This window comes from Myotis myotis, unplaced genomic scaffold (genome assembly GCF_014108235.1).
Source record: "Myotis myotis isolate mMyoMyo1 unplaced genomic scaffold, mMyoMyo1.p scaffold_m19_p_18, whole genome shotgun sequence".
Classification (NCBI taxonomy): domain Eukaryota; kingdom Metazoa; phylum Chordata; class Mammalia; order Chiroptera; family Vespertilionidae; genus Myotis; species Myotis myotis.
The window spans coordinates 14,089,295-14,377,652 of NW_023416322.1; the positions used below are offsets into that span (position 1 = coordinate 14,089,295).

The window sequence follows — 288,358 nt, forward strand, 5'->3', positions numbered from 1 at the left end:
TTATGTTCACACTGAAACCTGTACACAGATGTTTATAGAAGCTTTATTCACTTCGGCCAAAAAAACTGGAAGCAGCCCCAGATGTCTTTCAAACTGGTACATTCATACTCCGTAGTAAAAAGTATGAGCTATTGATGAACACAACTTGGATGAATCTTCAGGGAATTTATACTGAATTTAATAAACCAATTCCAAAGATTACATACTATATGATTCTGTTTCTAAAACATCTTTGAAATGAAAAATATTTAGAATGGAAAACAGATTAATGGTTGTCATGGGTTAAGAATGGGAGAAGGGAGAGGCAAGTGTGGTTATAAAAGGCCAACACAGGAATTCTTGTGGGGATGGAACTATTCTGTATCTTGACTGTGGTGGTAGATACCTACACAATAAAAATTGTATAGAACTAAGCACATGTGCACACACACACACACACAAATGAGTACATTGTATTCATGTTCATATCCTGGTTGTGACACTACTATAGTTTTGCTGATGTACCATTGAGAGAAACTGGGTAAAAGAGTACATGGGATTTTTGTTTTAATTTTTACAACTGCATGCGCATTCACAATTACCAAATAAAGATTTAATAAAAACAACATATGCCTGGTTAATATTCCAGATTTGGATTTGCCTTTCCAACTTGCAGAGCCTTGGTCAACACCACAATCCAGAGGCTTACTGAGCATTAGATCCGCTGACATGGGGCCAAGCATAACCTTGCTTTGGACCATGTGCCTCACTTTTGAGCAAAGAAGGTGTGGAGTGATCACATGACCATGGTATCCCCTAATCCTACCTCATGCCCAGAAGTTGCTGGCGTGATAGAGTGGTGAAGTGGCTGCTTACAGATGCAGTTGAGGCACCAACATGGAGTTGATATCCTGCAAAGTTGAGGTCTTGTTCTCTAGGATGTGGTCTCACCCTAACCAGCAACCATTATGTGGTACTGTGTCTCCAATAAGCAGAATACATAGGTCCAGGAACCAGGAAGTGGGCCTGCTCACCATCATTCCAATGACTTCCTGGTTGCCAAAGAAAGACTGCTTCTACCATGATGAGGTATAATAGGATTTCCAGTAAGCTAGAAGCCATTGGCTGCTGCCTGGTCACTTCAGAATCCTAATGCCAAGAGACGGACAGAAAAGGAAAGGCTTACCGCAAGGCCGAGGTCATTGACCTGTTCATCAGGATGTGATAGCCTGTGTTACCCTGTGGGGACAAGGAAGAATATTGGCACTCATGTGATCCACTGGGATATCTCCTAACACTCCCCTTCCTGATTAAAAAGGTAAATGGAAATGTGCAGCAGCTTTGATCTGAGAAGGAAAGGCATGGTGACCCACTGCTCAGATCCTTAGGGATGAGAATCTGAATCACACCAGCAGGTAAGCCACTTGGAACAGTGGAGGTGCCCACCAAAGGATGAGGGGACTCTGGAATGGGTAGTATAGGAGGGAGGTTATCAGTATTGGTTGGGGCCTCAAGACTAGCTGCAGTAGTGGGGATAGAAGTAGGGATGACTAGTTCATGCCACTAACCTTTCATAAGTTTCCCAAGCAAACAGACCAACCAGAATCCTGGAGAATCTGTTCCCAGGTGGAATGGATTTGAATGGCACGAGAGGTGGTTGGTAGTGGATATTATGGTGTGTCATCCAGGTCCCCCCTCCCCCCCCCTTCAGGACTAAGACACACTTCCCCACAACTTCGAGTAGAGTTGCCAATTGATGGCTCACAGCTGTATCCCTCTCTGGGCAATGCTGTCAACTGAGGGAGCTTCCTTGACTCACTTCTACACCCCCCCACTGGGGGCAGCCCACATCCAAAAACGAGTCATTGTGGGGCTAGTGCTTCCATTTGGGACATATCTATGAAGCATCTCAGAATTAACTTGTTCAAAACCAAACTCGTGGAGTCCTCACTAAACCTGTCTCCTTTCTCCATTTCCATAAGTGCCAATTCCATGCTTCAGTAATTCAGTCCAAAATCTGGGGTCTTCTCTGACTCCTCTCTTTATCTGGTTACCTGGACATCTAATATGCCAGTGATCTTGTTGGCTCTACCTCCATATCCACAATTTGACCACTTCTCAGCACCACAACTGCTAACCCTCTGGTACAAATCCCTAAAGGCTCTCACCTGGAACATACTGTAGCCTCCTAACTGGCCTCCCTGCTTTTGCGCTTGCCTCCTGTCTATTCCATGCAAGTTGCCAAGTGATCTAAGAGCTGAGTCAGATCATCACTCTAACAAATTCTTCTAGTGGCTTCTCATCACACTTGGACTACAAGCTAAAACCTTTACAACAAAGCCCTACATGATCTGGCCCTGTGCCACCTGTCTGACCTCATCTCCTGCCCCTCTGCCACTCCCGGTCCCTGCCCAGCTTCTGGTCTGCGGTTCTTCAAGCACCCCAAGGATGCTGCTGCCTCGTGGTCTCTGTACTAGCCTCACCTCCTGCCTGGAATGCTGTTCCCTGAGATGACCACATGGCTCCATCCCTCATTTCCTTTGGGGCTCTGCTCCAATATCATCTCAAAGACATGTTTCCTGACCATGTTATAAGTAATGGCAAACTCCATTCCCACCTTATCACCACCTGCTCTCCCTACCCACTTACCAACTGACATAATTTTTTGGTTTCTTGTCTATTTCCCTCCACTAGAACATAAGCTACAATTTTTTGCTCATTGCACTATGTCTCCAGTTCCTGTTAGAGGGCTTGGCATGTAGTAAATACTATATATATATATATATATACTAGAGGCCCGGTGCACAAAAATTTGTGCACTCGGGGGAGGGGGGGGTCCCTCAGCCCGGCCTGTGCCCTCTCGCAGTCTGGGACCCCTCAGGAGATAACGACCTGCTGGCTTAGGCCTGCTCCCGGGTGGCAGAGGGCAGGCCCAATCCCTAGGTGCAGCCCCTGGTCGGGCTCAGAGCAGGGCCGATTGGGGAGTTGGGGCACCGCCCCATCATGCACAGAGCAGGGAAGATTGGGAGGTTGTGATGCCACCCTCAGTCACGCTCAGGGTAGGGCCAATTGGGGGGTTGGGGCACCGTCCCCTGTCACACTCAAGGCAGGGTCGATGGGGAGGTTGCAGCACCACCCCCTGTCATGCACAGAGCAGGGCCAATCGGGGTTGGGGCGCTGCCCCCATCACACACAGAGCAGGGCCCATCAGGGGGTTGGGGCACCACCCTCTATCACCCACAGAGCAGGGCCAATCAGGGGGTTGGGGCGCCGCCACTCTCACACTCAGGGCAGGGCCGATGGGGAGGTTATGGCTCTACCCCTGTGTGTGTGGGGAGGGGGGTAGGGGGGTTGGGGAGCTCCCCCCTATCAGGCACAGAGCAGGGCTGCTCAGGGGGTTGGGGCCCCGCCCCCTGTCACACACACAGCCGCAGGGCGATCAGGGGGTTTGGGCGCTGCCCCCTGTCACGCTGATCCCGGTGCTGGGAGGCATATTACCCTTTTACTATATAGGGTAGAGGCCTGGTGCATGGGTGGGGCCGGCTGGTTTGCCCTGAAGGGTGTCCTGGATCAGGTGGGGGTCCCCACTGGGGTGCCTGCCAGTCTGGGTGAGGGGCTGAGGGCTGTTTTCAGGCTGGGAGTGACTGAAGTTCCCAACCGCTCCTTTTTTTCTTTTTTTTTTTTATTCTGGGCCAGCTTTACCTTGAGGCTTGGCTCCAGCTCTTAGGCCTGCTTCCACGGCTGAAAGTAGGTTTCTGGCCTTTGCTTACAAGTCGGCAAGACTGTGGTCAGATTTGCGAATCTGCTGGCTGAAGTCAGGCGGTATTTGTTACAATGTTTCTTAAACTGCCCGCTCAGAGGCCTGCAGCCACAGGCAGGGAACTTTGGTTTCCTCTAACGATCCTCCGTCACTGAGGCAAGCAAGCCTCATGTCAGTTTCAAGCTGCCTGGCTGCCAGCCAACATCTTGGCTGACAGTTAATTTGCATACCTCGCTGATTAGCCAATGAAAAGGGTAGCGGTCATACGCCAATTACCATGTTTCTCTTTTATTAGTGTGTATATATATATATATATATATATATATATATATATATATTTTTTTTTTTCTCATTGGATGAACCAATAAAATTTGTAATTTCAGCTTTCATATTATGTCCTCTATTCAAAACAGCTACATCCTGAAATGCACTGGGACCTCCACATGAATACCAGTAGTCATATGCAGCGCACACCCTTACTGACCCAGTAAACATGTTAGGGGTAAAATGCTGCTTCAGTTTTGAATACTCTCCTGAACCATCTGGGACTCAAAGATTCAGGAAGAAGAAAGGGACCCAAACCCGTGGGAATGGCTCACAGTCTGACACCAGAGCCGAGCTCTCTGTTAGGCATGCCAGGACCCATGATTTTAGGGGCCCACAAAAAAAATTCTTAATTTTAATTTGTTTAAATCCCAAGAAAAATGAGTATGATAATAAATACATGTTAATAAATCTAGATTGAAAGTCAATGGGCCCCTGCCTGACACAGCTCACCTAAAAGGCTCTGGCTAATACCAAGTGCCAGCCGGACAGGGAGATACAGAAGAACTGATGTTCAGCATGCTTTCTCACTTGCCGCCCGGCCTAGCTTTTTAGTCCCATGCTATAAAAGGGAAACTGAAGCCCCGAAAGGTAAATGATTTTGCCAGGGCCATCAAGATAGTAAATGGCCATGCTAAGATTTGAGCCTGGGATACCAAGCCACAGGTTACCTTGCCACACTGCAGCTGCCAAATGGAGCCTGCAAAGCCTCAGAGAGGGTGTTAGACACTTCTCTCCGATCTGCCTCTGCCTGCCAAAGGCTGCCCACACTGGGTCCTGCCCCCCTGACTCACCCTTGCTCCACCCTGCAATCCAGATTCCCCTCGTGTACTTCAGCCCCAATGCCAAGCCCGTGCCCCACCCCTAGCTCTTCGTCTTAATCATGAAACTTCGGAGCAATAAGGTCAGATGGTAATACCCCACCCTATGACGGGGCAGGTCTGGCTCCCTCTCCTGCCTGTCAGTCCTTCCAGAGAACAGTAACTTGGCCCGCAGAAGAAAAGAGCAGCCAGGGAGGGACTCATCCTTATTATTCCCACCACAGGCTGGGTGCCAGGTTCTCCCCGCTTATGCCCATAAAAAGGTCTGCAAAGACTGAGGGCCTCTTCTAGACACCTAGTCCTTCCCAAGCAAGCTCAGGGGAAGTTCTTTCCTGAGGTCCAAGCAGAGGCTCTCTAAGAGAGGCCCCCTATCGGTCTCTCCTCAGTCTCTGCTTTTATTTGGTAAATCCTCAAATAGGAGCAGTCAGGTAGTGTTCAGTATCCAGGAGAGCTAGAAAGGACATGCACTTGGGAACAGAAGAACTGAGTTGAATTCCAGCTTTGCAGATAAATAACTTTTTTTTTTTAAATAACTTTTCCAAATGTAAATAAAACGTGCTAAAACACAGAAAGAACAAAAAGTCCATGAAGTGGTTAGCACAGAACCTGGAATAGAGTTGTGCCAATAAATGTTAGTGATGTTTTATGCCTAGTATGCCTTCCACTCTAATTTGCCTGGTTTTGTGGTGGTCATGTTTCTGGATTTCTCATTAATTCGTTACACATTCATTAAACACTTACGGTATTCGGCCACTATGTGAGCATTGGAGACATGATGTAGAAAAGAAGAAATCTTTGCCTTTTGAGGATCGTGTGCTCTAATGGGAATTGTAGAGAGGTGAACAGTCATCTCCAGTATAGTGTGGTAATTGTCCAGCTTTGGATCTCAATTGATGCTGTTGCCATCAGGGAACCAAAAAGTCAGATGGTAGGAAAGCAATTAGCCTTCAAAAGTCAGGTAGTGCATAGATAAACAACAGGAAACCAATCCTGTTAGTAAACAAGATGGACCAGAATCCTATATAATAAAAGGGTAATATGCAAATTGACCCTAACAACAGAATGACTGGGAATGACTGGTCACTATGACACACACTGACCACCAGGGGGCAGACGCTCAATGCAGGAGCTGCTCCCTGCTGGTCAGAGCGCTCCCACAGGGGGAGCTCTGCTCAGCCACAAGCCAGGCTGACGGCTGCCAGTACAGCAGTGGTGGTGGGAGCCTCTCCCGCCTCCTTAGCAGCACTAAGGATGTCCGACTGCAGCTTAGGCCTGCTCCCCGCTGACAAATGGACATCCCCCGAGGGCTCCCGGGCTGCCAGTGGGATGTCTGACTGCCAGGTTAAGCCCAATTCCCCGGGGAGCTGGCCTAAGCCAACAGGTGGTCATCCCCCAAGGGGTCCCAGACTGCGAGAGGGCACAGGCCGGGCTGAGAGACCCCCCCCCCCCCCGAGTGCACAAATTTTTGTGCACTGGGTCTCTAGTAGATAATAATAATTTATCCATTTTATATAAAGTAGAATGTATAGTCCTAGCTGTTTCTGGTTATTCCATTTAAGAGTGAATCCCCTAGAAGGGTCCCAGGGATTTAGCCTTAGGAATTTTCTTTTTTAAAAAATATCCTTTTTATTTTATTTTATTTTTTTATTGATTTCAGAGAGGAAAGGGGAGAGAGAGAAAGAGAGAGAGAGAGAGAGAGAGAGAGAGAGAGAGAGAGAGAGAGAGAGAGAGAAACACCAGTGATGAGAAAGAATCATTGATTGGCTGCCTCCAGGATGCCTCCTACTTGGATCAAGCCCGCAACCCAGGCATGTGCCCCAACCGGAAATCGAACTGTGACTTCCTGGTTCATAGGTCAATGCTCAAACACTGAGCCGCACCAGCCAGGCTAGCCTTAGGAGTTTTCTAAAATGGTACTTATTTTTATCAGGGCTGGCTCTATAGTAAGGGGAATAGGTTGCCAACCACATGTGTGTTCTGGGAGAAATGAGAGGGTGCCTCAGCCAAATTCCAAAATGTTTCCTTGCGTCACTTTCCTGGAAGTCCATCATTAGAGTCAGTCCTTAGGGACAGTTTAGCCCTCAGAATCCTCTTAAAGGCATATAGTCCAGAGAGAGATGAGCCTTTGCTCTGGCTGTTTCTCTAGGTTGCTCTTTTCCACATATTCAAATCTTATCTGTCATTCAGGCCCAGAACACTTCCTCAGTGGTTTTGTCCCCTGGCCTGCTCCTATCTTTAGGCTTGGTGTTGCTGGTATAAGTCTTGCATGGCTTCTGGGTTGGGTTGTGTATGTGTATGTGCACTCAAGCACTCTTCCTAATTAGTATGTCTATCAATTAACTATTGTTACATGACAAACCACTTCAAAACGTGAGTGACTAAAAATGACTATTTACTCATAACTCTATAATGTGGGCTGGGATCAGTTGGATGGGTATTCAACTGGTTGGCTTAAGGTCGCTCCTGCAGTTGTGGTTATCTGTAGGCCCAACTGTGATGGGAGGATCCAAGAGGGCTTCATGTGTCTGATACCTCAGCTGAGGAGATGAGAACAGCTGGCACACCTCTCCGTGTGGTGTCTCATTCATCAGGGCCTGCACAGGACCTCCTCTCCAGGGGCTTCCTTACAGCTAAGTTTTAAAAGGGAGCATTTCAAGAAATAGAGCCCCAGTGTACAAGCACTTATCTACTTGCTTCATGTTTGTTGATTTTTTTTTTTTTTTAACGGGAAAATATTCTGACTTTTATTTTTGCACATTATTCTCAAGTACACAATTACAATAATGTCACACATCCCTATATGATTTTCTTTTTATGTATTTTACTTTTTTTACAAAGTGTACAGAGGGAGGGACTGTTAATGTCTTATTGGCTAAAGAAGTCCATAACCAACCGCAAAGTCAGTATGAGAAAGGACTTCAAAAGGTTTTGAGAAGCTCGGCCTGTGTAGCTCAGTGGTTAAGTGGTTCTATTTGTGGTCAGGGCACATGCCCAGTAGGGGACCTGCAGGAGGCAGCCAATCAATGATTCTCTCATCACTGATGTTTCTATCTCTCCCTCTCCCTTCTCTGAAATCAATAAAAATATATTTTTAAAAAGGGGAGGAGGTTTGAGTAGTGGGAGGTATGGATATTGGGAATTTGGGTGGGGAGGCGGGGGACACAATGTCTACCACAGTTCATAAACACTTAGATTAGAGATTGCATAGTTATGTTTTGAAATGTTTATATTTACCAGCATAGTCTAGAGCAGTGGTTTTCAACCTTCCTAATGCCGCAACCCTTTAATACAGTTCCTCATGTTGTGGTGACCCCCAACCATAAAATTATTTTCGTTGCTACTTCATAACTGTAATTTTGCTACTGTTATGAATTGTAATGTAAATAATCTGATATGCAGGATGTATTTTCATTGTTACAAATTGAACAGAATTAAAGCATAGTGATTAATCACAAAAACAATATGTAATTATATATGTGTTTTCCGATGGTCTTAGGCAACCCCTGTGAAAGGGTCGTTCGACCCCCAAAGGGGTCGCGACCCACAGGTTGAGAACCGCTGGTCTAGAGTATCTTGGCAGGTGCTCAGTAAATATTTGTTGACTGATGAGTGGTGACTGTAGTTAACAGCCAGCAAAGCTTTGTGGAATGGGCCTTGCAGGCAAGACATGAAGGTTGCTCCATGAGGAAAGCCAGAGGCCTGGAAGGAAAGGTGGTTGAACACCAAATACAAATGGGTAGATTTTAGTGAATTTAACTAGAGCCCTCCTCCTATTGATTTTAAGGCCCCAAAAATGCAAGTTTAGGTAAATATCATAAGTATGCCTAGCTTAGCACTCATAGAGGATACAGAAGAAAACAGGGCCTTTGAGGTCATGGAAGGAACAAGAGATAAAAACTGGAACAGTTAAATATCACAAGGTCTAATAATGTCCTTAACACTGTGCATATCACATAAGAAGAAACAGGATATGGTCAGCAAATGAAAGATGGGTTAGTCTGGGGTTCAGCAAACTACAACCCACAGACCAAATCCGGCCCTCCATTTTTGTGAATAAAGTTTTATATAACAGCCATACCCATTTGTTTACATATTATCCATGGCTGCTTTTGTACTATAACAGCAGAATTAAATAGTTGCAACAAAGACCTGCAAGTCTAAAATATGTACTACCTGGCTCTTTGCAGAAAGTTTGCCAATTCCCAGGTGAGTCTACTGACTCAATAATGCTTCCCTAGACTCAGTAAAATTGGTACAACTTTTCTGGATGGAGGAGGAGGTAGGTGAGTGCTAGGTTCAATGAAATATTTTATGCTCAAAACCGTAAATAGTTCTGGTCCCAGAGAAAAATGTGTTCTTTTGGGATCCTTAGCAAAACGGGTTTTGTTGATAAGCTATAATGTCAAGCCTTAGGCCGCTGTTTGGATAAAAGTGGTCCAGGTAATTCCTCCAGGCCTCCACTTCTCATTACCCTGTTTGTGCATGCTCCTCCACATTTTTGTCCTGGGGTGGAGCAAGCTGTCCAGATATTGAACTGGACATCAGGGAGCCATTGACAAGGTGAATGTACTTTCCATTATGAATATATACTCATATATCCATAGGAGGAAAGGGAGCATCTATACTAATAAAAGGGTAACATGCTAATTAGACCAGATCATTCAGACATGTTCCGGATGTCTGACTTCCTTCCGGACAAAGCCGCGGTGGCAGGGGCCGAGGCAGAGGCAGTTAGGGGCGATCAGGCTAGCAGGGGAACAAGCCGTTAGGGGCACGATCAGGCCGGCGTGGGGAGGGCAGTTGGGGGCAATCATGATGTCAGGGGAGGGCAGTTGGGGGCGATCAGGTCGTCAGGGGAGTGGTTAGGGGACGATCAGGCTGCCAGGCAGAGGGGATTAGGGGCGATCAGGCAGGCAGGCAGAGGAGCTTAGGAGCCAGCAATCCTGGATCGCAAGAGGGGTGTCTGACTGCCAGTTTAGGCCCACAAGGATTGGGCCTAAACTGGCAGTCAGACATCCCCCTAGGGGTCCCGGATTGGAGAGGGTGCAGGCCAGGTTGAGGGACCCCCGCCCCTGCACGAATTTTGTGCACCAGGCCTCTAGTCTAACTATAAAGAAAAAAGGCTTAATACCTTAAACCTTATTTCTTCAGCTTATGTGGATCTCCAAAGGTCATCTTGGTCATTCCCCAGTGTCCAGGCTGGATTAATTTTACATCATCTCCTAGATCTAATACACTCACACCTCACTGTACCCCACACCCACATGCCTAAATATAACATACCGACTTATCCACAGGCACAATGCTGAGGGTCCATATTTTACAGTCCATCAAAAACATTTTAATTATAAAATTTTTTAAACCAGAAAAAAATACTTTAATAATAATCTATGCTATATATATCCCTAATATGCAAATAGACCAAATGGTGGAACAACCCAACAACTGGTCGCTATGATGTGTGCTGACCACCAAGGGGCGCACACGGAACATGGAAGGCACTGTGGGATGGTGGAGCAGGTGAGCAGGAGTGCCAGACCAAGGCAGGGTGCCGGTCACTGTCATCGGAGCGACCCTCTGGTGGTTACTGAAAATTCTCTGCTCCAGCACACTGTAGTCCTGCCGGGTGCTGCCAGCACCTGCACCTGCTACCGGCGCCAGCCCCACTCACACTTGCTGCTGGCGCCAGAGCTGCTGCTCACACCCACTGTTGGCACCCAGTGCTGGCCCTGATCGCTCGGTGCTGTCAGCAGGTGCGAGTGGTGGCTGCTGGCCCAAATAGCCCCTCAGGGCTTCTCCACCTCCCCCTGCTCCTGAGGGGCTATCAGAGCTGGCACCTGCCTCTTGCACCCACTGCCAGCGCCGGAGCCGCCGCTCGCACCCACTGCTGGCTCCTGGCACCAGTCCCGATTGCTCGTCACTGTCAGCGGGTGTGAGTGGCGGCTGCCAGACCTGATTGCCCCTGAGGGCTTCTCCACCTGCCCCTGCTCCTGAGGGGCAATCAGGGCAGCAGCTGCTGCTCGCACCCACTGACAGCGCTGGCCCTGCTTGTACCCGCTGATGGCACCAACCCCAATCACTCCACGCTGTCAGCAGGTGCAAGCGGGGCTGGCGCCATCAGCGCATGGCAGCGGCAGTGGTGGGGGCTGCCAGCAGACAGGGGATTGGGGTCTGCAGCAGGAGGGACCAGGTGGGGGTGCTGAATATGGGCCGAGACCTGCCCCTGTGCCCACTGCAGCCTCACAGCCCACCATTCCTTTCAAGGTGCACGAATTCATGCACTGGGCCCCTAGTGGATATATAATAACAAATCCAGCCTAGATTACACTCACCTTTATACCAATTACAGTGGGGCCTTGACTTACGAGTTTAATTCGTTCCGAGACCAAGCTCGTTAAGGGGCTCGTTAACTCAAATTACTCTGTCAACTCAATGCAAAAAATCGGCCGAGAGACAGCTGGTATCTCAAAAAACTCGTTAGTTGGGACACTCATAAGTCAAGGCCCCACTGTATATAATACTAGAGGCCCAGTGCATGAAATTCATGCATGGGTAGGGTCCCTAGGCCTGGCCAGTGATCAGGGCTGATCAGGTTCCCACCTCCCTGCTTCCTCCTTCCCTCACTCCCTCAGCACCCCACCGCCACTGCTGCTTGCCCACCATGTTCCACACCGCCGCCTGGTGGTCAGTGCACATCATAGCGAGTGATCAAACTCCCGGTCTCCTGGTCGAGGGGACAATTTGCATATTAGCCTTTTATTATATAGGATACTAGAGGCTCAGTGCAAAAAATTCGTGCACTTGGGAAGTTCCCTCAGCCCGACCTGCGCCTTCTCGCAGTCCCGGAGCCCTCAGGGGATGTCCAACTGATGGCTTAGACCAGGGGTGGGCAAACTTTTTGACTCGAGGACCACAATGGGTTCTTAAACTGGACCGGAGGGCCAGGACAAAAGCATGGATGGAGTGTTTGTGTGAACTAATATAAATTCAAAGTAAACATCATTACATAAAAGGGTACGGTCTCTTTTTTTTTAGTTTTATTCATTTCAAACGGGCCGGATCCAGCCCGTGGGCCGTAGTTTGCCCACGGCTGACTTAGACCCACTCCCCTGAGCCGTCAGTCGGACATCCTTAGCACTGGGAGAGGCTCCTGCCACTGCGGCTGCTGGCTGAATGGCGCTCCCCCTGTGGGAGTGCACTGACCACCAGGGGACAGCAGCTGCATTGAGCATCTGTCCCCTGGTGGTCAGTGCGCATCATAGCAAGCGGTTGAGCGGCCTTAGCATATCATTATGCTTTGATTGGTTGAATGGACGACTGGACAACCAGACACTTAGCATATTAGGCTTTTATTATATAAGATAATTTTAATATATTTTATGGAAAAAGGGGCCCACAAAGGCAAAAGTGCAAAGGGCTAGGGAAAGCCATAATGCAGCCCTGTCTTTTTTTTTTTTAGAGAGAGAGTGGAAGAGAGGCCGGGAGAGAGAGAAACATTGATGTGAGAAAGACACATCAATTTGTTGCCTGCTGTACACACCCAACCAGAGCAGGGATCAAACCTACAACCCAGATACGAGCCCTTGACTGGGAATTGAACCTATGCCTCTTTGGTACACGGGCCAATGCTTTAAACACTGAGCCATACTAGCCAGGCCCAGCCCTGTCTTTTTTTTTTCAATATTTTCCTTGACTTCAGAGAGAGGAAGGGAGAGGGAGAGAGAGAGAGGAACATCAATGATAAGAGAGAATCATTGATCAGCTGCTTCCTGCATGCCACCTACTAGGGATTAAGCCCACAACCCAGGCATGTACCCTGACCGGGAATTGAAGCATGACCTGGTTCATGGGTCAGGGCTCAACCACTGAGCCACACCAGCCGGGCCAGCCCTGTCTTTCTTAAGTAACGTATTTCAGGGTCTGAAAACTTCATGGAGAATGGAATCGTCCCAAGATCTGAGCAGAATTCCTGCTGTGACCCTGTCCTTCTTTGGCCCAGTTCTTGAGAGACCTGAACACAGCTGCCTTTGACCTTGATTCAGAATAAAAGACAGAAAAGCTCTAGGGAGGCAGTAGAGACCTGCAGCTAGGAAGGCGGAGTTGTGGTGTTGATTCATCTGGCCTCAGGGCTGGAAAGGCCAGACTGCATAGCAATGCTCCTGCCATGATGTGTCCATGCTTTGGGCAGAGCAGAGCTGCTCAGACCCTCCATGAATAAATATTACTCAGGCCCAAGTGTGTTGACTGAGGAAGCTGTGGTTCCTTCACCTTTTCCTGGCCGTGTGGACTGCTTGGGGGAGCCACACTCCAGCTAAGAGCTAGCTCTCCAAGGAGTGAGCTGCAGCCTGGAATTTGCTTTCAAGCTTTGGTCACTGACTCTCTAGGTGCTCCTCCTCTCGGGAGCCAAGATTCCATTTTTTATTAACCAGCTGCTTTGATTTTCCTCCAGAACATCTCTCTACTTCCCTTTGTTTCTCCCTTCACAGGGTTTCTTCTTGGAAGAGTAGGAAGAGTGATGTTTGCTTTCCATAAAGTCAGGGCAGCTAGTGCTACTTAAAATGCAACTTAAAATTTACCTAGATGGTCTTTGTTATGGCTTGAATTGTGCTCCCCAAACAAGATACATTGAAGTCCTAATCCTCAGTACTTCAGAGCGTGACTATTTGGAAATAGGGTCTTTGGAGGTGATACCATGTTAAGATGGTGTAACACTGGAGCAGGGTGGGCCCCTAATCCAATATGACTTGGTTTTCTTCTGAAAAGAAAGTTGAGTGAAGTGACAGAGACACACAGAGTGAAGACAGCCATGGGAAAACAAGAAGCAGAGAAAGAAGTTATGCTGCTGGAGCCAAGGAAGACTGGTTCCAACTGGAAGTTGGAAGAGGCAAGGACAGATCATCTCCTAGACTCTAGGACAGGGGTGGGCAAACTTTTTGACTCAAGGGCCACAATGGGTTCTTAAACTGGACCGGAGGGCCGGAACAAAAGCATGGATGGAGTGTTTGTGTGAACTAATATAAATTCAAAGTAAACATCATTACATAAAAGGGTACGGTCTTTTTTTTTCAATAGTTTTATTCATTTCAAACGGGCCAGATCCGGCTTGCGGGCCGTAGTTTGCCCACGGCTGCTCTAGGACCTAGAGGCTTGGGGGGGGGTGGGGGGAGCATGGCCATGCCAACACCTTGATTTCAGACGTCTAGCCTCCAGAAATGTGAAAGAATGAATTTATGTTGTTCTAAGCCACTGGTTTGTGGTACTTTGTTCCTGCAGCCCTAGGAAACAGGCTGACCCGGCTGGTGTTGAACCAGAAGGTCACAGTTTGATTCTGTGTCAGGGCACATACTTGAATTGTGGGCTCAACCCCCATTAGGGTGCATGCAGGAGGCAACCGATCAATGATTCTCTCTTATCATTGATGTTTCTCTCTCTCTCTCCATCTCTCTTCCTCTCTCTGAAGTCAGTAAAAACATTTAAAAACATATAGTCTTCAAAACAAATAATCCACACAGCTGGAATCTCAAGACCAAAAATTTTATTTCTCAGAGTTATTTATTATCTCATTTTAGCCTCATGATTTCTTTGTGACACAAGGCAGATTTTATTAGCCTTCATTTTACACATGCAAAATCTGAAGCTCAGGATGCAAAGTCATTTTCCCCAAGTCATAAAGAAATGTCTTTGTGATTTAGAAGAATAATGACTCATAGAAATTCAAATTCAGCTCCTCCCTTTACTAGATGTATAGGGCCATTGGTGAGTAACCTAACCCTGGGGTATCTAAACATTGGAATTTCAACTACTTTCTTTTCCAGAGCATTAAAAATCACCTGCCATCTACTATCAACATCATTTCATAAAAGAAAAGGCATTTTAACATTAAAAATAAGGAAAGACCATAATGTCAGAATAAAGGGCATGTCTAAACTTCTTTTTTAAAAATATATTTTATTGATTTTTTACAGAGAGGAGGGAAGAGGGATAGAGAGCTAGAAATATCGATGAGAGAGGAACATCAATCAGCTGCCTCCTGCACAGTCCCCACTGGGGATGTGCCCGCAACCAAGGTACATTCCCTTGACCGGAATCGAACCTGGGACCCTTCAGTCTGCAGACCGACGTTCTATTCACTGAGCCAAACCAGTTAGGGCTCTTTTTTTTTTTTTCTTTTTTTTAACTCACTGCTTTGCCCTCATTTTTTCTGAAGACTGACATATCAGGATTGGCATTTGGGAACCACTTCTGAAATCTCTCTGGCCTCATTTACCTTATCACAGGGTGTTGGATTTCCCCTTGATTCCTTCTACCTCTTAACATTTTATGATTTCCTGACTCAAACCCAGATTCCCTTTCTACTAACACAGCTGTAGTTGGGAACCCCTGTGTCTGGCGCAGTGATGGCCAGAATGCCCTGGTCAGAGGAGCTGGTTGAAAGAATGTCCAGGTCCTGTCCCAAGACCTTGCCTTACTCTGAGAGAGAGTGACTAAGAGTTGTTTTGGTGGTATCAAGTAAGCAGCAGGAAGAAATGATTTCCTCTTAGAATTCTTTATATTTGAGGCAAAACAGCTTGCTATTTGATATGCAAACTGCAGCCTGCCATCAGGCTGGTTCTGGTTGGCTTAGCTTTTGCCCTGAGCTGGAGAGCTCCTTGCCTCCCAGAACATCAGTACTCCCCTACTGAACTTGGTCACAGTTTGGAAAAGCAGCCTGGAGAATACAGTGGGTCTACCACAGGTTGCCATTGGGCTAAGCCTGAAGCTTTAATGTGCCTATAGCTAAAGTCGATGATTTTATTATCAACTAGAGGCCCAGTGCACAAAATTCGTGCATGGGATGGGGTCCCTCACCTGGCCTGCACCCTTTCCAATCTGGGACCCCTCGGGGGATGCCTGACTGCCTCTCGCAATCTGGGCTGGCTCCTAACCACTCTCCTGCCTGCCTACCTGTTCGCCCCTAAGCCCCCTGCCTGCCTGTCTGATCGCCCCTAACTACCTCTGCCTACCTGATCACCCCTAACCACCTCTGCCTGCCTGCCTGATTGCCCCTAACTGCTCCCCTACCAGCCTAATCACCCCTCACTGTCTCTGCCTCGCCCCATACCCAGGACCCAGGATTCTCTCCTCCAGCTGGTTGCAGGCACCTGGGACTTGAGCTTCCCTCCCTCTGGCTGGCCACAGGCACCCAGGACCCGGGCTGGCTTCGCCTGGGCCAGCCGCAGCCGCAGGGAACCATGGGTGGGCAGCTTCACCTGTGCCGCAGCCACAGGCACCTGGGACCGCAGGGCGTGTGTCTTGTCCCTCTCCTGGGCCACAGGCACAGGCGCAGCTGCTGGCACCTGGGACTGCGGGGCAGGTGGCTTGTCCCTCTCCCGGGCTAGGCTGCAGGCTCAGGCACAGCCGCTGGCACCCGGGACCATGGGGTGTGCGGCTTGTCCCTTTCCTGGACCGCAGCCTGGCTGGTCCCCATTCCTCTCTTGCAAGCTCATTTGTGCCTGGCTGGTCCCCATTCCCCTCTCCCCAGTGTTGAATGTCTGAGCTGTTATGGCATGAGGGTGTGAAGGCATGATGGCCATTTGCATATTAGCTCTTTATTATATAGGATGATAGTAATAGTCCTTTGCACATTGTTTTTAAATTTTTTTAATCTAGAATATTTTTTGCATATTATCAGTGCTTAGGAAAATCTTTGTGAAAGAGATAGGACTAGAAGAGTACCTCTCTGTAGGGTTTTAGAATGAGTCACCCCAAGATGTGCCTCTGTGGAATTCAGATTATTTTAAGCTAAGGCAACTTGAGACTCTGGGCTCAAGAGAAACTTTTGCACCCTCTTTCTCTCCTTTAACTACCTAAAAGGATTTAAATTAGGGGCCTTGCTCATTACCAGAGGTTATCAGAGATAACCTTTTTGACCTATCTATACGTAGGACAAACTTATAATTACTGAACATTTGCTCTTCTTATCTAAGTACAATGACTTTCCTCCTCTCTGAAACCCCAAGGCACCATACGTCATCTTCTGCTCAACATGCCATACATACCTCATTTTAACTCTCTGTCCTGAACCTCTCATATATGTGGAGTCTCTGACTCTTATGTACGTGGAAGTTCCCATATGTACATAACATATGTAATTAAATTTGATTATTTTCTCTTGTTAATCTGTCTCATGTCAATTTAAAAAAATATTTTTATTGATTTTAGAGAGAGGAAGGGAGAGGGAGAGAGAGATAGAAACATCAATGATGAGAGAGAATCATTGATCAGCTGCCTCCTGCATGCCCCCTATTGGGGATCAAGCCCACAACCCAGGCATGTGGCCTTCACCAGAATTGAGCCCAGGACCCTTCAGTCTCCAGGCCGGCACTCTATCTTCTGAGCCAAACCGGATAGGGCTGACAGGGATTCTTTTTACTAAAAAGTCGTTCAGGAAAACAAATTACCTACATCCTCCCAATCTTTTGAACTAGTTGTTTTGGTCCCTCCTTTTCCCGGAAAGAGAATTTCCAGGGTGACAAAAATTCATGGAAATCGATAGTTCTTCAGACAAACTTGACCCCTCTAGGGCCATTTGACCAAACCACCAAGCCAAAGAACAATCCTTGCTTCCAGGCGGGGTCCACAATAAGGACTGAGGAAGTGACCTTTTCTCAGGAAGTGGGTGGACGACTGACCTAAATTCAACCCTTCCCTTCTTGGAAGGCACTTATCATCTAGAGGAGGAAAGCTTTAAAATGTGCACCTTTCCCAGTGCAGAAGGAAAAAAGGAGTGGGAGGAATGATTTACTGTCCTGAAGTAGGTTTTGGAATATAGAGGAAAACTATTTTCTACCAGTGGGCACCTGTTCCCTCCTATCTACTCTGAGTAGAGCGTTTGCAGCTTTAAAGAGACCCTTCTCTGGAAAAGTGAGCCTCTACTTTTATAATTGTTCCCATTGGAAACCTGGAGGGACTTTTATCCTATGTAATATTGATGTGTTTATTTATTTACTATATTTTGTTTTCCCATCACCTCCTGTTGCAACTGTTGAGTATGTGAGGACATGAGGCCGGGGCTGAGAGGGAAGAGACTGGTGAGGGAGCTGACCTAAGAACCAGAGGAAGACTGAGAGCAAACTCCTAAGTAAAATGTGTTTGGCTTTCCATGACTTTATTTGAATTTGCACTTGTATTATGAAAGTAATATATGTAATTGGTCAACTCTGGGTTTTTACTGTAAAAGTAATTGAAGTATGTAGTATAGAATATAAAATTAATATAAGTACCTAGCGTGAAGTTGTTCTCTTTCCTAGCATGACCAATCAGCTCCTTATATAGTTTTATATTTTAAAAAAGCATTTATACCTACATAATTATGAGAATGTATTTAAACACACACACACACACACACACACACACACACACAATTGGAATCATGCTAGACATATTGTTATACATCATGCTCTTTTCAACTAAAAATCTTCCTTTATCAATTTAATCCAGTGATTTCGTAACCTTTTTCATCTGATGGTACACATAAGATAATTATTAAAATTCTGTGGCACACCAAAAATATATATAGATTGCCGATCTGACAAAAAATTAGGTATAATTTTGATTCATTCACACCGGACAGCTATTATTGTATTAGCTGTTGTCATTTTTTAAAAATTTAACAATCTAAAGGAAAAGAGGTCAGTGCCCTGACTAAATAGTCAGACTTTGCATGTTTTAAAATTTCTTCCGGCACACCGGTTGAAAATCACTGGTATAGTCATGTCCCCATTTGCCTAAGTTCTGGCTTATACCTTCTATCTTGTATAATTATCAATAGAATCCCTTTCCACTCTCAAAAGTATCCTGATTTGGATAAATCTCCTGGTCATTCTACTTATCTGGCCAAATGGATCTACCTTTTTTGCTTTAAATAAGTATCATGGAAGGACACAGCACAGATACCTCAAATGTAACTCATCACCCACTTGGCAGTGTTGTAATCAAAGGACTGGGAAGGGACAAAGAGGATTTAGGCTCAAATGGTAGGACCTTCTTTTTCTTCCCAGTGTTAGTATAGTGTTGAGCACATTAAAAGTGCTCATAAGCTGGTTTTGCTCAGTGGATAGAGCATCAGCCTGCGGACTGAAGAGTCCCAGGTTCGATTCTGGTCAAGGGCACATGCCTGGGTTGCAGGCTTGATCCCCAGTAGGGGGCGTGCAGGAGGCAGCCAATCAATGATTCTCTCTCAGCATTGATGTTTCTATCTATCTCTTCCTCTCCCTTCCTCTCTGAAAACAATAAAGATATTTTTTTTTAAGTGCTCATAAACATTAACTCAATAAATGAATGAAGTAGTGAATCCTGCATTTACCCTAGTTCTAGTTATAACAGAGGGTCCTATCCACTCTGGATAGTTCTAGACCCAGTAGAGCATATTGTATTACATTCTGGGGACCCTCCAAGAAATTTCACACTGTGTCTACAGAGTACCATAGTCTCCAAAGAAACTACATCTCAGTTCCAAGTAGCTGTACCACAATCATAAACACAACCACAAAGGAATGGAAACAAACCACCAAAACACTAAGTAGGAGGCCCAACTCCTCTCAACTGGTTAAGAGCATTTCTAAACAAACAAAGGGGATTACACCTGCTCCGGATCTTGCCAAAAGCATAGAAAGAAAACCCAGGAAAGTAAGACTGGCACCAAGTGACAACCCAATGGGGCCAAACAGGAAGTTGCCTGGAGGAGGAGAGAGACCAGGGATTAGTGGTGGTAGGAGGTTGAACTAATTCCACTGTCTTCAAGGATTATAATTGCATGGTCCAGTGAGTCATACAACTCAGGCACATCATATGATTTTAACCAGAGATAATAAGAACAATTGACTTTTATTGAGTGATCACTGACTACCAGGTGCTATGTTAAGCACTCTTTAACATAAGCTCAGTTACTCCCCACAGCAGCCCTGACCGCTTCTAAGACTGGGCAGGGAGGTAATCAAGTCCAGAGTCATCTGGGAAGTTTGCAAAAGACAGCTTCTGGGTCCCCCTCAGACTGACTGAATCAGAATTTCTAAGAGCAAGGCCCAGAAATCTGTATTTTAACCTATATTTTAAAATCTCTGTAAATAGTTATCCTGAAATCGCACTCATTCATGTATTGAATACAGATGGGCCCTTAAAGAAAGTGCAAATTTGGCTTATTCTCGAACTGCTTTCATTTAACCCCAGCTCAATCTGGTCCTAAATTCGTGACTGAGATCCCAAGGCGTTGGGGCCTGTGGAATTTGGTCCTTCTCCACACTACATTCAGTCTTTGAATCTGAGCCAGTCCCCATATCCTTGGATGAACTTGATTTCTTTGATGTTTTGTGCTACCTCAGATGGTTATGTCCTCCAACCCCAGCCTTTTTTGCATCCAGCTAAAGCAGTGAGGGTGGGGGAAGGGACACTTCAGACTCAGGGTACCAACAATCAGAGCATTATACCGTAAGACAAGGCTATTACTAGACATGGCCCAACCAAGGGCTTGCTAACTACTTCCTGTTAGGAGAGGAATGAATCCCTTCTCCATCCTGAGCCCACAGATCTGAGAATGCATGTGAGAAGGAGAATGAGAGGTCTGAGCTTGAAGGTAGAGCTAGGATCATTTCAATAAGACTCCCAGGTTCTAAATCCCGTTCACAAACCTTCCATCTCCTGCATCAATAACCACCTCCACCAACCCCTGTCGCTGGTCTTTACCACAGACAAACACCTCTGCTCATTCTTGGCAGCCACCCATGACCCACAGACAAAAATAGACCAGCTGGCCTCTGCAAGCGCTTTGCTTTCACTGATGGGAAACAAACGCCCCTTTGGTTTACTTTCCCTTCAAAAGTTCAGGAAGCCTCTTGACAGAAGATATTGAGAAGGTTTAGTGAAGGCCAAGGGTTTAAGTTGTGAAACCTAAACGATTTGACAAGTCTATGAAGGTGGTGAAAGCTAAGAAACTTATGGTCAAGTTGAAACTCTTGCACTCTGTGTCTCATCCATTGGTTGTAGTAAGACATCAGGGTTGCTTAGATGCCGAAAAAACTCAACTACAGTGAGGTAGGTTTGTTCCCCCACAGAAGAAAAATCTTTCTAATAGATCTAGCCTCCCATCAGTTGAAAAGTTGGCCCTAGGAGGTGTGAAATCCTTTCCATTGGATGTAACTTCAACTCATCTGTCATCCTTGCCATGGGTATGAGGTTGGAGCAGGATGACCTTTAAAATACCTTCCAATCCCTAATTCTATAAACTTTGAAGGCTAGACTGGGCAGTTTCTCCAAATGGGACTTGTTGTATAATATAGTGAACAAATATGCTCAGAAAAGGCATAGTTGAAAATCTGCACTAATCATATTCTTGGAAATTTCAGTCATTGAGAATCCAAGCAGCCTCATCTCTGAGCAGTGTCTGCTAATTCATTCTCTTTTCTAAAATGGTCAGGTTCGGTCTTGCATATGCTCGTGCCTCTCTCTAGATCACTCTGACCCTAATTATCTGCATGTCTTTCTCCCTCCTTTCTTTCAAATATTTGCTCAATTGTTACCATCATAGTGAGACCTTCCTAAATCATCCTATTTATCTAGCCTCCCTTTTAATTGTAGTGTTTAAACCATTTATATTTAGTATAATTATTGATACAGCTGGATTTAAATCTCACTGTTTATTTTCAATTTAGCCCTTCTATTCTCTGTTCCTTTTTATCTCCTTTCTTGCTTTCTTTTGCATTAAGAAAAAAAAATTTTTTTAGTGTTTCATTTTATTTTCTCTATTGGTATTTCAGCTATTCATTTTTGTTTGATAATTTTATGCTTGCTCTGGAAATTATATGCATTCATAACTTATCACAGGTTTATCTTGAAATAAGATTATAATATTATATAATTTTAGGTATAGGTTAAGAAATATACAATAATATATTTATCCCTTTTCTGGCTTTTGTGTTATTGTTGTAATACATTTAATTATTTCTACATATGTTATAAGTTCCACAAATTGTTAAATTTTAAAGTCAGTTGTATGGACTCATGGATTTTAATTTTGTTCAGTGACTTTTAATCTATTACTATCTTTTTTTTTTTATCTTTAAATTGTCCCACATTTGGCCAGTAGGAATCCCTTCAAGTTATCTCCTGTGTACTTTTTGGTATGTCTCCATCATTCTTTGAGTACTTTGTTACTTTTGGTAACCGGCTCTAGGCTCATCTTATACTTCCCTACTCTTGCTCTGAAATAATTTCTCTAAAGAGCCTTGATTCATGTTAGTAGAAGGTGATATTCATAAACCAGGATTTGAATAATCAGAGTGCTCATTGCTACTGGGGTGTCATTCACTGCTTCTAGATCCTTGTGCTTCAGTGGACAGAGCTAGGATAAATAAATAAATAACATATACATACATACATATGGGTTGGCAAAAGTAGGTTTACAGTTGTGAGTACGAAAAAGTTAATTATTGTATTGCTTTCCATATGAACAACTGTACACCTACTTTTGTTCACCTCTGTATACATATATACCCACATGCACATCTGTATCTAGTTCCATATCTACCTATTGAAAACCATGAGTTTTCACCAATATCTCCATTTGCAATCTAACATCACAGGGTTTATTTTAGCTCTCTCTTTTCTATATTTGTAACTTCCTTCACTAATAGTGAGAAAAATGGCTTTCATTATCTTCATTATATTATATAGTTGCTTAACTACATATTTGCTCCCCCTGTATATTACCAGTGTTCTGGCTACACTGGGACCAGTCCTTGGTCCTGCAGTCCCACTGATTACCACCAGTGACATCAGGGCTAAATCCTTCTTTTTCAGCCCCTCTAATCTCTTCTGGTCAAGACTTAGACCCTGATGAAAGGGGCTCAGTAGCCCTGACATAGAAGCAGACATGATGGCTGTATTGATCCAAGGTTAGTGATCTCTAAGAAAATATGACGGGAAAATCAGGGATCTTGGATGCTAAGAATGCCAGAGGATATGCCATGTGTTTCAGGAAGGATATAGAAGGAAAATATGCCAAGAGGTGTGCTGAATTAGTTTTTTAAAAAATGGAGGAGTGGAAGCACTGGCGATCTTGATAAAGTCAGAGAATGGGCATGGTGGGAGCTAAGCTCTCTGGAGAACCCAGACATTTCCAACTAGCCAGCCAAACGTCTGATTATATCTACACATGAACTGGTCTGTAGTGAGACCTGGTTCCATTGGAACTTTTACTGTCGAGTGGGTCACATCCGGGAGAATTGTCATTAAATGGACATTTTTCCAAACAGGGATTACAGGTGCTTCCCCTCCAGTAAATTAAACCCCTAATAACAGAAGTAAAGGAAGCACATGTACACTCATACACAGACTGAATATAATACTGGCCCCCAATCAAAAATCATCAGGAAGTCAGCCTTCAAGGCAAGCCCCTGTCCTGAAATGACTCGTGATCAAACACCACAGGTATCAAAGAGAAACAGCATAGATGGAACTTTTGCAAGTTCAGACTTTTGTCTGAACCCAGAAGCCATGGGGTTCTGAGAGACCAACTGGAGACTGATGAGTTATTACCTAAATAAGTGAATAAGCAAACCTGAGCTGGGCCTTGCCAATTGAGTAGGATTTCTGTAAATAAGAGGGAGAAGGAGTGGAATTCATGTGGAAAGCCATGCAGTCAAGATTCCAGAATAAATCACAAGGGCACCAGACTGTGTGGCAGAACAGTGAATACATCTGCTACACTGGAGGTGACATAGGTCAGGGCCACAGTAGAGTTCCATCCAAAGCCAGGTGCTCATTGCTACTGGCAATGTCTCTGTGTGTCAGTTTCCTCTTCCATTCCCTATGGTGACTATTCAAAATCTCCCTGCTCAGAAGACAGCCTTGCTGGCTTCAGTAATAGATGTCAAGACTTTCAGCCATGAACTTCCTCTACTAGTACCTGTCTCCAAACCTACAAATTATTGCATTTACACCTACTCACCACCTTTCCTCCCCATCACAGGAAGACATGTATTGGTATAGTGCAATTAGTATACTAATATACTTCATAAAAACTTTATTGGACCCTCTTTGCCTACAGAATAAAGCCCAAGTACTTCAACAAAGCCAGGTGTGCTGTCTGAGCAGGAGATGGTGCTCAGATGCCTTTGATAAGAACAGTTAGGCAAGTCCCTTCTCTCCATGTGTCCATTTACATCCACTGATTTACACACAGATTGAACAGTGTAGCCTATGAGAAACAGTCTGAACCTTGTTCCAGGTTAGATTTCAGTCGTTTGATGGTCGGGGGTGGCTCTGGGGGAGGCATGATACTAAGCAGTGGGGCCTGAGGACTAAGTCATCATAGATAAGGCCATTGACTCAAATCCCACATTTGGGCCAAAGTGCTCAAGGGGAATGGTGTTCTGGGCTCACTGTGGAAGCAGATCCTGGAATGACAGGATGGGATAGCAACATAAAAATAAAGTAAATCCATTTTTCACTTGTTAAAATAGCAAAGATTAAAATAGAGATGATATGCGGACCTTGTGAGGGTGTGGTGGAGTACTATTCTACACTATTAGTGGAAAGTAAAGTGATACACATTTTCTTAAAGGCAATTTAGCACCATATATCAAGAATTTCAAAAATGTTCCTACTCTTCTGACCCAGTAGTTCTATTTCTAGTAACTTATATTAAGGAAATAATCAGAGACCTGGACACTTATTTATGAGGATATTAATAGCATTGTTATTTTTAATGGAAAAAAATAAAGACAGCCTAAATGTTGAACAATAGGGAATCAGCGAAATAGCTTATGATTCATCTGTATAATAGACATTATGCAGCTGTGAAAATCCATGTTTTTCTGAGGATTTTATCTTTATGGGAACTTTTCATGTCCTAACAGTAAGTGAAAACGAAACTATTTACACATCATCTACATTTTGTGGCCAGGAAAACACTGAAAGGCAATATATCCAAGATGTTTGCAGCAGTGAAATTATGGATAATTCTTTTTTTTCTTCTTTATCATTTCCTTTATTTTCCAAATATTCTACAGTTAGAAAATGGTTTTAGTTTTTTTAATAAAACAAAATTGATAGGACAAGAGAGTTTATGCCCAAGACAGGATGAGCACCTAATAGCAAACTTACATTCAGACAGATGGCTGGGTTGTGTCTCCAACTGGCTTTCATAGCTGGTCCTTGACAATTTATGGAAGTTTTGTGGGTGGGACAATTTGCAGGCTATGCATCATCTTATTCCATGAATCTTTTCTCATCTTCCTTTGTTATACTTGTTGAGGGAAAGGTGGAAGCGACACAAGCCTTGAGAGGGTTTGCAAAGCAAGCAGAGAAAGGCTCCTCACACTTACACCCGCAAAAAATAATAATCACTTCTGTCCCTAAAAGCCCTTAATGACCATTCAGGAACAGCTGGCCTGCACCAGGCACAATGGAGTGAAGACTAGTGTCTCAATTCTTTTGACCTCACGGAGGGGTGGGACTGAGGTAGGGATTGAATGAGCAGAGAAGAAGAGGCAGGCGCAGATGTCAAGATATCATTGGAGAGCCTAGGAAGTCAACCCAGTAATTATAGATGCTTCAAGCATATGATCAATGAACACTTGCCATGTTCGTTGTATCACATTTGCCTCCAGTCACTAAGGGCTTTTACATTTATTACTTTATTTGATCCTAACCACAACCCTTTGAGACAGGCATTGGTCTCCCATTTTATAGATGATATCATTGAGGCTCAACAAGATTAAAGGATTTGCCCAAGGTTTCTCTCGGGTAATAAGAACTGGAGCTGGGATCCATGACTTTTGATTCTTCTTTATTGTTTGACACGTTTATGCCCTGACATACACGGACACACAAATAATACTGAAAAGTGAGAAGAAATCTCTGCTGGAAGTTTGTTCACATTATCTTAAGTAATATTTCCCCTTTGGAAATTATTTTTCATTTCTCAATGCCAAGGAGACACACCACAGGGCCAAGACACCACCCCTCAGCCTTCATGCTGTGTTAATTTTGTTCTTTAGCTTCCACATATAAGTGAAATCATATGGTACTTGTCCTTTTCTGACTGACTGAGCATAATACCCTCGAGGCCAGCCGTGGGCAAACTACGGCCCGTGGGCCAGATCCGGCCCGTTTGAAATGAATAAAACTAAAAAAAAAAAGACCGTACCCTTTTATGTAATGATATTTACTTTGAATTTATATTAGTTCACACAAACACTCCATCCATGCTTTTGTTCCGGCCCTCCGGTCCAGTTTAAGAACCCATTGTGTCCCTCGAGTCAAAAAGTTTGCCCACCCCTGCTAGGCCCATCCAAGCTTCAGCAAATGGTAAGATTTCATTCAAAAAGGGGGTTCTTTTTATAGAGTTTTTTTTACTTCCAATCTGTTCTGTGAACACCTTTCTGACATTTTGGTGAGAATCATCTGTCTTCTCACACCCACACCCTATGTAGGATGTGTCCAGTCTTGGGCCCTGCTGTCAGTGACCTGGGGCCTAACTGTGGACCACAACCTATAAATATCATGCTCAAGGCAGAAAGTCGAGGTTTGACTCCATCACTGTAGGTCCTGTTGCTTAGCATTTGCATCTTCTCTATGTGTTTATCCAGTCCCCTCTTATATACTGGACCACAGAGTGTTAGGAATGGGAGGAACTTACGGGCCCTCTAGTTCACAGAGCACCTCCATGGCCTGCTTCTAAATGCTTACCTCCTGGGTCTTTGACCCAGAACTCTCGCGTTACCGCAGCAGCTCCTAGGGGAACTGCCTCCTCTTTTCCTTGCATCTCTGCCTCGTTGCTTCCAAAATAGAGGCAAGGCTCTTCACAGTCAGTGCTCAATGTTGCTGACCAGAGAAGCAGAATCTTCTAGCTCTAATCACCCTCAGGGGACCTCTTAGATTAGCCAACAGACCGCAGGCACAGGCATGGCTGTTTAGCCCACTTCTGTGGTGCCAAGGAATGGTAGGCATGACTTCTCTGGGGGGCTGGGGTCAAGCCATCCGTCCTCCTCTGGTCTTGCCCCTGTGCCCCATCATAGCCCGAGCCCTCTCCTCTCTGGACTAAGCTGCCTCCATTCCTGTGAGCAGGGGAAGGGGGCCTTCAGTCTAGAGGCTGTTCCATAACCTCTTGTGGACAGTCTTGTCCCCACACGTCCTAGCCTGGGAATCTCAGCAGGGCATTTGTGCTCAGTGAGGGCTTTGGTTGGCAACAGTAATCACACCCTGATGAGGATTAACGAGCTCCCCGGGCCTGTTCAGCGACTCTGCCTTGGGAAACCATCCAATCCGCAGCTGGGTCTATCCCCACAATGCAGCATGCTCTGCTATGAGTCACAGCTCACAAATGCTGAAATGACTACCACCATGAGCCTCTGTGCCTGGGGATGACACACTCTCCCAGATGCTCTCACTGTAGCCTCCCTCCCACAGCAGGCTTTACACCTGGTCTGTGAGTTGGCTTTGGGCTTCAGTTGAGTTTCTTTTTGTGTCAGTTCTTAGTTATTTCTGCAACACTTACTTGGATGATCCAAAGGCACAGATTATGTTAAAATAATTTAAATTTGTCTCTGGTATGTGTTAGGGGATTTGTTTGTTTTAACAGAGCATTTACCTTCCTAATGATGTTTTAATTTAGGGTAATGAGAGAAAGAAATGGCATTCCATCATCCCAGGTTAGTTAGATAGCTCTGGAGGTGGAGTATAGGGGGTGGGTGGGAGGAGGGGAGACAGTGGGGCATTTTATAAAATAATGTGCTCACCTGGTCAGTGTGGCTCAGTGGTTGAGTGTTGGCCTATGAACCAGGAGGTCACGGTTCGATTCTTGGTCAGGGTACATGCCCGGGTTTCAGGCTTGATCCCCATTAGCGGGTGTGCAGGAGACAGCCGATGGATGATTCTCTCTCATCATTGATGTTTCTGTCTCTCTCTCGCTCCCTTCCCCTTCCTCTCTGAAATCAATAAAAACATATCTAAAAAAATAAACCCCACCAAAAAACAATGTGCTCTACATTGACATTGGCCAAAGATGTCCCACTCACTTTCCACATGCCCTGGGGGTTTCAAGGGCTCAGTGCTTTTGCTCCCTGATGAAGGCACACATCTGACCATATTTTCATTGGTATGGAGAGGCCTGCCATGTTGGGAGCAACAGAGGAGCCTATCAGGCAGAGAAAAAAATGCTGCTTATGTCCAGGAAGTTGGGAACTGTACCCTAAAATAAAGAATGGTGGTATATAAGTGTAGTAAGGTCCCCTTAAGAGAGAGAGAGTGTGTGCTTTCAGGAGCCTACAGATGACCCACTCCCTATAGCCCTTTCCAGGAATTTAGAACTCAGCCCTGAACGTCAGGACACAAAAATACTCCAATGAGTAGAGAAGGGGACAAGGCAGGCTGGTAGAGGGCGAACCGTACAGGATCTGGACTCAGAGGAAAAGGATTGCCTCTTGTTGGCTATGGGATCTTGGGCAAGTTATTTAATTGCTCTGACCCTCAATATACTCATGTGAAAAAGTTAAAGCAACAATAAGGTTAGTGGCCTTCTAGATGAGTGGCAGGTAAATACTAATATTTATTAAAGTATTTTGGAAGCTGTAAAGTTCTGTGCAAATCTCAGTCATTAACAATGACTGGCTCAGTGAGACTCATCCACAGTCCTGAAAATGCAACTCAAGGGCCATGCCTCCTTTGCGATTGAAGGACTGTGTGTTCAGCATGTAAGAGGTATATTCAGGAATGTACTTGATTGCTGTTCTCATTCTGACGTAGGTAGTGATAGCACAAGAATCCATAGTGAGACTGCCTTTCTGCACGTAGTCTTCTCTCATTTTCCTGACAGTTGATTAAATTTGTTAATGATTATAGATCTCAGCCTCTTCAGAAATGCTTGACAGTAATATTACCATCTACTTTGGAAGCCAGGTTGGAATCTGTCCAGACTCTGAATAAGAGGGTGCTTCCAAACACTGCCCAGGCTCCCTTATCTAAGATCCTTTCTTCAAAGGTTGTGGGAAGATAGGAGAGCAGGGAAGAGTAGGGTGTGTGTGTGTGTGTGTGTGTGTGTGTGTGTGTGTGTGTGTGTGATAGTCACTGCTGATCTTTAGCTTTCTCATTTGACTATCTTCTTCTTGTGCAGAGGAGGAGAAAGAAAGAACCATGATAGAAGTGTCAGGGTGCCCTAAGTTTTCCTCCCCTGATCTGAGGCCACGTTCTCATCTCTCAATTTGTCCCCTTCTTTCTTTTAACTGTGGCTCTCACCCCTTGCTCTGGTGTCTCTGTTCTCTGGTCTTTTTATCTTAAAGCCACAGGGCCTCTGGGATCAAATGGCAGACTTCTTTAGAGGAAAATGAGATATGCACTCTGGGACCAACGAGGTAACCTGCAGGCTCCCATGGTTGCTGAGAACATGAGCAACAGGTTCACCTGGATTTTCTCAGATGGCCCACTCTCATTTGAGCTTAAGTCTGGCTCTAAGTCTTCACAAATTTGTGTTCTTAACCAGTCCAAACCCAGTGGATTGTTAATCCTCATTCTACCTGTAGCCATCAGCTACATTCAGGCCTTCACTTCAGGACCTTTAGTTAATCTTGTCACCTCCAACTGCTCCCTACACTTTATGGTAACTGGGCAAAATTCAGGTTGTCTCCAGTGGACATGGTGTTTCTAAAAATAGAATTCTCAATAAGGATTTAGCAAATCAGGGATCTTCAAACAGTTTATATCCTGCCATAGGTGGGCAACCTAGAGGAAGAGTCAGATGTGAGGGTTCTTGTGCAGGTGACTTTTGGGGGCACGGTTCTAGAAGAATTCTGAAAGGGAGGGAGAGGAGCAGCAGGTAAAGAAGGTAAGCAGGAATGTGGCGTCAGGAGAAATGTGGCCTCCACCTGGTCCTGGGAGCTCTGGAATATAAATGGCACCACAGAGTTTATCCTGCATTGAGGCAAGGAGATTCAGTCACTGGCTGTAGGCAGTGTAGGGGTGTCCTTCCCAGGTGTGTGGGAGGTGGCTCCAGTGGCCCAAGGTGTGAGTCGTCAGCAGCACCTGCAGCCACTAGAGGACGGACACTCCTGACTGTAAATGAATCCCAGGTGCACCAACAGCCTCTGCTATATACCCGCTCGCTGACTCTTTTAAGTCCAACCCTGGAATTCTGCCATATTGAAATAAGTCTAAGTATAGAACACACACACACACACACACACACATGCCATTTTTTATAAATTTTGTGTCATTTACTATAAAACATTTAAAATACAAAAATGTAAAGTCTTAACAGGATAGGAGTAAGTCAATGATGTAATAGTGCAATTAAGTAAATAAATTTCGTACTTGTATGGCATTCTTTGCCCCAAAGTCTTGGCCCTTGTCTACCTCTCTGATTTTATCTGGTAACACTCTGCCCCCTTGCTCATTCTACTCTAATCAAACTGGTCTCCTCTCTGTTCCTCCAACATGCCAAGCTTGCTACTGTCCTAGGGCTCTTACACTTATGTTCTCTCTGCCTAGAACACTCTGCACTAGGCTGCACTAAATCACTCAGGACTTAGACCTCATAGTATCCCTTCAGAGAGGACTTCCCTAAACCCCCATCTTCAATAGCTGCCCTTGTCACTCTCCAACACATCACCCTGTTTTATGGCTCTTGTTGCTCTATGATTTGCTCATTTGTTTCTTATCTTTTACCGGTCTTCTGTCCACCCGAGTAAAAACTCCCGAGGGTGACGATCTTACCTGTTCTGTTCACTGCTTTATCCAGAGCCTGGAGCATAGAAATTAATCAACCAATTACTATTTGATAATGAATGAAAGTAAACACAGTTTAAAATTATGTTTACCAAAATTATGCAATAAGATGGAAAAATCACAAAAGTCTACTGTTAAGTGAAAACATCATGATGTAATATAGTTAAATCTGCATTGAGATAACTTCTGCTTCTGGCCATGATGAAGTAACAGGGGCTCCAGGAATTAATTCTCTTACCTTAAAGAACTAAAAATACAGACAAAGTATGACCTGGAACAATAGTCAGCACAGGACTGTGGTCCCTGAGAGAAGGAGAAAAAAGAAGTCAGTCCTATGACTGCTTCAGCTTACTAGCTGCAGGCAGGGTCCAGGCTGCACTGTGGGGAGGGGGAACCCAAACAGAACCTGGCGCTCTTATTGAATTGATAGACTGGAGTTTGGAAGCCAAAATGGCTAGAGTTACAGAGGCAGCATATCAGCGAGGAGGGTTCTTCCCAGAGAAAAAGCTCCAACGATCTCCAGATTGCTTCTTTGGTTGAATACTGATCTGTGTATGTGTGAGAAAAAGCCACATGAATCTGTGGAGGGGGGGAGTAGACAATAATATAAAGCAAGAGTTCCCCAAATTCCTGGAGCTCATGGAATTCTGCTCCCGTTAGCAAGAGTGAAAAGATCTAATACACAGAGCATCAGGTAGAATCCTCAGAAGGGCATTGTCATAGGAGTGGGGCTAAATTAGCCCTAGAATTACTGCTGCTTAGGACCCATCCTAACAAAACTTGAAGCAAGCTTTGCGGGAATCAAACTGACTCCAAGTGACTTAATTGTATGCCAGAACAACCAGAGCACCACTTAAAGGCTTACAACAAAATGTAGCACCCAACAACTACTTTCAGAGAGGACTGTTCACAATAGCCTGCAACCAAGCAAAACTTGCTGAGCATGCCTCAAAATAGGAAAATACTACCCATAACTAGGAGGAAAATCAATCAGTAGAAACAGACCCATAAATGACAGATGATGTCAGCCGTGGGCAAACTACGGCCCGCGGGCCGGATCCGGCCCGTTTGAAATGAATAAAACTATTGAAAAAAAAGACCGTACCCTTTTATGTAATGATGTTTACTTTGAATTTATATTAGTTCACACAAACACTCCATCCATACTTTTGTTCCGGCCCTCCAGTCCAGTTTAAGAACCCATTGTGGCCCTCGAGTCAAAAAGTTTGCCCACCCCTGGATTAGGTAGACAAGAACATTAAAAAAGCTATTATATGCATGTTCCACAGGCTGAGGAAGATAGAGACATAAAACAATGAAGAGAGAAATAGAAGATACAAAAAAAGATCCAATGGAACTCTTAAAGGTGAAAAATACAATATTTGAGATTGTATTTTTCACCTTTAGGAGTTCCTGCATGTGGTTAAGAGCAAATCAGATAACACAGAAGAAAAGATTGGTGAATTGAAGACATAGCAATAGAAACTGTCCAAAGAAAAAAGACTAAGAAAGAGTCTCAGTTACTTGTACTTCTTTCTTTTTTTTTTTCCAATTTTATTTATTTTTTTAATTAAATCTTTATTGTTCAGATTATTACATTTGTTCCTCTTTTTTCCCCCCCATAACTCCCCTCCTCCCAGTTCCCGCCCCACCCTCCGCCCTCACTCCCCACCCACTGTCCTCATCCATAGGTGCACGATTTTTGTCCAGTCTCTTCCCGAATCTCCCACACCCCTTTCCCCCCCAAGAATAGTCAGTCCATTCCCTTTCTATGTCCCTGATTCTATTATAATCACCAGTTCATTCTGTTCATCGGATTATTTATTCACTTGATTCTTAGATTCACTTGTTGATAGATGCATATTTGTTGTTCATAATTTGTATCTTTACCTTTTTCTTCCTCTTCCTCTTCTTAAAGGATACCTTTCAGCATTTCATATAATCCTGGTTTGGTGGTGATGAACTCCTTTAGCTTTTACTTATCTGTGAAGCTCTTTATCTGACCTTCAATTCTGAATGATAGCTTTGCTGGATAAAGTAATCTTGGTTGTAGGTTCTTGGTATTCATCACTTTGAATATTTCTTGCCACTCCCTTCTGGCCTGCAAAGTTTCTGTTGAGAAATCAGCTGACAGTCGTATGGGTATTCCCTTGTAGGTAACTGAGTTTCTTTCTCTTGCTGTTTTTAAGATTCTCTCTTTATCTTTTGCTCTTGGCATTTTAATTATGATGTGTCTTGGTGTGGTCCTCTTTGGATTCTTTTTGTTTGGGGTTCTCCGCGCTTCTTGGACCTGTAAGTCCATTTCTTTCACCAGGTGGGGGAAGTTTTCTGTCATTATTTCTTCAAATAGGTTTTCAATATCTTGCTCTCTCTCATCTTCTGGCACCCCTATAATTCTGATGTTGGTACGCTTGAAGCTGTCCCAGAGGCTCCTTACACTATCCTCGCATTTTTGGATTCTTTTTTCATTTTGCTTTTCCGGTTGGGTGTTTTTTGCTTCCTCGCATTTCAAATCATTGACTTGATTCTTGCGCTCCTCTGGTCTGCTGTCGGGAGTCTGTATAATATTCGTTATTTCAGTCCGTGTATGTTTAATTTCTAGTTGGTTCCCCAATATAACATCAAGGGTCTCATTAGTTTTCTTATAGATCTCATTAAGTTTATCGGCGGCTTCTAAACAGTTCTTGAGAGACCTTAAAAGTGTGGTTCTGAACTCTATATCTTCCATTGACAATTTTGTCCTGTTTCTTTGTCTCCGCATTTTGTTATGCTTCCTTGGTGCACCCCCTAGTGGTCTTTGTTCGCAGTCTTATAGTTAAACCTTGATTGTTGTAGCTAATACCAGGGAGGCTTTGACCTCCAGGCCAAGTGGCTATGAGAATCAGCTGTGTCAGCAGTGAGAGAACTTCTGTCCTCTAGGGAGGTGCTAATCTAGCCTTTGCCTGAGGCTATCCGGCAAATGCCTCTGTGCAGGGCTTGGGCAGGGCAGGTCGCACAGGATCAACAGGGTGGGCCGGAGAGAGCAGTTATGGCAGCTCTCAGTCCTGTCCCCAGGGGCTCTGCCTCTCTGAGTCCCAGCACCCGCTGCAAAGCTCGGAGAGAAAGCTGCACTCGCTCTGACCGAAGCCAGACAGTCCCGCTTCTCCCGTTTGAGTCTGGGTCCCTAAAGACTCACCTGTATCTGGAGCTCAGAGTCTGCAACTCCCTCCCGATTGAAAACGCCAACCGCGCCCTCCGCCACCAGCCTGCTCCGTGCACTCCGCACCTCAGAATTTGACTTCAGCACTGCGCCTCCTCTGAGTGTTCGTATGTGTTTCTCTTTCCTCCTAGTTGTAGGACTTCCACTCAGCCAGCGTTCCTGTGGTTCTGGGTGATGTCCGTTCCGTCTTTTAGTTTCACTTTTGAAGTAGTTGTTCAAAGCAGCAAACTCCGGCGTTAACCTATGCCGCCATCTTCGTTCCTCTGCCAGAAAGGAACGAAAATGAGATTTTTAAGAATGCTACTTGTACTTCTTAATCCCTTCACCTTTTCACCCAGTTCCCATCTCCCCCACCTCACAACCATCAGTTTGTTCTCTGTATTTATGATTATGTTTTGTTTGTTTATTTTTTCTTTAGATTCAGGCTATGCTTTCATGGTGTCTCAGCAGAGCCCACCTTTCTAGTGCTTATGAGGGTAGACGACTGACACATGAAGATGTGGTGGGGTGGGGTATTTCTCACTCCATGTTACCCCATTCCTCTTTCTAAAAGAAAGTTTGCATACTTCTCTATACCCTGTGGCATGATTTGCTAGACTCAACATTCTGACATATGCCGAAACCTCGGTTGTAGCAAAAAATTAACTTTATGCATTAATCAACATTTGGCAATGCGTGTGAAAGCATCAGCTAGAGCAGAAAGTAAATAGGAAACGGTTCCAGCCCCAGGAAGTTCAACTCGATTTGACCAAGGCTAACTAAACACCTGCCACATCCAAGGCCTGGAGCCTGATCAGGTCACACGGGGTGGACTCCTGTCACCAGCAGATGCTGTTCAGCCTTGAGCTGTATCAGGAGCCTGGAGCAGGGCCAATTAAAAGTGAGGAAACCACTTATGTACGTCAGAGATATGGTTTCTCTTTTTTTTCCCTTTGGAAAGATGTTCTTGGGAGTTCTTTGCCAGGAAGTTGGTCACTTCCTGCCCCAATGATGAGGTTTCCGAAAGGCATAAATAGCTTCTTTTACCGCTTGGAGATGCCTCCACACACCAGAAGGCAGGTCTCAGGGAGGGTGCTTTCCAGCATCAGGAAAGGTGAGCATGTCAGGAGCTTGGGGACAGGAGGAAAGAGGCACAGGGCAACTGGTCTGGGCTCCGCAGAGTGGGCTGGAGGGCTGATGGCAGAGGGCAAAGAGACCTGGAGAAACTGCTATGAGAAATGCGCTGAGAGTGTGGGGAAGCACATGAGAGAAAAGAGTGGAGTAAGGTGTGAGGAAGAGTAAGGAAATGTGTTGTAAGGGTCTGCAGAAGGAACAGCAAAGCCCTAACAGAAATGTCGGTAGCTGGATGAGCCACATCCAGGAAGGGGTCACAGGTTATAAGAAGGGGGAAGAAATGACAACTGGTAGAGCTGAAAGCTATGAAACTTACCGGGTCACGCCAGACTAAAGAATCCCCAAGCGTGGGTGTTGATGCTATGTTCAAATTTGTATCGTGCATGTATTATTTTTGAATGATTTAAATGTATACTAAGTTCTATTGGTAATTTATCCATGGGAGTGATTAAGTCATTATCAAATACATCCTTTCTTGCTAAAGGTAGTGGTGTACACAGGCAAGAGGGACCCCTGCCTCAGGCCCATGCTTTAGAGCTATTCAAAGTCTGGGCCTTGCACCAGAAGTATTGGCATCATCTGGGAGCTTGTTAGAAATGCAGACTCTCAGGCCCCACCCCAGACCCACTGAAGCAGATCTCAGGTGATTCTCATGCACAGTAAAGTCCGAGAACCATGCTTCTTCCAGTTGCATCTCACCTCACTGGATGAGGAGTCCGCTGGGCCAGGGACATGTGGCCACCCACATCTAGACCACAACCACCTCCCCTCTAGATCCTGCCCCAGGTGGTTTGGACTACAGAAACCTCTGCCCAAATGGCTCTCCCTGATCCTGCCTGTAGGGCCTGTGTGACCTGCCCCCAGGCCCATCCTCCCGGGGGCAACCTCTCTGCCAGTGTGAGGTCTCTGGGACATAAAGGTGGCCTCATGCAGCTGTCTGCAGGGCATGTGGACAGAGGTTGGCCTGCATGCTGGCATACCCACGAGCTTGCATGTGAGTCCAGAGCAGGAGAGGAAGGGAAGCAAGACAGAAGAGGGGGAACGGGAATCCTTGTTCCTATGCCACCCCATTCCAACACAGAACTCCAAGCAGTTCAAGAATTCTGCATCTGAAATCATCCTTTCCAGATCAATATGAAGGTGTATTTGTCCAGGCAGGAGAATAAAACATATTTTATTTAAAAGTTTATTCCCTAAATTCACAACTTTAAAATGTATATATCTATACACACACACACACACACACACACACACACACACACACACACACACACATACATAAGAGTCCACATGTGCTTTTGCCCATGAACCACAATTGTTTTTGTTTTACCCCAAATACACAAATCTGGAGAGAGCCAAATGACCATCCTCACACTCATTGGTTCCCAGGCAGGGCAGGACTCTACCTGAATGGCTTGATGGGAGAAAATATGCTTTATAACTTGAAGAGGGGTGTTACAGCCCTAACTGGTTTGGCTCAGTGGATAGAGCGTCGGCCTGTGGACTGAAGGGTCCCAGGTTCGATTCCAGTCAAGGGCATGTACCTTGGTTGCGGGCACATCCCCAGTTGGGGGTGTGCAGGAGGCGGCTGATCGATGTTTCTCTCTCATCGATGTTTCTAACTCTCTATCCCTCTCTCTTCCTCTCTGTGAAAATTCAATAAAATATTAAAAAAAAAAAAGAGGGGTGTTACAAAGGAAAGTACAGATTCTAGAAAGTAGGGTAAAAACTGATCAAGAACCAACCATTACACAATTTGAAGAGTGATATAACAGAGGTATAAGTAGAGTATTGTGTTAGTATCTATTAGTATCTGTTAGAAACTTCAGCCAGGGAAGTTTCCAGTGGGAAAGCTGGAACTTCCAGGAGGAAGGGTTTTAAAAGTAGCCATTTTGGTGAAAACAGGGTGGAAAAGGGCAGCCTGTAGCTCAGTCTGGTGGGAGGACTGAATATGTGGAGAAAGTCTGCAGAGGTGGGCAGGTCTTTATTTAGAAGACCAACATCTCCCAAAATGCTCTGTAGCCATCTCTGTGCCATGAGAGGTTCCTAGGATGGTACCAATATTTTTCCTCTAAAATGTATGTACAGTATGTGAATGATATTGTGTGGAACAACTGTGAATCCACATGTGAGAACAAATGAGTTTAGAAACAGACCTATACCCATCACAAAGATATCATAAAGCTAAAAGTGAAACAAAACTAGTGAAGTCCTAAAAGCTAACATAGGAGAGAACCTAGATGGCCTTTGGGACGGCACTGGCTTTTTATATACAACACCAAAGGCACAGTTTGTGAAAGAAAGAACTGGTGAGCTGGACTTCATCAAAATTAAAAACTTCTGAGAAGACAGTGTCAAGAGAATAAGACAAGACACAGACTGGAGAAAATATTTGCAAAAGACACATTTGATAAAGGACTGTTATCCAAAATATACAAAGAACTCTTAAAACTCAACAGTAAGAAAACAAGCAACCTAATTAAAAATGGGCCCCACTAGTGTGGCTCAGTGGTTGATCATCGACCTATGAACCAGGAGGTCATGGTTCATTTCCCAGTCAGGGCACATACCTGGGTTGTGGGCTCAATTCCCAGTAGAGACATGGAGAAGGCAGCCAATTGATGTTTCTATCTCTCTATCCCTCTCCCTCTCTCTCTAAAATCAATAAAAAATATCTTACCTAATAATAGACAAACATGTAAGTTAGCCATCCCTCCACTACGCTCACCAGCCAATCAGGAGAGTATGCAAATTAACCCAACAAAGATGGCGGTTAATTTGCATACGTAGGGGGGAAGCTGCAGAGCGAAGACTGAAGGCTCTGTCCGGAGCCACGAAGGCTGAAGGCTCCGGCCGGAGTGAAGGCCTGGGTCCTGGGTGCCAGAGGAAAACCGGTGCCAGCAGCCAGGGGAAGGGAAGGCCTATTGCACGAATCTCTTCGTGCAACAGGCCTCTAGTTTTAAAAATAAAAGGAAATGAGTTATCAAGCCATGAAAAGACATGGAGGAATCTTAAATGTATTTTGCTAAGTGAAAGAAGCCAATCTGCAAAGGCTAAATACTGTATGATTCCAACAAGATGACATTCTGGAAAAGGCAAAACTATGGAGACAATAAAAAGATCAGTGATTCTCAGGGGTGCGGTGGGGGAAGAAATGAATAGGCAGTGAATCTATTCTATATGATACTACAATGGTGGATACATGTCATTATACATTTGCCAAAACCTATGGAATGTGCAACACCAAAAGTGAAGAACCCTGATGTAAACAATGGACTTTGGATGATAAAGATGTGTTAATGTAGGTCCATTAATTATAACAAATATACTGTTCTGGTGGGGTATATTAATAGTGGGGGATGCTATTGGGGGTAAAAGGATCTATGGGAAATCTCTGTACTTTCTGCTCAATTTTTTTGTGAACCTAAGACTGTCTGAAAAATAAAGTTTAAAGGAGGAGGAGGACATGGAGATGAAAATGACACTTTACCTCCGTGGTCTTCCTCCAAAAAACCCATAATCCCAGTCAAATCATGGGAAAAAAACATCAGAAAAATCCCAATTGAGAAACAGTTTACAAAATACCTGACTAGTTTCCTATATAATAAAGAGCTAATATGCTAATTAAACCGAACAGCAGAACGACCATCAGGAAAAACTTCCGGATGAAGGCAGGGCTGCGAAGGCCAAGGCAGCAGCCAGGGCAGCTGTGAGGGCCAAGGTAACTGAGGCTGCGAGGGTCTACCCTTGCACGAATCTCGTGCTTCGGGCCTCTAGTGTCTCAGAACCTGTCACAGCCAAGAGGAGCCTAAGGAGACATGACAACTAAATGTAATGTGCATTGTGGATGGGGTCCTGGAACAGGGGGGGAAAAAGGATATTAGGTAAAAAAAAATTTAAGGAAATCTGAATCAAGTTAATAATTTAGTTAATAATAATGTTCAATATTGGTTCAATAGTTGTAACAAATGTACGTTACTTTCTTTGCAATCTTTCTGTAAATCTAAAAGTATTCTAAAAATAAATTTAATTTTTAAAAGATAATGAACACACTTATGTGGTTTTTACCCTATAGTGTGTGTCTACTTGCCTTTAGAAATGATGTGTCCATGCAAGCACAATGGGCAAAGCATGGCACACCTGTGTCCAGTGGGAGCTTGAGGGAGGCAGCAACTCTTACTGATCAACAATCACCTCTCCTTATTAGGCATCCTGTGATTTCAACATCCATTGTTATGCTATTCCGTGTTTATTGTGGCCTAAACATTTACACGCTATTCCTTAAAATTCTGTGCTGGGCAGAAGGAGGATGTGGTATATAGTCTTAGTCTGCTCTGGCTGCCATAACAAAATACCACAGACTGAGTGGCTTAAACAGCAGACATGTCTTTCTCACAGTTGTGAAGGCTGGCACCCCAAGATCAAGGTGCAAGCAGGTAGGTTTTATTCTGAGACCTCTTTTCTTGTGGTAGGCAGCCTCCAGCTTGTTGCACGCTCACATGACCTCTTCTGCGTGCACATGCTGAATATAGTTGAATATGTAACTTCATCCTTTTTTTCTAAGTTAAAAGTCAGAATGTGCCAAGAACATAAAATTCCAGCCTGACAAATGAGGCGAGGAACAAAGGGAGGAAATGACAACCCTAGGGGCTGGGTGTTTTTGAGAGAGAGGGAGAAAGAGAGAGAGAAAGAGAGAGGTGTCTTGTGTCTCTTCTTCTAATCTCATAAGGGGGCCACCCTCATCACCTCATCTAAATCTAGTTACCTTCCAAAGGCCCCATCTCCACATACCATCACATTGGGGCTAGAATTTCAACATTGGTGTTTGGGGGGAACACTGTGACTCAGTCCACAACAGTGGTTCAGGCCTTCAGGCTCTGGAGCCCAACTGCTTTGAACTATGAACTCTGTGGCTGTCTGTGCCTCCATTTCCTCATCTGCAAAATGGGAAGTAACAATACCTATCTTGCAAGTTGCTCTGAGGATTAAATGAGTCAATGTGTATAAAGCGCTTGGAACAGTGTAGGCATGTAAGTATCAGCAAACACTAGCTATTGTCATCATTATTATGATGCAGTCAATGAGCTCTTACTGGGGTTTTTCCTCAATATATTCTATATAAAAAGTGTTCTGAAGTCAGAGATTTGAGAAATGCTGCAGCAAACAATGGGGAAACTTTTCTCTGCAGATGTGCCCATCCAAGACACCCAGCCAAAGTTACTGCTTCCTCCCTTTGTTCCTCACCTCATTTGTCAGGCTGGGATTTTATGTTCTTGGCACGGTCTGACTTTTAACTTGAGGAGAAATGTATGAAGTCACATATTCAATGGTATATTATTATGATAGTTCTTGGCTCCATCTCACATTCATTCTTTTGGCAATTATATAAATAAAAACAGACATCTAATGAATATATAGCACCTAGTTATGCATGCAATTGATTTTAATTCCAAGTATGATTTTGATTTCCTAACAAATACTTTTATTCCTTGGTGAACTTTAATGGTAATTTTCTTCCTTACCTAACTCGTGGTATAGCATAGTTATTGACTGCTCTTGCCCTTCAATTAGACTAACATGGCTTAGTCCGTTTTCCCCCATAAGTTTGTGATCTCTCACAGCTTCCATTTTGAACTCGCTACACTTATTTGAATGGTTGATATCATACACTGACTGCACTTTTTTACATTTTCAATTATGGTGACATACACATAACATAAAATTTATCATCTTAACCATTTTAAGTGTACAATTCAGTTTGGACTATATTTTTATTGTTAATGCTTTTTTTATTGAACCTACCTGCATTCAACTTGTGACTTGTGTAAACACAATGTATACAAATCTTAAAAAAAAAAAAGTCCTCAGATGCCTGGTAACCACATCCCGAAGGAGGCTGTAGAAGGTATTTCTTTGCTTCCTTTTGTTTGTTTGTTTTTCTAAAATCATCCAGCTCTATTCAACGGGAAAGGGTTTGGTTTTCTAAGAAAATCTTAATAATCTGGATAATGGCGACAATTACTGTCATAAACTTCCCTGGACAGCTCATAATGCTTTCTGTTCCCCTGATATCTTATCTTTTGAATAAGAAAATAAACATTGCTTTGGTTCTCAGTGAGGAAAGAAACGGGCCAGAGGAATATGGTTCCTGTTTGGCCAGGAAGGGAAGCAAGCATGGAGTCAGGGAAATGCAGTGCCCAGGGAGGCCCTAGGCCATGGCTGATAGAGCTGCTCCCCTGGCTCCTCTCGAAAGCTGTGTTCAGCTAGACACTGTCACTCACAGAGCTCTGCCTGTGAAGGGTTTACAGCCTCCAGCCTCGTCAGGAAAGTGAGCTGCACATCTATATATATAAAACCCTAATATGCAAATAGACCGGATGGCAGAACAACCAAACAACTGGTCACTATGATGTGCGCTGACCACCAGGGGGCATGCACAGAACATGGCGGGCACCAGGAGCAGGCAGCAGAGTGCGGAACATGGCAGGCATTGGCTGTGTGGGATGGTGGAGCAGGTGAGCACCAGACCAACATGGGTTGCCGGTCAGTTGCTGTCATCAGGACAAGCCTCTGGTGATTACTGAAAATTCTTTGCTCCCATGCGCCACGGTCCCACTGCAGGTGCCCAGTGCTGGCCCCAATCGCTCAACGCCATCAGCGAGTGCAAGCAGCTGCTGCCAGCCCTGATCACCCCTGAGGGCTTCTCCACCTCCCCCTGCTCCTGAGGGGTGCTCACACCCGCTGCTGGTGCCAGCCCCAATTGCTCCACACCATCAGCAGGTGCGAGCAGGGCCAGTGCCATCAGTGCATGGGAGCTGCAGTGGCGAGAGCAGGGCTGCTGGAAGACAGGACCAGGGGCCGTGGTGGGAGGGGCCGGGCAGGGCACAGAGGATGGGCCGAGACCCGCCCCTGTGCCCACTGCAGCCTTGCAGCCCACAGTTCCTTTCAAGGTGTATGAATTTGTGCACTGGGTTCCTAGTATTTAAATATCTTAAAAAGCAGCTCAAAGCCCTATATAAGTGGTAAATGAAGGATACAGATAGTAAAGGCAGGATTAGAGGGTTAGAAAAATCTTCATGGGAGAAGTGGGATTCCTGATGTACCTTGAATCAAAATGGGTAGATTGTTGGATAAACAAAGGGAGAATGAATGGCCTGCTGCTAGAGAAAGTATATATGCAGAGAAGAAAATGAACATGCATGTTGAGAAAACCTGTGTCTCCCTACCTTTCTTCTGCCAAGGGCCATTTGGATATTTATAATATTACCGAGCTATACAAAATTATCAACTTAAAAATTAGCCTGCTATGTTTGGTCAAACGTTTAATTAACTCATCCCTAACGCCTTGGCAGGGCCAGACCAAATGACTTTGCGGGCCTTATACTGCCCCTGGGCCGGACATTCCCCACCCCTGCAGCCGTTTTACTATTAATTTTCATTTCCTGAACTTCATTTGGTTGAATTGGTTTTCATCATTTGCAAAGGCTATTTTTTGCTTCCACCTCTCGAATCTCTCAGGCAGCTTCCAGCATTTACCTTTTTATATTTCTGTGGAGGAGAAACAGCTCAGTCTTTTCCCCTTTTTGGACATTGGCTTCATGTGCAACGTGTCTGGGAAAAATACAAGGAGATGTCCTTGCCTGAATCAGGCCATGTATCCAGTGTTAGACTTTTCTCCCAGAAATGCCTGGGAAGAGCTGGGGGGGTGATTATATCTTCAGACAATTCTATGAATAGCTAACTTTGGGAGGTTCTATGCCATAGCTGATCTTGAATTTCTCCAGACAGAGATCACATGTGGTTTCCATGACTGCATTTATTCAATAGCAACACTGACCAGTCTGGCCTCAGGGCCAGGTCTGGCTTAAGTCTGGACCGTGAAGGCACTGATCAATTTTGTGGTCTTTCCAGACCCTCTGGGGTCTCAGTCTGGTTACTCAACTTATCCTGATCACATGGTTTAGCCAAGAAAAAAGGGCTTCTGGGCAGAATGCCATTAGGGAGAATGTCCCTCAGGAAACAACACACCCTTTTATTTATGGTCTTTCCTCCTCCCTTATACCCCCCTTCCCCCATCAAATCAGATTTTGCTTTCTCACACTACTGAGGTGAAAGAGACAAAGACTTGTATTTAATATGCAAAAGCAGTAGCTCACATCCAAATTGCTATTATCCCTGCAAAAAAGACTGCTTTCACTGCTTTAAAACCCTTTAGCTATTTACTTTCATTGTGTGGGTTACATTTACCTATTTTTTGTTCAGGTTTTATATAGCATAATCACAAGGAAAGGGAAGCAGTTCTATACTATTTTTCTAGCCATTCATCACACTGAATTTTAGTTAAAAAGAAAAAAAAAGAAGAAGAAAAATTTACCTGGGTTTTATGTAAAAGAATTACAAATAAGTAGTATAAGATTAGAATCTTTTAAAATTATTTTTTATCTTATATCTTAAAATCACTGACATATGCAAGTATAAAAGCACTGTATGCCCTGGTTTCTTTTGATTTTCTTGTCTGTAAAATGAAAGGTTGGCCCTGAGTAGATTATTTTTATTTTCTTTTAGTTTAATATTTATGATTCTTCAGGAGGATAGGGTGCTGTTTTTGTTGAAAGTTTAATATGGTAACATCAGTTTTTTTTTTTTAAAAAAAGAGGGAGGGCTAGAAGGCAAGACAAAAATTAGGCTACCACTTAAGACCCCCTGGTTCTAAGAAGGGCCAGCATTCCTCCCACTGAGTCATTCTACCTGGAGTTTAATATTTGCAGCCAAGGGTTTTGAGGCAGGTAAAGAATGTGTGAAGTGGTCGAATGAAAGTCCAAGGGTAGTGATAGGAGCTCAGTCAATACCTAACCCTTACCTGAAAGTATGTAAATAAACTAAACTATAAAACACTGTGTTGGCCAAAACTCACAAACAAATCTCTGATTATATTCAACCCACAGGTTATTAGCTTCCCATGCTTAAATTCTAATCCAGCCAATCTCTTTATTTTTTAAGTAAACATCTGAGATCCAGAGAGGGACAGTAATTTGCTGAAGAGATGCCAGGTTTCTTTTTTTTGTTGTTGCTATTAATTCTCACCTGAGGACACTTTTTCCATTGATATTTAGAGAGAGTGGGCAGGAGGGGGAGAGAAACATCTATGTGAGAGAGGCACATCGATTGGTTGCTTCACACATGTGCCCCACCAGGGCCAGGGATCAAGCCTGCAACCGGGGTATGTGCCTTTGACCGGAATGGAGCCCACAACCGTTCAGTCCCAGGGCTGACGTTCCAACCACTAAGCCAAACTGGCCAGGGTGAGAAGCTAGGTTTCTTGATTCCCAAGTCAGTGTTCTTCCATCTGATTATTCCCCAGCTTGCATCTGCTCCAGTCAAGAAAGTCTACTGATTGTTTAAACACAGAATGTGCCATGGTCTCATCTGAAATACAATTTTAGCAATACCACTTCATAAAAGTAAAAGGAGATCTATTTAAAATCACTTTTTAAAACTCTTGGCACATTAAGTCATTATTAAATCGTGAAGATTAGAACAGCATCATGCAACAGCCACATAGGTAATTTGAAATTGTCTAGGTAATTTGAAATTGTCATATTAACAAAAGTAAAACCAATAGATAAATATATTTTTTCAACTTGTAATAAATATAATAAGACATTTACATTCTAAATTCTAGAAATCTTCAAAATCTGGTGTGTATTTTATACTTTTGGCATATCTTAGTTTGGACAGTCAAATTTCACTTGCTCAATAGCCACTGTGGCTACTATATTGGACAGTGCAAGTTCTGGAAGCTTCCTTATTGTTCCATTCTCACCCTGCTCACAGCCAACCAAGAGCGAGAGAAAGTCCCCAGAGGCTTATCTCTCGCAAGCCTCCTATTGCTGGTTAATTAAATCTCTAAGCAACAACTGAGTCACTTGCAACTGAGGAAGACAATTTAAGAAATCTGTCTCAAAGCCAAGAACATAGCTCCCATACAAGGAGGGAAGGCGCGTCCTTAGAGCTTAGATGCCTTGAAGGAGGAAGAGTCAGCTTTGAATCAGGTGCTGCTGTGTGGGAGGGGACAGGATAAGTCATTGACAAGGAGAGAAAAAAGCAGAGAAGAGGAATGGATCTCATTAGAGTCACTGTTTCCTTCTAAGCCACCATGAAGTAGAATATACAGTGCTTTACTCAGTCCTCACAACTTGTCCATGAGGTGGATACTAAAATTTCCATTTTATGGAGGAGGAAACTGAGACACAGAGAGGTCACATAGCTTGCCTAAGGTCATGTAGCTAGTAATCAGAAGAGCTAGTGCTCTAGGTCCGATGGACTTCAACACCTAGTTCTTAACAATTGGGCTATACTTAGGATGTTCTCACACCATCTCCAAATACCTGGGAGGAGGGCCACATGGAAATTTGCATAAAATGCATGTGTGTTGGTATTTACATATAATTTATTATTGCTCACATGACTGAGGGGGTCTATTTGCAGGCAAATTTTCACCTAAAACAGTATCACTGCTTCCCAGCAAAGTGCTAATTTTTTTCGTCTTTCCCTTTGCTATTCCTTTTCACCCACCCACTGTTTATGGGGGACTCCTGGGAACAAAACTGTGTGAGGGGGCGATAGAGAGCAAAGTAGGAGGTGAACGTCAGAAATCAGTAGGGCTGGCTACCAGCAGAGGAGTTGGCATATCTACAATATCTGATTTGAGGTGGGAGAGGAGACAAATAGCAAAACTTGGGTGTAATTTTCCCTCCTACTATATCTACTCTTAGACTGGACATGATACTTGGATTCACAGTGTCCATGATCTGTATGCGGTTTCAGCCAACATTGTATTTGGTTATTTCTCAGTATTCCCAGAGATGGTGGCCAGCAGCCTGCAAATGGGGGCAGCCCAAAGAAGGGGGCCATTCACAGACTCAGCCTGGGGGTGTCCTGAAACCAAATGAGAATGTCTTGGGTGTTATTTACAGCCTCAGACTCCACAGGATGAAAGGACTACAGGCTTGAGCAACAGAAACACCCAAGACACCCCCAGGCTTAGTGCGGTCTATGAATGGCTCCCTTCTTTGGGCTGCCTTCAGTTATGTACTTACTGAAACCCCTAGCACATAGTAGGCACCCAGTACATTTGAACCCATTGGACAAACCACTTTACAAAAAATCATAGCTGTCATTCATATACTTCTTTATAGAACATTTTCATAAATGTTATTTCTTTAATTGTCACAACTTCTTTGATTGTGAGGTAGGAAAGAAAAATCTTATTATATTTTCCAGGAAACAAATAAACACACTGAGGTTCAGAGGACTTAAGTAAATAGCCCAAGGTTCATGCAGTTAGCAAGTGAAAGGTCTTGTCTCTTGAATTCAGGTTTCGGGTTCCAAATCCCAAGTGTTTCCCATTGCCTGGGGAGGAGCTGGAAAGCTGTTGCTTTCTCTCCTCCTTCTACCCTTCCTTTGCCCTCTGCCCAGGAAAGCCTGAGATTGTTAGAGCCAGCTTTCAGAGGAGCCATAACAGAACTACCCTTCTCTAAGCTGAGTCTCACTTCCCATGCAATAGGAGCCACTGGTTCAGCAGAGGGCCACCTTGGAGCCAGGTACTGTGCTAAGTGCTGAGATGTTACGAGGAATAAGACAGGTGAGAAACTCACCAGCAGAGGTTCCTGGATGTTTCTGCTGCACACCCGAGAGAGCAATTGGGAGCATGTGCTCTCGGAAAAAGGGCAAAAAGCAGCAACGATCAGAATAAAGTCAAAATACCAATAACAGCCCCAAAGCAATTAAGAGTCATAAAGTGAACAACAAAGAGACAACTGCAAAGAAAGTGGGAACTGACCTTTGAACTCCTCTTTTCCCCCTCTCCCATTATTCCCAATAACCCCTGCTAGAATGTCTTATGGCTAGAAAAGACATTGTAAAACTGATGCAGGTGTTCCAGACAGGTCCACGACCCCCTGTGGGTTCTTGGCTTTGAGCAGGAAAGAATTCCATTTGGGGCCAGCCTAGGCTTTAAAGGTAAAGTGAATTTCTTAGTGAAGCAATGGGACAGAGAGTGGCTCCTCCACAGACAGAGCAGCCCCCACCTTAGCAGAATGTGCTTCCTTTATTGAGGTTCACTTAATCAAGGGGTAGGGTATTCAATAAGGGAGAGGAATAGTCAGGATTTTCCTGGGAAAAGAGAGAGGATTTCTCAAAGGAGCTCCATTGACCATTTTGAATCCTTATATGGGCTTTCTGTTTCTGATCATGGTGGCTTAGGGTGTGTAGTTTAGCATGCTAATGTATTACAATGAGTGTGTAATGAGGCTAGGGGTTTGAAATGAGTTGCCATGTTGGGTGGTGCTGGTCTCTGCTGGTTTTAACCCATAAATCCAGTGTGGGGTAGTCTTACTTCCTTGTTCCTGTAGCTTTTATCAATTGCAGCTGTTTCACTACATACCCTAATCTCAAAACTGGCCATATCTTGAGCTAGCTGACCCTAAGAACATCTGGGGAAATTTCCCCTTTGATGGCTTCCTTCTCACTTGGATGGATGGGGAACTATTGCTTGGGGATCTGGGTGGGATATGGGAAGCAGGAAGGGAAAAATTACTGTGTCTGTCATCTCTGTTGACTAGGCCTCAGAACCTCTTCTGGTTTTGCTGTGTGCCATGATGTGCATGGATCAGTATGTGCATTTAATGTTGAGAATTAGGTCATTCTGTTCCAACACTAACTCAAGAAGTGAATGCAGGGAGGTGTCAAAGGGACTCTTGTCCTGGATGGAAGGGAACACCACCAACAACAACCATAACCACACAGTTCACCTCCCTCTTCAATAGGCCTCAGCCCAGTTGGGGTGTTTTTGTTCAACTGACAGGGAGACAATATCCCTAAGGCTAATTTTAAAAAATGGGCAGTTTATTTTTTTAATAAGGAAAAGGCTAAAGGAGCTCTCTCCACTGCCCAGCTTCCCTGCTACTGTCACCTCTGAGCTGGCACAATCCTCAGTGACCTGTCACCAGTGACATAGCAGCTGTTCCTTCTGAAGGAAATTCAGTTCCATTCAATGCCTAAAGGCCAACTGCATGGCTGGACAGCTCAGTTGTCACCAGGGAAGCTCCCAGCAGCTATATTTCCCAACCTCCCAGAATGAAGTGAAGGCTCTATTCTGAAAAGACAAGTGATGCTAACATTGGCTGACCATCAGGTGCGGCCTTGCTCAAATTAATATCACTATAAGCTTGAAGAGAACTATAATGATCTCTACTACACAGATGCAGAAACTGAGGCTCAGAGAGATGAAATGCCTTTCCTAAAGTCATGTAGCTGGCAATTGACTGGGCCCGAGTTTCATCACAGACCTGTATGAATGACTTCAAAGCCAGTGCCTTTCTCACTACATCGCTTTGCCTCTTGGTATTTTTGGCACCACATGGATAACAACTTAGTATTCTGGTACACAGTACCCTCCAAGGCAGGGGACAATTGTGGCTTGTTTGTAACCCCTCCCCCTCTTGGGAAAACAACTCTGCTCAGCCCCCAGGGTTCCCCATTCAGTGCCTGGGACCTTGTATTATTTTTTTAAAATATATTTTTATTGATTTCAGAGAGGAAGGGAGAGGGAGAGAGAGATAGAAACATCAATGATGAGAGAGAAGCATTGACTGGCTGCCTCCTGCATGCCCCAACTGCAATGGAGCCCGCAACCCGGGCATGTGCCCTGACCGGGAATCAAACTGTGACCTCTTAGTTCATAGGTCAACGCTCAACCACTGAACCACGCTGGCCAGGAGGGCCCTTATATTTTAATAAACTCTCCCGGTGATCACAATGTGAAACCCTCGTCAAGGACCACCGAACTAGGCATGCTCAAAGCCCATACTTTGTGCACTATTGGATTATTGAGTGCTAATTATCTCACTTAACCCTCTTGAAAACCGGGCCTAGCAGGTAAAGAAATCTCAGTAAACTGTGTAAGTGCCACAGCTGGAAAAAATGGCAGACCAGGATGTCCAACACCAGCAATGGCACCAGAGGCTGCAGGCTTAGGGTCTTCTAGAGAAAATATTTTCCCTCCAGTTAGATGAATTGACTAAGGAGAATAACTCACTTAACCACATGCTGAGGTTGATAGGATATTTTGAGAGAAATAAAATTTTCAGCATTTCCCTCCTCTCCCACCTCAGACCAGATGCTATAGATATGCCAACCCCGCTGGTTCCTGGCATTCACCTCCTATTTTTTCTCTGTGCTTCCCCCGCATACAGTTTTGCTCCCAGGAGTCCACCAGAAACAGTGGGTGGGTGAAAAGGAATAGCAAAGAGAAAGATGAAGGAAGTAGCACTTTTTGCAGAGCAGTGATACTGTTTTAGATTGAAATTTGCCTGAAAATAGACCATTCAGTCATGCAGCCAGTAATAAACATCGTTAGCTAAGACTTGCTTTCATCCATGGTTGAGGCACTATTCCTAGTGATTTACAAATATAACTCATTTAATCTTTACAAGAACCCCACCAGGTGGCTTCTATTGCTATCCTCATTTTCATATGAGGACACTGAGGCACTGAGGTTTAAGAAACTTGTCCCAAATCTCAAATCTCTCAGATTTGAACGGTGGGGCCATGATTGATTTGAACTCAGGTAGTCTTGCACCAAAGGAAACTGGGCCAGCTTTTGACCTTGGGAGCAGCCTCTGGGACAGCCTCTGGACTCTGCCCAGAAGTGGGGCAGCGCACTCTGACCCACCGCTCAATGATCACAACCTCTCTCCAATGCTCTCCAGGATTACCACCAGATCATAAGTGTTTTTCAAGGGTGGAGGAAGAGGAGACTCCACTTTTTATTCTATTTTGTTATACTTCTTATTATAAAGATAACTTAAAAGAAAAGGTAGCCGTAACCGGTTTGGCTCAGTGGATAGAGTGTCGGCCTTCGGACTGAAAGGTCCCAGGTTCGATTCCGGTCAAGGGCATGTACGTTGGTTGCGGGCACATCCCCCCGTGGGAGGTGTGCAGGAGGTGGCTGATCGATGTTTGTCTCTCATCAATGTTTCTGGCTCTCTATCTCCCTCCCTTCCTCTCTGTAAAAAATCAATAAAATATATATTTAAAAAAAAAAAAAGAAAAGGTAAAAATCATGACTCTCCTATAGATGTAGACTGAACACATGTTAAAGATTGTTTAAACTCATTCTTTTTTTTTTAAATATATTTTATTGATTTTTTACAGAGAGGAAGGGAGAGGGATAGAAAGTTAGAAATATCGATGAGAAACATTGATCAGCTGCTTCCTGCACACCCCCTACTGGGGATGTGCCTGCAGCCAAGGTACATGCCCTTAACCGGAATCGAACCTGGGACCTTTCAGTCCGCAGGCCGACGATCTATCCACTGAGCCAAACCGGTTAGGGCTAAAATTTCTTTTTTAATATATTTTATTGATTTTTTACAGAGAGGAAGGGAGAGGGATAGAAAGTTAGAAACATCGATCAGCTGCCTCCTGCACACCCCCTCCTGGGGATGTACCCACAACCAAGGTACATGCCCTTGACCAGAATCGAACCTGGGACCCTTGAGTCTTCAGGCTGATGCTCTATCCACTGAGCCAAACTGGTTAGGGCTAAACTCATTCTTAATGAGAGAACTAGGCAGATGCTGCAACTGGTTCCAAGGAATCCCAACAATAACACATTTATAGACCAGAAATTTGCAAATGGATGCAAAACTGCTTTATCTAGGGTGGAGAGAGACATTGTCCCTCTACTGGACAGAACTCCTTTGCATGTTTATAGGTGAGAATTATTTTGCGTTGCCATCACTGTTTACAGAGTTGTAAGATAGCTCCAAGGCAATGAAAGGCTGGAATGAAATGATCCTAAAGAGGGTGCTCTGGGTAATGCACAGTTTTCTACTGGAAACATCTAGTAATTTTTTTTTCTTATTTCATATTTCCTTACAGTCTTCATTGCTAGAATCTTTACGACATGCATTTATCATTGTATTATTTGAGTAATTATATATGTTAACTGTATTTTTTTTTAAAAACCCACAAATTCAACACTATTTTTTAATTTAATTTGCTATTGCTCTTCATTCTCTCACCTTTTTCTGCCCCCCCCCCCCCCCCCCCGCCAAGACTTCTTTCCTTTTCTCATTCCACTGAGTTGGAATGTTTATTATTTATAAACTAATTTATATTCTGGTTTGATATTTATATCCAAGTAGAGGCCTGATGCACAAAATTCGTGTAAGAGTAGGCCTTCCTTCCCCTGGCTGCTGACACCGGCTTCCTTCTGGCACCGGGGACCCGGGCTTCCCTCCAGCAGCCCACAGGCACCCAGGCCCCGGGCTTCCCTCGAAGCCCCAGCTTCATCAGGAAGGTTGTCCGGAAGGATGTCTGATCTAATTAGCATATTACCCTTTTATTATTATAGATAGATATCTGAAGTCTGCTTCTTCTGTTTGTTGTTTCTGTTGACTCTCACTTATGGCATTTGTTTCATTTTGAGTTTATATTTATTGGCTCTTTATCTGCTGGAATTTTTTGAGGCCCGGCTGAGGGTGGTGTGTTCCTCTGAGAGAATTTACATTTGCTTCTTCTAGGCACTCAGAATCATATTTACCCAGGATCAATTTAAATGAAATTATCAATTTGAAGTTTATCCAGAATATGCAGATAGAGTGAATTTGGACCCAAAACCTGAGTTGAGTGCTGGCTTATGGTGACACATATCTCAAGGCAACTTTTTTCCAAGACAAGTAATTCCTTATTAGTCCTTTTGTAGGATACCCCACTGCCACTGTAATTCAGGTCTTCAGAAGTCCAGCTTCATGCTGGGATCTTGGATCTGATCCTTTAGCTGGTGTGGACCCTGTGGTCTCTAGAAGTTGACAGATTTTCCCTCAGAGTGCCTCTGCCGTTAACACTCACTCAACTTTCTAGATTTGCTATTGCTTAATTTTTTTTTTCCTGTGTGTGTGTGTGTGTGGGTGGGTGGGTGTGCATGCCAGCTCAGAAATACATTTTTAAAGTTATTTAATGGTTTTGATTATTTTTAGATATTTTAGGTATTTGGCAGTGGCAGGATTTTTAAGAATACCTAGTGTACCGTGGTGTGGGAAATAGAAGTTATCTGTTATTTCCAAAGTAGTAGCATAGGTTAATAAAATAAACCTCAGGCTTGAGCTAATTTTCATTCAAAATGGCCACTACCTGTCAAGCACCGTAATAGATATCGATGAATGAGATCCTGCCCTCGCTTTCAGGGCAATGCCAGTCCCATCTCCATGAAGTCAGAACTGCATTGGATTTGGACTAAGCTGCTTCCTAGCTGTATTAACTTAAATGCACTCCTTAATCTGTAAAAAGGAAATAGGTACTATGAGAACAGTGGTGAAGACTAAGTAAACTAACCTATGGATCTCAGGATGATTTTTGATGCAAGTAACAGGACCCCCAATTTAATATGGGTTAAGCAATAAGAAAATGATCATATCATATACTAGGAAGTCACATCACATGCTAAGTCCAGAGTTATCCCAGGCTCCAAGGAGGAATATCAGGATTCTTGGCTTTGCCCTCCTCTATGTGCTAACATTCATCCTTAGGCTGATAACAAGTTGAGTACAGCAATTTCAGGAATCCCATCTGGACACAATACCCAGAGAGAAAAGCCCCCTCTCTCTGTCTCTCCCACAGAACCTTCAGCCTCCCCCTAAAATGATTTCCTTTTATGCTTTATCAGCCAGAATTGTATCATATGACCTTTCCCAATCCAGTCATTGTTAAGGGAAATGGAAATATCACAATTGTGTAGACTAATACTCATCTTTGGAATGGAATAGGGTCACCTCTCTTTGAGCCTCAAAAGGAAAGAATAGATGAACAAAATTGGGATTCTGACAGCAAGGAAGACAGGAAGAAATGGATGTTGACTAGGCCACCAGCAGGTTCCACTACAGCCTACAATTGCCCAGGACAGTGATGACTATCTAGCAGATATGTGTCCAAGAAATGTTAGTCATCAGTTCTCTCAGCTACACCCAAACCTAATCTATACAAACTGGTTTGAAGGCAACATGCTAATGCAACTCTTCACTTAGAAATCAAGTCATTTGGACGATATCTATGAAAATTTTTTCAAAAGCTAAGATTGACAGTGTGCAGAAGTGGATGCTAGTTCTTTACAGCGTGCTCCATGCTGCACAGCACACATGTTGCCAAGCGGGTGTTCTTGGGTTGACTGGTTCCTCTTTCTGCCCTTGTCTGTGTTGGGGATCTTCTGAACCTCTATACAGCTTTCATTCCACAACTGGCAAAGAAAATGTCCTCTGAGATACAGCCTCTGCCATACACACACCCCATGCCTGGAAGGGAGGACTCCCAGCCCTGTCCTTTCACTTCAAATAAAATATAACAAATATGAAAGTCAAACAAAAGACAGACAAAAAGCAGACTTAGGAAGGCAGAATAAGGAAAACACATACTTTCACAAAGGCGAGAGAAAATAAAAGGAGGCAACAGGGAACACATCTCTGTGCGCACTGGAGCTCTGGGGAATCCAGATTTTTAAAAACTACTTTTCATATTTAAAGATTTATTACTTATTCTCCCCTTCTTAATAACCTTCTTTATAGCAGTTTCTTTATTCATCTGGAGGTAGGAGGATGAACAAGAAACACCTCCTCCTTCCTTGTCTCCACACCCCTGTCCTCGGAATCCATGACTCCAGGAAGTGTTTCTGATAAAACAATTCCAGTTACTGGAAAATCTCGAGGCTTTCCTCTGTGGGTTTGCAACAAGCTGGGCTCTGACTCACAAATAAAAGAGATTTATTAAGAGATAGTAACACCTTTTATGGATCTTAAGTCACTTGTCTTTCCCGGATTCAGACTTCTCAATCACACAATGATGAAGCTTGGAATGGATTAGTGGTTTTCAAACTGTCCATGTGTGTGATTGTGTGTGCATACATGTGTCTATGTATTTACTTAAACGACAGAATATCTTTTTGAGTGATGACATCTTAAGTGGAACCACAACATAACATACAGACAGAGGCAGTGCGCTTTGGTGGAAAGGAAGGTGGGAGTGGTAAGGGTAGATAAGAGAAGGCCGAGGGTCTTTAAAGGGCCCACTCTTGGCCCCAGCAGCACTGCCCCAAGCTGGGTCTTCCCAGGGCCAACTGACAACCACTGGCCTAACTATAGTCTGTTTCCTATAGTCCCTTCTGGACTAAAATGCTAATTTTTCTTTCTCAAAAGGAAAGTCCAATTCTTCCATTCTAGATTCTGACAGTAGCACAACATATCTTCCATAAATTTAAAGTAGGAGAAAATACATTTCCTTCCTAACCTCATTTCTCTGTTTGTAATTTTTGGGAAAAAGTGGATAAAGGAAATAATATATATGAAGTAATATGACTAATACCTACCACTTATAATCATAAAACTACAATATGACGTATTTGTTTCAGATAACTTTTTTAAAGCAAAGAAATAAAACCTCAGAGATAAAGCTGAAGCTCTCTTATCTCATCTCCCCAATCCCATTTTCCTCCTTCTCTCCTCACATAAACACTATCATGACTGAGTAATGGCTCCCCCAAAGATGTCCAAATCCTAATCCCCAGAATCTGTGGATATGTTACCTTACATTTGCAACCATGACTAAGGGTTTTGAAATGGAAAGGTAATTCTGGATTATCCAGCTGAGTCCAATCTAATTACAAGTGTCTTTGTTAGAGGGAGGGTCAGAGTCAGAGAAGATGTGATGATGGGAACAGATGTTGGTGTGATGCAGCCAAGAGCCAAGGAATGTGGGCAGCCTCTAGAACAGTGATGGCGAACCTATGACACGCGAACTCACTTTTTTGGTTGATTTTTCTTTGTTAAATGGCATTTAAATATATAAAATAAATATCAAAAATATAAGTCTTTGTTTTACTATGGTTGCAAATATCAAAAAATTTCTATATGTGACATGGCACCAGAGTTAAGTTAGGGTTTTTCAAAATGCTGACACGCCGAGCTCAAAAGGTTCGCCATCACTGAAGATGGAAAAGGCAAAGATTCTCTCCTAGAATCTCCAGAAGAAACATAGCCCAGCTGATCCCAAGAACAGTTGTTTTCTTTCAAGTTACTAAGTTTGTGCTAATAGGAAACTAATACAATGAGTTAGGTGAATGTTCATCTGGTCCTTGTTTTTATACTTGACTAGATAGATAGATAGATTTAGAGAAATACTTTTATGTATTTTCTACACTCACCTGATGTTTTTGAGAATCTATCCATTTGATACATAAATATCTAATTTAACTGCTATGTAGTATTTCGTTACATGAATATACCACAGTTTATTTATGTAGTTCTCTAAATTGGGGATTAAGATATTTTTAATTTTTCACAGCAATAAACATCATTGTATATATATTGCCTTATACACATATATCCTTGTACTTACATGCAAAAGGTCTACTATAATCTATACCTAGAATTTGCAGATTCTGGCTTTACTCAAGTCAGATTTCAAAATAAAGTTCAAAATCCTTAGCACACATGCTCAGATTATTGACGGCACCTCTCTGTGGAGGGGAATAGGATGCGGAGGAAGAATGGGGAGGAAAACTTTTATGTTCACCTTAATTTTTTGATGTTTGAATTATTTACAAGCATACATTACTGCAATTAAAAAAAAAAAACTTATCCAGGAATTTAGGACTTAAAATGGAAGTTGAAAACCAGAGGTTCTCAAGGCTGGATATAGCTGGAAGACATGCTTTGTTTGTCCCACATGGGTTTTTTAAGTATTGAAATATTCATTTATATGAAACAATTAGGAGATTTCACATAAAAATCAAGAATTCTAACTTATCTTGGAAAAAAAGAACAACAGAAGAATTAGAAACATTAGACCTGCATTGTCATGTGGCAGCAATTGGTGGGAGCAAAGTTGAATTGCTCCCCCAAGTGGAACAAGCATTCTCTTATTTTGCCATGCTCCCCATCTTGCTCTATTGTCTCACTTCCTGCCCATATTACTCAGCTACTTTATCTCGTAGCCTTTTATAGGCATTTGAGTTTGCTGCCTCAGCTACAGTTGCCAGATTAAACAAAACAACTTCCAGTTAAATTTGAACTTCAGATAAACAACAAATAATTTTTTAGTATAAGCATGTCCCAAATATTGCTGAGTATGCTGTATTTCTATTTGCTAAATTTATCAACTCTGACCCCAGGTCTCCAACTCTCAACAGCCTGGCCTCCCCCACCCCCACTTCTACCTTATCACTCACTGATCCCCTTTATAGGCTCTATGCTCTGGCCAAACCAGACTACTCACCAGTTTGCTGAAGGTGTGTGTTGTTTGCATTTTTCTGCTGTTGTAGAGATCCTACCCCTGTTCCTCTCCAGTCGCCTAAGACTAAATCGGTGCCTTTCAAGACCAAGTTGAAGTTCCAGCTCCTACGGAAATTTCCTCTGCCATGGGGATCACTTCTTCCTCCTGATTCCTATAGAACTATTGGTAGAACTCACCAAGCATTAGCATTTTGAACTTTAGGGTTGCTTATTTTTATACAGGTAAAACATCTCCATAACTAGATTATAACCTCTGAGTTCTTACTTATTATAGTAACCCTAGTGCCTAACAAATGCTGTAAACACAGGAGAAAGTTGATAAGAGTGTGTAAGACACAAGGATGATGTGTCAGTTAGCTTTTATAACAAACTACCTCAAAACCTGGTGACTTAACATAACAAACTTTGATTATAGTTCATGATTTTGTAGGTTGTTTGAGTGGTTTTTCTGGTTTGGTTGGGGCTAGATGGTCTGGGGTGGCCTCACTCGTATATCTGAGGCCTCAAGTAGAATGCTAGAGCAATGGGTATGGCCAGAGCCTCTTCCCAGGTAGTTCTTCTCATCCTCAAGGAGGCAGGACCAGCAGTTGTTCACATGGTGGCAAAGGGTTCTCACCAGCGAAAGCCTCTGCTTGTGTCACATTTGCTACTGTCCATTCACTAAAGAAAGTCATACAGCCAAGTCCAAATGCAACAGACAGAGAAACAGATTCTGCTGCTTGTTGGGAAGAGGGACAAAATCATATTGCAAAGCGGTTTGTATATAGGGAGACAGGGAGAAATTGGAGGCTATACTGCAACAATCTATTTCTGATAATGAGGAGAACTCAGCTTAAAATGTGCTTAGTTGAAGTATGCTTCTTTTCAATCTCGCAGGTCAATAGAACTGGGTTTTTTTGGATGCCAAGCTCCTTCCCCCAGGGGCCTTTCCCTTGCTGTTTGCTCTGCCTGGAATGCTCCTCCCACCTCCTTGCCAGGCTAATTATTACATTTCCTTCAAGTCTCTTCCTAAAGTCACTTCCTTAGGGGCGTCTTTCCTAACTCTTTAGACCTCAGAGCACCATGCATGGGGCTTTTACAGCACTCACACCATTGTTATGAACTGCTTTGTTATGAAGTTATTTGTTTAATGTCATCTCTCCAGCTCAATAAAGAGAGAGCTCCAGGGCTGAGACTGGCTCTATCTCATTCAACTGCCGAATCCCCAGCATCTAGCTCTATGCCTAGTGTAGAGTAAGTGCTCAGTATTGGAGGAATAAATGAATGAACATATGAATGAATGGCCTACAATGTGCTCAGCATGAAATAGGCCTGTTCAGCGTACACTGAACTCTGTCAGAGTAGAACACACAGGAAACTGCAATCTGATGGGAAGATAAGAATGGGTTGCACAAAATCCTTCAAGAACAACTCACGTCCAAATAGTTACATATCAGGAAGAAGAGATCAGGATAGACCAGGCGGTTACAGAAGGCTTCACATAGGAGGTAACACTTGAATTAGTTTCAGAGAAGGAACAGGATTTGGAAATGATAAAATTAGGGAAGGAGGTTAATAAGTCAAGGTCATGAGTTTGATTCTCTGCAGCTCCCATTACACTGGTATCTTCATAAACTATTAAGCACAGAGGGAACAGGCAGGAGAGTAAGTTGAGTGGAGCCATTCCCACTATCACTGAAACAGCTCAAGAAGACTATGATTCAAAAGAAATTACAAAGTTGAGTGCTGTCCACACACACACACAAAAACAGTTCTGTCAGGGACCAGAATCCTCTAAGCCATTGAAAAAGAACAGCAGTAAACATCTGCTCTATTCTTCTGGAAACATGTGGTCTGGATGCTCTCTCCCTCTCAGTCTCTCTCTCTCTCTCTCTCTCTCTCACTTTTCCTCTTTCTTACTTTAACTATTTATTATAAAAACTTCCAAACATACACAAAGAAAGGAGTACAAGAAATGCCATCACCAACTTCAACAAGCATCAGTACTTTGCCATGTATATTTCATCTCTCACCCTCTGCAACCCTATCTTTTTTTCCCCAAAGCATTTTAAAGCAAATCCCAGATATCATGTCATAAAACTTCTAAATACTTTAGTGTGCATCTCTAAAAGAAAGAAGGCCATTTTCTTACATAATCACTGTATTTTTTTCACACTCAACAAAATGAAGCCTAATTCCTCAATATCATTTAACACCTAGTTCATATTCAATATTTCCTGATGATCTAAAACATGCCTTTTTAAAAAAATATTTTTTATATGATTTCAGAGAGGAAGGGAGAGGGAGAGAGAAATAGAAACATCAATGATGAGAGAGATCATTGATCGGCTGCCTCCTGCACACCCCCCACTGGGGAAGGAGCCTGCAACCTAGGCATGTGCCCTGACCGGGAATTGAACCATGACCTCCTCCTGGTTCATAGGTCAGCGCTCAACCATTGAGCCACACCGGTGGGGCTAAAACATATCTTTTTACAATTGATTTGTTTGGATCAGGATCTAAACAAGATCCGCACATTAATTTAGTTGACATGTCTCTTAAATCTCTGTTAACCTATACTACTGTTAATTAATTAAACAAGGAGGCCCTTAGACTGAGCTGACCTAACATCTGTGATGGCCAATGAAAGTAAACCAAAATCTAAGCCTGTAAATGCCTCAAGGTTATGAAATCAAAACACTAAGGACAACCAGTCACGAAGAGCCAACTAGGCTTTAAGCTATAGCAATCAAATGATTTCCTTTCTTTGCTTCTGTACTTTCTCTGTGTGTCTTTCCCTGGCTCCTGTCAAAGGAGCGCTTCTACTCAACTTTTGCTCACATAAACTCTTAAAATTGTTAATATTGCTCATTGAATCTTTTAATACCATGATACCGTCTTTTCATTGAGGCTTCTTTTTGCTGACAACCCACCTTTATCTCAGGCCTGGATCAGCAAGTAGAGAGAGGGTGGGAGGGATGGAGTGAGTATCAGAGTCGTCAGATCTCACGAAAAAGAAACCCCTAATTGGCTTCAGAAGAAACACTAAAATACTGTAAGAGATTCGTAAGAACTAGAGTTGATCTGCACATTCTCCTAATACCTAAGAATGACAAAAATGTACTGAGATTGCAAGAGTGGTTTTTGTGGGCAAGAGAGGGAGGGTGAGAGGAAGGTAATCGGGATGAGTCTGATGGACATCATACAAACACAGGTAGGACCAGCTACATAATTTTCAAGCTCAGTGCAAAATAGAAATCCCACAGCCCTTGTTAAAAAATAATTAGGAATTTCAAGATGGCAGCAGAAGAACATTAAAACCAAATGTAAGGTCCTTCTGAGCACAGGTACCAGTGTGACTGCACAGTCACATGTCCCCCCACCCCCCATGAGGCTGGCCCTAGCATAGTTGGCAGAGTCCGAAAGGCCCCAGGGAGTTTCTACAAGGCGATGCTTTACCAGCCTGTGTCTCACTTGCATTTGAGAGATATTCACAGGCAGTGGGAATTGTTACATATCTTGTAGCTACTACCAACAACTTGGACTTCAGGTATCTCTGTGACCTTCTGGAGGGTCACAGAAATCAGCACTGCATAGTTTACAGAGAGCAATGGTCTGGATCCTTTAGGTCAACATGGGCTCTAGAGCCAGGATGCCTGGCTTCACATCCGGACTCTACTTCTTACTTGTTACCATGTAACCTTGGTCAAGTTACTTGACCTGTCTATGCTTCAGTTTCCTCATCTATAAAATAGGCTAATTAAAAGTATCTACCTCAGTCCTGGCCGGGGTGGCTCCGTTGGTTAGAGTGTCATCCCAAACACCAAAAAGATTGCTGGTTCAATTTCCAGTCAGGGCACATACATAGGTTGCAGGTTCAATTCCCGGTTTGGGGAGCTTATAGGAGGCAATTGATTGATGTTGCTTACATCGATGTTTCTCCCTCCCCCCACCTACCCCTTCCTCTATCTCTAAAATCAATAAACATATTCTCTGGTGAGGATTTTTTTTTTAAGTATCTACCTCATAGAGTTGTTTGAGGATTAAATCAGTTGATATTTGCTGGCACATGGCAAACACTATAGGTATCTGTTAAAACAAACCCAGCGGTTGGAGCATGAAGGGCCCAGACAGATCTCTGATAGTGGTGGTACCTGCAGGTTGAAGACTGATTCTGCTCTTCTAGTGAAAGGAGGCTGTGCCTAGCGTCCTCATCCTGTTCCCCAACAACGTACACAGTGGTCATTTACTCAATGAGTGTTTATTGAACACCTATTATATGCCAGGCACTTACTGAGTAAAGAGTTAGCCGGATATGGTCCTTGTCCTTAAGATGTTGATTGCCAATTGTCTGGCATGAAGAGGGCTCCACCTGCAGTCAGTCCTGCCCAGGTCTGGGGCCTGCCAGGCCTAGCTCCAGGTCGGAGGAAGAAGAGAGGCCCTCAGCCTGTTGCCCACCAAGGCAATGCTGCAGCTAGTAAGCATGGTTTGACAGCAGTATCCTGATTCCCTGTTATCAATCTGCTTTGTAATGTTCTCTTTTGACCATCCCCTGCCTGAGGATTCATCATACCCCTCTAAATTCCAGCATATTATTTCCTGCACTGGAACCTAGACACCATAGCTTGAGTTTCAATACCTGCTGTGGAAACCCCAAGATGGTCTCAGCTGCCTGGCTCACCACCTTGGAGAAGCTCCCAGGATCTTGGACTAGGTTAAGCCCACCCTTGGTTAACCATAATTATGTCACATTAACCTTCCCAGGCTGATCTAGGCCTATGTATGCCTACCTCTCCAGTAATTAGCTCCCAACCTTGCCCTCCTATCCTTAACTCCTGGCCATCCCTTGACTGTGAGCAGGTGTATGGATTTGGATTCCCATCCCACCAACATTCAAGCCCAGGATCTGAAGGTTCTGGGCAGGGGAGGCTGTGGGAGTCTTCACCAATGTCAGTCTGACATTGAAACCAGACTCCTTCAACTAATAAATTAGTGTCCCTCTGCCAAGGTCTTTGAAGGGCAGTTTGTGGCACGACGGCCATGGGAAGAAGAGGCGGAGTCATAGAGGTGGAGGGAGAGTGATGGATAGAGACACCAGCTGCTTTCCCAATGGCATATTCCAACCCCAACGCCATTTTGCTGCTGTTCTAGCCAGCAGCCTAGGGACACTGTCCACTACACTACCATCCTGGGCAAAGACCTCCAGACACTGGACTCTTCAGGAAGCTAGTGATAAAAAGAAGTGACAGGTGGAAATCAAGGGACAGCTTTTCTATATAATATAACCTTCTCCTTTTCCAGATCTGCATTTTAGAATTTCTGGAATGGTAACCCTGAAAAAAAGTTTCTCCCAGGTCACTCTGAAAGAAGCAATGTACTCTATATGAATTCCACGCCCCCCTCCCCCCGGCACCCCCCGCATCCCCGCCGCCTTGCACAGTAAGTCAGAGCTGCAGGTCCTGGTGATGAAGAATGATTGGGACAGCAGAGAACCAGACCCCACAAGGGTTACCCTCAGAAAATCAGGGAGGACTTTTGTATAAATGTGGGATTACCTCTGAATCCTGTGGCCCTCGGCAGGGAAATGGAGCCCAGGCCGGGGAGGGACCAAGCAGGAGGACAGACAGTGGGGAAGGTGGCCAGGGCACAGGGCCAGGACCTTAGCCCGTTGCTTCCCCACAAAGTCCAAATACACAGCGTTCATCTTACAGAAACTCTGGGCTCCTGAGTGGGGGACAAATGGAGTCAGTCTTTAGGCTAAATTTTCTCAATAAACTAAGAGATTTTAAAACAATTGATGTTGCTGTCTTAAAGGACCAATAGATAAATTAGTTGCTCATCAATATCCAAAACCAAAGTCTGGTGAGGGAAGAAAGAGGGTAAACGGTGTGGCTTCTCTAAAGCATATTGTAGTTTAGTAGAATATTGTTAAAATTCTAGAAAATACAAAAAAAAAATGCAGGAAGAGAGAAGTAACAGTTTACAGACAATACAGGATACAGAATTTGGGGATTGGGTGGCAAAAATCTTTCCTCTCAGGTGAGCTTGGTATTGATGACTAGGGAGGGTCTAGGGTCCTTCCACATTGTGAACTGCCCACTAGGTGCCAGGTACTGTGCTACAAACTAGGAGTGCCAACCTGAGCACTGCACAGGCTCTGTCCTCGCAGTCTGTGTGGGAGGCAGATGTGTGAACAGAGGATGAAGCAGAGCCTTGGAAAAAGGTGTGATGGTTGTGTGGCTGGGGAGCCATGGAGCACGCACGCGTACACACGCATGTGTGTGTGTGTGTGTGTGTGTGTGTGTGTGTGTAGTGTCTGGTGATGGGGTGGTGGGGAGAGAGGAAGGAAGAGTATTTCTGGGAGGATGAGTCTTGAAGCCTCAGTTTACCCTGTGGACTCAGAGGAACAGCATTCTAGATGGGGAACAGCGAATGAAAAGGCATAGTCAGATGCCACATATTACAGAGGAGTGTGTGACTGGAACCAAGGATGCACGTGAGGTGTGCTAGCAGATGAGTCTGGGAAAAGGTGGCAGGAGAAAGATCATGAAGGCCTTGTGCACCAAATAAATAGTGTACATATTTATCCTGCAGGGGATCGGGAGCCAGACACAACTTCCAAGCAGGAGAGGGGTGGCTTCATGCTTCCCATTAGAAGATCACTGGGAGAAGGGAGTCTCAGAGCTCAGAGAAGCCAGAGGAAGGGGAGCAGTGCTGGGGCCTCAGGTCGGGGCACTGAGGCTTTTAAGCAGGGAAATCAGAGCAGCTCATCCGATGCTCACAGCTGTGTGGTGTGCAAGATGGGTTCGAGGCAGGGAGTACTGTTTAGGTCTAGGGGAGACCTTTAAGGGAAAATGCCCTGTGAAAGCTGTTTATTTTAACAAATAAACGTTTGCGTTGCACTATTTCTTTCCCCAGGAGCACCTTCCATTTTGAGATTGTTAATTCTTCTTCACAGGAATCATCAGAGTTGACTTCAACTTTGTGTCTTCTGAGGGCTGCTTCAGACCTCATGGCCTCTGGCCTGTGGCTAAGGGAAGGGCTGATGTAGTCATGATGGTGCGAATTTTCTAGAAATACTATTGAGATCAGTTGGCACACTTGTGTTTGCTTTAAAAAAAATTTTCCCGCCCTAGTTGGTTTGGCTCAGCGGGTAGGGCATCAGCCTGTGGACTGAAGGGTCCTGGGTTCTATTCTGGTCAAGGGCACATGCCCAGGTTGTGGGCTCAATCCCCAGAAGGGGGCGTGCAGGAAGCAGCTGTTCAATGATTCTCTTTCATCATTGATGTTTCTATCTCTCTCCTTCTCCCTTCCTCTCTCTGAAATCAATAAAAATATATTTTAAAAAAATAAAATTAAAAAAAAATTTCCCAGGGGCAGTTCCCAAATTCTGCACAAAGGGACCCTTAGCCCCACTGCCTAATGGTTAGTCCTGAGTTACTCAGAAATTGGAGGTTTTACGAGGTAGCTCTTTTCTCAGGAAAAGCTGGATTGTAAGAAAAGGGCACGGCAGAAAATGACTTTTGTTCTAATGCCCCATCCCTGGGAGACTGGTACTTGGAATGTTTACATCCTCCTGACTTTTTACATGATTTCTCCAACTCTTACATATTTCATTCACCAAGAGCAAACTAGAACTTGACCCTGGTTATTGCAAGGTGGGCCTGCCAGGCTGGCCGTGGAACTGTGGCTTTGCCATGTGCACTGGCCAGTTAGTCAGGAGATTGGAGCAGAGGGCAAGTCAGGTCGAAGTCATGGTTAAAATTCCTATAGAGGCCAATTGGCTGGGCACACCCTGCCCTCTGCTCTCGCTGGCCCAGATCATATAGGGGTAGGAGGGTAGGGATGGCTCAACAGAGCCCAACCCCATTCTCTTCAATCACATTGCTGTCCTGAATGGGAGTAAGTGATTGGAACTTCAGACATGATGAGACCTTGATTAAGAAACCCTCTGGGAAGCAAACACCATTATATGTTGTAGCTGTGTGTTTTCCAGCCTTCATTAGTGGTGTGGAGCAGTGTTGATTGCAGTGATTTTTCTCCTAAACAGAAAACGTTTTGTCTGCCGCTTCAGGCAAAACTACCTGCTTTGCAGCTTCAATTTGCCCCCAAACAGTTTTCCTTCCCCACTTCCTCTTTCTTGTCACCTGTGGCCTCTTCTCCCCTGGCAGCCCCTGGAGAACTTTCTTCTCCCTATCAAAGCAGGAAAGGCTCTTATAAAGGTTGTTTGTACTCACAGGTTGACAGGTCAATGATTTCTGTCCCTGTTACTTCAACGGGGCATTGCATTTCAAGGTGTTTCCTGGGAGACTGGAGGTGGAGGATCACAGTTAGGAGTAGGTAGTCCAGAACCGGATCACAGCCAGTTTGGTATTAGGCCCTGACAGCTGTATGATGTGGGATAGGTACTTCACTTGCCAGGCCTCAGTTTCCCCTTTCTGTAAAGGAAAGCCCATAATGCAGTGTTGCTGTTAGGACTAAAGAAGAAAACGCATGTTAGTGCTCAGAATTTCCTGTTATATGATAAATGTTAGTTATGATTACTTATTGGCTAACTGACACACAAATGGTTTTATTCTACTACAGTCCTTAGTATAACAGCTCACAAGTAGAGGGAATTTTAAAATTTATTTAATTATGAAAATTTTCAAATGTGTAGGAAAGTTGAAAGAATAGTACAATGGACTCAAATCCCTCTTCCAGGTTCTACAATTGTTTACACTTTGCTGTATATATTTTTTTCAGAACATTTCAAAGTAAGATATAGACATGACCCCTGAATACTTTAACATACATCTCTTGAAAAATAAGGACAATTTCCTACATATCCACAATAATCTTTATTATGCTTAAGAAAATTAATAATTCTCTAAATCACCTAATTCCTAATCAATATAAAAATTTCCCTCATTTGTCTTCTAAGATATTTTTTCAAAGAAGATCCAATCAAAATTCTTACATTGGCCCTGGCCGGGATTGCTTGCTCAGTGGTTAGAGCATCAACCCTAAAACGGAAGGGTCACAGGTTCAATTCCTAGCCAGGGACACATACCTGAGTTGCAGGTTCATTCCCCAGTCCCAGTTTCATTGCGTGTGAGAGGCAACTAACTGATATGTCTCTCTCACATCAATGTTTCTCTCTCTCCTCCCTCCCTTCCTCCCTCCCTCTGTCCCACTCTATCTAAAAAATCAATGGGAAAATATCCTCGGGTGACGAGTAAAATTAAAATTCTTACATGGAATGTAGTTGTTATATCTCTTTATTCTCTTTTAGTCTAGAGCAGTAGGTGTTTTGAGAACTACATTGTTACTGAAATCAGCTGCATGAACTGTTAGCTTCCACCGAGGCCCGCTGGGTCTGACACATTTACTAAGACAGTCTCTATGATATGTTTGCATTGTTTGGTTTGTCGAACATGTTGGTTACCAGTTTCACTACTTCATAACTTGAGGTTAGGGACTCTTATTATCTTCATGTCCCCACCACCTACACAGTACCTGACACACAGGTGGTCAATAAAAGTGGATGGAAGGAAAGGAGTCAGGGAGGGAAGGAGAAAAAGAGAGCAGTGGGAAGGAAGCAGGCCTGGCAGGCACCTACTTCCACATCTGCTCTGTGCCTTCAGGAGACATTCTGCTTTCCTGGGAAACACCCATCCCCCTTGGCTTTGGGGAAGACCATTTTCTTCTGTGACCTTCTTCCTTCTCATGCTCCTTTTCCCCATTTCCTGTCTTCTTTGTCTGAGCACTAGTTGGCTCCCCTTAGAGCCTCTGCTAACTTGAATCTCTCCTTTCCTCCCTGCTCCCAGAGACCAGATTAATATTTGACAGTAAAAAAAGTAGTCTAGAGCAGATTATCTTTTCCTACAGCCACACTCATTTTTCCAGTACCCTGGAAGGTAACTACCATAGGATTTCCACCTTCAATAATGAAGATCCCAACCACACAGTAAGTCATGGGGAATGTACCCTCTTTGTTAGGAGAGATGCCATGGTGTCTATAAGGGATATGCTCTGCTGGAGGGAGAACACACATATAGATTAGCTCCCATAGCCAGGAGGAGCTGTCCTCCAAACACAAGCAACAAAGTTTGGCTCAGGCTTTAGGGTCAAACTATTGCTTCTATTGGGTGTAGAGAGAGCAATGACTGAATTGGCTGGAGGAGACCAAAGTTTGTACAGTAAACTTTCTTCATACCTTATATTTAATCCATATCTAAAATTTTGAGTTAAAACAAAGGCAGAAAACATTTGTGACAACAGGGATGGATCTTGAGAGTATTACACCAAGTGAAATAAGTCAGACAGAAATGGACAGAAACTGTATGATTTCACTTATATGTGAAATAAAAAACAAAAAAGTAGCAAATGAACTAACAACACAAAACAAAGACAAGCTCATTGATCCAGGCAACAGAACGGTGGTTAGCAGAGGGGGCAAGGGGCAGTAGAGAGCAAAATGGGTAAAGGGTGTCAATTATATGGAAACTAGACTTTTTATGGTGAGCATGCAATAGATTATACAGATCTCAAATTATAATGTTCTACACCTAAAATGTATATGTTATTAACCATTGTTATCTCAATAAAATAAATTATTTTTAATTTTTATTTATTTATTTATTTGTAAATATATTTTTATTGATTTTAGAGAGGAAGGGAGAGGGAGAGAGAGCGAGAGATATATACTTCAATGATGAGAGAGAATCATTGATTAACTGCCTCCTGCACACCCCACCCTGGGGATCCAGCCTGCAACCTGGGCATGTGCCCAGGACCATGACCTCCTGGTTCATAGGTAGATGCTCACCCACTGAGCCACGCTGGCTGGGACAATAAATTATTTTTTTAAAAGGCAAAGAAGATATAGGGAATGAATGTAAGAATCTAGATTATCTGCATGGTGGACTGGATAATTTTCATTCCAGGCTGACCTCATTGATATGCTTCTCTGTTGTCTCTCCTTGCTGAGCATTTGGCTTCTATTCAAAGTACACAGGGCCATTTAATTATTAATCTGAGCAAAACATTATTAGGAAAGTTCAGCTGTTGAGTGTATGTGTATACGCACACACGTGGTTACTTTTCTTGATTATCTGGCTGTTTTGTTTTTGCTGTTTAGCTTTCTGGGACCCTGTGTCTCTCTACTTGTGGAGATACCTATAAGGTGACTGTGACCAACAGTGAATCCCTAAGAGCTTTTGGTCCTGCTCCCCCTTTCTTGGATGTGTGTGGAAATGTTTGCCAGCTTTGGAAGGCACACATACACAAGAAGAGTGACTGACCTTGACCTTTAAATGGACTGCGTATCTGTGACCAGGAAAAAGTTCAGTGTTTATATTTGATGATGGTTTTATGTCCCACTGTCACTAGAGAGTACTTTATAGGGCTTGCTGATGGCCTGGGGCTCCAGAAACCATCATGATTATTTAACCAACAGTTTTAATAAGTCTATAAACTCATCTTATTTTTATGTTAATAACATGGAGAGAAAATTTGGAAGATTAAATATAGAGAAAGATGTATTTTAGCTTCACTGCTCAGAACCATTGGGAATTTTTCTGCAGAATTAGAGCCTGTCTTTTCTCATTATTTCCTTTTTCCTACATCTGTCATTTCTTTCTTTCTTTCTTTCTTTCTTTCTTTCTTTCTTTCTTTCTTTCTTTCTTTCTTTCTTCCTTTCTTATTTTCTTCCTTTCTTATTTTCTTTCTTTGTTTTCCACATTTATTGCATGCTTAGCACTTATTAGACTGTGTTAAATGCTGGGAATTCAGAGATGAATAACATGACCCCAGCCCTCCTTGAAGTTGGTTTTGTGGGAGAGGCAGACAATGGGTAATTATAGAAGTAAACTCAGTGGAGGGGTCCTAAGCCAGCTTGGCTTGTGAGAGAAGGCAGGAAACTTCCTGGAAGAGGTAACTGATTGGGGAGTGGGATTGAGAGAGGAGCAGGGCCCAAGGCCTTTACACAGCAGGTCAAAACCATTTATGTAGTTTAAGAGCACTGGACAAAGGAATCAGGATGAAGGACTTTGATGATATGGGTTTTCCTTGGATGGATGACAACAGATTTTGATGTAACTGAGTCCAGTTGGGACCACATGGGCAGGGTAGAAATGATGCCTGCTTCTACTCTGGGAAAGCACACGTGACCCATCAATGAAGTACTGGGTATGTTCCAAGGTGCCTTCTCAGATGGCTGACCCTAGGAAGTGAAAGTTAAAATGAAGGAAAGATCACCCTTTAAGGCCAATGTATGATATGTGCTCAGGGGTGAAGAGTTGTATAAGGGGTAAAGAGGTATGGATGAAGATCAGTGCTCACCAGGGTGGGGTAATGAGGATTGGAGAGGTGGAAGAGGATTCCTGGCCTCCTAACAAACAAGGCCTAACTTGTGTTGCCAGTCTTAATGGGAGCTCAGGAATTGGGAGGAGTTCTTCCAGCCAGTAGTGAAGCAAGTGGCTACAATACTAGTTCTGATGTTCAACAAGGGCAGGGCCCTACATGGGCTGCTCCATGAGATACAGAAAGTAGACCTTTCACAATCTCAGGGAAGGTGAAATTGGGTCTACTGAGGGAAACTTAAGTCCTGATTCTTGGAAGTCTCAGCCTAAGAGTAGAAAGAGCACACATGATCCAGAAAGACCTAAGTATCATGACCAATCATATCAACCACAGCAATAGTAATAGCCATTGTATATTCAGTGTCTGTGGCAGAATGTTTCATGTCTATTTAATTTACCCTTCACATGACTTTATAATCCTATATAATAAAAGTGTAGTATGCAAATTGTCCCCTTGACTGGGAGTTGTCTGGGAGTTTGAAGCAGGGCGGGCCGGGGAAAGGGAGGGAGGCCCCAGCCAGCAGCCAGCAGCTGCTAGGGACCCTACCAGTACACAAATTTCATGCACTGGGCCTTTAGTGGTATATAATGATAGAAGGTACAATCCCCTCCATTTTATAGATGGGGTAATCAAAGTTTGGGAAGGTCATAAGTAGAAAGCCACAGAATCACATTAGAGGCCAGATCATAACTCTAGAGCCCCTGATCTCAACTGTTCTTCTTACTTTGAATACATATTCAGTGCAGCTCATCTTTGACTTGACCATTGGACCACAGCCCATCAGGAATAGTGAAGTGGAGAGACTAGAGACCAATGAACTGCATTTCTTCAGCACTACTAGTTTTATGAAGATGCATAATTTTAAAATTTCCATTTTTCTATTAGTGTAGTCTTAGTGTACTTAAAAATATTAGTATTAGTCAAGAACATATGAATTAAGGAAGAAAATATGGATTAGAAATTGGGCTTTCTGAAGTCTCTTATTTGGTGGTTCTTATGAATTGAATGTCTGTATCCCTTCAAAATTCATTTGTTGAAGTCCTAATCCCCAACATGATGGTATTTGGAGGTGGGACCTTGGGAGGTAATTAGGTTTAAATGAAATAAGAACGATGGAGCTCCATTACGGGATTAATGCCCTGGAAAGACACACCGGAATTTCCCTCTCTCCTTCCCTCTCCCCTCCCCTCCCCTTTCTCTCTTTTTCTTTCTTTTGCCTTCTCCCTCTCAATGTACACACCCTGAGGAAATACCATGTAAAGACACAGTGAGAAAGCAGCTACCTATTAGCTTGGAAAAGAGATCTTGCCAAGAACTTAATATGCTGGCACCTTGATCTTGGACTTCCCAGCCTCCAGAACTACAAGAAAATAAATATTTGTTGTTTAAGTCACCCAGTCTACAGTATTTTTATAGCAGCCCAAACAGACCAAATCAGTAGTTGATATCAGCATCTGGATGGACATGCTCCCTGTTTGTGTGTCCATGAACTAGATCCTCCTAGACAGAGGTTGTTGGCCATATCTTGAGACCCTCTCACTCTCCATATGAGATTTTTGTGTGTGTGTGTGTGTTTCTCATTGGTTTTTATGAATAATTTATGCAATGACTTTTACAAGATCTTCTTGGGAAAATTTATGAGTTGCCTTATGATTCTTCACCAGATGAGATGTTGGGTGCTGCCTGCCATCTGTAGCCCCAGATGAATGAACAGGGAAGTATGCAGGTGGTTCCCGCATCTGAGAGAAGAGCCAGGATCTGCACAAACCACTGGATCACCGCCTTGCTCCTTGCTCTGGGAGTCCTTGATAGGCCTGAGAGAGACACACCTCAAGGGGTACCTATAGTCCCTCTGAACACACAGCAGACTCCCAAGTTGTGTGGTCTTCCAGGAATTTGCCACAGGGAGCCTGGTGTGTTCAGAGAGACTATAGCTGCAGCCCCTTGAGGTTGTGGAGAAACATGTTCTATAAACACAGATGAGTAGAAAGCTGTGGCAACCAGGTCCTCCCTCTGCAGATGGCCACACTGCTTCTCATCTGGGGGTGATCCATCAAATCCTCAAGTAGGAAGAATCTGAAAAGGTCATTTAGTCCAGCATTTCTTGGTCTGTTAGGTACATGTATTTCACCTGAGAGTTTTGTTATAGGGGAGATTCTTATTCAGTAGGTCGAGGGTGGGGGTCTCAGAGTCTGCAGCTTTAACAATCTCCCAGGTGAGGTTACTGCTGTTATCCAGGAACCACACTTTGAATAGCAAGGACTTACTCTATCTCTCCATGTCAAGGTGGGCTGAGTTTCAGTGACCATCTCAGCCAAGTGAGAATCCATTCAGCTGCGGAAAAGGAAATTCTCTTGTTTAGCAGCTTTCTTACCTTTTAGAAGTTCTTACTTAGCAAAGCCAAATTCCTTTAGTCAAGTCCATTAAGGCTATTTTGTCCAGCTGGAGATCCAAAGAAGCCCTCTCTCATATCATAATCCTCAGCTATTTAAAGACTACTAAGTCAGATCTATTTTTAAAAGCACTGCTTCTCTCTCTGTGTTCTTATTCCTGCATTATCCAGCCTGGTCGGGAGGAACGAAACAATGAGGCACTTTGCTGGAGGAATTGGCATTTGGAACATTCATGTGGCTGCTCATCCAATCGGAAAATCCTCACACACCCAGATACCCTCCACTCTCAGTTCTATATAATAAAGGGGATGGCGGAAGTTATGGAAGTCACACTCTGAAGAGAGAATGACAATCTCAATTTAACCTTTAACGTCATCACTACTCTTATCAGAACTTGATCATGGTGTTGTTCACAGGTAACACGTGACCTAGTTTGGGTTTTCTCCTTTCTCCCAGCTCGGAGCCTCGGAGCCATCTACTGCAGACAAGCAAAGGAGCCTGAATAACTGACAACATGAATGAGAGTCGGTAGGTTGTACTTTAAGTACCCAATAATCTGTGATAGGTGCCAAGTCAATTCCGCCTCTGGTTTTTAAATTTATTTTTAAGTTACAGTTGACATACAATATTATATTAGTTTCAGATGTACAGCATAGTGATTAGATATTTATATAACATAAACTTCCACCTCTGTTTTAATCCCCCTGAACTCTGCCTTCTTTCTGCCCCAGAAAGGTCTGCCATCAGCTTTTTTGCCCTTTTCTGGGACTTTAGATCAATGTATTTCCTCTTTCGGGGGTGCTTTCTCCCTGTCCTTTGTTAAAGAGGCTAATGGTCTCCTGGTGACAGGTTATGTTACTTACCTGCCTGGAAGGTTGCTGCAGTCATTGCCCACAGTAAAGAAGCTATGGCCACGTACAGGTTCACACTGACATCCTCAGGGGAGGGATGGACTCTTCCAGTGGAGAGTGAGGTTTCCAGGAGAATCTGTGCATTTTGCAAAAGTACAAGAGTATCTAGAAGTTTGCTGTTACTCTGACTCCACCCTCTGCAGAGCATCCCTTGTCATTTCAAGAAGGTAAAATGAGACAATGAGAGCAGAGGGAGAGATGGTGACTCCTCCTGATTTATTCTGACAGCCAGTGTGTAGGGTGCTTGGAATGGGGAATATGACTCACCAACCAGCCTTTTCATGAGCCTGGGCCCAGGATTCACAAGTGTTCCAAAATTAGCAACCAGCCTTGTACACCCACAGAGTAGTAAGACACTTCCCTGTGGAAACACTCAATCAATGGGTAAATATATGAAGAAAGGAAAGGTTAAAAAAGTTATAGATTATTACAGCTCTTTTAGTTAGCCAGGAAAATCTTTCTGGAGAACATAGTTCTCTTTGCTTCACCATTTATTACCTATCATTCACCTATTCATAATTTTTTAAAAAATATATTTTTATTGATTTCAGAGAGAAAGGGAGAGGGAGAGAGATAGAAACATCAACGATGAGAGAGAATCATTGATTGGCTGCCTCCTGCAAGACCCCTACTGGGGATCGAGCCTGCAATCCAGGCTTATGCCCTTGACTGGAATCAAACCCGAAACCCTTCAGTCTGCAGGCTGACGCTCTATCCACTGAACAAACCCTGCTAGGGCTATTCATAATTTTTTATTGAGCATCGTCCCTGTGTCTAGTACTACTTTAGGTCTGAAGAAGTCAGTCCTTCTTCTCATGGAGTTCATAATTCAGTGGGCAAGTGACTTAATCTCTTACAGTTTCCTCATCTGTAAATGGGGACATAATGTACCTGATTCATTGGATAATGTGTGTGTGTGTGTGTGTGTGTGTGTGTGTGTGTGTGTGTGTGTGTGTATCATTGGAGTGCCTGACACTTAGCAGCCATTAACTGTTAGTTGCTGGCTTCCATTGAGTAACAACTTGTGTGGGACTATTGGTGTCCTGATGCGCCTGTTGGTGCCATTGTTAAATCTCCCTCCTGGAAGTTTAGGGCCTAAGCAATGCCATAGCTGGAAACTTAACTCCAATCGCGATGGGACCAGAGATGCTAAATTCAGCATAAGCCTCCTCTCCCTTGGACAAATCCCATCCTCACTCCACTTGATTTAAAAGGAACTGGATAATCAATTAGTGCTTGATGATGATGGTGAAGAAGAATCTGTGTAAAGTATAACTCAATTTTATAGTCATTTATTTTACAAACTCAACTTTATAGTCATCATTCATTTCCTCTTCAGTGTGGGGAACCACCTAATCCACCGCACAATGAAAATGAAGTCTGGGAATGCCAAGATGTGTCACTGGTTGTACTCCCACAGCCAGAAAGGGGAAAGTCAGATTGCAAAACCAAAGTCGCCTGCCTCAGCTGTTAAACCCTGCTGCCTCCCGGGCCTGCAGACTCTGTGGGTCTCAGTCCCTTCCCTGGTCACCTCCTTGATGTGGTTTCTGGACACCTGCAGGCATTGACAGTTTCTGGTTTGAGTGCTCACATAAAGCCCCTTACAGGTATCTGCAAACACAGTCTCATGGTATTATCATTATGTGTCTGTGAGTTTAATAATCCTATCTGTTTCTATATTACCGGAGACCCTTCCAAGACCCTTTCAGGTTTGGGAAAGATGGGGCAGATCCTCTGACTTATCCCAGTGAGGACCCTGCTGGTGGTGATAGTGGGGGGGTCAGCGGGCAAAACCATCTTTTCGTTAAGTGCCTGAAATAGCTCTGCCACCAGCCAGTCACTCAGTCCCATTAACAAGGGACAAGTCTTCTTTATCAGTCAGGGAGAAAAGCTTTAAATATACAATAAGACATAACTGTTGCTTTAAGTAGCTTTGATTCTAGAATCTTAACTGTCTTGAGCTGAAGATAGTTTGGTGCTGAGCAGGGGGGAAAAAAACTCAGCAGAGAGAGAAGAGGAAAAAAACTAGATGGCTTGGAAAGTAAGCAGGGAGGGTGAGAAAAGCTTTGATATTTTTCCATTTGGAGGTTTGGCTGCATTTAGAGCCATTTTTTCAGCTCTGCTGGGTTCACCTTTTTAAAAGGCATGCTGCTCTGAGATTAAAATGGGTTCACCAGTCCTGCTAATTGGTGCGGCTTGAAAGTGACAAAGGAGCAGGGAATCAGAGGCCTGGCTCGTTGGCTATGCCTGGCGCTCCCTCCAGCAGACCCGACCTGCACATCCCCAAGCCCACTCAGCCTTCTCCTGTCCCTTTTCACAGTCAGCGTATCATGGAGCCAGTCAGGCCTGGCCGGAAATTCACCACTTCTTAATTATGTGACTTGAACATATTTTAACCTCTCTGAGCTTCAGTCTTCTTATCCATAAAATGGGTCCACATGAACCGCTCAGCTATTAGAGTAACTGTGAGAATTAAACGTGCACATGCACACGTGATCATCCTGAAATGTTCGTTGAAAAGCCTGGGAGTAGGGAGCAGGTGCCTGTCCAGGTGTGCCACTTAGTAGCTGTGGGACCTTCGCAAGTTACTTAACTTCTGTGCCTCCGTTTCCTCATCTGTAAAATGGAGATAATATTACCTATTCCACTGATGTGGGGTAATGACTAAATGAGTTAATATGTATAAAACACTTGGAATAGTAATTGGCATGCGGTATGTGCTATGTGTTAGCTGTTAATGTTATTATTGTGATGAAACGTACCCAGCATATGCTTGGCACAGAGAAATGCTAACATCTTTAGTATGATACCTTTAGTACGAAACTTGCTGCTAGACCTCTGTAACTCCTTCCTCTCTAGTTGTCCTGTGTAGCTGAGTTTCCCTGCAGCTAATACGATGCTGGGGCTACATGAGCTGCTCAGCTATCAAACATTTAAGGTCCAGGTTTGGTGGCCCAGGTAGGTCAACAGGTAGGGCCACAGGAGACTGAAGGAGTGAGAAGGACCAACAACTTTCACTTCCTTCCTTTCATTATTTGTCCAGGGCTCTAGCCTCAGGGACACTCCAGAAAGGGGAACCAGTGTGCTGCCTTCCTAGAGGGAGGATTCCCCAAAGCAAATTGTCATCTCCGCCCCCCCCCCCCCCCCCCCCCCCCGCACACACACTACATTTGGTCAACTCAGGCACATGCCAGAGGAGGCCGTGGGTTAGCTGTGGTGGGGATGTTTTTCAAAGCCTCCGAACTGAAGTAGAATATAATCACTTCCAGTCCCAGGAATTTGCTCTGCACACAGCGCTAAGCTCCCCCTTGCCTGGGAGAGCTGCTGGTGTGCTGCCATCCAGGGAGAGCCGCTTCGGGAAGGCTGCGGAGGGGGCGGGGGAGCTGGGCTGCTGGCCCAGCTGACCACTCTACTGGTCCAAACTGGCTCTGCAGGACCGCATGGAAAATACTCTCTCTCCAATCCACAGAATCAATCGCGTATTAGGCACTGAGCCTGCATAAGGCACAGTGGAGGTCAGCAGGTAGGGCCACAGGAGACTGAAGGGGTGAGAAGGACCAACAACTTTTCACTTGGAAGGCACAATGGAACCTGAGGTAGCCCTGACCCTCAAGGAGGTCAGGAATCTGGTGGAAGAAACAGAAGTCCTTAAAGAGTAAACTAATAATAGCAGGATATCTGAAGTCATCAGCTTGTCCTTGCAGATATCAGTGACCTGTAGGACTCTTTAAATTCCTGAGATACTAAGTAGAGCAAACCCTACCAGCAGAGGCATAATAACCACACCCACTGTATACGTGGCACGCTTCTAAAGGCCTTTCTAGCTATAATTTCAGTTAGTTTTCTCAGTAGCCTTTTGTAGCAGGCCTTGTCCTTATTTTCACATGGGGAAACTCAGGAACAGAGAGGCTAAGGGACTAGCTTTAGATCACACGGTTGGAAGCTACAGAGCCAGGATCCAAACCCAGCCACCCCGGCTCCAGAGACCACAGCTCTGCCCTCCTGATGAAACTGCCATGATCCAGGGAAGATGAGCCCCGGGAATCACAGAGGAAGGGGTTCCTTCTTCTCTCAGGTTGTGGAGAACCCACCGGTTCCTTTGGTTCATGGGGATTATCTTGCCTGCCTTTCTATGGAGGCTGCTCATATGCATTCAACACCCTCAGGGAAAATCTGCTGAGCTCCTTAGTCCACCACCTAGGAAAGGAATCCCTCTCAGGGCAGAGGTCTCCTGCCAGGCCCCTCATAGGCTTTGACCAGCCTCCAGATGGCTGCCTTTGGGGAGGAGACGATGCCAATCCAGTTGTGACCAGGGTGGTGATCTGTCATGTGGTGCAGAGGCATCGAATAGCTCCCTGCACCTGAAAGAATCTGACTAACACATGAACATACCAGGAAGGGGTGTGACTGCTCTGCATCCTTAATCATACTAATGCTCCTGGCTGCTCACTCAGAAGTCTTAGAAAAAATACACACACACACACACACACACACAAATATATATATATATATATATATATATATATATATGTATATGTATATGTATATATATATGTGTGCACATATGTTTGTACAAAGTATATTTCTAAGTTGTTTATAATAATTAAATATAAAACTATACAGCCATAGGGATTGGTTAAATAAGTTAAGGTGCACCCAAACATCAGATTACTACATACTATTAAAATGAATGCTATATATTTATTAACATAGAAAGATGTTTTCAGTATGTTGTTAAGTGTCATGATCAAGTTAAAAACAAAATGGATATTCTGATCCTATTTTCATAAGAAAAATAAATATGCATGTATAGAAAAAATTTTATTTATACACAGAAAATATTGATAGAGGCTACCTTTGATAGGGAGGATTAGAGATTCAGTTCTTTCCTTTACGCTTATATTTTCTATAATAAACATCTGTTTCTTATATAATAAACTTGTTATCTATTTTAAAAAGCTAATGGTAGCCCTAGCTGGTTTAGCTCAGTGGGTAGAACATCAGGCGTGGGTTTGATTCTGGTCAAGGGCATGTACCTTAGTTGCAAGCTGGATCCCGGGGACACGTGTGGGAGGCAGCCAAATCATTGTGTCTCTCTCACATCGATGCTTCTCTCTGTGTCTCTCCCCTCCCTTCCACTCCCTCTAAACATTAATGGAAAAATATCCTCAGGTGAGGATTAACAAAAATACAAAAACGACATATACAAAAAGTTAATGGTATGCTAGAAATAAGCTTAATTTTGTAAGAATAATAATTTTACCTTAAATATGAGGGGGAAATATCTGAATTTCTTGTTCTCTTTCCTCCTCCTCCCTCCTGCAAATAGTTTTCATTGTGGAGAATGATTCCAGGCCAGTAATTTGGCATATGAGAGCTAGGAGGGATTTTAGAGACCAGCTACCCTAACTCCTTATTTAACAAGTGGGGAACTGGACCCAGAGGCTTAGCTAGTCTTCTAAGGACTTGGTAGAAAAACATTAGCTGGAATCCAGGTCCTTGGACTCCCAGTCCAAGCATTTTCTACACCATCACGCCAGGCCATTGCATTTGCCCCATTGACATACGTGCGGATTGGAATCATTTAGTGTGGAGGTAACAACTCTAAGCATAGGAAAGGCTGTTAGGCTGACAATGGTCCGTCACTGTTCTTCAGCTCTACTGAGAGGCAAACATGGAAGTTGGGTTTAACTTACTGGAGCTCTATAGTGCAAGTTAAGACCTGTGGTGGGTGGTGGGAAGATAACTCTTCACTCTCTTCTGGAAATCTCCTATCTGGAAAATTCATATGTGATTCCACATGAAGGCAGAGGCCAGTCCATGGGTCTGTTCCCCAGGTCCCTTTCTCGTCTTCAGTAGTTGAGTCATAAATGCAGCTTGGGATATTTTCACTCTTCTTCCCAACACTTATCTTTTAGGTGAGCAGAGTAGTGACAGTAATTCAAAGTCAGCGTGCCATAAACATTGTCCTAACCCTTTGTGAAACCAAGTTTGAGAAGCTGCACCGATAATATTGCTTCTTCAACCTCCCTAGAGAATTCTTGGCATTGGCGCTACTGTATTAATGAAGACGTTTGGTTGCACGCATCAGAAACCCCACTTGAACTAGTTTAGGCAAAAGAGGAATTGTAACAGCTAATAGAATCCAAGGAAAGGTTGAGTATCCAAACACAGCAAAGGTCAGGGATAGGAGCCAGGCCTTGGGAACCACAAGGAACAAGGACCTCAGTGCCAGGCCGTTGTCTCTGCCTCTCGTTCGTGTTTCTCACTAATGGTTGCCTCGTTCTCTTTCACTGCAATAGCTGACTCCACTTTCCATGCCCATATTTTTTATCTGACTGTCTCCATCACCAGAGATGAAGTTTCTGGATGATCCCTCACTTGTCCTAAGTTAAGAAATCCCATGGGAGGGCCAGTATGCTGGGCCATCTAAGATCATGACAATTCCAACAGGAACACATTGTTTGGCTAAGAAGAAAAGCATGTCCCTGAGGACTGGGAGGTATTTGCTGAGACAAGGATATCCCCTACCCTCTCCTTAGAGGTAATGAGTTTGAAGAGAAGAGACTGAACAATTAAATGATGACTGAAATCCTTAGGGAGTCAAAATAAAAATCTTGAGCACGGGATGTGCCTGACTAGGGACATCCTTTTTTACAGTGATTGACATCCCGAGGGGGAAAAAAAAACACACTAGTAAATCTCTCCTTCACTGGGCCCCCAAAGAGGCACACCTGGATATTTTAGGATCTGAGTCAAGTTTCCAAAACTATGCTCCCCTTTCTCAGCCCACTCTTCAGAGAACTAAACCATGGGGGTAACAATCCTGTAATTTTAACTGTATTTATAAATCCTTGATCCTTTATGCAGTGCTTTTTTCTGCTCCGTGCTTAGTTTGAATGTTGCTATTTTCACAGAGGAAGTCAGAGGAAAGAGGCTATAATTATAGGTCAAACACCAGCTCCGGAAGCAGGGAAGGCAGCAGAGCGCCTATGGCTCCCTGCCCTCTTCCGGGTTGCACCCTGGACATTTCCCCCTTTCCTTGGGCCTAGGTCAGGTCTTTGTGTCTTTATCCTCATATCTTTTCTCCCTTTTGTTTGCCAGTCCAGCATATCACGAGACAAAAAGGGAAAGTTTGAGCTAAAAGCCAACAAATTAAAACCGCACGTTGCTTGGGCAGGCCTGCCTCTTGGAGATAATTCAAGTGGAAAAGAAAAGGGAAAAAAAAAACACCACATTTCGGGTCATTGGCCTTTTTAAACAGACCGCCGGCAATATTTACTCCTCCTGAAATAGCACAGTCACATGAAATAAAACCGTGTTCGGTAAAGCCTGCAAAACAAAAGGACAATTTACAGGCTGGCACGCTCACTGAGGGCCCTCTGTGTGCAGCCGGCGCAGGGCCTCTGCTTCCTGGCTCTCCTGCCACCTTCTGCCCAAGGCCTCTAGGAGATCCATCAGGGTCAAGGTCAGATTGCCTTGGAGACCCTCCCAGACTTTTTTGCCCTCAAATAATTTGGAAAGATAGCCACAGAATTGAGAGCAGGGTTGCAACAAGGTTGTGGCAAATGTGACCTCTATCATAGAACCCGTGCCTGGGAAGCACAGGGTGTGGATGTCGCAGGAGCAGCTACCAGTGGTGCCCATCACCCTCCAGCATAGTCAACTCTATTTCCTGTCTCTACTTTACCTCTTGCTTGCTTCTTTTTTTTTTTTTTTAATATATTTTTATTGATTTCAGAGAGGAAGGGAAAGAGAGAAATAGAAACATCAATGATGAGAAAGAATCATTGATTGGCTGTCTCCTTCACGCCCCACACTAGGGATCAAGCCCACAACTCAGGGAATTGAACTGTGACCTTCTGGTTTGTAGGTACCTTCTGGTTCGTAGGTTGACACTCAACCACTGAGCTACACTGGCCAGGCTACCCCTTACTTCTTTACCTGTTACCCACCCACCCACTCAGGTCTAATTCCTTCATTTTACCACTCACCCTTTCTTCTATTCACCTCTCCTTACCTCTTAATTCTGCTCGGGCCCCTCATGAACCTTTATTGCTACGTCGGGCTGTACGCCCTGAACAGGCATCTGGTGGCAGGTTAATGAGTGTGCTGGTCTGCGGTCCAGGTAACTCCCAACGAGACCCAGACTCCCTGAAGACTCAAGGGAACTTTCTCAGCCTCGCTCTTTGAAACTTGTCAGTTGCCCAGGATCCCGAAAGGCAGGCAGGAAGGAAGGAAGGAAGGAAGGAAGGAAGGAAGGAAGGAAGGAAGGAAGTAAGTAAGGAAGAAAGGAAAGGAAAGGAAGAAGCTATTTAAAAAAATTATTTGCTGTTTGTGAGCACATTATGTTTCTCAAAGCCCTTCCACATCCATTGATTTAATCTTTACATCAACCTTGGGATGTGGGCAAAGGAAATGGAAAAATAAAGATGTTCAGACATATGCCCAACACAATCGGAGAACTGTTCTCTGTTCCCTCAGCTTCTATGCTCATAGAAAAAGAAGAAAGTGACGCGCATTCCGGATGTCAGAGAGGGACTCTTCTAGCATCCATGGTGAGAAGTTAGCCTGAGTTCCTGACTTATCAAATGTTGATCACTGACTTTGTCACCTGGAACCTGAGAAAGTCAATGTCCATGAGTGTCTAAGTTTCCTTCCTTTACAGCCACAATCTAGCACGTACTGCCTTCATTTCCCTTTGCACTTGCCAAGGTACATAGAGTAAGTGTGGTAGAGTAAGACAGATGTGTACAATGCCCTCCATCTTTTCAAGCATTTAATGGTTGTAATGAAAATTACCTTTAGGGCTTCAATGAAGTTTGTCCACTGATCTGTTGATTGATCAATCAATCTATCTAGTATATCCTATCAGTAAACATTGAGTCGCAGTACCGAGTTATGTGCTAGTTTCTGATGTTTGTGGGGAAAGGAGACCTGGAGAAAGAGAGTGTAGCAGAGCCTATGTGTGTCCATTTCTAATAGCCAGCACCTTTGTCTCCTTGTCAAAGGGCTGTTCTCTGGCTGCAAGGATGTCCTTCACCTGGGGTCCTTGAGAGCTGCAGGGCCTGGACTACACACACCTGGGGAGCAGCCCTCAACTGATGACTGTCAGGTGCAGGTTCAAACACCCCCCTCGGAGGCCTGACGTGCACTGTTGCTCCTCCGTGGGCTGAGCTGCAGTTACCCCACCCCTGTGGGACTTCACTTGCGATCACTCCCTTTTTTAGCGTCCATGCTACTTTCCCACACCCCTACTGGTTTTTCCTGGGAACACATCCTCAGAACCAACTGTCGCTCCAATTCTTGTGGTAGGATGTGCTTGTTTTGTCTTGGGCTCCTTCCCACCCTGGTCTCTAGGGTCAGAGTGAATGAGACAGATGGGGAAGCTGACAACCAGGCCCTCCTCGAGGTGCCAGAGAGGGATGTAGCTACAATCTGAGGGCCAGGGGACAGGGCAGCACTCAGGCAGGGAGGAAGACCATGTCCCCAAGTCTGTACAGGGTATAGTTCAAGTGTGAGGAGGGAAGGACAGATGGGAACTGTGTGTCTTGACACCTTAGGGCAGGGTGGGAAACATCCAGCCTGGGAAATGATTTGGTCTGGTCCTGCCAAGACATTAGGAGTGAGTTAATTAAATATTTGACCAAATATAGCAGGTTAATTTTTTTTCCTTTTTTCAAAATTAAATTTATTGGGGTGACATTGCTTAATAAAATTATGTAAGTTTCAAGTATACAATTCTATATTACATCATCTGCATGTTGCAATCTGTGTTTACCACCCAAAGTCAAAACTCTTTCTGTCACCATATTTTGATTCCCACACCTTTACTACCTCCCTCCTCTCTCCCTTTCCCCTCTGGTGAGCACCATACTTTTGTCTAGCTATGAGTTTTTGTTTGTTTGTTTGTTTGTTTGTTTGTTTGTTTTTAAAAGAAGTATTGTCTATCATATATATATATAGATAGATTTCAGAGAGGAAGGAAGAGGGAGAGATTGAAACATCAATGATGAGAGAGAATCATTGATCGGCTGCCTTCCTCACATCCCCTACTAGGGATCGAGCCCGAAACCTGCAACCCAGGCATGTGCCCTTGGTCAGAATCGAACCCAGGACCCTTCAATCCACAGGCTGATGCTCTATCCACAGAGCCAAACCAGCTAGGGCTATCTATGAGTTTTTAGCAGGCTAATTTTTAAGTTGATGATTTTGTGTGGACCTCGAATGATGTTATAAATATCCAAATGGCCCTTGGCAGAACAAAGGTTCACCACCCCTGCCTTAGGGGCTGGAGGCAGGAAAGGTAGCAGCTGTGGGACTCTTCTCCCAAGTGGCTTCTAGGGAGATGTTCATGAACAGACTTGTACCTGAGCACAGGGAACCACCATCTGGGATGCCCAGAAAGAACCGAGGAAAGGAATGGAGTATTGATATATGCTACATAGATGCTAAGTAAATGATGCCAGACACAGAAGGCCATGTAGTGCATGACTCCACTTACATGAACTGTTCAGAACAGGCAAATCCATAGGGACCGAAAGAATAGTGGTTGACAGGGGCTTGGGGGAGAGGGGTCTGGAGAGTGATTGCTTAATGGCACAGGGCAGTTTTTTTCGGTGATGACAATGCTCTGGAATTAGATAGTGATGATGGTTGCAAAAACTTGTGAATATACTTAAAACCACTAAATTGTATACTTTAAAATAGTAAATTGTGTGGCACATCTAAATAAAGGAAAGAAAGAACAAACTGGGAAACTCTGGGGTAGTGGAAGGAGGGGCTGAGGTCCTGAGTCACCAGGGCTGCAAGTTAGTGACATTTTGGTTATTAATGTTGTGCCCCTTCCTCATTTGGCTGGTGGTGGTGGTTGGGAAGTTTTGTGTTATCCAAGTGTTGGAGGAGGTCTGGCTGTATAGACTGTGTATGGTACAACCTTTATGGTGACCCTGCTCAGTTACACATTTCTGTAAATTTCTTCAACACTTGGGATCTCCACTGTCCAAGACAGGAAGTTGCAGACCTTTTTCAATGGTTTCATGAGTGCCCTTCTTATTTCCCTAACTGCAATGTAAACTTCCTTTTTAGGGAATTAGAGATTCCCTCTTCTTGTCCTGCTTTAGGCTGAGCACCCATAGGTGCCCCTTGGGGTCACCTTGACCCTGTGACCTCTCCATGCTGACTCAAAAGTGAATATAGATCCGGGCCTGGCACCAGGGCCCACCCTGTGTGAGTCTGCAGCCCTGGACAGGCCTCTATTCTCTTTGCTGCTAATCCTTCCAGATTCTTCTCTGAGGGTCAGGTTGGTTCACCAGTCCAGAGCTTTCCTCATTTCTGTCCTGATACTTGGCACCATTTTCTCCCTTCACTGGGAAAGCAGGCTTGATCTAGGGAGGACATGGGCCTCCTGCTTTTTCTGGGTGACAATACACTTCAACACGGAGCAGGGTGTCTCCGTGTCTTTGATATTAAATTCCAGCAAAATTGAGGTCTCAGCACCAAAGCCAGTTCAAGCCACCACAAGTTTTATTTTTCAGTGGGAAAAAAGGAACTTCCAATTAAAGTGTATAATTTAGCTCCCTCCATACAGTTCCTCCTGCATTTCCCAAACGTACGGGAATAAAAAGAAACCATTTTGACAGCGATTACTTAGGTCCCTTCTGCTCTGAAAACCGAGGTCAGGAAGGCAGTTACTTCCCAATAGTTCTTTTTGTGTGAGAAAGACTCGGGCCGCCAGGTCTGCACTTCATAAAGGGTCTGTCTCCAGACACCCATGTTGGGTGTTTACGTGAGAGCTTGGATGAACAGGAATGTCACTTCCCTGTTCCAGAGCTGGCAGAGTGCCCGTCCCTCTCTGTTGGCTGAGAGCCAGAGATGGCCTGAGGTCTACACGTGCTCTCTGCAGGCACGTCCTCAGCGCCCCCGAGGCTGGGGCACATCTGGACTCAGAGTTCCTTAGGGAGTATGCACGTTTGTGTGCTTTATGTGTATGTCTGTGGGGTTTGCATATGAATACTATGGGTTGGAGTGTTTGTGTGTATGTGCGGGTGTGTGTATTTTGGGAGTTGAAATAACTAAGTGTATATAAAAATCAATATGTATTGTAAAACAGTCTAACAATAAAGAATATATAGGTAAAAAAAATCCCACTCAGTATCACACACACACACACACACACACACACACACGCATTAATTTTCCATAAGTGGTATCAAACAAGATACTGGAAAACTGTTTTAAAAATTAATAATAATAATAATAATAATAATAATAGACAGTTACTGAGTCCTGGCTATGTGTCAGGCAGGCACCATGCTGGTCCCTTGACATGGCCTAGTCTCTTTTAATGTTCATGGCCATTCTATGAGGTAGGTACTATCAATAGCCCCATTTTACAGATGAGGAGACTAAGCCATTGGGAGGGTAAGTAAGGTTAGCCTCCAGTGAGTGGCCACAAACCTAGTAAAGGTGCAGAACCTGGATTTGAACTCATCTGACTCAGGGACTCTGCTCTTGAACACAGAGCCCAAGAACAGTAGACAGAACAACCTGACAAGAGTCTTAGAATTCATTCATTTTTCTGTTCAACATTAACTGAGTGCCTAACACGGGCTAGGTCATAGGGGTAGAAACATGAATAAGACACGGATCTTCTTCAGACTCAAAGTCTTTTGAGAGAGACAGATGTGTAAATAAATCCTGGCAACTAAGAGTAATGAGGCCAATTACAAAGAGAACAAAGGGGAAGCCATCATGCCACCTGGGAAGTTGTGGAGGTGACAGTCTCACTGAGTCTCAAAAAAAGGAAAAAGAGAAGTTATTTGCTGGAGATTGAAGGTGGGGAAGAGAAAAGAGGGGAAAGCCACTTCAGACTAAGCAGACAGCATGTGCAAAGGTACTGGAAATCTCAAGTGTGTGGTGTGGATGCAGGTGGAGAGAAGGAAAGGGACGCTTGCAGATGAGAATGCAAATTACAGCGTCTGGAAATGCCACTGAGGAGTTTAGTCTGTGATCAGACACCAAAGGCACAGGGGAGCTCCCGGGGTGTCTGATCACAGTGGTGTTTTACAGAGACAGCCAGACAGCATTCTGGCGGAAGGTTAGGAGTGGAGGGATCTGGGAGCAGGGAAAGCCATTGTGTTTAGAGACAGGAAAGCATCACCTGAGGAAGGAGCCTGGAGCTCGAGAGAGGTCTGAGCTCTCTCTCCCTGGTACACAATTCTGCAGACAGTAGAGCTTAATAAATTCTCTTCAGCAAGTATTTATTGAGGAGCTGGTATGTGAAAAATTCTTAATAACACTGAAGCCAAAGACACACACACACACACACACACACACACACACACAGATTTTCTCTTTGGAAGTTTGTATGTACATATTCAAAAGTTAGGTCAAAGGCAGGAAAGGGCAAGGTATAAGGGTTGGAATGAGTGGTCTATAAATAATAGCACAAAGGTGTAATCAGTCAAATCCAGAATGTGGTACTTTCTACAGGGCAGTTAACTTGGTTTTGTTTGTTTATTTCATCAATGACATGGGGGGCGGGGAATGGAGGAAGAACTATTCTAGTTTAAAAGAAGTTAAAAGAAACTTCACAGGTATAACCAAATATGATGACTAAGGGGAACTTGTTTGGATCCTGAGTTCAACACACCCAATTTTAAAAATGATTTTTTAGACAGTTTGGGAAACTTGAATATAGACTAAGAAATAGGTGATAGGAAGAATTTATTATTAATTTTGTTAGGTATGATAATGGCTATGAAAGAAAATGTCCTTTTTAAGATGCATGCTAAGGTATTTGGGAATAAATTGACATAAGGGAAATGTTTGCTTTGAAATGGTCCACTCACCCACCTCCCTCCAAAAAGGTGGAGGGAAGACGGATGAAATAAAATGTGACAAACTTGATGGCTATCAAAACTGGCAAATGGGTTCATGAGGGTTTTTTATATACGTTTGGAAATCTTCACAGTAAAAGTTTTTGGTTCTGCTGTTCGTTTTTTAATGAGTCATGTAGACACGGACGGTGGAGCAGTTCAGAGCAGGGTGCAAGTGGAAAGAACTAGAATGATTTGTGGAGATGGAGCTGGGCACTCCCTTCCTTCCTCCTTCCCTCCCCCTCTCCCTTCCTATGAGTGAGCATCTCCCTTCCACCAAGCAGAAGGCAGTATTAAAAACAGCCTGGCAGGAGGGAGCAGTTGGTGTCTTTTGGGGAGTGGGGAGAGTGCCTAGGGAAGGGGGCAGGAAAATGAGGGAAATGCCAGCTGGGTGTCTGGCTGGACTTTGCACTGCAGGCAGTGATGAGGCTGCTGTGCAGAAAAGGGAGTGATGAAATCTGGGCTCTGGGTGGGTGAATTTCAACATGCTGGGCAGCATGGAGTGAGTGGGGAAGGCCTGGGGGGAGGGCCATGTTACCTAGGTCCAGGCATGAGGAAGTGATAAAGACTTGAACTGTAGAGGAGTGACAGTGATGAGGGGCCAGTGGAGTGATATTTCAGATGAATCAGGAATCGGTCAAATCTGTTGGTGACTGTTTATGAAGCTAGCAGGTGTGAGTGAGTCAAAGATTAACTTGAACTGGATAAATGGTGGTACTGTTTAATAGAAATGAGGAAACGGAGCTGATTTTGGAGATAAGGATGAAGGGTTGATTTCAAATGTGCAAAATCTGAGGTGAGGACAGACAACCGAGCCATGATATTTCAGACTGTTTCAAACCATAGGCCATTTCATGGGGAGGTGAGGAGACACAAAATCAGATAAATTGTTTAAATCTTTCACTTCTGCCTCCCATCCCCCAAATAAAGCCAGATTAAAGTTTGGAGACTAAAGTCTGAAAAAGAATGTGGGCCCTGGACAGTGTTTCTAAGTGGTTAGAGCGTTCGCCCACACATCTAATGGTCTCGGGTTCGATTCCTGGTCAAGGGCATGTACCTGGGTTGCAGGTTCCATCCCTGGCCCCAGGGGTGCATTCAGGAGGCAACCGCAATCAATTGATGTATCTCTCAATCAATGTTTCTATCTATCCATCTGTCTAACTCCCGCTCCGTGTATCCCTTCCACTCTCTAAAAATCAATGGAAGAAAATATCCTTGGATGAGGATTAATAACAAAAAAAGAATTTGGGAAAGTGAGCATTTGAGCAGAGATAAGAGGTGAAACCATGGGGGAAGGGGAGAGGCAAGTGGGTGTTTCCAAGGTGCTGAAGAAACCTTGCTTTTGAAATCTTGCTCTGCTATGAGTTTTGCTTCCTGTTTGTGATAACAGAACCTTCCCAGGGTTCCGTGGTGCATGGCTCTGGTGGGTGATTCAATGTGCATTGAGCTACATCTCAGTTGGGTAGCTGATGGCTGCAGGACACTAGGCGCTCCCTGAGGGCTCCAGCCCCAGGATACAGCGTGTTCTCACTGGAGATGCCTTGGTAGCTGGGGATGACCTCCCAGGTCCATGCCCCACAGAACTGAGGGACTGTTCTGTCATGACTATTTAATTACTGGGCAAACAAACAAGAAGAAAAAAAAGTCACACAGGGCAGGGTTTCAAGAGCAGAATTACTTCAGCTGCCTGTGGAAATAACACCAGGTTGTGCAACAGACTTTTCGGGTGAAAAAGGCACATTAGGTCTTGATCTGACATTCTGACCGTTTGTAAAACACAGCCCATTTTTCCTTTTTGGAGCTGCAGATAGCACCCCCCCCCAAAAAAAAAAAAGAAATCAAAAGAGGTCTGATATTTTGTGAGACCCTAGAAGCCTTGTGTTGGTTTCTCTTTCTGATTCCTCAGTTCCAGAAAATGACACTAAGAAGCCAATCAGACACAAAGTGGATTATTTTTTTCTCAACTGCCTTCCTTCCTGCTAAAACTCTCTCAAACTTTGCCCATCCCCTCTTCTTTACCTCACCCTCTCCTCACCACAAACCTACTTCCTCCCCAGAGTCCTAGGCCGCCCACTGACACCCCATTTTTCCCTGCCCCTCATCTCATGCTCCTCCTCCCACAGCTGCCGGCTCAGGGGTCATGCCCAGGCAGCCTGATCCTGGCCGAGATTCTTACCTCACTCAGCAACCCTGGACAGAGCTGGCACTGCCACGCTGGGTCACCTTGGGAGAAGGCAGGCAGAAGTGCCTGGGAATATGGCCTGAGAGCACAGCCGACCTGGGTAATCATTTTAAATGTGACTTCCTGTTATTACTATTCTTAATAATATTACTTTATAAAGAAGAGTTACCACCGAGTGAGCACCTAACTACAGGCCAAGGACAGTGCTAAACGCCTTATGTGCCTTTTCTCATTTAAACCCCCTGCAAACACATGAAGTAGGTGCTGTCGCCATCCCCTTTTTAAACATAAGGAAATAAAGTTTAGAGAAGTTAAGCAACTTGCCCAAGACCAGATAGCAAACAAGTGGCAGTGATGGGATACAGATTCAGATGTGCCTGCTTCTCAATGCCCTGCTCTTAACAATCATGATACACTACTTGAAAGGCATTTAGCTTGACTTATTTCCACCTGCTGAAGTGGGGTAGACCCTCTCAAACAGGAAGCTGTTTTGGGCAGGAGGCCGGTCACCAGAAATCTGGGGTCAGACTGCCCCAAAAGCCACAGGGACCTGAACTGGTCATCTGTAGGATAGCTTGCTCTTTCTCAAGTTTGCAGTCACCAAGCTCCAGCTTGGCCAGCCCTCTGGGCCCACATCCTACTTGGGTGAGTGGTAATAGGGCCAAGGTCACAAATCTGAGTTCTTTGTGGACCAATTCATTTCCATCCATCCTGTGGTCACAGATAGTACTTCTAACTTTGGTCAGCACTTCTAAAGGTGGACCACTGGATGAGAACGAAAGTGGTTTAACACAACCTTTAATTTTAATTAATAAATAAATCATAAACATATACCTGATTGATAGATGGCCAAGAGTTACAACGTTATGGAAAGATAGCTTTCTATTTGCATCAGAGACCTAGAATTTTAGTGAATCCCAATCCCTGAAAGGCCTAGCTCCCCCAAAAGATATAGTGGGAAATTGTAGCAGTGTTCCTACCAATTGTCATATCACCTTTTGTTTCATTGTTTTGAACTTGTTGAGGTCAGGATACACTACCTCCAGATCAGGTATCCCTGAGACACATGTGAAATCTCTTAGTAACAGCACAGATCCAGTACAGGGCTCTACATAAAGTGAAAATGAATAACTACATGAAAAGTTATACAAATTGGCCTCTTGCAGTGATGGCTGCAGACTGTAAGATTCTGAATTGTCCCAAACAGGTTTTGGGCCAGTGAAGGAGGCATACAGCATGCGGTAGGCCTAGTGGAGAGCCATGGTTTTCTGCAAAACTTTGACTTGAGTGTAGGAGACAAGGCAACACACCCGTGTTTGCAAAAATAGACACAGAAACATCCACCCAAAAATATAGCCCTCTTGATGAGGGGGGCAGAGACATGAACAGAAAAGAACCAAGTGGGTTTAAACGGGGAACAGATTTCCAAAAGAGGGAGAACATGGAGCTTGGAGTTGAAGAGTCCAAGTCTAGACAGAGAGAATAATGTGAGTGTGTGTGGATGAAGGGATCTAGTCAGAGAGTAACAGAGGAGCTTAAGGCGTGTGCCCAGGAGAGAACTGGAGACAAAGCCAGCTGTATTCTATCACAGCATGCCACTGACAGATGGTTGGATAGTTCTACCCCAATCCATACCTAACTAATCAGCTCATCAACATTTATTGAGCTTCCATAAATGATTGGCTTGTGCAAGACACCAGAAATACAGCCTTACCTCTAAAGAGCTTATGGTTTAATCTAGTCAGAGAGACAGTAAAGCAAAGAAGCAATTACAATATCCTGTAATAAAGACTAAGGTAGGGCCCTGGTTGGGTAGCTCAGTTGGTTGGAGCACTGTCCCATTGCACCAAGGTTGCGAGTTCGATCCCTAGTTGGGGTGCACACAGGAGGCAACTAATGAGTGCATGAATGTGTGGAGCAGTGGATTGATCTCTCTCTCTCACACACACTTTCTCCTCCCTCCTTCCCTAAAAATAAATAAATAAATAAAATTAAAAAAGAAAAGACAAAGGTAGGAATCTGCCTGTGTGCCCAGAGATAACAAAAGAGGGAGACCAAGCTCAAGTGGGTAACAAGAATGGGGCACCTGATTTGTCTTAGGGAACAAATAGAAATGGAAGGTGAATAAGGTAGGAAATGGTATCCTGATAGAATTCAGCATAGACAAAGACATTGAAAGGAGAGTGCACATGGGGAATTACAAGTATTGAGGTGTTACAGGGAGTGTTGAGAAATGAATTTGAAGATACTGAGCAGGACCAAATTTGAATGTCAAACCAACGGTTCAATGGCAAGCATTCTTGGGATGAAAGATTTTAGGTAAGGAAATAATAGCGTGGTTAGTAGTCATGGGTCTAGGTGAGAAGATAGGATAGTTTTATGGAAAATAACTGCAACACCTCACCTGAATGCCCACCATTCCTCCCAACACCCTGACCTCCACAACATTTCTTTTTCCCTTTTCTACTTGTATGATTCAGTGCACACAACAGAATATTGGGAAGAGCAGCCTGATTCTTCTTTCACTAAGGGACACGAGCAGGCCTAGTTCAGAGCCTAAAGGCCTCCACATAAATTTCTAGAACTCATTCCAAGGTGGCCTCCAAAAGTTTCCAGGAGACTGAGAAGTGATTTGCTAGGAAGATGCCTTCCAAAGTATTATAGATATCTCTTACCTGCCATCTCAGGAACAAAAGAGTCAGCATATTTGTGACCTTTTTGATATTTGACCTCTTTGATAGGTAGATAGATAGCTAGATAGGTAAGTACTAGTTTTGGTATTGCAGTCATATCCTACTACCAATGTTGCTCTTTGCAACAGCTACCCTCTCCATTGTGAAAACTTTAAGCTATTTACATCTGATTATTTTTCCTCTAAAATAATTAAAATGCCCATTTTATTTCTAAGATGCAGTGGGTATTGGGAACACAGACTAGCCTTTTAAATGGGGTTGTCTCTTTCAAAACAGGAAGCAGCATTGGCCAACTTCATTAAAAATCAGGATCAGAGAACACTTACTAACTTACTGAGTGCTTAATTATGTAATCAGATTTGGGGTTGGGGGCTGGGATTAAAGTTGGAAAGAAAGAGAAAGAGACTGGTTGTACCTGGATGAATTAAAAGAGAGCATGAACAAGGAACCAAAATTGCTCTGTCCCTTTCCATGTATGCTGGCCTCTGTTAGTCTTATGTCCTTGAGTCTGGTGGCAAGGTAACCAGATTGAGATGTCTTACTTCCCCAAGTCCAGTGATTAGTGACCCTATTCCCTGGGGAGGTAGGGTCAGTCCCCTTCCAGTCATGATTATCATTGGCGCATCATGCCTAATGACAACAGTTTAACTTTAGAATAAAAATTTGAGGCAGGAAGGCATCCTGTATTTTGCAAATCCAAATGGGTTAGTACCCAAACTCACACTGATGTTAGTTCTAAGGCCTGAATCATGCCTCTTCTGATTCCCACCATGCTGGCTCCCCTTCTCCTTGCCAATTCACCATCACTTTGGAGGCACAAAAATGCAAAACAAACTTGAACCTTGTGTTGAAAGTTAAGCTCATGAGTCATGGTTGAACAACAGCTTCTTTCTCTCCACGTTAGCTGTGTTTTCCCTCCACTGTGGCTCAAACAAAAATCAACCAAGTGACATTAAACCATTCAGTAGTTACAGAGTGCCTGTGATGGAGCAAGCACTGTGTTTAGACTCTATAATGGCCCAGGCAGTAAGGTGTCTTCTCCTGACAGGGAGATTTCTAAGTGCAGAAGGCAGGAGAGGAGGGCGCCTGTCCTCATTCACTTTCAGGTGGTCAGCCAAGACTAATGCAGAAGGAAGGATTTCCAAACACCTTAAATACCTGGGTGTGGGGAAGGCTCTGAGGGCAAGAGGAAGGAAGCTCTGGGAATAAGCCGTCTGAGATTGGCAAGAGAACTGCTTGGGAAAAAACCTTGGGTGGCTTTCTAAAATTGGATAAGGCTAGAACTAGCTCTTAAAAGGACTATGGGAGAAGAAGCTTTGCCTTGAGTTCTCGGACTGCACTGCAGGAGGGGTATCCACTTTGCTTTCTCCCTGACCTTTGCCCTTCTTACTTCCCACATTAACTGTTGGACCCTTGCATACTTATCTCAAACTTTTGCTTAATGCTTTATCTTTTCAGTGACACTCTTCATTCTTTGTAGAGGATACTTGGATATTTCAAATTAAAATTCTTTTCCCCCCTAATTTTTCCAAATGTTCCCACTTTTTGACCAAACATTTTTTTGAGTAATTATGTGCTATGGGGAATTCACAAATTATGAAACATTCATCCTAACCTGACCAGGGATTCATACAATAAGCAATACAAGGTAGTATAGAATTAAATGCCAAATACACAAAAGATGCTCAGGAATTTACAGGAGAGAGAGAGAGACCATACTGGGGCTGGCGTCTACATTGAGGGCCTCATGGGAAAGTGGGCCTTCAGTCTAGAAGCCAAGTAGAACTAGGGAGACTCTAAGTAAGGTGGGTTTAGGGAACAAATACTCGCAGAGGAGTTTCTCAAAGGAGAAGAAGAAAAATTACTTTTAACAACTAAAGAGCCCCTTGTGGCCCAGCCAGCATGGCTCAATAGTTGAACACCAACCTATGAACCAGGAAGTCAGAGTATGATTACCAGTCAGGGCACATGCCTGGGTTGTGGAGTCAATCCCCAGTGTGGGGCCTGCAGGAGGCAGCCGATCAATTATTCTCTCTTATCATTGATGTTTCTATCTCTCTCCCTCTCCTTTCCTTTCTGAAAGAAAAATATTAAAATAAATAAATAGCCCCCTTTTTATTAAAATATAATTTTATTGATTTTAGAGAGGGAAGAGAGAGATAGAAACATCAATGATATGAGAGAATCATTGATAGCCCCTTATGGTTTGCAAATGCTTTCGCATACACTATTGAGTTTAAGAATGGTGAGCTGAGCCAGATAACAGAGACTTCTGAATACCAGCTAAGATCTAGGAAATACATCAAGCATGTGATGGGCAATTTTTTATATCCTATCTCATTTAATTAAAGAAGAAACCTTGTAAGGTGGATGCTGTTATCACAATTTTACAAATGAGTAAATAATGGTTAAGGAATTTCTCAAGGTTATTAATAATAATACCACCAATAGCTAGCTATGCTATTACACATGGTGATTATATATGTGCTAGGCACTATATAGGTATTCTCATCACAACCCTATAAAGTAAGACTATTGTTATCCCCACTTTTAGATGGGAAAAACTGAAGCATGGAGATGGTAAACAACTTGGCCAATATACACAACAAGGAAGTGTCAGAGACTAGATCTGAATTCAGCCTATCTGGTTTCAGAGGTGGAGCTCTGAAGCCTCTACCCTAGAGCAGAGCTGCTTATTAAAACATAATGGCACAGTGTTGTTTATCAATTATAGCTCAATAAAACTGAAAGAGATACAGTGCACACCACAAATGTGAGCCACATAAGTACGTTTAAATGTTTAATAGCCACATTAAAAAGAAAAAAGAAACAGGTAAAATTAATTTTAATAGGTTTATTTAACCAAATATCTCCCAAATATTATCAATTCAACATGTAATCAATATAAAAATTATGTATTTCACATGCATATGTGAAATCTTCTAAATCTATGTGTATTTTCAAACTTAGAGTACTTTTTGATTCAAATGCTAAATTTGCACCAGAAATATTCAGTCTGTATTTATATATTCTACAATTGGTAGTTGAAAGTATAGATTCACATGCCCAAGTTATTCCAAACATACTTAAAAGTTTTTCAGCCCTAACTGGTTTGGCTCAGTGGATAGAGCGTCGGCCTGCGAACTGAAAGGTCCCAGGTTCGATTCCGGTCAAGGGCATGTACCTTGGTTGCGGGCACATCCCCAGTAGGAGGTGTGCAGGAGGCAGCTGATCAATGTTTCTCTCTCATTGATGTTTCTAACTCTCTATCCCTCTCCCTTCCTCTCTGTAAAAAATCAATAAAATATATTTTAAAAAAAAGTTTTTCAATAACTGAGTCAAGTTTCAAACACCATTTTTTAAATATTTGCATCCATATTGTCAAACATGTTTCCTTAATTTTAGGAGAAATGATCTGACTTTGAAGCAAAGTCTACCAGTTTCAAAACTGTCTAAGTAATTCATTAACTCTTGTGTTAATCTCAGTATTATTGAATTCAAAGGAGTGTTACATAAATTTAAAAGCAATTATAAATTCATCAATATTAATAGTTATTCATATATTTCCTTAAGTTTTTGCAACTAATTTACATAATGCTCTTGCTTACAATGAAAGTCATTGGCATATTAACTCATGTTAAAAATGTGTTAAATTGTCATTGCTGGTTATTATGAAGATTTCCAATTTTGACAGAAATTCTTAGACTTCCTAGCTAGATCACAAATATATTTTCTCTTTCTTGGAACTTCAGATTTAACTCATTACTATGCAGTATGATATCAGTGAGAAAACATAAATCACACTACTGTCTTTTTGTCTTTGATTGTTGAATATTTGGCAGGTATTCCCTTCATTTCAAAAAATCTTGAATTAGAGTTAACAGTACAAGAAATTTTTGTAAAGGTCCTCCATTACTCAACCAATGCGCATTGGAAAAGAACAAGATCATCACACTGATTTTCTTGTTATTTCTTTCTACACTGCAACAAACTGATGATTCATAGCATTTGCACATATATGGAATAATTTTTAACAACTATATCCATAACACTTCAAAAACTGAACACAAATATTTCCAATATGTATCATATAAGAGGAATGAAACAATAGAAAAAAGATGTTTCTTGCTTTAAAATCTCGATAAATTCAGACTTTCAACAACATAGTTGGAGAACCCTTCGTTGGGATCAAAACGATGTTTTCATATCTAGCTGAATTTTTTCTTTGACAGATGTAAAATCTCTACAGTGTCTATACCAGTGATGGTGAACCTATGACACACGTGTCAGAGGTGACACGCGAACTCATTTTTTTGGTTGATTTTTCTTTGTTAAATGGCATTTAAATATATAAAATAAATATCAAAAATATAAGTCTTTGTTTTACTATGGTTGCAAATATCAAAAAAATTCTATATGTGACACGGCACCAGAGTTAAGTTAGGTTTTTTCAAAATGCTGACACGCTGAGCTCAAAAGGTTCGCCATCACTGGTCTATACCAATGACTTTTTCCATAAATTTGAAAGTCTCTTGAGACAAACACATCCAAAGTGTTGATTGGGCATGACTTCTTCTAAAGCTGAAGGAAAGCCCTTGCAATTTTTCAAAAGTTAAATCCATTGAACTTTGATATAGTTAGAAAGATTTTGTATTCAATGGGCAATTATTTAGTGGCTTAATTGAAGAGCTTTTATTATTTGTAAAATATCCTTTTTTGTTTTTTTCTTATACTTTTCAAACAAAAATTTTATAATGGAAATTATAATTTATTTTATTATCTCTCCAACTTAAGATGGTTTTCTTCTTTGCCCAAGAATCCAAGTCATCTTATAAATACCAAAGTTATAAGCTCAGATCCGGCTAAAAATTGTTCTAAAAATGTTTGTTGGTCATTTAATTCTAATTTCAGGACAAGCTTAGACCTACTGCTTAGCCACAATAACTCTGAATGCCACACAGGTTCACCAAGATCTCTCCATCCTACCTGGTGGAACTTGAATGTTTCTCAGCCCAGCTCAGGAACCTATGTAATTTATAGCAACCTAAGGAATTCTCTTTGCTGAGTCTCATGCAGCTGCATCCTATGCAGCTTAATATTCAGTCTAAGATTCAAAGAACTCAAGATTTCTGGAGCTTTGTCCACGTATATGTACCTCTTCTTTGGTACTCTGTCTCAAAAATTCCAGCCATCTCAGCCTCCCCAAACTCTGATATTTTGGTCTTCATTTCAGCTAGATTGTCACATCTACTTGGATCCACCTTCCTTGTGGTCTGAAAAGTGCCTCCAGGCAGAAAGCCAGGAATATTGGAGGGATCACTGCATTCTGCACTGTGTTGTACAATGAAAACAAATAGTTCATACATTTTACCCAATTTCTTGTTTACCGGTAAGAGGGCAAGTCCAGTTCCAGTTAATTTTCATATCTTGAAGTGGAATTTTCTTCATTGCAATTGCCTCTGGCACTGCTAAATTTTTTCTTGCTAAAGCCCATAAATATATTTTTCTGGACAAGTCAAATTGTCTTATCTTTCTAACTTTCTTCCCTGCTGTGATTGACAGGCTATTACTTCCTTCTCCCCAGGAATCTAAAGGATTGCATTTCTCTCATTTTTGTTTTAGCAACCCATCTGTTGTTCTAGCTTTTTCTCTGCTGGTGTTACTTCAGTGTCACTTTTCTTGTGCGTGGGCATCCTCGAGGGTGGTCCTTAAGGCTCTTTCTCTTCCATTATCCAGCTCCTTTTTGGGGATCCCTACTGTAATGCATGAGGGTTGGCAGTGTGTCTGCTGGCTGGATCAAATGCAAGTTGAGAAGGATTCTCTCCATATCTGGGTTTCCCCTTTTATAAGTGCCCAAGTATCAGCTCAGTCTCATCATTTATAAAATACAGAGACCCTACGTTCTCCACTCCAAAATTTAAAAATACATGTAGCATATACAAACTGTGTAGCAAATGGTATAATAAACACCCACCAATAAAATATCCAACTAAATTATACATACATAAAGCATTACAGATATAGTTAGAGACCTCAGTGTATCCCTCTCAATTCTCCTCTCAACATTCCCCTTTCTACCTTCCTTCTAGGAAGTAGTAAGACCACTGAATTTGATGTTTTTAATTTCCATGAAACACACGCACACATACATAGCATTATATATATACATATACATATACATATACATATACATATACATATACATATACATATACATATACATATACATATACATATACATTTATGCCCAATCCTGCAACTCAAGCGTAAATCTCATCTCCTCCACCTTGGCACAAACACCACCTGTGGGCTCCTTGGAATTTATTGTCTTGGCACTCATCAAATATTGTCCTGAATGAGAAGTTATCTTTCCCTGAACATGCACCTCATCTTTCCCCTAGAGCTCATGCTCCCTTAAGGTTGACACCATAACATTTAGCCATCGGCTTTGCTCATAATAGACCAGCGGTTCTCAACCTGTAGGTCGCGACCCCTTTGGGGGTCGAACGACCCTTTCACAGGGGTCACCTAAGACCATCGGAAAACACATATATAATTACATATTGTTTTTGTGCTTAATCACTATGCTTTAATTATGTTCAATTTGTAACAATGAAAATACATCCTGCATATCAGATATTTACATTACGATTCATAACAGTAGCAAAATTACCGTTATGAAGTAGCAACAGAAATAATTTTATGGTTGGGGATCACCACAACATGAGGAACTGTATTAAAGGGTCGTGGCATTAGGAAGGTTGAGAACCACTGTAATAGACCAAATAAACAGGTGTCGTTGCTTGTTTGGTTCATTGGGTGTCCAACTGTCCAGGTTTGCCCAGGATGTAGGGAGGTCCTGGGACAGGAGACTTTTGGTGTTAGAACTGGGAAAGTCCCTAGCAAACCAGGATAAGTTGGTCACCCCATGGTTACCTAAACCTCTGTGGACATCTGTGTGCACATCAGTGTTTTCCCTGGTATATATTCCCTGCATTGTTTCCATAGTCAAATTTTACTTGTTGTGAGCTTTCTCCACTGATGGTAAGCTCCATGCAGGCAGACTTTGTCTCATTCACGGCTGTTTTCCAAGCACCTGGAATGGACAAATGAATATTTTCTGAGTGAATGAATAAGCATCATCATTATATCTTGTGAAAATCACATTTTCCTTCTGGGTAACAGGACTTCATAGTTCCACATATACAAAATTTGTTAAGTGCTAGGCAGGCTTATGGTAGTGGCAAGTCTGAGCCATTCAATTTCATATGGTAGTTTTATTCTTAATTTTTTGAGGAATTCCCATGTTCTTTTCCACAGTGGCTGTACTAATTCACATTCCTACCAATAATGAAGATATGGGTCCATCAGTGCAAAACTGCCAAGTAAAGGGAGGCAGACTATTCAGCTCACTTATTTATTTTCTAGGCTTAAATTTAGGCCTAATAATTTTTATATTCCTTCTACACCGCAAGTGTTTAGCCATCTTTATGTAAGTGACAAATCAATTTCTGAATTTTGTTTAGTACTACCTGTATTTTGGATAGTGAGGGTCTTATAATAGGGTAGAGAGAGAACAATTTGGTTCTCTTTGTGTTACTTCTTATACAATACTCACTTTTATCAAGCATCATTATATGGAAAACACTGCTCTAAAAACGTCCTTGTCCTTTAGAAGTTTAAAATTCAGACGGAATTTCCAAGGAAGCGATCCCAGTAAAAGTTAAGTGGCAAGCCCCAAATCTACAAACCACGGATGAGCAAATTTGTACCGGTCCTGTTGTAGTAGTTGAAGGCCTTTGGCTGAAGAAGGCGTGAGGATTAGTGGGAGACTAAGTTGATATGAGAAACCTCCTCTTGGAGGGTGCAGATTTGTAGAAATCTTTGAAGTAGTAGATGCTAGATTGCCCAAGCCTGGCGCGAAAATAATTCTCCAGAACTGCGGTGCCAAAGCCACTCCACAGCTACACATTTCTGCTGCAGCTACCAACTCTGCTGCTAAGGGCGAGAGAGGCTCCAAGGCCCGCCCAGGAGCCCAGTACCTCGCTCCGATTGGACAAGATTACTTCCTCGCCTTTCCCGGGATCCTTCGCCCGTCAATTACCCTACCCTCCCTTTGCCCCGCCCTCTTTTGGTGATTTAACACCGTACGCCGTTTCCCGCCCCAGCCCTCAAACTCCTCCCTAGTCGCTTCAGTTCCTAATTGGCCAGCAGAGAGGAGGGGGAAGGGAAGGGGCATTCTATTTTACTCTCTAAACTACCCTCCTGTAGTTTCCTGGTCTTCTCTTAAGCTGTCAGGAGAGCAACGATCGCCCGCAGCTGTCACGCAAGCGCGCAAAGGCGCTCACTGGTGGAGGGGCACTTCCCCTCCCAAGGAAATTTATTGCTCCGTTGTGACGCAGGCGGCGTTCCGCTCGCCGTCTTCACTTACGATTGGCTGTGAGCAAAGTCCGTCACACAACCACGCCCCATTCCACTGCCTCTGCTTGAGACACCTTCCAGGACGCCACGCCTCACCGCGTTACTGCCGCTGAGCCCTGCAATTGGCTGAGGGAGCTGGCATGCTTTTCCACCCACAACTCCCTCCCAAGTATTTCAGGGCTGGCGGGACCCCGCGGAAGTTGTCAATCTCCGCCCTGCCCCACCCCTCGCGAGGCCCCTCCCCCGGGCCTCACGCCCCGGCGCGCGCACACGCACACACACTCCCCCCCCCCCCTTGCGCGTCCCCACCGCCTTCTCAAGTTGTAGCGGACGCTCGCTGGGGGTTCTGCGTGGGCGGCGGAAGGGCGCGTGGGGGAGGGAGCGCAGACTGCTCCGCACCCTGAGGAGCGCTCGTGTGCTCGCCCAGAGCCCGGGCGGCGGGTTACCGCCACGGGAGATGAGGGGACCGCGCTGACAGGGAAGAGCGGGCACCGCGGCAGAGGCTCGGAAGGGACCCGCGATGGCAGCGCCTCGGGAGGAGACTCCAAGGAAGGCGGGTTGCTCTGGCAGCAGCCGTTGAAGGGCTGGCCGGCGACCTGGACGAAGGGACGAGAGGCGCGCACCGCGTCCGCGCCCGCGCCCCTGCTCCGTCGCCTCAGTTGTCTAAACTTCAGGCTCCCTTCCACCCGCCCTCCGCGCCCGGAGTCAACAACTTCTCGGTCCCCCTGCGCCCCCGCCCTTGCCTCCGTCGGCCCCGGGAGCCCGCCGCGCGGCGGGGACCAGGAACCTCCGGCCCCGAGATGCGCTCGTGAGGCGTTGGCGGGCGGCGAGGAGAAGCAGCTCGGCGGCGCCCGGGAGCGGGAAGACGGTGTGGCCGGGGGCACGGGGCGGAGGGGCGCGACCGCTCCGCGCCTCACCCCCGCCTCCTCCTCCTCCTCCTGCCGCTGTCCGTGCCGTGCAAGCAGCCGCCGGAGCTGGCAAGCGCCTGGGCCGCGGAGATGTCGGCGTCGTCTCCGCCGCCGGCGGGGGCTGCCAGTGCCGCCATCTCGGCCTCGGAGAAAGTGGACGGCTTCACCCGGAAATCGGTGCGCAAGGCGCTGAGGCAGAAGCGCTCCCAGGGCTCGTCGCAGTTCCGCAGCCAGGGCTGCCCCGTGGAACTGCAGCCCCTGCCCCAACTCAAAGGTAAGTTTGCCGGCGGCGCCCGCAGAGCCATTTCCTTCTGGGGCGCTCGCTGCCCAGCTGGGGCGGGCAGTGCCAGGCGCGTTCCCCGCGGTGCCTCGGAGCCCCCTCCCCCTCCGGTTCCAACAGGTTTGCCGTGCGGAGTTGCTTGTTTTTCCGCCCCGATTCCCCTTCACTCTTCCCACCTGAGAGGAGCGGGCTGACCCCCACCTGCGCGCTCGCTCACCTGCCCTCGCTAAGGGAGCTCGCCCAGTGCGTCCGGCGAGGGGCTCTTCCCTCTCCCCCAGGCTGGCCTTTCCCTGTCTGGCTTTAGACAACCTGTCTGCCCTCCCGACCTTCACTCTCCCGACACCCACCTCCTGTTTTCGGACATGAGCTCGTCCTTTACTTCTCCATTTATAAGCGTCTCTACGTACCCACCCTCGCCTAATTCCCTCCCATTGATTGTTCCGAAGAGTCTTACGGACCCGGAATCCTAAATGGAAACAAAAGTTACCTGGCCTTTAGATACATTGAGAACGAAAAAGCCTAAAATATCTGAGCGGTACACTGTCTTATTAACGGGGTCGCTAGGTTCCGGTGTTATCTTTTGGCCCCAAAACGGGAAAGACAACATAGTTTGAGACGTTGGACGCGGTAAATGTGGAGACGGATAAAGGAGTGAGTTGAGTGTTGCTTTGCAAGGGAATGGGAACTTAGTTCGCTGAGCAACTACTGGGACGTGGTCGGTTTGCACAGTAACTCAAATTGGTGTCCGCGCCTGATGCCTTGCAGGAGAACTTGGCTCACTTACTTTTCCCACTTAAGTTTAGAGGATTTTTAATAAATTGTTTCCCGGTGTTCTCGTTTAATCTGTGTGAATTAATGTCTTCGTTTTTAAGAGATCGCAATCATCAATAGAACAAGATGATAATGCTCCTAGTTAAAACAATTTTTCGACGACAGAAACCTGATAGAAATCTAGATCATCTGTTTTGCAAGGCCAGGAAATTAAAGGTTTATACCAAAATAGATAAATGTTCAGCAGATTTTTCAATCCATTTATCCTCTTCAAGGCCATTCTGGTTCTGATTTTTCTTTGGGCCTATGAATCCAGCCTTCCGTTTGGCGAGGAGTCTAAAGAAAACCCCAGATCAAATCACAGTTGACCTACATACAATAGCTCTGGAACCCCATTCAGACCGTACATGGCCCTCCTTCTAAGTCAAGAGCATCCCACAGCCAGAATCAAACTGGCTTTTAAAAGAAGGTTTTATTTAAGATATATGTAGCCTGTGCTGCTGCATTTATAACTTGCTTTTTAGCATACAGAATTTAAAATTTATATATTGTAGTCAATTGATAAACCACAAGGTAGGCATTACTAAGACCTCAATTCTTGAGTGATGTCATAGCTATAAAAGAATATCATCTTACCTATTATGGACTGCTATTCATGGATTTTAAATCTTAAACTTAATTACAAAATCATAGTTTTATATTACTGATTTCTTCATTAAATTGTTGAATTGTTTTTACAGTTTGAAGGTTTAGTGCTAGTGTTTTCCTTTTATATATACTTAATTTGCTTTTTAGTAAGGTATTGCAGTTCTTTAGTATTCTTACTGGTATAATATTTACTTTTAATACAAATAATTGAATATTAAACATGGTTCAAGCCATGAGATGCAGCTTTAATACATTTTGTTTTTTAAGTGGCAAAAATATGCAGTCAGTCATCTAAGTTATATGGTATGTAGTTCAAGAAGTTGAAGGTGCCGTTGAATGTTTTATAGTATTTTGGTCACAACTAGAGGAAAAAAAGAGGAGTGGAACTTTAGATTATTTCTGTATATTTTGCAAGAAAATGTACTTTATGCAAATTTGATTGAGGGAAATTAAGATCCTTACTTGGATTACCTCTAATAGGAAAAACTACTTTTACTCCAGATGCCAAAATGCTTGAAAAGTGATTTTAAAAAAAAATTCAATTGCTTCACTTGGTACTTTGGCAGTGTACTTGATACCACAGCGTTCTGTGCTTTTTCTGTCAGTAGTTTTTCCATTTGTGGCCTTAACAAAAACCAGTGGAAAGCCCTTCAGTATGTGTATGAAAGAGAATTTTTCTTCAGCTCTGAAATATTAGCTTAGTGTGGAGTGATTCAGATATCTCTAGGCATCCACGATTTTTTTAGTGCTTTTACCTGCTTGTGTTAACACTTTGTCCACATGGATCTAAACTGGAAAAGTGCCTGCTATTTTCCTCAAAGTATACTAAGGGTAAGAATTAACAAAATAAGACAGCTTTTTCATCTTTAAGAAGTTTATTTTTGCAAAATCACTTAGTAAGTGGGTTGCAAGATTTTAATGTTGAAAATGTTCAGAGTAAATTTTCTGTTTTGCTATAGAAAGTATTTAATAGCCCAACTGGCATGGCTCAGTGGTTGAGCATCGACTTATGAAACAGGAGGTCGTGGTTCGATTCCCTGTCAGGGCACGTGCCCAGGTTGGGGCTTGATCCCCAGGTGGTTGAGAGCAGGAGACTGCCAATCAATGATTCTTTCTCTCATTGATGTCTGTCTGTCTGTCTGTCTGTCTGTCTGTCTCTCTCTCTCTCTCTCTCTCTCTCTCTCTCCCCCTCTCCCTTCCTCCCTCTCACTTCCTCTCTGAAATCAATAAAAAAAAAATTTTTTAAATATTTAATAAGCTTTGTTAAAATAATTTTTTAAAAATGAGAAACTGGCCAAAACCGGTTTGGCTCAGTGGATAGAGCGTCGGCCTGCGGACTGAAAGGTCCCAGGTTCGATTCCGGTCAAGGGCATGTACCTGGGTTGCGGGCATATCCCCAGTGGGAGATGTGCAGGAGGCAGCTGATCGATGTTTCTCTCTCATCGATGTTGCTGACTCTCTATCTCTCTCCCTTCCTCTCTGTAAAAAATCAATAAAATATATTTTTAAAAAAATGAGAAACTGTTATTATGAGGGTCCTGAAAATTAAACTGTCTCAAATTGTATAACAAAACTTTTTTTCCAAAACACTTTTTAAGTTTCTTGTTATGTTAATTTTATAAGCAGCTCAGAACAAGGTACTAGAAAACAAAAGTAGGAGCATCTTATCAATTTTTTCTGTATTTAAATTTATGGTAGTATAGGACTTTTTTTCTACCTTAAACTTCTGGTAACCAACAGGAAACTTTTAACTTCAAAAATATGTTATTCACAATGGGAAGTTTTTCAGTCTGTTTAACTTTTTTTTTTTTTTTTTTTAGAGAAAATGGCTTGTTTATTTTTTAATTTTGAATTTATTTCTTGTTAATCCTCACCTGAGGATATTTTCCCATTGATTTTTAGAGTGGAAGGCAGGGGAAGAGACTGAAACATCAATGTGAGAGACACACATCAATTGGTTGCCTCCTGCATGCACCCCCTAACCAGGGCCAGGGATCAAGCCTGCAACCTTGGTACATGCCCTTGATCAGAATTGAACCCAGGACCCTTTAGTCCACAGGCCAATGCTCTATCCACTGAGCCAAGCTGGCTAGAGCTGTTTAACTATTTTTAAGTCTGAAGGTTTGGTTTGATAAAATAGTAGATGTCTTACATTTATAAAATATGTAGCACTTACAAAGTATTTTACACTTTCTAAAAAATTATAACTCATAACAAGTGAAACAGTCCAAAGGTGTGTAACTCCTCATATCTGTTATGCCTTTTTCATACCTACTGTTGTATGACAAGGCACAAGCTCAATGTCTTTTTATAAACATTATATTTCATTGGGTCATCCCAGTAACTCTGTGTAAGACCAATGTTATTCCCATTTTACCCATGAGAAAATTGAGTTTTAAATAGCTTAGTTTCAGGCCTGTGATTATTTGGATGGTGTTGCAACTAACACTGGTACCCAGGTCAAATGATTTCAATATTTTTGCTGTTAATCTATTTTGCTGTTAATCTATATGAAAATTTGAAGCAGTATGATAGAACGAGTTGGGTCAATGGGGTCAGTTCTCAGTCACAGGCAGATTTTTAATCTGAGTTGTTTTCCTTATCCGTAAAATGGGGATAATACCTTCAGTCTCTCCAGGATTATGGGGATTAACTGAAATAATGTAATTAAAGTGCCTAAAAATAGGCAGTCAAAGAATGTTAGCTTCCATTTGCTTTAATATTTGAAAATCCAGATTAAAAATATTTTTAAAAATGAAGGGTTCACATAAATTGTAAACTTTCCTAGTGTACTTAAAGTATGCTTTCATTTATAATCAGTTTTAGATATAATCAGATTTATGCAAAGTTGTAACATTTTCCAACGTAAGTGTGGAAGTGGAAGTAGGGTAGAGTTAGACTCTTTAAAATATTGAATGCTGTAGTTAGAAGTTTTTACCAAGCAAAGAAATTGAGTTAACCAGTAGAAGTATATAGATGTGTATTTCTCATAGGAGACAGTCAGTAAATAAAGAACTGAAATGAAGCTGGTTTTGAGATTGCAGTCTCCTTCAGATGAGGTGAAGAACTTCCAAATCACTCAGATTATTGTTGGTATATTCTTAGAAACTGGTCCCACTGGAATTATGGAGGCCAGTAACAGTGGTGTTGATTTGAAGCACCTTGTTTATCTTTATGGGAAAAACATTTTTTTCCCTTGAGTTATGTGATCTTTTAGGGTAACAGGAACAAGAACACTGACATCTGAAGTTTCGTAACTATCTTAACTTTTTTGTCAGGAGAAAACAGTACTAACTCAACATTTAAGGTTTGTAGATCTTCTCAAAGTTAATAATCATTTCATCAAAGCTCCAAATCCCTTTTTGTAATCAAATGGCACTAAACAAGAGTTGAAATTCATCAGAATATGTTAAAAAGGTTTGTTTACAAAGGGGTATAACATTTTAGAACTATTTCGTGGAAGTAATGGCATATTTCTTCTGGAAGATTTATTTTGTAATTTTTAAAAACTTTTTCGGGATATATAGCACTTCTTAGAGAAATTGATATAGGGTCAATTGCTGGTTTTCACATGAAGACTTTTTTATTTGTCTAATATAGTGTTTTCAGAATTGCTATTTAGGGTCAAATTTCTTTTCTCCCAATTTTATTACATCCTCTTATTCTTAATTGAATTTTGGATTATTTTCAAAAATGTCAAATTTAATAAAGTGATAATCCACTAAAATGTATTTACTAAAATAGTGTGATCATTAAGATAGAGTACTACCTGTCAATAAATAGTGGACTTGAGTTGTCTTCCTGCATCATTGATGACTCACAGTTGCTTTGTGCTAGTTGTTTAACACCTTTGAACTTCAGTTTAATCGTTTTCCCTTGATAAAATTACAAAGATGAATTAGTCCTTAATGAGTTATTGTCCCTCTTTGGATTACAAAGCTTTATCAACAAAAATAACATATTTGGGAAATAGATTTTTGTGATTTATATTTTAAATATAAATTTTTAAAATTTGTAAAAAGCTGGGGATAGAGACCAGCTTACTTTTACTTTAATGTGTTTAGCTCTCTGGTTCTCAACCCTGGCTCTGCACTTGGAGAGCTTTAAAAAATAGTTCTCTACCCTAGAGAGATTCTAAATTAATTGGTCTAAGGTAGGATTCAGACATTTGTATTTTTAAAAGCTCCTGGGGTGATTCTAATGTGCAGCCAGGATTGAGAATCACTGGTTTAACATTATCTGCCTATTGATTTAATTCATTAATTAAGACATTGTCCTTTTCTCTCCGATATTCATGGCTCATTACCACCTTATTAACATTTCCTGCCCTCACTTCACCTCCTGCTATTTACTTTTCACTCTCTTAACTTTGCTGCCCCCTGTGGCTAATCAGCTGCTCTCCTGAAGGGGATAGTGCTGTCCAAGATTCTGGAGTTTTAGGTAAGATGAAATGATTCTATTGGAGATTATATATATATATATATATGTTTATAATGGTCTTTATTATCCATGAATGAGTGAGATCATGCGGTATTTGGATTTTTCTATAGTTATCATAAAACTGGACTATTATAATTTGATACTAAGTTGTCAGTTTTTCTTTACTTTGTGATTTTTGGAGCTGTGGCTGAGCTGTCAAGTAAAGGTGATAGAGATTTGTCTCATTTTAATCCCATCATTCAGGGTAATATTCCAATGACTTTGGAGTGTAAGAATATTTGCTGTATGCTCAAAGCATTGTTTTGCTTCTTGAAGATTTAGAATTAATATTACTACTACTGTATGTGTTGAATATCAGGTATTAAATGAACTATTCTTGAATTTAACTGTTTTGGGCATGCTTTGTATTTATTTAGCATTAAGAAACATTTTTCTCACCCTGGCCACTGTGGCTCAGTTGGTTGGGCATTGTCCTGTGCACTGAGGCTGGTTTGATTCCCTGTCAGGGCACATGCCTGGGTTTCGGACTCATTGGGCTCCATCCCATCAGGGGCGTGCAGGAGGCAGCCAATCGATACTGCTCTCTAAAATAAATTAAAATGTATTTTTTTTAAAAAAAGAAATGTTTTCCTTCAGAGTGTTTTCACTATCATCTTAATCTTGACCACAGCTTTTTTATTGAAGGTAGGACAGCAAAAACCTGGAGCTGCTTATATTCCATCCATATCCCTGACCTTTCTGCTAACCAGTTTGAATAATGCCTGTGTTTGTTGATTTGCTGTTTTGAGTCAGTATTCCATTGTTAATGTAGCGATATGTTCTCTCTTCAGAATAAGATGGTAAAATTTATGTGAAAGAAGTCACCTGTGTTTTCACAACCCATGTGTTACAAAGCACTGTATTCTGTGCATAATAAATTGGTTTTCTAGACAGAATCATTGTTTTGATGAAGGAATTGCCTGTTGGTTGTCTTCTGGCCCTCCTCCTTTTACTACCTCCACCTTCCTTTCACCCCCACCCCATTATTGATTGTGCTTCTTTCAATGATGTTTGATGCTATCTTCCAGCAGATTGGTTCTCTTGTCTTTTGTTTGTTTAAATATATTTTGCCTAAATCTGGTTCAAGATGTTAAAGTAAATAAATTCTAGGTTTTTAATACTATGATAGAAAATAGTAAATGTAGGTTTAAAACAAAGAATTTTTTGCTCTTAATATTTTGTGCTTTGCAAATGACTGGTGTAAGTGACAGGTAACATTATTGATAGGTTTCTTGCTAGGAAAGGCATTGTGTCAGGTTTATGTGGAAAAGTAATAGCTGGGTTGACTCCCAAATGTGGACATGTGTATATAAACATTGAATAAACTTACATAATTAGTTTGCAGTAATTTCTAAATTTGAGATTCAATCTTTATTTGTAAGGATGTCCTTGAAGGAGATAGGAGATTTGAAATATATCATTTTAGTGTATTATTATGTAACAAGGAATCTAAATGCTTTGCTGAAAGAATTTTACATGACAGGCTAGGTTTATGCAAAATAAACTTTACTTGTCTGAGCAGGATATTGACTAATAAGCAGCTTCAAACCTACTTTGTATGCATATCTTTTTGAACTCTTCCTTACAGGAACTTGTTTATATAGGCTTTTAGAGTGAGTAATAATGAATTTTCTAAATCCTGCAGTTTGAATCACACTTCCAAAAGAAACCTAGTATGATTTTGGGGGGCCAGGGGTAGTTTGCTGAATATGATGGTCTCACATGATAAAATTCAAAGAACATATCTCTAACTCCAGTCCTAAAGGCAAGGGATTTATTGGGAACACACTCCTCCTACCGGAGTGGTGACGCTAATTGCACCTCTATAACCTTACTGTGATGTTATATCTAGTTGAGTCTTGGAATCACAGAACTTATTCTAGTTTAACATGTATTGGGAATTAATTTCACTCTTGTTCTAAATTAATAGCTATGTTGTCATTTCATCAGTGAAGCTTTCTTTAAGGTAGGGTGGAAAGTATAGAGCTTTCTTTAGCTTAGATACTCTCAGATTTTGTTTAATGAACAAACTGTATAGACAACAGCTAAAAAGATGTTAAGTGTCTGAAACAACAATTTCTTAATGACTGCGCTTAGAACTTGTAGCTCAAGAATACCAAATCTTTTTTTTTAAAATATATTTTATTGATTTTTTACAGAGAGGAAGGGAGAGAGATAGAGAGTTAGAAACATCGATCAGCTGCCTCCTGCACATCTCCTACTGGGGATGTGCCCGCAACCCAGGTACATGCCCTTGACCAGAATCGAACCTGGGACCTTTCAGTCCGCAAGCCGACGCTCTATCCACTGAGCCAAACCGGTTTCGGCAAGAATACCAAATCTTAAATATAGGTTCGAAGTTAATACATTTTCTCTGTTTAATTGGTTCTGGCTTTGTTTCACACTCATTGGTAAAGGTTATTCTAGAATTACAGCTATCATCAGAAGTTGATTATTTGAATTCATTGTTAATCGCATGTCTCTAAATTGATAAAGTAAAAAGATGAGACAGTTTGTGTTGTAAACTCTCAATTTTGATTTAGCAAAACTGGGTGTGTTTTTTTAAACATAATTTTTCAAACAGACCTTTCTAGAGATAAACATTTGTTGAAGTCATAAGTAAAATATGATATAACTTCTGTAAGATTATGTATCTGCTTTTTAAGAAAACATGCACTGCCATTTTTTCTTTTAATTGGCCACAGGAAAAAGATTTTGTTTGCTTGCTGAGAAACTAAATACATATTTTGCTTTCAAAATCTAGTACAGAAATATTTTCTTCTCTTTGGTGTCCATAGTGCATAAAATTTAGGTGAACCATTGAAGAGATTAAAATTTAGTAAAGGGAGTAAAATGATGAATATATTTTCTTTTGGAGTTGTCTTTAGGAGATTCCAGTTGGGCAATGTAGACATGCAAGCAGGCAGTTGAAATTAGTGTGATCAGTGTTGTGATACGAGTAAGCAATAAGAGGCCAGGGGAGCATGTGTGGGGCCCGACCCAGTTTTGATATATGAGGAGCGAGATCAGGGAAAGCTTCCTGGAGAAAGTGAAAGGTAAACTAAAACCTAAAAGACTGATTTGTTTAACAGATCCACCTAAATGACAGTATGTGCAGCCCCACAGGTAAGTGAGCATAGCATATTTGGGGAACTGCTAACAGTCTCTGTGGCTGTGATAGAGGCTATTGTAATAGGAAACTGGCTAGAGAAGAGATTGGAGCATCAATTAGGAGCTAGGTCATAGTCTGATGCCACATTTTGCATTTATTCCTGACAGTAGTATGAAGAGTGTATTGAGAAATGGGATTATGGAACACTAGAGAGGATGCTGGCACTGTAATCCAGACAAGAGATGAAGGTGGCCTTGCTTAAGTGGAGATGGAGTGGTATTATAGACAGGCCTTGGTGAGAGGGAAGAATCAATGATCACACATTTCCAGCTTGGACAGCTAGAGATAATGATAGCAGGTTTTTTTGGAGGAAAGAATGGTTCCTGTTGGAAAGATCCAAATGCTTGTGGGAAACTGAAGTGAAGCTGTCTAATAGGAAGTTAGATATTTGGGTCTGGAGCTTAAGTAGAAAGACCTGTGCTAGAGATACTTTGGGAGTCTTTAGTTGGTGGTTCTCAACCTGTGGGTCGCGAACAATGAAAATACATCCTGCATATCAGATATTTATATTACGATTCATAACAGTAGCAAAATTACAGTTATGAAGTAGCAACGAAAATAATTTTATGGTTGGGGGTCACCACAACATGAACTGTATTAAAAGGTCGAGGCATTAGGAAGGTTGAGAACCACTGCTTTAGATTAAAGATGGCATTTGAAGCAATGTAAGTAGAAGCAACTGCCCACTGAAAATGTATAGGATGAGAAGAGGTCAAGGAATACCGTCATTTAGGTGGACAATCAAAGAAAAAGGCAAGAGAGACAGCTTGAGGTGAAGGCAAAGGAGGACAGGAGAGAGTAGAGACAAAGCAGTCCAGGAAAGAATCTTTTAAAAAATGGGGGCCTAGCCCTAACCGGTTTGGCTCAGTGGATAGAGCGTCAGCCTGCGGACTCAAGGGTCCCAGGTTCAATTCCGGTCAAGGTCATGTACCTTGGTTGCGGGCACATCCCCAGTAGAGAGTGTGCAGGAGGCAGCTGATCGATGTTTCTCTCTCATCGATGTTTCTAACTATCCCTCTCCCTTCCTCTCTGTAAAGAATCAATAAAATATATTAAAAAATAAAAATAAGATAAAAAATGGGGGCCCGGGTTAGTAACAGTGAAAAAAGCTGTTGACAAGTCAGATAAATAACTGAAAAGTTTTCATGGGTTTGGTAATCTTTAGGCAACATTGGTGACTTGAGAGGCATTTTAGAGAATTGATAGACTTGAAATTCCCATAAGGTGAGGAGTGAATGAAAATTGTGAAAGCCAAGCCAGTAAGTTTGGACATCTTTTTCAGGAAACTTAACAGTTAAAAACACATATATCACTCTAGCTGCCGCATGGAGAATGGATTGTAACAAGATTTTTAGGAGTAGAATCCGTTAGTATCCTATCTAATAAAAGAGAAACATGGTAATTGGCGTACGACCGCTACCCTTCCCATTGGCTAATCAGTGAGATATGCAAATTAAGTGTCAGCCAAGATGGCGGCCGGCAGCCAGGCAGCCTGAAACTAACATGAGGCTTGCTTGCTTCAGTGATGGAGGAAACCAACGTTCCCCGCCTGCTTTGCCGGCCTCTGAGCCTGCAGTTTAAGAAACTTTGTAACAAATTTAGAAGCTAAACAAAACCCCAGAAACCTGCTTTCTGCGAGGCCCAGATCTCAGAGCTGGAGTTATACAGTGTTTCGATTATAGAACCGAAACAAACCAGATGCCTTCTTTCAGCAGCAGAAGCCTCAGAGCTGGAGCCAGAGCTAAAGCTGGCCTGCTCTGTGCATGACAAGGGGCAGCGCTCCAACTCCCCAATCAGCCCTGCTCTGAGCCCGACCAGAGGCTGCACCTAGGGATTGGGCCTGCCCTCTGCCACCCGGGAGCAGGCCTAAGCCAGCAGGTAATTATCTCCCGAGCGGTCCCAGACTGCGAGAGGGCACAGGCCGGGCTGAGAGACCCCCGTCCCCCCTGAGTGCACAAATTTTTGTGCACTGGGCCTCTAGTGTTATTATAATAGGCTAGATGAGACACAATAGGCTTGGGCTAGGTAGGGTAGTAGCAGTAGAGATGGGGAAAATATGTATTTGAGGTACATCTTGGATAGGACTTGTTAATGAATTTTATTTTTGAGTTTGGGGAAGGAGACAGAGAAGGAAAGGTATGAGTCAAGGATGATTCCCAGATGTTTTAGTTTAGATCACTGGGTAGATAAAGGGTGTCCCAAAATTCACGCAAGAAGTAATTTTGATAGAAAACACAGGTTTATAATTAAAAATTGTAAATTTTTTATTGATTCATAAAGTATACAGTATAGGGTTGTGAATGGAATAGCAAACTGGATTATCATGTCACGATAGCGAGCACCATTAACTGTTATTGCCTGAGCAGCCGCATCGAAGCAGTTCGTGAGAGTGTTGCTGAGTGTCCAGGGACATCAATTCGGCACCGTGGTCAAGAATTGGACATTTTGAGAAGCTCTCTACAGCGTATTCTCACTAAAGATTTGCATCTTCATGCTTACAAAGTTCAATTGACTCAAGAACTGAAGTCTACTGACCACGCACAGCGAATAGAGTTTGTTGAATGGATTATGGAACAACAACAAGTGGATGCTGATTTTTCGAACAAAATCATCTTCAGCTATGAGGCTCATTTTCATTTTCATCTTGATGGCTTGGTTAATCGACAAAATTGTCGCATTTGGGGTTCAGAAAATCCACGAGTGATTGTTGAGAAACAAATGCATCCACAACGTGTCACTGTTTGGTGCGGATTTGGGCTGGAGGCATAATCGGACCATTCTTCTTCGAAAATGCGGCTGCTCAGTTAATAACAGTTAATGGTGCTTGCTATCACGACATGATAATCCAGTTTGCTATTCCATACATAACCTTATACTGTATACTTTATTAATCAATAAAAAATTTACAATTTTTAATTATAAACCTGTGTTTTCTGTCAAAATTACTTCTTGCGTGAATTTTGGGACACCCTTTAGGTCAGGGGTTCTCAAACTTTTTAAACGGGGCCAGTTCACTGTCCCTCAGACCGTTGGAGGGCCGGACTGTAGTTTAAAAAAAGAACTATGAACAAATTCCTATGCACACTGCACATACCTTATTTCAAAGTAAAAAAACAAAACGGGAACAAATACAATATTTGTATTTGCATGTGGCCCGTGGGCCGTAGTTTGAGGACCCCTGCTTTAGGTCTACCACCAGTTTAAAGAAAAACACCATGCAATAAATCACAGTTTTATAATGATTTATAACTAAGTAAGTTTACATAAAGACCCAAACTTCGAATTTTGTTGATGAAGAAACTAAAACAGGTTATATTTTTGTGCAAGTCATTTATAGCTCAATATCTTCTCAACGGGTTATTGATTCTTAACTATAATATTAAATTGCAGATGTGTATTTCCTGCACTAAAGCAAAATTAGCACCTGTCTTGTAACAATGCAAAGGATAAATATTTGTAATTGAATACCTTACCAACATACTGATTTCTTTTAGGTCCTGGGCAAGTAGGCCAGTATTGAACGTAGGTATTTTAAGAATCTTTAAAGCAGGAGTTGAGCACCTTTTTTCTGTCAACAACCATTTGGATATTTATAACATCATTTGAGGGTTATACAAAATTACCAACTTAAAAAGTAGCCTGCTATATTTGGTCAAACATTTAATTAATTCACCCTAATGCCTTGGTAGGGCCAGACCAAAAGATTTTGTGGGCCTTATATGGCCTGAGTGCTGGATGTTCCCCACCCCTGCTTTAAAGCATGGGATCTTTATTTTTTAAATTCTTTTGATATAAAAATGTTTTATTGATCTTCTTTGGGGTCTCTTAGCACTGTTCCTCTCTTTTTAAGTAAAGTAAAATTTTATTGGAGAACATTTGTTTTATGAATGAGTACTAAGAAACAAGAAGTGAACTTTTAATCACTCAGAACATTTTTGTCAGAGCTAGATTTGTGATTTGGAGATGCTACTCAGTCTGAATTATAATCTGTAGTTAGTGGTTTTGAGGAATTATGAAATATGAAGAATTGATTAGACTACTTATTTTTGCTTCTCTGTTGGGAATGATAGGTATATATATATATTTTTTAAAACCAAATTTGTTGTTGTTGTTTTTTTTTAAAAAATATATTTTATTAATTTTTTACAGAGAGGAAGGGAGAGGGACAGAGAGCCAGAAACATTGATCAGCTGCCTCCTGCACATTCCCTACTGGGGATGTGCCCGCAACCAAGGCACATGCCCTTGACTGGAATCGAACCTGGGACCCCTGAGTCCGCAGGCTGACGCTCTATCCACCGAGCCAAACCGGTCAGGGCGATAGGTATATTTTAATCCCATTTTCACAAGCTATGTATACAGTTTTTGAAACTTTGTTTTTTTGTTTTTGTTTTTTAACTGTGGGCATGTTAACATAGCAATGTCTTTCTGATCATTATTTCCCAATTTGAGGGAGGAAAACAAATGGGGGCAAGATGACTGAGACTTGGCTATAAAAGTCAATTGGGCTAATTTATCTATGGCTATATTGTAGTCTCCTGCTAAAACCTCTAGAAAAACTGAAATTAGACAACATGTTATCTTCTTAAGTTATTTTTAGTTTTCTACATACATTTGTGTTTCCAGTGAATGAACCAACTTAAAATTTGAATACAAAGTGGAAATAAAGTAGCAAATGTAACAATGAAGTGCTTTTAAGCTAAGGTGCATTGTATTTTCAGTCATTATCTTCATGGGAAAGTTCAGTCATTCATGTAGGAAAGGTAAAAATAACTCAACTTGCCCTAGGTGGTTTGGCTCAGTGGATAGAGCGTGAGCTTGCAGACTGAGGGGTCCTGGGTTCGATTCCAGTCGGGCACATGCCCGGGTTGCAGGCTTGATCGCCAGTGGAGGACGTGCAGGAGGCAGCCAATCGATTCACGTCATTGATATTTCTGTCTTTTCCTTTCCTTTCCTCTCTAAAATCAATAAAAATAAAAAACTCAACTTTTACCTAGCTACTAAATAGGCACTGGTTTTGATATTTCATATATTTTAATATTCTGTTTTTAATTTGGGACACCTGGGTTACACATAACATTTTGCAAACCCTTTTTTTTTTTTTTTTTTTTTTTTAAGATCTAGTAAAGTAACTTCTGTGGAATAGGAATTACTATTTTAGGATACAATACTTGCTCTGAGTCATGAGTGAGTCTCAGTTTTCATGGTTTTCTAAAATAAACTCATTTAAAGACTATGCAATGAGAAATGTCATATTCTTAACTATCTTACTTCCTTTATAATGACTTTATTATTCTTGTAAAAGTGTAAAGATTCACTGTTAAAAACAAGTCAAAAAAGAATCTTACAAAGATAGAAAATCAAAATCCCCAGTCAGAGGAAATTTCTCTTAAATTTTGAGCATCTTCCTGTATTTTTCCATCAGTGGAATCATATATATACTGTTTTGTAAACTTATTGTTTTTACTTTAATAGAATATTATAAATAGCAAAATTCTGAAAGAAAAAATTAAAATCAGTTTAAAATTACTTCTGATTAAATTTTTTTATTTCTGGAAATGAATCAAATAATTTTAAACCTTGATTATAAATATTCCTTATATTAAAAGGAAAGGAAACAATTTCTAGGAGTACTGGTATTTTATTTTGGGGAGGTTACACATGGTCTCTTTAAAAAGCCATTTAAAGGAATGCATCATCTCAGAAAATATCATATACATTATTTTGTATATAATTTCAGGGTTCTTGGATTCCCCACCACTACCACCACCACCTTGAATCCTATCTATGGTCTATTGCTAGAGGGAAATGGGGTGTTTATAGACCTCTGGCCCTGCTTTAGAGACTTGAAAAATCTTGTTAAAGTACGTACTCTTTTCTCTTAACATGGTAGCAGGTGTTTCTTAGAAGCTACAGGTGGGAGTAGCTGTAAGATGGAACCTTACCACAGCCATCAAAACTGAAAACAGCTTTAGCCCTTCATTCTGTCTATAAAGACCTCTCTAATACTTCTTGTTCACCAAAGTCCCAAATGAGAAACAAAGATGGTTCTAAAAACCTGTTTTATTTGATGAATAGCAGGTTTTATATTCAAATTGAATTAAGCAGATGACACAAATGTTCCATTTATTTTACCAGAAGACTTTGTTTTTCAGTATTGTGCTTTCTAATATAACATGTCCCATTTAGCTAATCTTCATTTTTTGTTATACTTTTTTCTCTTATCAGAAGTGGTTTTTAAATACAAAAGATACCACAGTTAATTCTTTTGAAACAAAACTTGAACAATATGTTTTAATGCTATGATGCAATAGTTGTGGATATATTTACATGTGAATAGTAAAGTGTGGCAGTATTTATGCTCTTCTGAGTTTTAGATAGTATTCTGGGAGTTTTCTTAAAACAATATACATTCATATATTAGACATGTAGGGTGTATGTATTTGAATTTCCTAAAATTTTCAATTGTAATGAAATCATAGATCCTTAACTAAGTCATATTTAGTTACAATGCTGTGAATCATTTGTTAATAAATGTTTCCATTGTTACTTTATAATAGCTTGATCCTTTAAAGTCTCAAATAAAAACTGATTTTAGACTTAGTTATTAATGTTCTAGGGATATTGCCAGAAAAAGCTACATGTCCTATATTCTGTGCCAGTTTCTTAAATTAGAATCTTGGATTGCATCCTCAGCGTGTCACTGTAGTGGTATTGCTGGGTTGCTATGATACGGTGCTTGTTCTGTAATTTGTAGCATGAATCCTATATGAGATCTTACTTCAGATTTCAAATATGTGAGCAGCAGTAGTTGGGAATATTGTATCTTTTTCCTTTAAGCAAAATTATACCTATAAAACTTATTTCTGATTAAGTTTTAATATTAGGATATCTGGTACTTGGTACTTCAAACTATTTTAGATGTAAAAAAGGATATTAACAGTGGACAAATGGAAATAATTTGGTTATTCCTAGGTTTAGTTTATTACATTGAGTTTTATGAAAATGGGCACGAAGAGAAAGGCTTTATGATAATGACTATATTAAAATTTCAGTGTTCTTTCTGTTTGGTATTTGAAGTCTTGAGATAAATGAATATAGACTAGATATTCTGGTAAGATGCATTTGAGACAGTACCAGCAAAACTACATTACAAGGTGAAAATTCCAAATTATCTTTACTGAATTTTTTAAAACCAGTGACCTCTTAAAACTAATCCTACATAGCAGTATTAATAGAATATTATTACCACTTTCTCATTTTATGCGGTGGTTTTGGGATTTTCATTTACATGCTCTATGAAAATTTCTATCAAATTTAGTATTATAAATTAGTATATTGCCTAGCCCATGTGTCTCAGAGGTTCTGTCTACCTATGAACCAGGAGGTCATAGTTCGATTCCCAGTCAGGGCACATGCCTGGGTTGTGGGCTTGATCCCCAGTAGGGGGGTTATAGGAGGCTGCCAATCAATGATTATTCTCTCATCATTGATGCTTCCCTCCCTCCCTCCCTCCCTCCCTCCCTCCCTCCCTCCCTCCCCTCTCTCTCCCTCTTTCTCCCTCTTCTCTCTCTCTCTCTCTCTCTCTCTCTCTCTCTCTCTCTCTCTCTCTCTCTCTGAAATCAAAACATTAAAAAAAAATTAGTATAGGTAGCATAAAGACCAAATGAGGGTATTCTAGGCATGTGTTGTGTACACATTTTTGGTGGAATGAAGTTTATATTATTATTGGTTAGTGGCATTTTATCTTTAAACCTCAATTGCTCTTTAAATGTTTACTGTCTTTCAGTAATGTCTTGGGTATTTGATAGGAAATTATTTTAGAGACCAGGACAGAAGTTTTTTTAACAGCTTTATTGAGATAGACATACAATTCACCCATTTGAAGTATACAATTCAGTGACTTTTAATATATTCACAGGTAATGTGAAGCCATCACTACGTCCATTTTTAAAAAACTTCTCACCTGAGGATGTTTTATTGATTTTTAGAGAGAGAGAGTGTGTAACATCGATTGGTTGGTTTTCACAGGCGCCCTGACCAAAACCTACAACTATTTTTGGTGTTCGGGAGGATGCTTCAACCAACCGAGTCACCCGGCCTAAGCCCTCACTGTAGTCAGTTTTAGAGCATTTTCATCATCTTAAAAAGAAACCCGTTAACTGTTAACTGTCTATACTCTCATCCTAGCCATTGATTGCCATAAGCAATCACTAATATACTTTTTGTCTCCAAAAATTACCCTGTTCTGGACATTTTATATGGTCTTTGTAACTGGCTTCTTTTTATTTAGCATAATGTTTTCAAGGTTCATCCATGTTGTAGTATGTGTCAGTAACTTCTTTCCTTTTATGGCTGCATAATATTCCATTGTATGGCATTAGGACCATATCAGTTGTGATAGACATTTTGGTTTCTACTTTTTGATTATTATAAATACTGTTGCTATAAACATTTGTGTACAAGTTTTTGTGTGCTATATGTTTTCATTTCTCTTGAGTATATACCTAAGAGTGGAATTACTAGGTCATATGATAATTCTGTTTAATCGCTTGAGGAACTGCCATACTTTTCCACTGTGGCCACATCATTTTACTGTCCCACCACCAGTTTATGAGGGTATTGAACTCTTCATATGCTCACCAATACTTGTTATTCCAACTTTATTATAGCCATAGTAATGGATATGAATGGTATCTTTCTGTGGTTATGATTTGCATTTTTCTAATAAATAGTGATGTCAAGCATCTTTTAATGTGCTTATTGGCCTTTTGATATATCTTCATTGAGAAATGGATCTTTAGAGAGAAACATACATACGAGAGAGAAACATTTATCAATTGGCTCTCATATGAAACCTGACCAGGAACTGAACCTGTAACTATAACTATTTGGTCTATAACAAGCATGTCAAACTCAAAGACTAACATGGGCCAAATAAACAAGGTTCAAGTTTATGTGGGCCGCGAAAAAACCCCCAAAGCTTCAATTTTCATAGAAACATAGGTTTATTTCAATAGAGACATGCTGAATACAAAGGGCTGAAATAAATGAGTAATTGTTAACATAAAATAATAGAACATTTGAAGAAAAATTAATATTTTTTCTTGAACATTAACTTACCAGACACTGAATAACTATACAAATTAATAAGCGTACCACAAATAAACCTATTTTTCTTGTTCTCCAAAAGTGAAATATTTCCTGTTGCGCACACCAAACAAGTCAGTCCAAGACTAATGACATGGCAATTGGCTGCTAAAACAGTCGTTGCTAGTATTAGTGGAGAGAAATGGTGTGCCTGCGCCTAAGGAGTGTAAGGGAAATGAATGCAAAACGATTATAGTAATCAGTCATTAGCTAACGTTGTAGTTCGTTATTAATAACTAGAGGCTCGTTGCACAAAAATTCGTGTACTTGGGGTCCCTCAGCCCGGCACCCGCCTTCTTGCAGTCCAGGAGCCCTCAGGGGATATCCGACTGATGGCTGAGACCTGCGGGGATCGGGGCTAAGCTGCAGTCTGGCCTCCCTCTACAGGAGGTGAACAGGCAGGCCAATCAGGGGATGGCCCCGGCTGCCTCCGCCCCATTGCCCCTCTGCTGCTGCTGGTCGCTCCCCACCCCCCAATCGCCGTCCTCTCCCTCTGCCTGCTAGCACACACCTTGGCTGGCCTGACACTGCCTGCTTGCCAGCCCCACCCTCTACCTACCGGTTATTCCACCATTCAGTCGATTTTGCATATTATGCTTTTATTATATAGGATTATGTATAACAGGATATTGTAAAAATTAAAGTTACAAAATTTTTATTAAAACATTTCTTACATACCATTCTATTGGCTGGGCCGCAAAAATATTCGTTTTGGGCCACGAGTTTGACATGCTTGGTGTATGGGATATCCTCCAACCGAGTTACCTGGCCTTGGCAGTAACCTGAGATCTTTTTGGCTTGCCTTTTGCAGCGTGGAATTCTACTCCTTACAGGCCAAGACTAAGGTAATCATGCCTCACTATTCTCATTGGTGCTGCACCAAAGGTAGAGCCTCTGTCCCACCAGTAGAGTGTAGGCAGAAAGAAGAAGGGACCCCTCTTCTTGACTGAACTTGCCTGGAACTTAGCCTTAGCAACAGGTAGCTGTGGCAGAATGAGAAATGACAGCATCTTCCTCCTCACCTGAAGAAATCTATCTGACTGGGAGCTGGAGGTAGAGGGGTCCTGTGTTCCTAGAAGCACCTCTCCTGAGTGGAGGTTCTGCCTAACTGAGCTGGAAGGAGGAAGGGAGGTAGTTATCTATTTTAAATACCATAGACTCTTGCTTTTCTTTCCAAATTTTCATAGATATTCTTAGATAGATGTTTTCCTCATTTGTTTGCCTTAGAACCATGTCCAAAGGCTTTTAAAAGGTTGTTTCAAAAATAAAATTGTATTCATTAGTTTTGTTGGAAAAGCAGGTCTGCGGGGCTCCTTACCTTGTCTTGCTAGAAGCCAATCTCCCCATGGATTAAAATTTTAGCTTGTTTTGTAGTAATAATTAGTACTTTAATCTTATCTAGGTATTCATAACTTTTAGGCATAAAATCATGCCAATAAATTTGAAAACTTACAGGAATTGAGAAAATCCTTGAAATAAACAGCTTCTGAAATTGATACAAGAAGAAACAAAAATCTGAATAAATCTTACATCTGTATAATTGAGTCCTAATTAAAACCCTGGCAAGGACATTACAAGAAAATTGGATACCAGTATTCCTTACGAACATAGATGCAAAAATCTTTTACAAAATATTAAATTGAATTTAGAAACTTAAAAATAAGATTATATATCCTGATCATGTGGGATTTATGCCAGGAATCTCGGCTGGTTTTACGTTAAATGATTTGCCACGTAAATAGAATAAAAAAGTCAAATCATCACTTCATTATGAATAGGAAAATAGAAAATTTCTTCTGTATGCAGTTCCCTTCTTTCTACTACTTTCCATGCAAATTTCAGCCACCTCAGTAGTCCTGATCTCGTTTTTAGTAGTTTACATTGGGAGGGCTAGTTTGATAGAAACAGAGGTCTTATGCACACGTTTTGTCATCCTTATCCAGTTGGTATGAAATGATGTATGGCATTTCATACCTAAGTTCATATATATAGTTGTAGATACTTAGATTTTCTGCCTTTCTTTTTCATATGCTTATCGGTGATTTATGTTTTATGTATTCTTTTTTTCTATAGCTTTTTTTAACCTTTTTATTGATTTGTAATGTTCTTTTGTGTAGATGTTCTAGCTAACAATTCAGAATTGGTTATAAAACTCTAAATGTCTTACAGTTTTCCTATTCACATTTAGTTTTTTAGTAATTAGCTTTTGTAAATAGTGTGAAGGAGGGATCTAATTTTTTTATATAAATAGCCAGTAGTCCTAACATCACTTACCGAATTTTTAAAATTCCCTACTGACATTAAAAACAACAACACACTAACTGTATTATATATTAACCTTCTATATATGTACACTGGCATGTTTCTAGGGGCCTTATTATTTCTTCCAGTGGTCTTTTTGTCTGTGCCTGCTCAGTGTCACGTAGTTTTAATTACTCTGTGATAAGGTGACTCTTCCCTTCTTTATCTTCTTAAAAATCATCTTGACTATTCTTGACACCTCATTTTTCCAAGTACATTTTAAGAGCAACTCTTTAATTTCCAATAAAACACCCTGTTGATTGATTGCAACACCATGTTGCAATACAAGTTGCATTCACTATAGATTAATTGGGGAAGACATTGAGTATTCTCATCCATAAATATGGTATATCTGTTATTTATATCTTCCGTATATGTCATAAAAGTCATGCTTATCTTTTGTTAGACCTCTTAAACTACTTGTTACTAGAACCCAGACATCCATATCATAAGGAAGCTCAGGCCTGGGGAGATTATTTGTAGCTGTTCTGGTACTCCCAGCTAGTCCAGAAGCCAGAATCAACTGGCTGACATGAGTGACTTAGCCTTCACAGGATTCCAGCCCCTAGCGTTCTAGTTTTCTAGCTGAGGCCTTAGACATTATGGAGCAGAGATAGGTTGTCCCTGCTGTGTCCTATCTGAATTGCTGACCAAAGAATTGATGGGGTAATAATTATTATTGTTTTAAGCCACTAAATTTTGGATAATTTGTTACTAAGCAACAGAAAATTAATATATCAAATATTGTGATTATGATTTGGCTTTTCCTGTAGGTCTGCTTTCAGAACACATAATTAGAATATTCTAATATACATGGGAATAATTTCTCATCCTAAATTAATAAATTGGCATTTATAACTGTTATGAGCTTGGCTAATTTGTATTTGTATTGTGTATGATAAAAAGAAACCTTGTGTCTGAGTGTATAAGTCAGAGGAATAGATTCAGACTTTGGAAATTTATCATGAATGTCATGCTTGTTGGCAAACTTAAAGATTTCTTGATTTAATGGTACAGTCTTCCTTAATAGGATTCATAAACTAACACCAAAGAGCACAATGTTAAACATCCTTACAATGTTTTCCTAAAGATTTTAATTTACTTCAGAAATTTCTTACAAAGTTTGCTAATATCAAATGAATCAGTGTAGTCATCCAGGCTGTACACTCAACTACATAGGTATTATGTTCTTCAAATAGTTTATTCTGTGTACCTGGAGAACTTTTGTGACTCTGGATCTTTTCAGGAGGCATCAGCCTTGAAAGTCATGTAGCCTCACTTTTATGACCAAGACCTGAAACTCATGTAGCATCACTTTTGAAATACTGACTTTTCTCTAGAAGCAAGTCACTATGTCCAGCTCACATGCACATAAATAGAAATAAACTTCACCTTTTGAAGAGAGGGGTGTCAAATAATTTGTGGACACTTAAGCATGGATTGAGAACAAGGGAAGTCTTATGAATATTTAATAGTATTAGGCTAAAATATCCTGCCTGATTCTCTGTCTTATAATATGGCATAGAGTTGTGTTTAATGGTTCTGATAGACTTCAGTTCCATTAAGTTTTTCTTACTGGTTAGTGTTTGATGGGCGTAGCATTTATTTACTTCTGAAGAGAATGAAGAATAATGATGGGAGAGTACATTCCAACCAGTGCATGTGCGAACAGACCATTCAGGGGACTTTTAAGTATCAGCTGTTATAGTATATGAAAGGGGGGATTAATTAGAAGTGAATTGGAAAGTGCCACTCAATTTCACCTCCTCTACTTTCACCCTTAACTTTAGTCATGTTTATGTTACATTTTTAAGTTTTGTAACGTTTTCTATAGCTATAAAGTTTTCTGTGAGTTACAAGTTAATCCTAAAAGTTGAAAGTCAGTTAACAAGATTTATGTTGTGTGACTGTATAGACTTCAGAGCCATGTATTGTTACATCTCCTTACATAGATTTTTTCCCCTCCAGATCTCCATATATGAGATATGCTGTTCATCTTCGTGTAGAGACCACTTTAATGTGGTCTTTTTCCTCCTGCTCTAAATGGCCCAGGTGCTCTCTAGGTCTTCATTGCTTTCCTGGGTGGCTTCCCTTATTCCAGTGGTTCTCAACCTTCTGGCCCTTTAAATGCAGTTCCTCATGTTGTGACCCAACCATAAGATTATTTTCGTTGCTACTTCATAACTGTAATGTTGCTACTGTTATGCATCATAATGTAAATATCTGATATGCAGGATGGTCTTAGGCGACCCCTGTGAAAGGTTCGTTCGACCGCCAAAGGGATCGCGACCCACAGGTTGAGAACCGCTGCCTTTTTCCTTTCTCTTTTCCCCTTATTGCTGCATCATATCCTCAGATAAATTCCTAAGCAAGGTTGTGAGGTTGCTAAATTTTCCAAGTACTGTTTTTGCAGGTCTGAAATGCCCTTATTGAACACTTAGTGCTTTACTGATAGTTATTGGCTAGTTACAGAGTTCTCTATTGACATTAGAATTTTTTTTTTATTAATTAAGGTATTACATATGTGTCTTATCCCCTCATTACTCCCCACACCCTTCCCCCCCAGTGTCTGTGTCCATTGGTTAGGCTTATATGCATGCATACAAGTCCTTTGGTTGATCTCTCCCCCTTACCTTCACCTTTCCCTACCTTCCCTCTGAGGTTTGACAGTCTGGTCGATGCTTCTCTGTCTCTGGATCTGTTTTTGTTCATCAGTTTATGTTGTTCATTATATTCCACAAATGAATGAGATCATGTGATATTTATCTTTCTCTGACTGGCTTATTTTGCTTAGCATAATACTCTCCAGTTCCATCCATGCTGTTGCAAATGGTAAGAATTCCTTCTTTTTATAGCAGTGTAGTATTCCATTATGTAGATGTACCACAGTTTTTTAATCCACTCATCTGCTGATGGGCACTTAGGCTGTTCCCAAATCTTAGCTATGGTAAATTGTGCTGCTATGAACATAGGGGTGCATATATCCTTTCTGATAGGTGTTTCTAGTTTCTTGGGATATATTCCTAGAAGTGGGATCACTGGGTCAAATGGGAGTTCCATTTTTAGTTTTTTGAGGAAACTCCATACTGCTCTCCACAGTGGCTGCACCAGTCTGCATTCCCACCAGCAGTGCACAAGGGTTCCTTTTTCTCCACATCTTCGCCAGCACTTGTCATTTGTTGATTTGTTGACAGCCATTCTGACAGTTGTAAGATGGAACCTCATTGTCGTTTTGATTTGCATCTCTCAGATGATTAGTGACTTTGAGCATGTTTTCATATCTCTTGGCCTTCCTTATGTCCTCTTACCAAAAGTAATCTATTTAGGTCTGTTACCCATTTTTGATTGGGTTATCTTCTTTTTGTTAATTTGTGTGAGTTCCCTGTAAATGTTGGAGATGGCATTAGAATTTTAATGGCATAGCCACGTTGTCTTCTGGCGTCACTCTTGCTGATGTATCTGATGGATAATCTGTCTCTGGTTCTTTTGTGAGTAATTCTTTTAAATCTTAAATTTCACAGTGATATGCTAAATTATCCCTTCAATTTGGGTCTTTTCCCCCCGTTTATATAGTTTTCTTTCTTATATAGGCTTTCTTTGAGTGTCTGGCAATCTTTATTTTCTATTAATATGTATTAGTGAACAAAAAGTTACTTTAGAAGTTGGATGGGGTATATTATCTGCTTTTCTTAGAATAATTGGGCAGCGAATTAGGTAAAAGCTAGAATGTATTTACTCTCTGGAACTACACATTTTCTTCAAAAACCTTCCTTTTTATTTTTCTTTTACTAGTATTTGCCTAGAGTATGAGTGCTTGACTGTCTTTTGGAGTGGGGTAGCAGAGTGTTTAGCTTATAGATTTATATAATTCCCCTATTTTCAGTTTATATTTTAATCCCAAACTCTATTTCATCAGGCTTTTCTAATCTGGACTTCTATAGGAACCTTGTCTTCAATTCCCTGTTTATTCTAAGATGTGACTTTCTCTGTTTTGGTTTTGTCACTTACCACTTCTTCATGTATTTTAAATTTTCCAGGAATTTGTTGAAGTCTGTTGCCTAGGGGCCTGTTCTTCTATTCTCGTGGTTATTGTGGGTTTATATATTTTTGTTTGTTTACTTTTATTTTGAATGAAGGAGGAGATAAATTTGACATTTTAAAGTAATATGCATTGTGAATTTCTAAGTGGGTAAAAATTTAGAGTATAGCTATTAAACAATTGGTATTTCAAAGACAGTAAGTATAGTCATACTTTTGCATTCTAGGTGATTTGAATCTCGGGTGCATTGCAGATTTGGTTTGTGATTTGGGGCATGCTATGTAGTGTGGTATCTTACTGGTATAGTACTTTACATATTGTACAGCACTTTTCAAACTTTTTTTACTACAAACTATAGTAAGAAACATTTAATTTTACAACTCAGTACTCATATACAGTTTGATGAAATAATACTCTTACGTGCAACATGCTGATATTTTATATATTTTTTAAATTTCTGCTTGTGACCCAGTAAAACAATCTTACTACCAACCAATGGGTTGCAACTCACACTTTGTAAAAACAGTTCTTTAGAGCAACATTTTTGAAGTATAAGCAGATACATCTTCAAGTTTGGTATTGAAAAAAACACACAACACAATAATTTAGAGATTAGGGATGACCTAGCAGGGTTTTTGTGAGTTTTAAAAGTTGTGTTAATAATTCTCCAAAGATGAAATCCCTTACTTCCATAGCGTTGTCTTGGTTCTCCCTCTGCCTAAGACGACTCAGGGATTCTACAGTGGTAAGAATTTTTTAGTGGCATCAAATTTCAGTCATAATAAAGTGGAAGACAATTAAGATGCATGTAAAAACTCATCTTTTAGTCAGATTTAAACTAACTAGTGGCCTGGTGCACAAAATTCGTGCACGGGGGAAGGGGTGTTCCTCAGCCCAGCCTGCACCCTCTCCAATCTGAGACCCCTCGAAGGATGTCCTACTGCCGGTTTACAGGGATTGGGCCTAAACTGGCAGTCGGACATCCCTCTTGCAATCCGGGACTGCTGGCTCCTAACCGCTCATCTGCCTGCCTGATTGCCCCTAACCACTCTGCCTGCCGGCCTGCTCACCCCCAACTGCCCCCTGCCGCCGGCCTGCTTGCCCCCAACTGCCCCCCTGCTGGCCTGCTCACTCCAAACTGCCCCCCTGCTGTCCTGATCACCTCCAACTGACCCCCACTGATGGCCTGCTTGCCCCCAGATGGCCCCCCTGCTGGTCTGCTTACCTCCAACAACCCCGCCCCCCACCAGCCTGATCACCCACAACTGCCTTCCCCAGTTGGCCTCTAACCACGTCTACCTCAGCCCCGCCACCATGGCTTTTGCCCAGAAGAACATCTGGAAGGTCTCCAGGAAGGTCTCCCAGTCTAATTAGCATATTACCCTTTCATTAGTATAGATAGAGGCCTGGTGCACAGGTGGGGGCCAGCTGGTTTGCCCTGAAGGGTGTCGTGGATCAGGGTGGGGGTTCCCTTGGGGCGTGGGGCGGCCTGGGCGAGGGGCCTGTGGTGGTTTGCAGGCCAGCCATGCCCCCATGGGGTGAGGGTCCCACTGAGGGGGCGTGGCCAGCCTGGGTGAGGGGCTGAGGGCCGTTTTCAGGCTGGCAGGTGACTGAAGCTCCCAACCTCTCCTTTTTTTCTTTTTTTTTTTCATTCTGGGATTTATTTACCTTCTATGGCTGTCACTGGAGCTGAGAGCTGGCTTTAGCTCTGAGGCTCGGCTCCAGCTCTGAGACCTTGGCTGCTGAAAGCAGGTATCTGGGTTTGTTTGGGTTCTATAATTGTAACACTGTTGCGGTCCTGCCTGCTCCAGCTCTGACGGCTGAAAGCAGGTTTCTGGGGATTGTTTAACTTCTATAATTGCAACATAGTTGCTTAGAGTGCAAGCTCAGAGCCCAGCAGTGGCAGGTGGGGAACCTTGGCTTCCTCCTTCACTGGAGCAAGCAAGCTTCCTGTTCGCTTCAGCTGCCTGGCTCCCGGCCGCCATATTGGTTGGCAGTTAATTTGCATATCTCGCTGATTAGTCAATGGGAAGGGTAGCGAAGTTACAGTTAATTACCATGTTTCTCTATTATTAGATAGGATTATGTATTTTGCAAAGCAAGGCACATTTTGTTTTTTAGATCATTCTTTGATTTTGCACTTTTCTTGTGTCTTTCATAATTTTTATGCCGAGAATTTTATATTGGAGATTTGGTTATCTATAATAATAAAAGGGTAATATGCTAATTAGACTGAACGTCCTCCAGGCATCCTTCTAGACATCCTTCTGAATGAAGCCAGGGCCAGAGTGAAGCCTGGGTCCTAGGTGCCTGGTGGCGGTGGCTGGAGGGAAGCAGCCCAGGTGCCTAGCAGCAGTGGCCAAAGGGAAGGAGCCGGGTCCCGGGTGTCTGGTGGCTGCAGCTGGAGCGAAGCCCAGGTCCTGGGTGCTGGAGTGAAGCTGGTGCCGGCAGCTGGGTGAAGGAAGGCCTACTCTTGAATGAATTTTCGTACATCAAGCCTCTAGTATTTCTGTAATAGCACTTTTACTAAATCTTTAGCTGTGATGTTATTAAAAAATTAATGTAAATTGGTATTTCAGGTCATTATATAACACTAGAGGCCCAGTGCACAAATTCATGTACCAGTGGAGTCCCTCAGCCTGGCCTGCGGGATCGGGCCGAAACCGGCCCTCTGACATCCCCCGAGGAGTCTCAGATTGCAAGTGGGCGCAGGCCAGGCCGAGGGACCCCACTGGTGCACAATTGGGGCCAGGGAGGAACATGGGAAGTTGGCCAGCCGGGGAGGGACTGCAGGAGGGTTCCAGGGCGTGTCCGGCCCATCTCGCTCAGTCCCGATTGGCTGGACCCCAGCAGCAAGCTCACCTACCGGTTGGAGCATCTTCCCCCTGGTGGTCAGTACTTGTCATAGCAACTGGTCAACCAGTTCACTGTCTGAACCCTGGTGGTCAGTGCACGTCATGACAACTGGTCAACCAGTCAACTGTCTGCCCCCTGGTGGTCAGTGTGTGTCATAGTGAGCGGTTGAGCAGCGGTAGCATATCATTAGCATATTACGCTTTGATTGGTTGAACGGACAACCGGACACATAGCATATTAGGCTTTTATTATCCTATATAAGTTTGCTATGACGTGCACTGACCACCAGGGGGCAGACACTCTGACCGGTAGGTTAGCTTGCTGCTGGGGTCCAGCTGATCGGGACTGAGTGAGACGGACTGGACACACTGTGGAGCCCTCCCACGCTACCTCCTTGGCTGGCCAACCTCCCATAACCCTCCCTGGCCCTGATCGTGCACTGGTGGGGTTCTTCGGCCTGGCCTTTGCCCTCTTGCTATCCGGGACCCCTCGGGGGATGTCGGAGAGCCGGTTTTGGCCCGATCCCACTCAACACAGGAGCTTCCCCCTGGTGGTCAGTGCACTCCCACAGGGGGAGTGCTGCTCAGCCAGAAGCCGGGCTCACAGCTGGCAAAAGCAGTGGAGGTGGCGGGCACTAAGGATGTCTAACTGCTTGAGCGGGCCTAAGCTGTCAGTTGGACATCCCCTGAGAGCTCCCAGACTGCAAGAGGGTGCAGGCTGGGCTAAGGGACCCTCCCCACCCCCACCCCCCTGCATGAATTTTGTGTACTGGGCCTCTAGTATAGAATAGGATTCTTAAGTTGTAATCAAGTTTCCTTTAAGCAACATACAGACTTAAGGCACTTAACACATTTCGTACCGCTCAGGAGTTTTCTCGTGTTGCGCGTGCCATCTGTTAAGGACTGCTCACGAGTGTTCTTGTTTTTCACGCCCATGGAAAAAGGAGCGAATCTAGATACTTTTTTTTTTTTTAATATATTTTATTGATTTTTTTTTTTACAGAGAGGAAGGGAGAGAGATAGAGAGTTAGAAACATCGATGAGAGAGAAACGTCGATCAGCTGCCTCCTGCACATCTCCTACTGGGGATGTGCCCACAACCCAGGTACATGCCCTTGACCGGAATCGAACCTGGGACCTCTCAGTCCACAGACCGACGCTCTATCCACTGAGCCAAACTGGTTTCGGTGAATCTAGATACTTATGTAAATTTTGTTTGGTCCCTCTTCATAGAGGAAAATGTTTTACGCAGTACCATACGTTAAAAAAGTACTAGGAACTTTAATTGTTGAATTGTTTGTTTTTGTAAATGAAAATGTTATAATTTTGAAAAACAACACCTAAAGTGCATTATGATGATTTAAATAATGTGCAGTTTGCCCAAAAACGTGCGGTCCCTGGCGTATGTCTTAGAGATTTCTATGCAGTACGCAATGTGTTAAAATTGTTGAATATACCCACACCGCTGGTGTAGCTCAGTGTGGTTGAGCATTGACCTTTGGTTTGATTCCTGGTCAGGGCACATGCCCAGGTTGCAGGCTCAGTAATCAATAGAGGGAATGGAATGCAGGAGGCAGCCAATCAATGATTCCCTCTCATCATTGATGTTTTCATCTCTCCCTCTCCCTTCCTCTCTGAAATCAATAAAAATATATTTTAAAAAATACATAAAATTGTTGAATATGATACACTATGATAATAATCAGTGGTCTGAATTGCTCCCAGGTAAATACTTAGGCAGGTCAAAATATCCTAATAGGTTTATGTGCTTTTTTCTTCATTTAAATGGCAATCACTAAGATTTTAAGTATGTCTTATTTATTTGTATATTTTGGAAGAAATTAATATTTACTTGAAATAGATACATGTCATCTTCAGGAAGACCTGGTTTAAACTGCCCCAACAAAAATTTTGGGTATTTCGGTAATTAATTTCTAGGTGACTGAACAAGTACTGTGTTGTACTTGGGGCATGATGCAAAACAATTATTGTCAGCATCCATAGTTGCTATGTGATGTAACACTGTAAGTAAGGTGTTCTGAATTTTTCCTTTGAACTTGTGTTTCCAGAGGTGTTTTTATTTTGAAACCTGTAAGCGAAGTTCCTACCATAGGAATTTGAATGGACATTATCCACAATGAAAATGGCAAATGGATAATCAGCATTAGCTCAGTAAAAATTTATCAAGTAAAAACAATATGTGGCATTACTCCCTAAATGTAAGCTATTGTCAGATTGAATCATCATGGAGTATGACAGACTATTTGCAAGCATTCTTGTAATGGTGAAGCTGAACTATAAAGTGGCCAGTGCTTATTACATTTAACAAACAGAATTATTCATTCTTTTTCTCAGATTGTTACTCATATTTATGAAAGATAGCCAGAACATAGTCTGATCTTTTTTCAGCCTATTGAAATAAATGTTTTCCTTTTCTTTTTGTCTAATGAGAAAATTCAGTGTAACTGATGTTTCAGAAAGGTGCCTAAGAGTTGGGACATAATAAACATTTACAACTGCAAAATATTTCATAATTTTTTTTAATGATGAAAACCATCATCACCACGTTTTCTTATTAGGATAACCATCATAAAAATGTTTTTGACCTGTATAAAAATATTTCATGTCTTGAAGTAAACCATCCATTGGTAGATAACAGTAACCTTCCTCTCTTCTCTCATTTAACTTACCTTTTACAATCGGGTGTACTCTTCCACATCTGTTTCACCTTTGCTGCCAATAAACTCAGCACAAAGTACTAAAGTATAACAGTGAAATACCTTGTAATACCTATAATTGTCCTACTTTTAATTAATTATGGTTGATTGGTTTATTTATTTGTTTGTATACATTTAATCTTGTAAGCACTCTGAAATTCTTTTTAATTCCAGACTATGTAGAGAATTGATTGTATCTGTCTGGTAAATGGCAATATCTTTTACACTTGTTTATTGCCTGATAGCATTATCTATATATATAAAAGCCTAATATGCAAATTGACCCCTCGGGAGTTCATCTGGGAGTTTGATTGCTCGCTATGACATGCGCTAACCACCAGGGGTGGCGTGGAACGAAGGAAGGCCCTGGCTGGCAGCCAAAGTGACCTCACCCGTACATGAATTCTATGCACCAGGCCTCTAGTTATTTTATGTTTTGTATTTCTTTCCCAACTTGCTTCTAAATCACCTGAGGGTGGGAATTCATCACTTTTAGAACCAATCTCAAAGATTGTTTTGAAAGTTAAATAAATTAACACATATGAAACATCTATGTTTGGCATGAAGGAAGCACTAATGTTAACAGTAGTATAACTTACTATGTAGCACAGTGGACTGCTCAATAGAAAATATTCATATAGGAAAGGTTAGGTAAAAAGATTATTTTATAATATCTAAAAATTAATTGAGGATTGGAAACTTCTATTTTAACTCAGTGCCAAAGGAGTTGAATGGTAACTGCTTTCTAAATATTTCTAATGTTTGGGAAGATCCAGATCTGACCTATCCCACCCAAGCATTAGGTAATGCTGGCATATAGTTCTAGAAGAGAATAAACAAATTCAAATAAATCTTTAGACTAAGAAATAGATTACTGAATAGAGAAGCTGTGCAAAACATTAATTTCATTCTAGAAAGATTCAAGAATTAGGTGCCCAGACAAAGAAACCAACATTTTTATATGTAACATGTTCTTTTTTAAAAATATATTTTTATTGATTTTAGAGAGGAGGAGAGAGGGAGAAAGAGAGAAACATCAATGATGAGAGAGAATTATTGATCAGCTTCCCCCTGCATGTCTCCCACTGGGGATCAAGCCCACAATCCGGGCATGTGCCCTGACCAGAACTCGAACTAGCAACCTTTTAGTGCATGGAACATGCTCAGCCAACTGAGCCTCACCAGCCAGGGCATTATAAATTCTTAAGCATAAACATGATCCACTATTTATGCCATTTTGATATCTAGCACCAATTTTGAACTTTTCATTGTTCTGTGGACTGTTTTTCAGTGCATAATTTTTATTCTTCATATCTAGAGTTTAAGCATCAAGTGTGTTTTTTTCCAACTCCTTATACTAGGTGTACCAGTTAATAATGGCGGATTTTGTAATCAAAGAAAAGATAATTTCAAGAGAAACATCAAAAGTGCTTTATTCAAAGTAATGTCCATCGCTAGCTACACATTTCCCCCATCTTTCAGGTAATTTGTGGATACCATCCCAATAGAACTTTTCTTGTTTTGAGGCAACCCATTCAGAGACCCCATTTTCCACTTCTTCGTATGTTTTGAAGTGCTGCTCAGAAAGTGCATGTGCCATCGATCAGAACAAGTGGTAATCTGAAGGAGCTAGGTCTGGTGAATATAGCGGGTGGGTTAATACTTCCCAGGCAAGATCTTTTAACGTGTCTCTAACTGGTTTTGAAGTGTGTGATGGTGCGTTATCATGAGCAAAATTACTTTGCTGTGTCTTCTGGCACATTCTGGTTGTTTCACGATCAAAGCATGGTTCAAATTGATTATTTGTTGTCAATAGCGAATCAGTATTAACAGTTTCACCTGGTTTTAGAAGCTCATAATACACCACACCTTCCTGATCCCACCAAATGCAGAGCATTGTCTTCTTTCCAAAGAGATTTGGCCTTGCAGTTGATGTTGATGGTGTATCTAGATTAAACCATGATTTTGTGCATTTGGGATTTCTCAAAATAAATCTGTTTTTCATCACCAGTCACAATTCGATGCAAAAAAGACTTTTTCGTGTCATTGAAGCAATGTTTTACTGATGGCTTTTCGGTTTTCCATTTGTCTTTCATTCAGTTGATGTGGCACCGATTTTCCTTCCTTTAAAATCTTTCCTATTGCTTATAAATGGGAAATTGTTTGCTGAGCAACGTTTAATCTTTCTGCAAGTTGTTTTGCGTTTGACACACATCTTCATCCAACAATGCTTGTAATTGTTGGTCTTCAAACTTTTTTAGTTGACCTGGATGTTCTTTGTCTTTCACATCAAAATCGTCACTTTTAAAGCGTTTAAGCCAGCGTTCACAAGTATCTTGAGATAGAGTATGTTCACCATAAGCTTCCTGAAATATATGATAACTTTTTCTTCAAAATAAAGTAGTGAATTAAAACTTCCTGCAAATGCTCTTTTTTTGGCATGAAATTCGACATTTTTAAGCGTAAAAATATCTATAATGTTAACACCTTCAGCAAATTTGACATATGAAGTTTTGAAGCTTACTGTCAATACAACAAAATAGCATACATATCAAATCGCATATATATCAACATATGTGTAACTCCATCTATTGAAAAAAATCCGTATTAACCTGTACACCTAGTATATCCTGTAATGAAAAGGAAATCCTGCTTAGTGAATGATCCTTGTCTTTGAGGAACCTGCAATCTTTTGGGAGGGGGATGATAAAAGAAGTATTTGTCAAATACAAGTCTAAAGATACTAATCTGTACTCAACTGTATGATTGAGAATGTGAATGCTATAGAGAAGAGAGGAGGGATCACTGTACCCTTCCCTAGCTAAGGGAAGTTTTATGGAGAATATGAGATTAAAGTTTATTATTAAAGGGTGAGTAGGAGTTGGAAACATAGCAGAGGAAATCTAGTAAGTTATTTTAGGTAGAGAAAAGAGTTTGAATAAAGGAGTATTGGCCTTTGGACAACAGGAAGAGGAATGATTTTACATTGAGGAGGTGGTAGGGGGAAGAAGGAGAATAGGGCTGGCTATGTCAGGTGACCTCATTAAGGTGATCCTAAATAAAAAACTTTATTGAAATGATCATCAAGAAATGTACTCTGTTAATAATATGTGGATTCTGATGCCAGTCTGAGGATTGTAGACCTCAACCTTCATGTAGCAAAGGGCCATTATTGAATTTGGAACAGAGAGTGTTATACAAGTCCTTTGTAAGTGTGGAACTACCACAGGGACATTTCTGGCATAGCCACAAATGGACTGTAGCAAATTTAAAAAATTTTAAGAATCTTTATGTCTTCACTTCAGAAGTCATGTGCATTTTGCCATTCTTTATAATATGCACATCTGTTTTATTGTAAAAATTGTTTTAAGTTATTATTGAGTAAATTGACCAATCAAGATGGGTTTAGGATATCTAACCTGCTACATTTTAGCAGTACCTTATCTAAATCAGCTTTTTAAAAAATTCTCACCCAATGACAGGTACACTGATTTTTAGAGAGAAGAGAAGAGAGAGAGGGGAGGAGGGAGGAAAAGAAGGAGGAGAGAGAGAGAAACATTGATATGAGAAATAAACATTGATCAGTTGCCTCCCTTACACACCCACAACCCAGGTGTGTGCCCTGACTGGAATCAAACCCTTGACCTTTTGGTGTACAGGGCAGCACTCCAACCAACTGAGCTATACCAGCCAGGGTTTTAAGTCAACTTTTTAAGAACAGCAAATTGAATATAGTTGCACAGTAATTTCACTAGCTTTCTGTCCCCCAAGAATTTAAAAAGCATAGTCATATGCCCTGGCCAGTGTGCCTCAGTTGGGTGGTTGGGTGTCCTCCCCTGCATCGAGAAGTCACCGGTTCCACTCCTGGTCAGGACACATGCTTGGGTTGCAGACTTGATCCCCAGGAGGCAGCCAATCAATATTTCTCCCTCTCCCTTCCTCTTTCTCCAAAATCAATAGAAACATAAAAAGCATAGTTACATTGGTTACATTATCATTTTAATGATGAGTCCTACCAGTATCTTATATAAAGTAGGTACTGGTCTTGAATGGAGGAATAGTTTTTTATATCATGAGCTAAATATTAGTATTGAAATATATGATTTTTAAAAATGTAATATCAGTTCAACAAATTTAAATTAATTGAAAGTCCTTGTTTACAGACTTGAAAGTTTGGAATTAAATTTTTATTATTATTTTTGAATGTTGGAAACAAAATGATTTAATAGGTTACAATCAAATCAACATAATGTGCCCATATTTTTGTAATAAGTTGAAGATAAAACAATCAACATTTATTGAATGCCTATTTTGTGCCAGATAACTGTGGTAGATGCAAGATAGAGGGAGGTTGGGGAGGGAGAGTTAAAGATAACACTTGTTTCCTGTCTTTAAGGGCCTCATATTTTCTAGGAGTGTTTCACATGTAAAATATAATTGCCACAAAAAAAAATCTATCTATCTATATAAAAAGCCAGTGACCAGAACGTTGGAACGACTGGTCGCTATGTCGCCTCCCGTGGCCAGAGAACCAGCCGATTGGGGGTGGGGCTGGCCGTCCAACCTCCCGTGGCCCCTCTCCCCAGCTGGCCCCGGCCCTGATTGGCCGCTCCCACCCTGATCAAGGGCAGGGTGGCCAGCCTCCCCCTGCAGCCCTTCTCCTCCCTGACAGCCCTGCTCCCTATGGGCCCCCACCACCCTGATTGGCCCGCAGCCGCTCCCCCCTGCTGGCCCCGCCCCCAAACACCCCCCCCCAATAGGAGGCAGGGCCAGCCAGCCAACCTCCTGCAGCCCCTCCCACCAGCCAGCTCCACCCCTGATCACCCCCCCCCCCAATCAGGGGTGGGACCCGCCAGCCATTTGCCTGTGGCTCCTCCCCCCAGGCGACCTGGCCCTGATTTGGGCCATGATTGGGACGAGCCTGCTGGCCAACTTCTTCCCGTCTTCTCCTCCTGACAGGCTAGGCCCTACTCAGCCTATTGGGGCTGGGCCAGCCAGCCCCCACCCATGCATGAATTTGTGCACTGGGCCTCTAGTAAATACTAAAATAGAGAGATGCACCTATGATACATTTGGGTAAAAGTGGAGTAAACAACCAATTTAGCTTTAGTGCCATAGAGAAAACTTTTGAGAGGGGAATATGCATATGAGGAAACTTAATAAATGGAGAGAGTTCCTATAGTGGGAATGTGGGAAAAAGTCATTCAAGATAGAGGAAAAAGTAAAATTGTCAGGAAATTTCCAGGAGTATGGTTTACCCAAAGTGAAGTTGCATGCTAGAAAGTGTCAAGAGATGACTTGATAGTAGACAGCTGCATTTTGTATATGATCTTCAGAAGTTTGAGCTTCATTCTGTAATTTGTGGATGATACTTGAAAAATACTGAGTATGATCAGATTGATTCTTATTTTAGCAAGCTTTTAGCTTTTGAGGTAGTTGAGCAAATAAATCAGGAGTTGTAGTGGTTATGGCACCAGGCAAGAGGAGCAGTTAGGATATCATTCCTGTAATCTAGATGAGAGATGATGACAATCATTAAAATGGCAGTGCAAATGACAAGAAAAGGATAGATTCCAGATATATAATAGATACGGAATCAATAGCATTTAATGCTTGATTGTGGGTAGTGAGCATGAAGGAAGAGTCCAGTATAAATCCCATTTTCTGGAATGAATGTTGGGATTAAATGGGAAAATTTCTCACTAGATTTTTGGAAAAAGTTTTATGTATGTGAATAGTTCCTACAAAATGAATAAGCATATAAAGGTAACTTCTGAATAGGTTATTTCTTTTTTCTTCTTCTTCTTTTATTGCCTAAAGTTTTACATATGTCTCCTTTTTCCCCAATTGACACCCCCCCCCCCAGCCATTCCCACCCCAGGCAAGCCCCCAGTGTCTGTGTCCATTGGTTATGTGAATATGCATGCATACAAGTCCTTTGGTTGCTCCCTGACCCCCTCCCTCCCCTACCATTTGTCTCTAGATCGATCTATTCTTGTTCATCAACTGAGTAGGTTATTTCTAAGTTTTTCTTTATTTTTGTTTATAGATGCCACTTCAAATGAACAACAAGAACTCTTCTGTCAGAAGTTGCAACAGTGTTGTGTACTGTTTGATTTCATGGACTCTGTTTCAGACTTGAAGAGCAAAGAAATTAAGAGAGCAACACTGAATGAACTGGTTGAGTATGTTTCAACTAATCGTGGTGTAATTGTTGAATCAGCGTATTCTGATATAGTAAAAATGGTAAGCCTCTAGACTTATGTTCCTCAGATTTATATAAATTCAAGTAAGATCTGAGGTGTAAATGTGAATAAGTCTTATTTGAGTGTACAATAATTGCTTTGCTCAATAGATAGTCCATTTGAAAGATTATCCATTCATTCCAATAATGCTGACATTGCTTATAATAGTTGGGGAATTCAATAGCCACAATGGCTGGTGGCTACCATACTGGGTAATGCAGATGTAGAGGTTAGGAGAAAGATATAGGCTCAAGATTATACAGATAGTTAGATAATTAATGTTATGGGGCTTAATAGTCACTGAGAGAGAAAGTCTAAAGCAGAGGTTCTCAACCTGTGGGTCGCGACCATCAGAAAACACATATAGCATATCAGATATTTACATTACGATTCATAACAGTAGCAAAATTACAGTTATGAAGTAGCAACGAAAATAATTTTATGGTTGGGGGTCACCACAACAGGAGGAACTAACTGTATTAAAGGGTCGCGGCATTAGGAAGGTTGAGAACCACTGGAAGGGAGAAGAGAAGCCCAATGGAAAACTATGGGGCTCTCCACATTTCAGTGGTGGATAAAGGAGTCAGGCCTAAAAATAATTCTTTATATATTTTTTTAATACATTAGGACATTTTTCAATACAATATTTTTAGTTTCTATAACACTTGAATTTTAATCAAAACTCAGGATAAGAAGTTAAATAATATAAATGTTTAAAATATCTGATGTGAAAAGTACTGCCAACTTTGGTAAAGCAAGATTGCTTAGGATACTATTTATTGATAATTCAACCTTATTCTCCATCAGACAATAGACATTTGTTTAGAATTTGTGATTTTTGTATGCATACTAACAAAATACAGAAAAATCAGTTAAAATAATTAGAGAGTCATTGAGTACATAATTTAAGCTTAAATGTCTCCAGAGTATAGAATTTTTTATATAGCAAGTATAACTTATAGTTGCCTTCATTTCCTTCCCCTTTCCTACTATATGTTCTGGGGGAAGAGCAAAATGTGTAGGAAAGTTAAATCTCACCCTGATATACTAATTGGTTTTCTTTGTCAAATTGTGCTAAGACCAGTTAAAAGGACTTAGGACATTTTGGTGGATTTGTGTGTGTTTTTTAAATGAATAAAAGCCTTACATTTCTTTTTAAAAATATATATTTTGTTGATTTTTTTACAGAGAGGAAGGGAGAGGGATAGAGAGTTAGAAACATTGATGAGAGAGAAACATTAAGGAGAGCTGCCTCCTGCACAACCTCTACTGGGGATGTGCCCGCAACCAAGGTACATGCCCTTGACCGGAATCGAACCTGGGACCCCAGTCCACAGGCCGACGCTCTATCCACTGAGCCAAACCGGTTAGGGCCCTTACATTTTTCTTTGAAAGATTAGCTGTAGAGCCCTGGCCGGTTTGGCTTAGTGGATAGAGCATCGGCCTGGGGACTGAAAGGTCAAGGGCATGTATGTACCTTGGTTGCGGGCACATCCCCCGGAGGAGGTGTGCAGAAGGCAGCTGATCGATGTTTCTCATTGATGTTTCTCTCTATCCCTCTCCCTTCCTCTCTGTAAAAAATCAATAAAATGTTGTTGTTTTTTTAAAAAGCTAAAAAAAAAAAAAAAAAAAAAAAGATTAACTATGGAGAGAACATTAATTAAAATGAAGTTGGCTTTCTAAACTCCCAGAGACAGTAAAAGGTGATAGTTTGGGAATATAAATAGTAAATATTGATAGGCCTCTTACTTTGTCTTGTTTTTTATTTTGTGTTTATTGCTTAAAAACATTTTCAGGGAGAAAAGCAATATTCCCACCAATATTTCCTCTGATTTCAAATGATTTGTATTCAGGAATTTTGAAAGTCCTGGTAAAGATACTTTTTTTATCTATATGAAGTTGTTGACTTAGATATTATTGAAAGTACTCAAATATTTGAGTCAAATGATTCTGGAATTGCTATAGACTAATAAATTTTGAGATTTAATTTTTCTTGCCCATGTAAAAAAGTGTGTGTGGAGGGGGTGTGTGTATGTCTTTTTCTAAGTCTATGATTATAGTAATTGACTGTTAAGCAGTTTTTTTGGCTTACCATAGATCAGGGGTGGGCAAACTTTTTGACTCGAGGGCCACAATGGGTTCTTAAACTGGACCGGAGGGCCGGAACAAAAGCATGGAGGAGTGTTTGTGTGAACTAATATAAATTCAAAGTAAACATCATTACATAAAAGGGTACCGTCTTTTTTTTTTTTAGTGTTATTCATTTCAAACGGGCTGGATCCGGCCCGCGGGCCGTAGTTTCCCCACGGCTGCCATAGATGCCACTTCATAGATGGTTGGAAATTTGCTTGTACCACCAAATACTCCTTGTTTCATCCTCTATTCCCCAAATAGTTTAATCTCAAATGACCAACCCCTCAATACTATGGTCTTAAATGTTGACTAACCATTTGGTCTGTTAGTTTGTTCATTCTTTAAATAATTGTGAGTTGGAACCACAATCTACCGTTTGCTAGAGAAAAAGGATATATAGTTTACCTTGGTACTGAGACAGACAATGTGAAAGATGAAATTATAAATACTGTATTTCATTGATGTGAAATGAAAACTCTCAAATCACATTCTGATTTCAGAGATTAATTTTTTAAAAGGTCAGAGTAGATGAAATACAGTAAATTAAATCATCATGAGGTATTATAAACTATGTCTATAATAGTAGTGAAGACATTCTACCACCTCCTTTCTCTTTTTTAGTGTGTGTGGTATATATATATATGAATGGAAATATTTTACCAAACTCTTTGGGTTATAGGATAAGTAAATGGCTGGTTTAGAATATGGGGGGAGTTGTGGAAAGGTGAAGAGGATCAAGTTAAGGATAGGTCGAGTTAAGAACTCTATGCATTCCCCTCAAACTTCCTTCTCCTGACCAACTTTTTTAAAAGCAAAACTTGGAAAGAACAATTTGTAATTTAAGGAAGAGGAATCCAGAGGTAGTCTGTAATCTTCAATAGTTTGGCATCTGAAGAAGAAGTTTGCATAGAGAAAAGAGAAAAACAAATACAGTACCTGACTTCATATTTTGAAGCGGTTTCTAGGTTTTTGAACTAAGCTTATAGCCACAACTTAACTTTTTTCTTAAATAAAGTTATCTTAAGAATATTTAATTTTGCATTGTTGAGTTCAATTACACAACAAAGAACATAAATCTAAATTTATTTTTCTTTACAGATCAGTGCAAATATCTTCCGTACTCTTCCTCCAAGTGATAATCCAGATTTTGATCCAGAGGAGGATGAACCCACACTTGAGGCTTCTTGGCCTCACATACAAGTATGGAACATAATTATGTATTGACAGTTTTTATATTTATTATATTCTGCTGAAATCATGGCGCGCGTGCCCGCCCGCCCTTTCTCTCTTTCTCTCTCTCTCTCTCTCTCATTTGAGTGTCTAAGTTTTTTAACCTTATTTTCTTTTCCCAAAATACTGCTTTTCACTTTTTAAAATTGTGATAAGATATACTTAACAACCCTAGCCGGTTTGTCTCAGTGGATGGAGTGTTGGCCTACAGACCATAGCGTCCTGGGTGTGATTCAGTCGAAGGCATGTACCTTGGTTGCAGGCTCGGGGCTTGTGCAGGAGGCAACCAATCGATGTTTTTCTCACATAGATGTTTATCTCTTGTCTTTCCCTCTCTTTGATCTCTCCCTAAAAAAAAATCAATGGAAAAAAATAACCTCAGGTGAGGATTAACAAAACCAAACTAAAAATATACTTAACATTTGCCATTTGAATTGTTCTAAAGTGTACTGTATCTAGTTCCAGAACTTTTCATCAACTCAAATGGAACCTCCCTGGTCATTAACAGTCACATTCTATTCCACCCCCCCCACTGCCCCTGATAACTACTAATCTGCTTTGCCTATGGACTTGCCTGTTCTGGGTATTTAAAATCATATAATATGTAACCTTTTGTGTCTGGGTCCTCTCATTTAGCATAATATTTGCAAGGTTAATCAGTGTTGTAGCATGCATCAGCATATAACTTTTAATGGCTGAATATACTCCATTCATTTATCCATTAATCACTTGATAGACATTAGGAGGGTTTCTACTTTTTGGCTGTTGTGATTAGAGCTGTTAAGAACATTCGTATAAGTTTTTGCTTTAACATTTGTTGCCCATAGTTTTGATACGTTGTGTTTTTTGTTTCATTCATCTTAAAATATTTTTCTAATTTCCCTTGTGATTTCTTTTTTGACTCATTAATTTGGGATGTGTTTAATTTCTACAGATTTGTGGCTCCCACATTTGTTATTGATTTCTAATTTTATTCCATTGTGGTTGGATAATAAATATAATTTGAGTTTTCAATCCTTTTGAATTTAGAGGCTTGTTTTATGGCAGAGCAGTTTATCCTGGAGCATGTTTCATGTGTGCTTCAGAAGAATGTGTATTCTGTTGCTGTTGGGTGGAGTATCCTATAGAAATGTTAGCTCTTGTTTGTTTATAATGTTATTCAAGTCTTCTATTTCCCTGTTGATCTTCTGTTTAGTTCTATCTATTATTGAAAGTGAGATATTGAAGTCTCTAACTACTGTTGTTAACTCATCTATTTCTACCTTCAGTTCTATTAGTTTTTGCTTTATGTATTTCTGGGGCCATATTGTTAGCTACATATATTTATAATTGTTACATCTTTCTTGTGGGTGGCTTTTATCATTATAACTTTAGTAAGAGGTTCTGTGTTTATTTTGTCTGATATTAGTATGGCCATTCAATTCTCCTTTGGCTACTGTTTGCATGATATATCTTTTCCATTCTTTTAATCTGATTGTTTCTTTGAATCTAAATTGTGTTTCTTATAAACAGCTTGTGGTTGGATCATGGTTTTTTAAAAAATCAATTTTGACAATATGTTATTTGACTGGAATATTTAATATACTTTCATGTAATGTAAATACAGATAGGGTAGGATTTGCATTTTCCATTTTGTCATTTTCTATATGTCTTACATTTTTTTTTGTTCCTTTACTCCTCCTCCATTACTGCCTTTTATAATAAATAGGTATTTTCTACAGTACTATTTTAATTGCCATGTTTCTTTATAGTTTTTTATTTATTTTCTTAATGGTTACCCTAGAGATTGAAATTAGCATCTTAAAACAATCTAGTTTGGTTGAATACTAGTTCGGTAATGCTCAAAACTTTGGTCCAATATATACCTCCATTGCCATCCCACTCCTTTGTGGGATTATTGTCAGAAAAATTAGCTCTTTATACATTATACTATAGCCCAGTGCACAAATTTGTGCATCGGTGGGGTCTGGCCGGCCCAACCCAATCGGGGCCAATCGGGCTGGGGAGAGTGACCCACCCCCTGGTCAAACGCCCAGTCAAGGGGACAATTTGAAAAATTAAGGTATTTTTATCTGCCTATGGAAATTAGCAGTAGAAATTCAGCCAAATAAACAGTATGCTTTCTATTTTTACTGATATGGTTTGAGATTTTAAATGAATTTTCTGAAACTAATAGTTCTTAACATTTTAGGAGGTGGTGAATTGCTTTCAGAATAGGATTTTTTTTTTTTAAATATATTTCATTGATTTTCTACAGAGAGGAAGGGAGAGAGATAGAGAGCTAGAAACATCGATGAGAGAGAAACATCGATCAGCCGCTTCCCGCACATCCCCCACTGGGGATATGCCCGCAACCCAGGCACATGCCCTTGACCGGAATCGAACCCGGGACCCCCCAGTCCGCAGGCCAACGCTCTATCCACTGAGCCAAACCAGTTTCGGCCAGAATAGGATTTTTATAAGTTGAGTTTTCTCCCCAAACAAATACACAGATGCACGTGTAAGAAATTTACATTCATTCATGATCCCCTGACTTAAATGCTCTGCCCTAATTACATACACACACACACACACACATATTTATATTTTTACATATATATATATATGTTGTTGTTTTTTTTAATCTTTCTAGTAACTAAAATTTGGTATACAGTTCTAAAATTTGGCCATTAGATGGTTAGGAACTCAGAAACTACTGAATAAGCTGATTTATAGATTTGTCAGTATATTGTTGCTACGTCATTACTTAATTGTCTTTTTTTAGAATGGAATATTAAAACTGCTCTGATAAATGGGAATATGGAGAGTTGCAGCACTGAAAAAATTTGTTCAAGGAAAGTTTCTTTCCTTGTTGTTAATGTACTTCGAATCAATTCACCAAAATTTTTTGTTTTATACTAAAAGTTTACATTTTACATTTAACTTATTAAATCCTTGATGCTAGAAATTAATCTGACAGGACGAAAAACAAACATTAAAGTATGAGAGAATAAGCACATGTAATTTCAAAACCTTTCAAATTTCTGTTCCTCTCGTCCTTTTCATGAATTTCCTAAAAATGTACTAATTTTCAGTATCTCTAGTATCTCAGTATCTAGTATTTCAATATCTCTAGTATTTCAGTATCTCTACTAGTATCTCTCTACTTTTTCACACTGTAATGGAAATGCTAATGAGCAATGGAAGAATGGAATAAACAAAAGAAGGGACAAAAGAAATGTCATTTTAGTAGTTGGAGATTAGTCGTATCTTATAGTATTTCATGATTATTAATGAGCAAGTTTTTCCCCCTAAGTATTATTGCTTTATATTTATTGAGGACCAACAAGAATAATTTTCAGCCCTGGCCTGTGTGGTTCAGTTGGTTGAGCATGATAGTCCCATGCACCAAGAGGTTGCTGGTTGGATTCCCAGTCATGGCACATGCCAGGCTGTGGGCTCGATCTCCAGTAGGTGGCATGCAAGGAGGCAGCTTATCAATTGATGATTCTCTCTCAAATGAATAAAACACGTACTCTTTAAAAAAAAAAAAAAAAAAAAGTAATTTCCTATATACCTTTTAGATCTGGGGTGAACCTTTTCTCTGCCAAAGGCCATTTGGATCATTCGAGGGTTATACAAAATTATCAATTTAAAAATTAGCCTGCTATATTTGGTAAGACATTTAATTACGTCACCCCTAATGCCTCAGCAGGGCCATGATTCTGTGGGCAGGATGTTCCCCACTCCTGTTTTAGATAATTAGGGAGGCTTGCCTGCTGTATTGGCCTGGAATACAGGCAGATTGTGCATTATTTTTCATTTTTTATCACTACTTTAGTGGCACAGATATGTGGCCTAAATGTTTATTGAATGACTAGTTTTACTTTGGGATCGAATCCTTTTTTTTATTTTTAGGGTGCCAGATTGATACATAGTTTAATAGCTAATAAGTTGAGGTACATTTTGGGCTATACTTCTGCCTTTCATAGCTGTTAGATTACAACAACAAAAAACTTTAGTGTATTTGCCTTTCTCCTTGATAGAGTAGGTGTAATGGAGGCAAGTTGACTGGATAGTATTTTTCTGATTTGTGGCACTAAGTAAACATTTGCTATTACTTTTTAAAATATATATATATATATTTTTATTGATTTCAGAGAGGAAGAGAAGGGAGAGAGAGAGATAGAAACATCAGTGATGAGAGAGAATCATTGATCGGCTGCCTCCTGCACACACCCCCACTAGGGATCAAGCCTGCAACCCAGGCATGTGCCCTCACCGGGAATCGAACTGTGACCTCCTATGAAAATAGGTTAGTGTTCAACCGCTGAGCACACTGGTCGGGCTTGCTGTTACTTTTAAGATCCTGGCACTTTTTAAGTAGAAGGCCTGATGTAACTTCTTGTTTACTCACTGTGGTGAACAGACATTCTTTCCTGAGCTCTGTATTTCTATAATTTGGTTCATTATTTCCCAAGTATGGATAAGGTATGCTGGTTTCAATTTAACTCTTTCCCCCCTACTATAGTTTTAAATAAAGACCTGAAAATTTTTTATTTTACTTTATTGTTATTCATACATTGCTCCTTATAATCCTGTTTATTCTTATCTGGATGGAGTTTTTTATTCTGTATTTAACAAACTCTGGAGATTAAATTGAGGTTTAGTGGTCCGCTGGAGAAAGAATATTTTCCCAGCGAATATGGGCTGCAAAGTAGTCTTCTTAATTAAATATTTAATAGGCACCATGTTTATTTTCTAGCTCCTGTAATTTAACATTTCAATGAGTGATGTAAAGCAATAAACAATTCTCAAAATTTACAGCTTATGAGACCAAATTGTGTATATTTAGTTTTAAAAAACTGTTACAACTTGTTTCTTTTCTGAGATCTGAAATTTCCCTACATGTTGGTAAGGGAAGTGTGTTTTTGGTATGACATTAACTTAGGGTAATATTTTTTGGCATCATCTTAACTTTTATTTGATTTTCTCTCATAGTTGGTATATGAATTCTTCTTAAGATTTTTGGAAAGCCCTGATTTCCAGCCTAGCATTGCAAAGCGATACATTGATCAGAAATTTGTACAACAGGTAAGGCATTCTTATGTCTTAATGATTTATTAAGTTGTGATTAAAATAAAATAGTCTTTCAAAACTTTAATAGTTCATTTCAATTTTAACAGCACTTACTATTCTTGTCAATTAGGATAAAAATTAAGTAGCTTTGAGAATGCAAGAGTATTTTAAAGAGAAAAGATTAACTTCAAACGAAGTCAGTCAAATTAACCTATCCAATCCTAGATTCCCAGTTATTTTGTAAAGATCAGAAAAGCAAGCCTTTCTGTGACACCTAACTGAGAAAATTTGGTATGATGATTATACACCTTTTAATTTTAAGCCTTTGAACTTGAACTTGACATGTTTTAAGCATTGTGATGTTGAAATGACAGGGGAAAATGGAAATGGGGTCATTTATAGCAATTGGGCCGTTAGACTACTTTCCTGTCATAAAAGCATCAATTACCTTTCCCTGTTTCTTTCCCCTTCCCTCCTTGGGCATTCTCGTCATCCAATTCCTAAACCACAGATAAAATAGGACCTTTAAGAAGAAAAGGAATATAAGTTAAACATATGTGATACCTTCTTTCTTTATATAAATTGGTTATTAGTTGTTCTTTTTGGAACCTACATCCTCAAAATTAATTTCTCAAAATGTGATCATTTTTATTTTCAAAATCTTTTTTAACAATATAAAGGCCTCTTTTTAACTACGTAGAATTGGCTGGCCCTAAACAAAATTGTGAGGTAGACCAAATTTTTCTCTTTTGAAATACTTGTAGGTATGTAAGTATCAGGAATTTGAGTTATTTGCATTTTAAAGAAAGATAAGATGTATAAAAGGGAATCAGTGAACTCACTGCTGAGGCTAGGATTAAAATTATTACAAGAACCCTTCCTACCCTCTCCCACCATGTGTATTCCCTATGATAAAGATTCTATAAACAAGAGTTACACATATTTGGAGTTCATTTTTGGTTATTTATAACTATCCCTGACCCTCATATAAAGTATTCTAACTAACTGCTGTGAATATATTGATAAACAAAGAACTTTGTCAAGAATATGTCCTTCAGCCATTTAAGTAGCTCTTCATGAATAGTGAAGAAATATTAGGTGTGTGTTAACAAGTAAAATGTCTTTCATTCACAAGTAAAAATCAGATTAAATGAAACTGTTATTTTGGTGATTGCAATTGCATATTTATCTTCTTTTGTAGCTCTTTTGTGCTACAGAAAGAATCTAATCTAATAATAGACAACCATGGTAATTGACCGTACCTTCGCTACGCCTCCCATGGACTAATTGGCGCGATATGCAAATTAACCACCAACAGAGATGGCGGCTAATTTGCACACTGCAGGCAGATCCCACTGCGCTGTCCCAGTGCGAGATCCTGGCCTGCCGTGTGCGGGCAGGGCGGGCGGCAGCATGATCCGAGCTGCCGCCCATCCCAGCGTGGGATCTGGGTCTGCCATCTGCAACCGGGGGAGATGGGGCAGACACTGTGGGATTGGACGTGCCATCTGCCACCAGGGGAGTGGGCTTAAGCCAGCAGGTGGTTATCTCCCAAGGGGTCCCAGACTGTGAGAGAGCACAGGTTGGGCTGAGGGACCCCCTTCCCCTGCCAGTGCACAGATTTTTGTGCACGGGGCTTCTAGTATGTATATAAAAGCCTAAGCGACCGAACCACCGGTCGCTGTGACGCACACTGACCACCGGGGGCAGACTCTTGCCGCAGGAGCTGCCCCCTGGTGGTCAGTACACTCCTACAGCAGGAGTGCCACTCAGCTGACCAACGGGCGCCAGATGCCAGGCTCATGGCTGGCAAGCATAGCTGCGGCAGTACGAACCTCTTCTGCCTCCGCGGCAGGACTACCAAGCAGTGGCGGTGGCAGGCACAGTGGGGATGGGATGAGCGGGAGCGGTGCAGCACCCGGCCCGGGCTCAGACTCCTCCCTGGCTGGGCTGGCCTGCGAGGATCAGGCCAAAACTGGCAGTCCAACATCCCCCAAAGGGTCCCGGATTGCGAGAGGGTGCAGGCCAGGCTGAGGGACCCCACAGGTGCACAAATGCATGCACTGGGCCTCTAGCATCTGTCTATATAAGAGGAATATGCAAATTATCCAGGACACCATAATGTCACAACTGAACAGCAGAAGGGACCTGAGGCTGCATGATGCCTGGCTGGGGCGAGGGACCTCAGGCCACACCCCCTACCCCCGAGCCAGGCCGGGAGACCTCAAGCTGTGCTTGACAGGGGCCCTCAGGCCATGCCCCCCGCCCCAGCGCTGGGGGACCTGAGGCTGTGCCCTCTGCCTGGAGGGGCTTGACAGGGGTGGGGCAGGCTGGGTATGGGTCTCCTGCATTTTTGAAGTGTGTGCCGGTGGTGGGCGGGGACTTGACTCTAGGTCCCATAGCTCTGACAGACAGGAGATTTTCATATACATTTTACTAATTTTCTTTTATCTCTGACACTTCTATTATAAAGGGCAAATTGCAATATTAAAATATTTCCTCTAATTCCCTTTTAATGTGCACAAATTTCATACACCAGGCCACTTAGTAGTATAATAAGGAACTCTATTAATGCTGTATTAAATTGTATTTAAAATAATAGCAGGTTGAGAGGAACAAATGCCTTAGTGTTTCCTCAGTCTGGAGCTTGAGGCATTTTAGTTGCTGAATTATTCAGTAGATTTTAAGGGGAACAAGAATAAAAACTAGTATAGTGGGACCCATTTTCCACCTTAACTCTAAATGCCTGAATTAGCTGAGAAGCCAAGGCCCAGTCATTTGTTTTCTAGCAGTTTGTATGACTGCTTTCACAGATCACTTCACTGAGGTATTCTTAGTGTGTTGTTTTATTACATAGTATGTGTGGGGATTCTCTGCTTTTGCATTTTGAAATTATTTGATTAGGTGATAAATATTAAGTCTTAGAGTCTAAGGTATAAATTTGGACAATTCATTTTTTTAAGAGAAGAAAATAATTGTGTAGTTTCAGGTTATGTTCAAATCATAGAGTTTCAGAAGAAAGAAGGAAGGTAAGAATTATTGAGTACATTTTATGTGCCAAGCACTGTCTATATATATAAAGAGCTTGACTATGTCCAGTTTCAGTCAGTAGATGGCACAATCAGGATTTGAAGTACACTCTCTGACCTCTGACCTTTTCTTAAAAAAAAAACAAAACAAAAAAATTGGTTTCAATCTTTCTCATTTTATCAATGAAGAAATAGGCTCATGGGTTATAAATTACTCTTATAAGCACAGTTAAATAAAAGTATCAGTGCCAGAATAAGAAAGTTTCCTGAGTACTAGTTTTGTGTGTGTTTCATCGTGTTAATATTATCTCAATAAATTTATTTAGATTATAATATTTCAAAATAGGTTTCTTTAAATAGATTTGACACTTAGCTAACAACTGTTCTCTAGTTAAATATTTTCCCCAAGGATCAACTTGAATTAGGCATGACCTCCTTAATTAAGGGCCACTTTTATTAATTTGAAAGCATATTTTCCAAGTAACCCATCATCAAAAACTTGCATATAAGTGTGTTAAGTGAGCAGTTTAGTCATTTTTAAAAAAATACATATTTTATTGATTTTTACAGAGAGGACGGGCGAGGAATAGGGAGTTAGAAACATCGATGAGAGAGAAACATCGATCAGCTGCCTCCTGCACACCCCCTACTGGGGATATGCCCGCAACCAAGGTACATGCCCTTGACCAGAATCCAACCTGGGACCCTTCAGTCCGCAGGCCGACGCTCTATCCACTGAGCCAAACTGGTTAGGGCAGTTTAGTCATTTTTAATTAGAATAATTTGAGCTGAATTTATTAGGTATATTATTACACAAATTCTCATGTTCCAAAGATGGTTTTACTGGAGCCTCATACAGTACTTCCATAAGCTCGTGAACAAAGAGTGCAAACTAAGTAGACATTTGTTTAGGGGAATATAAACACGACAAAAGGCATCACTATCCACAAAAAAATACTCTGTAGAAGAGTTACATATGTACACAATTACATGTAATTCAGGACAGAATGGAAAAAGAACTTCCAATGAGGTTCAGAGCTTGCTATCTTAAGTGCAGAACATAAAATTCCTTGACAACTTCATTCTTCAAGAGAGATTATAATTTTTCCTAAGAAACTCCAGCTACATTTAAAATACAGTAATATGTTTTTTGGCAGAAGAAATTCAGTTTACCACTTTAAAAATGTGAGCTTTTGACTTTTTTTGAAGATCTCCTTTATTCTACCTTTGTTAAAGAGTTGTGTAAGGTATAGGAAAATGATGATTTGGCCAATTTGAACTGGCTTAAAACTTTTCCAGCCATTTTAGAGAGAAAGGGAGAGAGTGAAACATCGATGTAAGAAAGAAACATCAATTGGTTGCCTCCCGTATACACTCTGGGTATGTGCCCTGACCCAGAATCAAACCATAACCTTTTTTGGTGTATGGGATGATGCTCCAACCAACTGAACCACCTGGCCAGGGCTGCTTAGCTGACTTTAAATCAAAATCTGTGGTCTTATCTTTACAGTGTTATTTCATGAATGATTTCCACACTGTTAGCATATATCTACAATAATCCTATTAACTAAATACTAATTTTTGAGCTGTTGGCATGGTGACGCTTAAAATTTTTTTGTGTCAAATCACACACAGGAAAAGCCTTGGTTTGTGTGAATCTTTTTAGTAAATCGAAAATACACATGTGCACATGTATTTTAAATTCATTTATTTAATGACTTGCAATCTACAAGCTTTAACATTTTTGTATGCAATTTTGACTATCAAAAAGTATTTAAAAACTCTTAAATTTCAACACTATAAAGTTATGGGCCATGTTTAGTAGTCAAGAGTGGGATAGAATTTTAAAATGAGTGGCAGGCCAAAAAAAGTGCACTTTTTGAAGTGTTTATATTATTTATTGTGTCATTTTTTGAAATGAAATGAGTGAAGAGAAATTCTCCCTAAGCTTTTCTTTAGCTTCACTAGTTAGCAAGACTAAAACCAATATGATAAGGCAGAATCTTTAAATTTAAAAAAAAGGTTCCATGGGTTATCTAAAATCAGTATTAGAATAAAGTGAAGTTTTAGCTTGATTATTTTTAAAAAGTAATTTCTCAGCTTTTTTTTAAAGCTCCTGGAACTTTTTGATAGTGAAGATCCCAGAGAACGTGACTTCCTGAAGACTGTTCTGCATCGAATTTATGGGAAATTTCTTGGACTAAGAGCATTCATCAGAAAACAAATTAACAACATTTTCCTCAGGTAAATTGGTCATATATTCATATATAGTACTTTTTATCCCCTTTCATATTTCCTTTTTATTCCAGTTGCTTTAGGTTAACTTTTAACATCTGAATTGGAAATTTAACTGCTAGTATTTGAGTCATGTTTAGCCCATTTTGTGGACATCATTTGATTGCCTCTAACTTTGTAGAAATTTATAATCTACTTTTCATCTATGTGGATAATAGTAATGAAGTTTTTAATAGGTAATACTAATGTTATTTACATGTAAGATTTATTGTGAGGAGAATTTGTCTAATTTCCTTGAGTTTTTTTGTTTGAAAAATTTTTAAGAACTATTTAAATCAATAGCTCTTGGAAGTACTTTCATTTGATTTTCTGATAAAGGTAATTAAATTTATATGCGATCTATTTTTTGGCTACTTTATAAGTGATAGTCTATTTTAGTTGTTTCAAAGTAGGAGATTTCACTTTAATACCCACACTTCAGGTTTGGTATGTTCGGTGTTTTTTTTTAATTGAAGATCTGGCAAAATTAGGCTAGCATTTCCACATGGTAACAACTACAGAAAGAGCATCTTTCTCCAGTTCTGTGCCATCCTCCCCCTGTCCTGTGTTTCTTTGAATTTGCCTCCCTGCTTTAAGGGTGATCTTAATCTTGGAAAGCTATGCAGCCTGTGTAGTTTAGGTTTAGAGAATTCTGAATAATGGTGGCTTTATTATATGTGGGTTCTTTTCTCTTGGATTTTCCTATTTTAAAAAGTATTTCCTCGAGGAAACACATCTTTCTCAAAAAATTTTTAAGTAAAATAAAATATTCCAGGTGAAAGAATATTATCTTAACATATAGCAAGTTTTAACAAAAGTATATGCTTAAATATGAAATATTTAAAAGTATCTGGTTTAGCTCTGGCCAGGTGGCTCAGGGGTTGGAGTGTCATTCCACATACTAAAAGGTTGTGGGTTTCATTCCCTGTCAGGCACATGAGGGAGGCGACCAATCGATGTCCCCCCCACCCCCCAAAAAAAATCTCCTCCCTTCTTCCTCTCTCTAAAATCAATAAACATATCCTTGGGTGAGGGGTTATTTTTTGTTTGTTTGTTTTAAGCATCTAGTTTAGTAGGAAATAGACTTATAAGATTGCTGAGAAGTAACTGATTGGGGCAAAAACGTTTACAAGGAATTCTTACAACAGTCTTGTACAGTTCTTATAGTTACCCTTGAGGCTTTATTTCTGCCTCTCTCTTAGTTTTCTGATATTTTGTTTTTCATTACATCTATCTTTATTTTAAATTCAGGTTTATATATGAAACAGAACATTTCAATGGTGTTGCTGAACTCCTGGAAATATTAGGAAGGTAGGTCAGTTTTGTGTTTTGTTTTTTCCTTGTTCTTTTTAAAAATTAAGTAACTTTGAATGTTTTATGTGTTAAAATCTTAGCTGGGGGTAGAGAAATTATCATATTTAAATAGACTGCAAGACATCGTTTCTCAACTGAATTCTTATTATAGTTTTTTTTGGAGGGTCAGCATTTTTAAAGTACTGCCATGCAAGACATCTGTTTCAGAATAGGCTTCTTGCATTTGAAGCTGTGGCATGTTTTATGCCTTATCTTGCCAGACTGCCTCAGAAATTTATAGGTTCTGATTGGGAAGAGATGAAATAAGCTACAGTGAATCTTTTGATGAAGTTATAAGAATTCTTGTTCATATGTTGATAGACTATTCCTAATCCATCTGTTCTTTTTAGAAGAATCTACAGCCTTTTAGTTTACATGAACATTTTGCCTTCCTTATTAACTTGAGAAATGTTTAGACCCCTGTATTTGTACTAGAGGAAGCTAAAATCTTTAGTAGTTAACAGAATGACTATGAAGAGAATTACTTCTTAGTTTAAGATCCTTCAATAAAGAGAAACAACCCATTTACTTCAGAAATATTAAAAATTCTTATTATTGTGATACTGATTCTGGCTTTAGGGAGGGGAAAAAAAGGCAACAGTGCATAAAGTGCTGAGCTTATGTAGGACATGCAGATAGAAATTACTCACTGGAGCATTAATTGGTAGTCCTAGTTGACTTTTGGATCATTGAATGACTTAAAAACTTAATAGTAATAGTCTGCCTAGAGTAGTTTGAAGATGAGCAAGTAATTCAACACCAGGATTGAAGCAGAGCACAGTTCCTTATGTACGCATGGATATAATAACTTTTAGAAATAAAGTAGTAACTACTTAACCCTTCCCCCTGCCTTTTTTTCCCTCCAGTATTATCAATGGCTTTGCATTGCCACTGAAAGCAGAACATAAACAATTTCTAATGAAGGTTCTTATTCCTATGCATACTGCAAAAGGATTAGCTTTGTTTCATGCTCAGGTAAGCTTCAGAAAACTTTAAAGTGAAATGAATTATTGTTTCAGAGACTGATATAAAGGCAGAGAAATTGAGAAGTACTGAGATGGCAATTTTAAGTGTATTTAAGCAATTTGCTTTTTAAGTTGCCCAAAATAAAATTTTATAATTTAAAATATTATTTTTAGTGTTATTAAATAAGGTCAGTGCATATGGAGTATAGACATAGGAAAGTAAATGTCAAGCTCTTTTCTAGTCTAGGCCCTGACCTAATTAACTAAATGGCATTGAATAAATCCCACATAACTGCAGTGTTCTGTTTAGCTGCAATAACCTAGTCTCCTCGATTACTACTTAGAGAATAATATATCAGCATGGCATACATGCTGAAAAAGTAAAATGTTAAGCTCTAGTCTTATTTCAATTAACTTCATATTCAGAAGTTCCTTTCAAGGTGAAACAGTTACACAATTGTGAGTATACTAATTTTTATATAGTATTGAGATTAAGCTAGAGTAAAATTCATCAAAATAAGGTAATCGTTTTTGTTAGTTAAATATAAAACCCTGCATCACTAAATGTTACTTCACTCAGTAATATTTATAAACTGTCCCTTCCATTTTAGTTAGCCTACTGTGTTGTACAGTTCCTGGAGAAAGATACAACACTAACAGAACCAGTAAGTGGTCTATTTATTTTTATGTTTTGGGTCTACATTGGAGCATTTCATTGTACCTTTCTTTATACTGTTATATACCTTTACAGAGTTATCAACAGTAGTAATAATGTACTTTAAACTAAAATCATTGACAAGGAATGAGAGGTTAATCTACATTCAAAGAATAGGATTAGAAACAGGAGTTCTCATGAGTTATAAGTTATGTATTAATATAAATTAATATTAACATAGTAGTTGAGATGACTACACTAAAATTTTATATAGATAATTATCTTCACTGATAATCTTTTTAATCTTCATTTACCTTTTAAAATTAAAACATACTGAGGAAGCCCCAAAATTATTCCCTTGTGTTTTGTTTTGTCTTTACAAATAGGGTTTTCCCTCTTATTAATAACAAACCACGTGATTGGGATTGTAAACATCTCCTTGCCTTTGGAGCTTAAGATATAATCTTGGAATAAAGGTTGTTTACTTTATGAATCAGCATAATAATTCACTATTTGAATTCTGCTTACTATTTGACTATCATATGAAGATTCAGGAGAAAATAAAAATGTTATGAATATTAACTGGATTCAAGAAAAACAAAAGATGGTAGGGAGAAATAGGCAAGTATAAAAGAATAAAAAACCTTGGTGAATTAAATTTTGATAGTACTTTCTAGGTATCCTAAATCTGAATATTTAAACTAAGAGTTTTTGAAGTATTGCAGAAGGTTTCAAGGATTTAAACTGCTATCCCTAGGTGTGGTTGGAAAACTTATGTATTTAGTATTCTCCCTTTGATTTGACCTTTGCATGTGTAAAGGAACAAAACATGCTTTTCCCACTCCCTTATATTTTGAGTTTTTAGACTTGCAGTTATTTCTGAAAACAGCTAAAAATACTTTTTAAAGACAAATCAGAAGAATTAGAAAGCCCAGTCTGTACATGAAGCCACATAAGTTTTTAAAGTGGATTAAAACTTAATACAAATCCATAACTCTCATTAAAATTGAGACAAAGAAAGCCTGTAACATAACTGATGGTTTATGTTGGTGAATAAGTAAACAGATATAATTTAAATATATTAAATTAGCATGGGTGGCTAGGGGAGACGATTTCTTTTTAAAGATGGATGATGGCCAGAAATCTGGCTTAGATGAGTTGGGTTAATGGAAATAGAAGCAGGATGAGGAGATAGTAATGCAAATGTCTAAGTTGACAAAGAAAAATATGTTTCAAGTCATAAAGATCTGTAGATATGAGAGATCTTACAGTTTCTACCATAGGCTATTCCAGCACCAAAATTATGACCATGTTACTTGGATCTCAGCCTTAATATTCATTTCCTAGAAATCTGGCATTCATATCAAAGCTTCCTAAAAATTATAAATAAGCTGTGGCTAGTCTTTTTATATTTTATTTCTGTTTATGAAAGTAATGTGTGTTAATTTGGTTCACATAATACAAAATCAGAAAGCACAATGTGAGGGTAAACACAAGTGAATATATTTCTACAAAATTTTTGTACATTTATGTGTAGGTTAAATAAATGGTGGGACAGTGTTGTTTTTTTCATCTCAATATAATGTGAAGTGTAATATCTTTCTATATGAACCTGATTGTTTTGTTCACTGGTAGCGTCAGATTCTGTTATGGATTACCCTAACATATTTAATCTTCTATTAATGGGCACTTGAATTATGGCAGTTTTCATTGTTACAGTCGTGTTGTTGGGTACTTAGGGGGTTGGATTTGTGCTGTGTCTTGTCTGTGGTTTTGGTTACAAAAAAAAAATCTGTGTGTGTCTAAAACCCTCAGAACTGTATACCAAAATAAGAAAAATTTTACTGCAAGTAAATTTGTTAAACCAATTAGCCAAAGAATACATGAAAATTTTAACATGTTCTAAGTTGCATTCCACAGAGTTTGAACAATTTAGATACCTGTTTTCCCTCACCCTAGCAGGATATTAAGTTTTAAAATTTTTGCTGATATTAAAATTTGTTAGTTTAATAGATATGAATAGATATGAAATATTTTCATTCGCTTCATTATTACAGGGATTGAGCCATCCTTTTATATGGTTATTGGTCATTTATATTTCTGTGTCCTTTTTATCCTTTTCCTATATTTTGCAAATATTTTTTGTCCATTTGAAGTGTTTCTTTAATTTTGAATATAGTTTTTAACTAACTTTGCCTTAAAGAACTAAAAAAAATTTTATGTACTGGAATGTATTCATCATTATGGCTTCTGGCCTTACTGACATGGTAAGAAAAACCCTTATTATACCCTTTGAGATGATCAAAATATTCTGTAGTATTACATTCTGATTATTTTATGGATTTAGTTTTTATCTATAAAAACTTTATCCCATCTATAATTGTTTTCTAGCGCTGCCATGACGAATTACCACAAACCTGGTGCTTTAAAATAACAAATTACTCTCTCGCAGTTCTGAAGGCCAGAAGTCCAAAATCAAGGAGTCAGCAGGGGCTTCATTCCCTCCAGATGCTCTAGGGGGAGAGTCTGTTCCTTGCCTCTTCCAGTTTCTGGTGTCTCCAGGTTTTCCATGGCTTATGGCTGCATCGCTCCAATCTCCCATTGCTGCCTCTTCTGTCTCTGTCTCTCTTAAAATGACACTTGTTGTTGGATTTAGGGCCTACCCAAATAATCCAGGGTGACTTTAACTCTTAATTATATCTATAAAGATCCAATGTCCAAATAAATCACATTCATAGATTCTAGAGGTTAGGGCACACATACACACACCATCTGATATCGAAATTTGTGTGACAAGGGTAAGGAACTGTATTAGTTTTCTATTGCTGAATAACATTTAAAAATTTAGTGGCTTAAAACATTATCTCATAGTTTCTATGAATCACGATTCAGGCATGACTTAGCTGGGTCCTGTGCTGTAGAGTTTCTTACAAGAAAGGCTGTAATTGAGGTGTTGTCCAGCCTCATATATAAAGGCTCAAATGAGGATCTGCTTCTGAGTTCACGTGTTGGTCGAAAATTCAGTTCCTCAAGTGCTGTTGGACTGAGTGAGGGCCTCAGTTTCTACCTGGCTGTTGGCCACAAGCCACCCTCAAATCCTTGTCAACGTGGACACTTCCAAATATAGCAGCTTGCTTTACCAAAGTTGCAAGATGAGAAGGCTTTAGAATCTGCTAGTGGAATGGAAGTCACTAGGGCAGCCCACACAAAAAGGATTACAGAAGACTGTGAATTCAAGAAGTAAAGATCTTGGGAGATTATTTTAAGAGTCAGCCTACCGAAGGAGCTACTTTTTTTTTTTTCCCCCTGTAAATGGTGAGCCACCAGTCTTAGGTACTACCACTTAATTGACTAATTCATCTGTTTCCCATGGAACTGAAATGCCACCTTTGTCATATATTTAAACCCTACACACACACACACACACACACACACACACACGAGTCTACCTAGTTATAACTATATTTTATGTCTCTTCTGTCAGTTTCGATGCTAATACCATCTTGTTTCAGTTGCTGGTATCAGTAGTTCAGGTTCCATTCCATTAATTTTCCCTCTTCTCCCTCCATCCCAGTGCTGTGTTGTTGCTGGGATTGAAAATCCCTCTATAGGCCAGACCCTGTTAACTCCCAGGGACTGATCAGGTTATTTTAATCCTTGATCTCCTGTAGGGTGGAATCTGGGTGTGGCTGTGCTCCTTGCCTGGGGGCTGGGGGGAGGAGTCTCACTCTCCGGAGAGAATGGCTGCCCCAGACCTGGGCTCAGGGGTGTCTCAGCACTCAATTTGCTGCCACCTCTCCTGGCCCCCCTTCTCTCCTCAGTCTCTCCCCAGATTCCACTCCTCCGCACCCTCTCCCTCTCTTCAGCACAGGTGAGTGTCTGTATCCGAAATGTCCCATGAACAGGGTTCAGTGAAAACAAACAAACAAACGCCGGCCGCGGAAACGGGGAAGGCTTGGTTTCTGTAAGCTTCTTCTCTTACCGGGACTGCATGGTCTGGTCAGCTCTTCAGGCTGCCTCCTTTAGGCTCAGTCCTCTGTGATCACAGACCGATCTCTCAATTCCCCCAGCAGCGCCAGGAATCCCGTGGTTCTCCTTTCCCCCGTCAGGGGCTGTGCCTGTCCCAAGGGACGCGGCTGTCTGCCACGCAGTCTCCCTCCGACTCCTCCCTCCATCCCATTCATGGTTATTTGCTTACATTTATAGCTTTTAGAATAGATTAAGTGTTTCTAGTTTCAGAAAATAATCCATTTGGCGTTTGAAATTATATTAAATTTATAGATTAAGTATAGAAGAAATATTTGTACAATCTTGAATCATCTTATCTACTTAGTCTTTCATGATATTCAGTGATGTTTTATAGTTTTCATTGTATAAATCTTTTTTAAAATATATTTTATTGGTTTTTTACAGAGAGGAAGGGAGAGAGATAGAGAGTTAGAAACATCGATCAGCTGCCTCCTGCACATCCCCCACTGGGGATGTGCCTGCAACCCAGGTACATGCCCCTGACCGGAATCGAACCTGGGACCCTTTAGTCCGCAGGCCGACGCTCTATCCACTGAGCCAAACCGGTTTCGGCCATTGTATAAATCTTAAACATTTCTTACCAATTATATTCTTTTTGTACATTAGTTTTTGTTATGAAAGGCATTTTCATTTGATTATCATTGATACTATTTTATAAAGGTATATTGATTTTTATCTGACCATATATTGAATTTTTCTACTCATTTTAGTAATTTTTTTCTAACCATTTAGGAATAGTTATTTTAAAATTATAAAAATGTATAATTAATATATACTTAGACAAATATAATTCTGATATTCTTTTCCAAAGTTATTCATCAAAACCTTTCGTCTTACTGGATTAGCTCCAGCACAGTGTTCTCTCCAATTTTAATTTGAATGAGTGTTCTTCATTACTGGACAAGATCAATAACGATAACAAATCCTAAAAGGCTGTCAAAGATCTATATCCACAAAAGCACCAGGCCCAGATAGTTTTACAGCCTGGTTTCTAGGAAAGCATTGTATAATGCTTTCTGATAATGATGACTGATGGTTTCTGATAAATTCTTAGTTCTGTCTTACTAAAATTTTATCAGAATATTACTAAACTTCAAATTTTTTTGAGATATAATCTACGAGTTGAACCATCCTGGAATAAATTATAATTGGCCAGATAGTATTCTGTTAATATGCTGTTGGATTCACTTAGTTGCAAAAATTTGTATTATAGTTTGGTTATCAAGATTATGCTATGAAATAAATTGGGGAGTTTTCTGGCTTTTTGGTGCTTCATAATAGTTTTAAATAAGAATTATTTGTCCCTTAGTTTCTCCCTAAAATAACCTATGCTCCTTAGCCCAGCAGTTATATTTTCCTTTGTCTTAGTAGTTAGTAGCACTTACTGCTATTGAAATTATTTTATTTATGTCTGATAACTTACGTTGGTCTCCCTGCTTCATGAAAATCATGAACAGTATCTGGTACAGAGGCATTCAGTAAACAAAATTAATAAAATCTGGAGATACACTTAGATAATACTTCAGAATGAATATTGGTATAATCACAATTACTTAAAATTTCCTGGAATTAACTAACTTCATTGCTTAATTCATGCTAAACTTTTCCTTTTGCAGGTGATCAGAGGATTGCTGAAATTTTGGCCAAAAACATGCAGCCAGAAAGAGGTAGGTTTGAGTCAATAAAAATAACACATTAAAACACTGGCTCTCAGGGCTATAAACCATGTTTCTTTTGTCCCTGCTACTGAGCAGGAGTTCTAGGGGATTAGAGAGACTTGGTAGAATAACCTTCAAGTCCTTTTTTGTCCAGTTAGTTTTGTCCATTAATCTCCATTTAATGTTTTCTATATTAACATCATATAATTTGTCATGTTTCTTAAAGTAATTTTTTTAACCTAGGTGATGTTTTTAGGAGAAATTGAAGAAATCTTAGATGTCATTGAACCAACACAGTTCAAAAAAATTGAAGAGCCCCTTTTTAAGCAAATATCTAAGTGTGTATCCAGTTCTCATTTTCAGGTATGATGTACTCAGCAAAGCCATTTTTATTTTATACTATTTCTTTTCTCTTTTGTTCTTGACATTGATAAATATTTCTTTCAGGTTGCAGAAAGGGCGTTGTACTTCTGGAATAATGAATATATTCTTAGTTTGATTGAGGAGAATATTGATAAAATTCTGCCAATTATGTTTGGTAGTTTGTACAAAATCTCCAAGGAACACTGGAATCCGTAAGTGTCTGGCTTTTTAACCTTTTTATCATTTGCTCTCCTAACTCATACATAAAGCTTATCCAGATTTGGAACTTATTCCAAGGTTAACATCACATAGTATATACCTTTATAAGGTGTAAATATATGTTTGTATGTTCTTAATTTCAATTTAAAATTACAAATCTCCCTGAAGGTAGGACTTTCTAGTGTGACATTCTGCACCAGACCAGTATGTGGTCAGGCCCAGCTAATATTTGTGGAGATGCACAAATGACTGCAAATGCCAAGTTGGGTTGACCTGCTGCTAATAACACACTCATCTCTGCAGGTAGCACTATGGCAAGGAGAAGCTGAAGTGCTTAAGGTCATATATTCTAACTTCTATGACATCATGTTCATTTTGTTTTTATTGATTTTTAGAAGGGAGAGGGATAGAGAGAAACATCATTGACTGGCTGCCTCCTGCACGCCCCCTCTGGCGACCTATTGTTTCCTGGTTCAGCACTCAACCGCTGAGCCACAGCAGCTGGGTTCGTGTCCTTTTAAAGCTGCTGTTACTCAGGGTTTGAGACGCTAGAGCTGATATGAAGCTAATCACAGCATTTTTAGTGAGAGTTTAATCTGAGCATGATACATTGGTGAGGATAGGGTTTGGAATCAGACAGACCATCTCTACCACCACTGGCTATGTGACCTTGTAGCATTTCCTCTTTTCAACTCTAAAATGGATTGAGTGAACCAGCCAACATTTAACTCCTTTCACAGATGATAGTGTTCCATTTCCTGTTAGAGGCATCAATAACCCAGCACTGGCTTATTTTTCGTTTTAGGACCATCGTAGCACTGGTCTACAATGTGCTGAAAACCCTAATGGAAATGAATGGCAAGCTTTTCGATGATCTTACTAGTTCATACAAAGCTGAAAGACAAAGGTATTTGACATTTTAAATTACATTTTAGGTTAGCTGAATGTAATTCAGTATAATAAGGTATTTTCTCCAAGTTAGAATTATCATGTTTAAAAAATCAATTACATTAAGCATTATAATTTGAAAGTCTCAACACTTTTATTTCCAGGTGTAAACTTCTCCTAATGGTTAGATTATGATTTTAATGTGAATCAGAAATCTTCTGTTGGTTTCTTTCTGAGCCTTAGACTTCATCAGTCTCATAGCACTTGTCTGCAATGTGCTGAAACCCTAATGAAAATGAACGGCAAGCCTTTTGTACTATTTTATACAATTTGATTTTTTATATATTTATGAAAATCGTTGTCCCCATGGGCTTCCATAGTGAGCTTTACTCCTCATCTACTTGCACAATAGGGTTTTTCTTAAGCTCCCCATTTAAACAGGTGGTATTTTAAAAGTTAGCATAGTTCACTTATGGAAAGAGAGAACTTACATAATGATAAAACAGAGCATTTAGGAACTTGGCTTAGTGATTACCTTTTTTTTGAGAATTTCATAGATTAATCTAAAAATCACTTCCTTCTCACTCATATTATTTCAGGTGGGAGTAACCACTATACCTGAGCCCACCTGTCATTTGAGGATAATAGCTACCACTTACTTCTAATGAGTATAGAGTGGGGCCTTGACTTATGAGTTTAATTCATTCCGTGACGGAGCTCGTAACTCAAATCAAGAAGTGAATGAGTGAGACATGTGATGCTGGGCTGATGTTGTGGCGTTCACTGTGACGTTCGCTGCGCCAACGAGTGGTGGGGTATCTGAAGGTGGCTCATAACCCGAATTTTAGCTCGCAACTCAAAGCAAAAAATCGGCCAAGAGACGGCTGGTATCCCGAAAAACTCGTTAGTCGGGACACTTGTAAGTCAAGGCCCCACTGTGTTACCTACCCTGTTTGGAAAAGCCCATCTATTTCAATTAGTCATGGTTTTCTTGTGCCAAGTAGAAAAAGCAGTTTTATTCAAGGCCATCCTACTCTACCAATAACTAAGTCAATGCATTATTTCTTCTAAATAGCCCTCTTTTAGACAGGAATATATATTAGGTATATAGTTTGAGACCCAGGAACAGATGGAAAGAAAACATGACTAAGAATAATCATTATATCTTAATCTGCATAGGTCAGCACCTCTGTCCCCTCAAATCATATATAACTTCAGAACTATAAGCCCACATTCTTGGAAGCTAAGCAGCCACAGATCTCAGCTCACATTGTGCTGCCCAGCACTATTGGCAGCCAACCTTGGTTTGCTGCATAACCTCTTCCAAGTGCCTCCAAACCCAGCACAAGTGACAACCAACCATAAATCACTTTGTAGCTCCCACCAGATGGCCCCAAGCTGGGCACAAATGGCTAACTTGGGCCTGCCCTGGAGCACCCCCCACCCCAAACCAAGACACCTGTTGGCCAACTTCATTTCAAACCAGAGCATCACTACCCAACCAGCTCCACAAAAGCACACCTGAAGGGTAGACTCAGCTCACACCAGAGCCCCGCTAGAGCAACTCCTTCTACATGGAGTCAGCACCCGCACAGCAGTTTATCCACTATAGTCATTGACATGCCAACAGCAATCAAGACAAAACAGAAGGGCACACAACACACAGAAGGGACACTTCTGCAGCACCCATCTCAAGGGCCCCAACTACATAAGATAACTCTGCCAAGACTGTAAGACATAGATTGACCTAATAAAATAAAAAGAAACATGCACCAAATAAAAGAATAGGACAAGACTCGAGTAAAGAACTAAACGAAATGGCGGCATGCAAGCTGCTAGAAGCAGAGTTCAAAATACTGGTAAAAGGGATGTTCAGTGAGCTTAGGGAAAGAACTCATTGAGAGGTTCAGAAGAGAGATATGTATGGAACATAAAAATGGAGATAGGAAGAATGCATTACAGGGAATCAACAACAGATTAGAAAAAGCAGAGGAATACAAAAATAATTTTTAAAATGAGAATAAGGGACCTCTGGGCCAACATCAAACATAACATTTGTTTCATAGGAGTACCAAAGGACAAGAGAGCGAGCAAGGGATTAAAAACCTATTTGAGGAAATAATGACTGAAAACTTCTCTAAACTGGTGAAAGAAATAGTCATATTAGTCCCAGAGTCCCACATAAAGACACATCATAGCCTTGCCTGGGTGGCTCAGTTGGAGAGCCCTGTACTCCAAAAGATTGCCAGTTCGATTCCCAGTAGGGGCCCATATAGGAGGCAACTGATTGATGTTGCTCCCTGTTTCCCCCCACCCCTTTCATCTCTAAAAAGCTTAATAAAAACATATCCTCAGGTGAGGATTTAAGAAAAGATCATTATAATTAAAGTGGTAAAGGTTAAAGACAGACAGAATCTTAAGAGCAGTGAGTTGCATACAGGGGAGCTCTCATAAGACTGTAAACTGATTTCTCAACAGAAACTGCAGGCCAGAGAGATTGGTATGAAATATTTAAAGTGATAAAAAGCAAGGACCTACCCAGCAAGGCTATCATTTAAAATAATAAGACAGCCCTAGCTGGTTTGGCTCAGTGGATAGAGCATTGGCCTACGGACTGAAGGGTCCTGGGTTAGATTCTGGTCAAGGGCACATGCCTATATTGCAGGTTCGCATCCCCAGTGGGGATGTGCAGGAGGCAGCTGATCAATGATTCTCTCTCGTCATTGATGTTTCTATCTCCCTCTCCCTTCCTCTCTGAAATCAATAAAAATATATTTAAAAAACGAAATAAAATTGTAGGACAGATAAAGAGCTTCCCAGGGGGGGAAATAAAAAAAAAAAAACTGAAGGAGTTCATCACTGCCAAACTAGTAATACAAGAAATGTTAGAGGGACTTCTTTAAGAAATAGGGGTGGTAGGATAAAAAATATGAGTAATAAAATGGCAGTAGCAGTACCTATCAATAATTACTTTAAATGTATGTAAATGGATTAAATGCTCCAACCAAAAGACATATGGTGGCTAAAAGATGAGAAACCCACGTCTGATCAAATGGCACACGCAGACTCAAAGTAAAGAAATGGAAAAAGACATCTCATCAAAGGTAATGTTAAAAAAAAAACCCCACAGGGTAGCAATACTTAGAAAAATAGACTTTAAAACCAAGGCTATATAACAAGAGACAAAGAAGGACATTTCATAATAACAGGACCAATATAAAAAAAGACTACAACACTTGTAATCACATCCAGTGTAGGGGCACTTAAAATATATAAAGCAAATATTGGTGGACATAAAAGGAAAGATTGTTAACACAGACATAGTGAGGACTTTAACACCCTATTGACATCAATGGATAGATCATCCAGTCAAAATCAACAAGCGGTGCTTAAATGACAAATTAGACCAAATGGATTTAATTAATATGTTTAGATCATTTCACCCAAAGCAGCAGAATATACATTCTTTTCAAGTGCACATGGAATGTTTTCCAGGATAGGCCACATGTTAGGATGCAAAACATGTCTCAATTAATTTAAGAAGATTGAAATAATCTCAAGTATCTTCTTGGATCACAGTGGTATGAAGTTAAAAATCAATTACAAGAAGGAAACTGGAAAACACACTCAAGTACATAGAGGCTAAATAAAATACTAAACAAGATCAAGGATGCCCTGAGACAAATGAAAACACAGTGACCCCAAATCTATGGGATACAGCAGTTCTAAGGAAATTCATAGCAATACAGGTCGACCTCATGAAAAGAAAAACCTCAAATAAGCTATCTAACCTTACACTTAAAGGAGTCAGAAAAAGAACAAAATAAATCCAAAGTGAGTAGGAAGAAGGAAGTAATAAAGACCTGAGCAGAAATAAATGAACTAGTTTTAAAAAACAATAGATCAGTGAAACCAAGAGCTGGTTCTTTGAAAATATAAATTGATAAGCCTTTAACTGAACTCATTAAGGAAAAAAAGAAGACCCAAATAAAATCAGAAATGAAGTGACAACTGATACCACAGAAATATAAAGGATTAAAAGAAAATTCTATGGCCCTGGCTGGTGTGACTCAGTTGGTTGGGAATCATCCCATGCACTGAAAGATGGTCAGTTCAATTCCCATTCAGGGCACAGGCACAGGTGTGGGATCTATCCTTGGTAAGGGGCCTGCAGGAGACAGCCAATTAATGTTTCTCTCTAAAAATCAATTTTAAAAATCCTTTAAAAAAAAATACTGTGAACAACTATATGCCAGCAAATTAGAGACAATCTGGAAGAAATGGATAAATTCCTAGAAACATAATCTTCCAAGACTGAATTCTGAAAAAACAAAATCTGAACAGACTGATTACAACCAATGAAATCAAAGCCATAAAAAAACAAAAAACAATTCCCAACAAACAAGTTCTGGATCAGATGGCTTCACAGGTGAATTTTACCAAACATTCATAGAATTACCACCTATCCTTCTCAAACTATTACAAAAAGTTGAAGGTGAGAGAAGGCTCCGAAGCTTGTTTTATAAAGCCAGCATTATTCTGATTTCCAAACCAGAAAAAGACATTACAACGAAAGTACAGGCCAATAGCCCTGATGAACCTAGATGTAAAAAATCCTTAACAAAAATACTAGAAAACTGAGCCCTAGCCGGTTTGGCTCAGTGAGTAGAGCGTCAGCCTGGGGACTAAAGGGTCCCAGGTTCAATTCTGGCAAAGGGCACATGCCCAGTGAGGGCTCAATTCCTCGCTCTCCCACACCCCCCCCCACCCCCGCCCCAGTAGGGGACATGCAGGAGGCAGCCAATCAATGATTCTCTCTCTCTCTGTCTCTCTCTGTAATAAAAAAAAATAATAATTTTAAGAAATATATTAGAAAACTGAATTCCCTGATACATTGTAAAGATCAGACACCATGATCAAGTAGGATTCATCCTAGGATGCAGGGATGGTTCTACACCTATAAATCAATCAAGTGATATACCACATAAAATGAAGGATAAAAATCATGATCATATCAATAGAAGCAGAAAAAGCATTTGATAAAAACTCTCAGCAAAGTGGGGATAGATGGAACATACCTCAACATAAGAAAGGCCATATATGGCAAACAGACAGCTAATATCATACTCAGTGGTGCAAAGCTAAATGCTTTTTCTTTAAGATCAGGAACAAGACAAAGATGTCTACTTTCCCCACTTTTATTGAATATTGGAAGTCCTAGACACAGCAGTAAGACAAGCAAATAAGAGGTATCCAAATTGCAAAGGAAGAAGTAAAACTGTCATTATTTGCAGATGACATACTATATAGAGAGCACCCTAAAGAATCCACCAAAAAACTATTAGAACTAAAGTAGCAAGATACAAAATTAATGCTGAGAAATCAGTTGCATAAGAAAACAATCCCACTTACAAATGCATCAAAAAGGATAAAATACCTAGGAATAAATTTCACCAAAGAAGTATAAGACCTATACTCAGAAAACTAAGACACTGAAGAAAGAAATTGGAAAAGATACAAATAAATGGAAGGATATACTATGCTCATAGAGGAACAGTTTCTATCAAAATACCAATGGCATTTTTCATAAAAGTAGAATAATCCTAAAATTTATATACAACTACAAAGAGCCAAAGAAATCTTGAGAGAAGAATAAAGTTGGAGGTGTCATGCTACCTAATAAACTATACTATAAAACTATAGTAATTAAAATAGGATGGTACTGGCATGAAAACATAGATCAATGGAACAGGTTAAAGAGCCCAGAAATAAACCACACCTATATGGCCAATTAATCTATAATAAAAGAAGCAAGAATATGCAATGGAGTAATGCCACATTCTTTAAAAAATGATACTGGAAAAACTGGACAGACACATACAAAAGAATAAAACTGTCACTTTCTTACACCATATAGAAGAATAAACTCAAAATGGATTTTAAGACCCAAAACCATAAAACTCCTAGAACAGTGGTTCTCAACCTTCCTAATGCCGCAACCCTTTAATACAGTTCATGTTGTGGTGACCCCCAACCATAAAATTATTTCCTTTGCTACTTCATAACTGTAATTTTGCTATTGTTATGAATCGTAATGTAAATATCTAATATGCAGGATGTATTTTCATTGTTATAAATTGAACATAAAATTATAGTAAAAAAAAAATTTAAAACATAGTGATTAATCACAAAAACAAAATGTAATTATGTATGTGTTTTCTGATGGTCTTAGGCGACCCCTGTGAAAGGGTCGTTCGATCCCCAAAGGGGTCGCGACCCACAGGTTGATAACCGCTGTCCTAGAAGAAAACATAGGAAATAAGCCCTTTGACATTGTCTTAATTTTTTTTTTACATATGTCCTCTAACAAGAGAAACAAACGAAAGTACGTACATCAAAATAAAAAAAAAAAACACCACCTACTGAATAGAAGATACTTGCCAAGGGGTTATAAGGAATTCATACAATTTAATACACACACACAAAGGATGGAGGACTTGAATAGAAATTTTCCCAAGAACACATACAGATGGCCAACAGACAAAGGAAAAGATACTCAACATCAGGGAAATGCAAATTAAAACCACAAGGAGATATCACCTCACACCTATCAGAAGGGTTATCAATAAATTGACAACCAAGCATTGGAGAGGATGTGATGTTGAGAAATCCCCTTGAAAACTGAAATTCTACCAAACATGGATGATTCGTGGTAGCTGGTGACATGGCTTCATGTGCCCGAGTCTAGAGTCCCCACTGGAGGGGAGGAAGAACCCAGTGCTCTGTAAACTGGTGCGGCCACTAAGGAAAAAGAGTATGGAGATTTCTCAATTAAAAATAAATACATGACCCATCAATTCTACTTTCACATATCCAGAGAAATCCAAAATGCTATTTCGAAAAGATGTATGCTCCCCCATGTTCATTGCAACATTATTTACAATAGCAAAGTTATGGAAATAACCTAAGCATTCATTAATAAGACAAATGGAAAAAGATTATGTTTTATACAATGGAATATTACTCAGCCACAAAAAAGAATGAAATCTTACCATTTGCAACCACCTGGATGGACCTAGAGGGTATTATGCTAAGTGAATTGTGTCAGATAAAGACAAATACATCTGGTTTTCCTAAATATATGGAATCTAAAAACCAAAATAAATGAACAAATAGTTTCATAAAATGCAGAGAGCAAACTGATGGCTGCCAGATGTGAGGGTGGTTGGGGGAATGGGTAAAAAAGGTAAAGGGATTCAGTACGAATTGCCAGTTACAAACACAGTCACAGGGAATATAGTCAATGATATAATAACTATGTATGTTGTCAGATGGGTACTAGACTTACCAGGGTGATCACTTCATAAGTTATGTAAATGTCCAATCACTATGTTGTACACCTAAAACTAATATACTTTTGTATGTCAACTATAATTGATAGTTAAATTTTTTTTCAATTTAAAGTATTTTTTAAACTGTAAAGCACCAATGATATAGTGGGCACGGTGGTGGTAGAGATAATATGTAGAAGAGGCAAAGCAGGTAGTAACTTTTGTTTGGCACAGGAGCAGCAGATATAAAAGAGTGGCCAGGAGTAAAGAGGTGCTCCAGGCGATTGTCCTCAAACACCTTAGTAGAGGGATTGAAGTGTAATGTGGCTGAACTATGTTTTCTAGCAAATTGCCAAACTGTGTTCTTCAGGTTCTGAAATAAAATTTTGCTTTATCTACAGAGAGAAAAAGAAAGAATTGGAACGTGAAGAATTATGGAAAAAATTAGAGGAGCTAAAACTAAAGAAAGCTCTAGAAAACCAGAACAGTGCTTACAACATGCACAGTATTCTCAGCAATACAAGTAATGAATAAAGAGAAACATGCCACCTCTGTGGGATAGGCACAGTTTTGTATACTTTTTTAAAAAATGTAAAAATCATGAAACCTCAACAGTATAATTAAAAGGTCAATTTTTTTCTGGCAACTGTAAATGAAAAAATACATGGACTAAACATAGCCCTGTGCTATATCATGGCCGCAGTATAGTGTAACGTTTGTCTAATCATTGATTTATTGTGTCACATCTGAAGTTTCACAGAAATGAACTTTATCATCTATAATATGAGTGAGATAATTATGGGGGGTGGTAAGAATTATGACTTGAATTCTATTTTGATTGTGTTGCACATAGATATAGTAGTCTGCTCTGTATATTTTTCCCTTTTATAATGTGCTTTTCACATTGCTGCAGACCTTAGTTACATCCTAGGAAAAAACTATTTCCTAAATAAAACTAAGGTATAATCCTTGCCTTTCCCTTTGTCCCTCTCAGAAATATGATGGGAGGAATTACCTGCCAAAAGCCTCCCTTCACTAGAAATATTACTGTACTCTGGAATTTGAGCAAAAAACTTAAATCTCCAGGCTTTTTAAAGCACAACTTATAAATAAAAGCTAGGAAAGTAAACCAAATTCTTCAGATTGCTCCTCATGAGTATCTCCCTTATCTGCAACTCCCGAATGATGAGCACAGATTAGTGGGGGCAGCGCAGGTGAACACGCAGCCTGCGTCTCAGTTCATTCCTCTTCCTCCCCTTCCCCATGGCTGAAGGCAGGGCCCTTCCAGCCCTCAGCACCTGCCCTCCTCCAGTCCCTCCTGATGGGGGCGTCGTGTCCCACAGTGTGGTGACACCAAGTGCTCCTTGCCACTGCCTGGCTTTACTTAAAGAACTGCAGTTGGCTTCTGTAGCGTTCTAAGAAGGTTGACTATAGGGGTCTTGTATGTTTTTACTTGGTCAAGTATTTCTCATAAATTTTGTTATCAGAGTACCATTCCAATCTCTTAACTTGCAGTTGTGTGGAAAACTGTTTTGTAATGAAAGATCTTCACTGGGGGATTGAGCAGCATTTAATAAAGTCTATGTTTGTATTTTGCCTTATCTCATCACTGCATTTTTTAACTCTAAGTTTAGGCATTCAGAAGAAGCTGCCCCCTTCATATATATACATACATCATTCATACGTGTGTGTGTGTTATATATATATATGTGTATATATATATATATATATATGAAAGTTTAAGGCAAGTTGCAGGATATAGTCTAAAAAAATAGGAAGATTGTGCCAGATTGAGTGTTCCAGCCATTTATCAACGTATATCTGTTTTATAGAATATTTGCATAAAACCCTAAGTTCTAGGATATCCTTCATGTCCTTTTATGTTCAGAGGATAGATTTTACTTACCTTAAATGTTAGTTTTAAATAGACCCAGGAGGATAAATCTGAAAATCTGTAATAACAGTTTTTGTGAGGGGCAGGGAGACTGTAGCAGAATCAGAGGTCAGGCGTTCTCAAAGTTTTCAACGACTGGTGTCTGATTCCACCCTTTCATACCCACGGAAAGCTCTAGCACAGGTTCTGCACAGTCCTCAGGTCCTTGTAAAAGCAACCCCCGTCGCTCTGTGGCTCCCGAGAATGCTTCCTTCTCAGTCTGCGGCTCATACTTCATGGTGTTCTCAAGCAGCCACCTTACCTGAGACATCCAGACCACGGTGCTCTTGCCGGATCCTCCACACTAACCCACGGCCAGCCGGCACTGCGGACAGCTGGGGCGGTGCAGGCAGAAGAGTGATCTGACTGCAGAACAAGAATGAAAGGCAAGCCTTTCCAGACAGTGAACGTTGGGGCTAACTGTCCATTTGTGGACGGTTTAGGCGCACACCTCTTTTACTGAAGAGCAGCCAGAGTGGACTTCGGCAGGCTGCAGCTAATAGTTGTTAGCTGCTTTTCTTTGATGAGTTAGAACTGCTCACTTCCTAGTTATCTACTGACTCTAAAGCACAATTCAGAGGTCTCAACTTTCCACAATATAGAAAATTCAGTTTTAGGCTGTTCATTGGAGCAAATTTTATTTGCCATTTTATAAATATTAACTAATATTAAAGTGATGTGTCATTTTCAGAGATACTTTACGAATACACATCTGGTTTTCAATACTGTTAATGTATGCTTTTATGCCTGGCTTTGCATTTGCCTTACAGCAAGATTTTTAGAGAGGAGACCTAGGCTAAAGTTTGAATTTGCACGCCCCATGGCAGCAGTCGCCAACCAGTGGTCCGTGAGGTCCGAAAGGTTGGCGACCGCTGCTCTATGGCATAAAAAAGCAGCAGGGAATATTTCTGTACACAAGTTCACTTTTAATAATCCAGCCAAAAACCAGCTTCATGCTGCTAAGTTAGACATGAGATTTAAAAAAAATACCCAGTCACACATTTGAGTTACCTAAAGGCAGATTATGAAATTCAGGAAATGCTACCAAGTCCTCTTTGGCTGCAAAGGGCATGTAAATAATTTAAAACTCTGGAAACAATTTCATAACCTTAAATCAGCCAATGGCTACCATGTGAAAAATACTCGGGTGGTTTTGTAGAGTTAACAGCTGATGCATGGGGCTTGAGCCATCATTCTTCCCATCCACTGTCCTGCCCACCCTACTCTTCCCTGGGCGCAGTCAGGCCATACCTCGGGGACCAGATCCATCCATCTCAGGAGTCCAGGCTCACACCGCCTTCTATTTGGAGGCCACAGAAGGAAAGTGTACTGGTGCCTACTGATTTAACATATTCATACTGGCACACTGATTCCTTTTGTATTAACCTTACTTTTATTTACCTGTTAATGAAATCATCAAAATACATTGAATAGGCACCTAACTCTGTACATTCACACTAGTGCTTTTGCGTGTTAATCACTCTAAACTCTTATACCTGCATCAACAAAAACTCTAACCAGAGAGATGGCTAGTGAGTCCACAGGAAATCTAATTATAGTATTAGCTTTAAAGGTCTCATTTAACATTTAACAAAGGAGAAAACTTGTCAGAGACCGGACGATGGGAACAGCAGAGATGCCAGAGACATAAGGGTGTTTGTCTTTCCTTGTGTAAAGTGCTCAGGTTTCAAAGCGTGACCTACACATCTCAATAGCCACACCCTTGTCCATCCACTTAAAAACCTCGGGGGGGGGGGGGGAAAGCCCAAGGTAAACACAGAGCCTTAACAGCCGTTGTAGCTGAGCTAGATACCAAACCAGAAAGAAAGGCAGAGTCGACAAACCTTCAGAAACCAGCCCTAGTTCCATCTTCCACAAACCCTATCCATATGTCCTAGGCAAAACTTCCTAATAATTTAAGTGCTTAAATAACTTGTAGGTTATCCACTGGATCTGTTCCCCAGCAGCTCCTCCCAGCAGGGCCATCTCTCCAGGTGAGTTCAGGAGGCTGGTAGCTCAGTTTATCAAAGTGGAAGTGGTGAGAACCTCCATTAATGTGGGCAGTTCCATGGACAAGGTGACTTCAGCTTATGTGGTTCGTGGCCTGACCTCTTTTTTTAAGGTATCTCTTCCTAATTTTGATCATCCACTTCACACTCAGTTTGGCAAACTCTGCTGCTTTAAATAATGCCAAGAAGGCCCCACAGAGAAGGGCAATTGTGTTCCAAGGATTGGCTGTGATTATCTGTAAGACAGAACCAACTCAAGTTTATTAGTTTGCTTCAGTTTTGAGTCTTAGGTGATACCAGTATCAATGGGGTGACGAGAAAACCACCTGAGTTCTGAAACTGTAACTCCACACACTCCATCATACTTTTATGTCCACAGCTCAGTGTGAGGGGAAAGCAGCCCTCCCTACAACAGTGACTCCGAAAGAAAAAACGCTTTAAGATAGCCGTGCACAAATAAGATACTCGGTGCTGAGCGCTAATGGTTTTGGCCCCCAACCAGTGACCTTGCTTTAAGACAAATTTCTCCAAAACTAAACCCGTAAGAAGAGCGGCCCCTCTCGTTTTCCTCCCCTCTCGTAGTGACTCGCACGTCTCCTCCCGCCCAGTCCGGTGGCCGTCCTTCCACACTCCCCTCAGGACCCCTGCCTCCAGGCTGTGCCCCCTTCCCCGCCTGTATGCTTTCCTCTGCCTAGAGCTTCCAATCCTCCAAGCTCCTCCGACGCAGCAGATATTTACCCCCGTCTCCTTTGAGAGGCACTGGCTGTCTGGAATTGGTCCCTTCACAGCTACAGGTGGCGCCCTCCGGAAAGCTGGACTCTCCACGGCCGACATCCTATTTGGCTTTCTGAGATCCCCATCCTGGTACAGAGCACTGTTCAGTCTCGCAGGGCGACCTCAGCCCACCTGAACCCTGGGTGGCTGCATCGCCTCCACTGTTGGGGACCGTTGTGAAGCTGAGTGACAGCGCCAGGCAGGCCTTGAGCACCGGCCCATTACAAGCACCGCCCACTGAATATAGGTTAAAAACGTCTGCTCACATGATTTACGTGCAGAGCTGAAGGCGTTTACTCCTCTACTCAGAGTCCTGATTCCCAAAGCCTCGCACAAGCCTGGCCAATGCACGGATAACGGTGTTGGTGGGTGGCCGTGGAGCACACCCTAGTCACAGAGACCTTCCCTGTGTCAGTCCTGGCTCTGAAATGCCTGCCCCGAGCAAGGCCACGCCGGACATTGTGTGATGAGCTGAACGCCAATCAGTGTTTCTGGGACTGCCTCTGGTGGATGGCGTCTTACGAATGCTCCTTTGGCAAAGCTGACTCATTAGTGCCCCTTCAGTCTGAGAATCTGGCATTAACTGATACTCTGTTAATTTTTTATTTGTACCTTTCTGTTCTCTTATCACAAATAAGTTCTCATCCTACAGACAACCATTTAAAAAGAACGGCTTCCAAACAGCAGTAATTAGAACAGTAGCTCAATGCTTTCTGCTTGGGTCATTCAATTATTATCACCACTGAGCAGCTCCTCTGTGCCAGGCACTGTGCTAGACACCAAATAAATGATGAACAAAAGACAAAGTCCCCACCTTCCTGGGGCCACAGTCTAGTGATGAAGATAAGACCAATTAAACACAAATGACAGACCACGAATGCCACCAACACAACTGATCTGGGCGAGGAAAGGAGATGAAGAGCCTCTCCATCTTAAACAATACTCACATCTTGCACTTTCTGGATGAAAGGATCTTTCCATTCAAAGACCACAAAAAACAGCTGGGCGCTTTTTTCGGCGGCCGGCCTTTGGTCAATGTAGTTGACCACACTCGTCTAGGAACAGAGGAGAAAAACTGTCACCTGGCCGGGGCCACGGGAAAGGGAGGCATGGCCAGGAGGTCTCAGACCGTGGCTCTCCTCACACCATCTTGGGAGGAGCGAGCCCCACATCTCATACATACCACACCCTGACCCTGGCACCAGAGCCCGGGCCTTCCCGTGGTTTCCATAGTGCTTTGGGGAAACGAGGGGGATTTGGGATCGTCACTGATTAAATCATATTCAAAGTGTAAGACTGTGTAAGATTCACAACTAAAAGCCATAAAAATCCTAAACTTCAAAATACTCAATCCTAAGAGCTGCGCATTTTAACCTTTGAGTCGACAGGGACCAGCGCCGCCTGGATCCACGTGGCGAGTGCTCCCCGTGAACCGTGAGTGGCTGTGCTCAGGGAGATCTGGCTGCCCATGACGGACGGGTCTGCGTGGTGGCAGGGAGAGCAGACAGGAGCCCAGCCCCAGCCGGAAAGGCTGCGCTCAGCATCTGAACTGAGCCTCTGCTCTGCCTTCCTCACTGAGCCCTGAGAAGATCACAGGAAGCAATACACATGAAAGAACCTTAAACTTTAAAACCTGATATAAAACATTTGAAACTGTGTTCAAGTTCCTGTGCCCTGCCAAAGGCTTCCAACGGAGCCTGTAATAAAAAGCACATAAAATGTTCTGCAACGTCTAGGCTGGCGGGGTTGGGCCCCTGTGGGTTCAGCTCACGGCTGGGGCTACCAGGAAAGCCTGGTGGATGGGACGGCACCTCGCTGTGAGGTGAACACACGGAAGCTCCTTTCTCAGCTGTTGGGCCCAGACAGGAAAGGCTTAGCATTCTTGGAGGAAAGGGGAGTAGAAATTCAGGATCTGAGTTATCTTACAAACTAGGAATATCGTAAGGGCCTACTGTCCTGGGAGCCATTACATCCTAAGGCAGGAAGAAAGCTGTGCCTTGAAGAAACCTGGCTCCCTGCCCTTCCCAAAGCTCTACCTGGTGCAGTCCTAGGAGCCGGGCACAGGAAGGGCCAGACCCGGACAAGCGCGTGGCTTCTGGCCAAGGACAGCCCCGTTGACCAGAGTGGGTCCTATTCCAACCCAGCGCTTCCTAACGCTGCCCCTTAGAGCCCAGTCCAGATGGACCAGCTCCAAGGAGGAGCAGAGGGTGTGAGCACAGGCCCATCCATCTCCTCGCAGCCTCTGCTGGCTCCAGCCACGGACACAGGGGGTGTGGGTGTGGACTCAGGCAAGAGGCAGAAAGCCACTGCTATGGTGGAAGCCCGAAAGAGTTTGTTAAAGAGTTTGAGTCAAACTGACATCATGCCTGAGAGCAACATCTCAAATCCTCCCTCTTTGTGTATTTTTTAATCTAATTTTTCTATTTTTCAATGTTTTATAATGGATGTAGCAATAGGGGTGTGGCCATGCTTTTGGTGGTCACTGACAAACACCCCTGTCCCACCCCTCGATCCCCACTGCCATGCCCTTTTCTAAGTTCCTCTTGGCTCTCACGGGGGGAGGAGGGCTGGAGACCCCCATATCTCCTAGCTCCAGGCCAGTGGGGTGAAAGCCTTAGGCACACGGGTCCCATTAGGAAAAATTTCTGAACATGCACCCAACATATTTGTAACTTTAGAAGTGATGTAATATTAGCATTACTGTTCTATTGCTATATGCATTATAAAACACTGAAAAATAGAAAAATTACATTAAAAAATACAAAAAGAGAGAGGATTTGAGATATTGTTCCCCAAACATGATGTCAGTTTGACTCAAACTCTTTTATAAAAAAAAATTTTTTAAAGGCCTGGCTGGGTAGCTCAGTTGGTTACCGATTCACCAAGGTTTCGGGTTCAAACCTGGCCAGGGCACATACAAGAAGCAACCAATGAACGCATAAACAAGGCGAACAATAAATCCATGTTTTTCTCTCTCAAATCAATAAATTAAAAAGTTAGCTCTGGCCTGTGTGGCTGTTGGTTGGACCATTATCCCGGGCACCGAAAGGTTGCAGACTTGATCCTCAGTCCGAGGGCGTACCTAGGTTGTAGGTCGATCCCAGGTTGGGGTGCCCAAAGAGGAACCCATCAACATCTCTCTCTCTCGCCCTTCTGCTCTCTAAAATCAACAGACATTTTTTAAAAAAGAATAACTTGCATAAAAGCAATGTATTTTATAAAAAAGTTGATTTTTTTTTTTTTAGAAAGCTAGTATTTTACCCCTGCATCCCAATGGACCATCATGCCCAGACAGTCAAGTGCCACTGCATCTAGTCTCTCTTCCCTGCAAATACCCAACCCTCTAGGCCAGTGGTTCTCAACCTTCCTAATGCTGCGACCCTTTAAAACAGTTCCTCATGTTATGGTGACCCCCAACCATAAAATTATTTTCGTTGCTACTTCATAACTGTAATTTTGCTACTGTTAAGAATCGTAAATATCTGATATGCAGGATGCATTTAAGCGACCCCTGTGAAAGGGTCGTTCAACCCCCAAAGGGGTCGTGACCCACAGGTTGAGAACCGCTGCTCTAGGCGGCCGCCAGCCTCTCAGCGCTGGGCTTGCTCGGTGGCGTCAGGTGCTGGTCTCTGCACCCCGCAGGGCTCGCTGCTCCCCGTGTTGTGCTGGGCCTGGCTGTAACAGAGGGAGACGCTTGGCATGGGTGCTGCCTACAGAACGCGTGAGCTCCTGCATGGTCCGCTCTCAGCCTCAGACCCTGCACAGAGGCCCCCTCCCTGGGGAGCTCCCCGCCCCACTCAGGCTGCACGACCAGCAGCGTGACCCACCCAGCACCACCGACCTCCTGCCGGAACTCCACTGCTTCTCGCCCGTCTTCTTCCTTGGTCTCCACCAGGGACATCTTGACCCAGGTCCGGAAGCCCCCGGAGAACTTCCAGCTGGAAGAGGCGCTCTCACAGGCCTGCATGAAGCCCACCCTGTCTGGGCTGAGGGCAGAGGAGAAAGGTCCAAGCTCATCAGGCCTGACGTGGGATTCAACGCGGCCCACGCGCTCCGGCCCTGCTTCATCTGGTCTCCCTGCTGGCATCGCCCGGACGCTTCCCACCGCCTCCTCCACGCTCTGCTTCTGGGTTTCCAAACGGAGAGGGAGCTGTCGCCCACCTCCAGGCAGGCCGGCCCCTGAAGGCCCCAGTGGGAGAATGCCCGCTTCCTCTCGGGCTCCTCAGAGGACTCTGGGCTTCAGCAGTCCCGAGGGCCCGCTGGCCCGCTAGCCCCCGGCCTCCCCCCTGCACCTCCACCCCCACGGGGCTGTGCGAGGCTGGAGCGGCCACCTGTGCAGGAACTCCTGGAAGGAGGAGAAGAGGAGGTAATCGATGGCGCTGAAGTCCTCGCTGCTCTGGTTCAGGCGGAACTGGAGGAAGACCAGCTCCCGCTTCTTCACCTCCCGCGGCCCCCGCACGATCAGGGCGGATTTCTGCAGAGACAGAGGCCGGACTCTCAGCCTGGGACACTCGGGGGTGGGCCTGGAAAGCCCAGTGGCCCCAGGGCACCGCCGCCCGCTCCTCCTCAGGGAGCCCGGCTGTGCTGTGTGCACTCCGCTGCGCTCTGCAGCTCTCGGTTGAGAAAGGATAGGAACTTCCGTCTGTTTTATGGACAAATGATGTCTTCCATTCGCTCACTTTCCAGTTAACTCTGCTTATAATATCATTTGCTTTATGAAGCTCTAAATTTGATGTGAAATCTGCAAATCTTTTTTTTAAGGCTTCTGTGTTTTGTTTGCTAAGGAAAATCAAAATTATATCACTATTCTATATTTCTGTATGGTATCTTTTTTTTAACCTTTTTCACATTTAGATCGTCTGGTATTGTGGTGTGAAACCCACACAATGGAGACGCAGGTTTGATGGCTGCAGGTTCTCCCCGCTGTGACCTCGGACTGAGCAGGGCGCCTGCTCAGGCTGCTCACCCCCAAACCTGGCTGTTTTGTACACGTGCTCTTCTCATGCATTTTAACACTAGCTTCAGTTCCATGAAAACTCAACTGGGACTTTTAACTGATGATATTGGGTTGATAGAGTAATTTGGGGGGAAATATCTTAACATCGACTTTTATACAGGCTCTAAGATACGTGAAGAGCACCTAAGACACTGTCAGGCACCGAGACACACCCGCTCCACACGCACTGCACTTTCCAATCGTTCTCTTACTTTCTGTCAGCCTGACCTGCGAGTTTCTGAGAAGTGTTACACGTGCTCTGGGGTCATGGGACTTCTTTTTTTTATTTCAGAGAGGAAGAAAGAGGGAGAGAGAGAGAGAAACATCAATGATGGGAGAGAATCATTGATTAGCTGCCTCCTGCATGCCCCGCACTGGGGATCAGGCCTGCAACCCAGGCATGTGCCCTTGACTGGAATCGAACCCGGGACCTTTCAGTCCACAGGCTGATGCTCTATCCACTGAGCCAAACCAGCTCGGGCAGTCATGGGACTTTTTATTCTAACAGGTTTTGCCTACAATATGCGACTGGGAGGCTGCTTTGCACGCAGTGATAGATGGGTGACCGTTAAATCTTCTCAGGAAGAGTGGTGGAGTTGAACCCTTATCCATATTACACGTCCCTCTTTTCGCCCTTTGCACCTGGAATTCTTTTTTAACTGAGGTCAGTGTTGTTGCTGCCTTATCCTAAGATGTCTCTCTCTGCCCACCTCGCCCCTCAGCCTTTCCGCATGGTAAGTGGCAGCAGAGGACGCTGACTGTCCTGTTTCCATGATCCACTTCCTCCTGCAGCCCTAGGACCGCTTCCCCATCCCGACTCCAGCAGAGCACAGCCGCCTGCTGGCCCCACTCCCGGCCTCAGACGTGGCCACGTGACCAAGTTCCTGGAATGTGCAGTGACTCAGGCCCTCGGCGTCTTGCCCTCCAGGTCTCACCTCTGGGCCGGCTGTGCTCTCAGGCCGTGAGCCAGTGCTGACCACAGGACCAGCACAACGCCCAGGGGCTGGCAGAGTGACCGCCCCTGTACACCCGGGCTCCCCAGAGAAAGACACCGACTTCTCTCTGGTCTCAGCCACTGTGTGCGTTTGGGGCGTCTGCTCTCGTACAGTAGCTTAGCCTAGGCTCTGACCGTTACGTAAACTGTTGTCTGGAACTGGAGTGCATGGTGACAACCACCTACAAAGGAGGCATCAGCTTACCATACGGGCACTGGAAACCTGGCAGGCCGTGAGGACACACACACAAGTCCTGCAGGCCGACCAGGCCGTGCCCCCAACTGTGCCAGGCAAAGCAGCTGGTCAACATTAACTAGATTAAACCAAGGGCACAAGAGACTAAAAAATAAATGAGAATCTGAAGACTGACAAAGGAGGACCAGATGACACCCGGGTCACTTCCACGTGGACGTGAGGGCACGCAAACAGCCAGAAGACCACACATTTCCCAAGACATCTCACCGCAAACCAAGGTGCGGGGGCAGAAGAACAACAAGCCAACCACCTAGTCCAAGACCGGGCAGCCCACAGCCGCTCCTCCACCTCTGCAGCAGAAAGTGGGTGCCCAAAGCTCTGGCCCCGGGGAGGGCATGCTTCTGATGCCCACTCCAGCGATAGCCACAGAGGACGACCGCCAAGCAGACCTCCCGGTGGACAAGGCCAGGGGCTGGCAAAGACAGGGGCTCTCGCAGGTCCCACTCCAGGGCCTCATCACTGGTCCGGGGTCCTCCTACCTGAGGCCTGGGCGGGGCTACAGGCTGGGTTTGGGGGGAGGGGTGGTACTCAGGAAGGGGATGTCTCTCAGCAGAAGCCACAGAGGAGGGCCCAGCCCACAGGCTCCCCTCGCTGTCCTCCCCCACCGAGGAGCCCCCGCAGCAGGCCTCTCGCATCTGCTCCAGGCACGGGCTTCCTCCGATCTGTTCACTCCACCAACCTGACTGGACCTGCTGTTTCTATTTCCTGATCCTCAAACTGTCTGGTCAGCCCATGATACCCTTTCCTGGCTCATAGGGCTCCTGTGGATATTTTATTTCATTCCATTTTTTGCAGGAATGGGAATCATTTCAGCGGGATTTTAGGAGGAGCCTAGAATAAATAGTAACAAAACTCCTCTAAGACCCACTCACGGCTCCCTGCCACCCAGAAGCTTGCTTCTCTCATCCGGCCTTCCTTCCATCACAGCGGCACCCCCGGAAACGCCCAACGCCTATAATTTCCCAGGGGCACAACACCACACCCTGCTCCTCCCTGGGAGTCTGGGTCCGAGTTCTTCTGCCTAAAAACCTTTCCTTCCTCTTGGGTCTGGAGAACCTGGCTCGGCCTGGTTCAATCCTTTCTGAAACATGGACATGGGTCACAAAAGGGAAGATGTGAGAAATACAAACTCCTGCCCTGCCTTCACACCCCTGCAGGCGCCGCCCTCCCAGCCGCCCACGCCGCGTCCCATGGGCTGCGAGACAGCAGGGCCGGCTGTGGTCCTGGCTCCCGGACCAGCGCTCCTGCTTAAGTGGCTTATTTATTTCAGAATACGAATCCCCAGGCCCCTCGCCCGGAATGAACCAGTTGGCCTCGCCTGGAATCTGGGAATCGACATTTTCCAAAAGCACCCTGGCCGTTTCCCCAAGCAGCCAGGTAGGGGGCCCACTCCGCCCCGACACACGGGCCCCTCCTGCAGGACAGAATCCCCCAGGGTCACTCTGACCAAGTGCAGGTGAGCCAGCCACGGCCACGACCCACTTGTCCCCGTGTTCACCGGCCGAGGGCCCGCACCAACCACCCGGCAGAAAGAAGACGGGGCCTCGGGTGCGGGGCCGAGAGGGCACGCTGCCTCGCCGGAGCCTTACCAGGGTCTGGTTGGAGAAAGGGTCGGTGTAGTTGATCCTCTGGGTGGTGCAGTTCACGTCTCCGGGCCGGCCCGGACTCCTCAGAGGTGGGATGACCTCGTAATGGTGCTTACAGCTGAGCAGCTGGGCCTGACCGGGGTACAGGGCAATCCCTGGGGGCGCAAATGGAAAAGTGAACGTCAGGAGGCACAGGCCCTGACCACACCCTAAAATCATGTCACATTCATTTGCTCACACCCACCATCAGCCTAAGTTCAGGACTCCCTGGTGACTGCAGGGGAGGGAGAAGGAAAAGGCTACAGAGGGGGGAAGCCACATCCTCTGCCCTCAGAAAGCCCTCCTCTAATGAAGGACACAGGCCTCCTCAGGGAGCCTCCCCGGCGCCTGCGCCTGCACCAGAACGCTGCTCTCTGCACGCAGAGGGGGCCTCCGCACCTGAGCCAATCCCTGGGACCCACACACCTGCAGAGTCAGTGGGAGGCCCCGATGTGGGGCTCCCAGATCTCAGGTTGTCTCTTATCTCCTGCTCTGCCTGGAGCTCCAGGTGTGCCCTCATCCCTTACCCCCCCCAAGGCTCCTCATTCACGGCTCTACTGATGGTAGCTGTTCCAACCTCAGGGGCAGGAACACTGCGAACAGCACATGCACCAGACCCAGCAGAGCTCAGAGATCAGGAAACCAGACACAGAGTAGCCCACAGATAGAGAGCAAAGGCAGGACAGTGTCAGCCACGCCAGAGAAACCCTCAGCCTCCCCACACTCACCTCTGCTCTGCTGATCCTCCTCCCAGAAAAACTCTCTTCCCATCTATTAGAGCCCAGCTCACATCCTGCCTCTGTGCAAACGGCTCCTTGCCCACCCCAGTTCTGCAGTGGCCACTCCAGGCTCTGTCTACCTCTCTCCCTGACACAGGACACACTCTACTGGGGGCCAGCGGCAGCTCTCTGGGTGTCCCTACACCCAGGCTGTGCTCAGACTCCTCCACCCTGCCCGTGGCGCTCAGCACGGGGCTAGGAGTGCAGTGGCAGCTCAGGCTGTATTTGCAAACGGATGCCCCAGACCTGCGCCCTGACACCTGTCCCAGCAGGCTCTACCTGGGGCGTCGTAGAGGTCCACTTCCTTATACGACACAGACATGACAGGGTGCTTGAGTTTCTCGCGGAAGTCTGTGATGGTCTGGTAAACCAGGAAGACGGCCACGGCCATGAGCAGCAGGTAGATGAAGATGAGCAGGACCGAGAAGACGTTCTTCAGGCAGGCCTTGCTGAAGCGGATGCTGCTGGAGGCAGACTCGCTGTCGAGGGCTGAAGGACAACAGCACACAGGTGACCCAGAGGCAGGGACAGGTGTGGCCGGGGAAGCTGGCAACCTCCAGGCCCCTTACCTGCTTTAGCAAGGGGGCAAGGTCACGGCACACCCGACCTCCCCACCCCAGCCTCCACCGACACACCTACCAACATTCACTCAGCTCCTGCTCTGTCAGGAAGGGGACCCTGAGCCGAAGGAGGCTCGGTATTGTCTCCAAGGGCTCTCTTCTCTAGAGACAGACAGTTACATTCCAACAAGGAAGCTGGCCCTCCTACCTCTCTGGCCTGAGCCCCCAGCACTCCCAGCGCCAGCTGTGCTAGATAACCTTCTGTCCCTCTAGCGTGCTCTCCACCCTGAAGCACGGCCTGAGCACTTGGCTCCCCTAGCCGGCTAACCCTTCAGGGTTCGGTTTAGAAAGGCATTTCCTCGAGGAAGCCTTCCCTGACCCCTAACTTTATTTGGGCTCCCCTCCCTCAGTGCTCTCAGGGCACCCATTTGTCCCCTATCATCACTCTGCAGTGCATTATGCCACATAACAAGTCTTAAGTAAATGTAATAAGACTGAAATCATATCAAGCATCTTATCAGATCACAATAGCATGAAACGAGAAATCAATTATAAGAAAACTAAAACACACACATAAATAACATGCTACTACACAACAAATGGGTTAACAATGAGATTCAGGAAGACATCAAAAGATAACTTGAGACAAATGAAAATGAAAACTTAATGGCCAAAAATCTATAGGCCACAGCCAAAACGATTCATAGGAAGGAGGGAAATTCACAGCAATACAGGCCGACCTCAAGTAACAAGAAAAATTCAACTAAACAATCCAATCTTAAACCTAAAGGAACTAGAAAATGAAGAACAACGTCTAAAGTGAGTGGAAGGAAGAAAATAATAAAGATCACAGTGGAAATAAACGAAAGCCTTACAAAACAATAGAAAGGATAAATGAAAACAGAAACTTGGTTCTTTGAAAAAGTAAACAAAATTAATAAGCCTTTAGTTAGACTCATCAGAAGGAAAAAAAGAGAGAGGGCCAAATAACTAAAATCAGAAAGAGGAGAGGACTGACAAATCTACACCAGAGAAATACGCAGGATGACAAGGAAATACCACCAACAATTACATGCCAACAAACTGGACAACCTACAAGAAATGGATAAATTTCTAAAAACATACGGTCTTTTCAGGCTAAATCAGGGGGAAACAAAAAAGTGAACAGGCCATTAACTACTAACCATATCAAATCAGTAACCAAAAAACTCCCTCCAAGCAAAAGTCCAGGAGCACATGGCTTCACAGGTGATTTTTACCAAACATTCAAAAAATAATTAATACCTATCCTTCTCAAACTATTTCAGAAAACTAGAGGGAAAGGCTCCCAAACTCATTTGAGAAAGCCAGCATTACCCTGATAACAACAGACAAAGACACGACCAAAAAAGAAAATTATAGGCCAATACCCCTGATGAACATAGATACAAATAGTCTTTAGCAATATATTAGCGAACTGAATTCATCAATAAGTAAAAAAGATCACATACCACAATGAAGTGGGATTTATTCACAAGATACGAGGTTGGTTCAATATCCACAAGTCAGTTAATGTGATACACCACATAAACAAAATGAACTATATTCGTCATATGATCATATCAGGAGATTTAGAAAAAGCATTGACAAAATTCAACATCCATTTATGATAAAAAATAAAATAAAATAAACAAATGGGACTAAATCAAAATAAAAATTTCTGCATAGCAAAACCATCAACAAAACAAAAAGACAACCTACTAAATGGGAGAAAATATTCACTAATGATATATCCGATAGGGGGTTAATATCCAAACTACATAAGGAACTCATAAAACTTATCACCAAAAAGACAAACAATCTAATTAAAAAATGGGCAGAGGACCTAAATAGACATTTCTCCAAAAAGGGCATACGGATGGTCAACAAATACATGAAAAGATACTCAACATCACTAACCAGCAGAGACATACAAGTTAAAGCCACAATGAGATATCACCTCATACATGTCAGAATGGCTGTCATCAATAAATCAACAAATAAGTGTTGGCGAAAATGAGGAGAAAAGGAAACCATCATGCACTGTTAGTGGGATACAAGTTGGTGCAGCAGTATAGAAGTTCCTCAAAAAATTAAAAACAGAACTGCCACATGACCCAGCAATTCCACTTCTGGGCATTTACCCAAAGAAATCCAAAAGATATAGCATTCACATGTTCACTGTAGAATTATTTACAATAGCCAAGATATGAAAGAAACCTAATAAACCAATGAGAGACAACTGGATAAAGAAGTGGTACATATATATAATGGAATATTCAGCCATAGAAAAGAATGAAGTCTTACATTCTCACAACACGCATGGACCTAGGGTATTATGCTAAGTGAAATAAGTCAGACAGACAAAGACAAATACCATATGATTTTACTTATATGTGGAATCTAAAAAACAAAGTAAATGAAGGAACAAGACTCATAGATATAAAGAACAAAATGGGAGGGGTGTGGGGGGACTGGGTGAAAAAGGTGAGGGGATTAAGAAGTACGAATTGATAGTTATAAAATAGTCACAGGGATGTAAAGTATAGCAGCACAGGGAAGATAATCAATAATACTGTAATAACTATGTATGGTGTTAGGTGGGTACTACACTTACCAGGGGGTTCACTTTGTAAGTTATATAAATGTCTAATCAGTATACTGTACACCTGAAATTAGTATAATATTGAATGTCAACTGTAATTAAAAAATTTTTAAAATACCCACAATGTTTGGGACAATAAACACTCGTAAAAATGAATGTACCTCTATGTTCATTGCAGCATTATTTACAATAGCCAAGGCATGGAAACAGCCTTAATGTCCTCCGACAAATAATATATGACACATATATACCATGGACTACTACTCAGTCATAAAAAAAAAAAAGTGTTTCCATTTGCAACAACATGAGTGGATCTTGGCCCTGGCTGAGTAGCTCAGTTAGCTAGTGTCATCCTGATACACCAACACTGAGGTTCGATCCCCGTCAGAGCACATACAAGAATCAACCGCCCTAACCCGTTTGGCTCAGTGGATAGAGCGTCGGCCTGCGGACTGAAAGGTCCCAGGTTCGATTCCGGTCAAGGGCATGTACCTTGGTTGCGGGCACATCCCCAGTAGGGGGTGTGCAGGAGGCAGCTGATCGATGTTTCTCTCTCATCAATGTTTCTAACTCTTTATTCCTCTCCCTTCCTCTCTGTAAAAAGTCAATAAAATATATTTAAAAAAAAAAAAAAGAATCAACCAATGAATGCATAAATAAGTTGAACAAAAAAATCAATATTTCTGTCTCTCTCTCTCCCCACACCTCTCCTCTTCCCCCCCCCCCTCTCTCTCTCAAATCAATAAAATAAAATTTTTTAAACATACACACATGGATGGATATTGAGAGTTTTATGCTAACTGAAATAGGTCAGAAAGAAAAGGACACAAACTGCATGATTCCACTCATATGTGGAATATAAAAACAAAATGGAGACATGCAAAGAAAAAAGCAAACTCATAGACCCGGACAACAGAATAGTGGTTACCAGAGGGGCAGGGCATTGGAGTGAGGACAAGGTTAAAGGAGGTGAAATACATGGTGACTTCCGGAGGCGAACACGCAATACTGTATATAGATGTCATACTATCAAGCTGTACACCTGAAATTTATATAATGTTATTAACCAATGTTACCCCAATAAATTTAACTTGAAATATAAGCTTTAAATAACAAGATATTAAAGTATTTGTTGTAATTATTTCATGTTACTTTATTTAAAAGCACAAAAGCAGGGTCAGCACAGAACTACTGACGTGTCCTAGGCTGGTGGCGACAAGGAAATCGTCCATTCTATAATTCTACCAACACGCATTGAGCACCAACTCTACATGCAAGACACTGTGCTAGGCGCTTTGGGAAGATACAGAGACCAGGACTGATGGTCTGTGCTACAACTGCTACAGGACTCAGAGCATGTGAAATGTGAAATGTGAAATGTGAGGCTTCCTTTACTCACAAGAAAGAAGGGAGAGCATGTGGAGAAAGGCAGAGGTCAGCAAAGGCTTTGTGGAGGAGGTCACATGGCACTGTGCCTAAAGCACCAAGAGGACTTGGAGGAAGAAGTAATTTGGGTGTTTTATTCACTAATGTTCTGAACTGAAAGACCAGAAATCTAGCCCAGTGGTTAAAACCATGAGATGTAGCCCTACCTGGCTTGGCTCAGTGGATAGAGTGTCAGCCTGAAGACTGAAGGGTCCCGGGTTCGATTCCGGTCAAGGGCACATGCCCAGATTGTGGGCTTGATGCCAGCAGGGGACGTGCAGGAGGCAGCCAATCAATGATTCTCTCTCATCATTGATGTTTCTCTCTCTCCCCCTCTCCCTTCCTCTCTGAAATCAATAAAAATATTTTTTTAAAAAACAACAACACACCCACCATGAGATGTACAGTCAGAGTGATTTGGGTTCCAGCTCTACTACTACCTATTCTGTGATCTCAGGATAAGTTACTTAATGCTCTTAAGCCTCACTTTCTTCATGTGAAAGGAAATAATCATCTCAATGTTATAGGATGCCTAAGAGAAGTATGTAAGAGAATGTTGCAAAATGCATTACAATACAGAGTGCCTGCTCAATGGATTAGTTACTGAAGAAACAGAAAGTACCCTCTACACCATAAAAAAAAAAAAAAAGCCCTCAATGATGAAGCTAGCACAAATGAAGACCATGGCACTACAACTTCTTAATAATAAAGAATTAGAAAAAATAGCACATGATCTCACTCATTTGTGGATTATAGAGAACCACATAGACTGATGAAAAGGGACAGATCCAAAGACTGAGAAACAGCGATCAGGCTATCAATCCCCAGAAGGAAAGTAGGGTAGGGCAGGGGTAAGGGGAAGAGATCAACCGAAGGACTTGTATACATGTATATAAGCCAAACCAATGGACATGGACAACAGGGGGATGGGAGCATGAGTGTGTGGGGCGGGGGGTGGGAAGGAGGTTGGGGGTTAATGGGGGGGATGAGGACACATTTGTAATACCTTAACTAATAATAAAAAAAAATAGCCGAAACCGGTTTGGCTCAGTGGATAGAGCGTCGGCCTGTGGACTGAGGGGTCCCGGGTTCGATTCCGGTCAAGGGCATGTACATGGGTTGCGGGCACATCCCCAGTGGGAGATGTGCAGGAGGCAGCTGATCGATGTTTCTCTCTCATCGATGTTTCTAACTCTCTCTCTCCCTTCCTCTCTGTAGAAAATCAATAAAATATATTTAAAAAAATAATAATAATAATAATAAAAATAAATAAATAAAATGGAGGTGGGGCAGAATACAGTGTCTTTCACATAGTAGGCATGTAATGTTTCTATATCTGTTAAATGAATGAATAACCCAAATAATAGATCAACTAAGTCTTGCAACGCTAACTAGCTACCTTTAACCTGTCAGAGAACACCAGTGCACTTCAGGCACGTAAAACTATAAACAAATTGGTGTGCCTTGCTATTTCTGGCAAAATACCTTAGAAAGTTTTTATTTTACACAGGAGTGCAAAGTCCCTGACCTGTCTGTGAGGCTCCTCCAGGCCGTAATGAACAGGCTGCTGTAGGCAGGAACGTTCCCTCTACAGCTGCAACGCAAGTGAGGAACCAGGAAGCTCCAAGAAAACCGTTGGGCAGCTGAGAGCTAAGCCACCAAGGTATGCAGCGGCTCTAGTTCTACAAAAGGAATTCAGCAACTCTCTGTTTCAACTTTATAACTGATTTCAGAGAGGAACGGAGAGGGAGAGAGAGATAGAAACATCAACGATGAGAGAGAGTTATCCATTGAGTGCCTCCTGCAGGGCATATGTCCTGACCAGGAATCAAACCGTGATCTCCTGGTTCATAGGTCGACACTCAAACACTGACCCACACAGGCCAGTCTCAATTTCACTTGTGTCCGATTCTACTTCTGCTGCTTATCAGGACTGTGTCGATTTCTGCTCCTTCATGGCTTTGCTATCTGCCTTCTCTCATGTTTCTCTCATGACCCTGCTCCACTTTACTAAGTCCCTCTCCGAGAGTCTTCCATTCAGATCTCCTCCCCAGTATCCTGTACAGGGTGCTCCGTTAGACATGTCACAAGACACGACCCTCCTTCACGCCCAGTCCATAGCCGGCTTCGCTTAGCTAGGAGCTGACATGTAGCTGGGCTACAGGCCCACAGGACCCAAAGTACGGCTCTCTGAGCACAGGGACCTACCAGCTGTTTTGTTTGAAAGGCCCCCCAGCTCCCATGGTTCATGTGGGGCCAAGGGTTCGCTTCCAAACAGGGCACATTCACTGCCATGAGCTGCTCATAACTGTAGTCAACAGGTACCAGGCTGCTACATTCTAATGGGGTTTGAAAGATCACAAAACAAAACTGAAAGAACTCCCAAGTGACTGATGTGGTGCATAACATCTGAGTAAAATTTTTAAGAGTCGATAGGGAACTAAAAGGCCATCTGGTCCAAACTCACCCCTGTGCAGTGATCTAGGTCCCGCCGCCGTAACTGGCACAATCAGACTGAGAGTCCTAGAGTCCTGACTCCTAGTCAACCCTTTCCATACATGACAGAGTGCGCGTCAGTAGTGACGATTCCAGTTACTAACTGCGATAAAAGAAGACCTGCCTGAAAGTCTATCACTGCATCACCAGCAGAACTCAGACACTTGTAAGGCAGACTGCCTACTACCTCCAGCTGAACCACACAGTGAAGATGAACAACGATGGGCATTTGTGGGCAAGATCCACCCTGTCACAAGCCAGATAAACATGACCTGAAGCGCTCTAACGTTGGTGAGGGAAAGAAATGGACCTCTCCCCCACATGCTCTTGAAATTGGGAAGGAATTTGCTTTAATTTTTTTAATGCCCTTGACCGGAATCAAACCCAGGACCCTTCAGTTGGCAGGCTGGTGCTCTATCCACTAAGCCAAACCAGCGAGGACAGGAGGTGATGCCTGCAGGAGGCACTCAATGGATAACTCTCTCTCATCGTTGATGTTTCTATCTCTCTCTCCCTCTCCGTTCCTCTCTGAAATCAATTATAAGAATCTAAGGCACAAAAAGGTCATATGACAATTGCATCACTTGGATTTGCTTCTTTTGGACAAATTACTCTCGTGGAAACACCGGTCAAGAGTTTCCTCTGTTTCACTGACAGAAGCCAAGTTTAGCTTCTTTGTAGGCCTTTCCTTGATCCACCAATTCGCATGTAATGTAAGTAAAACCTGTAACTCCTTATCATCCATATGTGCTACAGGTGTCACTCAATTCTGAAACTAGACACTACTGCATTTTTACCATTAAAAAAAAAAAGATGCTGGACATTTGACAAAATGTTCTATGCACTCTGCAGTCTGAAAAGCAAACCCTGGCTTTTTTGTGGCAAGCTGGATGAATGTATTTTTTTTAAAATATATTTTATTGATTTTACAGAGAGGAAGGGAGAAGGATAGAGAGTTAGAAACATCGATGAGAGAGAAACATCAATCAGCTGCCTCCTGCACACCCCATACTGGGGTTGTGCCTGCAACCAAGGTACATGCCCTTGACCGGAATCGAACCTGGGACCTTTCAGTCCGCAGACTGACTCTCTATCCACTGAGCCAAACCGGTTAGGGCTAGATGAATGTATTTTAAAAGTAAATATCCTGTCCTCGCTGGTTTGGCTCAGTGGATAGAGCACCAGCCTGCCAACTGAAGGGTCCTGGGTTCAATTCCGGTCAAGGACATTAAAAAAATTAAAGAAAATTCCTTCCCAACTGCAAGATGATGGTGGAGTGGGTGGAAGTTACACTCCCCTCCTCCCAGGACCATGTCAGAGTCACGGCTCAAGTACTGAAAAATCCACCTCAATAACTATCTGAAGATGCTGCAGAAGCCTCATAACTGAGGGTGCACAGAGGAACCCGCATCAGACCGGCAGGAAAGACAGGCACACAAAGGGGCTGGCCCGGCACCCACATGCTGCGATTGAGAATCCAAAGGAAGTCCCTATGGAGGAGCCAGGGCCTCAGCCCCATGTCAGGATCCTTAGCCAGAGCACTAAGGCCAGGAAAAAAACCCTCAAAATATCTGGCTATGGAAATCAGCAGGGGTTCTGTCTGCCCTGGTGAGAGGGTACTGCTCTCCTAGGGGCCATGGCACTCACCTGGGGCTCTGCAGGGGGATGGCAGCTAGAGTGGACCAGCGGGTAGAAGGTGTGAGTGACAACAGCAAGTGTCCCTGTGCTAGGTGCCACCCAGGGACGCCATCTTGGCTGAGTGGAGCATCCCCCTCCATCCATCTGCCTGGGAAGTGGCAAAGAGCCCCTCCCAGCGCGTCCTGGAAGCCCCACCCTGCCAGGAATGCACCTGGTGGTGCGGTCTGTCTCTGCCTCCAGCCTGAACCGGTGGTGCAGACTTTATTGAGGAGCTCCGGAGGAAGCTCGGGCAAACTGGAGGAGTGCCAGAGGCACACAGGGAGGGAGAGAGTTGTGCAGCTATTGGGCAAAGCCATTTCCCTTCACACGCCTGATCAGTGTCCCTGTCGCTCTGTGGAGCCTTCTCTCTTCATGGTCAAAGCCTGGTCCGTTTTAGCCTGGTGCAATCTGCAGGTCCCACCCCGCCTCAAAGGTCCACAGGTCCCAGGTGGGTGGCAGCGAGCACTGGTGTACCCTGCACTTCTGCAGAGTGGCCTCAGACCCACACTGGCATTGAGTCTGACTCTCTATCAACCTGGCGAACATCACTCCCCACTACCTAGTGACTCACTGAGAACCTGTCTCGTGCAACTCAAACACCACAGGAGGCTCTTCTGGTCACTGAGCCGAGCAGGCAGCCAGCAGGCAGAGACAGATTCCGGGAGGCTTGGGGCCTTTTACTGACCTGTCCCTGGCCTCAGTGCTGGCAGAAGCCAGTCTTGGTACACAGCTTAGGCCCTTCATGCACTTCGGCAGAAGCAGCCACAAATTGCAGATCACCTGGTAGATCCAGACAGGTAGCCCAGGGTCAGTTACAGGCATCTGACACTGACCAGCACCAGAGTCCCTCCCAAGAGGCTCCAGAACTAACAACTGGTGGCAGGCTTGGACCCCATCAGAGCACGATCCAATCAGCTCCACAGCAGCACACCCAGAGGGAGATCTCGGCAGACACCTCACCCTACTGGGGAGGATTCTGCTTAATGGGGTCAGCCCTTGCACAGCAGCTCGCACACTGTGATTGTAGTCAATCCTCACAGTCAGTTGCCCTGAAGGTCAACTGTACACACAGATGACTCAACAGCAATCAAGACTCAACAGGAGGGGTCACATCACCCACATGGGGGACATTCCTGAAGCACCAAAAACAGGTGACTAGAGAGACCATGCCGTTGAGCCCAAAGGCCACCTTACCAAGGCTGCAAGGCACAGCAGATCTCCATAATATACAGAAACAAATGCTGAGAGGCAGCCAAAATGGGAAATAACAATAAACGTGCCCCAAATAAAAGAACAGGGGAAATCCCAAGGAAAAAAATGAAAAGGAGACAGACAATATGTCAAACACAGAGTTCAAAACTTAGTGGAAGAATAGATGCACTCAGTGAGAACTTAAACACAGAGACAGTAAGCATAAAAAGGGCACAGAAAACATAAAAAAGAACCAGTCAGAAATGAATACACTAGAAGAGCGGTTCTTAACCTGTGGGTCGCGACCCCTTTGACGGTCGAACAACCCTTTCACAGGGGTCGCCTAAGACCATCCTGCATATCAGATATTTACATGACAATTCATAACAGTAGCAACATTACAATTATGAAGTAGCAACGAAAATAATTTTATGGTTGGGTCACAACATGAGGAACTGTATCTAAAGGGCCAGAAGGTTGAGAACCACTGCACTAGAAGGGCTATATAGCAGATTAGATGAAACAGGATCAAATCAGTTATTTGGAAGGCAAGGTAGCAGAAAGCATCTAATCAGAGCAAGGGGCATTTTTTTTTTTTTTAATAATGAAAAATGAGGATAGTTTAAGGGACCTCTGGGACAACATAAGCATAATAACATCCATATCATAGAAGTACCAGAAGGAGAAGAAACTGTAAAGAAATGGGAAAAAATATTTTATTCCAAGAGAAACAACAACAAAAAGCTGGAGTAGCAATATTTACATCAGACAAAATAGACTTTAAAACCAAGGCTAAGAGACAAAGAATAGCATTACATAATGATAAAGGGAGCAATCCATCAAGAGAATATAAACCTTGTAAACATTTATGCACCCAACATAGGAGCACCTAATATATAAAGCAAATATTGATGGACTTAAAGGGAGAGAAAGACACAGTAGGAAACTTTAACACCCTTTAACATCAATGGAAAATCAACAAGGAAACAGTGGGATTGAATGACACATAAGACCAGATGGCTTAATTGATACTTTCACAGCATTTCACCCCTGAGCAGCAGGATATACATTCTTTTCAAGCGCAGCCCTAGCTGGTTTGCACACGTACATTTCCAGGATGGATCACATGTTAGGACACAAAATAAGTCAAAATAAATATAAGAAGACTGAAATCATATCAAGCTTCTTCTCTGACCATAATGGTATGGATCTAGAAATCAATTACAAGAAGAAAACTGAAAAACACACAAACACACGGAGGCTAAATAACATGTTACTAAACAATGAATGGCTTATCAATGAGATCAAGGAAGAAATCAAGATACCCTGAGACAAATAAAAATGAAAATACAACAACCCAAAATCTATAGGACACAGTGACAGAGTCCTAAGAGGGAAATTCATAGCAATACAGGCCTACCTCAAGTAACAAGAAAAATCTCTTATAAACAATATAACCTTACACCTAAAGGAACTAGAAAAAGAAGAAAACACAAAGCCCAAGTTGAGTAGAAGAAAATAATTAGGATCAAAGGGGAAATAAACAAAATAGAATCTTAAAAAAAAAAAAAAAAAAAAGGGAGTGGATTCTTTGAAAAGAAAAACAAGATTGATAAACCTTTACTCAGACTCATTAAGAAAAAGAGAGGACCCAAATAAAACCAGAATGAAAGGGGAAAAGTAACAACTGACACCAGAGAAATACAAAGAATTTTAAGAAAATACGAACTGCCAACAAACTGGTTAATCTGGAAAAACTGGATAAATTTCTAGACATATACAATCTTCCAAGACTGAATCAAGAAGAAACTGGAAATCTGAACAGACTGATTATAGCTCATGAAATTGAAGCAGTAATAAAAAAAAGAGAGAGAGAGAGAGGAAAAAAAAAAACGAGGAAAAAAAACCCCACCTCCCAACAAACAAAAGTCCTGGACTGGATGTCTTAACAGGTAAATTTTAACAAACATTCAAAAAAGACTTAATACCTATCCTTCTCAAACTACTTTAAAAAATTCAAGAGGAGAGAAGACTCCCAAGCTCATTTTATGAGACCAGCATTATCCTGATTCCAAAACCAGATAAAAACACTACGAAGAAAGAAAATTATCGGCCAGTATCCCTGATGAACATAGATGCAACAATCCTCAACAAAATATTAGCAAACAGCTCTAGCTGGTTTGGCTCCGTGGATAGAGCATAGGCCTGTGGACTGAAGGGTCCCAGGTTTGATTCCGGTCAAGGGCACAGGAGGCAGCTGATCAATGATTCTCTCTCATCATTGATGTTTCTATCTACCTCTCCCTCTCCTTTCCTCTCTGAAATCAATAAAAATATATTTTTTTAAACATTAGCAAACAGAATTCAGCAATACATTATAAAGTTCATATACCATGGACAAATGGGATTTATTTTGGGGATGCAAAAGATGATTAAATATTCATAAATCAATTAATGTGATACACCACACCAACAAAATGGAAGATAAAAATTATATGATCGCTGAAACCGGTTTGGCTCAGTGGATAGAGCATCGGCCTGTGGACTGAAGGGTCCCAGGTTCGATTCCGGTCAAGGGCATGTACCTTGGCTGCGGGCACATCCCCAGTAGGGGGTGTGCAGGAGGCAGCTGATTGTTGTTTCTCTCTCATCGATGTTTCTGACTCTCTATCTCTCTCCCTTCCTCTCTGTAAAAAATCAATAAAATATATTTTTTAAAAAAATTATATGATCATATCAATAGATGCAGAAAAAGCATTTGACAATCCAGCACCCATTTAGGATAAAAACTCTCAACAAAGTGGGAACAGAGGGAACATAACTCAACATAATAAAGGCCATATATGACAAACCCACAGCTGATATCATCTTCAAATGGGAAAAAATAAAATTGTTTTCCTTAAGATCAGGAACAAGACAGGGATGTCCACTTTCACCACTCCTATTCAACATAGCACTGGAAGTCCTAACCACAGCAATCAGACAAGAAGAAGAAATAATAGGTATACAAATTAGAAAGAGGTAAAACTGTCATTATTTGTAGACGACATGGTACTGTATATAGAAAACCCTAAATGTTCCAACAAAAACAACTAGAACTAATAAATGAATTCAGTAAAATAGCATGATACTAAATATTCAGAAATGGGGTGTAGTTCATGCACCAATAATGAACTAACAGAAACTAAGAAAACAGTCATCACATTTACATTAAAAAAAATACCTAGGAATAAATTTAATCAAGGAGGTAAAAGACTTATACTCAGAAAATTATAAGAAATCAAAGGAGATAATAATAAATGGAAGCTGACAACAAGCTTATGGTTATGAAGAATTAAAATAATTAAAATGTCCATACTACCCAAAGCAATTTATAGATTCAATGCAATTCCTATCAAAATACTGATGGCATTTTTCACAGAAGTAGAACAAATAACCCAAAAATGTGTGTGGAAACACAAAAGACTCAGAATAGCAATTTGAAAAAAACAACAATGAAGTAGGAGGTATCACACTACCTGATATCAAACTATACTACAAGGCTATAATAATTAAAAACAGCATTATACTGGCATAAAAACAGACACATAGATCAATGGGACAGAATAGAGAACCCAGAGATAAACCCCTATATGGTTAATTACTCTTTGACAAAGGAAGAGATAACATACAATGGAGTAAAGACAGTCTATTCAATAAATGGCATTGGGAAAATTGAACAGACACATGCAAAAAAATGAAACTAGACCGCCTTTTTACATCATATACAAGAATAAACTCAAAATGGCTTAAAGACTTAAATGTAAGGTCTGAAACCATAAAACTCCTAATGGAAAACTTAAGCAATAAAATCTCGGACATTACTCTTAGCAATATTTTTTCTGATATATCTCGGGCAAGGAAAGCAAAGGAAATAATAAACAAATGGGACTACATCAAAATAAAAGTTTTTGCACAGCAAGGGAAACCAATAAAATGAAAAGACAACCTACTGATTGGGAGAACATATTTGCCAATATTATATCCAATAAGGGGTTAACAGCCAAAATTAATAAAGAACTCAGACAACTCAACACCAAAAAAAACAAACAACCCAATTAAAAAGTGGGTAGAGGACCTGAAAATACACTTCTCTAAAGAGAACATACAGATCGCCAATAGACATCTGAAAAGATGCTCAACATCACCAATCATCTGAGAAATGGAAATTAAAACCACAATAAGATGCCACTAACACCTGTGAGAAAAGCTATCATTAATAAATCAACAAACACATGTTGGGGAGGATCTTGAGAAAAGGGAACCCCAGTGCACTGCTGAGGGGAATGCAGATTGGTGCAACCACTATAGAAAACAGTGTGAAGGTTCCTCAAAAACATTCAAAATGGACCCGCCTTATGACCCAGTGTTTCCACCTCTGGGTATATATCTGAAGTCACCGAAAACACTAATTCAAAAGAACATATGCACCCCTATGTTCATTGCAGCATTATTTCCATAGCCAAGAATCGGAAGCAACCCAAGTGCCCATCAGGAAACAAATGGATAAAAAGCAGTGGTACAAGGAAATACAGTAAACCCCCAATTTAATGGACTTTGGATTTAAAGGACAAAATGTCCAGTCTATAAGTCATATGTGAAAATTAACACCCTGTTAATTTTAAAATGCTTTTAACCAAGATGTGTTTATAATTAAACTTACAAGGTATTTTTTTGTTGTTATTTTTAACAAATTTTAGCAAATGGCCATATGTTGGAAAAAACACTGTAGTAATTTCGCTAACATAAATAAGTATTACATATCTACAACTATACATACTTAAATCCACTTGTAAACAATGTTCGGGGAATGATTACCACGTGATCACACCGCATCTCGCACAGTAACTATCACCAGTTCTGTTGCTGCATGGCGTGACAACCTGCAGCAGTTTTAACGTGTGCCCTGGTTATTCCCAGGAGCACTAAGCCACGCCCCAGTTGTCTGCATTTGTTTACTCTTGGTGACCAGTGAATGCATGCGTTTACTAGACCTATTCAGTATAAATTTAAAATTACAGTAATACATACAGAAAACTTTTCTGTGAAATTTAACTTTTCATACATACTTACTTTTAATTACACAAACATGTCTACATAAGTAAAAAGAGGTAAACCAATTCGTCAATTGTTTAACATATGCATTGGGAAACCTACTTTATTATATAACGGACTTCAGGCTTCAATGGACACTCCCTCACCCGAACTAGTCCTTTCTATCAAGGTTTTACAGTATTACTTGGCCATAAAAAAGAATGAACTCTCACCATCTGCAACAGCATGAATGGACCTAGAGGGTATTATGCTAAGTGAAATAAGCCAGAGAAAGACAAATAGCATACGTGGAATCTAATGAACAAAATAAACTAACAAAACTGAAACACTTATAGATACAGAGAACAAACTGACGGAGGCCAGAGGGGATCGGCGTTGGAGGGCCAGGATGCAATAAGGCGATGGGATTAAGAAGTGCTAATTGCTAGTTACAAAATAGGCATGGGGGTGTACAGTACAGCATAGGGAATATAGTTATTAATACTGTAGCAACTAACTATGCTGTGAGCCAGGCACTTGAGTTATACGGAACACTTTGCAACCTATATGAATGTCTATCTGCTGTATGCCTAAAACTAACACAAAATAGTTTTGAATGCAAACTGTAATAGAAAAATAATTTTTTAAATTATATTTCCTTTATATGCATATAAACTTGAGGTAGTAGCAAGACAAAAATAATGCACAAATGTTCTTGAAAGAAAGTAACTTTTGAGTTTTGTAAAACCTACAACACAACTGCTTCAAAAACCCACACTTCCCAGACAGTAAGTCTGGCCATTAAAGGGATCTGTGACAGCAATTCACTTTCTGAAAACAAGCTGGGTTTTGTGCTCAGAGGAAGGAGAACTGGGTGGCTACCTTGCAGAAAGCACTGGGCAAAGGTGCATTCTGAGTGCAAAGAAGGAGTGACAGTTTTTGTCTCTTCTTCTCTTTAGTGACTGTTTTTGGTTTTGGTTTTTTGAGATAGGTTTACATACCATAACATTACCCTTTTAAAGTGAATATATTTCATAGTTCTTAGTATATTCACAAGGTGTGCAACCATCACCACTATCTAATTATCTAACCCAAAAAGAAACTCCATAATCTTTTGTAGTCCTTCCTCCTCCTCCTTAGTCCCTGCTAACCAATAATCTACTTTCTGTCTATGGAATTGCCTATTCTGGACAATTCACATAAAGAGAAACATTCGATATGTGGCCTTTGGGTCTGACTTCTTTCATTTAATGTTTTCAAGACTCATCCATGTCATAGCATAATCAATTCTTCATTCCTTTTTATTGCCAAGTAACATCCCACTATATTAACGTACTATTTATTCATTCATTGGATGGTGGACACCTGGGTTGTTTCCATCTTTTGGCTATTATGATTAATGCTGCTATGAACATTCTTATACAAGTTTTCGTGTGGATGCAAGTCTTCCTTTCTCTCGGATATATACCAGGATTGGAATTGCTGGGTCACAGGATAACTCTGTATTTAACCTCTTGAGGAACTGCCAGGCTGTTTTCCACAGCAACTGCACCATTTTACATTCCCACCAGCAATGTACAGGTGTTCTCGTTTCCTGATATCCTCACCAAAACTGGTTATGGTTCGTCTTATTGATTATAGCCATCTTAGTAGGTTGAAGTGGTATCTCCTTGTGGTTTAAATTTGCATTTCCCTGATGATTAATGGTGTTGAGCATCTTCTCATGTGCTTATTATCAATCATTTGTATATCTACAGAAAAAAACTTCATCTTTCAAAGTCTGCCCTCCCTCCTCCTTCCTGCATCTGTCCTTTCCTAATTGGAGGCAAGAGGACAGTGCAGGGTACAGAAGGCAGAAGAATGGCCCATCAAGGATTCCAAAGTCCTAACTCTTGGAACCTGTAAATGTGTCCAGTTATGCGCCAAAGAGAAATTAAGGCAGAAAGATGGGATTAAAGTTGCTCACCATGTACCTTAAAACAGGGACATCATCTTGGAATATCTGGGTACACCCAATGTAATCCCAAGGGCTCTTTAAATGTGAAAGAGGGAGGCAGAAGTCAGTGGCAGAATGACAATATGTGAAAAATACTCCATCCGCCACTGCTGGTTTGAAGGTGAAAGAAGGGCCACAAGCCCAGGAATTGGGGCAGCCTCTAACGCTGGAAAGTCCACTACAACAGATGTCCCCCTGGAGCCTCAGGAAGGAACGCAGGTCTGCCAACACCTCCACTATAGCCCAGGGAGACCCATTTGGGACTTCTGACCTCCAGAACTGCAAGGTACTTGTGTTGTTGTAAACCACTAAGTTTGTGGTAATTTGTTACAGAAACATAGACACTAACATTCAAGGCTTTTAAACTGTTCTCCCCAGGCAGTGCCTAGGAGCAGTGATGGCAAACCTTTTGAGCTCGGCTGTCAGCATTTTGAAAAACCCTAACTTGACTCTGGTGCCGTGTCACCTATAGAAATTTTTTTATATTTGCAACCATAGTAAAACAAAGATTTATATTTTTGATATTCATTTTATATATTTAAATGCCATTTAACAAAGAAAAATCAACCAAAAAAAATGAGTTCGCGTGTCATCTCTGACACGCATGTCATAGGTTCACCATCACTGGCCTAGAGTCAGAGTGGGGGCAGTCATGCGACTACCTACCTTTTATATATTGGCCTTTAGTAAAAAGATGCTTTAAATATTTTTTAAAACCACTGGTGCAGCAGAAAGAGTTTGAGGTCAGAAAGAACTTGACCCAGTCTGCTTGTTTACCAGCCACGTGATCGTCCCACACTATTTAACCTTGGGGCAATGGCTATGACAGTGCCTGGCCCAGAGGTCGCAATCAGTAAACATCAGCTGCCCTTCCAGCCTCCTTCCTTCTCCAAAGTCTTCTCTAAGGATTAGACACAACCGCAGAATTTCCTGTCCCGTTCTCCTCCCCTACAAATACTAGAACGAAGAGGAGCAGAATCCCACCTCCCCCGACCCACCCAAGAAGCTAGAGTCTGACTGAGCCTTCATTCACTTATTCAACAAATATTTATTGCATGGCCAGGGCTAAAGAAGTGAGCAAAACAGACTGGTCTCCACCATCAGGGAGCTTACATTCCAGTAAAATAGACAGATATTAATCAGTCAGGCAAACAAATACACCACCCTATCAGCAACAGCTACAAGGGCGAGGGGCACAGGCTATACAGTGACAGTGTGGGAGGGTGGGAAGTGATCTAGTTGGGAGGTCACAGAAGGCTTTGTAGAAAAAAAAAATGAGTGAGCTGAAGAATGATTAGGCATCCACTAGGTGATGGAAGGAAGAGAACTCCAGGAAGAGGAATTCCCTCCGATGGCGGGAGGGAATGAGCGCAAGATAAAAGAAGGCAGGCCCAGCTAAGAGGCAGAGCAAATGGTGAAGAAGGGAAGGAAGGAAGGAAAAAAGAATGACTCCCAGGTTTAACTGGGTGGGCAGTGGTGCCCTCCCTCCTCTCTAAAATAAATCTCGGAAACAGGAAACACTGGAAGAGGGTCAAGTGGGGAGATCAGGAGGGCGAATCTGGATGTGTGGAGTTCAGGGTACCTCTGGAACAGCTAAGCAGAGCTATCACCTGGGCATTTGGATATACAGGGTAAATATGTCCAGAGTTTATCAGTCACCGCTGGGCGAGAGATGTGAGCATGGCAGGTACATGTGAGCAAGCAGTGGGTGAAGCAGGGGAGGAAGAGGTGGTCAACGGTGTCAGAGGTTCCTGCAAGGCTCCATAAGGGGCCCCCTGACTGACAGGACCCTGCTCGCCCAGCTGGGCGACTATCCTGGAGAGGTCTGATATCGGAGAGGTGGTGCCTATTAGATATTCTTCCAGAGGCTCTGGGAAGTGACCCAGATATTACGGGCTCAGCTACTACCTGCTTCTTAGGGGAAAACTAACAGAAGAGCAGACTCCCAAAGTCCTTGCTATTGTATCCAAAGACCTGACCGCAGGAACTGGCTCACACGCGGGTACAGAAAATGGAAGATACGGGCCTAGGCACAGCCTCTGTCCCAGGCTGGTTAAATATGCATAGCTTTAAAACTAGGGCACCACCTAAGATCCGACACCAAGGCGCAAACGGGGGCTCCTCCTCTGCCACGGTACCCACAGGCAAGGTGCCTGGCCCGGGCTTCCCGCTGCAGCAGCAGCACCCACCATTTTCCCACCCTTCACCCCAGACTGAACCCACTTACCTGGTAAGATTCCTGAACCCTGGACTCTGACTGCCTCCTTTTCCTGCTCTTCTGCCCGCTCTGAGTTCTCAACCACCTGATCCAACTCCTCACTCAGCTAAAGGAAGACAAAGGGGACAAACAGGTCAGCCACATCCGCCTTGCTTTTCCAGACTAGACTAGGAAAGCAGAAGCTGCTTCTCACTTAATCATCACACACACACACAATAATCCCATAGTGTAGGGTGTCCTACCAATTCTGAAGCTCAGAAACTCAAGTAACTTCCTGTATATTCATTTCCTAGAGGTGCCATGACAAGCACCACAAACAGGGTGGCTTAAAACAATAGACATATATTCCAGCAGGGCTGTCCCTTCTGAGGGCTGTGAGGGGACTTTCCCTGCCTCTCTCTCTGCCTCTCATAGTGGCCAGCATCCTCGGTGTTCCTTGGTTGTAGCTGCAACTACCTCCAATCTGTGCCCGCATCGTCACATGGAGTCTCTGTATAAAGACACTCTTCATACTGGATGTGGGCTCACCCTACTCCAGTATGACCTCATCTTAACTAATTACATCTACAATGACCCTATTGCCTAATAAGGCCACATTCTAAGGTACTGGGGGTTAGGACTTCAACACATTTCGGGGGGAAGGGGACACAATTCAACACATCACTTCCCGTGGCCATAGATGCACGAGTCAAATCCAAGTTGGCCTAGTTCCAAAGCCCATGATCTTAACCACTTCCCAGAGGAGGAGGAAATGCAGCGTGGAGCCTGCTGAGCAAGAGGGAACAGGGAAGAGGGTGTCAGAGCTCTCCAGACTCTGGCCAGCGTTCACTGATGCAGGCAGCACAGGGCAGAACAAAGTGGGAAGGGCCAGTCCATTTCAGGGGCAGATACTCCTTAGCTGCCAGTAAGCAGGCAACCTCAACCTCACTCCATCAGTGTTCTCACCTGTCAAATGGGGGAAATGATGCCCTGAGGAGACTGGCAGAAAGGATACAACGATAACCAACAAGTCTCTGCAGTATTGAGGAGGAGGGGGGTAGGAGAGGTCAAGACCAGAGAGAGAGGAGGAGCTATCACTGCATTGGGATGAGAGGAGGGGAGAGCTATCCCTAATATTTGCTTACATCCACACTGTAAATGTCTAGGGCAGGGGTGGGTAAACTTTTTGACTCGAGGGCCACAATGGGTTCTTAAACTGGACCGGAGGGCCGGAACAAAAGCATGGATGGAGTGTTTGTGTGAACTAATATAAATTCAAAGTAAACATCATTACATAAAAGGGTACGGTCTTTTTTTTTTTAGTTTTATTCAAACTACGTGGGCCGTAGTTTGCCCACGGCTGGTCTAGGGTCTCAAGATATTTTTCATTAAAAATTTATCTCCAGCCTGGCTGGTGGGGCTTAGTGGTTGAGCATCAACCAAGGGGTTTGACTGGGTTGTGGGCTCAATTCCCAGTAGGCGGTGTGCAGGTGTTTCTCTCTCATCAATTCTTCTATCCTTCTCCCTCTCTCTCTAAAAAAAATCAGTAAGAACATATTTTAAAAATTCATCTCCAATAGACATGAGTTAAATAAAGCCCTATGCCTCTATTATTCTTGCAGGTCCCTCTCCATGCCTCCACTCCTGCCCCTTAGGTAAAACTCCCAGCTTTAAAGCCTTCCAGTCCCAAAAGAAAAGAAAAGGTGGGAGAGGGCTGGGAGGCTAAAGAAGTCACCATGAGACTCAGGATGCTAATAGCAGCACAGATCAGGAGGTCCCAGGAGCCTTCACTGGTCAAAGGGAAGAGAGGACGACAGTCCCAGGAAGGCCCAAATTCTCTACTCCAAGCATCAGTGCAGCTTAAGCCAGGTGGCAACACTCGCCTCACCCAATTCCCCTCTGATTACCTGCAGCTATGTTGAGCCCACCTCCTGGCCTGCCCCAGCCGAATTCTCAGCACGCCCCATCCCCTAAAGCCAAAATCTCCACTCAGCAAAGAAACCTAACTCAAAGCTTGGTCCACTCTCAGGATGATCCAGGAAAGAAAGCTGCAGGCCACCCTCTGGGCGGCCGCTTTCTTTTGAAGGCGAGAGATAGGAATTGCAGAAAAGGCCCCTCAAGAAAGGGGAGGCATCCTTGCAGTGCCTTGCACCGTGAAGGTACCCCCAGATACCAATCGATTCAGCCTCTGGCCTTGCCCTGCAAGCAGGAGAACTGCCTAAATTTTAATCAACATTTTAGGTGATCAGTGAGGAGACAGACTGCAGGCTGCTGTGGTCGGTGAGGGACGTGATCCCGTAAACAGGGACACCTACGCTCCCTAGAAGCAGGAGCCGCACATGCGCTGTTAACAGGGCTAGTATTTCATTCACCTGCCAGGCTCTGAGCTAAGCACTTCCCACAAACCCACTCACCTAACCCACAAAACCCCAGGAGACGGCCTACCGTTACCTTCATTTTGCAGATAAAGAAATGAGGCTGAGAGAAGTTAAATGACTTGATAAAAGTCAAACAGCAAGAGTTAGAGCCCGGATAGAAACAGGGAGTTTTTCACTTCAAAGTCCTAGTATTTATCCACTATGGTCTCCTCCCTAGAACCCTGAAAGCTTTCAGTCAGGGAGAGACACTACTCATTCCCCAGGATTCCCCCACTGTCCAGGACGTGAAATCTAGGGGCCCGAGAATCCACATCGCTGGTTAAAAGCCCAGCGGGCTCCGTTTGGATAAAAGAACGAGGTGGGATAAAGATGATGGTAGGAGAAATATAAAAAGTTGTCCCAAAGTCACATTCCAGCCCAACTCCTACACTACAAAATGGCCAGCCAGTCTCAGGCAACTCTCACCTGACTGCAATTCAGCTGCCTCTTCTACTATGGGGCTAAGCCACCTGTTTGTATAGTCCACACTGTCACTGACAAATGGAGACATGGACATCATACTGGTCAGCACAGCAGCAAGTTTACCTGAAAAGGACAGGCAGCAGCTAGACTGGTATGGGAAGTCAGTCTCCAAAGAGCGAGTGGGATTTGAGACTCTCCCCTTGAATAATTGGGGCTTTTCATCAATGGAGCTGGAGAAGCGGTTAAAGGAGAAATGGTGTGAGCACAGGCATAGAGGCCAGAAAGCAGAAGCACATTTTTAGACATGAGCTTCCAAGTGCAGCCAGAACCTGGGTGGGTGAGGAGATGAAGGCAATGGGGGATACAGCCGCTGAGCTGTGCAGGGCTTGTAAAGCTTGGTGAGAAGTTTGGGCTGTTCTGAGTAGGCCAAGGGCAACATCAGGTGTATGGAAAAAAGGAATGCTCTGGGGTCAAGGCAGGGCCTCAAAGCGAATCTGCACACTCACACAGCGTGGGGAGACCAAAGGGGGAGGTGAAACAGGATCACACTCAGGTGGTTAGAGCGGATTCAGGGACACAAGCGGGAGGACTGGGAATGTGGCACTGCCTGAACTTGGCAAGTGTGTGTGTGTGGGGGGGGGGGGGGGGAGCACACAGGGAAGAAAGATGACGGAGGTTTGGGGCCTGCGAGGAGGAGGAGGAAGAGGAAGAGGAGGAGGAGGAGGAGGAGGAGGAGAAGGAGGAGGAGGAGGAGGAGGAGGAGGAGGAGGAGGAGGAGGAGGAGGAGGAGAGGGAGAGCAGTTCACTAGTCGCCGTAGGAGTCAGAAGGAAGAGCTGGTTTGAGGGGAAAGCTGGCTCAGGACAGGCAAGAAAGAGACAAAGAACTGGAAAGTGATCGTTAAAGTCGCGGGAGGAGGTGAGACCGGAGAGAGACAGAGTGGAGCGAGAAGCCCCTATGTCGGTGAAAGCATACTTTAAAGTCAGGCGGCCACCAAAACAAGATGTAATTATCCCTATCATTATCAGCTGCAGGGGCCACGAGGCCTGGGGCTGGAGGAGGGCTGATGCCCACCGCGCATCCACCCTAGCGGGGAGCAGGGCGCAGGCGCTCCCACTTGTTGCAAACAACACTGGGGTCCCCGAGGCCAAGCCGGGTCCCGCCCGGGCCCGTCGCGAGGCCGCCGGGTCCGACGAGGCTTTAATCATTCACCTGCTGGTGACGAATCGCCGCTCCGAGGGGGTGAGGGGTGGGGGCAGCTCTGGCCGAGCAACGGCAGCATCCGGCCGCTTCCCGCCTGCTCTGCCCCTCCTCTGCACTGGGGGACCCCTCTGCACGCGGGAGCCCCAATCTCGACGCACTCACCAGCTCCTCCGCAGCCCCCCCGCCCCGCACCCCTCCCGCTCAGACTCCCAGACTCCCGGGACCCGCTCCTCCGCTACATAGGAAACTTTGTTTCCGCCCCGCGTCCAACCCAAGCTTTGTACCTCCTGGTAGGATGTGGAGAGCTCTTGCCGGATCATGGCACTGACGGGAGCTAAGCACACCAGAGCCCGCTACGCCCCGGAGCGAAGACCGCAGCCGCAGCGCCGGGACCTGCCGGCTCCGCGAGGTGCTACGCGTTCTGAGGGGCGGTGCCGAGACCTGGCGGGGAGGCACTCGGCGCATGCGTCTTGCTCCCGCCGCAGCTGGGGCCGCGAAAGGGTTGCTGGGAAATGTAGTTCTGCGCGGAGGGCACTCCTCAGCACCCAAGCTTCAGCGAAGCCGGCGCTTACCCAGAACCCGGCACAACCCTGGCGTTAGGGGCACGTGCTCTCTTTCTCTCTCACTTCCTCTCTTTGTTGAAGAGAGAGGGACGGAGAATATTAGTGGAAAGTGGAACAGGGGTCCCCAGATCAGATGAGTAGGAGAGCCTAATCTATCATTGCAAGAGGAAGGTTATAACCGTAGTAAATATCTGGAGAACACTTTTTATGTTAAAAGCACTTTCACGCACTTAATGCCCTTGATCCTACCAGGACCCCCTGTAAGGGGGGCATTTTTCTTCCTGTTTTCCAGATGCAAAAACTGAGATACCTTGTTTGAGAAAGGATAGCAGGGAGGCAGTGATCAAGTGAAGATTATTTAATCCAGGAATGGACTATAGAATCCAAGTTCTTTTCATTATTTCTAGGCAGACACTTGGATTTAGAACCTCTAGGTTCTTGTCCTGGCTCTGCTCCTCCCCCTCAGGTTTGTAATGCTCTGAGCGTTCCTCTCTTGCCTTAAAATGCAACTGCTAACCCTGTCCTGCTTCACCTGGCTTTCTGAGAGCCAAAAGAGATCAGGCACAAAAAAACCCAAGGCGCTGTTCACCACGCAGAAGCCTCGCGCCCTGAATTTGGTGGAGAATTGGGCGTTTGCCCTGTGGCAGAGTGACCTGGGACCCCCTCCTCCCCACTGCCTGAACAGCTGTTCCCTGTGGCCGCCCTGGGCCGCGTGGTGGTGAAGCAGATAAACGTTGCTTATGCCTTGGTGAATGCTGCTCTGTGTCACCGGCAGCTGCAGCTCTGCCAGCCGTTGCACTCAGGCCACTCAGGGCCTCTTTCCTCCTCAGAGGCACCACAGTAGCACCAACCACGTCAGAGCACCCTGGGCCTCCCAGTACGCTAGCAGTGAAAGGCCTCCATCATCTCTCCTGACTACCCTCCCCCGCCCCAGGCTCTCTGCTCCCACATCTATTCAATGTGAGGATGCATAGAGCACCTAACACATTGTAGGCACTCAACAAACATTTGTTACATTTGTGACTGGAACAGTCATTCCAGCCATTACATTTAACACTTTGCTTGCCAAAACAAATAGCAACAACCAACCATTAATTTCCTGACTGTATTAATACAAGGGTGGTTGATAGAACAAGTTATGGAATCAGAATTTTAGAGCTGGAAGGAACCAGAGAATTCTATTCCAGCCCTATTATTCCCCTCTATCTTTGCTGATATGACCAAACTGGAAAACGGCGAGCTCCCGTATTTGAAGGAGATACTGACGAGCACCGTATTCAGCATGGCTTACCAAATGCAATGTGCAGATAATGAATGCAATGTGTGGGATAATGAATGAATGGGTTACTCCAAGGTCCTGGCCCTTGTGGCTCTTCCATGCTAGAGTAGAGAAGCAGACCATGAACACAAATAGAACTTTCTGTCCTTGCTGTCCCAGGTCCCTTCTTTCCACTCCCTCGGGCTTTCATGCTGTCCACTCACTGAGATGGTGCTTGTCATGGTCACAAATGACTTCTGAGTTGTCAGATCAGATGGCCGTCTCTCCACCCTCCTTTTTCTTGACCTATCAGCTGTGTTGCACTCAGCTGATTGTCCCTTTTCCTTGTACACTTTCCTCCCTTGGCTTACAGAACCCTACCTCACTCGCTGCTCCTTCTCAGTCTCCTTTGTTGGGTTGTCTTCATTGCTCCAGCTCTACAGGTGACAATGCTCAAACTAGATCTTTGATTCCCTTTCTATTCACTTCCTAGGGTCTTGTCTAGTGAAATGGTCTTTTCTAGTCTCATGGTTTGAATTGCCATCTATACCCTAAAGATTCCTGTATGAACTGAATGGTGTCCTCCGAAAAGATATGTTGAAGTCCTAACCCCTGGTATCTCAGCATGTGACCTTATTTGGAAATAGGATTGTTGTGGATGTAATTAGCCAAGATGAGCCCTAACCGGCTTGGCTCAGTGGATAGAGCGTCGGTCTGTGGACTGAAAGATCCCAGGTTCAATTCTGGTCAAGGGCATGTACGAATTGGTTGTGGGCACATCCCCAGTAGGAGGTGTGCAGGAAGCAGCTGATTGATGTGTCTCTCTCATTGATGTTTCTAACTCTCTATCCCTCTCTCTTCCTCTCTGTAAAAAATCAATAAAATATATTTTAAAAAAAGATATGGTCTCTGCATGTCTTACGACTCGTGTCCTTACAAAAAGACGTAAGGTGATGTAAAGAGAGACACAGAGAAAACGTCTTGTGATGACGGAAGCAGATTGCAGTGATGCAGCTGTAAGCCAAGGTGGCTTTAATCATTCACCTGTGGTTATAGGTCATGGCCTGGGAGGCCAGGCTCCATCCTGGGCCAAGAAACCATTACCAGAGATTAGGAAGAGGCAAGGAAGCATTCTATCCAGAGTCTTAGAGGGAGCCTGACCCTGCTAATATTTTGATCTCGAACTTGTAGCCTCCAGAACTGCAAGAGAATAAATTTCTGTTATTTTAAGCAGTCTAGTTTGTGGTATTTTGATATGGCAGTCCAGGAAACGAATACAATTCTCAACTGTATACAAATGAATAACTCCTCCAGTTCTCCCCTGAGCCCAGGCTCACTCGTCCAGCTGCCTGGCACCTTCTCCACTGGACGTCCACCTGGCAGCAGCAGCAGGTAGCTACTGGAAGCATGGACTCCGCAACCAGACTGCCTGGTTCTGTCTCAGCTGTGCCGCTCACCAGCTCCTGTGATCTTGGTTATTTCCTCTCTCTGTGCCTCAGTTACTTCACATGGAAAATGGGAATTCTGGGAGCCCTCACTTAGTATCGTCGATGGGTTGTGCAACTCTAAGTGAAACAACATAAATGGAAACCAATTTTACCATAGGCTATTGATATAAACGAGAGTTAATTCCTATGGCATCTCAAGATCATAACAGAATAGTGATGTTGAATGAAACGTTATTGAAGGACCGGCTATATTACCACTACCTATTCATAGAGTTCAAGGAGGATTAACCAAGTCACCGATGTCAAGTATTTAGAACAGCATCTGCCACATGATAAACAGTATGTTAGTGTTACTGGTTATGGCCAGGTTCAAAACATCTTCCTTTCCCAACTCTTTCTCATAAACGCCATCCTCCCATTTGCTCTGACCAAACTCTGCAGTCATGTTTGGTTTTCCCCTTTCTCTGACACCCACATCTACATCAGCAAGTCCTGCAGGCTCTCCTTCAAACACTTATTCAGAATCTGACCATATTTCACCACCATCACCACCCACATTTCTCGTGGACTACTTCCAGTCACCTGCTAGCTGCTCTCTCTCCTTCCACCTTTGTATGCTGCGGTCTATTCCCAACACAGCTGCCAGTGAGAACCTGCTAAACCAAGTCATATGATGTCACTTCTCTGCTCCAACCCCACAAAGCCAAGGTCCTCACAGGTACCTGTATGGCCCAACAGGAGCTGTCCAGCAGCCCCCACCTTTCCTATTACTCCTCCCCTTACTCTCTCAGCCTCAACTTGCTGAGCCTACAGTCTTTGCGCTGTCTGTTCCTGTTCCTGGGATGCTCTTATCCTGGGTATCTATGACTCACTTCCTCACTTCCTTCAGTTCTTTCTTTAAATATTATCTTATCTTCTCAGTGGTGCCTCCTCTAAGCATCCTGTTGAAACAGCAAGCCCCATTGCCAAGAGTTGCCCTGCTTTATTTTTCTCCTGAGAATGCACCACTTTCTGACTTTCATTTATTTCTAGTCTTCCTCAACTAGAATATAATTCCCATGAAGGTGGGGTTCTTATGTGTTTTATTCAGTGCTGTATCTCAGTGCCTGACACTTATTGGTACTTAAACAGTCCTTTGAATAAACAAAATAATTCCACATAGTGCCAAAAGCTCTGAAGAAAATTTTAAAAAGGTATATGCTAGAGATCCATAGGGCAGCAGTGCCGAGGTGCTGAACTATCTCTTGGGCCTCAGGATGGTAGTGACTTGTGAGCTGACACATGGATGGCAAGAAGGGGCCAGCCATGATGACTTACACCCCAGGCAGAAGGCACCAGTACAGTACAAAGGCCCAGGCTGGAACCCAAGCAGAAAACAGGGTGCCTGGAGGGGACGGAAGGAGGCCACACAGGAGAGAGTCAGGGGGATGGGCAGCGGCCAGGTCCTGGAGGCTGGGTTGTGCTGATTCTGGGTTTGTTCGTTCTCAGATCTGGTCCTCGCCTCTCAGCTCTGGGTTGCAGGGACTGGCCCTGTGGGCTGGGTTTCCACAAGCTGGCCTTGGGTTTGGTCGCGGGGAAGCACTGCTGAGAGGCTGAGGGGGTCAGGGCCAGGGAGCAGCAAGGGTTCTCTTTCCCTTGCTGTCTGCCCTCGCAGCTTCCCTCCATGGCCCCAGCCGCTGCTACAAGGCTTTTTGTGGTTCTAGCTTCAGCCAGATGACCCAGGCCCCCAGACTCTAATATCACCACCTCTTCCCTTGACTGTCAGGATGTTGCTAAACTTCCCACAGCTGCTAATCTCAAGGTTGCTTCTCATCCTCTCTGTCACCTATGTAACCAACTCCCTGCCTTACATACACTCTGTTGCACTCAGAACAGTTTCTATGTTCCTTGCAGGGGACTGACTGAATTGTTTGGAAAAACAAACCTGAGTTCAAGTAGACAGGGGGCTGCCTGGAGGACTCCCAGGGCGGCATACGAGCAGGCTATGAAGTTATAGACTTGTACGCAGCATCTTGAGGAAGAGGAAACTATATCTGACCAGTAGGAACTACAGGGAGTATCTTGGGACTCAAAAGGGTTCCTACCAGGTAGGACTGTAGAGAGAGAAAGGGTTTGAGCAGAGAAGTAGCACAGCGTGTGCCAGGGATGTTATCAGGGCACGGGATGCGTCAGGTAGGGGAGGATATTCTATTCAAGGGTTTAGAAGGGCCTCTTCCAGCCTGGAGCTCCTGTGGCGCAGTGGGACATATATCCTGCACGCCGCTGCTCACACCACCTTCCACATCCATTTCCATTCTTAGCTTCAACACAGTCCTATCAGGGAGGCTGCCGGCCTGTTAGTCATGTGGACATTGAGATTCCGGGGTTTGTGGGCAGACCTTTGAGGCCGCTCTGCAGGAGGGGCCCATTCTGTTGAATAAGAAAACCTGGTGCAGTCCCTGAGGGGGTTGTCGCCTGGTGGTTGGGGGCAGACTCTGGGACACAGGGCCTGTGCTCCATCAAGTCTTGGCTCTGTGACCTACTGTGTGACCTTGGGCAAGGTATTAGGGTCTCTGCGCTTCAGTTTCATCATCTGTAAAATGGGCGATAGTAGTTCTTACTGCACAGCGTCATAGTGAGGACGGCCTGAGTTAACACATGTAAAAGTGCTGACCTAGTGTTTGGCACACAGTACACCTTGCACTGGTCTCCTTTGCCAGTTCTCCCAACCACAGCATATTGGCAGGTCCCAAGAACTCAGTCCTCAGTCCCCTCCTTCTCCCTATGCACGTGTACTTCTCTGACAATCTGTCATTCTGTGGCTTTACATACAATCTACATGCCAATGATTCGAAAATTTGCATCTCTAGCCCCCAATTCCAGACTCAGACAGCCAACGGATACTTCCACTTAGATATCTACGTGTCTCTAACTGAACCGTCTGATCTTGATCTCTCCCCAAACTAGCTCCTCCTATCATCACTCATCCTTTCCGTTGCCCAGGCCAAACCCTCAGGGTCATTATTGACTCCTCTTTGCTACTCAGGCCTCATGTCTCATCTGTCAGCAAATCCTACTGGCCGCACCTTGGAAACATATGACAATTCAACCGCTTTTCCCCACCTCCCTTGCTACCACCGTGGTCCAAGCCACCGTGATCCCTTGCCTGGGTCACTGTGGTAGCTCTCTGCTTCAGCCTGTTGTCAACACAACAACCAGAGTCATTCTGTGAACATTGTAACTAATTCCTTTGTTCCGTTCACTCAGTGTAAAAACCTAAGTCTTTTAAAAATAAGTTGTGAGGCCCCCTGAGATCTGCCCCACCCCTCCGTCCCCTTGACTCCCTCACCCCCTGACCTCCTAACCCTCTTCCCTCCTTGCTCCTCCTCCATCAGGCAGGGCACTCTGCTTCCTCAGCATTTATGGGCATGGCTGTGACTTGCCCTTCCCAGGGATCCCTCTCCCCTCCAGAACACCGGCCCCCTCCCCTTAGATTTTTATACAAATACCATCCTCTCAGTGGGGCCTTCCCTGGTCAGCCAATTTCAAATTGCATCTCTCGATGCTCCCTATTTCTTTGCCCTGCTTAATCCACCCCTCCGCCCCTCCCACCCCCACGCCCACCCCCGTATTCCTTGCCATCTAACATACTAATGTATCCTACTTCTTGTCTATCTGCCCCCAGAATGTAAGCTCCATGTGGACATGGATCAGCCCTGTCAGGGGCTATGTCCCCAGGGACATCAGAAAGTGTGTGCTAAATAAATTCATGGAGGAAGCCTTGCGCAACTGTTGGTTATTAATTATCATCTCGGTGCATATCCATCCGTGCCCTATCCTTTGCAAAAACCTCCTTGGGGACCCGAAATCTAAACACAGCTGGGGAGAAGAAAAAGAACCAGCCCAAAGTACCAATGGCTTAATAAGGTGGAAGTTCTAGTTGGTGAATACAAGGGTGGGCAAAAGTAGGTTCACAGTTGTGAGCACGCAAAATAGTTTTTCCAGACGAACAACTGTGAACCTACTTTTGCTCGCCCCTGCATACCTTCCCGGGGGCTGGGAAGTTGGGCTGTGGCATCGATGCACCCCATCAGGAACCACTGCACCACGTCGCTGTTTGGCTCCCTTTCCAGCCCGCAGTTTGGAGTCGGGAGCGCTGGGTTGCAATCCTAGTTTGTTTCCTGCGGCGCGGACAGGCTGACTCCAGCCCCGGGCTGCGGGCGGCGGGCGGCGGGGCGCGCGGGGCTGCGGGCGGGAGCGCGCGGGGCGGGGCGGGGCGGGCCGGAGCGCGCGGGCCCCGCCGCCCGAGTCCCCTGGCCCTGCTCGGCGCGCTCAGCATGGCGGGCGCCTGGCTGCGACCGCTGGCCCTGGCCCTGGCCCTGGCGCTGGCCCCGGGGCTGCCCGCAGTCCGGGCCGGGCAGACGCCGCGCCCGGCCGAGCGGGGGCCCCCGGTGCGGCTCTTCACGGAGGAGGAGCTGGCCCACTACGGCGGGGAGGAGGTACGCGGGGAGCTCGGGCCGAGGCGCGGGGGCCCGGGACCCGGAGGCCGCCCGCTCCGTCGGGGAGGCCTGGGCCGCGGGGGGCGCCCCCTCCCGGAGCCCGGGTTTGGAGCTGGGCGCCTGGCCTGCCCGGCCTCCTCGCTCCAGGCCCCATGGCCGCCCAGGGATAAGGGGGAGTCCTCAGCAACCGAGGCGCCCAGCTTTCCCCCTTCACTAACCGAGAAGACCCCACCCACGCTGTCCTCTTTTTTCCCTCGAGCTGCCTCCTTGAGACGCACTCTGGCTGGTGGTCTGTAAGGAGCCCCAGAATGTTGGGGGGCAGACACTTCTGCCCACTCTTTGGGGGGAGTGGCAGGGGAGGAGGGGAGCTGAGCCTGCTCCTGGGTCCGGCGGGAATTGGGGCTCGCCCAGGGGTGATCCAGGCTTTCCCTGCACTTCGTTTTCCTGCCCCTGTGTCCCAGGCCTCCTCTGCAGCTGACTCCTCACCTGCTCCTGGCGCCTGTGCCCTTGAGGCTGAAAATCGCTGCTCTAGACCCCATGTCCTTTTCTCTTGTGCCAGGCGGTGGGTCCTGACCACATCGCTGTAACCCTACTCTGAGCACAACCTTATGCTGAGTCCAGTCCTACCAGTGAATCTCCAGACTTGGGGGAGACCTGGAGGGGCCCCAGCGCAGAACCCAAGGAGAGAGAGTTCCGTGTTGGGGGTACGAGCAGCAGCACTACCAGGGGCTGCAGGATGGGGACGGAGGGAAAAAAATCCTTGGTTTTTTAAGCTGATGTAATTGGTTCATACTTAACTGAGGGAAGGAGAGAGGGAAGCTTGAGCTGGAAACAGGGTAAGCAAAGAATATTTTGGGTAGGGGGCCCATTGGATGTTTGTAGGCAGAGGAAGGGAGGAGGGGCGGTTGAAGTTGGTCTATGTGATAATGGGGGCTGGCTAGGCAAGTCTAACATCTGTAGGGCAGGCTGCAGGAAGGAGGCCGCAAGCCTGGGCCGGAGCTGATGCCGCAGCCCACTGTGGGCTCTCTTCTTCCTTAGGAAAATCTCAACTCAATCCTTAAGGCCTTTCAACTGATGTAATCAGTGCCCCCAGATTATCCAGGACAATCTCCTTTACATAAAATCAACCGACTGTTGATGTTAATCACATCTACAAAATACCTTCACAGCAACACCTCCCTAAGTGTTTGGTTGAATGACCATCATAATGGCTAGATAAGAGTTCCTACTCTAGCCTGGCTGGTGTCCTCAGTGGTTGAACATCCACCTGTGAACCAGGAGGTCACAGTTGTTTTTCTGGTCAGGGCACATGCGGGGGGTTGCTAGCTTGATCCCCAGAAGGGGGCGTGCAGGAGGATGCCAATCAATGGTTCTCTCTCATCCTTGATGTTTATCCCTCTCTCTCTTCCTCTCTAAAAATCAATAAAATATATTTATATACTTTATATATGTAGAATTCCCACTCTATATAGATTTTTTGGGAGTGAGAATTAAATGAGATGGTGATGTTCGAAGTGCTTTTCTCTGTCTGTTACCTGTGGTCATGAAAACACTTGAACTCAAGCTCCATGAAGGCAAGAACCCCAGAGAACACCAAGCAGCATGTTTTGGGACATTTTAAAATTCTTATACACCCAGCTGTGACTCCCACCCTCACCCTGGCCTGTGAGCCACCTGGCTGCTGTCCCTGTCACTGGACGGGGCTCAGACAAAGGAAAGATCAGGTCCTGGGTGTCCGAGAACTGCCAGTCACCCCAACCTGACCCGACTTCATGAGGCTAGAAAATCGCACCATCTGCTCTTGTCTTATCCTCCTGTGAGAGGAAATTAAGGTAACATTGTATACCCAGGAATACAACAAAAAAAAGTATAGAATTTCTCAGAACTGTGGGGAAACAGCATTACTTGTATTTTCCTAGCATGGTAAATTGTGTTTTGAAGGACAAACTGATAAAATATAAAAGGCGATTATGTTGTTCATATTCTTTGGCCCAAGAATTCCACATATTGAAACAGGCCTCAAGGAAATAATTCACCAAATTAGAAAGTAACTCGTAGAAAGATATTCATAATTCTGCTGTTGATAGTTCTAAGAAATTGGAAACCACCCAAATACCCAAAGTAGAAGAATAGCTAAACAAACAGGTACTAAGTATCACTAATACAAAATATAGCGGTTTAAGGGGCAGCCATTTTGGTTATTTCAATACATGCAAATGTTTAGATGAAATAACGTCACCCAGAAGAAGCAAAACATGCCCAGCCGTTGTGGCTCAGCATTGACCTATGAACCAAAAGGTCATGGTTTGATTCTCAGTCAGGGCACATGCCCAGGTTGCGGGCTCGATCCTCAGTGTGGGGCGTGCAGAAGGCAGCCGATCCATGATTCTCTCTGATCATTGATCTTTCTATCTCTCTCCCTCTCCCTTCCTCTCTGAAATCAATAAAATATATTTTAAAAAAGAAGCAAAACATAAAATAGATAATTTACACTAATTATGTCCATGTACATTTTCATTTTCTTTCACGAAGATGAAAGAAAATTTGGAATGATTTAAATAATTCATCATTTAATATTCTTTTGAATTTTTGTTTACATAGAGTTGCTTCAGTTCCTGATTTAAAAAAAAAAAAAAAAAAAAGAGTGGTATAGCCATGGGCTTGTCGTGATATTTCTAACTCGGAATTCCAAGTTCTTGGGAGTGGGCACGACCATGGTGCAGGCAGGGGCGAGCTTGCTGAGGACGCCTTACGGAAGCTGCTTTGCGACTCTCCCAGCTTCTCTCCTCTCTGCTCAGCCCAGGAGGGAAGAGATATTACTAACTTGAGCTGGAAATGCTGGGCTCTTCGTCTCCTCCTCACAGCTTCTCTCCTGCTTTCTAGGAAGATCAGCCCATCTACATGGCGGTGAAGGGCGTGGTGTTTGATGTCACTTCTGGGAAGGGTAAGTGGCTTGGCTTTCTGAGTCCTTATTTCTGGAGAGCTTGGCAGGGTGGGCCCTGGAGGGGTGAGGAGAGGGAGGGAATTCAGGGCAAGTCCTTTGTCCCCAGATGGAGGGAACAAGCTTCGTCAGTGTTGGGCAGATGTTTCCTAATAATGTCCATCTCTTGCTCAGAACCTTCCCTGGCTCCCATTCCTATGGAATCAAATCCATATTTGATGATTTACCCTAGTTGAAGCAGTGAGAGGAAAAATGTTACAAAGAGTTGGGATCGTAGAACATTTTAATGCCATTTCATGGTTTCCCAACTGGTAACTACAAATGCTATGGAAGTAGTTTTGTCATGGTTCATTGTCTGATACCAAATAAAGGATACTGAATGGAAATAAACTTAGATTCTACCAACTTTTTAAAAATCCTCACCCAAGGATATTTTTCCATTAATTTTTTAGAGAGTGAATGGGAGGTGGGGGGGGGGGGCGGGGGGGGGGGGGGAGAGAAACATTGATTTGACCAGGAATCAAACCTGTGACCTTTTGGTTTGTGGGATGATGTTCTGACCACTGAGCAGCCAGCTGGGGTGGTTCTCCCAACATTTAAGAAAATTGAACATTTTCCTTGCTTGGATTTTAAATTTTTTTTTTTTTCTTTTTGGATTTTAAATATTTTAAGAGATTATTTTTGTATCTCAGCCCTGCAATGTGCGACTCATTCCATATTCTGAATTACTCGAATCCAAACTGATGGCTGGGGGTTACTGCCTTCCCTCCCCTCGGGCCTGGAGCCTTTCTTAGGATCGGGTTGGATCTCAGACCCCCTGCCCCTCCGGCCACTGCCACGTGCAGCCTCCTGGCTGCCCTGCGTGCACATCCACACTCACATCCCGCTCCTTCCTCCCCACTTCAGAGTTTTATGGACGAGGAGCCCCCTACAATGCTTTGGCCGGGAAGGACTCCACCAGAGGAGTAGCCAAGATGTCCCTGGATCCTGCAGACCTCACCCATGACACCGTGAGCCAGATTCTAAGCCTTTGTCTAATGTTCCACCCCCTTGGCCATGGCCTGCTTTTCTTTCTTTCTTTTCTTTCCTTTCATTTTTTTTTTCTTTTTACAATAGCAAAGCTTCCTAACTAGGCTGCATTCCAGTCCACTTGGTGTGGCGGCCAACTGTTTTCTTGAAGTAGATATCCTACGGTGCCACTCCTGGTCAGAAACCTTCCGTGGCTCCCCAGGGTCAAGTCCAAACTCATGAACTCGTGATCACGTTCAGGAAGCGTCACAGTTTGGCTCCAGCTGGAGTTGGCAGCCCCAGCCCTGACAGTCTGCACTGCCACCCCCGCCTCTTACAGATCCGCTGTTAGTCTCTGCGACCCACTCCCCCGGCCACTCTCGGTAGCTCAGGGGATGAACGGGGGTGGGGTGGGGTTGGGGTGGGGGGGGTTGAGGTTGAGAAGCTGAGTCTCCCCCATGCTCACATTTCTGTGAAGGAGAAGGAAGCATGAACTAAAACCACCTCAGTGCCTGTGTAATCCCAACAGAAAGGCTGGCCTTCACCCAGCTGTGCTCTAATGAGCCAAACTCTTAAACTGCCACATTACAGAAACAAATTAAGAACTTAGGAAGGTGTATAAATCTATGATGGGAGGACGTAGGGAGCCGTGGAATGAACCAGTGCACCCCGTCCTGTCCCAGGCTGGTTGTCCTCTGGGGTCCTGAATTCCTACATCAGTTGAACAGCACAACACAATGAAGCCATTGTGCACCCCCCCCCCTCCCGCATCACTCCCCACCCCACAGGGTTGTCTCTTACAAAGTCAGTGTCCATTATTTGGTTTGTTGAGGTGTTTTTTTCTCTTGCATGAGGGGTGTGGGGAGAGTAGGGCGGGGTTGGCGAGAGGCCGTGCCAAGCATGATTCCCTCATTTCCACCCCCTACCCGTTTCTTGGGTTTTTCTCCTCAAGACGGGCCTCACGGCCGAGGAGCTGAAAGCCCTGGATGACGTCTTCACCAAAGTGTACAAAGCCAAATATCCCATCGTCGGCTACACGGCCCGAAGAATCCTCAACGAGGACGGCAGCCCCAACCTGGACTTCAAGCCCGAAGACCAGCCCCATTTTGACATAAAGGACGAGCTCTGATGTTCTGTCTGTAGGAGCAGGTTCTTGGGAGGGTGGGGCAGAGACACGCTTGGCTCTCTGGTCACCTGGGTCTGAATAAAGCAGACGTCTGACCGGGACGCCGAACGCCTCTACTGTCCTGCCTGGGTCACTTGCTCTGTGCACCTGGGTCTCCTGCCCACACGCCAGCCCCGGTGGTAGTAACAGCCTCGTCAGGGTCCCTCTGGGTGGCTGAATTAACCAGTGACTTTCATTTCTTCTTTATTATTTTTCTGTACTTGCCACATTTCTTACTGTGACCATGTTTGCTTTAGAATAAGCACAGAAATAAACTTATTTTCATAAAAGAATTCTTCCACATATGCCCTCTCCTTGGAGCCTCATCAGCACCACTTGTAATGGGGAGCCTCCTGCTCTGTCTCCCCTGCCTGTGAGGGGGCCAGGCAGCAGAGGGCACCCACGAGCTGAGAGCTGAGGGTTAGGTGGACGGATAGAGAAAGGGAGAGGGAGGTAGTAAAGGGTCTGGTTTCCCTCCACGGCCAAGAGAGTGAACTGGCTTTAGCCCACTCTGTAGTGGAGGGCTAGGGTCCAGTGTGGGCAGAGCCTGGCCTGGAGGTCATTCCAAGGACAGTGAAGGACACGCAACTCACGAGACTCGGGTCTGATTTCATAAGGAAATCCCTTTTGAAGGAGGATTTTCCCCTTTAGTGGACATTTGCTCATGTCCAGAGATATTTTTAAATCTGTGGTTGTCACAACTGGTCTCTGGTGCCCAGGATGTTGTTGAACATCCTACAATGCACAGGACAGTCCTCCATGATAAGCAGTTATCTGGTCCAAAATGTCAGATGTGCCGAGGTTGAGAATCCCTGTTATAGACTCATCCTGGAGATTTTACAGTAGAGATGAATTTCTTTGACACAAAAACTTAGTCTTTTATTAAAATAAATAGCAGCTACCCCCAAAAAAGCATTTGTACATTAAGCAGCAGAATCTCCTAGGGTGACTGGTCAGAATGCTGATGCCAGGCCCCAGGTAGTTCTAGAGCAGGGGTGGGCAACCTTTTTGTGAGTGCGTGCCAAAACCAGCAAAATCTCTGACTCAAAATTCTTCTGAGAACATGTTACGCCTACTTGATATCTCTTAAGGTATGTGAAGAACCTTGAAGTGCCCTGACCGGTTTGGCTCAGTGGATAGAGCGTCGGCCTGCGGACTCAAGGGTCCCGGGTTCGATTTCAGTCAAGGGCATGTACCTTGGTTGCGGGCACATCCCCAGTGGGGAGTGTGCAGGAGGCAGCTGATCGATGTTTCTCTCATCGATGTTTCTAACTCCCTATCCCTCTCCCTTCCTCTCTGTAAAAAATCAATAAAATATATTTAAAAAAAAAAAAAACCTTGAAGAAATAAAATTCATTTGAGCGACAAAAACACAATATATGATGAAAAATACATTTATTTTTTAAAGTATACATGTACACTGATATTCCATCAGAAAACTTTATGACTCCGTTTGATATTATCAGTGGGACTTTTGTTGCATCACTGATGACAGAGATTTTACATCGGGTTTATATTTCGTGACCTTCAGAGATATGCACGAGCTACTACTTTCATCCGTCAGGCTACTCCTATTACGAGACTTAACAAAATTCATCACTGAGAACAGAGATTCACAAGCGTATGTGGATGAAACCAAAACACTGGTCGGCTCTAGGAAGGCAGGGAGAGTTAAGGCAGAGGCATAGAAATTGCTCTTCCCCTCTCTTGTCAATCCATGTCTAAGGTCTTTAAGATAACTTGTTATGTAAAATTATTTATTTATCTAAGATACACCTACACTGAATTTATCTGAAAAATAAAAAAGTCGATATTAAGAAAAAAATTGTAAATGGAAGATTATAAGAGAGGTTTCGCGTGCCAGCAAAAGTTACTGGCGTGCCACGTTTGGCACACGTGCCAGGGGTTGCCCACCCCTGTTCTAGAACATGGCCTGCAAACTTCATTAAAAAAAAAAAAAAAAGGTTTTTATTGATTTTAGAAAAGGAGGAAGGGAGAGAGAGAGAAACATCAATCAGCTGCCTCCTGCACATCCCCTCCTGGGGACTGAGCCTGCAACATGGGCATGGGCCCTGACCAGGAATCTAACCGGTGACCTTTTGGTGCATGGGACATGCTCAACCAACTGAGCCTCAGTGGCCAGGGCTTGGAACTGCATTTTTAATGAGCTCCCGGGAGATTGTGATACAGATGGGCCCAGAAGTACTTGGAGAAAGGCCGCCTTTTGCCTCACCAGTCCCCTCTGCAGAATTTTCTGAGGACCAGGTTTGACCTCTGCTTTACTCTTTAGTGTGTTCAGACTAGAGAGTCTAACGGTGAATTCCTGGGTCCCACTCAGGAAGCTGGGAGCTTGATGGCCATCCAAGACTAAGGGGCCTGGAACTTATTAAGCAGAATTCTTTGGCTTGGAATTCAGGCCAAAGTTGTTCATGCAGCCGAGGCAGTCCTCACTGGGACTTTTTACCCCAAAACAAATGATGTAGAAAAGAATACAAATGGTTAGAAGTCCTCAGAACACTCAAGAGATGACTCACGTATGTGCCACCCATTTCCTGCATCATGAAGCAGCATGTGGGCTAGGACTCCATTCCTTAGGGCTCATCTCTGCAGAGTGGGCAAGGTCTCCACCGTCAGGACCTGGGAGTGGCCCAGGACCACTGTTTCCCCAACCCCCGCTCCTTCTCCCAGGACCTTCAGCTCTGCCCATCCCTGGCCCTGCACTTCAGCGGCCTCCTGCGCCCCAGTAAGGGTCTTTCCTGAATGAGACTCTCATGTGGAGACCCACATCAGCCTTGACCAGGACCAAGCACACAGAAAGCCAGGCAGCCCGAACAGGCTCCACACAGGGCGGTGCAGCTCAGGAGAGGGACACAGGCTGGCAGGGGGATTTATATCATTGTGCATCGCAGGACCCAAAGAAAGAGACAGATCCTGGAGCCCACAGCCTGCTGCCCGTTGGCCCCTACTTCCGCATCCGCTTAAAAGGATTATATTTCCTCCTTACAAGACTCAGTCCAGACGCACCTCTGCCAGGAAGCCTTCCCCACCTCTGGGGTCCCCGGCAGCTTACACTCACCCACTTTGCTGTAATTGCCTACTTATGAGCCTGTCTTCCTGAAACAGGAGAGCCTCATCTAGGATGGCCAACCTCTCTGGACTTTCCAGGTTCTGCACTGGAAGTCCTGCATCCCAGGAAACCCCTCGGTCCTGAGCCAACCTAGCACAATGCTCGTGTTTGATAAAATGAATGAATGAATGAATGAAAGCACTGGTACCCTCACACCCAGGTCACCCCTCTCCCTGGTGACCTTCTCCCACCCACTCTCAGGGATGTGAGTCTGAATCCCAGACCCCTTCCTGGGGCATCAGAACAGCTGCCAACCTCCAGCCAAGGTCTCCAGCCCAGCCCGCTAGTTATCGCTTTCAGAATCACTCCTGGACCTACCACACCTGAGCCTTTCCACAGCCTTGTCATGTGGGGAACATATAAAAATAGTAAGTGGTTTCCCTAGCAACCACCACAGCAGATGGTAACCAGCATGGACAGTCTGGGAAAGCCTGATGCTGGGAGGAAAGAAAACCCTCCCCCAAAGGTAACTATCCAATCCCATCCCATCCCAGCCAGCCAGTCAGGGGCTGTCTGAGCTGCCTCTTCTCTCATGGCTTCCTGCAGACCACCTGCTCTGAATCCTGCTCAGACTTCATCCCTGCCAGTCCCTGTGTGGCTGCCCGTCCCCTCCCTGTGGGGTCACTGAGGTCCTCCTCTGACTGCCTGGCCCAGTCCAGGGCCTCCCTTCAGGAACCACCCGCCCAAGACTCGGCCTTGCTGCAGAGACTTGGCCTAGTATCAGGTGTGCCCATTGTGCAGGGCCTGTCCAGACCCAACCTGGGCTGTCTGGGCCTCTGCCCAGGTCTTCAGTGCCCTGGCTCTGGGCCCAGCTCCACCCTCCAGCCAGGCCCAGGGCCTTGTGCTTCCAACTCTCCCCCTTGGCTCAGTCTAGGCACCACCTGAGACCCTGCTCTGGTCACCACCATGACTCCCCTCTGGGAGGAGGAGAGGGCTGGGACTCCCAGGCCGAGATTCTGGAGGCCCCAGGAAGTGGGAGTCGGGGGCACGAGCTGTGGAGGGTGCTGGGGGAGGAGAACTGAAAAATGTTACCAAGGGTGAAACAAAGTGAGCTGCAGACTGAGGGAAGCGGGGCTCTCGGAACCAGAGAGGGAAAACCCAGCGGCTGAGAGGGAGCTCAGAGGCAGAGCCTGGAGTGGGACCCTGCAGTGTCCTGTGTCCCAGAGTGGAAGCCCAGGTCCCAAGCCCCAGCAGGTGTTGGGGGGGCGGGGGTGTCCTGTTTGGAGCTGGCCTGGTCACTCATGCTCTTGCTGTCTTGTTGGTGAGTGAGACTTTGGCTTCCCTCTCATCCCCACTTCCTGGGATATTCAGTTTGCTGTATCTTGGCTGTGAGCAAGCCCACCCTGTACTCATCCCGCCCAGCCACACCTGCTTCCTGTATCCTCTACCCACTCACCCCATTAGTTGGTGTTGCTGTGGCCCAGTGGGCCCCTGGTCCACGCCCGCTGCTGTGTCGATGATGATTTCGATGGCGGCACTTCATTGCAGTAGGCCAGTGGTCGGCAAACTCATTAGTCAACAGAGCCAAATATCAACAGTACAATGATTGAAATTTCTTTTGAGAGCCAAATTTTTTAAACTTATACTATATAGGTAGGTACATTGTTATTAACTTAATTAGGGTACTCCTAAGCTGGCCTTTGCTAAAAACGTCCTCAGTCTGATTGAGGTACATTCACTGAGGTCGACCCCTTCCAACTCTCCCATCCACACTCGTCTTGTATACTTGTTTCGTCTGTCTCCTTTCGTTCATCCTCTCTATATGTCCAAACCATCTCAACATACCTTTCTCAATCCTCGACACTACATCTTCTTTCACTCCACAACGTTCCCTAAAATCAACTTAATAAACTTTACTTAAAGTTTTAAGTCAACTTCGCACTGTACGTGTGCACCCGCACGTGGTATTTTGTGGAAGAGCCACACTCAAGGGTCCAAAGAGCCACATGTGGCTCTCGAGCCGCGGTTTGCCGACCACTGCGCTAGGCCTAAGCCATGGGCCGACACTCGGTGTTTGCTGTTTTGTTTGATCCTGGGCAAGGGAGTATGAACATTTTAGAGATGACAAGCGAGGTCTCAGGAAGGAGCGGTAACTCACCAGGGAAACCATGCCTCTCATGACTAATGGGTCCTAGAGCTGGGATCCAACGCACGTATCACTCCATCCTGTGTTCTTTCCACTCTGCTCATTATACCCGAAAATCCAGTCTGCTGGGGAAGGCCCACCCCGGGCAGGAATTAGGGCGCAGGACGCTGGGCTGTGACAGACTCTCACATTCCCGGCCTCCTCTTGAAAAAAGTTCTCTTGGACGAAGGATGTGTGATGGAGTTCAGGATGCTGAGCCCCCGAGGAAGGCAGTGTGATCCAGGCCCACCTGTGGGAGCTCACAGCCTGATGGCCAGGAGAGGGTAAGGATGGCCATGGGGCTAGTGACGCACACCTGGAGGACAGCTGAGCAGTGGCTGGGGGCTGCTTGGGCCCACCTGCCCCATAGTCCTGGTGATGCCACCCAGGGCCCCAGGGAAAGGGACCTCGGCATTGGGCAGCGTTTCACTACCCGGGGCCCTGAAATACAACCATTGCCTTTCTGTTTGAGCCTCTCACTTCCCCTTTCCCATTTAGTCACGACCCTTTCCCTAACCATCAGCCATAACCCTCTCTCTGACCTGTCACTCCACACTCTCTCACCATCCCCTCAAAGCTCAGGCAGTTTCCTTTCTACAATTTATCAGTTACACTGGATTTCACATATCCATCCACCAACCAACCAGGTGGGTATTGCAAGCCTACCATGTGTCCAGCACAGTGCTAGGTCCTGGAGGAGGGATGGGGTGGGGGAAGAAGCCAGGAAAATAAATGCAGAAAAATAAATGCAAGAACTGTCCCTGCTCTTAAGGGTCCCCAAGGAGGAGAGCAGGGGCTGAGTTACAAGAGGTTTCCCTAGGAGCAGGAGCTGGTGATCTGTGGGGACCCGGCCACAGGGTCCTGAGCAGGACAACGCTGGGCCATGAGGCTGCTGAAGGGGGCTGGGATTTTCATGGAAACATCTGACCACTTTTGGTGCATCAGCAACCACTTTCACGGGACGATAGTGCCCCCTGGTGGTTGACGCCTGGAACTCTCCAGAGGCTGTTTTGGAAAGCCCAGGGGATTAAGCTCCCCTAAGAACTTCTATTTTTGGTTCCCAATAGTTTCCTAATGAAATGCTAACAGCAGCAGCCAGAGGGCTTCCTGAAGGACCCGAAGGTGGCACTGCTGAACTCCTCTCCCTCCAGCCACCTGTGCTTCAAGGCTCAGCGCTGCTTTCGGGTCTCAGGGGCAGAGCTCTCTACCGTACGGTTTGATGGAAGGTCCCAGGGCAGCGGCCATGTGTTCTCTCCGCCAAGGACTGAGTCTGGCCTCAGAGGGAAGGCTGTGTGCACATTCAGAGTGACGTGTTGGAAAGAACACTGGATCCAGGATCAGGAGGCTTGGATACTCGCCCCATGTCAGCCGCTAACTAGTGGTGAGATAATAACGACAATAATAGCTACCTTTATTCAGTATTTACTCTGAGTCCGGCATTGCACCAAGAGCTTTAGGCACAGGGTTGACTTTGATCCTCCCAACAAACCTCTGAGGTTGGGATGCTGTTATTTCCATCTTACAGGTGGAGAAATCGAGGTACTGAGAGGTTAAGTAACTTTCCCAGGTTCACACAGCATGTGGCAGAGTCAGGGCTTAAGCTTGAGTTTCTGGAGACCCACTAGGCTACACTGAATTATAGACCAAAAGAATCAGAAACGAGTGGTGGGGTCCGCAGACTGGTGTCTTCAATGTCCCCAGGTGGTTGTGATGGAACCCATGGGTCCCACTAGCTCTAGCGTTCAGTGAGCCCAATGTCTTCAGAGGGTGAGGAAGTGAAGCTGTGATGAGGAGAGGCCTGGGTTAGGACCACAGCACGGCAGAGATGCCCCGGAGGGTGCCCGCCATCCTCTTGATCTGGGTACGGTTTGTTGGAGAGGAGAGTAGCCGCCTTCCATAACATTCTTCTCAGTTTATGCCACACCCACCACACATTCAGAGATCCACCATCCTTCAATCTATCGCTCCTCGTCTAGAACCATTTGATATTTTTAAGTCGATTATCTGAGAAACCCTTATGGAGATCTACCAGGTGCCAGGCTCTGGGCCAGGTCCTGAGTGTATCGTGGGGAAGGAACTGGCATGGCCCTGCCCCTGTGAGTCTATCTAGCAGAGAAGTCGGGCAAAAAACAAACCCGAAGAAAACAGAATTGCACACCATGACATGTGCCCTGAGGGAAGTGACAACACAGTGATGGAGAGCAATAGGGCGAGAAAGGGGTTGAGTAGACAGAGTGGGTGGGAGGATCTCCCCGAGGCGGTGACATTTAACAGAGACCCGAAGAGCAAAGAGCGTTGTTTAGCAGAACCTCCTGTTAGTCAAGGAGTTCCATTGTGTTTCCCATGTGCGGAGAGATGTGGTGCAGAGCTTGCTTCTCTGAGCTCCCAGGACTCCCCTGCAGGACAGTGGGGCCAGCACTATTGATGTGTCTTCCCTCACATGCCCACATGGCCGCCCAGAGGGAGAATTCTGAGCTTCCTTTGGACAGAAGGGTCACAAACCAGGAACTGTTTTAGGGGTTCATGGGGCCCAGGGGCTGGAGGTTCAGAATCAGTGAAGTACCTGCCAGTCAGGTCCATGAGTTTTGCTGGCTTAGCTCTGACACCCAAGGGGCAGGACACAATCCAGTCGCTTTGTGGTTCTGGTGTGTGTGTATACCTGTGTGTGTATTTATCTCTCCATGTGTGTATCTGTGTATGTCTGTGTGTGCATTTGTGTGTCTATACCTGCATGTGTATCTGTGTGTATCTATGTATATCTGTGTGTATTGGTGCATATGTATCCATGTATGTGTATCTGTATGTGTATATATCTGTGTGTGATATATGTGTGAGATCTGTGTGTATCTGTGTGAGGATCTCTATGTGTGTGTGTGTGTGTTCACATGTGCACAAGAGCAGGTGCCAGCTCCAGCCCATGGGTACACAGGTCTTCCTTTTCATTCCTGTCGGTGGTGCTGGACTGGCCTTGGGCAACTGCTATTGGCTTTGCCAGCTGTTCTGTTAGGCTCTGCTGGTAGAAGGCGCTAGGAGAGGACTGGAAAGGGGAGAGGAGTGTCTGCTCCTGGGTGCCTCCCTCCTGCCTGCGTCCTGTAGCACTTCTCTGTCCCAGCAGCAGTTCCTCCCATAGCAGCAGCCAAACCCACTTGGCAGTTTCCCAACACTCGGAGAACCAACTCTGTGCCCCCCCCGGCCCCCTCCCACCCGAGATATCAGCACCAGCTGGCAGGTGCCCTCCCTCAGATACTGAGTCCCATCCTGTTCAGGACGCTCTGTTCCTAAGTTTTAATATGGAGTTATTAAGCTTCCCTTGGTTGCCTCGCTGGCCTGGCATGAGGGGCGGGGGGAGGGGGGCGGTGCTCTCCAGTCCCGGCTGCTCAGCGTTCCCTGACCTGAGTGCCAGAGGCCCAAACCATTTCCGGGCCTCAGGAGGCCTTCTGGGCCCTGGCCCAGGGGAGACCAAAGCTGTCTTTCTACCCTTGCGGGCAGGTGGTTAGAGCTCTCCCCTGAGAAAGAAGGGCCAGCTAGTCCTGGGTCAGTGGACATCCCTCCGCCACGGCCGGCCTCAGGGCAGAGGTGCCCTGCAGATGCCTGGGATCCGGCTCACGGAGGAGGCACCGCCAGGGTGTTGCTGAAAGGACTGGTGTGACCCCCTGTGCCGTCAGGCCTTTCCATGCCTCTTCAACACCTCACATAGCTAGCTACCCGCTCAGTTCACTCTCAAGCATCTGGGACCTTGATTTCCCCAGCTGCACAAGTCTCGGGTAAACAATGGTCATATAAACAGGAACTGTCAGTCCTTCTCGGGCTTGGTGCCTGCCTCCGCCTTGGGGTGTCCCCTCTGAGGCTGTCCCAGGAGGCACCTACCTGAGCTGGGGAACTGAGTCTGGCCTCTGGGTTCAGCTCTTTGCCGTGACATCCGACATCCGCAACAGCTGCCCTGGGGCCTCCAAAGCTTGACAGGTGCTACATGGGGCGGGGGAGGGGCCAGCTGGGGGGATGTTGCCCTTGCAGATACCAATTCCACAGAGTGAGCCAGACAGCCCTGGTGCAGGGTGCCCTCCCGTGAGGGTAAGGTTCTGCCTCTCTGCCCAGGGCCACATGTCAGTTCCCACGCTGGTGGCCTTAGGCTCCCCGAGTCTCACCAAGGTTCTTGGGTACACAGCCTTCCTCAGGCACTAGCCTGTAGGGGCCAGGCTGGAGGCTGACTGAGTGGCCAACACCAGTAGTCCCCCGAGCTGTCCCTCCTTTGTTCCGTCCCCAAATATGTTCTCATCACTCTTGGCCAAAAACATCTATCTTTTCTCTTGAAATGAGTTCTTTCTCAAAAAACACCAGTGGACTCTTGGCATCCAAGACTACAAGACATGTCTAAATATTAGAGCAAAACCCCACCACGCACAGGTGCGATCTTCACATTATGGGTGGGGAAACTGAGGCCCTGAATGTTAGATGATTGCCTGAAGTCACAAAGAGCCTTCAAATCCCTCATATCTCATCAGGCCCACGTTCTTTTCACGATATCATGCTACTCATCACCTCCCCGTTGTTTCCAGATCGCCACCTGGGCTGTCCAGGCCCAGCAGGTCTCACCTGGGCGCTTCGAGGCATCTCTGCAGGGGTTCCCACCCTGGCCCCACATCAGAATCGCCTGGGGAGCTTTGATAAACCAAGATGCCAGAGCCCAAGCCCAGGAGATCCTGATCAGCTTCTTCTAGCTGGGCCCAGGCACGCACCTGTATGCCACTAACTGAGGGGCAAGGGGCTGCTCTGGAGGTTCAGGGGAGCAGCCTGGGCTGGTGCCCATGGAGGGCCTCTAACCAGCCCAGCAGCCACTGCTGGTTCTGGGCTGACTTCTGCCCTCCCCTCAGGACCAGTTCCCTGCCAATCCTGGCTTCCCATGCCTCTGCACGCCCGGGTCCAGGATTCAGAATTCGATTTCCCCACAGAAATCGTGTGTGGTGGCTGGTTCTGAGCCCGGGTCACAGAGGCCCACTCCACATCAGACAAAACAGTGGCACTGTGGGGGCCCAGGCCCAGCCCTCACCACAGCTCCCCCCTCCCCCCAGCAAGTTTCCTCACGGGGCTCAGGGCTCCAGGCTGAGAACAGGGGTCCCTCTGCTCCTCCTGGGACTCTCAAGGGTAGTCTCAGGTGGAGGGTGAGGACCGGTGCCCTGGGAGGCAGGCAGTCAGGGGGCAGCAGCCCTGCTCAGTGTTTGCAATGGGAAAGGGGTGCAGGCATCCGGGGGTGGGGACGGAAGCGGGGACTGAGTGGGAGGTCTGTGATGACATCCTCTAAGGCAGTGGTCAGCAAACTCATTAGTCAACAGAGCCAAATATCAACAGTACAACGATTGAAATTTCTTTTGAGAGCCAAATTTTTTAAACTTAAACTATATAGGTAGGTACATTGTTATTAACTTAATTAGGGTACTCCTAAGCTGGCCTTTGCTAAAAACGTCCTCAATCTGATTGAGGTACGTTTGCTGAGGTTGACCCCTTCCAACTCTCCCATCCTCAACTCGCGCCCCCGCCCTGCCCCCCACCTCCTCCACGTATCCAGCGGCCCGCCTGCTCCGTGTCTCCCATCGCCGGACCGACCGACATCCCCCACTTCTTCTAATGCCACTTCTTCAAAATAGACTTGCCCAGGCTGAGAACCGACTTCTGCACATGGGCCACGAAGTTTCAATCGCACTGTACATGCGCACCCACACGTGGTATTTTGTGGAAGAGCCACACTCAAGGGGCCAAAGAGCCGCATGTGGCTCACGAGCCACAGTTTGCTGACTACTGCTCTAAGGCACAGGCATGGGCTGAAGGAGACCCCAGCAGCTCTGCAGAAGTTTCACAGTGTCTGAAGGGGTGCGGGGTGTATAGCCAGGCTATGTGCCAGGGGCTGGTATGTGTTGGTTCCTCTCACAGCTGGGGCAGGACCAGGTCTGTTGGGAACTCTCTGTTCCCCTGGAGCTGACATATGACTAAGGCACCCCCCCAATCCCCGCCTCAGACACTCTTGCTTGCCCATCCCTTCAAGTCCAGCTGAAGAAGCAACAGACACAGCAACAGGGTGGGGCCCAGAAGCTACAGACTCCCAATAAATGCATAACCTTGGTTTACGTGAGAACGAAGCTTATCTAACACCCATTTTTTATGCAAGGCACATCGCAGCCTTCTTGCGCAGCCCGGGGAATGGCCTCTTCGTAGATGGGGCTTCCCTGCGCTGGGAGGAATGGATGTGAGGGTTAGAGGTGCAGCCTGGCTGACTTTGCATTCCAAGACTGACAGTCACTGCCTGCAGGGACGCCGGGCCTGCCCTCACAGGAAGCTCAGGCCCTGCTGCCTCGATGGGTCACTCGGCTCCCAGCTCCGTGGGTGAGAGGGAGGTGGCCTTCTAGAAAGCCCTGCCACTGGGTTAGTGTAGCTCCAGGGAGGGAGCAAGGGTCAGGGGTGAGATGCTTACTCAGAACCTGTCAGGGACTGTAACACATACAGAAAGCTCCTCTCCAAATGCCATCTCATTGTCTCCTAAAGGGCTTAATATTCACAAGCTTGAAACCGTTTATTCAGTAACATCATTCAATTAAATACTCTTCATTGGTGATTGTTTCTTTTTTCTTTTCCTCTCTCAAGGACAAGAATTACCCAGCTAAACTGATCCATTCTCTTCCTGCCTCCCCTCCCTCCCTCCCTTCTTACCCCCTTCCCTCCCCCTCCCTCCCTCCCTCCCTCCCTCCCTCCCTCCCTCCCTCCCTCCCTTCCTTCCTTCCTTCCTTCCTTCCTTCCTTCCTTCCTTCCTTCCTTCCTTCCTTCCTTCCTTCCTTCCTTCCTTCCAGCTTCATTTATTTAACATTTGTTATGTGCCAGGGGCTGGTACATGTTGGTTCCTTCCACAAATTGATGCCTTTGTTTGTGGGTCCCCTGGCTGGCTGCCTGGCCCCTACTGCCCCCTCACCCACCCCCACTGAAACTACCACCTCAGGGGCCCCCTGGGTGAAGTGCCCCATCCCACCCTGGGCACCAAGCATGGCCTGCCCAGCATTCTCCTGGCCCGGCTGGCCTGGCCGAGGTGTGTGGCCCACCCTCCTTGGTACTGTGTGGGCTTTGTCAAGAATGGGGTGGGTGTCCCTGGGCACCCTGAGGTGGCTGCAGGGACTCTGGGGGGCTTTTCTGTTGGACATAACATTGGCCTTTTAGAGTCAGTCCCAGGACCCAGATCTCTACTTCCACCCTTCAACTAGCTGAACTAACCTGCCTGCCCCAAGCCAGGGATGGCACGAGATCCAGCCTTCATCCCGAGGGACGCCTCTGTCCTGGGAAAGCAGGGCCAGGTGTGAGCTGAGTGGGAGGCTGGGAAGAGGGAAAGCCTGGACACCGAGGAGCTCACATTAGTGGGGGTGGGGGTGGCGGTTGCCCCTGGGAGAGGGGCGGATGGGAGCTGCACTGGCAGTCAGTGACCTGCCACAGGAATGTGGAGCAACAGGTTTGCAGGTCCCAGGAGGGGAGTTGTGGCCCTGCAGGCCCTTCTGGCCTGATCTTCTTCCCACGCCTCACACCCTCACCTGTCCGCCAGGAAGGCTGCCAACATTACAGAGCGCCAGGGTCAGAGGGCAGGGAGACCCAGGCTGCCCCGAACACTGGGCGTCTTAGAGGTGGCTTTGTGTCCCAGAAGTCATTCCCCCTCGAACAAACAAGCTGAGCAAGAAATACATCCAGGATACAACTAGGAACGGGAGATTCTCCTGCCATCTGCCCGCCCAGAGCCTCTAACCCTGTTTGAAGCCAGGCCTTGAAACACAGTTCCAAACTTGGGGAAGGGGCTTACTTACATACCCTTCCACCTGTGGGCTGGGCATCAACACTGCATTTCCGTGACAGAACCCAAGCAGGTAAAATAAAACTCAGGGCGTGATTTCCCACGGCTGTGGGCACCTGACTGAGATGACCCAGAGCCACAGGGACTCAGGCAGCCCTCCTCGCTGTGGGCTGCATGGTTTGATTTTATACTGTGGCTTCCTGTTTGCTGCAGTTCACCTTCTAGACATGCCTGGCTCCGGAAGAAATGGAGTCCAGTTTGGATCAGCAGAGCTCAAACCAAGCAGTGGAGCTGGGTGGGCAACCTGAACCGAGAGGCGCGTTACTCTCCGGCTGGGGCGTCAGTGGGAATGAGGGAGCGGGGACTCCGCAGCATGAAATGATCTGAAAGGCGAGGCCAGAAATCCCTTCCTTTGGGTTAATGAGAGCCGTGTGGCCCAGCCCTGCGCTGACTGCATGGCCCGAGGAAGATGCTCCTGCTGCTTCCATCTGCCCCCAGCTCCGCATCCTTCCTCCCCACCTCGCTCTGGGCCCAGAGAGGCTGGCCTGCAGCAGCGCCAATGTGGGCTCAGCTGAGAGATAGGACAGTGAGGTCCCAGTGTCTTCAGCCTGAGTCCCTCCCTGCTGGGCTGGGGAGCGGCAGTGGCTGCTTTCTTCCCCAAAGGCCCCCAGTTCTCACGGAAGCCCTCTCCCACGCTACAGCACACCCAGATCCTGAAAACTGCCCCTTTCTTCCTCCCCTCGGGCGAGGGGGGCAACAGCTTTTCGCAGGGAGCCCGCCAGCCCTTGTTGGCCCCTGACTCTGCCCACACCTCTGTGCAGTCTCCTCACCAAACCCTCAGTCCCCTCCGTTTTGCATGTGCTTCTGTTCCTGCCAGAACTGCCTGAGTCAGTGCTGAGCACGCAGAGCTTGGTTCCCGTCCTCATGTTGGGGGTGATTGACATCTGTCTCATCCTCCTCTGTGACACTGGGGCTTATCTTCTAGGATGTGCTCCCCTTTGGGGTAAGACAGTTCCGGTCACCTCTGTGTCTGACTGGGGAGGGGAACAGCTGAGGGTAATGAGGGGACAGACAGAAGGGTTCGTTTCACTGTTTTCCAGGGCAGGCCATGCTGCCGGGACGGTGATTGGCCATGGGGTTCAAAGCTCATAAGTATGTTGCCTGGCCCCTGTTCAGAGGCCCAGCAGGGTGGAGTGGCTGGGATGGGACAGGCAGGTCCAGCCAGGCTGGGAGGGCCCTGCAGCCCTTCACACTGGAGCCCTGGTCTTGCTGCTCTCTGAACATGACTCCCTGCTCTCCTGTACTAGAGGGTGCTAGACAAAAACAATAATGTCCCCTCCCTACCAAATACCCCCATCCTGATACCTGGAACCTGTGAAGATGGCAAAAGGGACTTTGCAGGTGTGATTAAGTTAAGGATCTTTCGATGGGGGCTTATGCTGGGTTATCTGCATGGGCCCTAAATGTAACAAGGGCCCTGGTGAAAGGGAAGCAGGGAGGTCAGAGAGCAGTAGAAGTGATGACAGAGCCGGGTTGGAGTCATGTGAGGAAGGGGGCACGAGTCAAGAAATGTAGATGGACCCAACTGGTGTGGCTCAGTGGTTGAGCACTGACCCATGAACCAAGAGGTCAGTGGTTGATTCCCGGTCAAGGCACATGCCCAGGTTGTGGGCTTGACCCCTAGTAGGGGAGCATGCAGTAGGCAGCCAATCAATGATGCTTCTCTCCCATTGATGTTTCCATCTCTCTATCCCTCCTCTTCCTTCTCTCTTTCTCTGAAAGTCAATAAAAAAACATATTTTTTAAAAAAGGAATGCAGATAGCTCCCCGAAGCTCAAAGAGGCAAGCACACAGATTCTCCCTTGGAGCCCCCAGAAGGAATACAGTCCTGTTGACACCTTGGGTCCAGCCTAGTGAGACCGACTGTAGAGACCTGGCCTCCAGAACTGCTGAGATCATCCATCGGTATTATTTTAAGCCACTAAGTTTATGGTGAATTGTTACAGCAGCCACAGGAAACTTATACACAGGGCAAGGTCCAGGTCCCAGAAAAGTGGAGGCAATCATAAATTCTGGGCTCTGCTCCAGCTACAACTCACTCTGTTGCAGGAGCAGTAGTCACTGGGGACCTGACTGTACCTTCCCGGTGGCTCACTGTCTTCATTTTGGTCTAGAAGGCATGTGTATTTTTCCCCAGGTGGAATGCTGACACCATATTGCTTCATATCTCAGGAGTCTCAAAATCCAGTGTCATCAGGAGCCATAGTAACATGATAACTTGGCTGAGTGGCATAAGGCAATGGGGAGTGGTGGGGCCTGTGGCAAAGGAGAGAATACAGGCCTTGCTTAAAAACATCTTTATGTAACATCAAGAGCAATAAATCCAGCCGAACAAAATCAATGTCTAATCTCTCTATGGGGCTTGTGGACTGGGATCTTGGGATCCCATATTTACCTTCTAGTTTCTGGCTGATCCCAAAGGGAGGTGGTCCCTGGGGTAAAGAATAGCACTGGGTGTGCCGAGGGCTTTCCAGCCCTGGCTGTCCCACTCCACACCCCTGCCCAGACCTCCATTGTATGAGCCTGTATGTTTTATTAAAAAAATTTTATATAGTCAGGTGGGAACTATGGGACCTGATGGCTAGCTGGCTCTGCCTCACCTCCCTCATTCTTCCCACCTGCACAAACCCTCAAAGTCTATCCAGGGGACCTCTTCTCATTAGCTCCGGGGCACAGTCTCTCTCCTCCCTCTCCAACAAGGTAGGCCCTTGTGTGGAACAACCAAGAGGCTACTGTGGTTGAGACAAGCTGTATCCAATCCAAACCCTGGGTGAGATTGCAGGGGACTCAGAAAAGAGGAATACCGTCCCAGAAAATGACCAGAACACAGATGTTATAGAAAAGAGCATGGGCTTTGGAGTTAGACAGACCTGGGTGAGGCCCCACTTCACCACCAAGCTGTGCGACTTTGGTCAACACACTCAACCTCCCTGAGTCTCAATTTTCCCATCTTTAAAATGGGGATAATAATCTTTGCATCATTGCTGTGAGGATTAAATCAGATAATGTGTGTAAAGGGCAGTGCCTGGCCTATAGGAGGGTTTCTGTGCACAGACTCTGGAACCGATAGCTTGGTGTAGAATTCTCTCTAGTGTTTGCGTGACCTCGGTTAAGTTACTTTATGCTTCTGTACAGAATTTTCTCATCCACAAAATGGCTTCACTGACACTCTCATAGGGCTGTTGGGAGGACGAAATGGGACAGCACATGTCAAAGACTTAGTCCATGCCTGCACTTGGTAAGGACTCCATGAGCACATTAATGATTTCTTAGGTCCATTCTGACATTGGTGAGCATGTGTCTCTTGTACCTGGTTTCTGGGTGTGGAGTGGAGACGTCAGAGCCTGTTTCCTGGTTTTCACTAGAGGCTGACCACAGTGTTCCTGCACCTCTCTACCTAGTTCCTTCCTCCATTTTTACAATTATTTTTTCTCCTGTCCGCAGTCACCGTCTGTAACATCCCCAGGCACCGATCTGGGGGGCAGGGCCGCTGGGCTCCACAGTGGGTCTGGGTGGGGCCCAGACTGCCCGCTGTCTGAGAAGCCCCATTAGTCACTGGAGAAGATGAGCGTTGTGCGGCCCTTGGCCCAGATGAATGAATCACTTCGCACGCTGCGTTCTTATCTAGGCTCGAAACAGAGGCCCTGTGTGCTGCTTTTGCGTGTATTGTTTCTCTCCATGCCATGATTCAGAAAATGCCAGTCACTCAGACACGTGACTCTCATCTTCTGCCAAGGAGCTGAGGGGAAAGGTTGGCTGGGAAACCCTCAGAGCACGGGAGGGCTGCTGTGACTGAGCCAAGAGAGCCAGAGGCTGGAATCATGAAACCATCATCAAGAAGATTCCTGGGGGGCACAGGTCTTATGAGACCAAAGACCCGCCCACAAGAGCAGCTGCTGGGGGCAAAGGGCTCTAACATGCCGCACAGATTCTACCCATCCCAACCCCGGCAGAGGAATGCAGTTATTTTGTCCGATTATAAATGTAAAGCTTGATTATACAAAAATTCTGACCAATACAGCAAACTATAAAAAAGAAGGACGTATCTCCTGTATGCTGCCACTGGACACCGCTTTAACGCATTAAGACATTTTCCATGTGTCTTCAGGCTCAAACTCTGTTCTACTGAGCTACTGGCCTTAGCCCAGGCCCTATCCTGGCTCCTGCCCCAAGCCCTGGTTGCTGTGCCTACAAATGTCCTGGGGAGATGGGTCAGATGCTGGTTCCGGCATATGAGGTCTAGTCCCAACATGGCCATTAGCTGGCTGTGTGCCCTTAGGCAAATCACTCTGAGTTCTATTTTTCTATGCAGTTAACAATGGGATAATAATTAGGCAAATTTGCTGAGAGGATTAAAGGCATGAAGGGAAGTTAACTGCAAACCTGTAAAATCTCTTCAAATGTAAGGGAGTGTTGGCTTGAGACCCCTTCCCCTGTCTCGGCTGATATAACCTGAAGGGTAGTCTTGCATCCAGCGACCCTGCTTCATGGCTGAACTGGGTCTGCCCATCTCACCAAAGGCTTTCCCCAGAATTGGCTGTGAGGAGAAGGTCTCGGGCTGGGCCCCCAGTCATGGCGGCACCACGACTGAACATGGGCTGGGCCCCGAGGCAGGCAGAACAATGCAAAGCCCTGTTTCATCACTGGTTTTGAACCAAGATAACTCTCTTCCATCACCTCCCACGCAGATCGTCACGCTTGCCATGCCTGGGCTAATTCTCGGTGCCACCTGCTCAGAAGCTGTGTCTGATTTCAGGAACCTTTATGAATCTCCTGATTTGTTTTATCATTTTAGATGGTAGTGAATGCTAGTAAAATACTTAGCACGAAAAGGGGTTGTGCACTTACGCCAGGGATGGTAATGACAATATAAGAACATTAGTTTAGCGCTGGCTGGTTGCTCAGTGGTTAGAGCATCAGCCCTCAGACAAAGGGGTCGCAGGTTCTGTTCCCAGTACCTGGGTTACAGGATCTCCGCCCCAGTGGGGTGTGTGTGTGAGGGGCAATCAGCCAATGTGTCTCTCTCATGTCAATGTTTCTTTCTCTCTCTCTCTCTCTCGCCCCCCCCCCCCCCCGTCTCTTCTACTCTAAGAAAATAGATGAAAAAAAAATATCCTCGGGTGAGGATTAACCACCATAACAAAAAGAACATTAGTTTAGCTGTTTCCAAACTACTTCTCATATCCTCTCAGTGATACACCTACAAACTTACATATTGGGGATTATCGCCATTCCCACCTACAGAAGATGAGGAGGAGGCTCCTGGGACCCACGTCTCTAAGTAGCAGAGTATTTCCCAATTCACAGTTAAAAACACACACACACGTACAAAAACACCAGCTGACCATGCTGATAGCAAGGAAAAGGAACAGACTGAATAGTTCATCTGTCTCAACTCCCCTTTTGATATAAATTTACCCAGATCAGGGGCCGTGTCCTGCCATTAGTCCTACTGGGGATTCCGCACCCATGAACCTTCTAAAAATGCAGACACTGTGGCAAGCACTGGGACTCTGAGCACGAAGGGAAGGCTCCAGGGGAGAAGGCAGAGGTGCCTCTCTTCAGAGTTCATGTTTCACTGAGATTCAATTAGTCATCACATGACCTTCGACGGAGTGGGAAACAGGTTGAGTGAGGACGGTGAATGGATAGAGGACAGGTAAAGGTAAAATGCTCCCCAAAGTGGTTTTGGGCATCACTGGGTGACCAGCATAAAGAGGGGGGAATAGCAAGGGGTTAAGAGCATAGACTGGGGAGTCAGCCTCCCAATCCTGGTTCTGTCACCTCAGCTGTGTGACTGTGGCCGAGTCCTACTGCCTCTCTATGCCTCAGCTTTCTCATCTTTAAAATGGGGACGTACAGTAATTGTGTTTAGTTCTTAGGGATGTGACCTAATCAATATGCCAATTGTTGGTGCTAAACAAGAGGCTGCTGACCTGTCCACACAAATTAGGCTCTAACTCTAGCCCGTGAGGGTCAGAATAAAGCATCGAGCAGCTGGTATTAAGCGGAGTCTATAAGGTGGGGGATGTTAAACCCCAGAAATGCTATAGGCCCTATAGTATAGGGCAGCCGTGGGCAAACTACGGCCCGCGGGCCGGAACCAGCCGTTTGAAATGAATAAAACTATTGAAAAAAAAGACCGTACCCTTTTATGTAATGATGTTTACTTTGAATTTATATTAGTTCACACAAACACTCCATCCATGCTTTTGTTCCGGCCCTCCGGTCCAGTTTAAGAACCCATTGTGGCCCTCAAGTCAAAAAGTTTGCCCACCCCTGATATAGGGCAACAAAGATCCCTACACCATGAGAGATCAAAAGTGGGATTCAAAACACTCTCACCCAAAGTGAGGGGGCGTGGTCCTCAGGTCAATAGCACCCAACAAGTAGGTATGAAGACCGGTCATTACCCAAGTCACATTTCCGCTGCGTCACCTGTTCACTGTGCCTATCCCACAGCACAAGTTAACCGCCCTTCTGCCCTCAGCAGCGTTCTCAACTGGAGAGGGTCCCTCACTTCTCCAGTTCTGTAGGGCGGCTGGATTGAGCACAGGGGTGGGATCGGAGGGCTGCAAAGGCCTTCATATGTAGAGTTCTCAACCCCCAGCATGCCTTCGGTCCTCTCACAAAATTTTTGCAAATCCCAGAGTTAAAGACCCCCAAGTGTTGCTAAACACCCCACCCGCAGAGTATTGATTTAGGTCTCTGAGTTGTTATCAAGATTCTGGGGCTCAAAACGTGCTACCAGGCCAGCAGCTTCCTTCCTTCTGTGCATAAGGTGGGGAGTGTGGGTGTCTGGAGTCCCAGGTGTAGCTCTGTGACTCTGGCATCACTTGCTGTCCCCAGCACACGTCTTGAATGAACAAATAGGATGAGTTCTCTTCTCTCGATCCCATGATCCCATGGACAACACTTAGCTCAGGGCCTTGGCTTCACTCACTGGACTAACTGGTCTCCCTCCCACCAGCCCTATCCAGTTCCACATTCCACACTTTTGTGAGAATGACCTTTTTAAAGTGCAAATTTGATCATGCTACCTCCCTTCATCCCTCTATTGCCACCCTGCATAAACCCTCAGGCGGTTCCCACTGCCTGCCATGCATTCGAAACTCTCTCAAGGCACAGCCTCAGCTCCTCTCTCCAGCCTCACCAGGCCCTCCAAGCCCTCCTCTCAGGCCCTACCAAACACCTTGCATGCCCTGATGATGCAATATAGTCTCAAACCATCATGCTTTAGCCTGTGCCATTGCCGGTGCCTTGCCTGTCACAGCCCCTCTGTAGAGAACTGCCATGCTCAGCGGAAGCATCCTATCCCCTGGGAAGCTTCCTCTGACTGCAGAGCCAGGAGCTCCTGGTGTTCCCACAGTGCCCACACAGCGACTTCCAAGGAGGCAGCTGAAAAGGCTTGACTGGCCTCCCCGTTCTGGACACTAGGGGGCAGTAGAGTGTAGGTGAGCAGCGGGTGGACAGCTAGCTACCTGAGGCTGCTGAGCTGGTGCTGGGGAGTTACCTGGCTCTGTCCTTACACATACCCCTCACCCCTGGAATGCTGACTGCTCTCCTGCAGGTCTCCTGGCCTCCGCCACACCATCTTCACTCCCCTTTATGCACAGGGCTGTGCCCAACCACCATCCTTAGCCATTATTTTCATCACCTTTTCTCTTCCCCACCCCACCCCACCTTTCCTCAAGAACATTCAGTAGCTCCTTATTATTTTCATATTATGGCCAAGCCTCTCACTTGCGGTTTCTTTTGTTTATTAAAGTTTTGCAGCTGCAATAGCAATAAAAAATAAGAAAAATAATTTATAAGTCCATCCATAATTTATATTTTGTGTCCTGTGTATGTATGGTCAGAGCATAGATACATTTCTTGAATTTAAGTGCTATGGCCTAATTTAAAATTATAGGCAATTTTCAAATTATCAATCCGACTTTATAAACATCAGTATGAAGAAATACCAGCTTCAAGGCCATGCCCACCAGCCTTCCCGTCCCATTCAACCACCCCCAGCACAGCTTCTGCTGCTCCTTTGAGACCAGACTCCTTGCTCAGTCCCTGTCCTGGTGTCCATACCTACCAGCCTTTCTGAAACACCCTCCCCTTCTTTCTCTACTAGGTCACTGATCCCTCCAGACCTCTGCTCAAACCTCTCTTCTATCACAGCAGGCAGCCTGGTTGGGCAGGACACCCCTTTCTGATGCAGCTTCCTGAGGGTAGACCTGGCCGGGGGTCCTGCCGTCCACCGAGTCTATTCGTGTCCTATGGCAGCTCTAACAAACCATCACAGACTTGGTGGCTTACAACAACAGAAGTTTAGCTCTCACAGTTCTGGAAGCCACCAGTCTGAAATCAAGGTGTCAGCAGGGTCACATGCTCCACAGAGGTTCCAGGGGAGAATCCGTCCTTGCCTCCTCTGGCTTCTGGAGGAGGCCAGTATTCCCCGAGCATTAGCCAGTTTCTGCCTCCGTCTTCAATGGCCTTCTCCCCTGTGTCTCTTTGTCTCAAATCTCCCACTGAGTCACTTTTATAAGGACACTTGTTATTGTATTGGGTAACCCAAGGTAATCTCCTCTTCCAAGATCATCCACAAAGATGTTCTTCCAAATAATGTAGCACTCACAGGTTCCAGGGATTCGGATGTGGACATATCTTCTTGGGGGCCACCATTCAACCCACTACAGTCTCAATTATGAGGCTAGAAGACTATACTTTCAGGGGTCATTTCTATAGTTTGTCAATTATGAGGCTAGTCAGGGCCAGCTGTCAGGATCAGTGTGGAACAAAGTGGGGGTTCCCTAACCTAGCTGACCACCAAAATCACAAGTGGGACCTGGAAATGCCTCAGCTTGACTCAGAAATGCAGATTCAGGAGGTCCAGGACAGTGCCTGGCCATCAGTCGGAATCAGATAGGTTCTGCTACAGTAACAAACAACCCCAACCTGTCACTGGCTTGACACACAAGTTTCCTTCTTGCTCGCTCTTTCCAATGATCACTTGGATTGGTTTGGGGCTCTCCCATGACTTGTCCTTGCCCCAGGCTGACTGAATAGCCACCATCTGACAAAGTGGGGGGAGTGGGGAGAGAAACTGTGGTGATTTATGAACTGGCTTAAGGCCATTTCCAGAAAGTGGTACTCATCACTTCCTTGGCCATGCACTTACACTTCATACCCGGGAGAACTAGGGCCTGTTGTCTATAGAAAGCACCACAGGTTTGGGGGAGCCTGGCAGTGTCCTTTAGCAGAGTCGTCACATCTCTGACTAGGGTCTCCTCACTGACCAGGGCACCAGGCAGTGAGTACAAGGGTGGGGCCTGCCGCCTGCAGGTCTTACCTGTGAGTGCTCCTCTGCAAACAGCAGAACTTACCCAGGTTAACTCAAGCTGAGAATGAGCTGCATGGTTTGCAGAATTAACTAGAAGCCTGGCCAAACAGGTTCAGGAAAACAGGCAGGGCATACCCAAGGGTGGCCAGGCAGCTGAGACCCTAGTCACAGCCACTCAGTCTGGTTAGGATGCCAGCAGAGGTGCTGCAACTGGTGTCATGATGACTAGACCCTTGACCCCACTGCTACAGCTGTGTCATCTCTAACTGCCCGTTTCTCCCTAAGAGACAAAGCCACAAGCATCCCCTGGGCTGAGACTGGGTCACAGGTGGGCCTAGAGGACTGCCTCCCATTAGGACCACACATTAGTGGGCCACCTCCAACCAGGGAGGGTAATCAAATGTGGGCCAGCAAAAACCAACAGACATCCTCTACTGAGGTGACCTGCTCCTTCTCCAGAGTGAGCTCATTTTGTGCACTTGATTCTCTAAGGAGTTCCTTCATTCTTTTTTGGAGTGGGTGGGGGGAGGAGGTAGGGTAAAGAGAGATGTAGCATTTGCTTCATCGTCTCTGCATCGGTCCCACGGAGGCCACCAGCATCACCCAGCAGAATCAAGATTTAGATGTGTTGTTCCCCAGAAGGACAAGGTCAGGGAGCAAGAGGAGGAAGCAGGACAACCAGGCTACACAGAACAGGGTGCAGTCTGTCAGGGAAGTGAAAACAATGTGTGAAGAAACCTGTTTGGCTTAAAATGGTTATGCAAACTGGCACAGCTGTTTGTCCTAAGTGTTGGCTGCCGATCAAGTTATTTTGACCCTTAAGAACTCTGATGCTTCAGGAAACTGAGTCCATTTTTAGCAGCAAGCCTTTCCTCACATCATGGGGCCCACACAGATACCTGGGATCCAGGCAGTGTCGCTGGGGAAGGAGGTGCTGGCCCTGCTCAGGAGAGCAGCCCCAGAGACGGAGGAAGGGAGGCAGAATGGGAGAATCATGACTTTCCTAAAACAGCAGTTCATACAAGGGACTGCACAGGCCCAGGACAGGTAAAATACACAACTCCCAGTTAAATTTGAATGTCAGGCAAACAACATGCAATATGAGGATACACTTATACTTTTAAGATTGCTTTTCTGATATTCAAATTTAATGAGATGTCATATATTTTTATTTGCTAAACCTGGAATTATTACTTGCGTGCTGCTTTTCTTTTATTTATTTTGAGGCTTAGGTTAGATTTTCTTGGAATCAAGGTTTTTCACTGCCAAAAGAATACAAGTTTTGAATGTCATAGCTAGTCCTTCATTTTTTTCCACACTGAAAACTTGGCTGTAGTGAATGTTCAATGCATTCTTTCATTCCATACATATTTTATGGAGCCCCTTTGAAATCCCAGGCACTGGTGCAGACCATGGGGATAAAACTGATGCCAAAATTCCCAGTCAGGTCCCAGTTCGTTGTCTCACAAAATTGAAGAATGAGTTCAAGGACAAAGATGGTAAGCGAAAACAAAGTTTATTGAGAGATAGACTGACTCCTTGCAGCAGGGAGCAGCAGGGAGGGGGCCCAAAGCAGGTTTCTAGTTAAGATTCTTGGTCTAGGGGTAGATATATGTTTTGTTGGCTTCTGATTGGTTCTTTCAAAGAATTCTGACTTAGCAACATCCACACATTTTAAAGCTCAAGTTCCCACTGGTGAAACAGCCCTGATTAGAGTACTGCCACTTCAGGTCCAAGGTGACATCATTGTCTCCACCCAGCTGGGTTGTCTTAGCAACTCCCACCTAGCTGGGTTCAGCTCTAGGTTACTTTGTTTTTCTCTGCAGTTTTTTTTTTTTCTCTTGGAATAGGATACAGTCAGCAAGCTGCATTCTGCCAGTGCCTGAAATGTTCCACTCTCCATCCCTGACTGCCTAGCCCTCCTCTATCTCCTCAAATGAGGTGAATGAGGCAAAGCCATTGCCCTCCAAGAGCTCAATTTGAGTCAAGGCAGATGGTGAACCACAGATCACGTGTGGCTGAAAGAGCAAGGTCCAGAGAGGGAGTTGACACTATGTGGATCTTGGCAGAGCAGAGAATAAGTGAAGCAGTAGGTGATGCTAAGCAGGCACTGCCACTGGCACATTGGTTTCCAAAAGTTGTTGGTCAACATTGATGAGCACAGCATTTGGGAAGACACTGATCCTATTAACATAGTAAAGCAACCACTTTCTGTTTGGTTGGCTTGGAAAATATGACATTGCAGGACATTTCCTTGGGGTTGACTTCAGGATCTAACACCAGGGATGTGATCTTACGATTTATAATAACAAACATATACGTGGTCTTCCCAGGGTCCCAGCACAGAGCTTTTAAAACCCCTGGAATTCCCTAAGTGAGGAGAGTGCTAAAGGTGTTATGTCAATGAGGTGACTTCTGGACCTGATGGTGGGGACTGATTGCCAGGAAGCCAACCACATGACTAGGGGGTTGGAACTTTCAGGCCTGCCCCCCAGACATCCTGGGAGGAGAGAAGGGCTGGAGGTGGAGTCAACTGCCAGTGGCCAATGACTTAGTCAGTCATGCCTGTGCAACGAAGCCTCCATGAAAACCCAAGGGGACTGGGCTTCTGGGTTGGTGGACACATGGGAGGTTCGAGTGGCCCCCTCAGAGAGCATGGAAGCGCCGCGCCCTTTCTCAGACCTTGCCTATGCATCTCCTCCATCTGGCCGTTCCTGAGTTATGTTCACAGTGAATAAACCTGTGATCTTTTAAGTAAAATGTTTCTCTGAGTTCTGTGAGCTGCTCTACAGAATTAATAGAACCCAAGGCAGAGAGCATGGGAACCTCTCATTTATAAGCAGCTGGTCAGAAGCACAGGAAACAACCCGGGCTGTGATTGGTATCTGAGGAGGGGCGGGCAGTCCTGGGGGACTGAGCCCTTAAGCCCGTGGAATATGATGCTATCTCTGGGTAGATAAAGTCAGAACTGAGTTGAATTCTTAGATACTCTGCTGGTGCCTGAGAATTGCTTTTTGGAGGTGAGGGACCAACACACATGTTGGAACTGGGTTGGGGAACCTAATTTAAGGGTCTGGCCAAGACCTGCTGGTTTGGGCTGAGGGGAGGACACAGTCTAGGACAGTGATGGCGAACCTTTTGAGCTCGGCGTGTCAGCATTTTGAAAAAACCTAACTTAACTCTGGTGCCGTGTCACATACAGAAATTTTTTGACATTTGCAACCATAGTAAAACGAAGACTTATATTTTTGATATTTATTTTGTATATATATATATTTTTTAAATATATTTTATTAATTTTTTTACAGAGAGGAAGGGAGAGGGATAGAGAGTTAGAAACATCGATCAGCTGCCTCCTGCACATCTCCCACTGGGGATGTGCCTGCAACCCAGGTACATGCCCTTGACCGGAACCGAACCCAGGACCTTTCAGTCCGCAGGCCGATGCTCTATCCACTGAGCCAAACCAGTTTCGGCTATTTTATATATTTAAATGCCATTTAACAAAGAAAAATCAACCAAAGAAATGAGTTCGCATGTCACCTCTGACACGTGTGTCATACGTTTGCCATCACTGGCCTAGGAGCCACGTTGAACCATGTCTGTGAGACTCTGTCCCGGCCCTTACCAGTGACAGGAATGTGGCTGAAATGAAGATATTCTGGAGGAAGGTTCAAAGGGCAAAATGCTCTCCACCTTATTAACTCCCAAGTAAACACCTCAGTTCTAACAGATGAGTAAACCCAAAGGAACTCAGTCTTATGAGTTGTTCTTTATCGCCTGAGGAAACAGCAAGGGCAACGGAAAGTACTGTGTTATCCTGAGCATTATTATCCTTTTTAAAAAAATCATTAGAGGATATTACTTCCTTTCTGGACGAGCCTCTCTTCTGGGAACTAGGACTGACTTTGGAAGGGCGCTGCCCTTCCACACTGAGCTCTGGATTGGGTGTCTGACAATGGGTGGCGGCCGGGCTCGTGGTGGCCGGTCTGAGGTTCAGGAGACTCAGCCCTGGAGCTGGGTCATACTCCCCTAGGAAGACGTGAGGTCTCCAGCATGTGACCAGGCCGTGGTGGGCTCAGCCGCAGTGTGGGCCGTGGAAACGAGGCCCAGCCGGTTTTGTGAGAGTCCAGAACAAATACATGTAGCCCGAGGGTGTGTGAGCCAACCACAGCCTGTGGAAACCAAGGACGTTGTTGTCTCCTACTCCCATCGGAGTCAGAAATAGAACTCTGCCCTTTGTCCTTGAGGAGCTGAGGCAACTGCACGTGGGTGTCACCAACCACAGGTCCCTTTGTTCCTCTCTCCCGCCCACTCTCCTGCTCCGTCCCTCCCTCTCCTGACCTCAACCACAGCCCGTGGACACTGTGGGCTGTGCTCAGCCTGCTGTCTGGCATCTGGGCGAAGACGGACCCCCCTTCCCTGCACGAGGAGCGCCTCTGGAGAATGTGGCTGCTGCTGGAAGCGGCACAGCTGTTTCCTCGCCCACATTAGCATCACACCCAAAACCCTCCTCAAGAGCTGACCCTGACCTGAGGCCATTCAGACACACTGGGCTTTTTCCTGGCAGTAACTCTAGTGCCAGACACGTGTCTAGGGTTTTAAAACTTCATTAACTGAGGCTCACAGTAAGAAATACTGTGTATTTTCCATTGCATTTGTGCATACACTATGTACTGGATGTCTTCCACGCGTGCATCCCATCTGGCACCCTGCCCTCAGGCTTCCCTGGGGTTCAGCTAGTGGGCAGCCCTGTAGGAGGTGGGAGAAAGGGAGAGGGTGAGGGTAGGTACTTATTCCCCACATCCCAGCTGGCTGGTCCCTTCCCTCTACTGATGATCACAGCTCCTGTCTGAGCCTCTCCACACCATTCTCTCTGTCCCCAAGCTCTGGAAACACCAGATCCTATTCTACTTGTTAAGAATGTTATTCCACCCACTAAACTGACTCCAGCATTGCTTAGAGCCAGCCCAGTAGAGGCAGCTCTCAGCTAGCCTGGCTACAGCATCCAGCAGAAGTCAGCATGGAACATGCCTCAGGGGTTGTCAGGTGACTGCAGAGTGGGTGTCTCATGGGGATGCCCTTGGGAAAGGTTGGGCTCCTCTGAGGGGTTGGGGGGGGGGGTAGTTCCTGTCTGTGGTAATCACATTGCAGGGAATGGGTTTCCACACCAGAGTTGGTTAGAAGCCTCAGAGGTAGCTGGGCTCTGGGGTGACTCACATCACAACAGGAATGTAAATACCACGGTGTTAATTCAGCTATTCATGGTGAGGATACTGCCATCGAGTGGGCTGGAGATCCATGCCTGCCATCAGCACCCTCTCCAGTGGGGAATTCTATCTAGAACTCCTGGCTATTCCGGGGAGGCACTGGGCCAGCACAGCCTCAGAGCACGGGAGTCCTTTGAAGCCTGGAGCCCACTGGGTGTCCTGGGCACCTTCTCTCTGGGTTGCCTGCCTCAATGCCTCTTGGTCCCTACATCCTTGCTGACCCATTCACTGACTCTCTTGTTCTATTCCCTTCTGTGTCTGAGCAATTGAAGTTACTTATTTCAATTCTTGGTGGTGGCAGATGGGTGTGGCTGTGTCCATCATGGCCACCCCGACTGTCTGACAGATGGTCCAGAGATGTGTGACCAGCGTCTAGCCAATCTGCAATAACCATAAGTACATATTTATTGAATGCTTCATAGAAAGCTCTGTATGGCACCGAGGACATTTTTGTCACAATCTCATTTCTCTCCCATAACAAGCTGATGAGATAGTAACAATCTCCCCATTTTGTACATACAGGGACTGAGGCTCAGAGAAGTCAGGTGACTTGGTTGAGGCCATAGCATAAGTCAATAGCTAAGTGTCCCTAGAAACTGTGACTATAAGTGTGTCCTCCGAAAGGACAGGGAATATCATCCCTCCCCCTACAAGTTCTCACTCCCTGAAGACAGGACTGTGCCCCCTTCAGTAACCTGCCTTCCCACCCAGCTTGCCATCTGCAGTGCCCAGGGGTGCCCTGTTACCCACAGTTCCTGATGGACGCAGACTGGGGACCAGCCTCTTGCCAAAAAGGGAAGGCCTATGGGAGCCTCAGACCACAGGGAAGTGACTGCATGGACACAAGAGACCGTGGCGAGTGACTCAGCTATGCAGCTGATGGACATGGACAGACGTCAGTCCTCAAACCAAGGCCCTTCCTTTCTTCCCCTGGAACAAAGACAAATCCTGGCTCTGTGATTTGGTTGCCATAGGAACTAGAAAACATTGGGTAACATGGGACCTCGGGACAGGTAGGTCCAGGTAAAAACAACTCTTTCCTGACCCTGAACTCTGAATTCCAAGCACCTAACCTATCTGCAGATTAGATAACTAGCCAGGGGGAGTTACACTACCACCTGGATTGAATGACCATGTCTGAACCAGGAAGTCTGGGGCATTCACAAGTCTGCGTGACCATGTCTGGCCAATATTCCTGCTGTGAAGAAATGGATCTCGAATGTGCTTTCTGCTTAGGAGACTAAAAATGATGTGCTGTGCCCGCCCCTGATGTGGGCCCTGTCCTAGGCCCTGTGGGCAACATGAAGAGAGACACCGATCCCCACGCTCAGAGAGCTCTGGGCACAGGACACACACTGGGACAGTACAGCCAGGTCCCAGCACAATCAGGAATCACTGGGGAACAGTGAGGGAGGAGAGTGGGGAGGCGGTTCTGGGAGGGGTGGAGTTTGATGGAGTGACCTAGAACTCTCCATTCCCAGCCAGCCCAGCTGAGGGTGGCCATGTTCACTCACCGGTGAGAGGTCCTGGGTGACAGCTGGGGCAGGGGCTAGGATTCTTGTATAGGCTTGGCCATCTCTGCCTTCTCTGACTGCCGCTTTCTGGTTCTCCTGTCCCCCCTCCCAGTCCCTCAATGCACACTGGGCACTGCTGTGTAGGGCACTCAGCTCAAACGTCCAGACAACAATGTCCCACCCTCCCTAAGATTAAACAGGTTCCCCTCCAGACTCATCCCTCCCTCCCCTCTCCCCAGATGTCTCCTCATCCCTAAAGTGACAACATATTCCAGGATTAAAGCCATTCTCTATAGTCACACTGTGGCCAACGTCCGATGAGCGGGAGTCTCTCACATGGGAACCTCCCCGCATCCCCAGCAATTCATACTCAAAACCTGGAGACAGGACTCAGATCCTGCCCCACAGCCTATTACCTTCTTATCTCTTCTCTCTTGGTTCACTGCCCAACCCAGTCCCATAACCAGGAAATCTTGTTGGCACCCATGATTCCTCTAGTCATCCCTCACACCCACTGGTCAGCAAGGCCTGTTGACCAAGGCCCCGGAATGGCTTCTGCTGGTGTCCCCACTGTGTCAGCTGCCCTGGTGCTGTCGTGGATGAGGGTGCCAACCTCCTTACTCATCCCTGCCTCCTGCCTCTACCTCCTCCGTCCTGCATGTGGGGGTCAGAATTCACTTTCTGACACAACTCTGGTCATGGTGCTCCTGCTCCAAAACCCTGCATCTCCTTCCTGCCTAAGAGCGACACCCAGGCTCCTTGGGAGGGCAGGAGGCCTCCCAGTGTGGCCCCAATCTTCCTTCCCAGCCTCACCTCCCGGGGGGGGGGGGGTCTCTCTCTCTCTCTCTCTCTCTCTCTCTCTCTCTCTCACACACACACACACACACACACACACACACACACACACACACACCCATAGCCAGGGCTACATCACCCTGTTGTTCTCTGCTCCTTGTCCTTTTCTGGCGTCACTGCTTTGTCATGCTGACTCCACTGCCTGAAACCCCAACTTCCTCCAACCGAAGGAACTCCTACCCCTCAAGGGCCCAGGCCCAGCTCAGGTGTCTCCCCGACCCCATCCCACCTCCAGGTCCAGGGCAGAGTTCCCTACACCTCCTCTGTGCTCCCACAGGAGTCAGGCATCTTCCACACTGAGCAGAAGTTCCTGTTCCCAGCCTCCTCCACTAGCCCGCCACCTGCTAGCGTTGGTCCCGTCCTGTTCCTCTGTGTGCCTGGCACCCAGCCCAAGTGAGGGCTCCTTGAATGCCACACAAGTCCCTGGGTCCAGCTCTCAGCACTCTTTCTCGAGACCTCTTGCTACTTGTCACTCAGTGTAGACCTCAACCTCCAGGCCTCTGTCCTCCACCGCCCTCCCATGCCAGGACCGGCCCGGTGACCCTGTGCCCCTCACAAAGGTCGCCTGGCATTTCTGTGGGGAGATCACATACTCCACGGCCCCTGTGCCAGAGCCCCCACTGTTCTCTCACCAGAATCTTCTCCCCCGGCTAGCCTACCCTCATTCCCTGAGGTGGTGCAACCCAGGCTGCTCAGAGGTGCCTTCTCTAGTCCTCTCAGTCAGGATTTACTCCCCCACCCCTTCCCCTGCAGCCTGTGAACCACACCTGGCCTTCCATCCTTGCTGTTAACCTGAGTTTTCTTCCTCTAGACCAGGGTTGGGGAATGTCCAGCCCGTGGACTGAATAAGGCCTGAGAAATCATTTGGTCTGGCCCTGCCAAGGCATTAGGGGTGAGTTAGTTCAATGTTTGACCAAATATAGCTGGCTAGTTTTTAAGTTGATAATTTTGTATGGTCCGTGAATGATGTTATAAACATTCAAATGGCCCTTGGCAGAAAAAGGTTCCCCACCCCTGCCCTAGACTGTGGGTCCCCCAGGGGCAGAAGCCCGCCTCACTTATTTCCATTTCCCTATGGTACTTTGCCTAGGCACAGAGAACAGCTACCCCCAAATGCTTGTGGAGGTGCTGAATCCTGCCATTGCCCTAGAGTGCCTCCCTGGAGCCTGTGACAGGTTGGCCACCTCGGTCACAAAGGGGAGCAGGTGCCCTGTCTCCAACCAGTGGGCTGATAGAGTCCTTGTTGCCCCAGAGGGGTGCAGGAGCAGAGGAGAGTGGCTCCCTCAGCTCTGAAGTCAGGCACCTCACAAGAGCACTCAGGCTCCCAGGCCAGCTGGGGAATCTGAAAGCATTGTGACAGCCCACCTTACCCTGGGCACTTGGCCACTCCCTCTTCAGGGCCTTCAAGGAGGGCTGGCTTTGCAGAGGGGCATTAGCAAGCTGAATAAGTCAGGGAAGCCCTGGAGAATATCTGACATAACCACCCAACAGCTTCCCTTAAGTTAGGCCACACAGGTCTTCCTTCAGGTTAGGCACAGGTGTCCATCCATCCATCATGAGGCCCGGTGCCTCCTGGGAACATGCATGGCATGAGCTCAGGGCTGGAAGGGGGCTCCCCTCGGCCCTGTCCAATGCCCAGGGCTCATTTGGCTCTTTCTCCTCCTCATCCCCTCTTTAGCTTCTGCATTTTTATTCCCAGCCTCACATGACTTCCTTCCTGTCGACCTTGTCATTCCTTCAACCTGTACCTTCTCCTCCATTAGCACTTCCTATCTAACTGCCCGGGTGCAAGCTCATTATACCTCTACCTGAGGCATTGGGGTCTGCCTTGCCCCCTTCTTCCCCCTTTCCTCTCTCCCCTTTCCTCTCTCCGGAAAACTGGGTTTCCCAGAGGTCGCCATGCACAATGGTGGTGATGGCCCCTAGAGCCATAAGTGTCTGGGTCCTCAGGAGCCCACTTTCCTCAGGCCACAAATTATTTAACCATTCACTGAGCACTTACACTGCGAGTCCTGGGAAACCAGAGGGCTGACACCTGCCTGCCCTCAGGGGACTTGTGCAGCAGAGGACCAAGGAGCCATTGGAAGGGCTGTGACAGTAGGGAGATGTGCAGGCTGCAAGGCACAGAGAGGGGCAGCTGGGGCTCTGCTGGGGAAGTGATGGCCAAGGGAGATCCCAAGAATGGTTGTTGGCTGGGGAAATTTTATTCTATGTAGAGAGAAGCCAGAAAGAACACAGGGTCTTGGGGGAACTGCCAGCAGGTCCATATGCCTCAGAGTCAAGTGAGAATGGGAAGGGGAGGGAGTAGAGGCTGGAGAGAGGCAAGGGGAGACTCGTGCAGCACCTCCAGTGCATGAAAGGAGTTTGGATTCAATCCAAGAGCAACAAGGACTTGCCAAAGGGCCTTAAGCAGAGAGTGATTATACTGAGTAGCTAATGTAGGAAAAATTCATTTCTATCAGATAATGGGGAAAATTCTGGAGGAGGCTTGCTCTTGCCCAGGCTCACATTCATTGAATACACTGAAGAAGAGGCCAGAGACCTGTCCAAGGCCCACAGCAAGCAGGGACCCCATGCCTGTGCCGGGGCAGGTGAAGAGATAGGGGTGTACAAAGAGGGGAGTACACTCCTCTTACCCAGTGCTGTGCTGGTAAATGTTTAACAACCAGCTCTCTGGGGAGGAAACTCTGGCTTGTAGCATTTGCTGGTTTCCAAGGTGTAAATACTCCCATTATGGTTGATTTCAGGCTACCAACGGAGCCAGTTGGAGCCGGCTCAGCACACTCTGCCTCTCACCCCCTGTGGGTGACCCCCAGAGCTGTGTCACGGGGCTCTGTGAGGGAGGGCAGTGGTTCTCAAAGCGTGGCTCCTGAATACTTGTTAGAAACTCAAACTACCTGACCTGACCCCAGACCTACTGAATGGGAAACCCTGGGGGAGGAGGAGAGGACCAGCCCCCCCACCAGCTTTCCCAGCCCTCCAGGGGGTTCTGATGCAAGCCCAAGTGTGAGGTCCCCCGGGGCAATAAGGTAATGTGCCCTTTCGCAAACCAAGCTGGTCCTAGTCTTCATCCTGGAGTTGGGAGAATGGGGCTTATTTCCCACTCTTTGCAGAGAGGCCAACTGAGGCCAGAGGGGTGAGGTGTGCTGGAAGGCGGTGGGTGGGCGAAGGGGGTTAAGGAGTCACCTGCCAGCTTTGGTCTCCCCTCCCATCAGGTAACCGGGTGGGGGATCTCTAGAGTCCCTCGGCCCTGGCCCTCCACAGGTCTGTGAAGTGATTTGCTCAAGGACCCAAGGTGAGAGGGAGAGTGGAAAGGCTGAGCTTGACTCGAAGCAAATGGCCAGAGCAGAGGAAAGGAAGGAATCCACGGTCCTCCAGTGCTGGCTCCTCTGAAGAAGGGACTTGAGGAAACAGGTGCATACAAGCATAAGGCTCAGTGGTGCCCTCAAGCTGCCCAGGGCCTCGAGGCCAGTCCAAAGGGGTTCCAAATTGAGGAAAGTCCCAGGACTAGTGCAGAAGGGGCCGGACCAGCGATCTCTGCCTCAGATCTGAGCCCAGAAAACCTGAGATGGCTGCTGGGGCGGGGATGGGCTGGGAGTCCCGGGTCCAAGTCCCGCTAAGCTCTCTGTGAGATATGTTTGCTGTCTGGTTGTCTCAACAACTTCCCTGGTCCCCAATCCAGATTTACTGTTAACCAAAGACAAACAGATCAAGAGCCAAGTATCAGAAACAATGCAAATTCTGAGTCAGCCCTGAAAGGCTGTGAAACACCTGGGCAATCAACGAGGGCATGATGTCACCCGAAGACATGCCTGGCATGCAGACAACGGCGGCCACGTACACAGCCCATGTGCTCTGGTCACATGGGGAAGAGGGGGTTCCCCATTGAGCTCAGAGTTTCTGACTGAGAACCAAAACACAAACAGAAACAGTCCTGTCACAATGAACTCCGTAAGTCATGTGACGGCACCGTTTTTCCCTCAGTGGCTTAGTCACAGAGCAAAGACTCGGAGCGAGTTACTTAGAACCAGTCTGCGGGAATGCTGGCCTGCCTTCGGCTTTGGCAGAAAGTCGGGTCTACCGCAATTTCAGACTCTCTCCCTTCAGGAAAGAAGCTCCATGTGAGTTTCCTCTGAGGCACCTGCTCTAGAATTTCTTTAGCAAAAATCCTGGACTCAGTACTAGACTTCCCCTCCTGTGCTGCTATGTCCCCATGGTGTCTTATCCGCACTTGACCTCCAGGTCGGCCTCAGGGAGAGGTGGGCTGCCTGAGCGACCACTCCTTCCTCCCAACCCTGAGGGCGAATGGCAGGTGCTTCAGCAGCCACTGTCTAAACTAAGGAAGGTTTGGGCTTTCTGCAGACAAAGCATTCTGCTTGGCAAATCCTGAGCAAATAGCAGTTGTAGATTGAAGGTTTTAGGTAGCAGGGAGGTATGAGGTGATGGGGTCAAGGGCTCATTCCATCCTCTTGCCTCCATTCTTCTAGGATCTCACTCTTTGCAAAGCAACTGTTGCCCACCTGCAATCCTGGCACTGGACTGGGCAATGGTGTGGGTGATACAGAAATGGGCAGCCAGGTCACGGCCCTCAAGGGGCTTACATTCTATTTGAAAAGATGAAACTATCACAGCCCAACACAGTCAGAAGCAATAGGGAACAGCCTGCAAATTTACCACAAACCCAGAGTAGTGAGGCATAGGTGGTCCCTGTGCTAGACACACCACATCTGAATTCTAGCCCTGCCACTCACCAGCGGCTGTGTGACCTTGGGCAAGTCGCTTAAACTCTCTGAGCCCCAGCCTACACTTCTATAATGGGGTGCTAAAAATTCCTAACTCACAGGGCAGTTTGAAAAGTGAAATAATGGTTGCAAAACAGCTGATAAAATACCTATCACATAATAAAAACTTGATAAATTTGAATAGTCCTCTTAATTCCTCTTTGGGCTAAGAGGGGCTATAAAACATGAATCATTTATGTCCGGTCTCTAAACTTAGAGCAGACTGGAAGCAATAAAGTGAAGGGAAGCTTTAAAAGAACAGGGAAAATTAACGCAGGAAAGTCCGACAGCGATGAAATATCTAGAAAAAGTATAAAAGCAGATGCAAACACAAAGCAGCACCTGGGACTACGCATTGTGGAAGCAGACAGACACCTCCACCCCACAGCCTCCAGGGCCATCCTCACATCACAGGACAGCAGAGCAGGTGATGTTCACAATGAAACAGTGCTCACGGCCTCTAAGAAGCCAGGGATGAGCACAATGCATTTTAAAAATATTTAAATCCAAAGTATTTAACATTTTTTAAAAAGTGCTTAGAGTGTGCTGGGTGGTAAATTTTCAAACGTCCAAAAAATTCAGCTGCTACAATTCCCCAATGGTTGGGTTAGCGGGTTTTTACTCTACTTCTCCTATTTCTGTCAGAGAACTTAGAATCATGCTGAGCACACCATGGGGCCCGCACTTGGCCTCCATGTCGGCCCCCAGAGAGAGGTGGGCTGCAACAGATCCCTGTTTCCTGAGAAACCCATTCAGTGTTGGAATATGGTTTGTTCTGTTTCCCACTGTCAACCATTCTATGCATTCACTGATTGAGGTCAGGGAGTGGGTTCCATCTTCTCTTTGAAACGACAATACCTCCTGCCACTCCCACCAACCTGTCCCTCTTGTATTCCAGAGTTTAGTTAATGGCGCTATCACCTACCAGATGAGGACAACAGCAATAAACAATAATAGAATGTTAATGAAATCAGCAGGTAACTGCAGCCCCAGGTCCTGCCTCGGGGCGGGGGGGTTTGGCAAAGGCCACAGCCCCTATACCCTCCAACCCCTGAGCTGCCAAATCTGGGGGGAAACCTGAGGCCCTAGGATTTCCCTGGGCTAGGGACACTCCAGGTGGGAGAGGAGGGATGGAGTGCCCCTTCCACTTCTTGAGCTGCACACAGGGGAGGAATGTTGCCCCAGGCAGAGGGTGCCCAGAGCTTTCCTGCTGGCACCCCACCCAAGGCAAGAATGTTCCCAGGACTCAGAACACCCCAGCCATGCTCCTCACAAGCCTGGCCTTCACCCAGCTCCTGACAGGTGGCAGGCTGCTGGCTGCTGCCAGAGCAGGAGGGACCTGTTGTCTGCAGAGAGGCCCACCTGCTCCCTGCCCAGCCCCTCCTCCCAACCGCCCACCTTCTCCCTTGCCCTGTCCCCAGCAAAAGTTGCTCTTAACCTCAAACATGTCTCTTCAGTTTTCTATTTGATTTTCAGCTTTTATTTCTTGTTAATGCTTTAAAAAAGAAAAGTAAAACAGATTAAATTCTCCTGGGAAGTAGCCCATAAGTAAATACGACATCTCTGTGTTCAAAAATTACCACCCAGAACAATCAGTAAATCTCTATTTCTTTTTCCTTCTGAGCTCTGTCAGGGTTCTGTTCTGGAAACACACCCAGGGTTTCCCCATCTCTGAACCGCTCTTCTTTCCTCCCTCTCTACATACGCACACTGAGACTGGGAGGTGGGCCTGGTGGGGAGAAAGTGGCCTGGTGGATTCTGGAGTTTGAATCTGGGCTGCCCTCTACCAGCTGTGACCCTGAGTGAGTTATTGAACAGCTTTAGGTTTCGTTTCCCTCATCTCTAAACCGGGGAGCTGGAACTGCTCCCTCACTCGTGGGCCTCCCTCCCCCACCTGTACTTGTGTGCCCAGCAAGTGGTAAGCTCCTATCTGATCCTGCTGTGGCCCATTTCTTCCATGAATTTTTTTCTTGATTGTCCCAACTTGTGGCAGAGAGGGCTAACTCCTCACACCATCCCTACTCCCTGCTTTTTCTTTACTAACAGAATCCCAATTTTATTCTGGGGGCAGCAATGTGCCTGCTGAGAAACGACATTCCCAGGCCCAGCATGAACCACTGGCATGGACAATGAGATGTAAATGGCAATCTTTGGGACCGGCTTCAGAGAAAGCTCTTTTCTTTTTTGTTAACCCTCACCTGAGGATAGTTTTCCATTGGTTTTTAGAGAGAGTGGAGGGGAGGGGGAGAGACAGAGAGAGAGAAACATTGATGTGAGAGAGACAAATCAAGTGGTTGCCTCCCACACAGTCCCCACCAGGGCCAGGGATTGAGCCTGCAACACAGGTATGTGCCCTTGACCAGAATCAAACCTGGGACCCTTCTATCCACTGAGCCAAACTGGCTAGGGTGAGAAAGCTCTTTTCCAAAAGCTGACTCAACTGTGCCCTTTTGTCCCTTACTCTCATTCCCCTTTTTCTTGTCTGGAATGTGAATGTGACGTCGAGTCACAGTGACCATGCCAAGACCCATGGCAACCTTGTAGATGGAAGTCACATCCTAAGTATGACAGAGCAAATGAGCAGAAGGAGACTGGGACACTGAAGGCATGGTCCCCCAGACTTCAGGATTTATGTTACACGAGGAAAGAAAAGCCAGTTAAGATTTCTATTACATGTAGCCCAATGTAATCCCTATATCCGGATATGTGGGTTGATGCCTTGCCCTCTTCTCTGAGCTCTATCGAGTCACACATATGATCACAATTGTATCAGAGATTTTGGACATAAGCAAAGTAGCCTAACAATCGAGATTTTTCAGACTCCCAGGAGCAGAAGTTCTGATTCACATAGAATATCTGCACCCTAAAGCTAAGGAAGTCTTGCATTCAAATTACTTCTCCATCACTGATATTTATCATAGAGGAGGAATGAAAGGCAGATGAATGCTGATTGCAATGCAAACACAGTTTGCAGGACTGTAGGATTTGTTAACCCAAGAGCATGATGGGGCCAGCAGACCTCCAAACCACCTCTGGTTTGGGGAAAACTCAGTCGATACTGTTCATAAGTGTATTGGTTCTAAACCAAGGAATGAGTGAGTTCTACCTTGAGCAGCATAATCATTTCTTCCCATGACCAAATTCTGCATCCCCAACAAGCTCAAGTTTGCAATTACATTTCAAGTTACTTACTGTACGCTTCCCACATGCACGTTTCTATGCTAAGTGCTGGGGGGGGTGGGGGGGTGGGGGGGGCAGACTCGGGGATGAAAAAGATCCAGGCCTTGCCCTCAGGGAGTTGGCAAGCTGGTTGAGGAATGGCACAGACACATAATTCCCACACAAGTGTGGGCGGTTGCAGAAAGGCCATCAGAGAAGTAGAGAGGGATGGGAAATACAACAGAGGAGGTGACTGGTGCTGCATCTGAACTGAGCTTTGGGAATGAGTGGCATTTCAACCAGGGGGCAGGGTGGGGAGGGCTTGCCCAACGTGAAGGAGCAGCGGGAACAGGACACAGCAGTCACCAGGCATGGAGTGATTCCAAACTGTCACAGTCTAGTAGCACTACAGCGTTGGGAGCCTGAGGCCGTGAAACTCAGGTGCTGAGTGTGGGAGATAAAGCGATGACTGAATTAAACAGAAAAATGATGGCCAGCATGCACTGGCTATGTAATATGTGCCAGCTACTGTTCTAAATGCTTTCTGTGAATTAAGTCACAACAATCCTATAAAATTAAGGACTATTATTCTTCCCATTTTACAGGTCAAGAAACTAAGCTTTCACCAAGGAAAAGTCTGCCCAATGTCAAAACTCTGAGAAGAGCCAGGATGCAGTTCCCTCTGGCTCCAGGGTTTGCTCTCTTAATCACTACATACCGTATTTTTCTGTGTATAAGACACTATTTTTTTCTAAAATCGTTAGTTTGAAAATCGAGGGGCGTCTTATACTTGGAAGTCAGCTAAGGAGGGAGCCCCCGCTGGTGCTAGCTGCCCAGACCTTGTCAGACAGGCTTCCTCCAATCATGAGCCTTATTATTACTGACGTCAGCTGGTGCCGTAATTGGAGATGCAGGTGGAGAGTGCACAGATGCAACAGGGACCAGCGCGTTCTGAGCCCATAAAGATGTCAAAAAATAAAAAGATAAATACCGGTAAGCAATTGTCTTACTCAGTAAAATTCAAAACAGAATGTAATCAGCTATGCAAAAGAGCATGGAAATAGAGCTGCAGAGAGACAATTTGGACCTCCTCCCACTGAGTGATCAGACAGTGGAGAAAACAGGAAGAACAACTCCTTAAGGTGCCAAAAAAAGAAGAAGGCCTTAAGAGGAAAACCAGCAAAACGTTTAAAATATTGATTTCTTAATTTGGGGTTGGAAAAGTCTTATACATACAGTAACAGTAGGGAAGGTCAGACCTCTTCAGTGGGGGTTTTCAACACCACTCTAAGGGGTGTGGCTTCCTTGCCCTTGCACGGATCTGTGAAATGAGCAGGGGACCATCAGAGTGAAACTTGTGACTTTGTTGCTTCCCTCTGGGGGCTCCCTGAGGATGGGCTACAGCACTGAGAGAGTAAGGGCAGGGGACCTACTGGGAGGCAGAGACACTTGAGGGCCTTACCTGGGGCAGGGCCAAGGGGACAGAGGGCTGGAGCATCTCTGCAGAGACTGGCCAGGGCTGGAGTGTGTGGAGCTCTCAGTGCACCTGGTGGTAACGGACTGCTACTGAGCAAGATGAAGACTTTTAAGAGATGAGAAAGGAGGTGGGGAACTAAGCTTGTTCAGATTGGATCAAACTCGTCCCCAAGTTTATCCTATAGGTGCATCACCTGCAGGTGACCTGACATATGGCAAGATTACTCACTGAGACATTACATGTGACAGGGAAAGACTGACACCAGGCTAAAAGTCCACCAACGGACACTTTAAATACATTTTGGCCTACTTATATATCAAAATACGTTTTTGTACATCCTGTGAGATAAACATGGCTTTCACAATTTTAAATGTTTGGAAAAATGAAGAATAATATTTTGTGATATGTGAAAATTACATGAACTTCAAATGTCAGTGTCCACAGATAAAACTTTATTGGAATGCAGCCACATACATTCGTTTATATCATCTATGCCTGCGTTCCTGCTCCGATGGCAGAGTGGAGCCGTGTGAGAGAGGCCTCTGGCCTACAAAGCCAAAAATATTTAAATCTGGCCCTTTTCAGAAAAAGTTTGCCGACCCAAGGTGGACTATCTCTGGAAAGCTACACAAGACATGAACCATGGCTGCTGCCCCTGGGGAAGGGATGTCCAAAGGGCATAAGCAGAAAGGAGACTTCTTACAGTGTAACTTTTTTAATTTTTGAAGTTTGAATCATCTGAGCATCCTCAGAGAGCACTTGGGTGTACAGCTCATAGTTGCCCTCAGGACTCTCTCGGTCCTGGAAGACTCTGCCTCATTTATGACCCAGCTCAAAACTTTCCTCCCAAACACAGGAGCCAACTTAATGGCTGACCTGGTGGCCAAATTTGAGTAACAAAATACACAATGAAATAGATTATAACTTATAGTATAAGGATAAAATAAGCAATGAGTCCATACTGATATAAATATTTGAATAAATAAATAAAGGAGAAGGCACAGCTCTTTCTTACAACAGAACTCCAATTAATAAATGTTAGAAGGCACAATAGAAATAGAAAACCATCATTTGGCAAACACCCTCAGTAATAATTGTTTTAAGCAAGAATTATCCATGGAAACAAACATTTGTGGGTGAAAACATCATGAGAAGAAGGATGTTTACATAATCTCAAAGTATTTCCCTATGAGATGCTGATGAATTGCAAAGGAGGAAAATAGTAACTTTATAGTGGGAACACCAGGCAGACACTAGCTTATAACACACTGCCTCTGGGTACTGCCTGATAGGATGTGTTAAGAAGGGCACAATATCACCTCTGTGGAGTTCTGGTCAAAATGCACTGTCTGAGGATATACCAGCCAAACCCAAATTGAGGGACATTCTACAAAATACAAGCAGGAAGGAGTAAGATTCAGGAATTATCCCAGACCAGGAGGAACTAAGAAAATACGACAACTAAATGCTACATGTGATCCTGGATTGGCTCCTGGCCCAGATGAAGACATTAGTGGGGCAATTGATGATATTTGAATGAGGTTTGCAGCTAATGTCAATTTCCTGGTTTTGATGACTGTCCTGTAAATTCGTAGGATGTTAACATTTGGGGAAACTAGGTGAAGGGTATTCGGGAATTCTTTGTACTATTTTTGCAACACTTATGTAAGTCTGAAATTATTTTGAAAAACAGAACAAAAAGCCTTTCCTCTTTTGTCCAACTTCCCCAGTCACCCCTGTAGCTGTGCGTGGGCAGCTACTTCACACATTGTACTGGTATTGTGAGTTTACATCTCTCTCCCTCAGGCTCCGAGTTCTAGGATAGGGACTATGTCTCTTTAATCTTTGTTTTTGCCTCATCTTATAGATCTTATTTGGACAGAAGCTGGCTTCCTGTCTTCCTTTTTAAGAAACTCCCCACTCTACTCCCTTCATTCTCCCACTGTTGCTCAGACCAAAATCCTAGGAGTCATCTTTGGTTTCTGCTCAGGCTCCCCCTTCAGAATTCCCATCTGCCCCCAAAGAGAGCAATCTGGCACTGGAGAGATGTTGACCATAAAAGCCTTGGCCGGTTACTGGGCTGGGTGGGCCTTCCTTGGAGTTTCACGTGCTTCTGGCTGACTGAGAAGAAAAAGGAGGATCTAACTCCCCAGACTCTTTCTGAACTGCCAATGTGAGGTGAGATTTCCAGATGACTCAGCAGGGCCAGTTTCCTTGGAACCAGCCCTCTGGCTGGAAACTGTCCGTTTTGCAACAGGCACACTCAGCCACCCCCAGAAAAGCTGGCCCCCGACTCCACATGCTTCCTGATTTAATACCTATATATAGCCATACTTATAGACATTTCTATATATGTATGCACTTAGGAACCAACGAGGCTAAAAATATCCCCACCCCATACCTCATTTCTTTGTTTCCTGTGAGTCCCTTGCTCTAACTTAACAGCTTAGGAGACTGCAAATTGCTGTCAGATGGAGCGAGCTCTGGCCGTGGGCGGCAGGAGAACCAGAGGACAGGCTCTGTCTGAGAAATGGGGAGAACCAGGCCCAGGCCCAGCTCTAACGTCAATGTGCTGAGATGTTCTGGGACATCCTCTTTGTGAGACCTCAGTGTCCTTCAACTGAGGAGGAATTGAATTTGATCTAATGTACTTTCTTGCTCTCCATTCTTTGGCTAAGTACAATGGTTTTCATGGGAAAAGTTGACATGGGTACTCCTATTTATTCATTCACTTAGCAAATTTTTATTGAGTACTTACTATGTGTCTGATAAAAATTTCTATCCTTAGGGAAGTTACATTTCAGTCAGGGTAGACAAAAAAATAATACACTAAATAAATAAGATATGTTTGATGGCGATAAGCGTCGAGGAGAAAAATAAAGTAAAAGGGAGGGAACAGAAAATGGAGAGGAGTGCAATTTTAATTAAGGAAGTTAGGGAAGACTTCCTGAAATGATGGTATTTGCATGAAGACATGGGATGAAGCTGTGCCCAGAAGGAGAGGGAACAAGCATGCAGATACCTAAGGGGGGGGTGGGGGGTCGCGGGGGGAGGAGCTCAAGCAGAAGAGATGCAAATGCCAAGGCCTCAAGGTGGGAGTGCACCTGGTGTGTTTGAGGCCCCTGTGGCTGGCATAGAGTGGGCAGGGAGCCAGTGCTAGGAGTCAGAGGGAGAGGTAACATGGGCCGCTGTTCCACATGGAATGGGCACCATTGGAGAGCTGAGCTGAGGAGGGACCTCTGCTGACTCTTCACGGATATTCTGGCTGCTGAGTTGGTGCATAATATACTGCAGGGCATAAGGGTGGAAGCAGGGAAACCATTAAGGAGACTTGGCTTCTGCTTTGGCCAATGGAACATCAGCAAATGTGACACAGGCAGATGTTTGAAAAGCACCTGTGCTTTGGGGTTTGCTCTCTCTTGCTGCTGGGCCCTTTCTGCTCTCAGGAAGTGGGTTAGCCTGGAGTATGAGACTGCAGGAGCAAAGACAAATCTTTATGCTGAGCTCTCCTGGGCCAGTGGTTCTCCACCGGAGGGCAATTGTGCCTCCCTGGGAATAGTTGCCCATGTTGAGATATTTTTTGTTGTCCTAACTGGGGGGAAGGGGTGCTACTGGAATCGAGTGGAAAGAAGCTAGAGATGCTGCTACACATCTTACAATGCACAAGACAACGAATTTTCCCATCCCGAATATCAATGGTTCTGAGATTGAGAAAGCATACCCTCAACCAACCAGCCCCCAGGCGATCACCCAGGAGTTACCCCAGGTGATACCTACAGAAGAGTGGCCCAGGTGATCCCAGCCTAGATTGCTGACCTACAGGGCTGTGAGCAATAAGGTAGGGGGTGTTGAGCCATTAAATTTGGGGGTGGATTTTTATGTGGCAAAGGCTGACACAGGACACTTGGCTAATGGTGGCCCACTGCTGAGTGTACTTGCAAGCTCCATAGATAGTTGTGGAACCTTGAATGCAGGTTGCAGTGGTTGATTTCTAGGTTCATGGCTATGACCTCGCTCTCTCACTGGGGGCTCAGGTGGTGGAGCAGGACGAGGGAACCCAGTAGGGTAACAGTGACTTTGAAGACCCCCAGGAAATAAAACGTTGCTTCTCTTCAGGAAAAGAGTGATACTTCCTGGAACTGGCGCATTTTTCTCACTCTCTCTGATTATACTCCTCCTGCCATTCTGTGTGCTGGTTCCCAGCCCAGACCCTGGAATTGGACGTGTGGGTTCAAGTTCCCTGGGCAAGTGCTTCACTCCTCTGGATCCCATGTGACCCTATCCCATGAGGTTGCTGTGAGGATAAGCTGAATTAAAGTACAGAAGCGCACACTGCATACACTGCCATCAAAGCATTAGCTGGTTTTTCTCATTCTGCTTTGCCTGCTCCCCTCCCAAAGGGGGTTCTCTGGGTTCTAGGAATTCTGGCTGGCAGACAACTGACATGTTCCCTGCTCAGGCTGAAGATCATCTGTGCCTTTTGGGGGCCATGGAACTTTCCCTCCTGCCTTACCCTCTCCCCTTTCAGGGGAGTTATCCCCTTGTTCTTTATTATTGTTCTTGTTAATTTAAAACACAAAGGGCAGAACAGAGAACCCAGAGATGACCCAAGCCATTACGCTCAATTAATCTTTGACAAAGGAGGCAAGAGCATATAATGGAGTAAAGACAGCCTCTTCAATAAATGGTGTTGGGATAATTGGACAGCTACATGTAAAAAAAATGTAATAGACCACCAATTTATACCAGACACAAAAATAAACTCAAAATGGATAAAACACTTAAATTAAGTAATAAAAATCATTGAAGAAAACATAGGTATCAGATATCAAAATAACATATCTCATGTAGCAAAATTTTCATTGCTAAAACAGCTAAGGCAAGAGAAACAAAGGAAAAAATAAACAAATGAGACTACATCAAAATAAAAAGCTTCTGCACAGCAAAAGAAACCAGCATCAAAGTGAAAAGGGAACCCACTGTGTGGGAGAACATATTTGCCAATGATACATTTGAGAAGGGGTTAGTATCCAAAATATATAAAGTATTCATACAACTCAACATCAGGAAGACAAACAATCCAATCAAAAAATGGGGAGAAGACCTAAATAGATACTTCTCTAAAGAGGACATACAAATGGTCAAGAGACATATGGAAAAATGCTCAAGGGCACTGATCATCAGAGAGATGCAAATTAAAACGACAATGAGGTACCACTTCACACCTGCCATCAATAAATCAACAAACAGTAAGTGAGGGAAGGATGTGGAGAAAAAGGGAACCCTAGTACACTGTTGATGGGAATGCAAAATGGTAGAGCCACTATGGAAAAGAGTGTGGAGTTTCCTCAAAAAATTAAAAATGGAACTGCCATTTAACCCATTGATCCCACTTCTAGGAATATATCCTAAGAAGCCTGAAATACCAATCAGAAAGAATATATGCACCCCTATGTTCATAGCAGTGTTATTTACAATAGCTAAGATCTGAAAACAAGTGCCCATCAGTAGATGAATGGATAAAAAACTGTGGTATATTTACACAATGGAATATTATGTAGATATAATAAAAAAGGATCTCTTACCCTTTGAGACAACATGGAGGGACTTGGAGAGGATTATGCTAAGGGAAATAAGACAGAGAAAGACAAGTATCACATGATCTCACTTATATGTGGAATCTAATGAACAAAATAAACTGACAAAAAAAATAGATCCAGAGTCATGGAAGCATGCAACAGACTGAGGATCCTCAGAGGAAAAGGTGGTGAGGAGGGAAGAGATCAACTAAAAACTTATATGCATAACCCATGGACAGACAATAGTGGGGTGAAGGTCTGGGGTAGGGATGGGAGTGGGGAGGATGGGGGAGTCAATGGGAGAAAAAAGGAGATATCTGTAATACTTTCAACAATAAAGATAAAATTTAAAAAATACAAAGGGAATGTATAATTACTATACAAAAATGGAAACATACAGATAAGCATGAAGAAATTAAAATCACTTCAAATCCCACCATTCAGAGAGAACTATGGCTAACTATGGTGTTAGAGTATCTTTCTCTGAGTTTTCTGCATTCAGTATGTTTGCTTAAATAAATGTGTGTATATATTTGGGCCCAGAGTCAGCATGCTCAGTCTCGGGCCCTCCTCTGAGGCTCCATTAGGTGGGCGGGGCAGCAGAGCACTGTTGGTGCCTCTGGGCCCAGGACCCAGGCAGGTTGGGGCAGGACCTTTCTGCCTGGCACCACTGTGCTCACCGCCTGCCCACAGCCAGGCCTGGAGCAGCCTTCTCCCAGCTCTAATCCGATGCCCCATCTGGAAGCTGCTTCTGATCCCTTCCATGCAGGCAACTTGTTGTGTGGGACGATTGTGTCAGAAGGAAGGCCCACAAGCAGGCCCCTGGGAATGAATTGGGCGTTTATGCGAAAAGCTGCTCTGGGCCGCATCCCAGCTTCTCATAACCCACTCTGAAAGCTGACCGTGACATCGCTAATGACCAAGAAAGAAGGGAAGGGGTGGGAGCCTGCTGAATAGGCTGAATAGCGGCAGCGTAACAACAGCTGGAGCGCTTACTGGCAAACACGAGGGGTGACATTTGCCCAGGCTTTCTCGACCCTCCCAAACCCGGGGGCAGTGGAGTGTGCTTTCACTCACTACCACGGAGTTTCTCAGAAATCTTAAAAACCATAATAGCTATCATTTATTGAGCATATATATTGTGCCAAGCCCTTTACAGAGATTATGCTTATTTCTCACCTCAGTTTTACAAGGCAGACAAGGAAACCAAGGCCCGGGAAGGCAGCAGCTTGACCCAGACCCTGCTATCAGTAAGAGAATAAAGAGAGATTTGAACACAGGTAATTGGATACTAGAGCCCATACTCTTTATTTTTGAATAAAAATGAATGTTTATGTTATTAAAGTGACCTATGCCTATTTGATTTCTATTTAGAAAAGACACAGCAAAAGCCAGTGGCCCACAGCCAACCCCTTCTATTCCTCTGCTCCGCTCCCAGAAGCCACCAACTCAGCACCAGCCTTTTTCTGCTCTTTACTCTAGATTTCATTTCTTCTTTTTAAAAAAATATTTTTAGCGATTTTTTTTTAGAGAGGAAGGGAGAGATAGAAACATCAATAATGAGACAGAACCACTGATCAGCTGCCTCCTGCACATCCCACACTGGGGATTGACCCTGCAACCGGGCATGTGCCCTGACCAGGAACCTAACTGTGACCTCCTGGTTCATAGGTTGACTCACAACCACGGAGCCACGCCGGCTGGGCTAGATTTCATTTCTTATACATTTTCCCCCTGAAATAATAACCCCTCTTCCCTCCTTCCCGTTTCTTAATTTCTTCTACTTACTGTATTCCCCCCATTTCCTTTCATGGATCTATCAAAGGCCCAGCAATATTTTTCCCGCAACTCACCAGGCCATAACGTCTAGCCCCATCCCTGTGTTCCCCTACTGCTTCAGGTGGGGCTGGCTCCCTGCTCTGGGCCCCTGAGACTTCCCTTTGCTGGAGCCCTTGCTCTAGATGCCATGGCTTCATCTTTCATGACAAGCACAGTTTTTGAGTCCTGCATGTCTGAAAATGTTTTCACTTGTTCTTCACATTTGATGGATCATGTAGTGAGAATCCAATAAATGAAAACCTAGAAGAGTGCCTGGCATGCCACACTGTAAGTAAGTGTTAGGTGGAGGCACGAAGCTCAGCTGGCTCTGCCAGGGCCACTGTGATGACAACACTACCTGTTAGGCACAGGGGCACTTCCTCTATACAAGTCACCGTGTCTGCTCTCTAGGGTTCGGGTGGTCAGCTCACAGGTGTGCCCATCTGCACAGCTGTGGTTCTTAACCTGGGCTCTCTGGGTGAGCCTCAGGGGGCTCAGAACTGCCCAATATTGCTTGGAGCCCCTGGGTAAATATGCATTTTTCTGGGGCTACAGTTTACAGCTTTCATCAAATCCTCAGAGAGGTCACAAACCCTCCAAATATTGAACATCTCAGTGCTAGAGGCTCTCCCACACTTCCAGCATGTGTGCTTCTGATGTTTGGGTTGGGAAATATCATGTTTGAATTATGAATAAAGTAGGTCAAGAGGACCCGCAAAAGAGCCAGAAGGGCTGTCCTGTTGTGGGGAGGGGTGAGCTTCACCATGAATGACACCATGGATTCCCTTTTGGCTGCCCAGCAGCCTGCCTTCGCATTCTGGCTGGCCTAGCTGTTTGCAAAAGTGGTTGACTAGAGAACTGACCAGCAGTGAAGTGAGCTGATTTTCACTGTGTTCATGCTATGGGCATTTCCAATGTCTGCCAGGAAGCCACGTGTCCTGAGCCCTGTGTGTGTGCTGTATCCTAACCTCTGGGTGGGGCCTGTCAAAGAAATCCCTCACGCTGCACCCAGGAGCAGACAGGCAGGGGTTGGCCTCATCTGGCAACTAGCAGTGACACCTGTCTAAGGAAGTCACCTGCTCTCCCAAGACAGGTATTTTCTTTCACTGGTTCTTCTGATAACAGTCACATTTATGACTCAAAGAGTCAGCTTTTAAGGCTGGAGCTTTTACTCATGAACATGCTGTTATATCATTTTTAAGGGGAAGAAATAAGCCCAGCAGAGCTGCAACACTGGATCTAAGTCTCAGTTTAACTTTTCATCATCTTCCTCTCATGACCCAAAGGCAGAGAGAAGAGGCTTCACCCGAATTCTGTGAAGCATTTGTTGACTGACCTGGAACTGAGGAAGGTTACACAAAACTCTTGGAGTGGAGCCAAGGAATGACCTGGAACTCAACTCAAAAGCATCCTGGGTAATTCTGTGGCAAGCAGAGAGAGAATTCTGGAGCCTGTTGCACCCAGTTGAGGACTATGCAACTCCACCACAGGGCACCATCTTCCCCCACCAGAAGGCTGCCTCCCTCCCCTTCCCCACCCTCATCACTGGTTAATATTGACCCTCAGGTGGGAACCTAGGGAGGTATCCAGGTGTGGGACACCTGGGGGCAGGGTTCCCAAGTTAAGCCTGTCTCTGCAGAAGGCCCCTTCCCCCTGCCTCTCAGCACAGGGATTTGGTGACTCACTCTGAATAAGGCATCATAAATTTCCTCCTAATAACACATTTGTCACTGAAGCACTCCAGGAATTTGGCATTGCAGGAGATCTGGCTCCAGGCAGCAGTGCCAATAGGTAATCCTCTGTTTATAAACTCTTCCCACTTGGGCTGGAGAGGGCCGAGGACCACTAAGTCAATGTCACACATCCCTTTGGGAACTGGAAAGAGTATGCCCACTTTACAGACGGGGGACCCAGTGGCTCAACCCCACAGGCCCAGCTGGGACAGACCCTGCCCCTCCACCCCCAGCAGGCTACACTTCGAAGGAGCCTTAGTGGCAGAGAGTGGGACATTGACTCCTGACTATGCTACTTCCAAGCTGGGCCACCTTAAGCAGGTTCCTTAATCCCGGTAGCCTCTCCTTCCACCACCTGTGAAATGGGGAAAACACTTAACTCTGTAGACCCTGGGAGGTGCGTTAAGTGAAGAGCTTCCACCATGGAGCCCAGGGAGCCAGTCTTCTAAGTGCAGCTGTTAGCATTGCTGCTCCTCAAGTGCCACAGGCCTCCCTTCAGCTGTGACCCCTGACTTGGTTTCCTGTCGTCCTCTCCGTTGGCACTCTGTCCTGCCATTTTTCCTTTTGAATAAAGAAAGGTGACCTCTCCTACATGACATCACTTCCTCTCAACTAGCATTTCAGGGAGGGATTATTATCCCTAGTGGACAGGGGTGGAAACTGAGGCTGAGAGAGTTTGAGTGACTTCCCCAAGGCCACCACTGAGGGTGCAACAGGATCAGGATTTGAACCTGGGTCTAACTGAACTCATCCTCCATCACAACAGCTCCCAGGGGAAGCCAAGATCGAGGCCCAGCTGGCAGCAGGAGGTTCTGGATGTGGCCAAGGAGCTCTGTCACCACATCCTTCCCAGGCAGGTCACTCTCTGGACTCTGGACAGTCGCCAAGGAGGTAGGGACGAGAAGGCAGAAAAGGACTAACTTCCTGTGGAGGGTGCATTGAGGAGATTGAGCTGCCATTGACTAAGCCCTTGCTAGGTGCCCTCCATGCTGACATCGTGGTCTCCTTTTTTCCTTTCTTTTTTAAAAAAAATATATTTTATTGATTTTTTACAGAGAGGAAGGGAGAGGGAGAGGGATACAGAGTTAGAAACATCGATGAGAGAGAAACATCAATCAGCTGCCTTCTGCACGCCCCTTACTGGGGATATGCCCGCAACCCAGGTACATTCCCCTGACCGGAATCGAACCTGGGACCCTTGAGTCCACAGGCTGACGCTCTATCCGCTGAGCTAAACCGGTTAGGGCCATCGTGGTCTCCTTTAATCCACACACACTCCTGAGAACCAGGCCTAGGGCATCCCTGCTTCACAGAGGAAGCTAAGGCACAGAGAGGCCAGCCTGTGCCAGCCTGTACCTGAGCATCCACCTGTTATTCATCTCGAACCCACTTCTTCCCACCAATGTGGCATAAAGTGCGGCCAGAACAATCAGTTTTGGAAACCACATCCAGGATAAATGACAGGCCCTATGTTCCTTCAGGAGCCTCCCAGGCCTTTTGCTAAGCATCTTAGAGTCTGTGTATGTACCGGGGGGAGGGGCAGAGGTGGCAGCAGGCTCCTCAGAATTGCCCACCTCAAAGCTACCTCTGTGTGTCGGCAATGAAGTTGGACTTCAGTGAAGAGCAAGGCAGGCCCCGGAGCCCCCCAGGTCCTCTGTGTCCCCTGCACTAAACTTGCCCCAGCCCACCTCGCCCTGTGAGGATGGAGCAATCTGCCTGAGAGCAGGAGCTCCACCCCCTCCCCCTTGGTATCTCTAACACCCAGAAAAGTTCCTGGCCCTCAAGAGACATTTGACCACTGAGAGACTGACAGATGATGGAATGATGGATGAAAACCCGCCAGCCCAATGATAAACAGAAGCCAGTGTGACAGGAATTTGCTGGGCTGTTGAAGTGGGGGGTCCAGATGGCTCCCTCGCAGGTGGCTGCCACATGGGAGGTGAGGTGAAGGCAAAGCAAGCAGGCTGGGCACAGGGAACCTGTAAGGACTCCAGAAAGCATAGGTTCAAGCCTGAACTAGAGAGACCAACAGGCTGGCCAGGGGTGCCACAGTTGGGCATTCCAACGTTGCCCAACCATATGCCAGGCCTGTACCATATTATGTCAGGGCTGCCAAAGGGCTTCGGTCCCCACCACTGCCTCCTGGGCTGTCACTGATATCCTGAGACCTCCATGAGAAGGAGGTGCGGGGCAATGGAAATTGTCTGCACTGGGATTACAGACGTAGGCTGGAATGACCTTCTTTCTACTTGCTGGGTGTTCACTCCTTGGCTGACCTTGCACTGTCCTTCCACATAAGGGTTGTTTCCTCTCAGCTTCACCATCTGTCCAAGAGGATGTCCCCTTCCCCGGACTGTGTAGATGCGAGAGCGGAGAACGTACATAGGCCCTGTACCCCAACCCCGCCCCAGCACAGCTGAAGGAGCTAACTCTGCCAGATGCCTCCTCTAGGGCAGACATTCCACACCCCAGCTCAGAGCACTGAGCCTCTCCAGGCCTGGACACCTGGGCTTCCCCCTCTAAATTCCACATTGCCTTCCTGCTCACCTCCCAGCCCCAGAAGCCAGGCTTCCCTGTGGAGCAGTCCCTGACACAGAAAAGGAAATAATTAGCATAGTCACCAATTTAATTCTCTCCACTCACCTCTCTCTGAAAGTAATCTGCCAGCGCCCAGCGCCTGGAGGGAGGCTCCTCTCCCAGCCAGGTCAGGGGGTGGGGAGGCTCAGGGCACTGTGGAATCTCAAGCTAATTAAGTGGAAGATGCTCTGGGGACACAGGCTGTGTTCCCGCTGCTCTGAACACACCACAGTATGAACAGACACCGCCTCTGGAAGATGTGGAGAGGCATGGAGGGTTGTAAATGGCCAAGATGATTAGAGGCTGGAAAAATGAGATGGACGTGAGAGTAAAGGTTAAGGCAATTGAAGTATTTAGCCTGCAGGAGAAAAAGGAATGAGGGGCTGGCAGCTTAATCACCCCTTCCTGTGTTGTAAGAAGAATATTCCGCCTGGGTCTTTCCTCCTCTAAGCTTGAGTTCTCTTGTCCTCAGCTCCCTCTCTCACCCACCTTTTTTGTTCTATTCACTTGTCAGTTCATTTTGACCTTTACTGAGCACCGACTCTGTGTCAGACACTCTGCCAGATTCTCAAGATAAGAAAACAGAGTCTCTGCCTCGTGAGTTAAGTGGAAGAAATGGGCCCATCACTCCAAACTCCCTGACTACAGGCCTGGAGGACTGGCACTTCAGTTGCTGTGAGAGTTCAAAGTGAGCTGCTCAGCCCTGTCTGGGCTTCAAGGGAAGTTTCCTGTAGGAGATGGTACCCAAATGGAACCTTGAAGGATGAATCCGTGAGCCAGGTGAGATCAGGTGGGAAGGACATTCCAGGCAGTGGGAGCAGCCTGAGCAAAGGCCCAGAACATAACATGTAGAGTGTATATGAGAAATACAAACTTTGGGCTTTACTGGGGCAAAAAGTAGAGAGCTATGAGGTATGAGGTATGGCTACAGGGCCAGGCAGGGCCCAGATCCCAAGGCCCTGGACCAGGGGTCCTCAAACTACGGCCCGCGGGCCACATGCGGCCCACCGAAAACATTTATCCGGCTCGCCGGGTGTTTTTGCCGCCGCTGCCTGTCCTGCTTAGCAGCCGACTCGTCCCGGGCCCGCAGTGCGCATGTGTGGAATGTCTGAGGGACAGTGAACTGACCCCGTTTAAAAAGTTTGAGGACCTCTGCCCTGGACTCTGAGGTAGGAAACATGGGCTTTATCCAGAAACAGTGCTTCCCAGAATGCTCAGAATAACACAGGTTATGTGCAGTGTTAATAGATGCCCCTCCCCCCCAAATAAAAAGTGTGTCTTGGTCAAGTAAGTTGAGTGACATTGAGGTAAATCAGTGATTCTCAATTGAAGAGCAATTTGTAAAAGGGGACATTGGCAACATCTGGAGATATTTTTAGTTGTCCTAATTTTGGATTGAGGTACCACTGGCATCTAGTGGGTCAAGACCTGGGATGCTGCTCATCATCCCACAATGCACAGGACAGGCTCCTACAAAAACCTGCCCCCCCCCCCCCATGCTCCCACAGTCCCTGCACAGGTCCTGTGGGTCATTCACCTCCCTACTGTCATCATTTGTTTGCCAGTTGGTCACCCCACTGGACTGTGCAGGTCTAAATGGCTGGGTTCAGGCTATCTTTCTTTATTTGGAGGAGGAAGGAAGAAAAATTATGGGAGAGGAGGACTTTCTGTCAGGGTTGGAGAAGGGGGTGGCTTTGGGTGGAATCTGACTCATGGGGGATACCACTGCCATCAGGGTTGGTGAGTGACTCTAAGGACTTTTTCCATCCTAGTGGCCCACACTTACTGTGGCTGGGGGTTTGGGAGTCACACAGGATAGGTGTCCAGGGACCTACCCTGTGCTAGGTCCTGTGCGGGCGCTTTGATCATCATCCCCTATGACCAGGTTCTTCCCTGTTTTATTTGTGCCATAGCATCTTTTAACTTACTTGTTCTTAATTTTATTTAGTTTACCTGTCTCTTCTCCTCACTCCCCTTCCAGCTTAAAAAATGTCAGCCCCATAAGGCAGGGCTTTTCATCTGTATTGTTCACTGCTTTGTTATTTTTTAAAAGATTTTTAAATTGATTTTGAGAGAGCAAGGAAGGGAGAGAGAGGGAGGGAGGGAAGGAGTGAGGGGGAGAGAGAGAAAGAGAGAGAGAGAGAGAGAGAGAGAGAGAGAGAGAGAGAGATTGATTAACCTTGATATGACAGTGAAACATGGAATGGCTGCCTCCTGCATGCCCCACATCAGGAATAGAGCCCACAACCTGGGAATATGTCCTGACTGGGAATCGAACTGGCAGCCTTTCAGTGAATGGGATGATGCCCAACCAATGGGGCCACACCAGCCAGGGCTTGTTTACTGCTTCATTCCCAGGTTCCAGAACAGTACCTGGCAAATAGTAAGTGCTCAGTCAAAATGAGTAGAAGCAATGAATGTCTGAACGCCACACTCCTTCCCGTCACCCCTGCTATACAGCTCAGAGTGCCTGGGCCAATATCTGCCACACATGGTCCCTTATCTGCACCAGCAGGAACCGGGGGAAGTCCAAGGAGTGCCCCCCCTTCCCCAAACCAGCAGCAGTTTCCATTGTCTACGTGATAATCCCAAAGCTACTTTAGGGGGAAGATGCAGGAACTTCACACATACACACACCCTGATCTTCCCTGATGATGGGCTAACCATTAGCTGCAGGAGGAGGAAGTGGGACAGGATGACGCAAAAGGCCAAGCAACCTGGCAGCCACACGAAACTGTAGCCAGTTGACAGGACAATGGCATGAACAAAAGCCACTGCCTCCGGGAAAGGCTGCCAGGCAATGTGACACACAGGAGAGCACAACGGCGTGCAGGAGTGGCTGGTGCGCTGGCAGGTTCCTGCACCGCCAAGGAAGCCCATTCATCACCGAGCGAGTGGGGCCCACAGACACTCCCCAACTACACACATCGGGGAAGACCAAAGCGGGGCGAGCAAGTGCCTACGGGTCCCCTTGGAAACAAATGCAGTGTCCAGGTCTAGGCAGAGTTGCCAGGGAATTTTGTTAATGGAGGGTCTGTTTATTCCCAAAGCTGCGGCTCATGGGGCTTTTGTTAAGTTGGGCTCATGGCCTGGGCTATGGGCAGAGTAAGGCTGTTAGAAACCTGTGCTCAAGTCACAGCTGACCCTTCAAGCTGGGGGTTCCAGGCTGCAGAGGCCACAGACCTGATGACACTATCCTACTTAGCTTTGTGGTCTCAGGCAAGTCATCCATTAAAGGAGTATGTGGGTGAAGAGAGGGTTTATCAGCTCTGCTAACCTAACAGGGTTATTGGGAGAATAAAAAAGATGGGGCAAGTGGAAGAGCCTTGAGAACCGTAAATAAAGCATGGAGTGCATGCAGGGAGGCATGAGGGGGTAGCTGTGTCCCTCCTCCCCCCAGGGGGCTGTGCACAGGAAGCAACAGCAAACCACCTGGGGGTGGCCTTTGGTTACCTGTGGAAACCAAGTGGCTTTCATGACACAGCCCTCTTCTGCAGGACCTTGGGGTCCTTCTGAGAATCCCATTTAAGGCTCCTTAATGAACAACCTTGTGGCCGCCAGAGACACACAGTTCACTTGGATTATTCTGAACGATTACTTTAGGCAGATGAATTTATAGTCAGTTCATAATCGCATGGCATCACCCATTGTGTAAAATTCATGCAAATTTAATCCTTAAATAACACCAAAAGATAGGCATTGTCATACCCATTTACAGGCTCTGAGAGTTCCCAATGTAACACAGCCAGTTCAGAGACAGTTTTGGAGTCCAGGCCTCTGACCGCAGGTTAGATTGGTGCCCACTATGTAGACATGACTCTCTCTCCTTCCAGGGTCCCCTCCTCCCCTTCTTTTATAGGGTCTTTGGTTTGAGGTTTAGTTTTGCTATTTGCATTGCTCAACCACCTTCCCTGAAAAATCTAAGCAGAACTCTTGTTCTAAAGAAGACAGCCTGGAACAGAGAATTCTCCCTGGAAAAGCTAATATTCCCACAGCTGAGCCTGAGCAGCTCCTCAGTGGTGCTTGTCCACTGGGGCACTGAGCACGGTTCCTTACATGGCATGGCCCACACATGTCCTGAGAACCCGCCATCCGGAGTAAGGCAGACATGACTATTCCAACATCTACAGCCACCTGAGAAGGTGGTTATGGTACATCTCCTGGATATGAGATGAGGGACACTCTCTCCTTAACCCAAGTACAGTTCACTTACCTCCTTGTGGAGAGCTCATGCCTGGATTCTGAATTCTAGAAAACAAAAGGAAAAGAACTTTAGTTTATAATAAAGATTAAAGTGCTCTCTGATTTTTAAATGACACTTCACATATTACCAATCAAGTTCACATCCATTACCACATTTAATCCTTATAATATCTTATAACCTTGTGAGGTATTATTCCCACTTTAAAGATGGGGAAAACTGAGGCTTAAGAGTGCATAGATAATTTGTCCAAGGTCATAAGGCTAATACATGGTAGAGATGGAACAAAGGCTTGGTTTTTCTATCTACAAGTTTAAGACTTCACTTATGGCAACAATTTTTTTTTACCACTCATGAATAAAAGATTAATTAATAGTAAATTAAAAGGTTAATTAGAGCTTCTAATGGGAACCCTTTAAATTTCTTGTAATATTATTATCTCTTCTTCACCTAATCAACCCTCACCACAATCCTCTGACCCAATATGTAGCAGGCGATGTGTGAAGACTGATGTTAGGTATTGGGACTCATCAATCTGCTTGAGGTTAGGAGCAGGGCACTGCCTCAGGCTGTCCCATTTAGAGAGTCCTAGCCTGGCTAGTGTTGCTTCGATGATGAATATACACAGAGCAGCACTAATTGGAGCCCAGAGGAATTTAAGAATCAGTGTAAATCACTGTTCCCACTTTCATGGAATTTACAATTGTTAGGAAGATGAGATTTGTTATGAAATCTTTGAAGGGCAATGTACAAAACAGAACAGAATTTAGTGCCCACTATCCTTAATACATAGTCCAAGAAGGCTTCATGAAGGAAGTAGGCCTTGAGTGGGCCTTAAGAATGGGTAGAACTTGGAGAGGGAGGAAGGAGAAGGGTTTCCATTCCAGTGGCGGATGAAGTGCCAGCAGCAGGCAGGGTGTGGGGATGCGTGGTTCCCAGCACCATTCCCACCCCTACTCCCAGCTTCTGATGGTTCTGCACCCATTTCCTGGGTCCTAGTAAAGCCAGGTGTTAATGCATCTCTAATGTAATAGCATCTTTGTACCTGCTATTCCCTCTTCTGGAAAGTATCTCCCTCCTTTGCTTCCTTGTTCCCTATCTCTCACACCCCATCTATCTGCAAACACCTGTCAGTTCAATCTCACTTCTGCCATGTAAAGGACCCCTGCAGTACTTCCTCATGATGATGTGTTCCTAAGCCTGCGTCCTCCGCCACATCAGGACTCTGGTTAACTTTTGCATAGTCATTTGTTGAATAAACACAAATGAAAGATAGAAATGCAGATTAACTGAATGAATGAATCCGCAAAAAGAGAGTCCTGCTACAGGACATACGGGCTGACACTTAGAACCCATGATGCCCCAGGCCATTAGATGTATTATGGCTAATGAATCTTAGCAGAAGTAATGATTCTTTAATGAATGAATGATTGATGGAGTGACTGAGTTTTCTATATAATATGATGAAACCTATCATCACTCTTCAGCTAACTTGATTTTTTAATTTAATCTTCTTTCCTTAAACTCCATGAGGCTGAGACCTGAGGATCAGTAGGAGTTAACCCAGGGAAAGGTGCAAAGCACACGCTGTACAGGACTTGGAGGCAAGAGAGGGTGAGGGTCTGGCAACAGCTACCAGGTGATGGGCAGAGTCTGGTAGGGTGAGAGGACACTGGAGAAGTGAGCAGGAGACAGGCCATGAAGGGACTTAAGCAGTTCCCAGAGGACAGTGGGACACAATTAGACCTAGTGAGGTGTGTTACATGTAGGATTATCATTATTTTTTGCTTAAAGAAAGGGCCTGACTGGAATGTGGAGATGGAGCAAGGCAGAGCAAGACTCCGAAGCCAGCAGAGTTTTAAAGATGCTGCAGAAACTTGGGTATGAGATGGTGGGGGCTGAACTCAGGGCATGGTCTATGGGGATGGAGACACGCAGAGAGATTTAAGAGTGCTGAGGGGGGAGAATGGACAAGACTTAGTGACAGCCAGGATTGGCACATGGCTGATGGTGCTGGTGATGGGACTAGAGGAGGAGTCAGGATGAGAATGCCAAGGCTTGGGAAACTGAGTGGGTCCCAACTGAGTTGAGGACATCTGGGGAAGAGATACCATGGGCTGAGAGAGGGGAAATAATGAGTTATTTCCAGAAATTTTACTATATATAAGCTTTGTTATAAGAGCCTAAATTATATTATACATACATACATATAGGTATATTATGTTTTTTCTTTTCTTTAAAAGTTAAATTCTTTATTGTTTAAAGTATTACATATGTCTCCTTTTCCCCCATTGACCCTCCCTGGCTGCTCTCCGCCCCCCCCCCCCCCCCCACTATCTGTGTCTATTGTTTATGCTTATATGCATGCATACAAGTCCTTTGGTTGATCTCTTAACCCCCACTGCCACCCTCCCCCTGCAGTCTCTCTGAGGTTTGAAGGTCTGTTCAATGCTTCTATGTCTCTGGATCTATTTTTGTTCATCAGTTTATTATGCTTTTTCAATTAATATAACAATATCTTCTCATGTTATTATAGACTCTTCATAAACACTATTTCTAAGGGACAAGCTGTCAAAAAATATGCAAAGTGTTGGAAAACATGAGTCAGATAAGTTGTTTGAAGAGGATTTCCCATGCCACACACGCGCAAGAACAGGTCAGCAGGGCCATGAACAGCACCTTCCCACAGAGGCCTGTTCTCGCATGCTGAGTGATACAGAGAACCCGTAAAGAGCCTATAGCTGTACCCAGGAGGCTCCAGGAGACCAGCCAGGATGTGGCCTTGGTCACAGATACATAGCTTACAAAAGGTGCAAGGGACCCTGAGCGCAGTCTTGGCCTCAGGGGACATTGGTACGTGAGGAAGATCTGTGACTATGCAGGAGGTCTGAAGAAAAGGTCCCCAACCAGCTGGTGTTAGAACTGTAGGACAATATAATCCTTAACAGCCATTTGTAAGCTTCCCACTACAAGAGAACAAAAGGCCAGGAAAAACTTGCTGGACACCAGGAGTCAGACCATACAAGGAACAGAAACTGTCCTGAAGGGACCTGATCACACACCTGCATTCCCTCCGCATTCCAAGCCTACCAGCTCAGCTCCCAAACCCACTGGCGACACCTTTCCCACCAGTGACTGCATATGATGATGAAACTCCGGCTCTGGGTGCTGCCATCAACCCAAAGTCCCCTTGGCTTGGTGCTGTGCAGCCCTTCCCCTTGGATAGCCTATCCCCATCCTCTTTCCTTAAATAAATTCAATTTTTCTTTATCCACCATCTGAGATGGCTATTTAGCCTGCCAGCGCACCACCATGCAAACCTTCCATGTTCACCTTTCAGCTGGGAAGAGAAAATGAGACTGTGTCTCTGAAAGTATTTGTAATCACAAAAGATGAATACAAACTCATTATTATCTACGCTCAAAACCATCATCAATTTAAAACTAATGGAAGTTTTCCTAACATTCACCTATAAAGCAACAGGGTTGGGGAGGAGACTTTACTACATCCTCCCTTGTATCTTTTGAATCATTCAACAATAACTTAAAAATTATTTAAATCTAAGCAAACAAAGTCTCCCTTATTCATTAACAGTAGCGATGGAGAAACAAATCAGATCACCTGAATTTTTTCACTTGTCCAGAAAGAAATCATAAAAACAAAGGCAATGACTACATCTCCCAGGAGCTTTACTCATTTGAAAAGCATGATGCCCATTCCTAGACATTAAAGGATCACACACCGAGTCAAAAGAAAATGAGCCAGAGGGCTTTCGGGGCAAAGTACATGGTATCAACGTACAGGACTTACATTCACGTTGGGTTAAATGTCTTCAAGCCTGTTTTTCCCACCTGTAAAATAGACATAACAAAACCTACCTCGAAGAATAATCATGAGACCTAAATGGGTAACTTCTGTGAAGGCAGCGAGCGCCAGAGACCTGCAACTCTATGCATGTCTATTTGTTGAATCTTATAGACCCTACTTTTCATGTGCATCCACAGGGACACTTTCAACCACAAGTAACAGAAAAACCTGACTACAGCATCTGAGATAAATAGGGGCTTTTTTTTCTCGCTATATAATAAGAAGTCTCTGGAAACGAGCAGTCCTGGCCAGGATAGGGTGACTAGATAGGACCCAGGTTTGCCCAGGATCATTCTTGTTTTAGCTGTAAAAGCGCTGCATTTCAGGAAACCCCTCAGTCTCGAGTAAACCAAGAGGTTGGCCAGCCTCGTAATAAGGATCAACAATGATACCATCAAGAACCAAGATACTTTCTTTTTTCACTTGGCCATTCTGTTTCCTGTTGCCTCATGGTGGCAAGATGGCTATCACATCCCCAGGCGTCATGTCTGCATTCCAGGTAGGAGTAAAGGGAAGGGCAAAAGGGTCAAAGTCTTTCTCTTAAAGAGGTTTACCTTTTATTCTGAGGAAAAAAACCTTTCCTCAAAGACCTGTACTTATATCGCATTGGCCAGAACTGTTTCACGAGGCGACTCCAAGCTATAAGAGCAGCTGGGAAAACTGAGTATTTGTTTCCACCTCCCCAGTTGAAGAAGGCCAGAGGAGAAGGTGATGAAAGGCTTTTGAGTGGTCAATCCAGTGTCTGGCACACCCCTTCCCTCGTGATTGCACCCAGCAGTATTGAGCACCTGCCACGTGACAGGCACTGTGGTCAGATCTGCAAAGGACAGAATGAAGACGACACGATCCCCATGCCAAGTAAGCTCATAGTCTGGTGCAGGCTGACACACGACAGAAGGCCATTTGTAAGGCAGAAGGCAGAAGGCAGCCATGAGAGAGTGGGGAGCGCTGTGCTGGCGAATCTTGCCCAAGATGCAGGTGGGAACGACAGGGTTGGTGGAATGAACATGATGCATCTTCCAAGTAAGGAGAAACTCAAGATGCCAAGGATAGGGCTTGGCAACAAGAGAGCTCCAGAAAAAAGAGCCAGTGGGTGTGAGAAGGAATGTGTGTATAGGGGTGAGTACCTCTCATCTCTGAAGATGACCTGGCTTTGGGGGCCTTGGGTCATTGCTATGTATGGCATTAGGGAGCCATTTAGACACTGGTGTGTGCACAGGTCTGAGTGACCATGGAGCGATTCCAAGCCACCCTGGAGAAGAGAAGACCACACCAGTGTCTGTCTGAGGATCCTACTGGGAGCCCAAGTCTCACCTTACCCTGTTTCCTATCCTTTTGGCCTCTGAAGCAACCCCCTTTCAGTTCCCAGCTTCTCAGTTGCTGGATCTACCTCCAGGCCAGCCTGCCAGCCTCGGAGCCAGGCAGTGCATAGGCTGCGGCCTCCCTTGCCAACGAGGGCCTGTGCCTGATGCCAGCAACCTGCCCACTTCCTGGGCAAGCGGCTGCATGCCCTACCTCGCCCCACTGATACTGGCACAGGGCACAGTACAGCTCCTGCCTTAATCTGTGGTCAGGCTGCAGCTGGGCCATGGAGCAGATCTGTAACTGTCCTTCACATGCCTTAGGTTTTCCCACGGAAGCATCAGAAAACAAACCCCACAAAGTATGTGTGTGGGTATTCCCAGGTAGTTGGGCAAGAAGTGAGGCTGAGAGGTTAGGTAAACTCCCAGCTTACCCAGCTGGGAAGTGGTAGAGGTGGGATACAAACCTGGGTTGGATTCTATGGCCCCTACGTTCCCCATTGTTCCAAGCCATTTCTCTATACACAGCTGAGCTCTCTCCCCCCAGCCCCTTTGCCCTGCAAGCTTGTCTGTGCCCAGACCCTGCAAGCTTGTCTGTGCCCAGACCCCTGGCTCTGATGGCATCCTCTGGTCTTGATTGCCTGAGATTATGATGAAGATTCGTTTATTCCTTCACTCAACAAATATCTGAGTGTCCCCTGTAGGCCAGGTACCAGAGCTTGCTCCGTCCTCAGGGCACATGGCGGAGCTCCCCAGGGCCAGCTCAGACCAGCCCGTGGCGCAGCTGGACCTCTCCCCATCACCTCTGCGCATAAATGATCTGCTCTGGCCTTGCTTCTTTTTTCTTCTTTTTTTAAAATATATTTTATTGAACTTTTACAGAGAGGAAGGGAGAGAGATAGAGAGTTAGAAACATCGATGAGAGAGAAACATCGATCAGCTGCCTCCTGCACATCTCCTACTGGGGATGTGCCCGCAACCCAGGTACATGCCCTTGACCGGAATCGAACCTGGGACCCTTCAGTCTGCAGGCCAACGCTCTATCCACTGAGCCAAACCAGTTTCGGCTGGCCTTGCTTCTTGACCTTTCTTGCTGGACCTGTTTGCGGTCTGGGTCACCTTTGAGCCTTTTCCCATTATGACATCTCAACTAGTTATTGCTGTCGTCAAAGTGAGGTGGTCAGAGCATGCAAAAGAACTGAAACAGCTACCACACCCACTGGATTCTTGGGAGACAATACGGTGAAAGTGGAGATTAAGTGAGGACAGCTTTTGGGGTGGGGGAGGAGCTGTCAACAATCACACCTCCCACACTGAGTGGGGGTGCCATGAAGGTCCAAGAAACTGAGCCTTGGAGGGTAAATGACCAACCCAAGTTTAGACAACAGGACTGCATTTTTTCTGTTTGTGAAAGTAATACATAATACATGTTCACTGTGGAAAACTGGAAGTACAACAAATATAAAGAAAATCGGGAAATACCAAAGGCATAAAGAAAAAAATAAAAACACTCTGTGATACCATTACCCACTGTTAACAGTGTGTTTGCCTCTAGAATCTCTTTCCTATGCACACATGTGGATTTATTCTGTACATTCTATGTTGTATCCATCTGTTATCACTTAACAGTAACTGATACCATTCCCCCCTTGACACTAAGTGTTTTATGAAAACGTTATTTTAAGAGGCTGCATAGTATTCCCTTGTATGGGATGCCATAATTATTTGACCTACACTATTAGCTATTTGATTGTTCCCTACCCCCTCATTTTTGTCCTATTAAATAATACTGAGATGAACATGTTTGTACATAAATATCTGTGCACATATCTGATTTGGGGGGGGTGCGCTGAATTCTGAGGGACACAGTGTGACAGCCCATGTTGGCGTGGTCTGTCTCTATGCCCAGAAAGGAGGGTGGGGCCACTAGTTACCATCAGGCTTCCAGGGCAGGGTCTTTGGGGGTACCCAAAGGAGAAGATGCCGAAGCAGGCGGCATGGGCGCCCCAAAGCTTCACTTCTCACATGGTTTTTCTTTGACCTGCTTTATTACTCAGAACTCTTTACTTCAGAAATCTGCTGAAACCAGCTCAGACCCATGAAAGAAATGGAGATAAGAATGTCAAGCAGGAACCTAGCCAGTCCTCAGAGAGGGTCTAGGAGAGAGTAACACTATCCCTGCTTCCTCTTTTCTCTCTTCTCCTCCCCATTAGCTCCTGTGAGTCAGTGGGCCTCAAACCTGAGAGTGCATCCGAATGAAACATCTACAGCGATCATTCAAACACCAGCTGTTGGGAAGCTGTCCTTGTTTCTGACTGAGCAGGTTAGAGGCAGAATAGAGAATATGCATTTCTTTTCTCTCTCTCTCTCTCTCTCTCTCTCTCTCTCTCTCTCTCTGAATCCTCACTTAAGGATATTTTTTCCCCATTTATTTTTTATTTTTTATTTATAAATTATTATTTTAAATACATTTTTATTGATTTCAGAAAGGTAGAGGGAGAGATAGAAACATCAATGTGAATCATTGATCAGCTGCCTCCTGTAAGCCCCACACTGAGGATGGAGCCTGCAACCCGGGCATGTACTCTTGACTGGAATTGAACCCAGGACCTTTCAGTTCGCAAGTTGACACTCTATCCACTGAGCCAAACCGGCTAGGGCTCCCCCACTGAATTTTAGAGAGAGTGAAATGGAGAAAGCGAGAAACATCGATGTATTGCCCCCCAAACAGGCTGAGATCAAACCTGCAACCCTGGTAGGAACCCTTAACCGGAAATCGAACATGAGACACTTTGGTGAGTGGGCCAATGCTCTAACCACTAAGCACCTCCAGCCAGGGTGCATTTCTTTTTTAAAAAAAATGTTATGAAATGTATTTGGGTGGCATCTATATATATAAAACCCTAATATGCAAATAGACCAAACAGAAGAACAACTAAACAACCGGTCGCTATGACATGTGCTGACCACAAGGGGGCATGCGTGGACCATGGCGGGCATCGGCAGAAAGCAGAGCGTGGAACATGGCAGACATTGCCCACAGTGGGATGGTGGAGGTGAGCAGGGGCACCAGATCAAGGTGGGGCACCGGTCGCTGTCATTGGGGTGTCTCTGTGGTTACTGAAAATTCTTTGCTCCTGTGTGCTGTGGTCCTGCCGGGCACTCGCACCCGCTGCCTGCGCTGGAACTGCCGCTCACACCCGCTGCTGGCGCCTAGCACCAGTCCCGATCACTCGGCACAGGCAGCAGGTGCAAGCGGTGGCTGCCGGCCCGGTGGTCCCTGAGGGCTTCTCCACCTTCCCCTGCTCCTGAGGGGTGATTGGAGCAGCAGCCGCTGCTCACACCCACTGACGGTGCTGGCCCTGCTCACACCAACTGCTGGCGCCGGCCCCAATCGCTCCGTGCCAGCAGGGGGTGCAAGTGGGGCCGATGCCGGCAATGCATGGGAGTGGCAGCAGCGGAAGCGGGGCTGCCAGCAGACAGGGGACCGGGGGCCACGGTGGAAGGGGCCAGGCAGGGGGCGCAGAGGATGGGCCGAGATCCGGCCCTGTACCCACTGCAGCCTCGTAGCCCACAGTTCCTTTCAAGGTGCACGAATTCATGCACTGGGCCACTAGTTGGTTAATAAAAGGATATAGGTTTTGAGTGTTTAATTCTATAATACATCATCTGTATATTGCATTGTGTGTTTACCTCCCAAAGTCAAATCTCCTTCCCTCACCATATATTTGTCCACTTTACCCTCAACTGTCTCCCTCCACCCCGCTTTCCCTCTGGTAACCCACACTGTTGTCTGGGTCTATGAGTTTGTTTGCATGTCTAGTGCATTCCCAGATGCTGCTGATGCTGCTGGCCCAGGGACCACACTTTGAGAACCTCTACCTGAGGACAATGTGGCCACTGGGCAGGCAACCTCCAAGATTACCTACCCTCTCACTGTGATCCTGCCTGGTGGCACCAAAGCCCGATACGACCACCTCCTGTCAGAAAGAGACCTTCCCTGAGAGGGTTAGACCCAAGAAGGGGATGAGGGCGCGAGGCCTCTTCCCCCAGGTTCTCTCTCTCCCTGGCCTTTTTTGGAGAACTAGCTCAGTCAATTCTCAGACAGCTCTCTCTCAGCCACACCTCCTTTCCTCAGGCTGAAACCTGGATGCTGGGCAGTGGTTAAGGGGTCTCTGCCTCTCAGGCCACTCACTTTGAAGCGCTCCTGCATTCCCAGTCCCTGTCAAGTGGGAATTGCTGAGGAAATGGGGTGGTGAGGGCGCTCCACAGGATATGTTTGTATTTGGAAAAGTTTGACACGTATGCTAAAGTGTTATACAAATTTCTGGAGTTAATTAAAAGGTAATCACGTGGAATGGCCACCAAACACTGAAACAAAAAAGTAGCTTCGATAGAAAAACGAGTCCATGGTGGGAATGCAGATGGGTGCAGCCACTGTGGAGAACAGTATGGAGTTTCCTCAAAAAATTAAAAATGGAACTTCCATTTGATCCAGTAATCCTACTTCTAGGAATATATCCCAAGAAACCAGAAACACCAGTCAGAAAGGATATATGCACTCCTATGTTCATAGCAGCACGGTTTACAAAAGCTAAGATTTGGAAACAGCCTAAGTGCCCATCAGCAGATGAGTGGATTAGAAAATTGTGGTACATCTACACAATAGAATACTATGCTGCTGTAAAAAAAAAAAAAAAAAAAAAAAGGCATTCTTATCATGTGCAACAGCATGGATGGAACTGGAGAGAGTTATGCTAAGCGAAATAAGCCAGTTGGAGAAAGATAAATATCACATGATCTCATTCATTTGTGGAATATAATGAACAACATAAACTGATGAACAAAAATAGAACCAGAGTCATAGAAGCATCGAACAGACTGTCCATACTATGAGGTAAGGTGGGAGGTGAGGGGGTAAGAGATCAACCAAAAGACTTGTATGCATGCATATGAGCATAACCAATGGACACAGACAATAGGGGGTGAGGGCATGTGCTGGGGGTGGGAGTGACTGGGGAGAGGTCAATGGTGGAAAAAGGAGACTCATATAATACCTTAAACAATAAAGAATTTAAATTTTAAAAAATTATGTGGGAAAAAAAGAATCTGTGGGTTGACTTAAAAAATAATTCCAGCATTTCCCCACCCCCTATATTTGAAAAGTGCCTTTCCTGGTCCCCCTGTATAATTTTCTAAAAGACCTTGGTTTCCATTTTCAAAATAAGTTTTACATTTTTAAGGGCAACTCATACCAAGTAACCAGAAACTGGCCTTGGCTTGGAGAAGCTCCCAGTTCTCATAAACATGCAATCACTAGTTCCTTTCAGGATGATGAATGCTATTGATTGGCTCAGATCAGCTTGTGACCTGGCAGTGGTATTAAACATTGGCTAGAAAGCATCTCCTTATGAATTTTTCATTGGCTTGCGTGTCTGCAGAGCCTCCCCAAGTGCTCACTCTCCCTCCTCCTCTCCGTGTCTCAGGACTGATGATGCCACTCTGCAGGGCCACGTTATTGGATCAGAGTGATTAGTTTTACGGCCCGATTCTCTGGGTCAAATCCAATTTCTCCAGGTACAGCAGACTTACGAGTAGTCACGTGCTTTCTGTTTTGCGATGGCATCACAGGATTGCTAGCAGATGCAGTAAACTGAAGTCATTTCCCATTAACCGTATTCCTCATGACACTACGACAAAATGCAGCTCTGCACTTGCATTCCCGAGCATTTTGCAGGAGAAAGAGGCTTTCAGCAGCTCAAGTAAAAGCTGACTAAGAGGCAACTCTGGAGAAGCGCTGAGTCAGCCTTAGCTCACGATTCTCATAACACCCTCGAGAGAGGAGCAACATTATTCCCCCTTCACAGGGTAAACATTGAAGATCTGAGAAATCTGGTGATTTCTCGGAATTCAGTATTGTGGATTTATCAAGCTCACACTGAAGTAGGGGGGAAGGTGAAACCCCAGGACTCCAGACTTGATCCAGTGGCCAGAGAAAACCTATAAGTCACCTTTCAAAGACCAGGGAAAGCTTTGCTAAGAGCAAACCTGTCTCCGCCACACCTCCACTGGATCTTATATTCCAGGTCTGGACTATATGAGAAATGCAAGTTTGCTGTCTAGAAATAGGGCTTTCCTCCCCATTAACATTTTTATCCAGCTAAGTGGAGTTAAAGGAAACTTCAAGCACCAATTTGGGGAGAAAATAGATAACATAGGCCAGCAGTAAAGGGGGTAGGGTAGAGGGTTGAAGGAATAGCCGCGTGTGAATATGAGCTTTCTCTCTCATGCATGACCCTCTGCCTGGTCCTGCTTCCTCTCTAAGACATGGAGATTCTGTAAGAAACCGTAATACATGGTGAGTGAGAGCTCTGAGTTGCTACACAACAGTTGACTACTGCCAAATAATTTGTTGTACACTTAAAAGTGGAAGAAAGAAAAAAAATAAGGGAATCTAGATTCCACTTGGGAATGGTTGCCAATTTGACCAAGTTCACAGCAACCTGCCTACCTGAGCCATGAGCCTATAATTGCCAGAAGCAATGATGCCAAAAGATATTTTTTTAAAAAAATATATTTTATTGATTTTTTACAGAGAGGAAGGGAGAGAGATAGAGAGTTAGAAACATCGATCAGCTGCCTCCTGCACACTCCCCACTAGGGATGTGCCTGCAACCAAGGTACATGCCCTTGACTGCAATCAAACCTGGGACCCTTGAGTCCGCAGGCCAATGCTCTATCCACTGAGCCAAACCGGTTAGGGCACCAAAAGATATCTTACTTTGTATTCATCTCCAGGGTGCTTATCAGCATAACACCAGCAATTTTTAACTGGTGTGCCACAAGAATTTTTAAAACATGCAATACTTGAGTATTTAGTCAGGGGCACTGACCTCTTTCCCATAAGGTTATCAAATAAAAAAATGACAACAGCCAACACAACAATAGTCGCACAGTGTGAATGAATCAATATTATACCTATTTTTGGTCCGATCAGTAATATATTTACATATATCTGTGTGTGTGCTGCAAAATTTTAGTAATTGGTTTATGTGTGTCATGGGATGAAAAGGTTGACAATTGCTGGCTTAACACAATTGTAAGATTACTCTTGAGTCTTTGATATAAATTGTTAGGTAAGATTGAAGACCAGAGCAAACACACACCTAACGAGTCCCTTCTCCAGAGGCCAGTGAAGATGATTATGCTGAGATGCCTAAGAAGACTATATTGTTTTTGTTCCTGTACATTCGATCTTTTCCTATATCCACCCTTGATTTTAAAAGTCCCAAATGATGCCAGAAAAATTCCAAAATTTCAAGCCAGATTGATTAGAGAAGTCATGTTGTAGATTTATCATAACACATTATCCTGCGATAGTCAATGATTTCCTCCAGACAACAGCTGTTAGCATATCCATTTTGTGGATATTAACAACTCTTTGAATGACTAAATTCTTTGCCAATCTTTGATGATTATCTCATACCAATTTCACAAGCCCTCAGGGCTTGCCCAAAAATTTGTATTTATTGATAAATTTTCAAACAAAGATGTATAAAGTGTTGCATTCAATTCAAGGATAGTCACTCTGGAATAGCAAAGGTGAAAGGAACTCCCGTCTGTCCTCTAAATTCCTGCCTAGATCCTCAGTCCTCAGTCTCCGGGGACATCTCTGCTCCCCACTGTTTTAGTCTGAGGAAACATCTCTTTGTGGAACATTACAGTCACTTCCTTACAACCATGCTTTCCTGGAGCACTGGAAGCCTTGTTTCTCCTGTATCTTCAGACGTTCCTTACAGGAATAAACAAGCCAATAGTGTCCCCTGAGAGAGCTCACTAGTCAAGCCCACAGCCTTTAACATCTTTTAACTCAGAAGGGATCCTAGAAGTCATTCTGTTTAACCCCAATATTAAAAATGAAGTGGCTCTTAAGAAAAGGGTCTGATATCAGTAGTATGAAGAAGGATAAAAATCCAGGCAACTTCTCTGAAACTATAACTGTGATGATGGGGGCTAAATGGCAGGAGAGGAGCTTGGAGTTACTTGGGTCTCGGAAGGGCATGGTCTCTGGTCTCATGACTAAGACGACAGGGCATCTGGGGAGGCTGTTTTCATCTGCCTTACAGTCTGTGGGTGAAAGAGTGGGTTGATTCTGATGACTGTTTCTTGAATTCTGTCCTCACTAATGATGACTATGGTGAGCTCTTCCTTCCTTCTATTCCAAAAAGGTGAGTCACTCAGCACAGCCTGGTCTTGAGTTGGACCTTCACATGAATATCGTAGCTTGAGTATTTATTTATTTACTAGAGGCCCGGTGCACAAAAATTAGTGCACTCGGGGGAAGGGGGGGCGGGGCCCTCAGACCGGCCTGTGCCCTCTTGCAGTCTGGGACCCCTCGGGAGATAACGACCTGCTGGCTTAGGCCTGCTCCCGGGTGGCAGAGGGCAGGCCCAATCCCTAGGTGCAGCCCCTGGTCGGGCTCAGAGCAGGGCCGATTGGGGAGTTGGGGCGCCTTCCACTGTCATGCACAGAGCAGGGCGGATTGGGAGGTTGCGATGCCACCCTCAGTCACGCTCAGGGTAGGGCCAATTGGGGGGTTGGGGCACCGCCCCTTGTCACACTCAAGGCAGGGTAGATGGGGAGGTTGCGGCGCCACCCCCTGTCATGCACAGAGCAGGGCCCATCAGGGGGGTTGGGGCTCCATACCCTGTCATGCACAGAGCAGGGTCAATCAGGGGGTTGGGGAGCTCCCCCCTGTCATGCACAGAGCAGGGCCGATCAGGGGGTTGAGGAGCTCCCCGCTGTCACTCACAGAGTAGGGCCGATAGGGGAGTTGGGGCACCGACCCCTGTCACACTCAGGGCAGGGCGGATCAGAGGGTTGGGGCGCCGCCCTCTATCACCCACAGAGCAGGGCTGATCAGGGGGTTGGGGCGCCGCCACTGTCACTCTCAGGGCAGGGCAGATGGGGAGGTTATGACTCTACCCCATCACACACAGAGCAGGGCCCGTGGGGGGGGGGGGGGTTGGGGCGCCGCACCCTGACACACACAGAGCAGGGCCGATCAGGTGGTTGGGGCGCCGCCACTCTCATACTCAGGGCAGGGCCAATGGGGAGGTTATGGCTCTACCCCGTCACACACAGAGCAGGGCCCGTGGGGGACGGGGGGGGGGGGGTGGTTGGGGCGCCACACCCTGTCACACACAGAGCTGCAAGGCGATCAGGGGGTTTGGGCGCTGCCCCCTGTCATGCTGATCCCGGTGCCAGGAGGCCTCGCAGCTCCGCTGAGCCCGGTGCTGGGAGGCATATTACCCTTTTACTATATAGAATAGAGGCCTGGTGCATGGGTGGGGGCCGGCTGGTTTGCCCTGAAGGGTGTCCTGGATCAGGGTGGGGGTCCCCACTGGGCTGCCTGGCCAGTCTGGGTGAGGGGATGATGGCTGTTTGCAGCTGGTCACACACCCTTCAGGGTGGGGGTCCCCACTGGGGTGCCTGGCCAGTCTGGCTGAGGGGCTGAGGGCTGTTTTCAGGCTGGGACTGAAGCTCCCAACCGCTCCTTTTTTTCTTTTTTTTTTTTTTATTCTGGGTCAGCTTTAGCTCTGAGGCCTGGGCTGCTGAAAACAGGTTTCTGGCCTTTGTTTACCATCTATATTTGATACAATGTTGCGGTCCGGCTGGCTGAAGCTCCACTGAGTAAAGCAGGTTTCTGGGGGTTTTTTAGCTTCTTTATTCGCAACATAGTTGCTTAGAGTTGCAGCTGAGAGGCCGGCAAGTCAGGCGGGGAATGTTGGAGTTCTCCGTCACTGAAGCAAGCAAGCCTCCCTGTTCACATCAGCTGCCTGGCTGCCGGCCGCCATCTTGGCTGCCAGTTAATTTGCATATCTCAGCCCTACTCTGTGAATGACAGGGGGATTAGCCAATGGGAAGGGTAGCGGTTGTACGCCAATTACCATGTTTCTCTTTTATTAGTGTAGATTTTGGTGGAAAAGTTTTTCCTAACCAGTGGTGTGATTATGACACAGAAGCGTATTTCCACTTTCAGCTCAGAGAAATATTGGGGGAGAAACAAAAAACAAGCAGAATTTTTTCTTCAGGCTTTAAGGAGGGGCAGCTGCCTCCATGTCGGTGAATAGCTTTCAGGATCACCTTTGTAATTTCATTTACCCCTAAGCTCTCCATGTCCATTGCGGTCAGGAGGGGATTTCACTTGCCCACAGGAAGGCAGTCCTCACTCGTGTTGCCTTCAAGTGTGTCCTACAGGTTAAAGATTGCTTTCTCTTCCCCAAGCCGACTCATTAAAACCAACCTCCAGATTCAGTTTAGGAATACCCCTCTCATTATTTCAGCTTAGAAGCCATCAGTAGCTCATCCCACCATTAAGCCGAGAGCTTACCCCTAGATTCATTCCCTAAC

At 44.4% G+C, this 288,358-nt stretch overlaps 3 protein-coding genes and 1 pseudogene across 15 annotated transcripts; 3 read left to right on the plus strand and 1 right to left on the minus strand.

The window, feature by feature from the left end:
* Positions 1 to 99,409: 99,409 nt before the first annotated feature.
* Positions 99,410 to 169,449, plus strand: PPP2R5A (protein phosphatase 2 regulatory subunit B'alpha). 4 transcript variants are annotated; one of them, XM_036343189.1, is made up of 13 exons: positions 99,410 to 100,281; positions 136,468 to 136,664; positions 139,895 to 139,996; positions 145,007 to 145,099; positions 150,227 to 150,357; positions 151,639 to 151,698; positions 152,607 to 152,715; positions 153,317 to 153,370; positions 159,006 to 159,056; positions 159,291 to 159,410; positions 159,495 to 159,622; positions 160,435 to 160,536; positions 161,117 to 161,141. In XM_036343189.1, the coding sequence occupies exons 1-13, from the start codon at positions 100,098 to 100,100 to the stop codon at positions 161,124 to 161,126; spliced, it is 1,341 nt and encodes a 446-aa protein (XP_036199082.1). In that variant the 5' UTR covers positions 99,410 to 100,097; the 3' UTR covers positions 161,127 to 161,141. The 4 variants fall into 4 exon arrangements, with proteins under 4 accessions (XP_036199082.1, XP_036199080.1, XP_036199081.1 ...); XM_036343186.1 differs by lacking the exon at positions 161,117 to 161,141 and adding an exon at positions 168,250 to 169,449 and having other exon boundaries at positions 99,413 to 100,281; XM_036343187.1 differs by lacking the exons at positions 153,317 to 153,370; positions 161,117 to 161,141 and adding an exon at positions 168,250 to 169,449 and having other exon boundaries at positions 99,412 to 100,281.
* Positions 169,450 to 171,155: 1,706 nt separating this feature from the next.
* PACC1 (proton activated chloride channel 1) lies at positions 171,156 to 204,924 on the minus strand. 8 transcript variants are annotated; one of them, XM_036343190.1, is made up of 9 exons: positions 204,778 to 204,924; positions 200,483 to 200,579; positions 181,494 to 181,703; positions 180,400 to 180,551; positions 176,896 to 177,038; positions 176,406 to 176,550; positions 173,512 to 173,619; positions 172,529 to 172,651; positions 171,156 to 172,026 (listed from the first exon to the last, which is right to left on the minus strand). In XM_036343190.1, exons 1-9 carry the CDS (start codon positions 204,811 to 204,813, stop codon positions 171,865 to 171,867), a joined length of 1,176 nt encoding a protein of 391 aa, XP_036199083.1. In that variant the 5' UTR covers positions 204,814 to 204,924; the 3' UTR covers positions 171,156 to 171,864. The 8 variants fall into 8 exon arrangements, with proteins under 8 accessions (XP_036199083.1, XP_036199085.1, XP_036199084.1 ...); XM_036343192.1 differs by lacking the exon at positions 204,778 to 204,924 and adding an exon at positions 203,296 to 203,409; XM_036343191.1 differs by lacking the exon at positions 172,529 to 172,651.
* A 7,079-nt stretch (positions 204,925 to 212,003) lies between these two features.
* Positions 212,004 to 217,647, plus strand: NENF (neudesin neurotrophic factor). 3 transcript variants are annotated; one of them, XR_004973383.1, is made up of 5 exons: positions 212,004 to 212,240; positions 215,124 to 215,184; positions 216,088 to 216,191; positions 216,298 to 216,572; positions 217,142 to 217,277. XR_004973383.1 is itself a non-coding variant. In XM_036344324.1 (4 exons), exons 1-4 carry the CDS (start codon positions 212,079 to 212,081, stop codon positions 217,302 to 217,304), a joined length of 438 nt encoding a protein of 145 aa, XP_036200217.1. In that variant the 5' UTR covers positions 212,004 to 212,078; the 3' UTR covers positions 217,305 to 217,647. The 3 variants fall into 3 exon arrangements, 2 of the variants coding, with proteins under 2 accessions (XP_036200217.1, XP_036200216.1); XM_036344324.1 differs by lacking the exon at positions 216,298 to 216,572 and having other exon boundaries at positions 217,194 to 217,647; XM_036344323.1 differs by lacking the exon at positions 216,298 to 216,572 and having other exon boundaries at positions 212,015 to 212,240; positions 217,142 to 217,647.
* A 21,540-nt stretch (positions 217,648 to 239,187) lies between these two features.
* On the plus strand, positions 239,188 to 239,296 carry LOC118673860 (annotated as a pseudogene).
* Positions 239,297 to 288,358: the final 49,062 nt, after the last annotated feature.

Excerpts from the sequence above, each read along its gene's own strand:
- PPP2R5A (XM_036343186.1), top strand. The coding sequence starts at position 100,098 with ATGTCGGCGTCGTCTCCGCCGCCGGCGGGGGCTGCCAGTGCCGCCATC. Across the intron at positions 100,282-136,467 it reads GCCCCTGCCCCAACTCAAAG|ATGCCACTTCAAATGAACAA; the intron begins GTAAGTTTGCCG and ends TTTTGTTTATAG. Across the intron at positions 159,411-159,494 it reads TATCCAGTTCTCATTTTCAG|GTTGCAGAAAGGGCGTTGTA; the intron begins GTATGATGTACT and ends TATTTCTTTCAG.
- PACC1 (XM_036343190.1), bottom strand. The coding sequence starts at position 204,813 with ATGATCCGGCAAGAGCTCTCCACATCCTACCAGGAG. Across the intron at positions 200,580-204,777 it reads TCTCCACATCCTACCAGGAG|CTGAGTGAGGAGTTGGATCA; the intron begins GTACAAAGCTTG and ends GTCTTCCTTTAG. Across the intron at positions 177,039-180,399 it reads CTTTCTCCAACCAGACCCTG|AAATCCGCCCTGATCGTGCG; the intron begins GTAAGGCTCCGG and ends CTGTCTCTGCAG.
- NENF (XM_036344323.1), top strand. The coding sequence starts at position 212,079 with ATGGCGGGCGCCTGGCTGCGACCGCTGGCCCTGGCCCTGGCCCTGGCG. Across the intron at positions 212,241-215,123 it reads CCCACTACGGCGGGGAGGAG|GAAGATCAGCCCATCTACAT; the intron begins GTACGCGGGGAG and ends CCTGCTTTCTAG. Across the intron at positions 215,185-216,087 it reads TGATGTCACTTCTGGGAAGG|AGTTTTATGGACGAGGAGCC; the intron begins GTAAGTGGCTTG and ends TCCCCACTTCAG.